Consider the following 207153-nt stretch of genomic DNA (forward strand, 5'->3'; position numbering starts at 1 on the left):
CTTATTTATGAATGTAAAACCGAAAAGAACACAGCTCCTCTGGCTTTTAGTCCATATAGTTAGCTTGCAGCTGAATAGATGGCTCAGCGTGAACAAAGTCCACTTGTGAAAACATCCCCTCTGAAGCTGTCCAGTGTAGCCAGCTAAACTGTTTACAGAGATAACTATTCGCTCATCCAACATAACTTCACTCATACCTCATATAGCCATGAGATGGAAAATTTGAATATGAAGATATTGTTCACATATTGGCACATAAATGACGTCGTGCACAGTTTCTGGGGACCCATTTTTGGCTACACAGCAGTGTATTCATACATATCAGCCAAAAATTCCAGAATGCAACTTTAAGTTAGTACAAAAAACATTAAAGAATTCACTCAATGTGACCCTCAAAATATCCTTTTTAATTTGAAGTTTGCACATAAAAGCAAAATAACTATTTGATGCAACGTGATGACACAATAGGCTCAACATCAAAAGCACTATCAAACATCATACTTTTAATATGTTATTTATATGTCATGAGTTATTGAATAGAATAAATTACTATTAGTCTAAAACACTTCCTATACCAGTTCTTTTAGCATAATCTGATGCAGAGTTTTACATTTATACTTTCAAATATAATCCTTTGCTCTCAGATTGATCTTTATGAATACATAATCGCTGTGGCTCTTTTGTTTGATACAAAACAATAGTCCCTATCTGTCCCTCCCAGTTGAAGATCAGGCAACCAATCTTTTCGCCCCCAAATTCTCCTTGTGAATGAGAAGGGGGTAATTCTGAGAATTGTGTAATTTGAGCAGTATAGGAAGCGCTTAAATCCACCGCAGCTCAGAAACCTCCCGGGGGCATGTCTCTTTTACAAACGACTCCCCCGAACAGGAAAGACAGCCTGCCAATCAGTGAAAGGTTTTGATAAAGGAGGGAAGATGTGATCCTATCTGCTGCCGGCATCATAAAGCTTTCACATTCTTTAGATCGAGCCCAGCCCTTTCTCTGTTCTTTGACTGGTCTTTAAATTCCCTGAAAAGCATAAGTCTGTGAATACCAAACATGCACTAACAGAAATGCCTGAGTCCATATTTGTATGGGTGTCGTTGTTTGGTTTATATGGGTGTCTTTGGTTGGTTTGTATGGGTGTCTTTGGTTGGTTTATATGGGTGTCTTCAGTTGGTTGGTTTGTATGGGTGTCTTTATTTGGTTGGTTTGTATGTGTGTCTTTGGTTGGTTTGTATGGGTGTCTTCGGTTGGTTGGTTTGTATGGGTGTCTTTGGTTGGTTTGTATGGGTGTCTTCGGTTGGTTGGTTTGTATGGGTGTCTTCGGTTGGTTGGTTTGTATGGGTGTCTTCGGTTGGTTGGTTTGTATGGGTGTCTTTGGTTGGTTTGTATGTGTGTTTTCAGTTGGATATATGGGGGTTTTCAGTTAGCTTGTATAGGTGTCTTTGGTTTGAAAATACAGGTTTATACAAGTTTGGTTTATATTGTGTCATTGATTGGTAAATATGGGTGTCAAAGGCTGGTTTACAAATATCTAAGGTGGGCTTATATGGAGCGTCTTTGTTTGTTTTGTATGGGTACCTAAGAATTATTGTGGATTCAGTTTAAGGGGGCGTATTTCTTGGTTCTGTGAAAGTAAAACTAAACAAATATGAATCGTGTGACCGTTATGCCGGGTTAGATCAGGTCAAACTCAGGGCTCTAGTCACTACCAATAAAGAGCATGCAGCCTAGTAGTGAAACACAATCAAACAAGGTGACCCTTTAAAAATGTCAAACGAACACCAAACGCCTGCCAAGTGACCGACCCAGACAGATGCGGTTGTTCTACAAAAGGATTATAATAACGACACGTGGTATTTCATTATATGTAATTTATGTGGGACACAATGTGCCTTAATAAAAATCCCATATGACAAAAACAGGTGGAGCAAATAGGAAAAGTTATGAAATCAAGAGTGGGGTTGGGAATGGAGACCGAAGTTGAGACAACACCAGCGGCATTTACTGCGAGTGCTGCATCCACTAACGTGGGAACATTTCCTTTAAATTTCAGCAAGGTTGTTATGATGAACTTCTACTACACTCATTGAATAGGAGTTCCAGAGCCTCGAGCCAACCTTGGAAAGCACCTGTCATCCGAGCTCTGGAGCATTGGGCCGAGGACGACGAGGTGGGCTGTCGCAATAGAACTGAGTGACCTGTTGGCTGGCAGGGCAGAAGGTCAGAGAGTTGCGAGAGGGGCAAGATGGCAGAGAGATTAACAGGCTTGGAAGTAGGTTGTGGTAATTGATGCAGTGGAAAACAGGGAGCCAGCAGCCAGAGGAGTTCACAGAGGGAAGTATTGACGTGAAGGTTTAGGGAATGTGGGTTTGTGACAGGGGAACTGTCCTCCAGGATGGGAACTAACAGGTGAATGTGCCTGGTGTTCAGGGTCTTAACAGCTGAAAGCAAGAGCAGCGAGCGTCGGGCTCAGACTAGCTGGGGTTTAGCTTTGATGGGAAACCACTTGGGGAAAGAGAGTTCCAGTCTCACTTAAGGGCTTTACACACACCCAGCAGAGATTTGCGATTTCCCCCACTGTGTGTACTGTATCTTCTCACAGGCGAAGCTGTTTTACCCACAGCATAAAGACTGTCTGTGACCATAGCAATGAAATAAACAAATGATACTAACGTGGGAAAAGTGGATCGCTGTATAACACCATCAGCACAAATAGGAATATATATACCTGCCCAAGAAATGGTCAATCTGAAACTAGTTAAAAAAAAACTATTGTTTACATTGTGAAATGTAACTCTGTTGACTGATACTGTGCTCAAAAGAACGTGGAACTGGGAAAATAACGTTAAATCATTACGTCTATGAAAAGGGAGTATTTAGGAAAAATTCCATGCAGTAATTCCAGGTATATTTTAAGACATTTGTGTAATTATTGTATTCAATAAAATTAATAACTGTCCACAGCCACAAATATCTCAAAGGGAAGATTTAAGGGTTGTAGCACCAAACTGAACCCTGGCCTTTGGTAGAGAGAGTGTTTATATGTGTCTAAGCCAGGAGCGTTACCAATAGACCACAGCTTTGCGTAATCTACTTCTTATAGATAGGTAGTATTAGGTGTTTACACAGCACCCATTGTGAAAAACCTATCTGCATGTCACGGCTAAGAGATTGTGTTTGTTAGTGCAGAAAAACCCCTTTGACTCTAATATTTCCAGAGTCGGGAATACTAAAAGCCTTGAGACTCGCATCATGCTTGTCTGTTGAAGAACGGAGAAGATTGATGAATGTCCCAGCTTTCAACTCAGGTACGTTGGGGTTGTGTAAGCCTTCGCTGAATGATAGGCACCGTTTCAGTCGAGATGCAGACGAGAGTTAAGCGGAAATATATGCAGGAATACAGTTCAATAATTGGACACTGACACAATTTACGTTATTTTGGCTCTATGTGCCACCACAATTGATTTGAAGTGAAATGACCAAGATGCAATTGAAGTGCAGACCTTCAGCTTTAATTCAAGGGGTTGAACAAAAATATCATATGAAACATTTAGGAATTGCAACCATTTTCATACACAGTCCCCTTATTTCAGGGTCTCAAATGTAAAATAACACCATCATAAAAAAAAGTGGCATTTTTAATACTTTACTTTATCGAGAATCATTAGCAGACAATGACTGCTTGAAGTCTGGAACGCATGGACATCACCAAAAGCTGGGTTCCTTCTTTGTGATTCTTTGTTAGGCCTTTACTGCAGCTGTCTTCAGTTGTTGTTTGTTCATGGGCTTCCTGCCTTAAGTTTTGTTTTCAGCAAGTTAAATGCATGCTCGATCGGGTGGAGATCAGGTGATTGACTCGGCAGAATATTCCACTTATTTGGGTTGCTTTCCATAACCCATGGGTTGCTTTTGCAGTATGTTTTGGGTCATTGTCCATCTGTAAAGTGAAGTGCCGTCCAATCAACTTCACTGAATTTCGCTGAATCTGAGCAGACAATATATCCCTATACACTTCAGAATTAATCCGGCTGCTTCTGTCTTCTGTCACATCATCAATAAACACTGGTGACCCAGTGCCATCAGAAGCCATGCATGCCCATGCCATCACACTGCCTCCACCGTGTTTTACAGATGATGTGGTATGCTTCGGGTCATGAGTCTTTTCAAGGCTTCTCCATACTTTTGTCTTCCCATCATTCTGGTACAGGTTGATCTTATTTTCCAAAGAATGCTGTTCCAGAACTGGGCTGTCTTTTTTAGATGTTCTTTTGGCAAAGTCTAATCTGGCCTTTCTGTTCTTGAGGCTTATGAATGGTTTAAATCTTGTCATGAACCCTCTGTATTTGCTCTACCTCCAAATTAAAGCTGAAAAACTGCACTAAAAGCCAATATTCATAATTTAACTGTAACTTCAATATATTTTGGTAAATAGCCAAATTAACAAAACTGTGTCAGTGTCAAATTCTGGACCTAACTGTATATTTGTGTTTGGGTTTCTTATAAGGACTATTGGAAATGGAATGGGAGAGTGTGAAGGAAATCACAGCGCTTTATCAGCTGCTCTGGTTCTATTATTATCCAGCAGGAAGTGCCTGTCTCGTGGCTTTGCATTAATGTCGGCTGCGCTATACAGTAGTTTTGTAGTCGGAGCGTAAAGGTTTCCTTGGCTTTCCAAGTCTCCCCGAACTAGAGCCAATAACTCATTGCAGTCAAGCGAATTGCTCAGCGATGTGTAAAGTTACACTCCCTTGTGTTGTATTCAAAATGGCACCCTACTGGCACCCTACTGGCACCCTATTGGCACCCTATTGGCACCCTACTGGCACCCTACTGGCACCCTATTGGCACCCTACTGGCACCCTACTGGCACCCTATTGGCACCCTACTGGCTCCCTAAACAGGAGTCTGTGCACCCTACTGGCTCCCTAAACAGGAGTCTGTGCATTGATACATAAGTGACTCAACTTTGACCTTTTCGACAGTTGAGAAAAACATAAACACGGCTATTGTTATTGTTTGACCACAGTTTAATCATGTTTTTTTGCGACGTTAGAAGAGCAATCTAACTACACCCTTAGAAATTCTACTTGACTGTAAACACGTTACAGTTGCTTTAATCTTCTGTTGCAATACAAAATAAAGCTTGTACAGTTTCTCTTAAAAAGTGTAAATATTTGGATTGCAAAAACATTTCCATAGTTGAACAGACACAAAAACAAGGTGGTGGCTATTAGTACTTTGAAGGACCATATAGAGTAGCTGAGGGCACAATAACAATAATTGGCAATTCGCCCACTAAATAACCAAGTTCAGATTATAGACGCTCACCTAAACTTTGAGGGCCACTCATGGGAGTTCATCAGGTATGGTAGAAAAGCCACATTCTGTGGCTTAGGGTTGCCCCCAGAACAGCTTCAGAGCATTTTTGCATAGATAATATGAGTCTCTGGGACTCTACTGGAGGGATGGAACACCATTCTTCCAAATTATAGTCCTTGAATTGGTGTTTTGATTAGTTTTTGGTATTCAGTTTGAGACCAATTGTCATCCTGGGAAAGACCCAATAATGAACCCACTTTCAATTCCACTTAGATCTTTTCCGCTTGCCTTGTTGATCAAAATCAATTGGGCCTACTCAGCAATGTAATACCTGCCTCATATCTGCCCATGATAGGAGGTTAATTGCTTAATTGTGTCAGTACACCAGACCTGTATGTAAGCTTCCCCATTTGTTATGTTCCTCCACACATTTATTCAGGTATCTTTTATTTGTCACCTGTATGTATATATATATATATATATATATATATATATATAATGGTGTTTGGGGTTTTATATATATATATATATATATATATATATATATATATACCCCTCTGGAAACAATTGAGACCACTGCGCCTTTTTCTTTCTTTTCCAAAAAAGTTGAAAAGTAAAGTTTTGAGTGAGGAACAGAAGTGTTCAATTTGTAGTGGTCTCTTCATTTTAACTCTTCTGTTCCTCACTCAAAACCTTTCTTTTTGACTTTTTTGGAAAGGAAAGAAAGAGGTGCAGTGGTCTCTTAATTTTTCCCAGAGCTATATATGACATGCATTTCAAGGTGTTGAACAAATGACATAACAATCAAAAGACGAGAAAGGTCAAACACCAAACCTTAAGGAGATAAAACCCCAAACACCTAAATGTCACGGTTGAGGAATTAATTGACTCGTCCTCGCTCTGTGTTTATGTGTGTGAATGAGCGCGTGCGTGGGCGTGGTCGCTGATCATCATCAGGAAGAATCAGCGGCAGCTGTTTCTCATTATTTTGCCTATTTATACTCACCTCTCACGCCTTGTGTTTGTCAGACCGTTGTTTGTGGATGTCTCCCGTGCTGTTCAGTTCCTCGTGTTCCTGTTTTCGTCGCCTTGTCTTCATTTCTGGATCATTCCCGTGATCATCATCCTGCACTGACCGAGTCGTCTGCTGTATACCTGCGCTGCCAGGCCGCCTGCATCCCAACGTGCCTTCCAGAGACTTTGTTCAGCTCCGTGATGTCTCTGATGTCGATTCTGGTCGATCTGATCACTTCATTAAATACCAGTTTTACTTGCAATTGCCTCTGCCTTATTTTCCCGTAACACTAAAGAGATACAATCAAGATGAATATGAAAACATACCTTTGTCTCTTCTAACCGTCGGTGTGTCTGTCTGCCTTCCTGACTGTCTTTTCTGTCTTTCAACATGTAGATAAGCATGTTACTTTTCTACCATACCTGATTAGTCACCACAGTGGCCATTTGGACTTTAGGCACATAGTTGACATACAACATCAACTGTTGGTCTAACAATGACAACTGACCAATGTATAGCTTGGGAGTCCTGACATGAATCTTACCATGCATTACCTGCCAAAAGCCTGAGGACAAAATATGACATCTGAGGGCTGGAGAATTGAAAAATGAGTTGGGTGCATCCAGGATCTGAATTGACAGTTTATTTGAGCAGAGTTCGTGTAGTAAACCACATCAGTTGTTTACGCAATGTTATGAATGAGCAACATGACGCAACACCCAGCATCGCAACATCTGATAAATTATCTGAAACAGACATTCACAAAAGTACATGTTGTCCCTTATGGGTGTCAGGTTTGCAAGTGGTTGAGTTTGTCATAGTCTGTGACGGATCTATTGAGGGGTGCTGATGTGTGACTAAAACGTGTCCATGCGGGGCCATTAGGCGATGGCTGAACATCTGATTGGACGGCTAGGCGAGAGATAAGGATCTGTTGCTCTAATATGGCAACACACCCACCGCCGGTCATGGGAAAGCGTGCATGTAGGGTAAAAACACAGGTGTGGGTTACGCACGATTTCAGGGGCCTGTGTACACCCAAAACAAGACGACGTGCGGTCTACTCCCACTGTATGTGTTTACACTGCAAACACAGCGGTTGCATTTCCACAGTGCATCCTCATTACGACGACCTGCTTTCGTTTTTTCCTTCTTTTTTTTTCACGCGGCCCCTGCGGCTTTCACTTTCTATAGCCCGAGGACTAAACTTAAAGCTCGAAGGGGCCGTGTGAAAAGCATCCCTCTTGTGTGCGTGATGACATAGGCTTCCCATACAGATGTAAATATTTGCCGAACCCGTTTACTCCCTATTTCCACTGAACATTGCGCCTGCGATGGCTAACAGGGAGGCTGGGGTCAAGGGTGGACGTCCAGACAGAGCAGATACGCACGCTGACTGAAAGACGATCCCAGAGGGGCGGTGAGCCGCGGCTGACTCCAGCGTCCTGAATAAAACATGCGATGGCATGTCGGCGGTGACGATTGAGGAGGCCCGTACACTACTGCGCACTGCATTATTCATGTGTGGTAGCAAGAGGGGGTGGGGTTTGGGGGGGGGGGGGGGGGGGACGCTGCGGCGGCATGCAGAGATGCAAGGGCGCGGCCCGGGCTGTAATGTACAGGGGAGAGATCATTCCTTCCCAGCAACAGGGAGTGGACAGTCAGCAGATTAGACTCCGGCCACTACAGCTACTAGGACTTCCAGTTCAGCTGCAATGCTCTCCATCACAGCCACTGTCATCACCCAAAGGCTCAGGCACTGTGTAGAAAGCGAGACAGTACTCTGCCGCGGAAAGGGCAATTAGCCTTCTTAAATAGATGGCGTACAAAGTTTTTCAAAGGTTCTTGACAACACAAAGACATAACCCGTCCTAGGCTGTAACGGAGTGATTGCCACATACGCCAATGTATTCAGTCCAGACGTCCAGCCCAGACATTGTAATACCAAAATGACTTGTTCAACCTCCACGAGCCGCATCTGTAAATCAATCCCGGGAGTTTCAGTAACACGCATTCAAATGAACATATTTCCCAAGGCTGGTGGTTATGTGTAAGCCCTATAGATTATCAGGGGTGGGTGCTGCTGGCTTCAGTGGATGGCTAACCCCTAGAGACATGTTTCCTGTAAGAGCTGAATCAGTGTTTTCCAAATGCAGCGCAACACAGAGGCCACAGCAAAAAGTGTTTCAGTCAGCACCTCTTCAATTGTGGGTGAGGCCGATCGTCTGACTGACATACAGCAGCCAATACTGGTGATACTGCTCCACCTACAGGCTTAGGCCACATAGAAAGCAAGTGGAAAGTGTCTGTGTGTGTTTGCGTAAGGCTACACATTTCCTTTCTTCCTTTAAGTAGGCAAAACAAATACATTTACTAGAATTAGCAGCACAGAAAGGAGAAAACAGCCTTTTGAGAATTTCTTTTTGTAAGAGATCTCCCATACAAGTGCAACCAGGCCAAACTTTACATAGCCACTAACTGAGCCCAGAATAAATTAATTGTCTATCATTATGGCGTGGACGCCATCATGCCAAGGGCAGTGACTCTGATGAATGAATAATGTGAACACTTGTTTACCTCCTCACAAGAACTTCACCAAGCACTAAAAAAAAGCATTCAGGGTCCTGTGTAGCTCAGTTGTCATGAACATGGCACATGCAACGCCAGGGTCATGGGTTTATTTCCCACGGAGGACAAGTGTCTGCATTCCCCACCTGTGGCGTTGTTAGGCCTGGGCGTGCGGGGCTATAGCCCCGCCTCTTTTATGAATAGCCCCGGATCTCAGATTGACAAAAACAAAAATAGCCCCTGATCTATTCATCTATAATTCCGATCGCGCATTATGACGTTGTAGACGTGTAGGCCGCTAGCGCGTACAGCGATGTTCTCCGCGTGTACATTCAACACCCTGTACTTCCAGTCCCAGGCGGGGCGGGGGAGGGGGGGCTAAGCCCCGAGTGTTTTGTGATCCTAGCGACGCCTCTGCCCACTACCATAACACTCTCTGAATAAGCAGATGTATTCAAAAAAGGATTTAATGACACCAGAACAACAGCGTGTAAGTTAAACTCTTCTAAAAGACAGCTAAGATGCTTATTTTCTAGTGTGCAGAGAGGCAGGGCAGGAATTGCCGTTCAAGCGTGTGCCTGTGTAACAGGGGCAAGGCACGAGAGGGAAAAACCCGGTTGAACCAGGCACCACTGTAACCTAATGGGAGATGAGTCAATGAGGTAGATAGCAGTGGTATTAAGGGTGGACATGAAATTGAACAGCGTGGGCAGTGCTGGACAGCTACTGCCAGGGTTTGATTACAATAATGTGATCAGGCAGGAACAGCTGTGTTGCCCAGCCCAGAGCCATAGGTTCTCTGTCACTCTACACCGCCCTCCACCTCTCGTTCTCTTACACACAGACACTCTTAGGATAGAGCAGAGCATTACTGAGTAGCACATGGATCAATATCAGATTCCAAAATTGCTCCCTATTCTATTTTCTAAAAAGACTACAAGGCTCTGGAAATAGAGATTTATTCGGCATGTGAGAAGAACCAGGAACTCTGTGGTCGTAGCATACCAAGAGTGCCTGGAGGTCCTGCTGAGGGCGGAGCAAATTGGCTCAGGACCATCCAGGGTCGTTGGGCAAGATGTCAGGCATCTTTTTTAGCAATTCCTTGTGGTGGGTCAGGCGCCTGCAAATTAATTTGTGGTTTTTGGCTGGGGAATGTGCTCTCCTCCAAGCATGTATGTGCAGGAGATGTCCGTCATAGGGAGTTTCAGGCCATAATCACAAATGGAACATCCTCAAATTTAGATTGCATGCAATTTGGAAAATTATAATACTTAACAGACAGGCTCCCTTTATATAAACTGGTTTGTAGATTATCTATGGCTAAATGAAAAGTGAATTCTATGATAGTTCTTAAGTTTTTGGCTTTTTGATCGTATTACTGCATTGTAACACCGTTGTGCTCAATATACAATGCATAGTTATACATTATTTTAATCTCTTTTTTTTATGTCAAAAATCCCCTTCTCACACTTCCTCTTTGTAGTAGCTAGGACTTCCCTGTTTTTTCACCATCTTTCATAAAAACCGTAAACGTACCACAAGTCCTATCAGGACCACCACTGAAACGGAAGCCCCAGCTGAAACATCATCTCATTGGTTGGGACGGAACCCACCCTGAGAGATTTCACACACTCAGACTTCTCATTCGGATGTTCGATCGGACGTGACTCAGGACTTGGACGGCTGAGGACTAACCTCCATTTGGGAGACATCAACCACAGTTGCACAGTCATCAGGGGGGGGGGCTCAATATGATTTATGTCTTCCAGACTGACAGTAAACGGTAGGCTTCCCTTCAAAACCGCACTCCTGAGGAAGTTGGATTTAATATTGTAACAGATACTGCCTGAATCTGTAATTAGTTGAATGGAGTCCATCAGTGTGCAGTTAAGGTGATTCACATAACTCCAGGTTAAATACACCTGTCTCTTAAAGGTCCCGCAGTTGGTTATAATTCCTAACAAAAACTAGAAAATGAAGACAAAGGAACATTCAAAGCAAATCCAGAAGGAGGTTCTTCAAAGGCATCAGTCGGTGATGGAATGTAAGAACATTTCTAAGGCATTGAATATCCCCCAGAGTGAAGTCAATTCCAGTACTTAGAAATGAAGAAGATATGGCATAACTGTGAATTGGTTTAGAACAGGCCATCCTCAGAACCTGAGCATGGCACTAGTAGTGGCCTATGGCAACATTAAAGGAGTTACAGCCTTCCAAAGCCTGAGCATGGCACTAGTAGTGGCCTATGGCAACGTTCAAGGAGTTACAGTCTTCCAAAGCCTGAGCATGGCACTAGTAGTGGCCTATGGCAACGTTCAAGGAGTTACAGTCTTCCAAAGCCTGAGCATGGCACTAGTAGTAGTGGCCTATGGCAACGTTCAAGGAGTTACAGCCTTCCAAAGCCTGAGCATGGCACTAGTAGTGGCCTATGGCAACGTTCAAGGAGTTACAGTCTTCCAAAGCCTGAGCATGGCACTAGTAGTGGCCTATGGCAACGTTCAAGGAGTTACAGCCTTCCAAAGCCTGAGCATGGCACTAGTAGTGGCCTATGGCAACGTTAAAGGAGTTACAGTCTTCCAAAGCCTGAGCATGGCACTAGTAGTGGCCTATGGCAACGTTAAAGGAGTTACAGCCTTCCAAAGCCTGAGCATGGCACTAGTAGTGGCCTATGGCAACGTTCAAGGAGTTACAGTCTTCCAAAGCCTGAGCATGGCACTAGTAGTGGCCTATGGCAACGTTAAAGGAGTTACAGTCTTCCAAAGCCTGAGCATGGCACTAGTAGTGGCCTATGGCAACGTTAAAGGAGTTACAGTCTTCCAAAGCCTGAGCATGGCACTAGTAGTGGCCTATGGCAATGTTCAAGGAGTTACAGTCTTCCAAAGCTAAGCTGGGAGACACAATGCACATGGAAAGAATATCCCAGCTGCTTCACAGAAGTGGCCTTCATGGGAGGGTGGCAAAAGAAAGCCATTGATGACAAAAACTCACATCAGCTCTCAGAGTTTGCCAGAACAAAAGAAAATTCCATGGTCTAATGAGACCAAAATGTTGAATGTTTGAAGTAACACAGCACATCATCCTGAGAACACCATCCCTTCCGTGAAGCATGGTGGTGGCAGCATCAATCTATGGGGATGCTTCACTGCGTTGGGGCCTGGAAAAGTATACAGCCAAATGGATGCACCAAACATACAACCAAAGCCACACTGGAGTGGCTTAAAAACATGAAGGTCAATGTCCTGGAGTGGACTAGTGAAAGCCCAGACCAAAATCAAATGAAGAATCTGTAGAAAAACATAGAAAATTGCTCTTCACCAATGGTCCCCTTCCAACTTGATGGAGCTTGAGCAATTGCGCTGAGAAGAATGGGCAAAGATTGGTAAGTCTAGATGCGCAAAGCTGGAAGAGACTTCTTCAAATAGACTCATGGCTGTAATTGCTGCCAAAGTTGTCTCTACTAAATATTTACAAAAGGGGATAAAAACATATGCAATCAATTATAATGTTTTGTATTTGTAATTAATTTGAAACAATTTGTAGATATAATTTTTCATGTTGATAGTACAGACATTTCTGTGTTGATCAGTAGCAAAACCTTCTGATGAACTCAATTTTTATGTTATATTGTAACAAAATAAACACCTGCCTAGATTTCTATTTAGAAATCAATATCTATCCATCAACCTGGCCAGGCCCCTTTCATCTCTCAAAATTTAAAATAGCCAAATAGGGCAGTTAACTTCCACATCTGGAAACACTGGTGACAGAACACACATAATTTTACATCCAATTGTATATCCAATCTTTTTCTCTTTACCAGAAGGCAAGCAAGTTAGCTTTCTAGACGATGGCTAAAAAGAGAGGATTATATTTTTAGCCATGCTGCCAAAATAGCAATATTTCCACATAAATGTTAGACATGCTATTCGCTAAGACGCTAGCTAACAAAACCACTGTTGAATATACAAATAATAAGAGGTTCCACTCTATATGATAAGAAAGTGCAGTCCCTTGTTGGATAAGGCTAGATTTAAAGAAGGGTTATAGTTATGAGTCATGTTACAATAGGTAGGGATAAACAGTAACCCTGGTCAAATGTCCTTTCAGAGCATGCAGACAGTTTCAAATGTGGGATCTGTCCTCAGCATTGAAAAAAATCTAACACACAATTTTTGCCTTTGGCAAATCTGCCTCCAGAACAACATTCATTGTGAAAATAGCAACCTGCTGCATTTTTTTGTGAAGAGGGGGTTGGGAAAAATAACTAGTATTGTGTAGGTTTGGAAATTGAGCCATTATCCAATCTATGTGCACTTGTGAGTGTCTGGTTGCTGATAACTCCCCACTGGTCTGATTCAGAGTGGAGTCAATGAAAGGAAGGGTCTGGCTGGGCCAGATAGGAGAAAACCAGCAGGCCACTTAAGACTCTGGCTATGGTAGATCAGATTGTATCCTGGAGAGGTGATTAGATTAGGAAACAGGTACCCAATACCATGGAAATAAAAGATAGACAACGGTTCTTTCTCAAGTCAACTTATTGTGACTCTACAGAGAGGAAACACATAACTACAAATTAAGAAAGAGTCAATACTAGACTGTAGGGCCTGATTAAAAGGTCTAACTTGATCTGTGAAAATAAGAATATGAATATTTTCACATTAACCTTTACTGGAAATAATCATTCATCTTAAATGGCTGGTGAAAATATCCAGTTCCTGTTAAGCACCACACAAGCCCTCCACTTTACAATCTGAGTGGAGGCAGTCAGCATTTTGAAACTATTTAACCATAATTTTGAAAAACAAAAATGCTACCTTCTTTGAAAGAAGACTAGCCAAATATTGGCCAATAGAAATAAAGCAACACAAATGATGGTCATGGCATACTGACAATGCCCAAGGGTCCAACATATGGCAGCACAAACCAACAGCATCTCAGCACTTTCTGGGGATGACTGACAAGGCTGCCTTATCTGGCCTTAGAGACTCCTTGCAGTTTGTTAGACGCCTGTGATCTCAATATTTGTTGTTGGCTGGGGAATGTGTTGTCATTTGCTACAGTTGCAGTAGCCAAACTTCCAGGTTCAGTTAATAGAGTAATAAGAAGCATGGCAAGAATGGCTTGGCGAGATGTTCTTCAGAGAAAACGTGCTTTTTACCTAAAGTTCACACCCTCAATAGAAAGAAGGAAATCCAGTGAAATTTCTTTCTCAGCATCTGGCTGAGTGATCTGGCACAAAAGAACATGCTTCAACCATGAGAAGTATTACAAGAAAAAGACATCTTTGACTGTTTGGGGAAATAGTATCTGTCAACACGATAATGACCCATAACACCCTGCGAAAAATGATTAAGCCCGACTGGAACAAATGTCACAGTCTGACAGACAGCATCATGGAAGCTTTGTGGGATCACTCGGACATGGAAAAGGACAAAAAGCAAATTAAGTTAAGAAGAGCTATGGAAAATATTCCAAGAATATGTGCCAGATGCTTAGCGAGCATTTCACTGGAACTCACCATAGGAAGACTAGGAAAAGGAACGAAATGATCGTGATTAACGAGGGAGAAGGTTACAGAGCAGACAACAAAGCACACTAACAGGAGACACATTTTCTCCTTGGTTGGGGTGTCTTGTTGCTTTTCTAATTATTCACCATCTTTTCATGATTAGGCATTTAACATACCTAATTAAGTGGATTAATTTAGAGACTCTCATAGATTTTTCAACAAAGGAATGTTAACATTGGATCAATTTCCTTAATAATATATGAAAACATGCAATTGTTCATGTTGTTTGTTTAGTCGGATTTGCTAGATCTATTATTAGGACTTCAGAAACATTATCTTATTTACTGAAGTTGTGGAATACTCTTGTTGCTGTTTTTACAATTGTTAACAGGTGGTGTAAAACCAATTTTCAACAAGCATCTGAAAAATAAGTGAAATGTGAAACTATACACATCACTCACTTAATATTAACATAATCAGTAATCATTTGCAACAAATTCAGATTTCCACACCTCATAAATATTTTCATAGCCGCATGACATTTGACTCCAGTGTTTAGTGCAGCTGGCAGTATTTGATCTGATTATAGCAAGGTCAAATATGATTCTCTGTCTGAATGTCAATATCCACGGACGATGTGACAGGACTCCTAATACAACACAGTCCGCTGGATAACATACAGGCCTAGATTACGGTGTCTGCGTCTCAACCGGTGCCATCGTTTCTTTCATTCATTCCTTTTAACCAGAGCTCTGGTCAGACGTAGTGCACTCTGTGGGAGGGAGGTTTGGAAGGCAGCCAGTGATGTATGGCCCTTTGCCTGCATCTCAGGTCAACCCAGCTGTTTCTTCTGTAGTGGTGCTGTGGTCTAGTCGGGTCGGTTGCGCACGCTGCTTGCATCACCAGGGTTCTGGGTTTGATTCCCAACGAGGACCATTATGATAATGTGGGCACTCCCTTTTTAAGATCTGGATAATTGTCATCAGATTTACTGTAGATGTCCGGTTCATATTACCGACTATGATTGAAATGAAGTAGTAAGAATACCATAATATCAGAGTTATAACAATATTGTTTCTGATAAATGGGGGCCAAATGCCCCCCCACCTTCAAATTATTGCAATGGATCCTGGTTTAAGTTTCACGGAATTAAAAGAGCAAGTGGCACTATCTGCTTTAACTGACAGTGAATATTGTTAGGGTAAAAAAAATTGGCACGCGATGTGCACTTGAATGAACCGTTCATGTTTTGACACGATTGATTAACCAAGCCCCTCTGATTAAAGCAACGTTTAGAGGATGTGGGATTTTGTGTTACACTTGCGTGCGCGAGTGTGTGTGTGTGTGTGGGGGGGGGGGGGGGGGGGGTGCAGTGTGGTCTCGTAGGATAACCGTTGTCTTTCTTAGAAAAGTGAACCCATCTCCCTAGAGAGTGATGAACAATGTGTTCGGAGGTTGTGGTTTAGGGACAGTGGGCATAGCGTTCATTCTGGCTGGGTTTTCACTGAAATAAAAATTTGCATTACACAGAAGCACGTAACTGCCAGTTACGCCAGTTCAGTTTGGCACTATTTTGTTTTTGCACACAACACTGTTACAAAAAATAATGGTCTGTTCAATGTTGTAAATTCACATGAATTTGAGTAGCCAGCAACTTGTATTTCAACTGCAAACTTGAATGCACTTTTATTTTAAATGTAAATATTTCGTCTACAGGCAATTTCTCACTCACCCTTTTGACATAACTGAAGCAGGCCCCTCAAAACCACATCCCATGTGAAACGATTTTAGCGTTGTTTAACGTGGCAATGGTGAAGAGACCTGGGTGAGTGCATGTTTTCGTTTTCCCTGAAGCGTGACTCTGTTAGGGAACCCTGACAATGATTATTATCAAGGGTGGCGAGGGTCCAAATTAACGCTTCATCGATTAGTAACACCAGAAGCTGTGTCCTAACACTGGCTACTCGATGTGACAACCTTGACAGGTCACAGTTGCAGCTCTTCGCCCCTAATTTCAGTCAAAGGAACCTTCCCAAACTACACCGTATTCTCTAGACTGCACTCATTTTCTTAATTAAAAGAAGTGCACTAAATAGGGAACTGGGGCATGTTTTGGGACAGACATCGTGATGGGAAGGTTGGTATACACCCTTACAGCTCTGGTTGAACAAGGCCTTGTGAAAGTGGTGAGGAGACAGTTGCAGCTTGTGGTTTACCAGGGTCTTGTGTCACTGTCTCCTCACAGAACACGGTAAAGAAAGAAACGACAGTGAAGGAAAGGATAAGTATAGAGAACTTTCTGCCATGACTGACCCCAAGGTCAGTCATGGCATTACGGATTTACTACAGTAATAACCTGCTCTGATATAATACATAAGTCATAGGAAAACCATCAAACCAGCTAAAGCCCTTTAAGACCAGGGTGGGCCTTCCATTGTACATCCCTCACTGAATTCCTCTTCCCTACTCAGTGCACTCCAGAGGCCCATTGGTGCCCGTTCAAGTAGTGCCATCTTTACTGTAGGGAACAGGGTGCCGTTCAGAACGAACCCTGCGACTTGATATATGCTCTGTGCTTACCATAAAACATTATCATCCAACCCCGACGTCACGCCAGATCCGAAAACCAGAGAAATGTGGCGTTTGGAAACCCTCCCTGATTGACCCGTTTCCTCGGCAGTCAGCGAATCCCTATCAGACACTAAACCAACGCCCCGCGCTACGACTGTATCCGGATCTCTTTTTTGAGAGCACACACAGTAGGTGAGGGATAGGGGTCATGTGAAATAAATGCACATGGGGGGGGGGGGGGGCACCAACATCATAATTCAGTATTTCTCCGGGGAGCCATCATCCGAAGGGAAGCCACGATGACTTATCTGTCTCCCTGTACGTGTGAGCGGCACAGCGAGTCGGTTTCTTTTTGTTCACAAGCCTGGCGGGAGGGCCCTGAAGGTCATTATCTCCCATTCCGTTTCTGAGCCAATCTGCTTACGACTAGGAATTTGATATCAAAGTAAACGTCGGGAATAAACATGGTAATGACAGGCTAACCGTAATCACAATTTCGGGAAATTAGTAGCCTAATCTTGTATATTTTAACAACGTCAAGGAAACGCTGCTAATTGGTCTTGACTGACAAGAGACCGACAACAACAGGAGATTTTCAGATTGACGTCTGACCATTTCTTCACTTAAGAGTGTTTTCATGAAGATGCCAGTGTTTCCTTCCTTGATGGAAGCCTCGTTCTAAGTGATGAAAAAAAAGAGGAAAGCCGTGAGGTGCTGCATTGTGGTTCACAGTGGGTGATGGGCCGTCGAAGATCGAGGTTTCAGCGACAAGCTGGGAGGTTGTCAGGGAGACTTGAGCGCTTATTCTAAGGGAGTTTTTTCCGTGCCCAATGAGCGTGTCATACATTTTAAATCGGAACTGTCGTGGTTTGATATAGTTGCAAAGACCACGCATTCAATTTTCACCACACACGCTACACTCTCTCCTTTCCAGACCTCCGTTCGTTATTCTCCTTGGCTCAAGGACTTCCAAAGCATGCGAAGACCCCACCCAACGCCAACCCGCTTACTCCATCTCCCTCCCTCCTCTTGGGTCGTTGTCTCCGCCAGTGCAGTGATGCGGCAGAGCTATGGGACACACCCATCAACATGCTCCCTTCTCACTCTGACCTTGGAATGTTTCTAAAAAATACTGCAGATAATACCGCAGTGCCCACCCAAGGACTACCCGCCCCTCTCAATCACTATTGCGCTCCGGCAATGTCATAGAAAAGAGAAGCCAGCTTTGGAAGAATGTCTTTGTGTTTCTCCGGTTAGAATCTTCACATTGTTTAGCAATGAGAGAATGGGACGCAAAAAGTGAATGTTGAGGCTCTAAAAATAACTGAGCAATATCACTGGAATGCACTCTACAAAGAGTGTCATACTGATCGTTCTCCAGATGTTTCCGGAATGACCCATTATGGATGATAAAAAAGGGCAAAGCCAATGAGTCAAGCACCGTAACACATTCTGTGAATGAATCGAATAATGTGTTGGATATCCTGTTAATGTTTAGTAGTATTAAACTGGGAAGAAGAGTTGCACTGCACTGAATACGTCCATGTTAACCAAAGTGCCATGAAAGGGAAGTCTAATTTGAACATTCCAGAACCAGACATGATCTGAAACAAACTATTCTGTCATCATATCACATTTCGCTGTTTCCTCATCTGTTTCCTTATAATTATTTTGTAATAATAAGTAAAATATTAAACAAAACTTGCATTATCAATGTTAGCAAACACGGAAAATCTTAAGACGTGCGCCCGTTCATGACATAGTCATTGAAAAAGTACAGCCCTTTTTTCTTAATTTTTTTTGGATATCTCGAGATATGGATATCTGAGCTACATAATTAACAATTCACTAACAAAATAACTTTTTAAACCATTCATGCCATTAAAATGAACAGAAATTAAATGTACTTGTGCTAAAAAAGTTAGTACACCTCAAAGTGCACAATTTAATGGTCAGGAAGAGACTGCACAAGCTTGGCCAACATTGGAGGTCACAAAGGCAGAAGCCTCTGTTCTCACAAAATAATTTCACATGACAACTGACGTTTGATAAAAAAAACAAATCTACTGGAACAATATGATCTGGACAGAGTAAAATCTACTGGAACAATGTGCTCTGGACACGAGTCAAATCTACTGGAACAACGTGTACTGGACAAATGTCAAAAGTCCAGTTGTTTGGTTGCAATGCAAGACACCATGCGGTGGTATTATGGTGGCACTTCTGTACAGAAGAGCGGGCAAAGAGACCGACAGACAGTTACAAGAAACCACTACATAGTTATTTGAGCCAAAAAGGGCAACACCAGTAATTGAATCTAAGAGTGCACTTATTTTTCTACACTATCAACTTGCATTGCTGTTGTTTTTTGATTAATAAATTATTTCAAATTATAATTCTTTAGTCATGTTAAGTCTTTATCAGTCAACAGTGTTTAAGATCACATACCCATATGTCCAAATATGCATAAAACACTTTTTTACAACAGTATACTTACTAAATCATATTATATATAATCTATATAATTCTAAATACAATAAAATATAGCAAGTGTCTCAAAGTAAGTGTTGAACCTATCTATGCTATGCTGCAACCACAGAACATTGCAATCTCTGAAAATTGGAGTCCGCCATCCGTTCCCAATTATACCAACGAAATGGTGACCTCTTCTGGTCCTACCTCCCATGTGTGGAATTTTTCATCTGTCTGTTCTTGTCCCATTGCAGTTTTATTAAACTTGCTCCTCCATACAGACTCATAATCTTTTTTTTTTTGTGGACCCAAGGAAGAGTATCTGCTGCTTTTGGGGGAAGCTAACAGGGACCCTTCTAAAATCCTTAATCTTTTTCCTTATACTCAAAAATCTCCCATTGTGTTTTACTACCAGTTGATGAAAAATGTGGAAATGATTGTCAAGTTTGACAAAACATTTTCTGAAGAGATACAGGGGAAACAGCGAGTCATTTGTAGAAAACGAGTTCTCTATTTTCTTTACAGCGGCAAAATACTGTCATCAACAGTACATATTCCCAACTTTAAATTTGCAGACATCACAGTTTTTTGTCAAATTAAAAATACTACATGACTATGAAAATGACATACAGACAAATCAGAACCTATAAAAAATATAAAACATTAACAGTACTACTTTTTTAATAATCTCAATTTCAACGAGTACCATTCCGAAAACAGAAAAATAAACACACAATTCAGCAGACAAATTAAAACTTGAACCATTAATTGTTTTTTTAAATAGAAAGAAAATACGTCATCGCATCATGCAGAAGATGTAATATTAAATAATAAATCAAACAAAAATAATATATATCTCTATATATATATCTTTTTTAAATTTTCAAGTCAAAGCACTCCCAACCCTTACTCGGGGAAAAACAAAAACAATAAAAAAAAAAAAAGCTGAAAGCAGCGTATCCTGGTTTCAGCAGTACACTCACTGTGCCACCATCAAGGAAAATGTGACAATTTCCCATAATTAGCGCCTTCTTACTCCTTAGCCCACTTTCCAAAACCTCACAAATAAACAATGAAAAGACAATGCAGTAGGTTATCAATGTATTTTTTAAATTCTCCATTCATTAAAATGCTACTCCTCCAGAACATTGGTCTGATCCCCATAAAACTTTGATTGGAACATCCATGCCTTCTTTTTCAACCCAATATTATTTTCCAGCTGTCTAGCTAAAAAAAAAAAAATATGGTTGCCACCAGCCAGAGCTTGCAAGGTTTTTCCCATATCACAGCGTCAACTCTAGGGCAAACAAAACCACACTTTAGAGTTTAGCTAGCTTATACAAGTGCATCTCAAAAATTTTTATATAATGGAAACGTTTTTCCCGTAATTCAAATCAAAAAGTGAAAGCTTCACATATTCTAGATTTATTACACAAAGTGAAATTTTTTTTGTTTCAATCTTGAAATCTTGATGATTATGGCTTACAATCAAAAATCCAGTATCTCAAAATATTTGAATAAAATTCTTTAAATACAGAAAGGCCATGCCCACATGAAAATTCATTGGTCAGTAAGGGCCAGGTTTTTTGATGTAGTCTGGAAAATATGGTGTTGTTAGAACCTTCTCTACAGTTGTTACAAGCTAAGTTACGGGCAGATCAGGCATTCCGGGGATTTAGATGTTTTTCAAAATGGTGGAAAATCCTTTAGGTCAGAATTTAAGGGTACTACAGGTAAATTAGTTTTTTGTGTTGAAGTGAATCTAGGAACCGAATGTTAAAACTTTACATACGGGATGAGGGTTGTGAGCTTTTGAAAACCTGGCAGCATATCGCCTGTTATAGCGCCACCATGGCATTGCATTGGACGGTGTAGACCAGTGCCAAGATTCACCTTCCTACACCTCAGGGGAATTTGCACTTTAATTTTCCAAAGTAGAAACTGGATAATATTAACCAACGCTAACAAATACAATTGGGTTCAAGGAGCGCCCCCGTTGAAACCGTAATAAAAAGAGAGAACCCACAAATGCTTTTGTAGCTGCCAACTTGTTGTATGGCCTTTACTGAAAACATTTCAATCTCAGCAAAATTTTTTTGGCACAGAAAAAAAAAAAGACAATGGCAGTAGCATTTCATAAAAAGAGGGGGAAAGCTGCAGCTCTTTCTCCATTTTAAAAGACCCAAAACAAGAAGAAAAAAAAACTATTCTGTGCAACAATGTTGTTGGGGAGAGATTCCACCAAAGTCGTCTCCCGAACTTGGCGTGAGGCGGGCGGTTGTATTGGGGGTTTCAGTCCTACTGTTGCTGAAGCATGCTTTTGATGGTCTTGTTGGTCGATTCGTCATTCAAATGCTTGGTTGTGTACCTGCGATGGACAGACAGAGACAAATCAGCACCAGGGTCGGGGAACACAACATGACTCCCGGAAAGAGTGTCGGCAGGTGTGAGAAAGCAGTGTCGACACTTGTCAGCTCTGAACTTGGATTTCCAGTGTGGCCTGCACCCCACAGAGACAGACATGCAATCCCAGTAAGACTGACAAAGAGAAAAGGAGGCGAGAGGCTTTAGCTGAAGATTGACCTCACATGACTGGAGAGGGACTGAACGTGCCCAAAGGCTCTCGTGGTGTCGCGTGCAGACGTGAGCGCGGTTGCCACGTTATTGGCCCTGTCAGTTGTGAACAGCTGTGAGCATGAGCAACTTCGATTTGGAGAGAGAGAGCGGGGACCGGGGGGTGCGTTGCTCAAAGAAATGCAATCCTCTCCAATCTCCTATAATATAAATCTGCAGGGGTCCGCATTTAACACAAACACTAAACAACACATTGTAATGCTTCTAGAGTTGAGAAGAAATAAAAAAAAAAGAGGTGGATGCAAAGTGAAATGTGGCAACGCATCCCAGTTAAAATGCTCTGTTGAAGATGGAGGTACACCGATGCTACAGTATCTAGGCTAACGGCTGAGAAAACACACCTACTCAGGCTAGTGGAGAATAAAAGAAACAGCCGTACACTATTATTCTCCAATGCAACCATTTAAAACCAGCGTTTGAGGGAGGGCCTTACCTGAGAGCGTTTAAAAGGCCTTCTACGCTGTTGGGTGGTTGATCTCGGAGGACCTTGATGCACCCTTTCATCTGTCAAGCAGAGAACATTGTGTTAAGAGGGCTCGCCACTGTGGGCGGGACTGGTTGGGTGTGGATGACCTGGACTTCCCCGCCGCACTCACGTCGATTTTGGAGGATTTGGAGAAGGCTCCCACCGGATGGACGTAGTCGTACAGGATGATGACCCCCACCATAACGCGCAGGCAGAACGAGACGGTCTCCTCGCTGGTGAAGCGGCTTCGGTACTCCCTGGACATACGGATTGACACTTAGTGCTGATCTAGGAACAGGTCCGTCCTGTTTGTACAACCACATTTGTTATAATCCAAAAAGGTAAAACTGATCCTAGACCAGCACATCCTCAACAGTTGCGCTTCATGAATAGGTCCTAGGGTCTGAAACGCCATTAAGTAAGTCACTTACGGCGTCTCCAACATGACTTTGCACACACTTGCCATTGTGCTCAGGCAGTCTGTGGTGTTTTCAATAGGCAGGTTTTTGTTCTAGGTCAAAGAGGAGGAGAGGGTTGTTATCTGATGGCAAATGACAAGTTAGCAGAGTGCGAAATGTGCTATTCCTCTCACCTCCGAGACAAACTTAGTCGTGCCATCGCTTAACGTTTTCAACATGGGCGTGGCATCGGCGTAGAACAGAGATATCCTATTGGCCAGCTCATTGTTGACTTCATTCTCCCCCTCTGCCTGAAACACCAAGGTACAGTTCCTCAGTATTTTTGCATTACAAACCTGGGATAATAGCGGTAAGACACTGGTGGCAGGGAAATAACAACAACAAGCAGACAATCTTCCTACCTACAATACTAAGTCTTTATTCCCTAATGCAGAAAAATTGAAATTCTTTGGGACGTCAATTCGTGTCACATCAGTAAATGATCACATCTGAATTGAAACAAATGTATTTTCCACCAGAACAGATGCATCTCGTGGCTTTGTGTAAAACGTCTCAGTGATTCCAGCGGCCCGTGTCTGAACGTTGACAGGCAAGGGGGGTAAAAACGTCTCCTCTGTGCTGCTGGAGTTTCTAGTGGCTGGCTGGGGATAAACCGCATCACAAATGTCTTCCTATCTCCTACCTAGTGCCCTAGTTTCACAGAGCTCTGTGAGCCAAAGAGGGTGTCATTTGACCGTACAGTGACAGCTCCAGTGGTGATGGGTGAACAGTGGGACCGTCTGAGGCCATTTGCCTAATGGAACATACGCGTACAGGGTATTAAGCTCCTGTGGGCCAGACACACAGATGAAAAAAATATCAGCAAAATCAAGACGTCTCGGGAGCACAGGCAAATTCTGTTCATTTTATCCGCTGAAAAATGCAGACCTTTCTTGGATGTCCTTCATGACACTGGAAAAATATGGCCTGTGTCTTTGAAGGAGGGCTGTGTGGAGAGTTTGTTCATGTGATTGCAACGCTGCATTTGTCAAACATTAAAATCTCTAGGAATTAACAAAACGGACCGCTGTGTGGGCGTTACAAGAATTATAAGCGGTCATATTTGTATTAATCATAGACTAAGTGCACATTGTCAATCTGAAATCGTTGGATATAGCTAATAATGGCCACGTCCAGTAAAGAACGTAAGATTGATATTCCTGTGTTGAGCAGGGTGAACAACTGGAGCTTGATGGTGGGGGGCGGGGCAAACAGGCCACATGTTTTGTTTGGGGATTTCCCTTTTCCCAGAGGCTCTGCGATGTGGACACCAGGCCGTTCCCAGATCAGGTGTTGTTCGAACGGCTCCACTTAGGCCTTGGAGTCCCGGGGGGGGGGGCGCTGCTGATCTCGGGTCATGTGCACGGCGCATGCCGCTCCGCCTGGCTGCGCTCCAGCGAGCGTCGCAAACTCTCTGATGGTCCCAGAGGGACTCTGGTTGCCTGGTGCGGGAGAGAGGCAGCCCCCGATCCTGGCTAAGTAAAGGCCTGGTGGAATACTACAATACTCCTTCTATACAGCCACAAACCATGACTGCGAGTCAACGATTTGATGAGGAAAGGTGGATGGAGCCGGGCACTTTCAACACTGAAGAGTGCTTTAAAGTTTCTGGGAGGTCGACACTGCAGTAGTAGGGGAAAGCTGTGGCTGTACAGAGACGAAGACGGATGCAATCGTTTATGCATTCACACACAGATGGTTTTGGGGAGCGAAAAGTCCATATTAAGTAAATTAGCTTGTGGGTTGGGCTTCTGTGTTTTCCGTCGGGCAATCGTCTCACTTTGTCATTTCACATTTAAGCAATTTAGCAGACAAGAAAATAGGATTTATTTATATTTTTTATGCACCGCCCCCCCCCTTGGGAATTGAACCCCCAACCATGGCGTTGCAAACCCACGCTCTAAATAGAAATCGACCACATTTGCAGACCCAAAGTCTGTGGTTGTGGCTGCCGGGTGAAAAAGGGACCATCAGGGGGAAAGGGGGCAGCTCACCTGAGTGTTGTTGATGCGCATGCGGCTCAGCGTTCTCCTGTAGTAGCTGAAGTCATTCTGTATGGCAGGGTTAGTCATCTGCAACACAAGGGTTCACATGACTTTGTTAGCTTCACAAACAGGGCACGTGTGTGCGCGCGCGCCTGTGTCTGAAGGTACAGCAACATGCAGCCTGAGGAGGAAAACTTCCACCTCTCTGGATCAAATGTCACCCCGTCGCAACAAGGCAGACACACGTAACCAGCAGCAGAGGCAGAATGCAAGGCGCAAGATCCAACTGTCTTTTTATTTACTTAAGGGGAGTTTTATGTTGCTGGACAACCAGGACGCCTGTTTATCTGAATGAAATGCTCGTCCGCGCCTGTAAGTGGTAGGTCAGTGGCTTGGAGCGTTTGCCATGGTGACGGAAGCGCCTGCAACACTGGGAGTGACTGGCGGCTATAGACAACCTTGTTTTATAGACAGCCGAGGTCAAGAGGTGGTGATCTTGCAAACTAGGTGCACTCACGTCTCAATTCCCTGGAGGCGAGAGGGGCAAACAAAAATAGGGTGACGGCCTTTCTGCGTTCTCCCGGCGAAAACCGGTCGTTAGACCGAGCCTTGATGAGCGATGCTGCCCTTTCGAAAAGCCACCGTCCAATCAGCGGATCCCTGTCGTCCTCCTGCGTCGACAAGCCTCCCCAATTACCTTCAAGCAATACATTACCAGCCCCTTGGTGTAAAAATGCCTTGGTAGCAGGGGCAGTAGGGTAATACGACCACCACAGTCTGCGGGCACTTAAACAGTCAGTTGACGCTACTGGCTGGTGCCAGGCAGCCCGTATCACCAGCGAGTGCCGCGGAGACGATGCCTGGCGGGACGGCGGGTGTTCTGAATTAGGTCATCGGAGTCGAGGGAGTGAAAGATTGATGAATGGTGCCTGGCATGCCACCTTGCCCCCACCCCGGTCCCAAACGTGTCTTTGCGGGGGTACGCGAAGGCCGGGTAGGGGGACTGGCTAATTGGGAGGCCTCGGAGGAGTGCCCCAGGGCTGACTGGGTGCCGGTTTGAGTAGGATGCGAGTGCTCGGCGGGCGTGTAGCTCTGTCTCTTAAGGTGCCTGGTGGGCCCCACGGAAGCTCACTCCACTGGTTCTGACATGTCCGTGTCAGGGTTTATCTGACACATTTTCTCAATTACTCCGCGTGATGATTTATGGTAAGCGGAGTAGCTGTCTGCGTTTCTTCCTTAAAAGGCCAGGATCCAAAACGCCACCCTATTCACTTCATCCTGCATTAATATTGTACTCGATTAAGCACCACTTGGGATGCTATCGAAGAGTTGGTCCGTTTCAACATTAGGTTTTTAAATACTTACCTCTTCATTGGCTTAATGGTATCCAGCACTAACACTTAATTAGGACAGTAACAACTTATTATGCCAACAAGACCGGGCTTACTCCGTTATCAAAAGGAATAGGTACGCCACATTCAGAATCGCAGAGCCATGCCAAAACCAATTTAGGGCGGGCACATTCTGCTAACAATCAACACATTAACAATTTTTTTTCCACAGAAATCTTTATCGGAGGATTCAAAATTTAAATACTATTTCCTGATTCCAGAAAAGAAAGGAATTTATTAGATGGCCCCGGAATTCTGCAACCCTAAAAACAACACAAAGTTATAGCTTAAACAAACACGGGACGTATGTAAATGTTGACCAGGGATGTCGCGAGGGACGTACTTTGAGCTCGTCAAAGCGCAGCGTGAAGTGCAGGATCTCCGCAAACTGCTTAGCCAGCGCCTGCTCACGCTCTAGATGCTGTGTGGGGTCGTCGTACGTCTCGTTGGTCAGGGCTCCCAGCAGGCTGTGCAGCGCCGCCTCTGTAAAACAGGATGAGAAGAGGGCGTCAGAGACAGCTGTGCATGACTCGGTCAGGATCTGCCTGACAAAAACGTCATTGTGATGTATATCGCGATTTCAAACAGACGCCTTACTAGGCTTTCCTGCTTCTATACAGGGACATTGAGAGGGTGTCAGAAGGGGAGGGCCACAAAGCTGTGTGCCTGTGTTGAATTAGAAGTTAAAGGATGACATCTTTTATTCTTTATTGAACAGGAAACTCGGGGGACGATAGAGCGGCGGACCGGATTCGAACCCACGCGGCCGTAGTACATGTCCACGGCTCAGAACGTTGGACCACACTAGGCTGCGAACGATCAGTCGAATGGCTGCCTAGCAACCTAACTCCACTTACACCATGATACGTGTGGGCCAAACAGAAATGCCCTGATGGGGGGGGGGGCCTGTACGTGCCATTAAGGGGTTTAGCAATGTGACTGCTGCCCAGGGCCCTGTGCCATTGTGGGGGGGATGGCGGGGGTGAGCGGGGGAGGGGAAGAGCGCCTAATCAGATGGAAATTAGCCATGAGACTAATTATCTTATTCGAACGAGAGGGGAGTGGTTTGCTCCAGTCATCCAGGCTCATTGGTGTACTGGGCTTTTAATCCGAGTAAAACCACTGTGGGCCGTTTTCCCCGTTTTTCTTTTGGTCTTTTCCCTTTTTTGGGGGGGTGTTTTGGAAAGGTAGTAGAAGATGGTTTGCTTGAATAAGAGTGGGCCAGATGAGAACACACTCTTAACAGTATCTACGTACCGCTCTGTAGAAACATTTTGTGGTGGGCGTTGTCTTCCATGTTGTCTCAAGACAGCTACTGAAGCACAGTGAGGTACGCCATAAATAAACAATGGCAAACTGCCATGGGGGGGGGGGGGCGTAAGAGGCTGGAGAAGAGCATTCGTGGTCTAGACTAAGATGACGAGATTTACAGTATTGACACAACAACGTCAGGGCGCGCACACGCGCTGTAATCTGTTCGCATAACACAGACTTCCGCGCGGCTACACAATATTTTCTACGGGCATCTATTTACAACTCTTACCACTTGTGGTAGAGCGCGAGGATTAGAAACTGATAACCACGCAGCTACAAGCCAGGTTAAAAAAAAAATCAAGATGCTTGCTTAAGACAGACACAGAGATTCGCAGAGAGAGGTTGTTTTCAGAGGGGGAATCGAGCTGGCAGGGCAAGTCCGGTAAATTGAGCACGTTGGCTTTTTCGTAATGACCCCCCCCACAGCTCGGGCCAGCATATTGCTGCTGTTGCGGCACTCAGAGGGCTGATTAAAAATGGCCATGGTGAAGCACTTTTTCTTAACCCCCCCCCCCATGCAGTCAAAATAGTAGCTGAGATGGGGCTGCTTTTAGGCCTTGTATCAGAGACAGCGCATTCTACCGTGTCTGAAGGCTGGATGGGGGGGGGTGCGTCTGATCCCATCAGGTCACGGCGGGGCAGGCGAGCGCAAAGCGTGTTCCTAGACAAGGCAGACCCTGAGAGAAGGATGGGAGTGGGTTGACTGGGAGGGGTCAGAGGTCGTCAGTGGGTATTCACTCCAGCCCTGTTGTCAATCGATTGCTTTTCTGAAGATTTCCTTTGATGGCAGCATGAAATTTATTCAGTAGTTAATCCACATCATGGACATTGGGAGTGTTTAGGGGGAGAATCTGCAGTTGTGGCATACATTTTTGGACTTAATGATCACAACCCCTCTGATGGATTAGGAAAATAATGTGGGACTTATTAAATGGCTAAACCATCAGAACCCAAAATACACACTTGTTTTACTCTAAACTGTTTAAACTGCTCAGTGTGATTGAGGAATTACATCCAGTCAGAATCATGTCTGAAACCCTGAATTACAATTACATCCTATCCCTTTTGGGTCCCCAGGACCAGGATTAAGAAACACTGATCGGAATAGTTCATGCATCTAAGTCAATAAGTACACCCCCTAAAATGTTCTTTTCTTTCTATTGTTTTTTTTCCTTTTAATTGGATTGATAGATATTAAATCTAAATTCCAACAAGATTCATTGATAAAAGCAAACCATTTAACACACCATCCAAAAAAAGAAACCTTGAAACCATTGATACAATAAAAATAAACAGAAATGCAGTTTCCTTATGCTGAAAACGTTAGCATCCCCCATGAACTTTAACATCACATAAAAAGCCAAAATCTGAATCAGGTGCACTTAAACTGGTGCAAATCAGACCCCTAAGTAGAAAGATTGTTGAGGCCAACAAGTCTGGAAGGGGTTACAAAGTTATTTCATAGAAATTAGAAGTACATAATTCCACTGTCTGAAAGATCATTTACAAATGTGGAAATTTACCACTAGCAATTTACCCAGGAAAGCTCACCTACCAAATTCAGAACTGACCAAAATAAGTCTCTAAGAACCCCAGGGTAACATCACAGGAGTTACAGGCCTCTCTTCCCACAGTCATTGTCAAAGTGTCTGAGTCAACTGCACAAACCTGGCCTGGGATGTCAGGAAGGAAAAAGCCACGGCCCTATAAAAATAACATTGACTCTGGACAGATGAGTCAAAGGTAGTTTGGCCGCAATCCTAGACACCATGATTGGCAAAAACGAATGAAAGAAAGAACCTCATACCAACCCCAAATCAATCAATATGAACTCCATATTTTACCCTAAGTTCTTGAGGACAATGTGAGGCCATCTGTCAAAAAGTTGTGAGGGCCTTGAAGAGGCCGAAAAAACCTTGAACATGACACAGTTAAAGCAGGACTGTAAAGATTAGCAGAAACCCCTCCCAGTCAATGTAAGAGACTGATACAGTTACAAGAAATGGCTACATGAAGTTATTACAGCCAAAGGAGGCAACAACTATTGAAGCTAAGGCTATGCTTATTTTGTCCAGACTATGATTTCATTTTTTATGGAAAAATGAATGCAAAGTATAATCTTTTAGAGTCATTCATTACATGTATATAAATACCATTAGCACTCAATAGCACTGAAGAATAAGACGACATGTTCATTGGCACAAATGTATCCATAATAAAATAACACTTTCCTGGGGGGGCACTTTCTCATATGACTATCTAGATGTAGGGTGAAAGACAGAATTTCAGGAGTGGTAAAATGGTGCTGTTGGGAGGTGGCTTGAGGTTGCTAGAATAGTCCTGTGGGACACATCCATCAACAGTATCCGTGTGCACGTTTTAGTGTTGGAGAATGTAGCAAACCTCCACGTCGACAGTGTTGTCCACATACATATTTTTGAAAGAGCAACATAAACACTTAGTTGATTTTAGTTGTGATGTCTCATACTGAACACAAGTTGGCTAACAATAGCTAGTGTCCATGTGTACATCTGTACGACTAACTGGCTAACATTAGCTATCTTTACAATGTTGTGTTCCGTCTGAGCTCCCAGCATGTGAATGCTCAAAGCAATATCTTCAGAATGAGAAAAGTTAGTTGACCAGTCACTTCCACATGGCATGAATGTGGCAAAAATATTGTGAAACACACACAAACTAAATATATTTTTGAATTTGGCACAATGTGGAAATAAGAGCTTTTGCTGAAAGACCAGTGTGTTGGATTCAAACCCACCCTGCGGTGGTACATGCCCCCAGAGGCAGCGGCTTGGACATGGCTGTTTCTAATGTAGCTTTGTGTTTTGTAGGATAACACAGTGGTCTGGTGAAGTCATCTCCCAGCCGGCAGCCATCCTTTCAGTCTGTCTGAAGACGAACTAGTCAACAGAAATGGTCGGCAGGCGTCTCACATATCAGGCAGGGGGCAGCTGAGGTGGCTACACCCCCCCAAACCCCCAAAGCATGAGTGGACAGACACGTGGGTCGGGAGGGGTGGAGATGACCTACTTCGTTACATAACACACACAGCCTTGGCATCCAACGTTTTCATTGACTGACTGCATTCTCAGCCAACCACAACCGCGATTAAGAGGTTTTTAAGGTCAACAAAGCGGCCAGGGGCTGGGCTGCTCCCCTCACCCCCAGGCTGTCAGGCGATGCTAGGCTATGCTATTATTGCTCACAATCCTCTTCCTGTCTCACACGAGGCCCACTACCGGGAAGTAGTTGGTGTCTAGCAAGAACGCAACGTAAGCAGGTGCCAGATGGAGGAATCTGGGGCTACAAGGTTAGCAGAGGTTTGTGTAAACTAAGTGTGCGTGTGATGTGCATGTTTGGGTGTACGTGGTCATTTCTTAAGCTCAGCAGTTAATATAGTCTTTAATGGGATACAAAGGGTTAAGGTCATTCAGCAGAGGAGTGTGTATATCTTACTACATACAACCTCTAAAGAAGCCTTAGCTAGCAAACTGACATGTATCCGACCTTGTAGACAAGGACGTTATGGGCCAAAGCACAAAAGGACACTGGTTTCAGGCAAGGCAAGCGTTTGTCAAATTGTAGCTACGTATTTATCCTCAAGTACAACATAGGGGCTGTGTATATCAAGCATAAGGAGTGCTAATCATGGGTACGATCCCCGCACCCATGTCATCTTTGAAACGGGCGAGCCTACGCCAATCCTAAATCAGGCCCCGTTTACATACCTAATCTCAAGGAGAACTCGTAGAACTTTTTGAGTTTCCCCACTAGGGGTACCACGGCTGCCCACGACGCCTCCTGCAGCGCTTCATCGTTGGGGTTCTGGATGGCCTGGTGGAGAGGAAGGAGAAGATGTTTTATCAAGTTGGACGTGGTAGTTCAATCCTCTTTTAATGGTCTACGATTATCTTTTATTTAAATCATGCTAATCGATTATTGCATTTTTCACAGTGATAATTGGACTGATATATAGTGGGGAGAACAAGTATTTGATACTTGGGAGTAGAGGGGAAGCTGATTCTAGATCTGCACTTCACCCCCAGAGCTGATATTTTACTGCCTTGTCTTACCTGAGTTACCAAATGTAAAGGCCAGTACACGTTCAAGTGAGTGAATGAGCATCATGTACAGTGGGGAGAACAAGTATTGGATACACTGCCGAGTTGCAGGTTTCCCCCACTTACAAAGCATGTAGAAGTCTGTCATTTTTATCATAGGTACTCTTCAACTGTGAGTGACGAAATCAAAAACAAAAATCCAGAAAATCACATTGTAGGATTTAACTAATTAATTTGCATTTTACTGCATGACATAAGTATTTGATACATCAGAAAACCAGAACTTCATATTTGGTACAGAATGATCAAATACTTATGTCATGCAATAAAATGCAAATTAATTATTTAAAAATCATACAATGACATTTTCTGGATTTTTGTTTTAGATTCCGTCTCTCACAGTTGAAGTGTACCTATGATAAAAAGTTTCTAATTTGAAAGGCAGCCATTACAAAGACATAACTTTAACCGTGAAGAGACCTCAACTGTTGAGGTTTGACATTTGAGGCTATTGTAATTTAATAAATCCAGTGAAACTACTCTGGATTTCAGAATAATATTCCGACATATTTTCTCTGTTAATTTGAGCAACTCAAACTAAGGTTTATTTGTCAAATGCAGCGTCATCCTGCACAATGAAATTCTAGTGACCTAGCATCCCACAACATGTAGTGAGAGTTAAGAAGCAAAAATATAACCAGACAAAAAAAAAATAATAATAATAATAATAATATCAATGCATTCTCTCAATTTCACTTGTAAATCTACCATCTACCATGTATACATCCTAGTAATACAGATTGTACTAAAGAACTTGCGGACATGTTTTTCATGCCGAGGTGCCCTGGACAGGTTTCTTTATGACCAATATAACGGTAGAAAAGGAGCACAAGTGAGCAGGGTCTTAAAATAAAATAATATCACTTATATACACAAATATTGATTTCTGAACTCGTTCTTAGTTAAAACATTAGAAAAATGAATATCTTGCATTATTTGAAGACAGTGCATCTTTTTTGTGTTATTTTTAATCAGTTGTTGTTTTCTAAATGACAATATATGCATTTGAAATCTGGGAGTAATGTTGTCAGTAGTTTTTAGAATAAAACAAACATTTTCATTTTACTCAATCACATAACTATAAATAGTAAAACCTGCTCAACTTTTCAAAACTAAAATACTTATTTCGTAGCCTTAACAAGGGTTTGATATTTTATCTTGATAATCTGAGCAAACGATTGGCACATTTCGCAAATGTTATTGATGCCTATGAATGCAATATTGTGACTCCATAGTCTTCGTAAACTAAAAGATTATAATAATTGGGACTCCGGTAAAAAGCAACTAAATTTACAGTTCCTTATTCCACTTTTTTGCCTTGTGACGAATTCATGTTTGTTTTCATGTGTTACAAAGAATATATAACAGCCTGACAATCTATTTTATCATGAAGTTATTTCAATGGGCAAATGCCTATCTACAATATTTCAGAATGTTTACATTTTTACATTAATTTTCACAATGCAAATCACCTATAGTATAATAATCACATAAAGGTATTATGTTATATTTCCTACTATTTTAAGTTGAAAATATATTTTCGATTAAAAAACTCCTGTGACTCCCTGAACAATGGCCCTAAAGTGCTTTGGACGGTGATGCGGTTGGTATCATTAACAGAAGACATTGTAAACAGCTGGTCCATTCACTCCATTTCAATGAGCCCAAACTCCAGTTACATCATGCCATCGGCCACCACCTTCTGGTTGACGTTCCAATCATGTACCTCTCTGATCTCTTGACCCGCTCCCTTGTAAGCTTGAAGCTCGTCCAAGATACTCCGTGCATCCTTCAACACAAGGTCCACCTGCTCCCACACCTCTCGCTCTCCGTCAGTGGGCTGGGCATCTAGTGGACACAGAAAAGGAGTTAAGTGGGCATTTTCATGTCTGGGAGAGCATCTACAGATATACATTACCAGTGAAAAGTTTGGACACACTTACCCATTGAAGTGAATTCAAGTGAATGGGTAAGTGTCCAAACATTTGACTGGTACTGTAACTATAGAGGGAATCTAGTCTAGCAGGCCTACATCTCCATTCTGATCGTTATGGGCAGAACACAACAGAAACCAAATAGAATAGAGACGATGGGAAAAGAAGGTAGGAGATGTAGGCAAGGCCACAGTAAATAAGATTGTCAGTTGAAGTGTGTAAAGAATGACTGATCTAACCCCCCCTCACTCCCAAGACGTACTTTCAAAATCGAGGAAAAAGTTGGGCTCCTGTTCCAGATCTGTGCAAGTCAGGACTTTTAGCAGGTTCCCCATGTTATGATACCTGTTGAGACAAAATGGGGGGGGGGATTATTCATATTTTGTTCTTTATTTTTTATCTACCATTGTTTTTTTCCAGAACTTGGTGATATCCAATTTAATATAGGCCTTGCTTAATCATAGCAACTCCCAGCAGACGTGTCATCTGACGCCATTCTGGTTCGTATCAAGCTGTTCACTCAACCAGGCAGTCGATACCAGATTCCTTACACGCAGGAACTATATTTTTTAATCTTTATTTAACTGATAAAGTCAATGAACAAACATTATGAATGATGGCCTCGTGATGAGTGGAGAGTAGCACAGCAGATAGGTTAAGTTAAAAGTTAAGTTTTGGCTGTATTCAAGGGGCCTGGCAATACCAGTGCCCCTTCCTGTTCCTGCTCAGTGCTCCACCCCCCCCCCAACCCTGAATCCTGTGGCCCAGAACCCCAGATGCGCCCTCGGAGACTCATTGTGGTTTTCCTGTGCCAAGTCTTGGCCCACCAGATGTCCCCAAAAAAGACCACCCCCCTACTAAAATAGTGTCCGAATAACAGGAATCGCTCTGCCGTGCCCAACCGAGTGTGACTTCTTCGCTTTACTCAATTCCCTACTGATGAGCATTTCGATTCATCGTTTGCAAAGAGCCGTTATATGCAAACTTGAGTGTTAAATTAGCTTCTGCTTTCCTTAGGGAGAGAAGGACACACATACCCTGTAAACTCACATTGAAAGACACAAATCTGACTGTCCCCACAATCGCATTAGACTGGGATTTCTTATCACAACCCAACTCCAAAAGAGAAGACTGCATTAAGGACTTTGAACAGTTAGCAAACCCTTTTAGTGTCGTCTGTCTCAGCTCCGTTGCCAAATGTCAGTCATTGTCAAAAACATGACAGTGTGGTGACAATTCCACAAGGAGTTGGCAAGAGAGCATAAATACTTTTTAAAACACTGTTTCAGAAACACAGGATTTCAATCTCTGGTTGTTTGCGACCAGTCAGATTTCCCGGAAGCTAGGCGGTTGATTCCTGGAAAAGGAGCACGGTGGGGCTGTGTGGAAGGGAGATAATCTCACCTCAGATTGAGTAGTGTGAGAACTAAGCCCCTATCCTTCCCCAGCCTGATGTGGCCTGTCACTCTGCCTAGAGTCAACGCTAGGCCCAAAGAATATTCACCCAGTACCTGGAAAACACGATGAAACCAATCAACAGAGAAGAGGGAAACCACAGCTGTAGAGTTCTCATCTAGTTGGAACAGTCAGAAAAGGATACCCTGTGGTAAAAAGGCTGCTGCCTGTTTCTGTGTGCGCGTTTCAAGACGAGCACTGTCAGGCGTTTAGAAATATTGTGGCTGCCAGTTACCTAGTCTTGGCTGCAGCCAAGTTGGCTTGGAAATAGCAAATCTCTCTCCGCCTTCATCTGTCCACTTGCTCCATTCCCACACATAGCAGGCCCTAGCTCACTGGCCTGGGGAGATACATTTCCAAGTCGAAAATCTGGCTATAATAATTCCCAACGTGAAGGGAAAAAAATACACCTGCATTTTGAATATTCACGTTTTTGTGACACTATGCGAATATTAAAACTTAACTGGCACAGTGGCCCAGGTCGGTGCAGTGGTCTCAAACACTGCCTCTGTTTGACATGCACGACTGCAGTGTGGGCTGGAATGTGTCCCATTGCTCTTTCAGCAAAGACTCTACGTTGTGTCAAATAAAGCATAGACATTGCCACATTTTGGTCTTTTTTTTTTGTTGAAATAAATATTTCTCACATCTTTAATCAGGAAAGTTAAGGAGCGGTTTATTGTTTTTACTTTGCCACTGGGGAATCTGACTTTGTTGCATAAGAATCTGACATAGTGTCTATAATCTACTAGAAACCATAAATATACCAAATGAACAAATTCCCTGTCAACACTACAATTTTGCAGAAATTTCCTGTTTCAGTTCGACCTGATGTGATGTTGTATTATATGGCATGACTTAGGAAACATGTGGATGGAAATGTGGTTGGTGACCCATAATGACGACGGTTACTATGGTACAGGACCACACATTCTGCCTGTGCCTGAACGACACAAAGCCTTTCCAGTCCTGAGGTACACTTAGACTGTCTGTTGAAGCGCTGAGTCATTCCCTAGAAAGCCACGTTACCGAAATCGCATAAACATGGAAAGTATGAACCAGACAACAAGCCTGTACAGTTCTGCCTGGACTATGGACGTCCATGACGGCACAAACACTTGTGTCTGTAGTCAAGTGGGACCCGGTCAAAAGCTCATGAGGACCACTATGAGCGGATTTTGAGTATTTTCTTAACTGAAGTAATAGATACAAGAGTATAATTATTAGAAACATGTTGCATTATCAAAATGTCTGTAAAACATCTTACCCTAATCTCCCCAACTATAATGATTTTTGGAAGGGAAAAGGCAGATAACACACCTTAAAAAATAAATAAAAAAGAATCACAGACCACCCGCAATACCCAGACTGACCAACGTGATTCTGCGGACCACCGGTTGAAAACCAGGGCTGGAGTCTAAGAGATCCAGTTATGACTAATATTTACAAAGTGTCTCAGAGGAGCAGTGCTCCTCTCAGGTACGCCGAGAACAGCCCACTTACACTGAGACGCTTTTGTGAACTCAGGCGTATGAGTGGCTCTGCTGTATTTCTTCGTTTTTCAGGGTATGCCTGCTCCGGCGTTAGACAGGCAACTCTACCTCGGCCCCGCAGGCAGTGAGAGACACGCCAGTCAGCCAGCAGGATATAGGTCATAGCGACTGTCCATCTGGAACTCTAGGTTATGTAATCAGGGCTGACAGCCTGGCTAGACGACACCCCGGCGGAGCTCATCATCTCTCCACGACTAAAAAGCACAGGGACTCTGTGCTGCACAGGGAGACGAAGGTCAAACCTGTCCCTTGTGACTCTGTCGGTTCAGAATGGTGCGTGTGACACCCGGGTTGTGGGTTTGATTCCAAAATGGCCAGTCAGTAATAAAACGGATGGTGCGCTACTGTAAGTGCCTTTGGATGGGAACATCTGCTAAATGACTTAAAATGTTTTAAAAAATTATGTTTAAGACTCCCAGGAAGACCAAAACACTCAGAGTGAGTGGTTCACAGGGTAAAGATGAAATCAACTCGTCCGCTGAAGAGACATAGGTCTTTGACATTCTGGCGTGTTAACTGGATGGTAACCATGGTGAGGGTGAGCTTGACCAGCAACAGCGAAGCGGCAGTTTAACGAGCAAAACAGGCCGAAAGAAATAACCTCAGGTTAAATCAGAATAAAGCTGATTAAGGTTAGTCAAGGTAAAGCTTAGTGACACATGGAAGCTCAGGCCCACTTCAGAAGCCTTCAACAACGTGACGTGGTGACTTTTTGAGTGCCAACGCCAAGTGACATGATCATCTGCTAGAAAAAATAACCATGAAATGTTGATTTCTTGTGGTTGAATTAAACATTATATTTGACAGCGGTAGATACTAGGCGATACCAGTGTTGCAAACTCCTCAGAACGGTATCAAGATATTTTACATTGATATTTTACACACAGCAGGCTTTTAAAGGACCAATCAATTCCCTTCTTCACAGTTTAAACTTTGGCATGAAAAAAAAGAAACAACACCAGTGGTGTCCTGGTCAAAGTCATAATGAATGAATTTCAAACAACATTTTCTTCAAGTGTTGCCATTATAATTCAAAGGGTCTAGGACAACGCCTATATATATATATATGATTGATATAACCCTCTCTGCCGGTATCATAAGCGATCACTCCTTCAGACCGACCTCATTTCCATGTGACCCGCAATCCCCCTGGGGCCTGCCGTGCCGGGTCTCGTCCCAACACCCTTTGGTAATGTGACCTGAACAGTGACGACGCAACCTGGGACCTAACTGGCACCTTGCGGGCAACTTTCCACTCCTACTACCTGATACCTGTGATGCCGGTGTGGCAGACGGACATACAGGGGAGGTGACAACGCCAGAGGGGAACAGAAGAGACCGATAGAAGGGAGAAAACACCCTTTGTCTGACGGAAAGAGAGGGGTACAGTCGCCTCGTCCTGTGGTCGAAGGAATAAGGTCCACGGTGTAATGTGTGAGCTGCCCAGGCCAGCCCTCTCTCCGAGTCCTCTACCGCCCCCCCTCAGAGAGCAGGGGGAAGCGTGGAGCAGTGTGCCCGACTCAGTGAGCTGAACGCTGGCATCGGCAGGCTGCAGGAGGCCCAGAGCTTTGGTGCTCCCGGTCGGTCTTCAATGAGGTCAGTTTGAGGACGGTGGATTTGCTGTGGCTCTGGCTTCGTATTTCAAAGTCCAAGAGAGGATCCTCCAGCTTACCAAAAACCTAATTAGAGATAAAATGGGGCGGGGGGGGGTTGGTGGGGCAAGGGCTGCTTCGTTTTTTTTGCAGTGCCGAGGTAAATTACAAACCCGGGTTCACAACCGAAACCAGAAGCTAAACATATCATGATAACATAAAAAGGCTAGATAAAAGATAATTGGGTGTGCCAGTGATACATCGCAAATGGTTGAGGTAAGTGGTTTGGGGTAATAATCAATTGTAAATCATGGGGATCTGAAATAGAACGTTCAAAGTGCCTAAAGCAGAGGAATGCAAGTGAACAGACGGGGGGGGGGGGGGGTCTGATGTGTCAATCGGAGCCACGGCCCCGTGGAGAGTAGACAGGGTGGGGTTGTTATTGTTTTGGACCCCCCCACTGGGTGATCGCGTGCTCACAGAGAGGAACGGGAGGGGGTTTCGTCTAGGTACCCACAGGGCACTGCATCACAACCGCGAGCTCAACATCTCGCTCCCATTGGCTGAGCCTTTCTGCCCAACCACGCTCTGTATCCAAGGAACCCAAAAAAAAGCTGGTGCCATAGAAAACAAGCGGGCAGCCAATGAGAGGCGAGCCCTGGCAAAGGAGATGGTACAGTAGTGGTAAGCCTTGACGGCACATGAATATATTAATGCAGATGAGGTAATGCGCCAAAAAACAGCAGATTTAGAAGGGGTGCAGGGGGTTCTGGTGAATAGGCTGTAAAGGAATGCTTTTATGTTCAGCACTCAGAAGTAGCTCAAGTAAATATTGCAGGTGGTTCTTTGACCAAGTTTTACCTAATGTTCTGAGGTAAAACCAAAAAAGGAAAATGACAACTCAGAAATCGTTCACAAAAAAAGGCTTAAAAAAAAAATATCACAACTTTTCTGGGTAGGCAAAATGTTTTGTGGTAAAACTGAGAGGTAGGAATCACAACAACAACAGCACGAGCTGGCGATCCCCGACGGTCGTCACCACGCCCACTGAACACAGTGACCCGGGGTTGACACTTGAAGTCACGCACACAAGACGGCGGACATGGAAACTCCCCGGAACGTTCTTGGGATGCGGTGGCGCCCTACGCAAACAGCTAAGGGGGGCACGGTGGTGGTGGGGGGGGGGGGGGGGGGGCTATAATGCTGACATTCCACTACTACTCTCCCTCTAAAGCAGCGTGAAGATCCACGTGCCGATCCAGTCTTACTACAGTATAAAGCTCAGCCAGCTGGAAAAAACGACGCCCTCCCTCCCTCCAGACTCAGTGAGCCCGCCGCGTCTCATGGGCACTGCCGCGGTGAGAATGAACGCTGGCTTGGGGCTTCGCATGGGGGGTGGGGTCTGAATAAAAAAAATAATACATAAATTAAATGTAGAAATTGTTATGGACAAATGCATGTATTTCACAGATAGGATGTACATGCGAGTGTCAAGGGAAGGGGAGTGTTAGTCGGGGAAAAAACTGCTGCAGTGGCAGGAGGAGAGGGGAGGCAGCTTTTAAACTTGACCTAGATTCTCCGGGTGACACGCCACATCGCATTAGCCCGGTCGGCCAGGTTCCTCACCCGCCGGAGCTTGCAGACGCCGGCCCGATTGGACAGGCAGAAAAACAGGGGCGGGAGGGGGGCACTTCCCAAATCCCGCTGCCACACAGTGCCCCCCCCACCCTTCCCGGATGACTGTGGAAGATTACTGGGGCGTGGGGTGAGGGGCGGGAGGTCTGTTTATGGTTTGAAATTGACTAACCTGTGACCACGCCCCTCCGCGTGCCAGATTGTAGTAAACACCATCAAATTCCCCCAGATTAAACTAGAGGGGGTGGAAAAATATAAACAAACCGTCAAAACCGGTCAACTACATGCGGGTCAGACCACGGCGACAGCCAGCGATGTCACGACTGACCGCAGTGAAGGACACCGACGACGCCCTCTATAGTTAGCGTCCCTCTGAATTCCACCTCACAGCAACGATGGCAGAGAGTTCCCCGCTTTTCAATGGTTCAGGGGTATTGCTGCAGTCCCTACACACATTTCCCTCCGCTGTTCTTCCTTACAATGGAGACAACTGCTTTCACAATTCTATGTGCAATGGACCGCTGAAACAATTCACCAAAAACACTTGCCTATTTGGAGATAAAAAATTACATTTGAAATCCAAAGCGATCGAACAAAGCAGCGGAAGAGAGGAAAAGACAGATGAAAGAGAGACCAAAACAGCACAGGAGAACACCGGAAAGCAATCAGCAACCAAAAAATGCCATCACTTCTGGATACCACGTACGCCCACAGCAGAAAAGGTGTCAGTCAAGCTGTAAATAACGTTGGCAATTTTTTGAGGCAAACAGCAAAAGCAGCACAATTAAAGCTGACATCAAACAAACCAAGAAAGAGTACTGGTTTGAGACCAGATACAAATACAACTTTTGAGGGAAAAAACCCAAAACCCAAATAAACAGGAGACTCAAATAATACCGAATGAGGTGCAGTAAAACAAAAATCAATAAATCACAATAATCGGCCATTAACACAAAGAAATTCTGGCAAAATTTGAAAAACATAAGCAAACCCAAACAACAAGAATTAGCAATGCAAAATTATGAGATTTGGACGACCCATTTAAAAGCACACTTAAAAATGATGCTAACGCAAACAGTGCTAAATTCCAGAGAAGTTGATTGAATTGGAGAAACCAACATCCTTTGGACTTCCCAAACACTGAGCAGATGCGAGACAGAGAGAGACCGAGAGCATATAAACCAAGACAGACTGCTAAGACCTCTTTGCTGTACTTGATCAAAGCCAAAATCCATGGAAACAGCAGGCTAGGCTACACAGACACGCCTAAAACTAGGCTACAATACAGAGGGCTGTGAAAAGGCTCTTGAAACTATCACTTCAGTCAATTTCCATGCGTCTTCATGTAGGTACTCTGATATGCCTCACCGTCATTAAAGAGCGAAAGGGATCCGTTCAACTGAGTGTTAAAGTCATCCTCATCTTAACACGGAGGCCTCCTTGACTGGAAATCATTAAATAAGCCAAACCTGTACATGCTTATGTTAAAAACATGGGCAAGTCTGGGATTCAGCAACCAATGATTAAGGTCACTAAGCTGTTTTGGGAAGCTTGTGTGCAAGGTTGTGTAGTCTGTAGTAACTGACCGTTTAGTGGTTCTGTGAATAATGGTTCTCCTGTTGACCTCTCCACGGCAACAGCTACAGATAGGGTTTAAAGGGGCTGAGAGCGGCTCATCCCCTTAACCCACCACCCTGAACCCGGGTCGTAGGTCACACCTCCTGCCCTCCGGGCAGCCTCGGTTGTGTCATTCAACCCTGCCTACCAAAAAGCCCCAAACTATCATTATAAGAGTGACCTTTTGACGGACTGTGTCTGAGTCATGGATGCCACATCCTGGTTTGATGCTGATTTAATCTGATTTCAAAATATAACAATATGGTGCCAGAATACAGGCTTATTAGCCACACTTGATGTTATAGTTCATACAGTACACAGCTCAATCGTTCAGGTGCTTCTTTCCTCCTTTTTTATGGAAGAACCCTCACAGGATTAGGGTGGGGCACAGTGGAGCTTGCTAGGTTTGAGGACATTCAGAATGCTTTGAGCGCCCTCTGGAAGTGATGAACAGTAGTACACAGGAAACCTTGGGGAGGGAGTGCGACCACTCCCAAATTCAAATGTTTTTTCTGACACACATTACTGAAACAGCTTCGGTTTCACAGCGCCACCAAGATCCAGGACATTCATTGATATGTTGATTTACTGACTTTCCTAATTTTCCTCAAATTTCCATACTAACCAGTTGTCAAAATTAAGAATAAATAAACCCTAATACTAGGGCAGAGAACTGCCAGGGACCTCATGCTACAACATTATCACGATCCTCAGGTGTCAACTTGCAATTGGGGTTTTTACAATTAGTAATTCAATACTGTATTTTTATTGCGATTCGATGTCCAAAATATTTTCCTCATCATGCCTGCTGCAGAGGGTCACAAAGAGACACGAGTCAACAGGTTATGAACAATCATGAAAGCAAAAGTGCTGAAAAGGGCGAAGAAGAAACTACGAAGGGAAAAAACCCAAGTGTTTCAGTTCAGGTATTAACAAGCGCAAAAGCCTATAGTGCAATTGTCAAAAATACACAGTAAACCGTAACAACACACAAAAAACCCAGCGTGTGACAGTTTAGATTGTTTTCTTCACTCACAACTACATCACTATTTCTCTATAGTAAGGAGAAATCAACTACACAAACACTTTGGATTCCTTCGCACAACATCCAAAGTCAGTAAAAACATATCATTTGCACCCACTTATCTAGGCCTTACAGTAGGGCCTGGCTACATTTCTGCAAGGGAGGCACCGGCAGGAATGAAACCCGCAAGACTGCCGTTGAAGTGCCACGCTCTTATCAGCGCCGCTGGGCCTCAAAGCGGCGAGAAGGACAGAGTATTATACATGCCTGTCGTGCTGCCTGGGCTACATGCAGCAGCCCATCATCTGACTCCAGGGACGACAGCTCTGAAACACTGCAGTAACTCCTCAGATTAGCAAACGTCCTGCCGAGCGCTGCATCAATGAGTAACTCTAGTGCCCCCCGCCCCACACAAAAAAAAACGTGGGTTAGGGCGCCCCCTTTTGTCCATTTCTTTTCATCTTTGGACAACGGAAGATTTTTTTCATCTTTCTTTAATAAGACATCTACATTACATTAAGAAATCTCCACCCACCCCCAGCACACACACAACACAACCCCCATAAAAACACATGGTGTGCTGCTACACCTCCTACACAAACATCTTACACCACACACAAATACCTCAAACCCCAATCACAAACTGGACCTCAAAGCCCCCTTGTCCAACAACACAGACAGTCCCCCCCAAGTCCCCAAACCGCAAACAGTTCAACACTGTCAATATGTTTGTAAAGAGAGAGAGAGATGGAGGGAGAGATAGAGAGATCGATGGAGAGAAGCTTGAAAACACTCAAGAGGAGTGGCAGTTGCTGAGGTAAAGTGCATGTCAACCTACCAGGCATTAAGCAGTGAGTGGAGAATACAACTCTTTAGCTGACTCAGCAAGCCATTCTGCATATCACTGACCTTCATATCATCTCCTATTAACTATGCATGGCCAGACAGGGCCTGTGTCTGACGCCACCCACATGACCCATTTTAACTATCTATTAACCCTTACCCAAATCTTAATTCTCATCCTAACCTTAACCCTTAGCTTAGCCCTTTATCAAAACCTAACCATAACCTTTGAACGGAGATGCTAACAGACAGTCACACTGTCATCAAACTGTTTGTAGAGCACCTACAGAAGGACACTGGGACTATCAAAATAGTGTGTAACCAATATTCGTCTTAGTACTACTGATTACGTTAAACACCAAACTTGCCTTTATCTATAGAAACTTAGCTGCCTCGCTCAATTCAATTCTGTGAAACATATGCATTTAAAGAGATATCTTGGCTGTGTAGATTGAATCAAATTGACTGAGATGCTAAGCAAAGCTATCACACTAGTGTTAAAACCTGTGAAACAAAATATTAGTACAAACAAATCAAATGCACAACTGTGAGTAACATCAGAAACATTTTCTTTAGAACCAGCGGGTGGCAGTATTGCCTAGTATATATTTTCTAGCACTAGAGTGAAAAGCTTTACCTCAGGCTAGTTGCTAGAGTACACACCGTCCTGGCTTACAGAAGCTAATCCCGCTTCAGAGTTAAATTTGAAAGGACTGCTTTATTCACTCATTCATCCCCACTCTGTTGCTAGTTACAACTTGCCACTATGTCTCTTGGCCAAAGAGTCACACAATGAAGGCTAAACTTGCTGAAATAGCTTAGCGTCCCTGCTAAGCCGGCGGATTTGTTTCTCGCAGGCCCAGGAGGCTTTAGCCATTATTATTGCTGTAATACTCTGTAATAACCAAACAAATGGCATCACACTCATGTCTGAGTTTGGCTACATTGCAAAACAGTTCATGAATTAATGTTAAATCAAACATATCTGGTCACTTTCTATGTACATTAGCATATTTTAATGTACCATTTCATAGGCATTACTACACTTCTATTAATAATATTTAATATTTCTATTCACATCGTCCATATTCCTCATTTATACACTCTGGAATTGCTGCTAGTTTTTATTGTAATGTTTATTTTCTTACTAGTATTACACTATCATATTTTCCTTAATGCCTACTGAGTAGATGGCTCATGCCATGTCACAAGAATATCATTGTTCAGAATGACAATGACAAATAAAAGACTGAGACTGTAGGAAATGACAGTGGCTAATTTAGCCTTAGACAGCTTGAACCGTCTCCGGGCGTTGCAGACAGACAGGTGGGAGGCGTGTGAAACAGACAGGTGCACAGGTAATGTAGCAACGTGCTCTAACACCGCTGATCACCAGGCCCGAGATGGTCCGCCCCCCTCCAGGCCCTGGTAACGGTCTCTAAGGAAACTGGAGGGAAAATATAAACAGGGGTGGGAAGAAGAAAAAAAAGCCACCAGCAGGAATGAGAGAGGGAGAGATTTCAAATGCTGACTGTAATGCTGAATCGGAGCTACATTCTAGACTTAGGGCTGATTAGGAGGTTGTTGTGTAGGTGCTACAGGAAACCAGAGAAAAAGCCACTGTCTGGTTTCCGGCAAAACTCTACACGATAGACCAATAGGCTTTCAAAGAAGGCCTTACCTGTGATATGGCAATGCAAGACGTACTGAATGTGAGGGACCTTGTGTAAGAGGTTTGGTTCCGTGCCTCTCCGTGCCTCAACCTGGGCTTCAACCAGTGACCCTCTGGGGAGATCGGCAACAGTCATGAGCCACCTTACATCTACTTCAAGGTCTCTGAGCGGCTGAAGTCACTGACTGAGGGTGCAACACCAACCTGTCAGTCGTTCCCCATCGCCAGACTAGCGTAGATAAACATTTCAATGATTCATACAGTTTCTGTCATTGAACAGTTACTGTATGAACATGCTAATTAACTGTTTTTTCACGCTAGTAGAACAACCAAACAATAACGAGTAATCTGTCTATGTATGGACCCAGAAAGTGACACCTAAATCCCTGGACCAATCTCTCTTGAAGGGAAACACGTTCCGCTTTGTCTTGGTTGCCAGCTTTACTTCCATGAGGTCAGAAAAATCTCGATGACCCGGTGACCCTTGGTTACATAAGCATGACCAGTCGGCCTTGGAGACCATAGCAGGAAGTGGCGGCACCCACATAACTCGGACACATTCCATGGCCCACAATGCATCTAATTTCCTTACCAGCATGATACCAAAGGCATTAATATTGTGCCCCTGAAAAAGTGCAAAGCAAGCTTTATTTATTTTTTAAACACAAAAAACAAAAAAGATTTCAAATGATGAGAAAAACAATGCTTAACAGTATCAAAGTTCAAACAACAATGTCCTTCTTATAGCTAAAGGTTCAAGTAAGTCGTTACCCCCTTGGGGTACAAAGATTATAGAATGGCACTGTAGCAGGAAAACATGTTTTAGTGTGGCATTAAAGAAGCTGCACACTTCACACAAACACAGTCAATTCCAAACCTAGTTCTGCATACAATCCTATGGTTTGAATTCTGGAATGGAACTTACAGTGGGGAGAACAAGTATTTGATACACGGACGATTTACAGATTACAGAGCATGTAGAGGTCTGTCATTTTTATCATAGGTACTCTTCAACTGTGAGAGACGGAATCTAAAACTAAAATCCAGAAAATTACATTGTATGATTTTTCAATAATTAATTCACATTTTATTGCATGACATCTACCACCTACCAACCAGTAAGAATTCCGGCTCTCACAGACCTGTTCGTTTTTCTTTAAGAAGCCCTCCTGTTCTCCACTCATTACCTGAATTAACTGCACCTGTTTGAACCCATTACCTGTATAAAAGACACCTGTCCACACACTCAATCAAACAGACTCCAACATCTCCACAATGGCCAAGACCAGAGAGCTGTGTAAGGACATCAGGGATAAAATTGTAAACCTGCACAAGAGCCCAAGAACACCATCCCAACCGTGAAGCATGGAGGTGGAAACATCATTCTTTGGGGATGCTTTTCTGCAAAGGGGACAGGATGACTGCACCGTATTGAGGGGAGGATAGATGGGGCCATGTATCGCGAGATCTTGGCCGCCAACCTCCTTCCCTCAGTAAGAGCATTGAAGATGGGTCGTGGCTGGGTCTTCCAGCATGACAACGACCTGAAACACACAGCCAGGGCAACTAAGGAGTGGCTCCGTAAGAAGCATCTCAAGGTCCTGGAGCGGCCTAGCCAGTCTCCAGACCTGAAACCAATAGAAAATATTTGGAGGGAGCTGAAAGTCTGTATAGCCCAGCGACAGCCCGAAACCTGAAGGATCTGGAGAAGCTCTGTATGGAGGAGTGGGCCAAAATCCCTGCTGCAGTGTGTGCAAACCTGGTCAAGAACTACAGGAAATGTATGATCTCTGTAATTGCAAAATAAGTTTTCTGTAACAAATATTAAGTTCTGCTTTTCTGATGTATCAAATACTTGTGTCATGCAATAAAATGCTAATTAATTACTTAAAAATCCTACAATGTGATTTTCTGGATTTTTGTTTTAGATTCACTCACAGTTGAAGAGTACCTATGATAAAAATTACAGACTTCTACATGCTTTGTAACTGGGAAAACCTGCAAAATCGGCAGTGTATCAAATACTTGTTCTCCCCACTGTACATGATGCTCATTCACTCACTTGAACATGTACTGGCCTTTACATTTGGTAACTCAGGTAAGACAAGGCAGTAAAATATCAGCTCCGGGGGTGAAGTGCAGATCTAGAATCAACTTCCCCTCTACTCCCAGTCCCAACAATAACTAATAGCAGGGGGAAATTATAAACTGACCCAGGTTCAGTGTCTAGGGGCAACATGATGGTGATAGTGGTACTAACCAGCAGAAAAAGCTCTGAAGGTGTCAGTCAGGAAGGAGGCCCAGCCTGGCGGGTGGCCAAGGTCAGTCCTCCAGCGGAGGTCAGGTTCTGAAAACACAGGGTAATAAGTTCAGAGTGAGTCATATCGTCCGTTCAAAACAGATAAATATAGCCTGTGTCATTCCATTTCCTTGTGCGACAAAACCTGAACAATATCAAACCGTTGTAATTTCCTCTCGGTCTAATAATGCATTAGAAGGAGCTAAGCGTTTTAAGTGGCTACAACAAATAATAGCAAGTTCTAAGACCTTCTTTGTCAACCGTGCAGCGATCCATGGATTACCTAACCACGTAGCCAGATGGTGAGAACTTGCGGACATTATCGATAACCGCTTACTTTGACCGCTCACAGGTGCAGGCAGCCCTTTTGTGATTCTCCTGTGGACTTTTTTTTAGGGCAACTTCAGAGCAGTCTTATGGGAACTGGGAGGCACGGCAGTCACAGCAGCTAACCACTTCCTATTGTGAAACCCTTCCTGTCATTCAGCGTGCATTGCACTTTGGCTTTTCCACAGCGTTCCCTGAACAGCTTCCTCCTGTGTGGCAGCAAAAAGGACCTGGACTGTTGGTTAATCCAAGACTTGTGTTCGCTTCCATCCACAAAGGGTTGTGGTTAAAATACAGTTCATAAAAGGGGAATATATACAAATACAGTTCATAAAAGGGGAATTGCCTCATCAATCACACATATTATTTCAAACTGTGCCACTTTTTGCGTTCATGACAGACCAAATAGATGTGGCTGTTTACAACACATCAGGCCTTATAGTGGGCTGGCGAGTAGTCCAAGCACTGGGTCCGGAACCTTCTGAACCAGTCACTGAGAATCACTAAGAGAAACCTGATTGCAAAACGTGTTTCAACTTTCAGCTTCCTTTAAAAACATTTCGATGTGAAACTTTACTTTTAACCAGAACCACGCTCCCAGTTCCTGGGTTTGTGGTTGAGTTGAGTGCAGGTTCAGCAGACTGTGAAACGATTAGAAGTGGGGCACTGTGCTATCCACTCGCATGCATACAAATGGCCTACCATAACGGACGCGCGGTGGTCATGCATAAATGTGATCGGACTTCAAGCTCAGAGACTTTCCGCCTGCAACCACCCAGCTAGCTTTGAGAATGAGTCGCGGAGACAATCTGTCAGCATCAAAGATATCTGGGCTTTGAAACGGCAAAAATCCACACTTTCCACAGAACTTGGAGAAGCACAAAGTGCCTGTGAAGTAATCCTCTAAAAGGCATTCGACTATTCATCAGTACCCCGTTGATGACACGTTATCCTGGAGCCCAAATGGGATTAAAAACAACATGAATAAATACATAAAATGCGTAGGCCAGTGTATCTCAGTCAGTATAGCATGGTGATTACAACACCAAGGGTTTGTGTGTTTGAGTCCCACATGGGGTCAGCGCAAAAATAAAGAACGAAAATGTAATTAATTCACTCACTACTGTAAGCTGCTCTGGATAAGAGCTTGCTTAACGACGCAAATGTATATAGCACTACATTACAATTACATTTTAGACCACACAGCTGCCCGAGCATTCCTCTCAAGAAGGCCAGACGAGACAACCGCACTTGTATCCAAATCATGCATCACTGCATAATACATTGAATCATTCAAAAAGTATGTACACCAACTGGTAAGTTATTTTGTTACATATTTGGAAATGTGGAAATGAAATATTCACTTCAACACGCGGAAAGATAATATTTTGCCATCATTTATTCATCAGAAATGCACATTTTACAGTGCAGTAAACATTTGTTTCAATAGCTAATGTAGCCCCATTTGGCTGGGGGAAAAAACCCAAATGTTTTTTAATTGCCCATCAGTCTCAGAGTGACTTTGCCTGCTCTCTTTACAGTACTGCTTCAACTGTGTCATATTCTAGGGCTTTCTTGCATGCACGACTCCTTCAACTGCCTTACAGCATTTCAATACAATATAGATCTTGGCTATGATTCACCCATTCTATAACCCTCCATGTCTTATTTTTTTTAGGTAGTCTGTTGTAGCTTTGCTTGTGTGTTTTTGGTCATTGTCCTGTCGTAAGATCCACTTTCAGCTCAGCTTCACCTTTTTGACAGATGGCCTCACATTCTCCTCAAGAACGTTGGTGCAATATGGAATTCACAGTTGACTCAATGACAAGTTGGCTGGGCCCTGCGGCAGCCCCCAACCACAATGCCAACGCCTCCATGCAATTCAATTGGTATGAGGTTATTCTGTTCAAAGGTAATGTTTAATTATTTCCAAAAATGGCATCTGGCGCTGCATCCAAACAACTCCACTTATCTGTCCAGAGATCCTTGAAATTTTCAACACCTGGCCAAAGAAAGTGTCACATCTTGATTAAATTTTTTTTGGCTATGTAACCACTCCCAGACTCATGGACATCCATCAGTACAGGTCTTTATACAAGGTGCTGATAGCACGAAGCTGCCTGTTCAAGCCGTTAGCACACTGTAGGGACACCCAATGGCTGAGTCTCTGGGCTGAGCTGGCATGTCTTTTTTACAGTGTTTCAACCAGAAAACTGAACAATGACTTGAAAGTCAATATAGATGATATTTAACCACTGTTGGCGTAAGATAGGATGACACTGATGGTGCTATCAGTTTCTTCAAATGTCATTGTTTGTGGTAATGGCGTGGTGTACGGATCTCATGTCATTCCCACTTCAGCTAATGCATCTGGAAAGGCATTCATTTATAAAGCACTAGGGTCAGTGCATTATGCGAGAGAAAGAAACATATTGATTGATTCAGAGCACTTGCGGATTTTTCATCTCACTAATGCTCAGGGCTTTTAGGTGCATAGCAACCAGAGCTGTTTTTATCTGGGTTAAAAACGAACTTCCTTGAGCCCTTGAAAATGTATGTCAAATGAGTAACTACATCCTCCACCACACACACAGTCTAATAAGTGTGGCAAAATGTGTAGGAGACCACAAAGTGCTGTCACTATAAAGCAAACCATTGTTCATATCCATAGTGTGGCGGTGAGTCCATGCGTGATTTTCAAAAAAGGAATTACTCACCCAGTAGAAAGAACTCTGTCACAACAGTGAAATTACAGTGAAACAAGGTCCAATTATCAGGTGTTTAACATCTAGGACAAATTCGACTCAAACAGGGGTTACCATAGCAACAAGTTCCAGTTCCTGGTTACAAGTGAGCTAGGGCTAAGAGCTGAGGAGGAAAACTTACCTCAACTAGAGTCACTTACGTAAGCGCTAGGGGACCAACATGCATCTCAACCGAGGTCTAACACTCCCATTGATTTTCTCAAAAGTGAACTGAACCAGATACAGTGTCAAGTACGGAGAAGAATTGCATCTCTGAGGTGATTTCTGTGGTCTGTATCCACAAAACAAGCGCCAAAAAGCGGCCACAAAGCTACACTAATGGAAACCTAGGCTAGCCCAGGTTGATTACAATATTGTACCACATAGATGGACATAAAGAAATTGACACATTCTCACATAAACAAGGTTAAAGACACAATTAAAGATGAAAAACACAACTAAGCTGCTCTTTGAAAGTGTCCAATGCTCTTGCAACCTATTTATGGTGAGTGTTCTGTTTTAATATGCACACTGATTCCTCAACCAGGGCTCACTTCAAATTGGTAAAATACAAGAGAAGGCCACCGAATGAGTCAAGCGGTTAGTCGTCGGCATTACTGTGGGAGGCCTTAATTACATACCGCTTCAAAAAGGAGATGCTGCTGCCTTCAGGCTTTGACAGGGGGGGGTCATTTCAAAGTGTCAATAGTATCCCTTCCAGATACGAATTGCAGGATTATTGTGGTATTGTTTCCGAAAACAATTCTGTAATGTTTATATGGACACCGTTTATACATAGCCAGAAATATTTACTCCAATGTTTGTGGCATGTACAATTTATTCAGAAAATGTAGTAGACGGGAAACTGAGAGCTGCATTTGCTTGGGGCTTGTATCAGCTAACGTTTTTTAGTTGGCTAAAAAAAAGCATGCATTATTATACCATTCACCTTAACTATTTACACAACTAGCTAGCCAGCTATGCAAAAATGAGAAACACAAATTGGCCTTCTCCAGTGCATAAAGTTATGTTTAGACCCTTGCTTTAAAGGAGTATATACACTGCTCAAAACAATTAAGGGAACACTTAAATCAACGATGAAGGAAATACGTTAAAGATCAAAATCTTTACTGTACATTGTGTAATTCGTTGAGAACAAAATGACATAACAACGATCAATGGAAACCAAAATCACCAACCAATTGAGGGCTGGATTCAAACAATGTCACACAAAGTCAAATTAAACAATTGAAATCACATGCTGTCTCAACCAGTGGGAATTTCATCACGGTTATTCAATGTGACTCAGTAGTGTGTATGGCCCCCACATGCCGGTAAGCACTCCCGACAATGCCTGGGCATGCTCCAGGTGAGCCGGGCGGATGGTGTCCTGGAGGATCTCCTCCCAGACCTGGATCATTGAGCTCCTGGACAGTCGGTGGTGCTGCTTGGCGGCGGCGGATGGACTGATACATAACATCCCAGTTTCACAATTGGATTCAGGTCTGAGGAACTTGAAGGCTCGTCAATGGCATCAATGCCTTTGTCATCCAGGAACTGATTTCATCCCAGTACCTAACAGCAGTCAGGGTACCGTTGGCTAACACATGGAGGTCTGTGCAACCCTCCAAGTATATGCCTCCCCAAACCATCACTGACCCACCACCAAACCGGCCATGCTGGATGATGTTGCTGGCAGCATAACGTTCACCACGGCATCTCCAGACTCTTTCACGTCTGTCACATGTGCTCACTGTGAACCTGCTCTCATCTGTGAAGAGAACGGGGCACCAATGGCAGATCTGACAATTCTGGTGTTCTCTGGCGAATGCCAATCGAGCTGCACGGTGACGGGCACAGGATCCACTAGCGGACATCGGGCCCTCATGCCACCCTTATAGAGTCTGTTTCTGACAGTTTGGTCAGAAACATGCACACTAGTAGCCCCCTGGAGGTCATTTTTTAGGACTCTGGCAGTGCTCCTCTTGTTCGTCCTCGCACAATGGAGCAGACTCTGATCCTGCTCCTGTCCAGCTCTCCTCGTGTAACGGCCCGTCGCCTGGTTTCTCCTCCATGCTCTTGAGACTGTACTGAAAGACACCGTAAACCTTGCGACGGCACATATGGATGTGCCATCCTGGAGGAGCTGGAATACCTGTGCAACCTGAATGGGCTGCAGGTATCACCTCATGCTACCAGCAGTGACAAGGACACTAGCAAAATACAAAACTAGAGAAGAATCAGTCAGAAAGGATAAGGAGAGAGCAATGTTAACATTTGTGTTTATTTCATGCTTTTGAATAGCAAACAATAGATATAAAGTTAGTACCCTGGAGTTCTGCCAGTGCATAGACAGCATTGTTATACAGAGAGCATTATAGTATGGGCTACAATTGGTCGGCTTAACTGCATAAGTTTATACCCTTTGGTATTAACTTCCCTAGTCAGCCAGCTATGCAAGAATAAGGAGCACAGATTGGCTTTTGCGAGTTCAGATCCTTGTAATGTTATGTTCCTACTGTGGTAGACGAACCACTGGCATAATAATTTTTGTATATACTGGGCATGACTGAAACTGTATTAGTTCACAGTTGTGTTCACTTTTTTTTTTAATGAATATTACGTTTTTGTCTCAAAGCTGTACCAGTTAATGGATGACAGACTGTCAGAACCATTCGTTGGTTCATACTGTAGAATCATCCTTAACACAAATAGTAGGCTAAATGACTACGAAATACTTCTGGGCATAAATTAAGCATGTATTATTACACAGCTGGGGTTTAGCTACTGTGTTTGGAAGCAACAGAAGAACCATTGAGTATTGCCGGTAAACAGCAATACAGCAACGACGTACATATCTGACTTTCTCCATCCAGGAATGCCAAAGAGCCAGGCTGTGAAACTTTGTGACCGGTTCATACCAGTGAGCGTCCTGCATCAGGACATCAAAGTCATGCTTTGGGTACCTTTCACGCATACACGACTGTGTAGACACTGCAAATGGCATCTTCATACAAGGATTCATCAAGGTGAGGGTAAAAGGCACACAGACGTTTTTTCTTCAGTGTCCTAATCAAAAGCCTGTATCCAATGTCTTGAATTAATACTCGACACAAAGGCCAGGAAAAGTTTGTCCAGTAGAACAACACAGCAACTTCACAAGTGTAATACGTCCACTTTCTATAAGAGTGCTCCGGCAATACATGCGAAAGGCTGGACGTTTGGTGCGTGGGCACTGTGTGGCGACAGGGAGGTGTGGAAGATGAATTTCTCCCCTGCCAATGTGCCATCTGGTTCAGCCTCCCCGCCCGATGGTGTCCAATGACGCGTGGGCGACCAGGACAGGAGGCTTCAAAGCTCATGATAACATCCCATCAAGTGTACGGATGGGATTCACCTAAACATTCAGTGGACAGAAGGAGGGTGGCATTGTGAGTGAAATTCGTGGAACTAGCGGAACAGAACGGTCTTTTCCATTGCAAACTGTTGTTCAGAGTGCACAAATGAATACACCCCAGATCACCAGGAAGATTAGGATATTCTGTCTTTCATCTATAAATGCCAGGTGATTTAAAGGCAAAATGTTGAGAGTCTATATGCAAATGCCATTTTGCATATTTCCATGTTCATGTCTAAAGATAGACCTTCACACAGATGGAACTTGAAATGGAATGCTAATTATGAAGCATGTGCTGAACGACTTATCTGGTGTTCATAAGCTCCCAATTATACATTAACATCACATGTTAACGTGTCAGGAGAGATTATCTTCTTCTCAAACTATAAGTGACTGGTTGAGTTTTAATTGGGACATCTGAGCTACATGGAGGAGTAACACACTTTAATGTTCACATGTGGCTGGAACAAAACCATGGATGATGACGATAAGAATAATAATAATAATATATTTTTTACTAATTTCACACTAAAAGGTATATTCATGTTTGATTTTAATTATGCTACTCATTCTGAAGTACCTCAAAGTAGGTTCACATGCCTTGCTCCAGGGCTGAATGACAGATTCATCACCTTCAGTTATCCACCCAATTCTCTTATAATTCACTCTATGCATTGTAGTACAACAACAAAAACATTTCAGATTGATCATGGTTCTTGTCAAAAGTAACATTTCACTTTCACATGCCCCTACCAATGTACCCCTCGCAGCTACATCCCAACATCGTCCCCCTTGGAGGTTTTACAGCACAGAGCAGGATTCAAACAACAAAGGCTCATGCCAACGCACATTTTAAATCTGGACAAAAACCTCACTAACGGGTCTTTGCCAGATACAGTGGGGTGAACAAGTACGCCCTGGAAAGATGTCTTTTTATTTTTAAAGATATTTGGACACAAGCATATTTGAGCTAAATTCCAACCACATTCATTGATAAAGATACAAAAAAATTACTTTAAAACCATTCATGCAATTAAAATGAACAGAAATGCTATTTCCTCATGTGGAAAATCTTACTACAACCCTGTTATCCGTCACATAATGGTCACAATTAGAAAATCAGGTGCACCAAAAAAGGTGAACCAAATGGTTAGAAAATAATTAGTATAACGTGGGAGCATTCCATAAAGATTCGAAAATTAGTCTGGTTTGGTCTCAAGTATATCAATTGATTTATCCGAGGACCTCTGGAGAAAGGCTATGGATGTATATGAGTCTAGGAAGGGATGCAAAGACATATCCTAGCAATTTGAAGTACATCAATCCACTATCCAACAGATCATATACAAGTGGAAAAAATAGGATAGGTCATCCACACAATTCAGTTGCTCATAGAAGTCAACTGTCAGAAAAGAGACAAAGAGACAAACTTGGTCAGGAATAAGAAGCCTCTGCCAGATAACACCTGGGTAAAGACCAAAACTATTGGAACATTGTGCTCTGGACAGAAGACTCAAATGAGGAGCTGTACATTTGCAACGCCTGAAAACAATGCCAAACAGAAGAAATTCATACCAACTGACCGTAAAGGATGGAGGCAGTGGCATTATGTTTAGGGGCTGCTTTGCTACCTCAGGGCCTGGCCAGCTTGCCATCATTGAGTCACCTGTGTCTTAAAAATTGTACCAGAGTTCTTGAGAAAAATGTAAGCCATCCCAAAAAGCTGAAGCAACAGGACAGTGATCCAAAACACACAAGTAAAGCTACAGCAGAATTACTCAAAAAGAAGACATGTAGGGTTATGAAATGGCCTAGTCAAAGCCCAGATTTCAAACCCATCAAAATGCTATGGGGGGACTTTAAGTGGGTTGTGCCTTTAAGAAAGCCTTCGAACATGACACAGCTGAAACAAAACTATAAAGAAGAGCAAAATACCTCCAGGTCGATGTAAATACTGATAGACAGTTACCCTAAGACAGTCTTGCCTCATTCACGCTGTAATGTCAAAAAAAGTTACAAATAATTTTTATATAAAGAGCATGCTCCTGCTGTTTTTAGTATGTTCAATATTAACCTCAACTTTATACACTGCATGAGGAAGTACTGCCATGTCTTCACATGCTTGCAGACATACGGATGACATATTGAGCACAGTCATGAAGGCTTTTCAGGTCAACCTGTGGCCAGACCCGCTGAATCATGAATTTAGCACCTGTAGAGTTCCCTCTTCCTTGGTCGATATGTGAGGTCTGGGAATTGGGAGCATTTGTACAGGACCAAACAAAACCGAAGTACATATGTGTTTGTCAAAATGTAAAACCGAACACACTGTGCTTGAAATCAACAGGCTCCATTTGAAAAGTTTAATGGTGGTATTATTCACATTCTTTCTGTGGGAGCCCCATGTTTTCAGGTACAATTTCTGCAGATACCATTATTCAGGGCAACCGACCTCCAATACACAAGAAGCATTCTGTTGTGGAAATAAGCCCATGAAAAGCTGCTTTTTAAACAACCTCCATTAAACTTTTATGGGAGAAAAACTAAGTAGAAAGTAATTAGAGGTCATATAGAAATATGGGAAGTTACCTTTGGGTAACGCATGTCTTACGGACATGAGTAGGCAGTTAAAACATTTCTTCCATCCTATTACTTTGACCAATCCAACTACGTGAGATTACCAATTTCCCTAAAGAAAAGAAAGGTTAACTTTGTTAAGTATTGAATGGCTTTACTGCAGTTTCGGATAGCGCGTATACCATAGAAATTCAGCGTAATGTCCCTAAATCAATATCTGCACTGCAGGTCTACTAATGATCTTTGAAAGTATGTTAATTAAACCAGGCCATGCGTGCAACACAAGATCAAATACACTGCCAATTGATTTTTAACTGATTGTGAGTATGCGGCAGAGTATGCCATTAATACAGTAAAAGCTCAAATAAAGGTTGCTTGGTGGTACAGAACTAGATTAACGTTCCTAATCGGTTTACTTCATAGATGAAATTCAATCTAGATTAGTTATTTGCATGCAATTCCACACAAAGGTCTGTTATGAAAACTAAGACAATACCTCAGTCAATCCCTTCGAGTCAACAAAACTGTACTGCATGAGCAGTGACACATAGAAACTGGACAGTTATACATTTATTTGAAAACATTCACTGGATTCGTCATTGGCGTTATATGCAGACGCACGAGGTCTATAACATGCAACAAATGTGTACAGCATTACAGAGACATAACATGATTTCTACCCCGGTTTAGACCTCAAGCAATTCCCTGAGCCACACAACCGTACCAGTCCCATGCATAGAAACAGATAGAGAGTAAAAGGCAATAATGCAAACCCGCAGCAGTACTTACAACTGCGATCGGAGGTTAGCGAACAAATTGACCCGCGTGTCACATAGCGATGTGCAGCCATTTCCGGTAATGCACTGAATGGCATTCCTCGAAACACAGGAGGGAGGCTACTGTCTGAAGAGCTACCAGGATACTCTGACTTCACCGTTGCTTGTACAGGGCGTGTTCGTGGAAGTGGGATGGAATATGGGTTTAAAGCCTACAAATCCACACAGACCTCAGCATATAGCTGTTACAAATGCATTGAACATTAATAACAGTAATAAAGCCAAGGGCATGTAAACCTAAAAGTGAAAGGAACAGCCAGTCCAAAGTCCCCAAATCTGTCCTGATATTCTATGTCTACCAAGATTACATAACAGTGTATAGTGCTATTATATTGTAATAAAGTTGTCAGATAAAAGGGTGCATTTATTATCTTATATTGGGAATACAAAGAAAATGTACAGTTTCCTATAACAAGGAGTATGAAATGACGCTCCACAATTACAGAAAAGCCTAAACACAATGGAGTCAGATATGAGTCATCGTGCAGTACAGGACGAGCAGAGTGGGATTTATATGCTGATCCCGTATCGCTCTACACATTCACTAAATTTGTAATGAGTTCTAAACCCACAAATTGTCAGCTAGACACGATTCCAACAAAATTACTTAAGGAGCTATTTCCTCTTCTAGGTCAGCCAATGTTGAACATAATAAATTGCTCCCTTTCCTCCGGATGTGTACCAAACTCACTAAAAACAGCGGAAATCAAATAAAAATAAAAAATAATCTGGATCCTGACAATCATAGGCCAATATCGAACATCCGGTTCCTCTCAAAGATCTTAGAAAAATGTGTTTCCCAACAACTGAATGCCTTCCTGGAGACAAATAACCTTTATGAAATGCTCCAGTCCGGTTTCAGATCCCATCATGGTACTGAGACTGCACTCGTGAAGGTAACAAATGACCTTCTAATGGCCTCAGACAAAGGTTCCTCATCCATCCTGTTGCTTCTTTATCTTAGTGCTGCTTTTGACACTATTTATCACTCCCTTCTCTTAGAGAGACTGGAAACCCATATTGGGCTACGTGGACATGTTCTAGCCTGGTTTAAATCTTATTTATCTGAAAGATATCAGTTCGTTAGTGTGGATGGCATATCCTCTGACAAGTCAAAGGTATGTTTTGGTGTTCCTCAAGGCACGGTTCTGGGCCCAATATTGTTCTTACTATACCTGGGTCAGTTTATAATTTCCCCCTGCTATTAGTTATTGTTGGGACTGGGAGTAGAGGGGAAGATGATTCTAGATCTGCACTTCACCCCCGGAGCTGATATTTTACTGCCTTGTCTTACCTGAGTTAGCAAATGTAAAGGCCAGTACACGTTCAAGTGAGTGAATGAGCATCATGTACAGTTGGGAGAACAAGAATTTGATACATGGCCAATTTTGCAGGTTTTCCTACTTACAAAGCATGTAGAGGTCTGTAATTTATATCATAGGTACACTTCAACTGTGAGAGACAAAAATCCAGAATATCACATTGTATGATTTTTAAATAATTAATTTGTATTTTATTGCATGACATAAGTATTTGATCACCTACCAACCAGTAAGAATTCCGTCTTTCACAGACCTGTTAGTTTTTCTTTAAGAAGCCCTCCTGTTCTCCACTCATTACCTGTATTAACTGCACCTGTTTAAACTCATTACCTGTATAAAAGACACCTGTCCACACACTCAAACAGACCACAACCTCTCCACAATGGCCAAGACCAGAGAGCTGTGTAAGGACATCAGGGATAAAATTGTAGACCTGCACAAGGCTGGGATGGGCTACAGAACAATAGGCAAGCAGCTTGGTGAGAAGGCAACTGTTGCCGCAATTATTAGAAAATGGAAGAAGTTCAAGATGAGGGTCAATCTCCCTCGGTCTGGGGCTCCATGCAAGATCTCACCTCGTGGGGCATCAATGATCATGAGGAAGGTGAGGGATCAGCCCAGAACTACACGGCAGGACCTGGTCAATGACCTGAAGAGAGCTGGGACTACAGTCTCAAAGAAAACCATTAGTAACACACTAAGCCATCATGGATTAAAATCCTGCAGCGCACGCAAGGTCCCTCTGCTCAAGCCAGCGCATGTCCAGGCCCGTCTGAAGTTTGCCAATGACCATCTGGATGATCCAGAGGAGGAATGGGAGAAGGTCATGTGGTCTGATGAGACAAAAATAGAGCTTTATGGTCTAAACTCCACTCGCCGTGTTTGGAGGAAGAAGATGAATACCATCCCAACCGTAAAGCACAGAGGTGGAAACATCATTCTTTGGGGATGCTTTTGCAAAGGGGACAGGACGACTGCATCGTATTGAGGGGAGGATGGATGGGGCCATGTATCGCGAGATCTTGGCCGCCAACCTCCTTCCCTCAGTAAGAGCATTGAAGATGGGTCGTGGCTGGGTCTTCCAGCATGACAACGACCTGAAACACACAGCCAAGGCAACTAAGGAGTGGCTCCGTAAGAAGCATCTCAAGGTCCTGGAGTGGCCTAGCCAGTCTCCAGACCTGAAACCAATAGAAATCTTTGGAGGGAGCTGAAAGTCTGTATTGCCCAGCGACAGCCCCAAAACCTGAAGGATCTGGAGAAGCTCTGTATGGAGGAGTGGGCCAAAATCCCTGCTGCAGTGTGTGCAAACCTGGTCAAGAACTACAGGAAATGTATGATCTCTGTAATTGCAAACAAAGGTTTCTGTACCAAATATTAAGTTCTGCTTTTCTGATGTATCAAATACTTATGTCATGCAATAAAATGCAAATTAATTACTTAAAAATCATCCAATGTGATTTTCTGGATTTTTGTTTTAGATTCCATCACTCACAGTTGAAGAGTACCTATGATAAAAATTACAGACTTCTACATGCTTTGTAATTGGGAAAACCTGCAAAATCGGCAGTGTATCAAATATGTGTTCTCCCCACTGTATGCTGCCACTGGGTGAATCACAATGCCAATTTTCACTTATGCTGATGACACACAGTTGTATATTTCGATCAAACATGGATAAGCCCCAAAATGTGCTAATTTGGAAGCATGCGTTACAGATATTAGGAAGTGGATGACAGAGAACCTCTTGCTTTTAAACTCAAGAAAAACAGAAATGCTCGTTTTAAGACCCAAGAAACAAAGAGCGTTGTTAGTAGATCTCACTGTGAACCTCGACAGCTGCATGGTCGTATCCCACTAAAACTGTAAGAACACAGAACACAGTACTCCAGTACTAGCCTCTTTACACTGGCTGCCTGTTAGGGTTAGGGTTGATTTTAAGGTTTTATTACCTATAAATCAATACAAGGACTTACTCCTACTTACCTCACTGAAATTATCCAGCCATACATACCTACATGTAACCTTAGATCGCAAGATGCAGGCATTTTAATTATACCTAAACTTTCTAAACAAACAGCCGGAGGCAGGGCCTTTTCTCATAGAGCCAATTAAGGTTAGAAATGCAAACTCAGTGCAAACTTTCAAGTGTCTACTAAAGACTTCTCTCTACAGTATGGTCTATCATTAATTGTAGTCTGACCCAGGCATGAAGGTGACCAGAAAGGCTTGTTACGGTCCACCCTTGCTGTCTTGCCAGGTGGGCACTAATCGCCACTGGGATGCCCTCCCTCCAATCCCATTCGGGGAGTCACTGGCTTGTTGTAGTCTCTCTGTTGCGCACTTGTGCAACTGGACTGTACTCTGCTGGCAATACTCAGCCCTCATTCAGGGTGGTTGTGGTTGGTGGGTGTCCCTTTGGTTGATGCATGGCAATGTGGGTGGATTGATTGATTTCCTGCCTGTTGGGCCCTGTCCGGGGCCTCCCCCGGGTAGGGCCACAGTGTCACCGGACCCCCCCGTCTCAGCCCCAAGGTCTTACGCTGCTATATTATTGTGCTGGGGGAGTAGGGTCAGTTCTCCTTCTCCACTATAAATCCTTGTAGAAATAAGGAATGTATTTTCAAAATGTTCCCTGTCTCTTGCCGTTTTAAACTTAGGAGGACATGAGGTCCTGGCCCACACCTGAGGAGTACCTGGCTTGAAAGACCCATTGCTGTCCCTGTCCAAAGTCCTCCTGGTTGTGTTGCAGATCAAGACGATACCTGACAATTTCAGCTGCCACTGTGCTGACAGCTCCCCCTCCCCCGTCTTGTCCATCTGGTCATGCTTCCAACCTGGACTAAGTTTAAATAGACTCTGGACTCAGCCCACATATATTTATTAATTATTACAATTTGTACTCTTAATATGTTCACCCGGCACAGCCAGAAGAGGACTGGTCACCCTTCTGAGCCTGGGTCCTCTCTAGGTTTCTTCCTAAATTTCAGCCTTCTTAGGGAGTTTTTCCTAGCCACTGAAATTCAACACTCCTTGGGGTTTAAGGCCAGGTGTTTTGTAAAAGCACTTTGTGGCAACTGCTGATGTAAAAAGGGCTTTATAAATACATTTGATTGATTGATGTGAGGGAATTTACTGGGCCAGCTCAACTAGGCTCCCACGACAGAGGCTTTCATGGTTATTTCACATAAAGGAGACAAACCCAGCCAGGCACTGAGCATTGGGCACAATCATCCATGTTAGTGAACTGGGGGCCTGACAGCATTGGTCTTATATGATTCATTTAAAATGATCTTTCACAGGGTTAATAACCCATTAAATTATACATAGGCCTACAGCACTGTGATAAGGCATAGCAGGAGCTGGCCTGACATTTGAGGGCCACATTTTGTTGGCCAGATAACGGCATTCCCCTAAGGGAGATTATTTTCATAAAACATTTTTACAATGGTAATTTCTAATTACTGAGGGATAATTATAAAAAAATGTAAACAGGTGAACCAAGTGGATCTGTGGTCCAGTGGAAACACTCCAGGCTCTATGCAGATATGTGGGTTCCTGCTAGAAACTGCGGTTTAACACAATATGAATAATAAATATGAATAAATACTATTAGAATAAAAACTATGAATAACTGGAATGGAGAATGAAGAAATGTGAACAAACTGAAGGCAGAATGTGCAAAAACCTATATGCATTTGATGGACAGAGGTCACTTGCTTAACAGACAGAAGGAAATACAGTGATGTGCATGTTTGGCAAAGTCATCTGGCACCCACATAAACACTTGGATAATGAGAAGTAGTCTTACAAGTAATAGCCATCTTTGACTGATCGCACAACACGATAATGACCCAATAAACAATCTACAAAGACAATTAAGACCAACTTGTAACGGAAGTCGGCAAATGGAAAACATAGTATTAGAGCTGTGTGGGATCACTAGTACGAGGAATAGAACAAATCATGTCAAAAGAAGAGATTCTAAATCATGCAAGAGGTTTGAAAGAACTTACCACAGGCACACTGGAAAGCAAGGTTTGTGTGTATCACACAAACCTTGCTATGCTTGACAAATAAAACTTTTCCCTTAGCCAGAAGGCAAGCATGCTAATACGTCTCTTTTGCCTATTTATGTTTTGAGCACAACAGCCAAACTGGCTAAAACAAAGATAGGGAATGGACACTGCTAAGGTTGGAAGTAGCTGTTAAAAGTCTGCACAAACTTCCATGGTAAGTCCTGCATTGTATGTTCCAAGCACTGTTAACATGACAGAACACAAAAAATGTGACATGGTGGAAGTTGATGGGCTTTGAGTTAGATTTTTGCAAAAATTTTCAGAACTCTTGTATTTCAGCATTGCACAGCTATGAGCACAGAAAGTACACAACTGATGAGATTTTACTCTGTTTCAGAGTTGACTATTTGGTAGAAACCTTTCAGTTGCACACGTGCTAACATTACATTTATTCCCATTCACAAACAGTTTGCAAATGTTTTCTTGCACACACGTTCGTTTCTCCATCCTTGTAGGATGAAAAGAAGAAGAAAAATCCCTAAACCTATAAGCTACATTTTATGCATGAACTGAACCTAAACCTAACCCCTTATACCTAAACTTAAAACTAACTAAAGCCAGTTGTACATGTTTTCGTTGCAACCCTCTAAACTGGGGCTTATTTAGAACTGGGACACTAGGTGGTTGCAATTAATGATAAGGCACAACAGAAAACAAGCAGGCTCCGGCCCTTGTAGGGTAAGAGTTGAATACCCCTGCCCTTTCCTTCCGGGGACCAGCAAAAAAAAAAAAAACATCTGGGTCCAACTTTTTAGGTTTTACCACCTTTGTGAGAACCTCACATGTACAGCAATAACAGGATCTAAGACACACACGTTTTTGTCTCATAACTGCTGTAGTATGTTTGTCCATTTATCGCACGGATCAGATGCAATTATATAGACACTATTCTTCCCTAGATCTAATCATTAACAGCCCAGATTTGTGCTCAGCTGTAGTTGGGTGAAGTGACAAAGGAAGTCTTTCTACTTCTCTTGAAGAAATCGCCTTTAAGCGCACCAGCTGAAGGCCTTGCTTCCTCCTTTTGGTCTGCATGCAAATTAGCAAGAACAACTGCTGGTATAAAGTAGCCTTGGTCTTGCAGATTGCTGTGATTGGTTGCCAAGACATGAACATTCTAAACACCCCCCCCCCCCCCCAGCAGCACATAGAGCAAAACCTTAATTAGTTAAGGAAGCTCCCACATAGAAGTAAAAAAACAGACAACTTTTTTACCTTAGGTTTAGCTGACTAAAGTAGAATGTCAGCTTGTCAATTTCCTGTCGCGACAGTGAGACACTATCACATAGCTGACACAAAACAAAGGGAAAGGGAACTGCCTGTATTTACAGCATCTGTCCCTACAGTAGACAGACTGTGATGTGTTTGGCCGAAACAAGCGCCATGCTGGCAAAACCTGTCTACCCCCTGGTTTGCCATGGAGGAAACAGTCAAACGATAGACCACAGAGCCTCTATCTGAGCCAATGATATTATTGCTACTGCCAACCCCATGTCACTAAACATGTCCCTCAACTCTTTTATGCTGCTCAATAGGTTGAAGTTGTGCCTTCAAAGTTCTGAGGGGAATGTTTTAGAGTTGTGTTGGTAACCAGTAAAAACACTTCATTAAGGATCTCTGCAGGGTACTTGTTATATCTGTATTGTTTTGGTGGAAAGAAGGCTATTATAAGAACTGTCACTCTAAAGTATAAATTCAGAGCACTGAGATTAAAGCATGCGATTTTTACAGCAGGTTTTGCGCTTAACATCACTTCAACAGACCACAGCCGAGTCACATAAACCGCTTTCTGAAAATGTTCACTTCCACTTTCAGCACACGCGTGACACATTTCAAAGTAATTAGAGGAAAATAATAGTGGGGAGATTTCAAATTCTTGATCTTTATATTCAACAACAATCTTATCACGTATTCCCTACAGTACTATAATACATTAATCCAACCAGGCATTATAAGAATATAGCTATAATACAAAGCAGAGTGAGGCATTGTATGCCATAATCGAGATGCAGCACAATCGGTGCTTTACTACATGTCATGTACATAATTAAATATTTTAGAGTTACATTTTAAGGATTTTAACACTTTGATTCGTTTATAGAGCAAAATAAAAAAATGCCTATTCGAGTAAGGTCAGGTGGATGGAAATGGGCAAGGTTGTAAAATGAAAACTAAAACAGATTTATATTAAAACTCTTGGCCATATTCGTGTTACATTAGAAACAAAGGCACATATATTTGGCCTACTGCAAGCAAAGTTAAATGCTTTTCACACATAACGGTGAAAGAAAAGCCTCAAGTCTCAAGGCAGAATAGCCTACTCCTGTAGTACACAAATTATGCTACAATTAGAATACTTAAAAAAACATTAATAATAACAAATACGTATCATGTTAGAGATCGTCTACATTAATAAAATGTAAGTTTTTTTTTTACCTTGATTCTCGAAGTGCAAGATAAGGGGAAACGTCGTCCACCTGGTAGCTACCACGCTAGCAGCTCAAAGAATAACGATTTGCTTCAGCTGTCTGCTATTTCCGGGTTTTGTCGAACGTCATTGTGCGCTGTGCAATAGACAGGTTCCAACTCCACGCAAGCGATTGCAATGCATGCAAATATATCTGTCCTACCGTTATAGTGGTCAGGTATTAGGTGGAAATAGTATAACAATGTTGAGTTGTTGTTAAGATATGTGACGTGTTCCATGGTACCGTGTAGCTTGCTTGATACGCAAAACATATGTATAAACATTTTTACGAAATAGCCTAAAATGAAAAGAAAATTGTTTGGGGTGAAACCATGTTTAGAACACCTCAAGTCCAATGTACTAGTTTATTGTAAGAAATGGAAAGAAAATATTGAGACGGCAAGTACATTTCAATTCCATGTCAATGAATGTAGGCTAAACCAGTGGTTTCAAAACTCCGGTCCTAGAGTACCACCCAACCGCACACATTTTTGTTGTAGCCCAAGACAAGTACACCCAGTTCAACTCAACGAGAGCCTGATAATGAGTTGACAAGTTGAATCAGCTGTGCTTGGCTGGGGATACAATGAAAATGTGTACTGTTTGGGGTACTTGAGGACCGTAGTTGGGAACCACTGGGCTAAACTGTACAATTAATTAATTGAATGCAGGCTATGGTCTTCATATTTTAAGTGATATGGTATCGATGTATTTGATAAAATCTTTTTATTTACGCAGTTTTCTTTACAACAAAAAACAAAAGGTATAGCTACAGGAGTAGATAAGACAACTGTTAGAAATACGTCCCTTTTTCCTTTGCCTTCAAAAACTAGGCGACATGTCACGTTTGAAATTGTGACTGTGCTTCTGCTTTCACCTGAATAATCACGCTTGATATGTGAAGGGACAAAGAAATGAGTCGCATTCGCTTGGCCTAATTCAGATACGCTTATTGATGGCTACGTCAATTGGTGCACGCACCTGACTTCAATCAAACATTAGTACAGCCCAACCTATATAATTGCACCTGAATTCTACAGCAGTTCATTTGGACAGGGTTAAAATTACTAAACGTGAGTATTACAACGATACATAGGTTTATTTGCCTCAGCTATAGCTTTAAACTAAGTTTATTTGAAAATGGGGAAGGAAAGAGCCCATGTAAACGTGGTCATCATAGGCCACGTTGACAGTGGGAAGTCAACCACCACAGGTCACCTCGTCTACAAATGCGGCGGTGTGGACCCAAGGACAATCGAGAAGTTTGAGAAGGCTGCTGCCCAGGTTAGTAACCACTACATATAAACTGGAGCAATGTGTATTGGATGGTATTGGACACGACATAACTTAATTTCCTATACTACAGTTGGGCAAAAGTTCCTTCAAATATGCATGGGTACTGGACAAACTGAAAGCTGAGAGGGAGCGAGGTATCACCATTGACATTTCTCTATTGAAATTCAACACCAATAAATACACTATCACAATAATTGATGCTCCAGGACATCGTGACTTCATCAAGAACATGATTACTGGGACATCACAGGTAAGCTGCTCATTACCTTACAGCAGTTTTATGGGTATTTGCACAGTTAAGTGTGAATTGTTGGTTACCTAACCTTATGCCTTTGTTTGCTGTTCTGTTTTAAGGCTGATGTTGCCCTCCTTGTGGTGTCTGCTGCTAAAGGGGAGTTTGAGGCTGGCATCTCCAGGAATGGGCAGACCAGGGAACATGCATTGCTTGCTTATACGCTTGGTGTCAAACAGATCATTGTTGTAGTGAACAAGATGGATCTGACTGAACCGCCATATGATCAGAAGCGATTTGGCGAAGTGGTCCAAAGTGTGAATGTCTTCCTTAAAAAAATTGGCTATGACCACACTGCTGTGCCGTTTGTTCCAGTCTCAGGCTGGACTGGGGAAAACATGCTTGCCCCATCTCAGAAAGTGAGTGCTTGTTTGCTGTTGTCATCACTTGAGCACATCTGAGCAGAACTGCTGTCTTGCACTAACCCTCTTGTAGATGCCCTGGTTCAAAGGTTGGAAGGTCAAGAGACGGGAGGGAAATGTGAACGGGGCTACTCTCCTGGAAGTTCTGGACTCGATTTATCCACCAGTGCGCATTGCCAACAAACCATTAAGGCTCCCATTGCAGGATGTTTACAAGATCGGCGGTAAGTGATGGCACGTGGTGTTGGCGCCCATCCATTTTGAAGTTAGTTTGAGCCCATGTGTTTGTTCCCAATGCAGGAGTTGGCACTGTTCCAGTGGGCAAGATTGAGACCGGCATTCTGGAGCCTGGCATGATCCTTACGTTCTCTCCAGCTAAACTGACTGCAGAGGTGAAGTCCATTGAGATGCACCACCAGGGTATGCAGAAGGCCGGGCCTGGCCACAATGTGGGCTTCAACATCAAGAACGTGGCAGTTAAGAACCTCCGCCGTGGTGACGTGGCTGGCAATTCTCAGCATGACCCTCCCTCTGATGTCAACAGCTTCGTGGCCCAGGTGTGCATATGACATTGCTATCGTAACATAGAAAATGTAGTGTTTTCTCATTAAGCCACATTACTGTATGCTGTGGGGAGATGTCGTTTGTCTCCTGAACCTTGGTGCCTTGATAACTACTTGCTGAGGTCTCTGGTGTACTCTACAGCAATTTTAGAGTTTTGTTTTCTTGCAGCTCATAATCCTAAACCATCCTGGCAAAATCAAGACCGGCTACTCTCCTGTGATGGACTGCCATACCACCCATGTGACCTGCCGCTTTGCTGAGCTGCGGGAGAAGATTGACCGGCGCACTGGGAAGAAACTTGAGGACCTCCCTCAGACCTTGCAGTCTGGCGACGGTGCCACTGTCAAGATGGTCCCCAACAAGCCCCTCTGTGTGGAGAGCTTCTTCACATACCCCCCTCTGGGTACTTCACTTGTCTCAAGCCGGCAACCCTTACTGCTGAATAGGGCTTTTAATCTTACCCTCTGTCTGAAGGCTAAACCAGTCTCTGGCTACAGTTTTGTGGGTTTTAGATCATTGTTTTACTAGCACATGTTATACTTTTTCCATCAAAGCAGATTGATTTTGCGTCCTGAGTAGGTCTGGTATTCTGATATGGCTGCTTGTTCACCAGATGCGCTCCACAGCGAGGGCTGACTGCTTCTTACAATACAAGTAACTTGTTCTCCATGTGTTCCTTCCTCTAGGTCGTTTTGCAGCGAGGGACCTAAAGCAGACGGTTGCTGTGGGAGTTATTAAATCAGTTGACAAGGACCAAGGTTCAAAGAAGCATGCACAGAAAGGCCAAGTTTCAAAATAAATACATTTGTTAGTTCTGTATGAAGCGCTTTGAAGATAAAGCATTAAGTTGCCTATTGTTTGTATATAATTTTAGCATTGTAATACTTTATTTTGTTTTGGGAATGAAGTGGCTTCTAGATTTGACTCATCTGGAATGACTTAAATTGAATGGCCTGTTGTGTTTTAGACTGGTGTGAGAATGTGCAAGAGCTTCTGACTGAAATAAAAGTCCTCTCAAAATGACTTGAGTGTACATGAATGAGACTCATGAATTCTGCCTTTGGCATGCTTAAAAAGCTGTGCGCTGGTTAACTGAAGACCACCCTGACATCACATGACCTTTGTGTGAAAGTGTGCACCTTTCCCCAGAAATTAGAGCTGTGAAGATTGTCAAATAACCAGCCGTCAATGTTTGTGATAATGAATGGCTTGACAATATTGTTCCTAGTTCAATTGTTTGACTAAGACTTGCGGTAAATCATGTCTACCTTGGTTTGTGATAGCCAAGCTTCTACATGTAATATTTCACTCATGGCTGCAGTCCTGTGTGCTCTGGGGTAAGCCCTTCATTTTTACCCAGTGCTTCATAACCCTGGTTCCCAAGTACACCAGTTTCTTAACCTGCAACTTGATAGTCATTGAAACTGATTCACATACAAAGCAAATGAATTACAACAAAACACTTTTATTAATACAATGGAATGACTGGGGTAGCTATACCTTTACATGGGGTTGTAAACCAGAGGGACGTGTCAATGGAGTGAAAGTACATCAATCCAACTTCCTTTATTTGCAGTGACCTGTCGTCCAAAATTATTCAGCTTTCTAAGGATAGCACTGACAGGCAAACTTAACATTCTGCTTTGACTGCCTCTTTTGGGATAGATTATATATCCACATTGGCTACATTTAGTTTCTTAACTGTTGTGGTCTTCATCTCATGAAATTAAGTTTGAAATGTCATTTGTCATCTCGCCCTAGGCCATCGGATTGTTCACCAATTATTGCTTAGACTGAGCTCAGACGTGTTAGTGGCTATCAGAAGTGGTTCTTCAAACCCTGAGTTGAGTTGTATTTTTTTTAAACAGCACTCTGCACAAATCCAGTCATTTTAAACACCATGCACAGTAAGACCTACAGAGTGGAGATGACTTGTCACACAGTAATGTCATTAAGGGTAAACTACTGGTGACCTGTGACCTTTCACAGGGGTTTGATATTCCACCATACAGTAGCAGCTGTAAAACAGTCCTAATAGGTGTACACACAGCGACTGAGAACAAGGAAACACTTTGAATGAATACATATTTCATCCTCGGGTGAGTTGGTAGGTTTTCAGTCGGAGACACATGACTCTTGGGATTGTGCCTCTTCTGTCGTAACGTGGCGTGCGAGGAGGAAGCGGTGAGACTAGTGACATGATCTCTTTCACAGTCCGTCGACTTATCCGGCCCCCGTTCAGAACTGCGAGCGACGATATCAGTGATGACCGGTAAAATGAGTACGGATCAAATTCCACGGCTGTCCCCGATACTCGGTTATCTGGCAGGCAGCGAACACGTCCGCTCGTACATGTTTGTGCAATAAAACATGTCTATACACGCACTCACACACACACACACACACACACACACGCACAGAAATATATATACATACATATATACACAATAACAGCATAAACATAGACTTCTGGGTAAGTGCTAGGTTTTAAAAGGCTCCGGCAGCCATATGCCGTGCTCTAAGGTTAAGATAATACTGGTCAGGGGGAGAATACACAGGTTTTATTTACAACACGGATGTGCTCAGCATCCAGTGGAAAACTGAGCCTACTTGGGTTTCTTCATTTTGTCGTTTTTGTTTTCTTAAGAACACAGGTTTTCATTTCAGGTTGTTCCAGTAGTTATTTACAGTACACAGGGCGCTTCTGGGGGAGGGGCGGAGTGGGAGGGGGCAGAAGCCTTAGTGCAAGCCTCGTCTGGCTGTCAGTCACTTAGGATGTGGACAAAGGACATTGGAAACACCCCTTTCCTCTGCGGCTGTCCTTCGATGTGGCCAATCTGAAAGGAAGCGGGGAGAGACAAATGAGAGTCGGGGAGAATGACACCGGACGTGTAGCTGTGCTCACGTATTTTATTGACTACGAGAGCAATAATGAAGTTGGGACTAGTGTTGACTCTCAACCCTGAGCCTGCCGGGCAGGACCTGTGGGTAAGCTAACCCCAGTGGACCTGCAAGTCGAAAAATAGGGTACTGCAACTGCAGAGGGCCTGCTGGGCTAAAACTAGGTTGAGATAATGCCGGGTGAGCTGGTTACTCACCCACCACTCGCCGTCCTCCTCCCCCGTCACTATGATCACCTCTCCTTCCACAAACGTCAGCTCGTCGTCGTTGTCCGCCTGACAGTCGTAGATGGTCTTCACCCGCCGAGATTTGGTCTTCACCTAGACAGTCGGACAAACAAAGGTGACCAAATCGCCCGGAGGAACAAGTCGTCGAGATGCGGAACGGGGCAAAACATTTCAGTGTTTCCCGCCAAAACACAACCCACCAGCAGGAGCCAAGTATCGTTTTCAGGACTACCCAGATATGAGTCAGTGACACCAGAACTGCCCTTTGGTCTATAAAGTGTGCCCTGAGTGAACTTTACCGTGTTGATCTTCCTGGGCAAGGGTACTGGTGTCTCTGGAGCGCAGGCTGGGCTCCCATTGGTGTCTTCGCTGCCCTGAGGGGACGGGCTATCCCGCTCTGCTTGCTGATTGGTCGCCGGTGATTCCGGCGGCTTGGGTGCAGGCTCTCCGGGGGATGGTCTCGGACTTGGCAGATCAGCCAGCCCTGGTTTCGGATGTCCATCTTGGGAGAGCTGAGGCTTGGGTGGTAGGTCTTTGAGCTGGGGTTTGGGAGGTAGGTCCCCTAACTGCGGTTTGGGCGGGAGGTCGGAGAGCTGGGGCTTGGGAGGCAGTTCTCCAGGTTTTGGGGGCAGGTCAGATGGCTGCGGTTTGGGGGGAAGGTCTATTAGCTGGGGCTTGTCAGGTAGGATGGCTTTCGTTAGGCATTCAGGTCCTGGAGGGGATTTCTGGAGCACCTCCATTGGCAGGCCGGGTTTGTCCATTGACGGGTGTATGGTGTCAATCTTGCGCAGTGCCACTACAGGAGGAACAAGTTACAGGTACAATACTGAACAGATGGGTCTCTAAGGCTCTGAAATGGGGCTTTCCTACCTATCATTTTTTATAGATCGCTACTCCCCATTCAACGTACCTTTCTGAGGTAGTTTGGGTAAAACTCTTGGACCAAGTGTTGACTTTGTGTTGCTAGAAGTAGTGCTGAAAATATGGTAATGTTAATGAAACAGGATAATTAGTTGTTTACTCTCAGGTGCAAACAGTATTCTTAAAAAATACCAAGGAACATGCATTATTAAACCGGCATCCAATTAACATTGTCTGTCTACCTTTGCTGTTGCGGAATGCCCTCAAACTTGTTGGATAAAGGTGACATCTTGTTTGCAGGTGGAGGAGTGGAATCACTTCCTATAATATCGAAACGATTGTGAGGGAAGGACATATGTTGCTCCGTGCCTATACATTGGGTCATAGTCCCAAAAAGGTCCCTTCAGATAAACATAGTTGGTGTGTTTAATCAAATGTATAATATTTTATAAATAGTCATCATTTTAAAATAAATAGCAATATTGTTTGAAATTGAAATCACAGTATTATATATTATATACAAATAACTGCTGTAAGAGCAGCTCAAACTACCCAAACATGCAATTTCTCAACTGGTGGGGGGAGGGGGGGATGTTCGGCTGAGCTTTCCATTAGCTACCATTTTCATTTCACACCATGCTAATGGTGTTTCAGCCCATTGTCTCACTGAATGTCAATGTGATGTTTGTGTTTCACAATGAGAAAAAAAACAACACCACAGAGAAGACTGAATGATCAAGACAACAGGAATGATCTGACATGCGACGGTTATACTTACGAGGGGTTTCCAGCCCCTCAAAAAACGGTAATAGCCCCGAAGCCCTCTGGTTTACACTCCCACTGGGCCAACGATGGCGCACTCTGGTTTACACTCCCACTGGGCCAAAGATGGGGCACTTTGGTCCTGCAGAGCCTCAGTGTGGGCAGGCAATAAGACCGAACCACCTTTCGGCATTGTCCGTTAGTTCTCGCTTGGACAAAAAAAAAGCCTGTGCTCACTGAGACCCTTCAGGACCTTTCAATGGACTGAGGACTGTGCCCGTTTCTAGCTACCGACACAGCCAAACTATTCAGACGGGCCTAGCCCACCGTGGGAGGACTCACCCCCGGATATGCCCCCTCTACTGTGGGAGAGCGGGCTGGGCGGGTCGGACAGGGTGCGTTTGTGTCCGGGGGGAGGGGGCGGAGGCCTCTTCTTGGACAGGGTGGAGCTGCCCCCGGGGGTTAGGGCGGAGGGAGGAGCTGGAGGAGTGACGACATACAAAACACGTGCGGTGAATGGACGAGCCACATGTCATTCATTCTGCCACCTGGGATACCAAACAGGAAGGGGGGAGGGGGGGTAGTTGAGGGGGAAGAGTCTCACAGTCGGGAACCGCACTACAACGTGGGGAAGATAGACAACATCGATGAGAGTAAAACACCAACAGATCGGCCAGACGGAGACACAGAGAAGAAAAGAACGAAGGGCGTGTGTGTGGCGCGTGCGCATGTGCTCTTTCGGGCGTGTTCTGCGTGTGTGTTCGGTTAGGCTGCAGCCGACACGCTCCCTGAGTTTTTCAGACTCACCAATCCCAGTCCAGGTCCGTTTTAAGCCTGGAAAAAGAACCTAAAACACTATAGCTAATAGAGAACTCAGCCAGTCAGAAAGGAGAGGTCCCCATCCAAATTGGCCACATATTCTGTCATATTTATTGCACTGCCTTAAGGTCCCAATTGACCGTGGTCAAAAGCAGTGCACTACGTATAGAAATATGTAGCCATTTAGGACATGACCTGGATCAGCTTTGATTGCACTTCACATCTCAGAGGGGGCGACACATCACAAACGGTGATAACATCGCCAGACAGCGGATAATCATTAACCACACTTTTGCGGTGGCACTGTTAATCTGTTAAGATGCCGCCACCCAATTTTTTTTTGGGTTGAAGTGCCACCAGAAAGCAGGGAAATATGGAGAAGACACACAACGGGGGGGGGGATGTAAAAACAGGATATTCACGGATGTATGGTCGAGTGCCAGCCAGAGTCGCGTAGTGCGAGTGAGAGCTGAGGAAAGCCAAGTGTGGAGCTGGAAGAGAAAGAAGAGAAAAAAAAAGAGAGAGCGAGAGAGAGAGAGAAGAAGGTGGGAGAGAATCCGTGTTGAGCTTCTCCCACACACTTCAGAGCTGCGACTGAAATGACCCTTTTTTTTTTCTCTGCGCAGTGCGCGCTACATTTCACTGGAACCCTACGTGGGAATCCAAAAGTAGGACACCACATAAGGAAGAGGTTGTCATTTGAGACGGAGCTGGCGTAAAGCATCCGATGAAATGTTATCAGTGACAAGCAAGAGAGGAGAATCTACACCAGCGAATGCCTGAAGGGCGAGAAAGCCTCTACACCAAGGGGGGGGGAAGAACAGTTAATCTCATGTGTGAGGAGAAGCCGGCGTTTTCTTCCCCACTCCGCTGTCAGGGTCAACAATGTGGCCTACAGTAAGGAGGTCGTGGAAACACACTCGGGGCATCAACAAAGCGCTGTATTGTAGCGAGAGCGGCAAGGAGTTAACTGGGGTGTGAGTGTTGGCGTCTGAACTCCTGACTTCAGGGAGGGGTGTCATGGTTCATTATGATTGTGCTGACGGCGCTGTTGGCCTCCGGGACTGTGTTTGTACACTGTAAGACCGCGTTGATGACCACAGGGCTCCAGGGTAAAAGAGCGTACCACCGCACATAGGGTGATATTTGGGACGCAGAACAAAGTGTGTATTTGTACATAGTGGTGTGTGTCCCCCCCCTCTTCCCCGAAGCCATCCTTTTCTCCAGGAGCCTTGCTTGTATAAGCTGTCTTTACGACCCACTGATCGACGTGTTGACAAATTGCATTCCTCTCAAGGGTGTGTGTGGGTGTGTGTGTTTAAAGTTGGAAGAGGAAAGAGCTGATCCTGTCAGGAAATGTACTGACATGTGTAATGAAAACACTATTTGGTAATGGGATTATTGTATTATTCCTGAGCATGTGGTTAACTTAGGAACCCGTGCAAGTTTCCATACTGGCCACATAACCTTTAGGAAATTTGCATTTCAGGTGGTCATTTGCATTAACATCAGTGCATCAGCATTCTCTCTGCCAATAAAAAACGTCACCATTAGTGGGGAAAATGCCAACCTGACCCTAGATCAGTGAATGTGGCAGGGGTGGGCTAACTTTTAAGGTTGACAGAAAGACCTAATGTTGAGGTGTACATGTAAAAACACATTTTTACAATCAATCAATTGCTAATAGTTTCAAAGTCACTTTAGAGTGTTTCAGTATGCAAATAATAATCATCTCCCTTAATCATTTCGTTCACCATAGATGTTGTTTTGCCCAAGTCTGGGGTCAGCTTAACCCTACACTGAGTGGGTCTATGGCCTCGGCCAGTCTCAAATGGGTCCTCACCTTTTCCCTGGTTCCTGGGGGGCAGGGGCGGGGCGTCGGCCACGGGGGAGGAAGTGAGGTCGGTGGAGGCGGAGTACATCTGGTTGGTGAAGGCGCTGTAGGACATGCGCTGCTGCTTGTCCCGGGGACTGATGAAGCCAGGCAGGGACAGCTTGTCGTGGGGAGACAGGCTGGAGGAGTGGCAGAAGCTCTGGGGCCGCGGGGAGCGCTCCTTCTTTATGGGACTGGGCTGCAGGGGAAGACAACACCAAGGTGAGACACACAAGATAAACTTGGAAGAGTGTCCGTTTCTCAACATCGCTTGCTCCTCGAGGGTTTCAGGCTGAGGATCTGCTCATGCGCTTTATGACAACCGCTGAGGTAAAACGCATTTCACTGACTGTAAACTAGGGGTCAGACTTCCCTTATCTAAGCCAGATCGTGCATCGATGTCTGCGGGGGATCGGCGGCAGTATTTGCGCAGCACGTCTAGACGCGTGTGAACCTGCAGTCTGACCTTGTCATCCAGGTCGTCATCGCTCTCATCCATCTCCTCAAGCCTCAGGCTCCATTCGTACTCCACGTGAACGTGAGGGTAAAACTTCCCCGCTTCAGCCTGCACCAGCTAGGAAGGACAAGAGTTACAGGAAGGGGGGTTTTCAAAGTTCAATGAACATTTTAGCCTGCAGACCAAGTCGGCAGATGGGAACTGGATTATAACTAGATCTCTACCACAATGGATAGATTAAATCGAATTAGTATCACCCCTTAAATTAGGTTTTCATATATTCCATATCCCTGATGGCAAAATCTGTTTTCTGCTACAGTGACAATCATAAAGATTGTGAAATTCCTGGAACTTCTGATGAATTTCCTAATTTCCCCAAATGCCAGTTGGTATATCTGTGTACAGTACATGTCAGCATGGTTGACCAGGTTGAAGTTGATCAACCAGGAGGGATCAGCCAATGACTACAATGAAATGGAAAAGGCCTTGAACCAGTAGCGGTTCTAGCCTTTAGGGGGGCCCTAAGCAAAATTTGATTAGGGGTCCCCTCTCCCCTAGTGGTCGTGGGATCCCTAGCGGTTGGGTGCCTCCTAGTCATCGGGGACCCTTATCGACCGTTTATGCCAAGAACCGGCCCTGCCTTCAATGGCAATATCCACACTAGCCCGCTTGTGTTTTCTCCTAGTTCTAGGTCCTCTAACCATCTCTACGGTAGGCATTTGGCTGCTGCCATCTAGTGTCCAAAATGAGTGGGTCAAGACGTGCCTTTGATCTACATTATCCATACATCAGATATAGATACGTTACTACTTGAACAAACAGCAAAAATCCATCTTTGAGTGTTCCTATCAAATAACGAAATGAGTCCTCATAGCCAAACACACAGGTATTGTGAATATGAAACACACTTGCTCATGTTCCAACGAGATACTTACTGCTTCCTCGCACTGGCTGTTCTTCATTCGCCTGGCAACATCCAGAGCCGTCTCACCGTTCTGATTGGCTAAAAGAACAATACACTGGAGTCTGACACATTTATGCGTGCAAAGCAATCCATTTAGATTAGCCAAAAGAAGAAGCACAATATTAACTAATTCAAGACTGTGTGTGTGTGTGTGTGTTTGTGTGTGTTTGTGTGTGTTTAACTCACTGATGTCAGTGGCTGGTTTGCCTCTCAGCAGTAGTTTCAGGCATTCTGGTTTCTCATACATGCAGCAGTAGTGCAAGGCAGTGTTGCCCCAGTCCGTCTGCTTATCCAGGTTCCCACTGACAAACACATGCGTCATGTCAAAGGTCACGGTGGCCATTCTTTACAGAGGTGAAGGCGTGACATTAACCCACACGCGCTTACATCGCACGAGCTGCCTTGAGGAACACAACAACCTCAGGAATTCCTATTTTTAACTACGGACGACAATGAAATATTTTCCAGTACACTATCTCGAAGTGAGTAGTCGGTCGAGCTTTCATCTATTCCCGAACGGGTAACAATTATGCCAATTTGCGAATGCACGCGTGAAATGGTGAAGGTAGACCTATTAATTAATGAGGAGACGCCATTTCCCGGTGACGCGGCGCCTGAGGGGGCAGCGAAACCCGGGAGGAAACAATTGAAAAGACAGGGAGGAATATATTAAGGAGGAGAACAAGTGGCTGCCTGACCCAATTCTTTCTGCCTTGTGGGAATCTAAGCTGTGCTGAGCTTTGCTCTGCTTCTTGCCGTCCTGCAGTGGCTGAGAGGCAAGGAGAGAATACCATCTTCTGTCTAGCTATTATCAAAAGTCGTACAATTAACATTTTTCCCCCGACAAAATGGCGCAATTGCTGTTTATGCTGTCATCCGTGTGGGCACAACTGCAGCTTAGAATGTGGTAATTCCGCCGCATTCCATATCCCATTTGACATTAGCGTAATTGTAGGGTAGCCTGTTTTGGATAATATGTCTACCTCCAGTTTCACATTGACCATCGTTGTTCATTTTACCTGTTCTGCACAAGGAAGTCCACTAGGTGCAGGGTTGTCTGGTCGGCCGTGCGCACCGAGTAGTGGAGCGCAGTCTCTCCAGCCTCCTGAAGGGGGCGATGGCATACAACAAACACATAAGACACTTCCTAGTCAATTCGAGGAACAGCAGGCAGCATCCATTCTCTGCTTCTTTTCTCTCTCTCTTTCTCTTACAGCATTTAAAGAGGCTGCAGTAGACAAAATGGCTTCTAAAACAGCGTCGTCGTCGTCCCGGGCAAGGCTGCAAGTGTTATGGGGACATTTCAATGACAGAGAGAATTTTCAATACCGTTATTAACAGACAGCGAAACAAATTTTGTGTCCAGATTTAGTCTAAATAAGTTCATTCTCAATATGAAGAAAGGCCAGCTCACAGGTCATGGGGGAACTACTTCCGCGCTCACATTCCTTACACTTGCCATTGTAAGGTGTATCGAGTTGGTGTATCAAATTGTTATCGTCAAACAGCATCAAGTGTCTCCCTGTCTCCTTTTTATTGAACAAGACAGCTCTAGCCACGTCACTGCTTACATCTCCATGGAAACGTGCTCTATGGAAAGCACACAGACTGACACTCAATTCCAATCGCTATAAGTCTGCCCCAGAACTGGCTAAGCTAACCTTTTGGCTACTTGATTGTGTATTCCTGTCATACCTTCTGTGTGTGGGGCTACTGAAATACCGTCCGCTAAAGGCAGACCACCTCACAAATGTAACCCTATTCCCTTAATATCGCACTACTTTTAAGGGAATGTGGCATGATTTGGGATGCAGGCTGGCACTGACATATTTATTGTCTGCTGAAGACACTGACAGGACTGTATTAGATATTAGTTGTGTCCGGCAGGGCTGCAATCTCCGTCTGCCTTCAATAAGTCAGTGACTCATCGCTGGCCACTGTTCCTAACGGGGTACTTCTGAGAGCACGCCGCAGTGCTACGTGGTGGGGGGGAGGACAGCACCGGGATTCGTGCCTTGTCCGACATTGCCCATTAAAGGGGTGGCGAAAACCCTGAGCGGACTCGGTTTGACATTTCTGTTGGATCATAACGAATACGATAACACGGACACGATCCAAGATCCGCACTCATGGGAGATGCTTAACGAATGAACCGATTGGATGGGATGTCCATAAAATCAGAGGTCAGACTCACCTGCCCCCCCTCAGGGAGGGGCTCCATTAGCTCCACCCCCTCGGCGTAAACCTGGATGAGAGAGAGCAGGTCCCTGGACTTGACAGCCTCGCACAGCTCGATGGTCTTAGCTGCCGAAGACGTACAGGTCTTCCGTGCAAACTTGTGGTCCACATACTTAGCATTGATGAACTCCTTCCTCACTGTCCTGTAGAAGGGCAGGACAGAGGGAGGAGAACGCAGAGAATGGCTTTAGAATGCTGGAGCCGCTTTACTCTGCAAAACATCTCTCTCATCAAGTATATTAAACTGGTTTTCAGGTTGAAAAATCGAACCATCCTTAAAATAAGGTAAAGTTTTCTTAACAAGCTAGAATATAACGTTTCTTTTTAGAAAATATGCCTTGAATATTGTGTAATTGTCTTAATGTCTTGTTCCATTGGCAGATGAATTCACTTATTTCAAGCAAATATCTCCTCCAAATTTTTTTTTTGCAGTGTAGCATGAATGTTTTCCTGACCAAGATGGCTGATTTAGTATTCCTGTTGCCAGGATATTCCTGTTGTCCATTTGCTACATATCTGGCTTTTTCTTCCAGTATCCGCATCAGTTAAAACAAACATCTGCTTCCATTTATGTCAAGTGGTAAGTTAAATGTTACTGACAATTCTTTGGAGCTTCTAGTTTCTAAGGAAATCATTTTGTTTTTGTTGATGAAGCTGAGTACGACTCACATATCACTTGAAGGAGTGGGCTTTGCTGAGAGACTAGGAATGTTTCCCTCCATGATTTCATTGAAACTACTGTTCCCCACGTTCTTGGCCAGCTGGAAAAGAAGAGAAAAACCTGGCTAATATTTATACTCACTTTGTAGTCAAGAGTTATTGACTTGTAACCTAGCGTTAAATCTATTTTGTGTCCTCATTTACAGTGGGGGAAAATAACATTAAATATAATGTTTACCAAACATTTGTATTTATTTACTCACCAAGAGTTCAGAAGTGCCTAGCTTATCTAGCTCCATGGATTGGATGCGTGAGATGTGCACTCCCATCTCCCGGTGGATGCCAGAGCACTCTATGCAGGTCAGGATGCCCAGGTTAGTGGACAGCCATTTTGGATCTAAGAGCAAAGGCATACATAGTATATTCAGGTTAGAGAGCCTCCATTTTGTGGCACAAAATGTATTGTACTGACTGTACCATAAAACAACAGTGTACATTTGAATCCAAAACAGTAATGGGATTGCATTGGTAATATAATTAGCACTAAGGCAGCATGTAATTTAATGGCCATAGTCATTTCACATTGAACTAAAGAAAACAGACTGCAAATAGAAAAAAATATACTTCATATAATTAGAAATTAAATATATTTAATTCAACTTAATTAGTATTTATGCTAACATTTAAGTATTGTAAATGCATACATTTGTAAGTACAGAAAAAAGGGGATAAAGCATTTAGATAATTCTATCATATAAGATACTTGAATCCTAAAAAAACATACACATAAAATGTTTTAAAATGTGTCTCCCATTAGCATACATTTGAATGTATTGAAATATCAACTTTCTTTCCCATTTGGGACAGTGTGTTCTAATGAATACAACCCAGGGCTATGTGAGAGGCAGGTCTCAGCCCACACCACTAGAGGGCATCGGACAACTTTAGGGCCACCAGCCACACTACTAACAGAGCTTAGCAGCTAGAAAACATTGCATCATTCAGTGTCGAGCAGAATGCCTGAACATGCTCCGACATCATACTGAGCCATGTGGTCAAGGCCTAGAGAGGCTTTGGGCTTTTCCTCGTAAACCCCTCAAATGTAAACAGCGACTGACACCACAGCCAGGCCTGAGTGATGCAACTTAAGGAGGCTTAAACCCAGCCAGATATTGAGCCCGAGAGACCTACGCAGCTAAGCAGATGTAGAGGCACTATTTTTACAAATAGCTTAGTACTGTTAACCATTAGGTTAGCTAGCGTGACAGGATTTGACAGGACTTCGCTTGATGGGCTTGCTGAATGCTTTCAGTGGGGGCAAAACAATCAAACACAATTATTCAGATATACTGCCTGCAAAAAGGGTAGGCACAGGTCGGGGTGAGAACACCAGAAAATATTTTCTCACTGATGCTTCTACACAGAGCTGCATTTGACATGCGTGGTTTACAGCGTGGTTTGAAAGGAGCTGCTTACACAAGCCGAGCAGTTCACAAGCTCACATTCGAGCCATCTCGTGGTCCCGCTGACGCTACTGCTATGTTCGTCCTGGTCCTCGGGGACCCAAACGGGTGCACGCTTTTTGTTCGCCCTTGTGTGACGCACCTGGGGTCAGTGTGTGTGTGCGTGCGTGCGTGCGTGTAGATTACGCAACATCGTGATATAATTACGGTCCCGCAACAAACGGCTGACTATTTCCATTTTGCTGGCCGGTCTACTCGCTCCGCCCATTGGCCCCTGCGTGTTTATGCTGACTGGGGCGGATGGGGGATTAACGAGGCCACGGGCGCGTGTTGGAAAAGTCAAAATGCAAGGGAGTATCTGCTCTGGGTAGTGCTGAATGTCTGTTTTTACAGCGTGGTGGGTGTGCGGGGGAGGGAGGCAGATTGGAGGACGGGGGGGGGGGGGGGGGGGGGTGGGGGGGGGGGGGCAAAAACCACTTGAATACAATAATACAGAAGGGCCCCGGGACACCACTTTGCTGTTTGTTTGGTTAAAGCCACACCACGTATCTCAGGTTACTAGTGACAGAGGGCGGCCATGGCAGGAGAGTGGAGTGGATTGATGTCGGGCTGAGCGGTGAGTTCTGAGGGCCCATCTTGAAGATGTTGGAGTCTTTAGGAACGTATGAGTTTAAAGGGGAGTCTTCGCTCATGACAAGGTGAGCGGTGAGTTAGAACAAAGTGGTATATTTAAGCAATAAGGCACGAGATGATGTGGAACATGGCCAATGTACCACAGCTAAGAGCTGTTTTAGGCATACATTGCAAATTGCCTGGATATAGTAGTGGTATATTGGAAATATATAACAAACCTCCAGGAAACCTAACTGCTACTATAAACTGGTTACCAACTCAATTAGAACAGCTAAATGTAATATGAAGTCATTCCAGTTGAATAGGGTATTTTATAAACTGTGTGGTTTGATTCACTGAACATTTTAGATCAGTGTCAATATACTATGGCCTAGTGTTGTATCCAGGCACACTGCCGTACGTTATGCCTAAGAACAACTCATAGCAGTGATATATTGGATATATACCACACCCATTCATGCCTAACTGTTTTAATGTACCCCGGCTTTCAGCCAATCAGCCTACAGGATTTGAACCACCCAGTTTATGCAGTGCTTTGCAAAAGTATTCAAGCCCCTGACCCCTCATATTAATGAATTGCAAATCACACATTAAGATGTTGGATATTATATATCTGTTTGATATTTTATAATATCTGTTTTATTTATTTTAAAACACTGACACAAAAACTTTATTATATTGGTTTTATGTTGGGAAATATTTGTAAGACAAAACAAGGAAATCATTTGGATACTTTTGCAGGGCACTGTACTGTAACTAAGCCATACCAAACAAAAGTGTGTGTGTAAAATGGCCAATATACCATTGCTAATAGGTACTTTATGTACAGTGGATATAAAAAGTCTACACACCACTGTGAAAATGCCAGGTTTTTGTGATGTAAAGGAAGGAAACAAAGATAAATCATGTCAGAACTTTTCCCACTTTTAATGTGACCTACAATGTGAACAATTCAATTGAGGGGGGGGAATGAAAAATAAAAACCTTACAATAACCTGGTTGCATAAGTGTGCACACCCTCTTATAACTGGGTATGTGGCTGTATTCAGAATTAACCAATCACATTCAAACTCATGTTAAATAGAAGTCATTACTCACCTGCCATCATTTAAAGTGACTCTGATTAATCACAAATAAAGTTCAGCTGTTCTTCTAGGATTTTCCAGATTTTTGCATCTCAGAGCAAAAGCCATGGTCCACAGAGAGCTTTCAAAGCATCAGACAGATCTCATTGTTGAAAGATATCAGTCAGGGGAAAGGTACAAAATAATTTCCAAAGCATTTGATATACCATGGAACACAGTGAAGACAGTCATCATCAAGTGGAGAAAATATGGCACAACAGAGACATAACCAAGAACTGGACGTCCCTCCAAAATTTATGAAAAGACGAGAAGAAAACCGGTCAGGGAGGCTTCCAAGAGGCCTACAGCAACATTAAAACTGCAGGAATTTCTGGCAAGTACTGGCTGTGTGCTATATGTGACAACAATCTCCCGTAATCTTCATATGAATGGGCTATGGGGTAGGGTGGCAAGATGGAAGCCTTTTCTTACAAAGAAAAACGTTTAAGCCCAGCTGAAGTTTGCAAAAACAAACATCAAGTCACCCAAAAGCACGTGGGAAAATGTGTAATGGTCTGATGAAACCAAGGTTGAACTTTTTGGCCATAATTCCAAAAGGTATGTTTGGCGCAAAAACAACACTGCACATCCCCCAAAGAACACCATACCCACAGTGAGGATGGTGGTGGCAGCATCATGCTTTGGGGCTGTTTTTCTTCAGCTGGAATCAGGGCCTTAGTCAGGATGGAGGGAATTAAGTTCACCTTTCAGCACGACAACAACCCAAAGCACACATCCAAATCCACAAAAGTATCGCTTCACCAGAAGAAGATTAACGTTTTGGAATGGCCCAGCCAGAGCCCAGACCTGAATCCAATTGAACATCTGTGGGGTGATCTGAAGAGGGCTGTGTACAGGAGATGTCCTCCCAATCTGACAGATTTTGAGCGCTTTTGCAAAAAAGAGTGGGCACATATTGCCACTTCAAGATGTGCCATGCTAATAGACTCCTACCCAAAAAGACTGAGTGCTGTAATAAAATCAAAAGGTGCTTCAACAAAGTATGAGTTTAAGGGTGTGCACACTTATGCAACCAGGTTATTGTGAGTTTTTTATTTTCCCCCCTCAAAGATTTCAGTTTGTTTTTCAATTTAATTGTTCACGAAATAGGTCACATTAAAAGTGGAACACGTTTTGACATGATTTATCTTTGTCTCATTCTTTTACATCACAAGCTCCTGGCTTTTTAACAGGGGTGTTGAGACTTTTTATATCCACAGTACTATTATCTTTTTGTACTATTTTCTATTGAAAGAATTTTCAAAAGCTTACATTTATATAAAAAACAATAACAATTAAATTAAATAAAGATTTATTAATACATTCTTAATAACCCTTTAAAGGAACATTAGCTTGGGCTATGGACATATGATTATCTTTAGGTTATAGCTGCAAAGATGCGCTTTTCTTTTATGATTCACACTGCTAAACTGGCATTTTGATTTTGTGTCATCTCTACAGACTATTGACATATGACTCCTATCGAGAGAGTACTGGAAATAAAGAATTCTGATAAAATAACATGTTTGTTTGGTTGTACCCTGAAGGCAAAACAGTTAAAGAGTAGCCTATTTGGAGAAAAGGTCACAAATGTGCTCCCACAGATCATAAAGCTGAAATAACAATACACTTGATGAGGGGAGGCCACCTGAATACTCATTTTTAAAAGAAAAGCTAACATAACTAAACTCTGATTCTTTCTAAATGAAAATCCATAGTTGTAGCATAGTTTTATAGGGCTATTATATTCAGAGTGTATCCAGAATTGTGGTTGAACTAGATTAACTGAAATCAATACTGTCAGAAAGTGCATCAAGCTTCAGAGTAAAAATTTTAACAGGCAATTCCACCAACAGTGTCTGGACAGGTCTAAGAGACATTATCCAGACATTAGCCAACAATACAATGTACCTGAAGCTCCACAGTCACAGCAGACTTCGTTGCCAGGCATGCGCAGCACGTCCTCTATGATGGCTTTTGTCAGATCCTCCAGGCCGTCCTCTCCTCCGCCTCCTCCATCCTCTCCACCCTGGAACGCCATGTTTAGGGCTTCCTCCTTACTGTTGGTCAGCACCGAGATCCAGCTACACACACACACACACACACACACACAACATGTTTAGGGCTTCCTCCTTACTGTTGGTCAGCACAGAGATCCATCTACACACATACACACACACACAACATGTTTAGGGCTTCCTCCTTACTGTTGGTCAGCACCGAGATCCATCTACACACACACACACACACACAACATGTTTAGGGATTCCTCCTAACTGTTGGTCAGCACTGAGATCCATCTACACACACACACACACACACACACACACACACAACATGTTTAGGGATTCCTCCTAACTGTTGGTCAGCACTGAGATCCATCTACACACACACACACACACACACACAACATGTTTAGGGATTCCTCCTAACTGTTGGTCAGCACTGAGATCCATCTACACACACACACACACACACACAACATGTTTAGGGATTCCTCCTAACTGTTGGTCAGCACTGAGATCCAGCTACACAAACACATACACAAAAACACACAACACAACACATACAGCTCTGGAAAAAATTAAGAGACCACTGCACCTTTTTCTTTCCTTACCAAAAAAGTTGAAAAGGAAAGTTTTGAGTGAGGAGCAAAAGCTTTCAATTTACAGTGATCTCTTAATTTTAACCCTTCTGCTCCTCACTCAAAACCTCCCTTTTCGACTTTTTTGGAAAGGAAAGAAAAAGGTATATATGTTTGCATTTAGTGGACCCTCTTAGAAAAAGGGATAGGGTATCAATAAACATTTTGATCGGAAGAATCAATTTTGTTGGCAAGAACCATTAACACGTTTTTGGTAGAAAATATTTTAAGATTTGTTGGAAGGCAAAAACTTACTGCAACTTTCAGAATGTTTAATTATTTAATAGATGATTAAATCATACAAAAACAAAATATTTTTCTGTAGTACTCCAATCCATTAGCGATTTGACTGATTCCACCTGTTACCGATGATTGTTCCTCCAGTTTAGATTACTTTGGTATTAAATCTTGTCTATTCTGAGGGTACAGAGGGGTTTTTCCCCCTAGCAACAAAAACTGTTTCCATGTTTGTTGGTCAAATAGAAATAATTTAGCACCAATTTATTTTTATCGGTCGAAGTACGTATTATAGGATCTACACTCATGGCCAAAAGTATTGGCAACCTTGGCATTTTCTTCAAAAACTCACATTGTTTTTTTTAAATAAATTGAAATTGATTAAAGTATTTCATTTCCATAATTCTTTATTTCACTGTTAATTTCAAATCACAATTGTTTTTGAAACTGATATATACTTTTAAATCAGAAAACAAACAGAAAGGCCATTCAGCACAAGAAAAAGAACCAGAAAAGCCTAATTGTGCCAGCCCGCAATTAGAAGGGATGAATGTGGTTGCTCTGCCTGAATTTGATCTGCGGTTTCCTTTGTGGCAGACTGTGTTTTTAACCACTACGCAAATTAAACAGCGGGTCTTGTTGCATGTGATTTGTGTGTAGAGATGTCATGGTTGACTACATTTGCACTGTCAAACCAATTAGTTGAAATTCCACCGTTCTCAAAACTTAGCTAACATCTAAACCAACAACAGGTATAACAGGGTCACTACACTACATTCAACCCGTTCAATTAGAAAGAGATTACTGTATCTGGCTAGCTAATAGCTATACAGTAATGAAAACAAGTGCATTAGTGTATCCTTAACCAGTCCTAATGCCTAATTTGTTCTGTCCGTGGTGAGGATCGAACGCCGGTGGTGTCTCTAACCACTATACTATTTAACAGTTTTCCCAACTGCTTTTCTCAGATATCTTCACGGGTTTTTACCAGGATTTAGATCTGGACTCAATGCTGACCACTTAACCACTGTGTCTTTAACCATTGCTGAGTGCTTTTGGAAGTGTGTTTGGGGTCACTGTCCTGCTCGAAGACCAATGAACTTTAATGGAGATCCAGCATTCTGACAAAGGGTTCAAAATTATTTCAGGCACCTAGTACCAGAGGAAGCAAACCAACTGCAAAACATCACTGAACTGTCTCCATGTTTGACTGTGGGGGAGGTGTTCTTTACTGAACCTCCTCTGTTTGACTGTGGGGAAGGTGTTCTTTACTGAACCTCCTCTATGTTTGACTGTGGGGGAGGTGTTCTTTACTGAACCTCCTCTGTTCGACTGTGGGGGAGGTGTACTTTACTGAACCTCCTCTATGTTTGACTGTGGGGAAGGTGTCCTCTACTGAACATCCTCTGTTTGACTGTGGGGGAGGTGTTCTTAACTGAACCTCCTCTTTTCAACTGTGGGGGAGGTGTACTTTACTGAACCTCCTCTATGTTTGACTCTGGGGAAGGTGTCCTCTACTGAACATCCTCTGTATGACTGTGGGGAAGGTGTTCTTTACTGAACCTCCTCTGTTTGACTGTGGGGGAGGTGTACTTAACTGAACCTCCTCTAAGTTTGAATGTGGGGAAGGTGTCCTTTACTGAACATCCTCTGTTTGACTGTGGGGGAGGTGTTCTTTACTGAACCTCCTCTGTTTGACTGTGGGGGAGGTTTTCTTTACTGAAACTCCTCTATGTGTGACTTTGGGGAAGGTGTACATCTCTTTGAAGACATTGTTTTATTTTCTGTAAACATGGAGATTATGTGCTTTACCAAAAAACTCAAATTCAGTTTTCACCTGTCCTCAGAAGATTTTCCCAAGCTGATTGTGGCACGTTTAGGTGTGTTTTGGCAAATTGCAGTCAGGCTTTCTTATGTCTCTTTCACCAGTGGGGCCCTCCTGGGTCTCCTGCCATACAACCCCCATTCACTGAGTTTGAACAGTCACACATTGTGTCTGAAGATCAGCTTGAATCTGTGTGGCAGTTGATCAAGTTTATTTCTCAACTAGTCAAAAAATCCATTACTGCAATCTTCCATCAAGTTTTCTCTCCCATTCATGTCCAGGGAGGCTGGATACAATGACATAGGCCTTAATCTTGAACTGGAACATCAAGGTATCTGGAGGTAGACTTGTATCCAGGTGTAACAGTCTTGTTTCGACCACCCCACCTGGGGCCCAAACCAGCAGTCCTCTGAACACAATGACCACTGTCACTCACGAAGCGTAGTCACCATCGGCCCAGAAAAGCGGTGTTCCTTGCTGTAGCGAGGGAACAACTACTTTAAGGTCATAACTGACGTAACTGATTAAAATGCTACTGCTTTAAGCGACTAACCATTTCACACCCTTTAACCATGTTTGGCTACAATCTTGTGTCTGACCCTTTCTGTATAAGGAATGAGTCCCTTTCTGTATTCAAAGTGGTTGAATTTGTGATTTTTATACTGTAGGCATGTGAAGCTCACCAGGGGTGCTTGAAATCAAATTATTTCTAACAACGTCTAGAAGGTTCCAATAATAATGTCTGGACCATTTAAGGATTTCTTTGTGGAATAAGCTATGTTTTAATCAATTATTCCGATTATTTTAGTTTTCTAAACCAAAAAAAGACCAATGTGAAAGCAAACCAAAGAAATACATTCACCTCACTCTGTCGTCCATCTCATCATCACCCCCACACCATCACACCTCCTCCTCCATGCTTTACGGTGGGAACCACACATATGGAGATCATCCGTTCACCGTTTCTGCATCTCACATGGACCTGGTCTACCTAATGGTCTAATATCCATTTCTCCTATTTGTACTTGGCTCGAGCAAGTATCTTATTCTCATTGGTGTCCTTCAATAGTGTTTCCTGCAGCAATTCAACCATTAAGGCCTGATTCACGCAGTCTCCTCTGAACAGTTGATGTTGAGCTGTGACTGTTACTGAACTCTGAAGCATTTATCCACGCTACAATCTGAGGTGCAGTTAAGTGCATATTTTTTGAGGATGGTAACTCCAATGAACTTCTGCAGCAGAGGTAAATCTTGAGTGTTTTATGGTTATTGCAACTGCATCTGAAGAAACTTTCAATGTTCTGGAAATTTTACGGATTGACTGACCATCATGTCTTAGTAATGATGAACTGTTGTTTCTCTTCGCTTAAATTATCTACGGATCGGCTCAAATGCATTAAAAAGTAAATTAATTCCATGAACTGACTTTGCATAAATAAATTGAAATGATTTCCAGGTGACTACTCATGAAGCTGGTTTAGCGAATCAAAACAGAGTGCAAAGATGTCATCAAGTTAAAGGGTGGCTACTTTGAAGTTGAATTGCTGCAGGAAACACTATTGAAGGACACCAATGAGAATAAGATACTTGCTTGAGCCAAGTACAAATAGGAGAAATGGATATTAGACCATTTGAAGTAGCCACCTATCTCTATAATATGAAATGTATTTTGATCAGTATAACACTTTTTGGGTTGCTACATGATTCCATATGTGTTATTTCATAGTTTTGATGTATTTAGTAATATTCTACAATGTGGAAAATAGTAAATTAAAGAAATACCCTTGAATGAGTAGGTGTGTCCAAACTTTGGACTGGTACTGTATGTGGATACCAACAGTGTTCTAGATAATTTTTTGCATTATTTAAATACAGTGCAGTTGCCAATACCTGTGTCCACAACAGTGTGTATTATCCTCTTAGCTAATGCCATTTGGAGAGGCATTAGCTAAGAGGCATTGGACGTATGTATTCTCAACATTTCTGGTACATTATAGTACTGTATGTGTCTGTTGCCTGGTGTTAACATTTATCATACTCTGGAAAAAAAAATCTTTCCTTTCCAAAAAAGTTGAAAAGGAAGGTTTTGAGTGAGGAACGGCTGAAGCGTAGGTACTAATCCAGCCTGCTGCTTTTTAAGCAAAAACTCTCCACAGTCCCTATCCTACATAAAGAAATATAAATGGCCAAAAAATAACAATTGACCTTGAACTTTATTTCACATTCTCCATAGCCAAGAATCACTACGTGCTGTTCAGCACACTACTCTACCTAACTACCCACATCACAATTAGAAACAACACATCTGTGCACTTTCCACACACAGGCAACTCTAGTTAACCCAGGAAGTCTCTCATATGAACATACTCCACACAGCCGACCGACCCACTCGCCCTGGCTGAGGTGCACTTATTGAGACTCCGGCAGGAAGCCACTGCCACTCAATTATGAGTCGATGGCCGCCGCTGCTAACCGATGCTTCTAGCCCACCTGCTGTTTGGCAGCGCACAACGCTCACTCTGCCATTAGATTGCTCATTAGAGTAGGCTGTTAGCTCTCTCCCGAATAAACAGCTATTCCCTATAAACAGCACTACATTACATGGGTCCTGGTCAAAATAATGGGTGCCATTTTGGATGCAGGCTATCGTAGGCAAGGAGACCATCAGCGCGGCAATTACAGTACACGTGTGAGGGGGAGTGCGTGTACGTGCGTGTGTTCGTAGAAAAGAAAGAGAAGTGAAAAATAAATATGAAAAAAGCCAGGGGTGTATATGCTATACTGGCCCATACGGACGTTTAGGAATTGTCCTGAAGCAAGTCTGCAGGCTTCCACAGGAACATTTGTGCGAGCGTGGATTACAATGGGTCTCATATGACTCATGGCCCTTCAAGATCTGGAAGACAATAGCTGATTTATGGGTACGGAAGAGGAAAACGTGGTTGATACCGTGGGTGACAGTGTGTGTATGCATGAGAACCAGGAGTGAACAGTTACAGTGACCTGAATATGACAATCACAAATTCCTAAGACAGATAGGAACCCATACTGATGTGGTTCTTCCCCTCCCCCCCACCCCCTCTCCTCTCTCTCTCTCTCTCTCTCTCTCGTTCTCTCTCTCTGAGTGATAAAGAAAAAAAAAACAGTGTCTACTGAACATGAACACAAGAAAATATACCTTGAGAACCTTTTTATTTTATTTCTTAAATATAGACAACAGTGTGTTCCTTTGTTGAGGATCTCAAGTCATTCAGGCCCCAGGGTCATTGCTCTAGATGTATTTACGGGTGACTTTTGGCGTAGACTTTGGAGTAACGCAGTGGGTCTGCGTTTACGTGGTTATTACGACAGACCATGTGCAGCTCAGGTGGTAGCTATTCCAAGGATGTAGGTTCAATTGACACGGAGGCCATTTTGAAAATGCATGCTCCCGTTACTGTAAGACAAAATGACCCAAAAGTAAACATAACTGTACTCACATGACAAACTCCTGTTCATCCTCAGCCTGAAAGTGATATGTCCGGTTATCTGTGAGCAGACAAAGGATTCACAGGAAATGTGATCTTTTAGAGCCAGCTGCAAATGTTGTGTAATCATGTACCGCAATGTTGTGTGAAGCGTTGTGTGAAGCGTTGTGTGAAGCGCTTAGAGTCATTTACAAGCACAGTGTGTCTCATCTCACTGTCACGACCTCCTAACAGTCCGACAGAGCACCGAGTAGGTGCCAAAGAGCGACTGGCGCCCAGCGGCGCAAGTGACACTCACGGCTGTGTTGTGGTGGGGTATCTGGAGAAAGTGCTTACGGGAAATGAGGTCGAAGCATTTCCTGTCCTCAGCGCAGGGCTTGACTTGGCAGGTGAGCAGGTTGAGTTTCACAGGCTGCCGGTTGGACTGTAAGAACACACAGAGACAGGTGACATGGCTGCTGAATGGGGATTAAGAAAATGGTTCTCTATGGCCATCAGTAGTGCTTCTAGCATTGCCACCGGGAGACCAGAGAGGTAAAAGTGATTTTTTCAGTCGACTAAATGCATTGTGAATATGTTCTTGTTTTCTTAACCGAGCTGAGGTTGCAGAGACAGTGTTTGTGTGTGGGTTATATGATGTTATATGAACTCACTGACATCAGTGTTCATGGCCTGACATGCCTACTAAACACACAATGAGTAATCCTGTATGTATAAATGATATGTATTTGTCACCCCGCCTTAGGGTAAAATGCCAAGAATATCATAGGCTATCCTCCTTACCTCCTTACAGAATTATTAAAGTAGCTGCCCAGTGAAAGACACTTATAAAAGCTAATATTGTGTTCACTCCAAAACATGAACTGTGAATAAAACACAAAATCGTCTAGGATTTACCTCCAACTATTAAAAAAATGCATTAGAGTACGACATCATATTCATTAGGAAGATTTGCGGGCCAATCAGGACAAGATGGCCAATCAGCAGCCAAGCAAAGGACAAGCTGGCCAATCAGCCCCTGGAGAATGATGGGCTGGTCAATCATAAACTCAAATAACAGAGACATTTCAAACTATTTTAGCATTTTAACGTACTTGATTACCTTTTTTCAATCGTATTTCACTTGTATATTCAAAAGAAAGCTACTTAGAAATATCTTTAAAAAACAGCCTTACATTAGTGTCCTGTCTCTATGGGAATCAATCCCTCCATGTACATCATTAGAATCACAGGCCAGATTCACTGATTGATTGTCATCCTGATGACAGTATGCCTCTGCTTCAAACAGAAACTGGGCCACAGAATCAAACTAATTAAATAAGATATACGATGTCACGATGAACTACTCAGCGATCCAGAGCCCTTGGATTTGTTCCAAATGGCTGGCAGCCTATTGTTTATGTCTTGGACTACTTTCGACCTGTCATAGTGCCATGATCTAAAATTAACATCCCCCAAATATGGGTACATTTTGGCATTGGTAGGAAGAAACTTTATTTTGCCAGCCATGATGGCAGGTGGTCACACTGCATGGACTCTATACAGAGAACGGTTTAACTTGCTGTTTTGGCCAAAAAATTATTTAAGAGTATATGCAAGTAGCAATTTATATTATATTAGTAAAATATTGAAGCTTTTCAGGTTATAGCCGGACGAATAATAATTTTTATTCAACCGTACGCAGAAGTGTGACATTTACCTCATGTTTCTTGGCTATTGATGGTGGTTTAAAATGTGAACTTGCGTTTCAATCGAAACTGCTGGCCAAGATGTCAGATTGTCTGATTCAAGTTAGCAAGTGGCACAGAGAAGAGATTCTCCCAGAGAGGTGGAAATTCCCTCCGTTACCATGGTAACCTCTGACTCAGGGTAGTACCACCTTGATGTTCCCACCGCAGCCATACCATAATAACCATATATAATACTAGTGTCCACACTAGGCACTGTATGGTCAGTCGCCTGGGTGAGCGGGGCAGAGACTCGACGAGGGCTGTTGACCAAGAGTTAACGAGCTGTGAGCCTGGAACGGCACCAAGCAGGCGGGGTCATCCAGAGTTCAACTGCCCAGGCCGGCCACAGAGGCTGCTGGGTAAATTAACGCCGGGCAGACCGGCGAAACGTGGTCGTACACGGAAGATGGGAACGCGGAGCGTTTAGGCGTTGTTTAAAAGGAAAGTGCAGACAAAAAAGCCTAGGACATAGGCTACACTGCATGATTTCCCTGGACGGAGGCTGGAAATAGGGATTTTAAATAGGATCGATTACTACTCTAACACCTGCGTTCTCCACCGGAAATATGGAGTAGCTTTAATAACTTATACTATTTGGCGGGTTTACACTCTGTCTCTCATCCATGTTTGCGAATTCGTCTCGGAGACAGACAGCGTTGCCGGTACTGTAAGCACCCGGCAGCATCAGATAGTGAATACGCTGTCCGTTGCCGCGGTAGTAATCCACAGGAATGAGAGGAGCCAGCCACACACCCTGAGATGACTCACCACGGTGAACGGAGGGGGGAAGGAGCGCTCGTTGCCACTGGCAACCCATTCATGTCGATTGCTCTCCGCCGAACGCTAGATTGATAGTGGGCCGCGCGGCTTCCTTCCAACTGGATGCTGCCTTTGATCTAGCCTCTGCGGGAGTGTGTGTGCGTGTGCGCCACTCACCGTAGCGTGAGAGATGGTGAGCATGCCGCCCTTGACTGAACACTTCCTCCTCTGCCACACCTTCCTCAGCCTGGGGGAAGACAACATCATCATCATCCCAATAAAATACCCCCCCCCCCCCAAAAAACGCATTCGCGCGTAAGGGTTCACTGAGAACGATGACTTATCACGTTCAGTGTGTGTGTGTGTGTTTGTGTGTGTTTGTTTGTGTGTGTGTGTGTGTGTGTGTGTGTGCCTCCTACCCGTCACTCTTCTTCATCAGGTAGCCTTTCTTCTCACAGCCGAACTCTTTGTTGCCCTGCAGCTGGTGCATGCTGTAACCTCCCTGCCTGCTCTGAGAGTCCTGTGCCAACAAACACACGGCGTTCAGATCCCGGGGAACCGCGGCAGCACTCCCAAACGCACGCAGACACACACAACCAACAAATGTCGCCCATACTGAGGGGACACGGTTGATTTAAGCAACGGGACATGAGGAGGAATGGTACACGGCCAACAAACCCCAACCAAGGACTGTTATTAGGCATGACGTGATGCAATTGTCTCAGTAGAAACCTTAGCCGTGGTATATTGGCCGTATACAACACACCCCTGCGATGCCTTATCACTATTATAGACCGTTTACAGACGCAATTAGAAAAATGCAAATAACTTTTTCGTCATTCCCGTGGTATAAGGTCTCACAGACCACTGTTAACGGTCGACATTCAGAGGACCGGGTCTCACATTACAACCTACATGGTGCACTTGTTTTCATCTAGAGCCCTGGTCGAAAAAAGGGCCCTCTAGGGAGAGCAGGTAGGGGGCCGTTTTGGTCACACACACGGTTCTAGGTATAAAACACAATTGGTTCTAACACACTGTCAAATGGAAAAACACAGCAGGCGTCTGATGCATGACAACAATAAACAAAAAAAACTAAAAAAAAACACAGAGGTGGCGAGTGCTCGTTCAAGATCGGCCAGCGGACGAACGGCAGGCAGGACCAACGGAAACACGGCAGTCGTGCGCCCAACACGTGAACACTTACTCTTCTAGACTTGAGTCCGGACAAGCAGCGGGCAGAGAGGGAAACAGAGGCAGACTGACTGTGAAAGAAGCAACCAGTGAGGAAGTACAATTCTCCAACGGAGGTGTAACGTGTGTGTGTGTGTGTGTGTGTGTGTGTGTGTGTGGTGGGTGTGTGTGTGTGTGTGTGTGTGTGTGTGTGGGTGTTATAAACCAGAGGATGTGTAGTGTGAATTGGTGGGTGCTTCGGTCCCAAACGGCGCCCTGTTCGGCTAGCGCACTTCTTTTGGCCCGTTGTAGCTGCGGTCAAAAGCAGTGCGCTTAATGGGAAAGGCGCATTTTGGAAAACACAAAAAGAAGGGCGTTGCATCTGGCTCGAGAGTATGGCACTAAGCCACACCCTATTACTGGAACGTCGTGCAAAACACGACTCACGTAAATAAAGCAAAACCTAAAACGGGTCGTAAGAGTCAGTAACCATATCTCCGTGGTCGGGTTTACGGCGACCGGGGCTAGGTAGAGCTCAGAAAGAGGTTAAGGGCTGCACGTTGAGCGCCTTTCTGCACATATTAGCGAAACGAAGCTCTGACTAGCAGCCAAGTCCTTCCACCAGTGCTTAGCCGCCCACACTGAGCTAAATGGGAAACTAGCTAGCAGCTATACCCGCCAGGGGGTCAAAGGTTATGGGGTTCAGGGCGAAGAGTGTACTGTTAGGTACGATTCTCTACCAAGCATTGATTCAGTGCTGGGATGGCTGGAGGGAGTTTTCCGCTGTTTCTGATACTGGCCCAGTAAATCCATGAAAGGGAGTTTTCTAGTGCACACTTCAAGGGAAGGGTAGAGAATTGGGCCTCAACCTCACTGTAGCCTGAGAGAACTGCAAGAACATTCACTGGAAAATAATTCCCTAATTGCCATTTAATGTGTCAAGTGCCAATTGGACACCAAAATGTCATGTACTTCAATGTATTCATACTGTACACCTACATGTGTGTCCATTTCGGCCTCTCAGATCTACATGACCCTGTTAGGCCCTGTTTGGAATGGCTGCTGCTGGTTATGCCTACCTCCTTCTGGTCCAGCTGTAAGGAGGACTTGATCAGGTCTCTGAGAGCTGTGAGCTGTTTCTTCTCCTCATCCTGGGTCTGCTTTATCTGAGTAGGAACAACACAGGGTGGGGTTAACACACACAGACAACACACACAGAGGAATGCATTCACCCCTCACACACATATACGCACGCACACACACGCGCACACACACAGACAAAACACACAGAGGAATGCATTCGCCCTCACACACACACACGCACACACGCTCACACAGAGAGGAATGCATTCGCCCTTACACACGCACACACACACGCGCACGCCCAGACACACGCACACACACACACTCCATTAGTCTAAATGACATGTCAGACTGCAGAGCGGCAGTTGAGATTGACAGGCGCCAGTGGGTGGATATTCACATTGTAGAGGTCAGCAGCCAACTTCTCGATGTACTGCTTCAGCTTGTCCGCCGTCTTCAGACCATCTTGGAAGAAACTGCAAGGGAACACGCGACCGGTAGTTTGAATCCCATTGACATTTTCACTTTCACTCAAATTAAAGACGAGAGACGAATCACTCAAGTGAAACGAGTCATTCGGTGGTATCTTTTACATTATTTCAAAATGCCAAGTGTCATACAGACTGCTAACACGTCCATTAGGAAAGTCATCAGGAGTGAATGAGAATGAGAGTGATGCAGCCAGACATCTTTAATGTATAGTCTTATTCGACCCTCTGGCTTTTAGCATAGAGATCTCTCTCTCTGTCTCTGTCTCTCTCTGTCTCTCTGTCTCTCTCTCTCTCTGTCTCTCTCTCTCTGTCTCTCTCTGTCTCTGTCTCTCTCTGTCTCTCTCTCTCTGTCTGTCTCTCTCTCTGTCTCTCTCTCTGCCTCTCTCTCTGTCTCTCTCTCTCTGTCTCTCTCTCTGGCTCTCTAGCCGTCTGGCTGGGTCCAGAGTGGAATGCTAAGCACCCTCCTTGTCATCCATTATCGATCCACCCGTGGCCCCCAGCATTCTGCTCTGCATCCTGTCAACTCCCTGAACATCCTCTCTCTCTTCCTGCCTCCCTCCCTCCCTTCCCCTTTCCCTTCATAGACCTCTCCCTCCCCATTTCATTCTCCCTCCATCTCCCACAACTCCCTCTCTATCCCCCTCCCTGGCTTTCTACATCCCTCCAGGCGTCCATCTTCCCTTCCTCTGCCCACTCATCCATGAGAAACGCTTTTCTCTTCCTTTTTGCCTTCCGTTGTTCTTTCAGGCGTGCCTCGACGCCGTCCGCGGCGGAAACAGGCGAGCGGCCCGGGGCGGACGGTCAGAGAGTGCCCGTGGTCCTGTTTCCCCCGATGTTGTGACACGGCCACCCAGCACATCTGAGGCACGTTGTGCCATGCAGCGCGGGGCTCGGGCCCTGGCACTGGGGGGGGGGGCGTTATTTACCCACAAAGCCTGGCGGCTGTCACAACTCATCGGCACGAAGGCCCATGAATATTTATGAGAACTAAATATGACTCAGCGAATGTCCCTACCCAAGCCTGGTGAATCACGCATTACCATCACCCAATAAGATGGGTCGGTGAAGGGGGGAGGAGAGACGAAAAGAAGGGGAGAACGATGGAGAAATGGAGATTGAAAGAGAGAGTGAAACGGGGCAGGGGGATTTACAGAGAGAGAATGAGAGATGGAGGGAAAGGGAGATGGAGGGAAAGAGAGATGGAGGGAAAGGGAGATGGAGGGAAAGAGAGATGGAGGGAAAGGGAGATGGAGGGAAAGAGAGATGGAGGGAAAGAGAGATGGAGGGAAAGAGAGATGGAGGGAAAGGGAGATGGAGGGAAAGAGAGATGGAGGGAAAGGGAGATGGAGGGAAAGAGAGATGGAGGGAAAGAGAGATGGAGGGAAAGGGGGGGCATTAAGAGAGGGGAAGATGAGAAGATGATATACAGTATATATATATATACACAGACAAACACAGCGAAGAGCCATCAATACCAGACTTACACAGCAATCCGTGTGAGTACACAGTGTCACAACTTCCCTCAGAGAAATGACAGCCATTTTCCCGTAGCATATGGCGCAGAGTGTTTGTCGCCAATTAGAGACATGTCAGTAGGCATAACCCGAGCGTGTTCAGGGGGACTCTCGCACGGCGGGAAAACGGGGGGAGACGCGCCGCATCATGCAGCGTTTACTTACTTGCACTGAGCGTGGTAGTACTTGATGAGATTCTGGAGAAGGTCCACTCCCTTTTTGGTCTTGATCTCGTTGACTTTGATCAGATACTGGAGAGTAAAGCACAAGAGGGGGTCTTAGAAAACGGACATCAAGCGACCGCGCTGGGTTACAATACGGATTACGTTACTGCTCAGCGTGGGGCAGACTTGCTAAAGGCTGGGTGGGTCCCAGAGTGAGAAAGACGAAGATACGGAAAAAAAGGAAACCGAAAGTGTGTGAAATAACAATGTCATGTACATTTGCAAATTAAACACATCAAAATACACATTCCAAAACGCATGAACTCTATTTCATAAATCCGAAAATAAATCTGAAATGGATATCTTTGTTTTTGTTTTTTAAGGCCATCATTTATTTCAAGGCAAGCATTTATGAACCAGTAAATCTTCACGTAACTGCTTGACTGGGGGAAAAAAAACCTTGTGCCCACTCACACCTCCATACTGCTGTAGAAATGCTCTACCTCAGCATTAAGCCACAACAGAAAATACATTATGCTCTGACATATGTCTTCTGACATTTGCATGTTAATCCGATCAGAACGTCCATATGCTGGAAGAAGATTCTTTGATCTATACTGCCAAGACAATGTGGAGTCAGTGAACGCCCAAACGAAGTAGTAAACAGCTAAACGTCACGGACGAATACAACCCACCAGAACAAAACAGAAAATATACCTTATATTTATAGTGGTTTCGATGAAAACTGTGAAATATGTAAGTGTATAATAGGTAACTAATAATTGCTTCATTCTTTTGGTTTACAGCAATCAGCTGGAGCCTACGAATATAGTGTGCTTGGCTGATTTGCATCCCACACAACCATTGTACAGACGACAGAAAAATGAACAGATTCTCAAGACAAATTCATGCCCGGCAGCGAATGAATAAATGATCATCTTAATCTGAGTCCATCCCCATGGTGTGCCAAACTAAAACAGCTTGTGAAGAGTCACCGCTAAAGAGCCTTTTTAGCTCGGCACACAGAGGACCTGAATCCATGCCAGAACGCCCTTTTGAGATGTCCCGACAAAGCTTCTCTGAACCATGCAGTCATCTGTGTGTGTGTGTGTGTGTGTTTGTTTGCGTGTGTGTTTGTTTGCAAGTGTGCACGGTGTTTCGAAACCAAACACACAAATATCCATTCGCACGCTGCTGTCATAAATCTCAGGAGAGAGCGACTCGGAGAGAGAGACTGGGAGAGAACGACTGGGAGAGAGAGACTGGGAGAGAGCGACTGGGAGAGAGCGACTGGGAGAGAGCGACTGGGAGAGAGCGACTCGGAGAGAGCGACTGGGAGAGAGCGACTGGGAGAGAGCGACTCAGAGATCATCCACGTTTGTCGGCGGCCAGTTCCGGCGTGTTATGAATGTAAGCTCGCCCCTGTGCGCCGTGTGGCTCTGTGCGAATGACTGAAGATGCCACAGTCACATTTGCTGGTCTCCATCAGATCAATAAGCGTCGCCCGCTGCTCTCCACATTAGCAGCAACAGAGCAGTGTGGGATGGTGCGAAGTACTGAACCACGCAGGTAAATGGGGTACCATTCGATGTGCTCTGGTCTGGGAATCAACCGGACACGGTTGTGGAGGATCCTTTAATTAACCCCCGATTATCAGTAAAGCTTCGGGTTCCCGGCCTTTTTTCCAGACTGTCATTTGACCGGCAAAGATTCCCACCAGGCGGCAAATCGTTGAGAGACAAAGAGGGAGAGAGGAGTAAGCGTTTACGCCCACCAGGAGGCAGATCGTTGGGAGATAAGGAGGGAGAGAGGAGTAAGCGTTTACGCCCACCAGGAGGCAGATCGTTGGGAAATAAGGAGGGAGAGAGGAGTAGGAGTTTACGCCCACCAGGAGGCAGATCGTTGGGAGATAAGGAGGGAGAGAGGAGTAGGAGTTTACGCCCACCAGGAGGCAGATCGTTGGGAGATAAGGAGGGAGAGAGGAGTAGGAGTTTACGCCCACCAGGAGGCAGATCGTTGGGAAATAAGGAGGGAGAGAGGAGTAGGAGTTTACGCCCACCAGGAGGCAGATCGTTGGGATATAAGGAGGGAGAGAGGAGTAGGAGTTTACGCCCACCAGGAGGCAGATCGTTGGGAAATAAGGAGGGAGAGAGGAGTAGGAGTTTACGCCCACCAGGAGGCAGATCGTTGGCACAGCTGAGCGCATCGCTCGGTTTGTTTCTTTGCACTGATGCACCTCACCAGAAGCTGTAGAGGTTGCGGTTATATATTTAATTACTGCAATTATCTTAAGCCACATTCTATTAATAAAAAACAATGATATTCTATTATTATTCTATTAAGGAACTTGATTCAATTAGCCTCAGTTGTGTTCAACAATATTTAACTATATGCAGTTATATTAAACTATGTACAATTGTATTCAACTGCAATGTTATAACTATATTCATAAGCATTCGTTTACATTGGTTGTGAATTGGTTTATCATTTTTTTCTAATTACTTACTTATATATATTCAATTGGAGCATAGAAAATACAGTATTATGTTGTGCAATTTTATTCTGGTATAGGAGTACCTAGCTAATATGTTTATTGACCAGACATCAGAACATATGCCTGTTTCGTCCTACCCACAGGACCGGATGGCAGTGCCAAGCCTAATCAGTAGCCACTCGGGTAAGTCCTGTGCCCAGTCAGTGCCCAGTTTGAGTCTAACCAATGCCCACTCGTTGATTGCCCAATGCCCAGTTGGTGGCCGCTTTGTGCCAAATTAGCAGTGACTCGTCATGCCAAGTGCCCGCTGCTGACCTCACACATCTGGAGCTGGAAGAGACGGCGCTCCTTCTCCATTTCCTCTGCGATCTCAGCACCTGTTATCTCCGTGCGGATCATCCCGTGTTGTTTGGCGTGCTCCCTCTTCTCCTTCTCGATCTTTGTGCTGAACGCAGACGGATGGGCAAACAGAGAGAGAGACAGTTTATTTAGTCCATGACTTCTAATTAAATCAGACGGCGTCTCAGCATAAAAGGAATATTCGAGTTAAATGATTACAATATGTTGCCCAATGTAGTGCAGATGCCACATTTAAATTAGATAAACCTGATGTTGCAGGGTTTTTCCCATACTACAGAAAATGCTAACTAAAACGCTAGGGTATCTGAAGTTTTACATCTGTAAAATGTCAGACTTGATTACAAAATGTAACCCTAACAAAAATGTCCATTAATTATAACCCACATTATAATTCCCACTTCCTGTCTCAAATTAAGATCCGATATCTGTACAGTACATCGTCTCTGACATTATAATGGAACACACATGCATCCACAACCTCCCAGAACCTACCCTGAGTTTCCCAACACAGCGACAGAAAGTACATGCACATATATTGACTGACACACTTACAACTTCGCTTCATAATCCTTCCAGGCTTTGTCAAAGGGCTTCTTTATATCCTGGATGAAGAAGGAAGAAGAAAGCGTCAGTGGACGGGAGCAATGGAGTCTGGAATTCCACTGTGGACACTGGGCAACAGAGTGTCTGTTACAAGCCTACCGCAAGGCTCAGCCAACCGCCACCCAACCCCTCGTGTTCTGGAGCTCAACAACCACGCCCCCCCCCCCCCCCCCCCCCCCCCCCCCCCATGTTCTGGAGCTCAACAACCCCACCCCCACCCCCTGTGTTCTGGAGCTCAACAACCCCACCCCCTCATGTTCTGGAGCTCAACAACCCCGCCTCCCTGTGTTCTGGAGCTCAACAACCCCGCCTCCCTGCGTTCTGGAGCTCAACAACCCCACCTCCCTGTGTTCTGGAGCTCAACAACCCCACCCCCCTGTGTTCTGGAGCTCAACAACCCCACCCCCACATGTTCTGGAGCTCAACAACCCCACCCCCCGTGTTCTGGAGCTCAACAACCCCACCCCCACATGTTCTGGAGCTCAACAACCCCACTCACTCTTTGTTCTGGAGGACAACAGCCCCGCCCACTATGTGTTTCCAAGCTCACAGGGGTCAACGAGAGGGGGAGTGGGGGCAGAGCGCGGATGTTTACTGTAAACCTTACCCCTTTCACGCCTTTCAGGTCCCCCTTTAGCAGTGAATCCAGGGTGAAGATCACATTGTGGCTCAAGCTTTGGAGCTGAGGAGGAAAAGGAGAGCAGACAGAGAGAGAGAAAAGAGTGAGGAAAAGAAAGAAAGGGAGGGAGAAAAGAGTATGACAGAGGAAGGGAGAGAGAGCGGAGGGGGGGGGGGCAAGACAGACGAAGAGTTATTCAGTGATCAGTCACCAGGTCAAGCAGCTACTGTTTCAGCTAAAATACATTTACACAGACTTAGCCCAGAACCATTGACCGCATTAGTCTCAGACGTAATTCAACCCTGGCTATTGTCTAAATAGGAATAGCAGTGTGCTACGCTATTAGCTACTCGCTTGTCAGCAAAAAACATTTGACTTTTAACACTTTCACATTTTGCTTACGTATTATTAACACAGGTCATTGCTCCTGAACATTTATTTCATTGGAGTCGGAAGTACTGTTGCAAACCGTGGCTCCTGCCGGGAAACAAACAACACTTAATGGTCACTAATGTGCAGCTTAAGTGCCTCTGTTGCAGAGGCCCAGTGTCCAAATCAATCAACTACTTACTGGCTAACGCTTCGCTATTAGAGCTGGCCTTGGTGTATCTGGCTCCGGTCCAAATGGCATCCTATTTCCTAAGTAGTGTACTACTTATTGGAGATTGCCACTACCGGCCCTGGCTCATCCCTGCTGCCAACAGGCGCTAACAGGCCAACGGCGCCATCTAAACTCATTGGCTTCCAGAGCATTTAGTCTTTCTTGTTATAGTAGTAACAAAACACTGGAGGACATGGGTGCTGTGATTGTTCAAGGCTATCTGAATCGCTCGCAATGGTTGTTTGAACAAGCCTTATTATTTAATAGAAGGAAATGAAATTAATGAAATGATGGACTAACTTTTAATTTCAGTAAAATGTTAGTCAGAGAATGTTTTAAATTCTGCAATTATTAGGTATTTACTTCCATTATATGCATGTTCAGATAGCCGTGTCTGTTTACAGTTGATAAAAACAAAACCAGGGAGACTAAAACAGCTGCCAGAATTAGTGACAGCATATGATTAAGCGTAAATACCACAAACTAGTGACAGCATATGAAGAGCAAATACCACAAACTAGTGACAGCATATGAAGACTAAACATCATAAACTAGTGACAGCATATGAAGACTAAACATCATAAACTAGTGACAGCATATGAAGACTAAACATCATAAACTAGTGACAGCATATGAAGACTAAATATCATAAACTAGTGACAGCATATGAAGACTAAACATCATAAACTAGTGACAGCATATGAAGACTAAACATCAATAACTAGTGACAGCATATGAAGACTAAACATCATAAACTAGTGACAGCATATGAAGACTAAACATCATAAACTAGTGACAGCATATGAAGACTAAACATCATAAACTAGTGACAGCATATGAAGACTAAACATCATAAACTAGTGACAGCATATGAAGACTAAACATCAAAAACTAGTGACAGCATATGAAGACTAAACATCATAAACTAGTGACAGCATATGAAGACTAAACATCATAAACTAGTGACAGCATATGAAGACTAAACATCATAAACTAGTGACAGCATATGAAGACTAAACATCATAAACTAGTGACAGCATATGAAGACTAAACATCATAAACTAGTGACAGCATATGAAGACTAAATATCATAAACTAGTGACAGCATATGAAGACTAAACATCATAAACTAGTGACAGCATATGAAGACTAAATATCATAAACTAGTGACAGCATATGAAGACTAAACATCATAAACTAGTGACAGCATATGAAGACTAAACATCATAAACTAGTGACAGCATATGAAGACTAAACATCATAAACTAGTGACAGCATATGAAGACTAAACATCATAAACTAGTGACAGCATATGAAGACTAAACATCATAAACTAGTGACAGCATATGAAGACTAAACATCATAAACTAGTGACAGCATATGAAGACTAAACATCATAAACTAGTGACAGCATATGAAGACTAAACATCATAAACTAGTGACAGCATATGAAGGGGAAATACCACAAAGCAGTGACAGCATATAAGGAGTAAACACCACAAACTAGTGACAACTCATTTATGGTGAAGAGTTCAATCGATACCGAGACCTGGACAGAGAGCAAAATGGCTGCCAGACTTATTGTGTGGTCACACAACCCTCTCTACACACACCCACTCACTGCATTTTGTATTGTTGTGTTTCTTAGTTGTATTATTTCCATTGCAAAGACGCTCTCTAAGTGCTTTTGGTGCATTTCATGTTTGTTTTTCCAGTTTGTTACCTCAGCATGAATAACTGCTGCTTTGGCGAAAGCTAGCAGGGATCCAAATAAACACTTGCAACACCACAGGCATTTCCAATGACCTTTAACCTCTGTAGATAACCAATATTATTGTATCAGTCCGTGACAGGTCTGACCATTAGCAACATGTTGACCGCCACTCCTCTGGAACCCATTACCGAAGACAGAGCATATGTTCCACAACAACTCCAAAGGCAACTTCGTTACTTCGGCTCTCAGTCACAAATGTGGGTGGCCCCGCATGCCAGTGTTCAAGGTGAGCGAGCCAACAATTCGGCGTGTAACTACATGACACTTACACAAAGACCACACACATACACTAAATGCTAAATACCCGAGAACGAGTAAAACCATGTGTCTTCGAAGCATCCCGTACACAAGCAAGAGAGACACGTGTCTTCAGTGTGCATCACTTTAAGGAATGTCGAGAGCTGCTTGTCTTTTCGCCACTACAGGCAATATGCATACAAGCTCCCTAGAGAGTGCCAACAGGTGGCTGATTTAAGAGGGTTTCAGAGGAGCTCTAACTCTCTCTCTCTCACACACACACACACACACACACACAGACCTATACGCGCACACACCTACACCCCTCCTCCTTTATCCACACACACATACACCAGCATCTAAGCACAGGGACCATCCCCTACACACAGACACAGACACACACACACACAGACAAACACACCACACACAGACACACACACACAGACACACAGACAGAGTAGTCTGTGGCAGCTCAATGTATTTATGGAGTCTAATCTCGTGGCCAGCCACACAGGAACAGAGAGAGGGACGGCCTCCCTATCCAACAACAATCCCTCCCACACACAGGATTCTAACAGGACACATTTTTTCGAGCGACGCGTCCGCGGAAATCTATGGAGGTCGAAGAGATAAGAGAGCAGACGACCTAAATCCAGCAACAGTCAGCGACTTTGGAGCGAATGCAACAAGGCTTTTGTCCTGGTGGTCTTTAGCTGTCCCTTATGTCGGCCAGCAGGATGGACGTCCTCAACTGTAAGGCGACAGACTCACTGAAAAATGTTTGTCTACAAGGCCTTCATAGAGGAAAACAGGATTGAGAATGAGCAACACTGAACATTCAACACCTCCAGCGTTTTCTGATTCTGTTTAGTAGCCTAGAGTACAGAATTGTGATGTTTGAAATTATATAAGTTCACTAATATGGGTCGATTTTTAATGGGACAATGGTTGGCTACAATAATAAAACTATTAGTTGTAGATTAAACAGTAATTTAAAAAACACTATGGCACACATTAATATTTTAAACATAGCATTCATTTAATCAAATATTTATTGCAATAGGGATTTTTCCATATTGCCCAGCTATAAAACAGATAAAAATAAATCTAAATCTAATTATGCATATTACAAGCTTTGATCACACAAATGTATTTTATATCACAATACCAACACTGGAGTTTGGTAATAGTACATAGAGCTTTGAGGCCCTATCATAATAGAACATTTACAAAATGATAGGGGAAAAACATTGTTCTAAAAAGTACTGTTTTAACTTCGATTTCATACATTTAGTCTCATTTAGAACAATTGGCATGCTTCTTTCTTGGCCAAGGCTCTGCTAGAAATTTGAAAAATGTCAAGGTTAAAATAATGAAAAATGTAATTCAGTGATTACCAGTTTTAAACTAAATGTCCCAGGTGTCCCACCAGGTTTTAACTACTGGTTTAAAGTGTCTAACCAGGTTTTAAACTACTGGTCCAAAGTCCCTAACCAGGCTCTAAACTACAGGTTCCAGGTGGCTTACCAGGTTCTTCAGCAGGGTTGACAGCTCTTTGGTCAGGGTAGAGAACTTGACGAAGGCTGTTCCCAAATCTGGGTTGTCTCGGCTTATGAAGTTGCTGCCAAACTTATCCAGAGCCTGGGCGTAGTTCTCCTCGTTCTGGACGTGGTCTGGGCAAGACAGAAAGAGAGAACCAGGTTGTAACCGGGAATCCAGCAGCACAGGTTCTGACAACCACAGGATGTTAAGCCTGGATTACACGGTTCGGAAATCTCTGCATTGGTTGCCTTTGAGTTTTAAAAATGTTAAATTCCTCATATAAAAAATATATTGTATTGATATTAAACAGACATGCTTTTGAGATGTGCCCAGTAGAAGTCTAGCATTGTATTAACATTTTCTAAAAGCCTAGAATCAACATACAGTTAGTTGTTCATTAGTTGTTTGTCCAAAGCCTTTGGAACCACCTTCTAGAGAACCTCAGGCTTCAAAACCAGGGACCTTCTAAAAAGACAATTTCCTCAGGGTGCTATAAATAGTGTAGACTTTCAGTTCTCTTAGCTCATTTGGATTAATTTTCCATCCAATTTTTTCTGAAGGTGTTTTTATTGTTTTTGTTATCCTGCAAAGCGCACTGCATTTCACCAGCACTGCATTTCACCAGCACTGCATTTCACCCAGAAATGTGCAATGTGTGGAGTGGCGCTCAGCCTGTTGAAAGTAGTGTACTACACTGGAGGGCCCCCGTAAAACAAGAAACCAGGCAAGCCTCGTTCAGCCGGCCCGCAATAGAAAGTGTCGCCCACGTGTAAGGCTGTGTCATTAACCAGTACACCACTGAGCTGCATGTTTGCCGGGTGTCAGTATAGCCTCTCGTCTCTACCCTGAACAAATCCTCTTTTGTCACTGGCCGTTTTAACAGTTATATGGCCATTTGTGAATGGCATTGGTATAGTTAAACTGACTAACGTTTCTTACTAAGTTTACCTCCACCACAAATAGCGTCTATGTGTGGCGTTTGCCACAGGCCGTTTTAACAGCGTATTAACCAGTAATAAGCTTTACCGGTATCTACTAACTTACTGAAATAGTGATAATAATTGAGCAATTGCAAGCGAGTCTGCCAAAGCTATTTCATTTCATGGCATAAGAACATATTTTTTTCTTTCATGGCAAAACAATGTACTTTTGTCTTTCATTCGTGAATGACATTGACAAAATAATTATCAATAAAGGTGATGATAACTTTTTCATCAAGTGGAAAGACGAGAGTATAGTGGAATCTACCAGAGATAATTAATAAATGCCGTTGCTCTCAATAGATTCAAACTCAGAACGCCCACATGAGTGGCACTGTCTTTAACCACTATGCCACGGCATTACACGTTTCAACAGTTGCTAGACTCCACTGAGGATTGTGTTAAACTGACTAACGTTTCTTATTAAGTTTACTGCCAGTAGTAGCATCTATGAACTGTGGCTTTTGCCACTGGCTGTTTTAACAGGTTGTTAGCCAGTAATAGGATTACTAGTATCTACTAACTTCCTAGGAATAATCATAAGAATTGAGCAATTGCTAGCGAGACTGAACTTTTCCATGCCAGAAACAGTTGCATTATAACCCTATACAGTTTCAGTTAAGGCTTACCATAACATAACTACTCTATGTTAAGCCAGCAAATGTGTTTGTCTATCCTGACCCAAAACGCATGCATGGATGCATACTTCAAAAATCTACCAGAAACAGTTGCAAACTGTAAACTGTTTTTTTTTCAGGCTTACCATAATGTAGTTACTGGAGATTTTAGCCAGCAAAGTTTTCGTCTATACGGAACAATTCATAATGCGTACTTGGCTATGCCTGAAAGGAGACACGAACACGGGACTTATAGTTCACAGGTCCGCTTCTCTACCCACTACGCTATTTAACAAGGTATACTCAGTCAGTCAGTCAGTCAGTCAGTAAAAGACATTCACTGTTGTTGGCCGGCTCCGCTTACGCCGAGTGATGACAGCTCAGATTACATTATGGCCACGACACGTGTAGGACCGCCTATACAATTCGGTTACGAATGCAAGAGCTTAGTGGTGCCTATAATCTCTTTTACGACTGAAATCAGATTGACACACAGTAATCCTCACTGGGGCTGGGTCATGGGTGTGGGAGAAGGTGGGGAAGATCCGCATTTGGTAGAATGCCATTTTCGTTGTAAATGTAATGATGCAATTCCTTGTTATAGGAGAGTGTGTGTTTTCTCTTGTCAAGTGGGTTGTGTGTGCAGGTCTGCTTTACCCATCATTCAAACAGTAGCATTCATCTGCACTATGCATTAGGCAGTCAAAGAGAGGTTGGACAGTGATGGGGGTTGAACTGGATCCAGAATGGAGACGTAAGAGGAACCAGAAGAGGCCAGGAGCCCGCAATTCGAGGGAATAACAATCTAAAATGTACCAGACTTAATGTTGAGAATAGCTTCAAATACTGAAATTTTTGTTTCGTAAGAGGACATTAAAAGTGTATGTATAGATGAAAGCTTTTCAATGTCATTTAAAAAAACGGACATAGAATGTTGTCCCACCTTGGCCTGAGCTGTAGATTGCCTTGACTGATTTCTTCACCTTCTGCAATGCAGTCCTATCCTGGTCCAAAGCCTGTGGACACAGAACAAGAAAGAGTTGTTAAAGGTTTACAGTGGCACATAGCAAACCCCAAAAATACAACTGTCATACTGACAACTTTTGTCATTCCTGGCCCAGTGCAGTAAGAAACCCCAGGAATTTCAGCCTGTGTGGGTCAGGTGGAAATTCTGGTCAATAGCATGTGACACGTCAGATTTTTCTACAATAGACAAATGAACGACTCGTCATCTCGGTAAGTGGATGGGCTCTAAATCTTTTCAGCCAATCAGGTCTGTGTATGTAATACCCATCAAGTAGGTTTTCTAACAACCATACAAAAGCTCGGCGAAGTAATATATTAAAAACAATTATATTTCAAAGTTGTACTTCTGAAATAAACACACTGTGATGTATTATGCATAAATGATAGGAGAAAAAGTACATTAAATGCAACCCAAACTGGCATTACAGTGTATCAAATGCTCATCAAGCATCACTTGACCTGAACATGGAATTCAAAATGGCCGACCAAATATCAGACCCGTTTATCAGATAAGAACTGCCTTAAGTACAATCATAAGGACAGTAGCCCCAGAGGCTAAGCAGCTGTGTCTAACAACCAATCCCCGTTCCACACAATTATGTTCTACAAATATAGGGCAAAATCTTGTAATGCTCAACAATGAGTCCTGCTATTCTGTTGGTAAAAACACAACTGAGATAGCATCTTACACATACACTCACAAGTAGCATCTTTCCAAGATCGCTACCTAAAAGACTGTGGTTAAATAAAACCAACTGTATCCAACAACTGAGATACCTGTAACTTTCTAGCACTAATTTGCAGGCGACATTTCTTTGAATATGAACTGGGATGGAATCAAAGGCAGATGTTAGTTCATGTGCAGGCTTCCATGTTGGGGCTGTGGATGAGTTCCAAATGGCACTCTATGCCCTGCATCTGGTTCACTATGTCTGACCAGTGTCCACACAGTAAGTGTAGTGCCATTTAGGGCACCGACCCCGAGATCCTCTCACCGCACAGACCGTGCAATTAGAAGAAGGCTGATGCTAAGCTTTTATCACCGCTGAGGGAAAATCCACTCCGGAACTCTATATTGCAATGTAGCATTTTGTTGCCGAAATGTGTGCAAAGACCTTCGGTAGAATATGTACAGTTCGAATGTATCTACTTGGTGTTTAGTGAAGCAGGGTTTTCTGTATTGTTCACCACAAAGCCGGATTAGATGACAAATGCTCAGGTTAGAAGGACTAGATAGCAAAGGAGTGCTCACTACTACGGAGACATCAAACACACAAGCATGAATCTACCCACAGCCAGGGTCCATTGGTAGAAAAGCATGAGAAATTACATAAGCATATCTACTATACACATTATGTACATTCAGTATTAGAACCCACCCTGTACCTAAGTAAATAAAGGTAGATGTTCCTCTTTCCCACTTCTCCGAGGTAAAAACAATATCCATATTTCACTCATTAAAATGGCAACTCACAAAACCATAACACTGCCACAATCACTTATGGTGACGATAAACACCAACATAAATAAAAAACATTAGCATCTGCTGGTCAACAGCTAAGGTACGCTAGCTATAACATCCATCGAGCTAATTAAATTTAACAACGTAATTAAGCCCGGACGGGGTTGGCCCCCGGATGGTTTTACGTGGCTCTTCCCCAATTATGGATGCGGTTGCACGTGGCCCCAGGCCCCCAGGGCCTTTTTTCCCCAGGCAACGGTGCTTTGATCTTCTAGCTCTGACTCAGGAGCATAAACTCATGGTGGTGTTCATATACCGTTACCTACATAACTGCTTTCAGACGGTAGCTGCATTTTTTTCTGGAGGATTATTTAGGGGTTTATTAAATTGAAACTGTGGAAGCATTCGGTGGTCTAGACTCCAGAGGCCTAAGCTACTGCCTCTGGTAAATAAACGGTAAATAAATAAATACTCCAATAAAGCATTAAGTGCAAAAGAAAAACGTTCCCAACCGATACTACATATACTGGAGGGGAACAGAATACGTTATTCGAGGAGCCCTTGTACTTCCCAAACAGCTGAAATGAGAAGAACCCCTAAACCAGAGGTCTCAAACCGGTTCCATGGAGGGCAGAGTGTCTGCAGGTTTTTGCTCTCACCTTGTACTTAATTGACTATTTAGGTCACTAATTGGTTCGTTTCTACCCCCACCTGGTTGTTTAGTTCTGAACTGGGAACCAATTTAAAGGAAACCCCAAAAACCTGCAGACACATGGCCCTCCGTGGAACCAGTTTGAGACCTCTGCCCTAAATCTTTTCAGAGAGCATGTGATCCCTCAGTTTGATTCCATCGGAATAGTGCGCAAAATGAGTATGCTGTGTCAGTTTCAGGAAGGCAACCTTGTAATAATAATATTATTATTAATAATAATCTATTGCATGTATAGCACTTGAAACAGAAAATGAAAATAATATTATGTAAATAAAAGAAATTAAATAATTAAGAGACCACTGCACCTTTTTCTTTCCTTTCCAAAAAAGTTGAAAAAGGTTGAGTGAGGAACAGAAGGGTTAAGATTAAGATACAACTGCAAATTGAACGCTTCTGTTCCTCATTCAAAAGAAAAAGGTACAGTGGTCTCTTAATTTTTTCCAGAGCTGTATACATTAACTACAATGATAATACAGTGAACTAAAATTAAATACATATTACTATATAATATTGTACAGTATAATGTATAATTTGATTAAATGGAAGGGCAGGCCAACCGATAGAGGTGTGTCTTAAGGCTTTAAAAGCCATGACTGTCTGTGCAGCCCTGAGGCTGTCAGGAAGGGAGTATCCAGAGGTCAGGTCCAATTTAAGAAAAGGCGTGGCCTCCCATTTTTCTGAGCCAGGTTCTTGGTTCATTGAGCAGATTAAGGTTGCTGGACTGTTGAGGGCGTGGAGGTTCAGGACAGCAGGTCATATAAGTAGGCAGGTCCAATGCCATTGATAGATTTACAGATAATTTTAAAGTAAATTCTTTGAGGGACAGGAAGCAAATGAAGGTCAGCAAGGACAGGTGTGATGTGGGCAGGTTTATTTGATTGTCTCAGGATCCTTGTAGCACTGTTGTGGATGAGGTGTATTTTATGAATTTTATTTGCTGGCAGGCCCTCTGGTACTGCATTCCCATAATCAATTCTGGGGAAAAAATTTAAATGAATAAGCTTTTCTGCATCAGAAAAGGTGAGAGAAGGTCTTAGGCGAGAAATTTTCTTAAGGTGAAAGAATGATGTTTTACTGACATGTCAAATCTGGGCCTTAAATGAGAGAGTAGGGTCACATTTCATACCCAGATTGGTGATGACTGAGGAGAAGGGAATGATGTGCCTGTCAAAGGCAGGGCAGATGTTGTAGGAGTTGGTGATTTGCTGTTGGGTGCCTATAAGGATTGTCCCTGTCTTGCTGCTATTGAGCTGGAGAAACCTGTTCTGTATCCAAGGTTTTTCCTCATCCAGACAGTTGGACAGGGTTGACACGGCAGTTGTTGTGTCAGGCTTGGTTTTGTACACCCGTGTGTCATCACTGTTGCAGTGGAATTGATAGCATGTATAACAGGAAGAGAATCGGTCCTAGCACCGATCCTTGTGGGACACCACATGTGAACTCCTCGGGTCCTGCCTCACCTAGAGAAACCTGCTGCTTGCGGTTACGGTAAGAAGTGAACCAGTTTAAGGCAGTCTCAGAAATGGGAGTGTGCTCTCCTAGGCGCCGGAGTAGAACTACTGTGTCAAAAGCTGGGCTGAGGCCCAGAATAATCAGAATGGAGGGGGATCCTGCAGCCATGCGAAGATCATTAACAACCTTCACCAATGCTGTCTCAGTACTATGCATTGGCATAAAGCCAGACTGGAAAACCTCATGAAGCTGGTTAGCACTGAGGTGTGAGTAAAGTTGAGTTGCCACAATCTTCTCTAGGACTTTAGTTAGATAAGAATGGGAGTTTGGAAAAAGGCCTTAAGTTTGAAAGGTTGTCTGGGTCAAGGGACGGTTTCTTGAGCAAGGGTGTGATGGCTGCCATCTTTTTAGCGAAGTTACCTGCCCAGTGTGCAGGGGCTTGTTGAACAAACAAGTGACAAAATCAATGAGAGTGGCTGAGCATTTTTTGAATAGTGATGTTGGAATAGGGTCAAGAGATCCACTGGAAAAGGAGCAAAATCACTTAGAAAAAGGAGCAGGATTGGAAAGGAGCCTGAGGGGATTAGGGTAACAGGATAGAATGTTCTTTCTATTGTTGTTGATTTTATTCTTGAAGAAGAATGTATTGCACTGTTTGGTGGTTGCATTGGGAAGGCCAGAGTCTGTAGTTTGGAGGAGGCGACTAATGGTGTTAAATAATGTCCTGGGATTATCTTTCCCATTCCCAATCAAAGAAGAGTAGAAACAAGAGTGGGCTGCTTTTAAAGCTTTAAAATAACAATTCCGGTGGTCTTTATAGGCCAGTAGGTGGACAGTTAAGCTAGTGTCTCTCCACCGACATTCTATCTTGTGGCCGTGTGTCTTCATGCTGCACGGCTCCATGGGGAAGACCGCTGGGAATGATACTTGATGGGATTGTACAGGGGCAAGAATGTTTAAGGTGTTCCTCAATGTGCTGTTATACAGGTCAACCATCTCATCAGATGCTGGACTTGTGACAGACAGATAGAAGGGCAGGCTGTACTGTCTCCCGGAAGACAGACGTGTCAAGGGACTTGATGCTTCTGAGTTTAACAGTCCCCTTAGGGCAGAGCTGAAGTAATTACAGACTATGTCACAACCTATGGTCAGAGACACCTAACTCATGTACATCCAGGTCTGATGACGGGATTTCACCAGTGATGATGAGGTCAAGTGTATGTCCATGATCGTGTGTGGGGACGTTGACATGCTGTCTCAGGTTCAGACAGTCCAGCAGGTTCAGGAAGTCAGTGGTAAAGGAACATTTTGTTGAATTAAGGTGAATGTTGAAACCACCAAGGACAACAACACTGGATAGAGTAGGACACAGCAATGTGGTTAGCTCAGAAAACTGTTACAAACGAGGCTGCATTTGGAGTACGAAAGATAAGTATGCCAGAGATAGGCTTCAGTTTAAAAGCAATGCACTCAAATTATAAGCCAGGTGGGACAGGCAAAATGTTCAGCTCAAAACACTCTGTGAAAAACAGCCAGACCATCACCCCTGCCATGGGCACGGTCCTTTTCCAGATAGTTATAGCCAGGTGGACGTTTCATTCATAGCCAGGTGGAAGCTAGGAATCACAATTTCTGTGCCATCTATCCAGCGAAAAAGTCCAAGGTCATTGTACTTGATTAACTCTAGTTATAATAGAGTTTTGTTCATTAGAGACTGCACATTAAACAGTGCCAGTCTTAAACAGGTCTGATTTAGAGATGGAATTCGCACAAGTTGAACTTGCTCAAGACTGTCAGATTCTACATTGCGTAGAGTTGGAAGAGTTGAAAAACGAGGTACAGAACTTTGTAGGCAGTGTTGTTTCTTGAATGATTTTCATTCGTCTTCCCCCCGATGTATGGCCTTTTTCTGAAGGATTCCAAGTTGCAGAACTATTTTAAACTCTTTACTAACAGATTATTTAATCCTATTAAAACTATGAAGGAATTATCTTGAGTAGATCTGAATGTCCTTTATTTCAGTTCTTTATAGATCTCCAGATAACAGGTAAAACTTCAGTGTAGATTTTTAATACAAATATTCAAAAGAAAACAATCAGCTAGTTCTACTGATTGTTTACAGAAATGTACACATTTTGAGAAATGTTTACAGTTAAAAGAAAAGAAAAAGATTGGATACAACTGATCGGTACTTGATTAGCAACTCATAAACAAACAGCGCGATTGGTCTAAACAACATACTTTTCATAACAACCGGCCTAAATGTTTCGAAACAAATTGATTTAGTCTAAACAAAAAGGTGTATTGTCTACATTTTAGCAAATAACCTGTTTATCGCCAGCCTGTACTCGTTTGGTGGAATACAAAATGATAACATGATGCGAGAAGAGGCTAATGTAAACCAAGGACACAGACAAGGCCATAGGCGTAGTTCTGGGACACACCGATGTCTGACACACTAATCCAGGACTGATTATTCAGACAGAGAGTAGGGCACTTCAGGAAAAGAACAAAGGCAGGGCAGCCAGCAGTAAGCAAAACGCCCCTCCAACAATGTTACAAGATTAGAGAGAGACAGAGAGGGAGCGAGAGGGAGGAAGAGGGTGAGGCAGAGAAAGAGAGGGAGGGGGGACATAAAGAGAGGGAGAGAGAGAGAGGGCGGAGGGAGAGAGGGGAGGACAGCACGCAGAAGGAACAAGAGAGTGGGGAGCAGCTGGCACCCCCGCCAAAGGTCACCCATAATCCTCTCTGTGTCTGCGTTGCCTTAATTAAATATTCCGCTTTTGATATGAACATGATTTTACATTAGTATGGAGCATGCTACATGGAGTAGACACTACAGGGGCAGGGACGTCAGACGATACCTGTCTCATCCACCCAGGGTCCTTGAGACCCCGGGGTTAGGGTCTTCAGAGGCCTTGGTCCTACATTAGGGCTAGCGTCAGTTTTCCCACAGAGCAAACAGCAGTGCTCACTAATGCCGAAGCAACAGCCAGTATGTGACATATGGATTTCAGTTACGACTGAACAAGGTCAATTGTGAATTGCATTCAAATCAGCTAAACATCACAGGAAGGATGGCGACTAGTATTCACACATTCTCATTTCAGTGCGTGGTTGGAAACAACACGTTCTCAGGTCTAATGCTATGTATACAAGCATGTGTTACCACCAAATCGATGTGAAAAACTAGTCGCATATAAAGGATGGAGATTAAGCTTCTAACATTCGTCTCTGTCTCAAAGGGCCAAAATAGTTCTATGGAACACAGCTAACTTGGCACAGATTCCTCCACACCCCCTGGCAACCAGTAAGAATGCATCTCAGCTCTGGCAAGAATGCCCTTGCAAAGCCAGTTAACTAGTCGATATAGTAAATGCTTTGTTCTGATCGACCAACAGCTAATGTTAAGCTCTGATACAATCCAGCGTGATTGATGAGTGAGTAGGCCAATCACTCCCAATATGAACTAGATCCAGAACACTCAAAACAAGAATTAGGGGAAAGAAATATTTCATGCCTACTACCTAAGAATATAAAAATGGAAGAATACAACACAAGGAAGAAAACATTCTAGGGCAAATTCCCTTTCGAAGCTTCAGCCGCCATGAAAGCCCATTTTGTGCTTCAGTGAAATCCAACACGCCCATGTCGGAATGCTTTTAAAGCGCCCAAACGCACAGGTCCAAGACCCTAACAGAGGAGTTCAAGGACCCAGCGAGGAGTGGTCAGAGGTCAAGGACACTGGTTATTGAGACTGTGCGTGACAGGAAGGTACAAGGTAGAGTGGGCCGAGGCGCCAACACTTTCTGGGATCTGAACCAAACGGCAGCCTATTCCCTAGTCCACCAATTCAGGGGGACACTATGAAGGAAGTAGCGTCCGATTTGGGACCCTGCCGTGGTTCCTGCCGCCGGCTGTATCTTCCAAGTGCATAGCAGACATGGCATTTCCCCTCTCCAGCCCTCCTTCAACAGGAAACAGGAAGCAGAAGGCCTGACTGTCACTGGGTGACACTGCAGAGGACTCCTAGTGTGTTCCCTCTCCGTTGGGAGCCTGTTCACCGACAACATGCTACAAATCGCGTTTCGCAGATCATTCCAGAAACAACACCAACGAAACACGATTCTTTTTTTCTCCACCGTGAACTGCGAAAGGCAAACGTCTCCGTCAATCAGTGTCCCTTTACTGCTCATGAGCTTGTCCTCTTTTACTCTCAGCTGTTGTCTTTTCCCAGGTGTCCAAGGTCACCCGTCACCGGGCAGACAGACAGCCGTGGGGTTGCCTGGGAGACATGAGCCGAGCTGTCTCACGCATCAGTTCGACATTCACCTTTCCGTGGGTTGAGGGAGGTTTCCCTGTCCGTCCTGTCTGTCTCTCCATCTCTCTCATCTGTCTGGTTGAGACTGAGTGGAGCCAGAGCACTGTTCCCATTCTCAGGGCCAGATTTGCTCAATCCCCTTCACCATTTCAGAAGTGCTGCTTTCAAAGTGTGCCTAACCTTACAACTAGAATACATCTTTCTAATACCCCTTCTAGACTACGCTTGAACCAGCCAATTTGACCATGTCTTGAATTATTTCCTAACTTTTACTGAAAGGCTATTTGGAAGACATGACGCAACAAACCAGAGACATTTGTTTTTGATCAACCGACCCAGTGATGATTTCGTTGAAGGTATCCCTCCAGCTTAGGATCAACGTTGCCATAATGCTGAGGCAACATTTATATATTCTACGCTCTTATGTGGTGCTGATGTACAATGCTCACTGTGTAAACTAATTACTACACAGAGACTATACACATTCAGCGAGGTTTTTTATGTTCCTGGGTGGAGGAAATCAAAAATAACCTTTTACAGCCCTGACTGAAGCCCAAATTTGAGAGACTATTCCTCAAGCTTGCTACCATAAAACAGAGCTAGCTAGTTAAGTTTATAGTGAACACCAAACTGTGTAATAATGCATGCTTATTTAAAGCCCAGAATTAGCACATCGTTAAGATAGCCAACTAACGTTAGCTAGTTGGAAACATTAGCTTACAAAACAACAAGGCTGTAACATAACATAAACAAATCATCTTTCCACCAGCACAACTCAATTGTCCTCACGCTTGCATAGCTAGACGGTGAAGAGAAACCTAAGCACCTAAATGTGTAGGCCTGATGCTTGCAAATAATTAATTGCATTTATATAAAACTTCACATTCTCCAATCTGATTACACAAGCATGGGGAAAATGAAATAGGCAGACGGAGGACCAAGCACAAGACTGATGACACTGGTGAAATGTGTCATCCTCACGCATCACTGCGGCACAGTCCAGTTGAAATGGAGTCCATCTATTGGCAACGTCTCCACAGTGGGTGTTTGCTTAGACCACAGTGAAGACAGCGTGGCTCAAACAAGCAAGTCAGTCACAACGCTGCCAAAGAGTTGTTTGACTTCGACAAGAGCATATTTGCCTCTGTCTTTTAATAAATGTCTACCAAATGACAGTGCTTCTTGTCCAAACATGGGGCACAATTCAAACAGGAAGGGCTGAGAACCATTTTCACTGGCAGGATGCGAGTGAACGTCCCTTTCTCTGGCCTGAACTTTCCGACTCAGGTAAAAAAAACAAAAAACATCCCCAACAGTATCTCAGACAGAAGGTTTAAACCAGCTTTTGGGTTCCCAAAAAGAGAAAACAACCGCTGTCCATTTAAAAGCAGGGCAATAACCCTAACAATTGCACTTGGAGATATTTGTGGTGCAAAATCATCTTCTTAACAGCCTCATTTAGAAAAAGAGGAGAACCACTTAACGTCTAGGGACATTTACGACGAAGTGACCAATCAGTGAAGCCGTCCAGAGAGGGAGTATGGGGACTAGGGAAAGTGTTGGGATGTTGGGAGGGACCGAGCCAGGCCCAGCGGTTGCTGTTCACTGGAAGGTCACATACTTTGGGTGGAGGATGGAGAGTTTGGCTGCTGAGCTGGCCAAGCTATGGTTGGTGGGGTCACGCAACGCAAGGGCTACTACGTTCCAACTTCTGGTGTTGAGAGGAGACGGACTGCTTGTCTGTGCCAGAGGAGTGCATTTCACAAGCCTTTGTGTGCTGCCACCACCAGTGACTTTCTAAGGCTCTGTGTTTCTTATGTGTTACATGCCATTCACCACAGAAGCGCACACAGCCCACACGGACCAAAACAGACATAGCTTTATCAATCGTGTGTTGGAGTAGGTCATTACTCATAAATGAGGAACAGTAAGCCACCGCCTATTTAGTTCCCAGACATTATGATTGGTATGAATGAGACTGTGAGACTGTGTACCTCAGCGCGGCTGATGAATAAAACATGACAGCCCTGGCCGCATCTCTAAAAGTAGCTCCCTCTTCGAAAAAGTGAGAATAGAAGCACAAAACAGAGCTGAGGGATTTTCAGGGCAAACATTCACCAAAGAGCCATCCGCGTGTGGCTGAATAGCCAGTCAATGGCCAAAAGAAGCAACGTTTTCCTCATGAAATGAACAGGCCACACCAACCCAGTAACTTCAATAAATGACCGTAACCAAGTTATTTTTATGTTATTTTTATTACGTTATATTTTCAGCAGTTGGGTGTCATGCTGAGACCAATAAATATATCTTCAAGAAATATTGTAGAGCAGTTTTATTTAACCTGTGGTTGCACGCGTGGTTCAGGTGAACAACAGATATTTGTGACCTTCCAAAAACAAGTAACATTTATACTAGTAATGGAATTATAAGCAATTTTATACTTTTTGACCATGCACTTTGTCTATAATAATAATGATATGTATGACTCTTGTCTATTGCTCTGACTTACATTTTGGTTGCAAGCGATTTTTTTATTCAAGCCAACTTTCCAATTCTTTATTACACTAAAAGTAAGTAAAAGAGTTTAATGATTAACAAGTGTCACAAACATATCCAAGAATCTTAGGCATGAGTGTATGAAAACAATGAGTCAAACACAATATTCACCAATTACACAAACAGGTATTCTAACTACATGTACTATAACCATGTTATCGCTAATCTCAATCTTATCTCTTCAGTGACTGGCAACTATCTCCACCAACTCAGCATCCTGCATTCAAAGGACGAGCCACAGCCGAAATCCACAGGAATCTGGATGGGACCATCAAGAAACGAGACGCTCCGTCTTAGATAAAACACAATCAGAAGTAGCACTATTTCCAGTCCCTGAGTTGTTGCGTTCCATTCTACACCACATGGCCCTGAGCCCCGGGCCAGAGTCGTGGCCAATCTTTCTTTGCGCTTTACAGCATTCCTTGAAGTTTTCTGCGGGCGTGTATCAGGTTTCACAGTTTACGGGATTCCGCCGGGAGAAAGAGTCGCTATTCCAAAGCCACCGGTGTATCCACTCCCACTGGCCACTTGAGTAAAAGGGAACACCAAACAGGGACGTGTTCGCTGAGTGTTTGCTCACGTTCCTTTCAGCAGACTTGACCGCATCCACCGTCACTAAAGACATCTGTGAGATATTCATTCTAAAATACTGTACCTTTGATGTCCAGGACAAATACTCAGGTTGTAAGACTACCTAGCTGCTGTCTTGTGGTTATCAACCATCCCAAAGTGGTGCTGAAGCAGTTGAGTGTTGGCCCAGTGACCATCAGTGGGTGCTCCTTTTTCCCTGAGCTGGCTTGAGGAACTCCACATCGGAGCCATTCTCCCGGCAGGTACGTTCTGTACTTCTGATAAAGCGCTGCGCTAACATCACACGCGCGCGCGCGCGCGCGCGGACTGGAGGTGAAATGCCATCACCTCGCCCGGAAGCAGAGAGTCAACTTTCTAGTGTTAACCACTCAGGCCAGGAGATGAGCATGAAGCTGGCGAGCAACACTGCTACTCCGACCCTCAGGCCAGTCTTAAAGGAAGGCCACAGACCGCAGCACACATGAAACTCACAGAGAAAAGGAGAGGTTTACAATCCCGAGACACGCAACTTGAAATTCCTTAAAGAAATCTTACCGCGACAGTTCTAATCCACACTTGGGATGTCTCACTCACAGCAGGGAGTTTTGGGGACCTTTCGTGTTTGTATGGTGTTTGTTTGTTTGTCGGGTTTGTTTGCTGTCTGAAAAACAGGGAATTTGGATAATCAGTCCCCAGCCTGGACTTCCAGCTGTTGGCCTACCATCCCTTCCTGCCACAGCTGCCCGGCATATATCAACCAGGGCTATTAGCAAACAGAGGATTAGTCCCTGACTAGGCTTAGCTCCGGCAGCAGGGCTTTAGGGCCCTGATCCCTGCTCTTTCCCGATTTTGAAGTGAAGGGAGGAATACGCCGTGGCCAGTGTGGGGTGGGGGAATCAAAATCTGTCTGGGGCCTGTTGACCGAAGACCGCTGGTTTTGAACGGCCTCAGGCTTATACACTACTATCGCCTGATGGCCAGCCTTCCCCTCTGAATTCCTAATGGAGCTCAGCGACGACAGAACTTTCAGATTCTACAGGCTTAGGTGACAGTTTTAAACAGAGACCTTTGATCTGACCTGCCGCGTGTTACCATGTTACCATGGGAGATACTGCGATAAAACTTTACTCAGAGGTTTCCGCACCAAGCTATTCTGCTTTTGTCCAAACAACTCTTCTGCCCAGAACATCATATCGGTACCTACGTGTTTGAAAGTGCTCACTCACCTGACAACCACAGTTAACCCACGGCACCCAGAGGAGGGTGCCCAATTTGCGTTATGCAGTGGGGCTTTTTGGACCCTTGTTCAGCTAGCTAGCTTTGCGTTACGCATGGGGCTTTTTGGGGCCTTGTTCAGGTCAAGGCTCAAACCTGTGGAGGACAGCTTGCTGCTAAAAAAGAGCACCTTAAAGTCACTCTGAGTATTGCAAGTCCGATTTTTTATGCAGGCGGTTCATCTAAAGAACACTTTTACGTGACAGGTTTCGCATGCACTTTGAGTGACAGCCGTTTATGGTGTAGCTCAGAAAATGTTAATAGGAGATTAGGTGAGAGGGAGCTAGGTCATTCAATATGCCACTAAACACTGTTCTGTTTCATTTGCCTGCTAGAGACACAGGGGAAAAATTCAAAAAAGCCCAAACTTCATCAATTATTCAGCCAGGCACATCTGTCCTGAGGTGTTGAGGTAAGACGCCTGGAACATTGCCGGCACTCACTTTGCTATGTAAAACCTGTCTATGAGGAAACCCGTCTCACTTTAATGAATTATTCAGTATTTATATGACTTGTTCTCATTGCGAAAATCTCCTCTTAGCGAACCGCATTTCAGACCGTTCTCGTCGTCGGTTGAGCAGTACAATGTAAAAACCATGCAATAAAAGAAAACATAGCAAAAACAATGTGGGAACAAAACAAATATTAATGCTACCCTTCCTGGGAAGGTGTTCAAAAAGGGGACATCTCCATTTCATGGACTTCAAATGGACTAATTCTCGGTCTGACGTTGGAGGGGCAGCTGATGGGTCCACTGATTGATAGCACTGCATTCCATCTTCTAATTAGGTATGTTCCATGTGAGACTGAGCATGCATTCCATCTTCTAATTAGGCATGTTCCATGTGAGACTGAGCATGTGCAGTGTGTCTCACTCAGTCAAATGGAGATGTTATCTCTTACTGTAAATAACATCTTACTGTAAATAACATGTCAAAACAAATGTGTCACAGAGGGCGTGAAGTTTACACGTTATTTGGACCGAGGCCCAAATCAGAAGAGGTGTCATAGGCAGCCTGAGGTTTCAGCGACCTTTCTCAACAATGTAGGCATCCCTGAAGCGATCAGAAATCCAAACGCTGTGTCTGTGTGTCTCTGCACTCCTCAAAACATCTGAAAACAGTACAACACCAACATCAGGAGAGAGACATTTTCCCTTTTCCATTTAACTGAACAGCAAAACTCTGAACAATATGTCACATTCTGGTCAGAATGACAGGAAAACGGTCTCTCTACTGCTCGCTCTCACTCGTTCTAATAACCGTATTAAAAGGAAGAATGGACCGAATAGATTTTTCTTTTTAACCATCTAACTGTGTCATTTGGACAATATTGTGTATTCTCAATTTGACTCTCACATGGGTTGAAACTGACAGCAATTTCACAGATAGTCATTTATCCATTGTTCTTCAAAGAAAGACGGAACGAAAATAATGGTTTCTGTCAAGACGTTAACAGCGATTGAGGAAGAGAACTGTGAAAAGACAAACATTTGTCCTCATCCTTCATCACTGATGTGGTGTGAGAGGCATGCCCGAAGGAATGCCGGTCCACTGAGGTTTTCCTATATCTTCCTGGCGATGTTTCTCTCGGTTTAAAAAGCGAACTCAATGACGCAATCCACCATATGTAGGGTAGATACCATAGAGGGCCTCATAGGGGAGTCGCAATTGCCTGGCTGGCTGTCCTAAATCTCAATGAATCAGTCACATCGAATGAGAACAGAGAGAATAAAATATTCCAAGATCAGGGCACGTTAGAGCTGCACGTTTCACCCTGGAAAAAGCTGTGGTTTCCTCAGACAGCATCTTAGGATTTCCCTAACAAAGGAAGGGGAAACTTAAATAATCACTTCTGCACATGAATTCAATAGCAGATAAGGATTCATAATTTCCAACCGTCCTTCAGAAGGTTACTCATGTATTACAGAGCGTAAACCTTGATTAACCATAGCAGCTTGCATTACTGCCCTTAACATCATGTCACTTCCTGTTATGCTAGACTGCGCAATAATAGGTGGTTGCAGTTATTTTTGCGCTATCCTGCCATCTTGCTGGTCTTTGTTTTTCATATTTCTTTTAGTAGGGAGCTATATATAAACAATGAACAAGCAGTGGAGCTTTTCCCTGTTGTGACTGTGCTAAATGGGTTAGCGCTGGTATGGACAGTGCTAATATAAAGGGGGGAAGTCATTAAAGCTCTTTGGAAGCAGCACTCTGTAAATGATAACTGAAGTGTGGAGTTGAAGTTTTGATGCAACTCTCAATCTCTCTCTCCACACTTTTAGAATGCTCACTTTATATGGAAGCCTACCAACTGTTTTTCTACCTCCCGTAGGTCAGATCTCCCCCTCAGGTTACCCCATGAAATATTCAACCTGTACCTTTGCATAATTTACCCAGTGAACAAACAGAGAAAATGACTTGGAGACACAGAGACCGAAGAAGATGCTCAACAATGAGAAGGGCAGCAGGTATTCTTACTGCACAGCATCTAAACCAAGAGACTGAAGACTGTGTGTAGGAGGGGGTTGGATGGTTGGAGGTGATGCAAGATGTTATCTGATAAGTTCTATACAAGACCAAAAAAGGATTATTATGGACATTCTTTACCATTACTAAGAAGAAAGGGAATGAGAGAACCCCCTCCCAGTTCGGCCTTGCTAGCCATGGTTAAAACACAGCCCAAACCAAACATTTCATGTCACTGGTCTTTGGTTGTTTTTCTTCTACTTCTACAAGAGAACAGAAAAACACATCGCCCCTAATACTTTCTAGAGGTCACAGTAATGCGGCTATAGACCTGGAATACTGCTTAACCTTCACAGAGTTGGAGATCTATAACGTGTGTGAGGAGGAATGCCATCTGGAAGGCGTAGCATCCCAGAGCAGGACACTGTCAGGGCGTTCTGCCCTAAACTCGTATAACATCAATGTTTCGGAAAAGCCTAATTCTATGGCATCTCGTCTTTGTTTAAAGAAAAGAGATTATAGGTTTCTGCTCTTTTGTTGCCCTTGTCCCCGTCATGTGATGAAGGCTTGAATTCCAGAGTGGCTACCGCTGCAGAACGGGCTGGGCGCACATGGCGGCCCTTCCAACAGATGTTTTTCGTTTGCAGCACAGTCCCCGTCGGAGCTGTGAGGCACCGATTCAGCGAGGTGATTCATGACGTGAGCCCTTTCCTCGTTACACTAAACTAACAAAAATCTGCTCCGTGTGGAGAATAAACATGGCTCCGGTTCGGGTTTAAATTATTTTTGTATTTCTAAGTATACTATAAAACTCGGAGAAACGAAGGAGGGGACTTGTTACAACATATAGCCAGTGACCAGTCATTGTGCATGTTACGCAATAAATATAAGAAACTGTAATAACATTACAGTAAAATATCACTATTGGTTGAGAAACATGTTACTGAATTGAAACCAAAGCTGACTGTTTTAGGGTGATTCATCAGCCAGCTGAAGCAATGTTCTAGTAACATTCTTACTTCTCTGTGTTTCACTGTTTCATTCATAGTTTCGCTGCTAGATAACAGCTTGAGGGAGCTGCACAATGCAATAGATTGAAAGTGCCGTATCTACAGTGTATTCTCTCTCTCGACTCCTTACCGGAATCCTGTAAATGGAGGATGAGACCACTGACACGGCATGAAGTATCACAGCGCTTTAAGATTGTCAGCACTGATCATGATTGCATGGCAGATACCCTAGTGGTTAGGGTGTAGGGCCAGAGACCAAAAGACTTCTGGTTGGAATCCCCAGATAAGAGTGTGTCATTCATTTAACCAAGTAAGTTGCCTGAGAACACATTTACAGCATCAACCTGGGGGGCAGTTAAAGGGGCTGAGGAGGGGAAGATGAGCCAACTGGAAGGTGAAGATAATTAACTATCTGTGTTGGTACCAGGGACAGACTGGAGATTCGGCCATGAAACAGCATTAACACCCCTAGTCTTATAATCAGTGCCCGCTTGATATTTTCAAGCCAGCAGTGAGATTTACTTTAATGGAAACATCTGCCCTGGCTGTCACTTTATCTCAACTATGCAAAACATTCAACCAGGGACTCGAAGAGATACGACATAGACCTAATTTCTATTTCATTCTATGGAAAAGTAGGTCATGTGTTGGTTTTAATATGGAAAGGCAAAGATTCATACTGCTGCCCTTCTTCGCCCCAAAGCCAATGAAGATGGGAAAGTGGCGTGAGACTGCCGGGGTCTCCACGGTCTCCACCTGCCTCACCTGATTAAACTCACCTCGCGGATCAGACGTAGCATTGGGTATGTGTGTGAGTGTGTGCGTGTGTGTGCACGTGCTACACGCACGTCTGTGATATCTTCCGGCACCGGTTGCAAACAAAGACGCCGCAGCTCTACGTACCAAACGATCAGAACAACCCAAACACTGCGCTAAGCTTAAGAACCAGTCTGATGTTTACGCCACAACGTGCCGAGTCGTTCTAGATGAGAATTACTGAAAATGCCAATATCTCTCTCGGTAGGCAGCCGGAGGCTGTGAGGGCTGGCTTTTCCATCAATCCATCACTCCATCCAAACCCCCCCCCCCCCCCCCCATACGTGGGGAGACAGCCAGCGCACTCGGCTTCTACTGCCTGGTTGCTCTGCTCAAGTGTTACGCAACCAAGAGTGACCGGTGAGCTGTAGGCCCTTCAGCACTCCCTCCCCATTCCTTTATCCAATCCAATCCTCCCCCCTCTGCCCAGCAACACCAGCCAGCTAGCAGTACGAGCAAAAACTAGCTCAATTTAAACTGCCCAGAATGAACGCAGGCTTGAGCGCGAGTTAACCACAGAAGACAGTAATGACATCATCACTACACAACAAAAGCATAACATATTTTGTGCTGATCCTTTGGATATTATGAGTTAACAATGTAACTAATTACACCACTAACATTAGTCAATGTTTTTTGGTTTTTTGACAGTGCATGTTGAAATGATCCCGCTTGGAAAGAATGAATATCAAACTGGTGCATATTAACTGGTTCAATGGGCTATTTTGCTTATAATAGCTTTGGCTAGGGCAGGGACAAAAGAACTGATCCCAGAGCTGGAAACAGATGTGTATCATCACATGGTTGCTTGATGTCCTGTTGCTATAGAGCATATGGCAACTGAAGTGTTACAAAGTTACCAATGGTGCCAGATAGTGCTAATTGATAACAAGCAGTTTATAATAATGATCACGATAACAATGTAAACAGAATCATTCTAGAGGTCAAAATATAACCTTTGTTATATGAATACAAATGTTTTTGTGGAGTAATAGCACATCACATCTGTGGTCTCTGCATAGGACACCAGATTAATTTGCAGAATACAGTTTTGGGCAAAGGAATTTGAACACTCAAACACATGTCTATTCGAAAGGCTAATTCAAGACCTATTTGCTAAATGGAGTTAAGGATTGGCTATTATTACCAGACATTGAAACGCTTACTGTAGCCTAACTAAAGTATGCCATGGCTGTGGTGTCATGATTCATCAATGTGCAATGGTGGCCGTTGCACGCAGTTCCTTCTGCAGCCATGGCTAGTTCAATGTTAACATGTTCTGGCCTTACCTCTTCCAGGACGTTGACTGTGTTCCTACAGCTCTGCAGTCGGGTGGTGAAGCTGGACGTAGTGGGAGAATTGTAATCCTCTGTTGTCTCAGAGAGAAACTCGGACACCGATATTTGATCCGGCATCCTTCAGCAGGGGAATCGCCCAGAACAGGATGGTAAGAAAATGTGGAGAAAAATCCTAAACCATGAAAAAAATCTACTGGCGAAGAAAATAACGTGATGTCTAACGGTGTCTGTGGGTGGAAAACAGAACAGTTTACTAACAGATAGCTAAATGACAAAGACGCGTCTCTTCTCGAATGACTTGGTTGGATCTCCTATGACTTCACAATCCCCAAAGGAAAAGGAAAAGAGGAATGGACACAATTTCGTCCCCTTATCTCTTCTCTCGTCCGTAACCCTTTCTTAAATTACCAAAACACAATCGCCTAATGACTGTCCTATACTGCTTTGCTGTAAGATAGAATAGCGGATTCCATCATAATGTTGTCGCTGATGTTCAAGATGATAGGTTACTTTGCCGATAGTACTTTCTACAAACAGAAAGCCTTCTATGTAGCCTAATCTATCATAATCCGCGATTTTTCGAATAGCGGGATTTTTTCTGGTTTCTTCTCTTCCCTCAATTTCTCGTTTTAACGCACAACGCTGTCTGACATTCACAACCACTCTCCCTCCCGCTCTCTCGCGCTCTCTCACCCACCTCGGATGAGACAAACAAGGAAGAACTCTGCGCATGTCCATGATCTCGGACAAAATACAGAGAGACAAACCGCAGTAAAAAAAACTCCAGCACTATTTCAGTTGCGACCTACCGGTGTGCTATTTAAAAGGTGATGTACTGAAGTCAACGAATAATACGGAATGTTAAAGGAAAATGTGGTCAATGTATAATAGCCGTAATACGTCTATATATCTTTGCGCTGAACAATCTTTTCATGGTATATTAGCTAACTAGCTATATATATTTGACCACACTACATTTATGTATATTTAATATATATTTAGTATTTATTTATTTTAGTCAACAAAGCATTGAAACATTGAAATGTATTTGACGCATTAAACATTGAAATGTATCCAATCTGATTTAAAACTCAAAATGGTGGGTCTTGTTGTTTACTTTTAAGATGCCTTACTGGAAATACGTTCTTAAAAGGTCTACTAAAATTGGTCAGATTATGTATTACTGAACGAGGTATGAATATCCATCCATAGGTAAAACATAGTCCATCCATTGCCCATAATAGGGATTATTCTTTGCTGCTACAAGTGCGTGTCCTGCAGGTGACACATTGAAGTGCATGTAACGCTGCTAAAAACTTGGAATTTTTGGAATGTTCTCATTTCGGCTCCAACACTGAGAAAAAAACGTTGGTGTTGAATAACGGATTCAATCAGATACTCTACGCTCAGGTCAATAATTACAATGACAACCAAAGCAGTAGTTTTTAATACCTAAGCGATTATTGTACACAAAAAGTATGACAAAATAGTCTGAATATTCTAAGGTATTTTTAGATTATTATTTATTATAAAGATTTTAGGGTCTTACCGACTCGAATTCCATAAGGAATCTTTTGATGAGAAACTTGACAGACGGGAAGAGGAGGATCTCATGACTTCACTCATTGACTGTCACCTTATAACCTAAATCAGATGAATACAAGTCACATGAGTATAATTCTGGTGCCCCCCAACATCAGCGTATAGGACACAAATCAATTCAACACAAATATGTATAACAATATGCATTTTGGCAACTAATATTAATCATTTTACCACACAGAAATGTTAGCAATGTTTTGTATAGATTAATAAATATATTTGAATAAGTTAATTGAGCAGCCAGCATAAAATACATGTATTCTTTCTTATTGAAAATAATGTCTTACCCTTTCAAAAGCTCATATTCGAAAGAAAAAGAACAGGCTATATGCCACGCCTAAACTTACCGAAATCGATGCACATCCAATTTGAAAGCTTAACAGAGTGTTAATGTCCAATTGATTGATGCATATGAGAATACTTGCTTCTTCGCGCATCATATTAGTCTCATTTTTAATAGTCATCCAACAGAGTTCAGGAAAGGCTATACTTTAATCCTCTTAAAAGTGTTGAGAGGAGTAAAGTCTTCCCGCAATGGATCCCGTGAAGATCAGTCAGAGACAGCGCGGGGCAGGAAGGGAGAACCCACCATGTGAGCAGGAAAATAGCCTTTTTACAATGAGCAGGATCTAAGAGCTAATGGTACAGGAACTAAGGAAATCCAGAAGGCATTCAAACAGGAAATGTGGGATCAGGGTATAGAAGCAGCCAAGAAGTTTTCTCGCTCCAGCTGTTGTAGACTACCGCTGTAAATGGGGAAAATTAGAACTATTTGTCAAGATTTTAGTGATGGATAACAACAACCTTTTTTCCTTGTTAAAATCATTTAATGATAACAAGTAGTTTTCGATACACATTTTGTCTCAAATGTTTTGAGGGAATATCTTTCAAAAATATTATATATATATTGATAGATTATGTATTATTTCCCCTTTTTGTACTTCTTTTATTCCCCCCAACACACACACCAATTGGCACCTCTCCATTACAGTCCCGTTTCCCCCTCTCAGAGTGGCCTATGCAAGTGGTTGTTATGTGTCCAGTAATTGTCCTGTTTTTTCACAGTGGTGACTTTGGCCAGACATCTAAGAAAACAGAGAGACTCAACCATCAAACACACCTCCATCTATTTAAAGATAATGATGAAAGGGTAACATGATAACATCTAATTATCTGAAAAAAGTCAAAGCTGAAATAAAATGTTATATGCAGAACTAGTAGAGCCTTGTGTAGGATCTCAGAGATAGTTAACCTTTGAGATATTTGCAACTTTGGCTCTTTTACAATTAACAGTCCACAAATTATCCATAGCAACTGACAAACTGGATCCAATTACTCTTCTACTAAAAGAGAAAATGTCCTCAGGCCATACCGGAGCCACAGGTCTGACTGGATTACACAGATAGGCTACTTTGGTTGTGATGGATATATGGGTATGATTGTTTGTCTGTATGATACAGTAGATGGAACAATAGATATAATAATATCTTATTCCACTACTTTTATCTATATTGAATTGTATTCTATTTGATATATTAAAAGGAGAATATCCTTGCCACTACTTTATTTTCGAATGTTCCTCATCCTAAAGATCCAATGAAATCAACAGAATTTTTGTTTTGTCTGTAACTTTACGGCGATTAGAAAATTTAAAAAATCTAATAGGACCCCATCTCCCCCGTTGATGTTTAGCTAGATGAGTTCAATGGATTACTGTTTCTTTTGGCACATGGATTACTTTCAGAGGGCCATCGCATCAAATAAGTTGCTATTCTATTCCATATACTGTAATAGTCCACTCCTGATCAGTTCAATATTGTTTAGTTCAATTCTATTATATAATATTTTATTCAAGCTAATTCTTCTAGGTAACAAACAAAAATAAATGGTGGCTGCTGACTACATCATAGCGTACCCTTATTTTTGGTTCTGAGCACTAGGCTCATTACATTTAAAACAATTTGGGAAAAAGTGCTGGTTTGACATTGCAGCTGACATTACAGGCCACTGCCATCTGACTTATCTACATAGAATTCTGCATAATAAATTACTACTCATTATTTATTAACGGTCATTATGTCACAATATACGCATGACAAACTCAAGCATGAAGGTTTGAGGTGGTATATGAGCAATATACAGGGGGTGGACAAAATAACTGAAAGACCACGTGGAAGGACTGTTACTTTGAAGTAACTAAATCGCAATTAAAAACACAGTTCCAGAACAATTACTCTTTGGACCCAAGGAATAAGAGGACATTTTACAGGATCACTGTTCCTCCATGATGTTCCAATATTCCAGGAAATGAATGCCCCCTTACACACAGTTAAACTAATTCAAGAGTAGTTTAATTAACCCTAGAATGACATAAAAACAATCACCAGATCTGAACATATTTGAACCTTTATGGATAGTTCAGGAGCACGGAAGTAAGAAGTAGATTTCCACCACCTTCACTCCTCAAAGAAATGGATGCTTTTCTTTTTGGAAAATGTTGCAATATTCCACTACACTACTTCAGGACTTGTTTGACAGGGTTACAAGAAGGATTGGAGATGTTCTGAAAGCAAAAGGTAGCTTACTCTTTATTAAGACCATGATATTAATATGTTGCTTGGTGTCTTTGTTATTTTGTCCACCAACTGTATATACAGCCCATTACCTGCAGCAACTGGGATGTTTTTGCAAACACCTTTCTTTTCACCCAGTACGTTGTTAGTCAAGGAGTGCAGAAAACTTCATAACTTTGACTTTTAGTAAATGTATTGCAGTCAAGAACAATGAAAAACATCACATTTCTGTAAACCTTTATTTCAGCTCATTAAATATGGGAACAAACATTTGCACTTATATTTCTTCAGTTAAATGTTTTAAATATTATGTGTAATTTGATTTGTGGTTTTTTTGGCATATCTGTTGATCAAGCCAACCAGACTACGAAAGAGTTCATTTAGAAAAACTTTTGTATTGTTGTATGCTATATCTTCAAGACATTACACTGGTTGGCATGAATACTGAGCATTAGGCTAGAAATGTTGTGTGCTCCAGCATCCTCTAGATGGCAGCAGGTTTTTGTGTGAAGCAATTGTGGCCATAGATAAGCACAGCCACGATAAAAAGTTGTTGTTACATTTATCAACACAATTTCATTTTAATGTTCACATTTTCAATATTGATAGAAAGCTTTTTTTACCAACAGCTTTTTTAGCTGTGGCAAAATTATGCATCGGCATACTGTTAATGGATATCCAAAGTAGATATAACTGGTAGAACTAACCGAAATGCAGCTCCCCTACTCATACAAGATAAAAGAATGCCTCGATGCATTTAACAGTGACATCAGGAGTGGCTTCCCTCCAGTCAGTCTACTAAAAGGCCTGATTGATGGTGTGCTTCAGATATGGTCCTTCTGGCAGGTTCTCAGTTCTCTGCAAAGAAACTCTGAAGTGCTTCACACCTGGATTATTGTTCGCCTTCCTGACCAAGGCTCTTTTTTTCTAGTTACTTAGATTGGCCAGACAACCAGCTCTTGAAAGAATCTTGGTGGTTTAAATGTTCTTCCATTTCCATTTGTAGTGTCATGGTAAATAATCTGAATTCTTACACACATGATAACATTTCAGTTGTCACAGACCCCAAATTCCTCACTCAAACACTTAAAACCAGTTTCTTTACAATACATCCTGCACAAGGTGTCACAGAATATTTAGGGGGGTACAGCTATTAAGGACACCGATTTCACATCCCATCCAAAAGATGGCAACTTACGTAGAGCAATGTCCTCTTCACTGCCCTTGGGGCATTGAAATTTGATATTTATACCACTTCCAATGGCATCTACAAGATTATCAGGAGGGATTGTCATTTCGTTATACTGAAATAAATTACTTTAACACAGATGCGGGGGGGGGGGGGGTCAGGGTCATTACCCCCCCCCCCATCTCTGTGTAAAGACAAATCAGATAACTTGCCAAAAATCTTGCTGCCAAAGCAGAGCAGTGTAGGGTTGATATTTGTAAAAAGGTTTATGATAGTGTCAAATAAAGAGGCTTATTTGTTCGAATTTAAGTTCACTAATGTTTAGTTTGTCACAAATGCAAGCCTACCAAAATTACTGGATGCATGTAGCATCAATCACGTTTTTGAGTGTAAACACACTCCAGCACAGTAGGTGGCGGAATGCACCGTAAACATGTTTCAGGACTAAAATCACACGGTAGAAGTAGAGTCACAGGAGCCCGTGCATACCATAACAAGACTACATATCTCAGTCATATAGGGAGGCTTCGTAAGTGTACTCTTTTCATAGTGAGAATAATAAATATAAAAAAGTGACATTTATTTACTGCTTATTAATCTCCCAACAGCTGTAAAAGCCCTAACTGAAAACTTGGAGTAGGAGAAGAACGTGAGTCACATCAGCTGTGTGAGTCGGGTGAATGGCTGAGGGCTCAGTCACAGGTAAAGTATCGTAGCTAGCAGCTAAGTTAGCTGGATGGCAATCTAACTTACTTGTACTATTTAGTTTTCAAAAGAATAGCTGACAACTCGTAAATTAGCCTGGTTGCCGTTTTGCTAATTAATAGAAAATTAAAACGGAAAGTGAAATTATGGTGTTTTGTTTTGAGCTGTACAATTATACACCGTATTAGCTAACGTTAGCTAGCTAGCTGGCAGCAGCAGTGGCACTCTTCTCACACTCATCAGTGACTCATTTAAGGTGCAGGCCTTGGACACTAGGCAATAACAAAATACATTATAAACCTTCCATTTTGTCCTTGACGTGTAGTATGTTGTCAATATGGACGTAATCTATACGTAGAAAAACTGTCATACCTCACTCAGCCATTACATTCTAAGTTTCAATGTCCTTTTGATGACAGTGATACACAATTCATGACATGAAACACAATTTCGACTTTAGGCACATGTTCTGGCTCAACGGCACCATTTTCAAAACCAGTGGCAAACATCCCGAAATGCAGCTTTAACTAGTCACTAACTTAGTGTGGCCACTAGGTGGCGAGATACATGTTTGTTTAATTTCAGCATAAGAAAGCTGAATTGTCACATAGCTACATAACCTAGCCACTTCTTGTGGATTTCTAATATAAGCAAGCACATTGATTTCCTAGATTAAAAAATGATTCTTTGTCCTTGCTTACCTTTAACAATTAGTTAATTTAATTAGCTAACACAAATGCATTTTTCCCCCTTCACTTAACAGATCCCTTGGATTTGAAATCAGATGGCACTTCAGCCCGACAGAATCGTAACCAGCAGCAATCCAGGAGGGCTCGGAACAGGGCGGACCACAACCGTAACTGGGGTGGTTCTAACAACTATGGCCCACCGCACCAGATGCAACAAGGCAATTTTCCACATGGGGTTGCACCGTCTCATGTCAATTCAACGGAGCACGTAAATTTTCATCCTCCTACCTATTACCGTGATGACATACAAAGGGGCCGAGGAAGAGGCGGCGGGAGGGGGGGGAGAGGGGGAAACGGAGGTTATGGTGTGGGATCGGGCCGTGGCTCCGCTGGCCAGAAACAACGGTGGAATAGGCCTGGGGATGACACAGGTTTACCTGGTGGCCACCATGGACTGTTCAGTGGCGCTGTAGGCTATAGGCCAGGAACTCCCCCCGTGGAGAGGCCACCCCCCATCGACGGGCCTAACTGGCGTAGAGGAGACACTGGCGGCCAAATGGGCCGTGCCCACGAAGACCACCTGGACACCCGGCCTAAAAAGCCCAGGAAGTTCAGCCAGGAGCTGCGGAGGGGAGAGACAGGGGAGAGGAACGCCAGAGGATCTCCTCACTCCGTAGACAAGCAGGAGAACCAGGAGAACCACACATCAAGAGCTGGAGGCTGGGACCCCACTGAGCCCAGAGAAGAAACCCGGCCATCAGAAACGGGATCCAGGAACTGGAAAGGTGGAAGGACAGAAGAAAGGAAGCCCAATGTTGGCACTCAAAAGAAATTCCCAGAACCCAAGCGACGTCAGGGGCCAATCAAAGGATATCCCCAAGAGAGGAAGGACCCAGAGAGCGGAGCCAGCGCCAACCCGCCTGCCCATCATGACAAACTGGCCCAAGGCACTGAAGAAGAGCCCAGCTGGAGGGGTCAGGGAAGAGGGCAGGGCCAGGGGAGACGCACCCCCCTGCAGGACAGAGGCCAATGGAAAACATCCAGATCCGACTACAGGTCTGGGCAGAAGAAGTGGGATAACGTGCCCAACAAGAGCAAGGAGACACAGACAGGTAAGAAAATGAACAGCAGAAAATAAAGAACAAAAAAACAAATGAAAGGGCAACTGAAAACATTTTCTATCTTCTGTCTTTTTTGAATTAGTTTTATTTTTTCTTAAATGAAAGCCCCATTTCCACAACAACAAGACATGATGCGTTACACAATAGGCCTCACCATTTGAGCTGAAAATGCAATGGGCCCCTTCACAAATAACAAATTATAATTACTACAGAGAAAATGTCATATTTATGCTAGTGCAGTAGACATTTTACATATATTCCCTTTAAATTGATTTTGTTTCCCTTGTATAATAATACATAAAGAAAGGTATTTTATCTACAACCCTGTTTCCAAATAGTTGGGACAGTGTGTAAAATATAAATAAAAATGTACTGCGAATCGTTTAAACCCTATATTCAGTAGCGTATAGTACAAAGACAACATAGCAAATGTTGAAACTGAGACATTGTATTGTTTCTTCAAAAATATATGCCCATTTTGACTTTGATTCCAGCAACGCATTACAAGAAAAGTGTGACAGAGGCAACAATAGACTGGAGATAAAAAAAAAAAACTAAACCTGGTGGAATATTAAACAACTATTTAGGTCAATTGGCAACAGGTCAGTAACATGATTGGGTTTTAAAAGATCATTCCAGAGAGGATGGGCCTGTCTGAAGTGTGGATGGGGAGGGGTTCACCACCCTGTGAAAGGCTGCATGGGCAAATAGTAGAACAATTTAAGAATAATGTTTCTCAATGTAAAAATGCAAATAGTTTGGGGATCTCACCATTTACGGTACACAATATCATTAAAAGAATTAGAGAATCCAGAGAAATCTCTGTAAACAAGGGGACAATGTTGGATGGCCGTGATCTTCTGACCTTCAGGCGGCAGGGCATTAGAAACAGACCCGATTCTGTTGTGGAAATCACAGCATGGGCTCAGGAACACTTTCAAAACCGTTGTCTGTGAACACAGTAAGACGCTGCATCCACAAATGCAAGTAAAAAATCGACCATGCAAGGAAGAAGCCATCTAGAAACAAGATCCAGATCCACTGCGGCCTTCTCTGGGCCTGAGTTCATTTAAGATGGACTGAGGCGAAGTGGAAAAATGTCCTGTGGTCTAACAAATCAAAACTTGAAATTGTTTTGGGGAATCGCGGATGCCGTGTCCTCCAGACTAAACCGGAGAGGGACCATCCAGCTTGTTATCAGCGCAGAGTTCAAAAGCCAGCATCCATGATGGTATGGGGGTGCATTATTGCACATGGCATTGGAAAGACAATGCCAAACCACATTCTGCACGTATTACAACAGTATGACTCCGTAGTGAAGGAGTCTAGGTGATAAACTGGCCTGCCTGCAGTCCAGACCTGTCACTCATTGAAAACATTTGGTGCATAATGAAACAAAAATACGACACAGGATACCCCGAACTGGTGAGCAGCTGAAATCCTGTATCAAACAAGAATGGGAAAACATGTCACTTTCAAAACTACAACAATTGATCTCCTCTGTTCCCAAACTTTTATGGAGCGTTGTTAAAAGAATAGGAGATGGAACACATTAATTAGCATGCTCCTGTCCCAACTTTTTTGAAACGTGTTGCTGGCATCTAATTCAAAAGGGGCACGTATTTATCCAAAATCAATACAATTTCTCAGTTTCAACATCTGATATGTTGTCTTTGTACTATTTTCAATTAAATAAAGGGATACATGATTTGCATCTGATTTTATTTACATTTTGTACAGCGACCCAACGTTTTCGGAAACGGGTGTATTTTACCATGTTCCAAAAAGTAATTGTGGTTATTTTAATGTGTAGCATATCCAAAAAAGATACAGAATGATCAAATGTATTAATTCAAGAATTTGTCTGCCTAGTCTTTTCATAGGCTGTATGCTACCTTTCTCACCTGAAGTAGGACCTCGTAAGAGTTAGATGCTAAACCTTACAATGATTAAATTACAATGTGATTTAATTTGGCTAGTAATCATTCATTATTTTGTCGGTTTGCCATCCTGTCGCAGCAGTATATCACCTTCCTTGAATAACGGCCCCCTAGAATATAAATAATCACAGATGAGCTGCAACTGAGGAAATTTGTCCTCTAACCTGCAAGGAATATCAACATGCATGAGCTTGTGGCTGGAGGCTACTTGCGGCTTTGCGTCTGCATGTTATTGAAAGACCTTGACGCGAAATAGTAACTCCAATGTGCTATGCAGCGATTGGGGAAAACCAAGTGCGTTGCATCCGGAGTTCGATTTAATTCTAATCCACGCAATTATTTGCTATTGTGAATGTACGATCTCACTGCTTGCTGTATGTTGCTCTGCATAAGTGTCTGCTAAATGAGGCAAATGTAAAGTTTTGTGAACTCTTAGTTTGTCCATTAAGCCAGCTGCTAAATGCGCTCATTTCAGTTTCGAATTATGTATTTTATTTTGAACACATACTGAAAACCATTTGGGATGACACCATAGCTTTAGTCTTGCAACCCTCTCCTCCTCCCCTGTCCAGGTTGTCTGATCGAGCAGCTTTCCGAGGAGAAGTACGAGTGCATGGTGTGCTGTGAGGTGATCCGAGTCATGGCTCCAGTCTGGAGCTGCCAGAGCTGCTTCCACGTCTTCCACCTGAACTGCATCAAGAAGTGGGCCCGTTCCCCGGCCTCACAGGCCGATGGTAGGCAAACCCGAAAACACACGAAGGTCAAACAGTGTCCCCGACGGGCAATTAAGTTGGCTATTGATGCCCTTCGTGGATTCCAACATGGTGGTCTTCCGTAGATTGCTCCATGTCACGGCACACAGACAATACAGCACATTAGAAACTGGAGATGTTACTACTGTGCATTGACGAAGCTTCCATATCCAACGTGGCCAAAATATGACCATATTTCAGCTTACCTCCAGTGTATGCACATCAAATGTTACTACTGTGTTAACAGTTATAATGTTACATATATGGTATCTCACAAAAGTGAGTACACCCCTCACATTTTTGCTAATATTTTATTATATCTTTTCATGTGACAACACTGAAGAAATGACACTTTGCTACAATGTAAAGTAGTGAGTGTACAGCTTGTATAACAGTGTACATTTGCTGTCCCCTTAAATTAACACAACACACAGCCATTAATGTCTAAATGCTGGCAACAAAAGTGAGTTTGTAGCCATTTTCCCTCCCTGGTGTTGTGACTCATTAGTGTTACAAGGTCTCAGGTGTGAATGGGGAGCCGGTATGTTAAATTTGGTGTCATCGCTCTCACACTCCCTCATAATGGTCACTGGAAGTGCAACATGGCACCTCATGGCAAAGAATTCTCTGAAGATCTGGAAAAAAGAATTGTTGCTCTACATAAAGATGGCCTAGGCTATAAAAAGATTGGCAAGACCCTGAAACTGAGCTGCAGCACAGTGGCCAAGACCATACAGAGGTTTAACAGGACAGGTTCCACTCAGAACAGGCCTCACCATGGTCGACCAAAGAAGTTGAGTGCACATGCTCAGCGTCATATCCAGAGGTTGTCTTAGGGAAATAGATGTATGAGTGCTGCCAGCATTGCTGCAGAGGTTAAAGGCGTGGGGGGTCACCCTGTCAGTGCTCAGATCATACACCGCACACAGCATCAAATTGGTCTGCATGGCTGTCGTCCCAGAAGGAAGCCTCTTCTAAAGATGATGCACAAGAAAGCCTGCAAACAGTTTGCTGAAGACAAGCAGACTGAGGACATTGATTACTGGAACCATGTCCTGTGGTCTGATGAGACCAAGATAAACCTATTTGGTTCAGATGGTGTCAAGCGTGTGTGGCGGCAACCCAGTGAGGCGTACAAAGACAAGTTTGTCTTGCCTACAGTCAAGCATGGTGGTGGGAGTTTCATGGTCTGGGGCTGCATGAGTGCTGCCGGCACTGGGGAGCTACAGTTCATTGAGGGTACCATGAATGCCAACATATACTGTGACATACTGAAGCAGAGCATAAACCCCGGAGACTGGGCTGCATGGCAGTATTCCAACATGATAACGACCACAAACACACCTCCAAAACGACCACTGCCTTGCTAAAGAAGCTGAGGATAAAGGTGATGGACTGGCCAAGCATGTCTCCAGACCTAAACTCTATTGAGCATCTGTGGGGCATCCTCAAACGGAAGGTGGAAGAGCGCAAGGTCTCTAGCATCCTCCAGCTCTGTGATGTCGTCATGGAGGAGTGGAAGAGGACTCCAGTGGCAACCTGTGAAGCTCTGGTGAACTCCATGCCCAAGAGGGTTAAGGCAGTGCTGGAAAATAATGGTGGCCACACCAAATATTGACACCTTGGGCCCAATTAGGACCTTTTCACTTAGGGGTGTAATCACTTTTTGCCAGCGTTATTCTGGATTCAGTTTGTAATTTTGTTACATTATTATTATTATTATTATTATTATTACAACAACTATAGTTTTCGGTTTCAATTAAATTACAATTTGGTTAATATACACTATTGTTCAAAAGTTTGCGGTCACTTAGAAATATAATTTATTTCTAGGAATAAATACATTAAATGGGTTTGAATAGGAAATCTAGCAAATTGAATAGGAAATATATGGTTAGAAATAATTATTTTTAATTGAATTAATAATTGTTCTTCAAACTTTGCTTTTGTCAAAGAAGCCTCCATTTGCAGCAATTACCGCCTTGCAGACCTTTGGCATTCTAGATGTCAATCTGTTGAGGTAATCTGAATAGATTTCACCCCATGCTTGTTGAAGCTGCTCCCAAAAGTTGGATTGGCTTGATACGTACCATACAGTCAAGCTGCTTCCACTACAGCTCTTGTAGACAGAATACTAGCTGACTGACTTTTCCCTAAATAGCTCTTGCATAGTTTGGAGCTGTGCATTGGGTCATTGTCCTGTTGTAGGTGGAAATTGTCTCCAATCAAGTGCCATCCACAGGGTATGGCATGGCATTGCAAAATGGAGTAATATCGTTCCTTCTTCCAGATCCCTTTTACCCTGTACAAATCTCCCACTTTACAACCACCAAAGCACCCCCAGACCATCACATTACCTCCACCATGCTTGACAGATGTTTCAGCATCTTTTCATTTAGTCTGGATCTCATGAATGTTCTTCTTTGTGTTCCGAAACACCTCAAACAGACATTTGTCTGTCCATAACACTTTTTCCCCCCAATCTTCCGCTTCCTTCTTTTTCCAATCATAATCTTTTTTTTTTATTGATGCAGTGTGAGATATGGCTTTTCTTTGTATCTCTGCTTAGAAGGCCAGCATCTCGGAGTCACCTCTTCACTTTTGACATTAACACTAGTGTTTTACAGGTACTATTTAATGAAGCCAGTTGAGGACCTGTGAGGCATCTGTTTCTCAAACTAGACACTAATGTCTTTGTCCTCTTGCTCATTTGTGCACCGGGGCCTCCTACTCCTCTTTCTATTTTGGTTAGAGCCAGTTTGCACTGTTCTGGGAAGGGAGTAGTACAAATCGTTGTACAAGATCTTCAGTTTCTTTGCAATTTCTCTCATGGAATAGCCTGACTAGTTTCAGAAAAAAGTTATTTGTTTCTGGACATTTTGAGCCTGTAATCAAACCCACAATTGCTGATGCTCCAGATACTCAGTCTTAAGAAGGACAGTTTTATTGCATCTTTAATCAGCACAACAGTTTTCAGCACTACTAACATATTTGCAAAAGGGTTTTCTAATGATCAGTTAGCCTTTTAAAATGATGAACTTTGATTAGCAAACACAACATGGCATTGGAACACCAGATTGATGGTTGCTGAAAATGGGCCTCTGTACGCCTATGTAGATGTTCCATATAAAATCAGCCATTTCCAGCTTCTTTTGTTAATTACAACATTAACAATGTCTGCACTGTATTTCTGATCAGTTTGATGTTATGGACAAAACATCTGCTTTTCCTTCGAAAGCAAAGACATTTCTAAGTGACCCCAAACCTTTTAACGGAATATAGTATACTTTTCTGAACACCCTTGTTAATTATCTTTGTGACATTATTTTAACATCTTTATTTACAATGTCATTCATAAACACATGGTTACTAATGAAGTGTTGTGAATGTTGGTATTGTGTGGTAATGCAAATTGTATTTTAACTTGCAGAAACAAATGACGGTTGGAGGTGTCCAGCATGTCAGAATGTTGTCTTCCAACCCCCAAACACCTATAAGTGCTTCTGCGGTAAGTGATTAGGTTATAACTTGTTTTATTCAATAATACCACATAGTAATGCATGTCTTGTATTTTTCTTTGAGATGCTTTCTGTATTCAAATTAATAGAATGTTAAAGAACAATTATTTCTCTGTGACATTAATCCATTAAAGGTTAAATGAACATCAATAGTCAAAGAGGTTTAGAATTGTTTTAGAAAAGAGCAACTCATTTTCAGGTTACTGAGAATGACAGTGAAGGATGTGATCAGACTGTTTCAGCTAGGACACACAGACAGGGACATTATAGTAAGATGGAGAACCACACACACGGGGACATTATAGTAGGATGGAGAACCACACACACGGGGACATTATAGTAGGATGGAGAACCACACACACAGGGACATTATAGTAGGATGGAGAACCACACACACAGGGACATTATAGTAGGATGGAGAACCACACACACGGGGACATTATAGTAGGATGGAGAACCACACACACAGGGACATTATAGTAGGATGGAGAACCACACACACAGGGACATTATAGTAGGATGGAGAACCACACACACGGGGACATTATAGTATGCAGTGCATAAACCCTTCATTACAAAGAGAAATGCACATTTAAGATTTCAGTGGTGCAAAAACCACAGGCACTGGTCTACAGAGATGTGGAAAAAACTGATATGGTCAGATGAGTCATCCTCCACCATATTCTCAACAAGTGGGCGAGTGAATGTGTGGCCTAGACCAAGGCAACTTAAGAAATTGATTAGAAATGCCTAACTAAGCAAATCCAAACCTACTAGGTTTATGCAAAATATTCTTAATACAAAAAGAAAACCATTTTAAAATGTCGACTATTCCCATTGCTCGCGTTCTCGAGTCCCAGTACCGTTTAATTTTTTCGTCTCGACAGGCAAAGTAACCAACCCGGAGTTCCAGCGCAGTGAGATCCCACACAGCTGTGGGGACATGTGTGGAAAGAAGAGGAGCTCGGCGGAATGCCGGCACCCCTGTAACATGTGAGGCCCGCCACCTGAAAAGCAGTCGTTCTCTTACATGGTGTGGTCGTTTTTATCTTCACCGCGTTGCCCTCTGTGGTTGCCTGTCCGCAGATTATGCCACCCCGGACCGTGTCCACAGTGTCCTGCCTTTGTCACCAAGTCCTGTGTCTGTGGAAGAACCAGGTACCTAATTGCCGCCTCGCCTCACACCCCAGATGGAACCTAATTCCCCGATATGACGTGCTGCCTTGGGCCCAGGTCTTTGGATGGCGGCTTGACAGTGTCTCCGTGTGAACCCGGTCTTACCTCCGAAGTAGCGCTGGCTCAGGCCGGTACAACAGTCGATATGAGGTACTTGCTGATATGCTCTCAGTAACACGCTTGCACGCTTCTTTCTGCAGTAAGCCGATGCGTTGCGGCCAAGCTGCTGCAATCCGCTGCGACGAGCGGTGCGGCGCCGTCCTCAATTGTGACGTGCACAGCTGTACCCAGGTGTGCCACAGCGGACCGTGCCAGCCTTGCCCACAACAGGTCCAGCAGGGTGAGAGCTTCCTCCGGATATGAGTTTCTTCCTAATCTGACTGGGATCAAGTCTGTCCTTGAAGTTGTGCGATATTTAGATCTACTTACCCAGTCAAACATACGCATTGATACCATTTCAATGTCTGTGTGAAGTTTAAAGAGGATTTCAGGTTAACTTATTATTGCTATAATTTTGAGGCATCTTATTGTCTACATTGGTTAATGGGACTCATGGTAAGATGACATTCTATCCACTTCCTCAGCAGAGGTGTCAAAAGTACAAAGTAAAAGTACTCAACTGGGTTCGGCTGTGTTCACCACTTTTGGGAAGTATCTAATTAAGATCAAAATAACCAGGTAAAGGGAGTTCAAAACTAACTAGTGATCAATTAAATAAAAAGGAAGAGTGTAAATTATCAATTAAGGACACTGATGAGTTATGAACTCTGTTTACATGGTCATTTAACCCTTTTTTAGGAACTTCCCAAAACTGGTGAACACAGCCGAACCCAGTTGAGTACTTTTACTTTATACTTTTGACACCTCTGCTCCTCAGTCCCTTTGTCACATTGAGAAGTCTGCAGATTGATTGTTGAATTTGTGTCAGTGCCGCTATTTGTGTCAGTGGCAATATACCACGAACCCCACGGGTGGCCCAATTAAACCGGACAGCCGTCAGAGCAGTGATGGTTCTGTTCTGTCAAACCCGTAGGACACAGTCTCATATACAGCAGCTTTTAGCCGTTCCTCATTCCAGGCCTGAAGCATCATACGGTGATGGATTGCATCTCTTCTGGGGGGAAATAAAAGGTCCCTGCGCTTGAGCAGAACTGGCTCGTATTGGACATGCTCAAAAAATTTATTTTCTTCTATTCTTTAAAACTGCACTCTGACTTTAAAATGGTATCCTTGAGTTGGTCTGACCTTGGTTAAGTAGAAACTGGGTAAAACCAACAAAATGTTGCCATATGACTTTCAATAATATATCACACTGTGTAAAAAAAAATAAAAATAAACACATGGCAATGGCTAATGTATCTACTGGGATGGATTTGACTCTGCCCAATTCTGGTTGTGTCCTGCCATTCCAGTGTGCTACTGCGGTGTTGTCTCGCGAGACGCGCTCTGTGGGACAGACAAAGAGTGCTTTGACGGCTCCGGACACTTCTCCTGTCAGAAGACATGTGGAAAGTAAGTTCACACCAAATTGCAGTACTTGGCCACGGTGAGGGGAAACAGTTGTTTAAGTATACTGTATACATGCACGCCAGACGTGGTGTGCTGCACAACCAGTGCGCCGCAGCTGAGGGCCGTTCTACCGGGGGCCTAACCTGGAAGGCCCGGACACAGCACTCGGCCTCGGTGTATCGGCCATGCACCACACCCCCCACGGGTCGCCGTATAGCTCTTCGTCTCGTATGCAGCGTATTTCAGCCAGTCCTCTGAAGGGGATCTATTGCCTTCTGTTCATTGTGACGTGTGTTGACTCGTGACGCCCCTTCGCAGGATGTTGGACTGCGAGGCCCACCGATGCCAGCAGGTGTGCCACAGCGGGCCGTGCCCGCCGTGCCCGCGCTCCCCCAGGCTGGTGAGAACCTGCCCCTGCGGGCAGACGCCTCTGGCCAAGCTCCTGGAGCTGGGCTACCCCGAGCGGCGCTGGTGCTCCGAGCCCATCCCCTCCTGTGGCAAGACCTGCAGCAAGCCTCTGCCCTGTGGTTCCAGTGGTAAATCACAAGACACCACGTCGTACTTGTAGCGTCTCTACTAGACGGCTGCAATTGTGTTGACTGGTGTGCCCCCCCCGTGCCATTCCAGATAGCATCCACATGTGTGACAAACTGTGCCACGAGGACAGCTGTGGCCCCTGTTCGCTCACGTCCACCATCAGATGCAGATGTGGCTCTAAGACCAAGGTTAGCCCCCAACCCACCTTGTTAAAGAGACTGTAATGAATTGTCCGAGGGGTTTGCGTCATGTTTGGGCCCGTCTTTAGCTGGAACGTGTCGTGACTTTCTGTCTTTGTTTTCAGGAAGTTCCTTGCGCGACCATCCAGACGGAAGGTGGGATTTTTCTCTTTAGCTCAAAGGATGAGGAGGGGTGTGTGGATACTGGGCTTCATCAAAGTAGAACTGTCCCATACTCATTTAGCCTGGTCCGTTGTTTTAATGCCCTCATCGTTTTCCTCCCAATTCTAGATGAGTTGGTTTTCACCTGTGAGAAGCGCTGCCTCAAAAAGCGCTCCTGTGGTCGACACAAATGTGGCGAGCTGTGCTGCGTGGTGAGTGACAGCAAGGCCGGTGGGCGTCACCTACTTAGTGAAGAAGGGGCCCGCAAATGAAATGGCCCGAGTCCTACAGTAGTCTGAGGAATCTAGCTGTTGTAGGTATTCTGAACAAATGAACAACTGTGCGGAGGGCATCCAGCTTTTACTACCTGCTACCAGATTGTTGTTACACTAATGTACGCCTCGCCCTTCCTCTACATACTCTAACTGATCCCCCCTTCTCCACCTACCTGGCATCTAACTGGTGTCACACTGACATATGTCCCCCCTTCTCCACCTACCTACCATCTAACTGGTGTCACACTGACATATGTCCCCCCTTCTCCACCTACCTACCATCTAACTGGTGTCACACTGACATATGTCCCCTGTTCTCCACCTACCTACCATCTAACTGGTGTCACACTGACATATGTCCCCCCTTCTCCACCTACCTGGCATCTAACTGGTGTCACACTGACATATGTCCCCCCTTCTCCACCTACCTACCATCTAACTGGTGTCACACTGACATATGTCCCCTGTTCTCCACCTACCTACCATCTAACTGGTGTCACACTGACATATGTCCCCCCTTCTCCACCTACCTACCATCTAACTGGTGTCACACTGACATATGTCCCCTGTTCTCCACCTACCTACCATCTAACTGGTGTCACACTGACATATGTCCCCCCTTCTCCACCTACCTACCATCTAACTGGTGTCACACTGACATATGTCCCCTGTTCTCCACCTACCTACCATCTAACTGGTGTCACACTGACATATGTCCCCCCTTCTCCACCTACCTACCATCTAACTGGTGTCACACTGACATATGTCCCCCCTTCTCCACCTACCTGCCATCTAACTGGTGTCACACTGACATATGTCCCCTGTTCTCCACCTACCTACCATCTAACTGGTGTCACACTGACATATGTCCCCTGTTCGCCATCTAACTGGTGTCACACTGACATATGTCCCCTGTTCTCCACCCACCTGCCATCTAACTGGTGTCACACTGACATATGTCCCCTGTTCTCCACCTACCTACCATCTAACTGGTGTCACACTGACATATGTCCCCTGTTCTCCACCCACCTACCATCTAACTGGTGTCACACTGACATATGTCCCCTGTTCTCCACCTACCTACCATCTAACTGGTGTCACACTGACATATGTCCCCTGTTCTCCACCTACCTACCATCTAACTGGTGTCACACTGACATATGTCCCCTGTTCTCCACCCACCTACCGTCTAACTGGTGTCACACTGACATATGTCCCTCCCCTTAGGGTGCAGAACACAAGTGTTCTTTGATCTGTGGCTACAAACTCAACTGTGGCCTCCACCGCTGCCAAGAGCTCTGTCATCGTGGGAACTGCCAACCCTGCTGGCAAACCAGTGAGTGGCAGTCAGACTTCCTAGTGCTGTCCCCAGTGGCCCTGCCAACACGCAGGTCGGCGTGCCAGCAGATGCCAGAGTCCATTTACCCGGACGTTTTTAGCTGCATTTACACAGGCAGCCCAATTCAGATTTAATTTCTCCCCACTAATGGTTCCTTTGATGCGAACAGTTCCTTTGAAGTCATTGTTCTTTTGTAAAGACCAGTTGGCAGGGGGGCAAAGGATCAGAGTTGGGCTGCCAGTCCGAACGCGCAGCGCTTGTGGTTCAGGATGCATCATCCCTCGCCATACCTTACCTCAATGTCTAGAGCACTTCCTGTTTCGATGTCGGAAAGTGTTTTGCGGCACCAGCTTCCTCTTGGCTAAAATGTTTTCCAAGTCTTGCATTGACATCAGCATGGTTGATTTTATTTTCCTGGGCTTTATGATAACTGCGATCGTGGTTTTCACATGCCACATCCCGGGTTAAGTTCCCCTGCCTGTTCCCTGTGCGTAGGTTTCGACGAGCTGGCGTGTTACTGCGGAGAGAGCGTCCTGTTCCCCCCTATTGCCTGCGGCACCAAACCGCCAGAGTGCAAGAACCTGTGTACGAGGAGACACGAATGCGACCACCCAGGTGAAACCAAGCAGTAGTGACTGCTAGCCTTGTCCATTCAGCTGCCTCTGTGTCATACAGGTTTTTGTTGGCGATTGGGAATACCAACACGTGAGAATGTATGTTAGGTCCAGCGGGCTAAGACGCTGCCTCTGGTGCTCTTGAGTTGCAGCGCGGGTTCAAATCCAGCCGACAGCTCTCAGGAGAAAAGATACATGAACACGCCGGAGAATATAACTCGTCTACTATTTTGGACGAAACTGTCTGCCAGTGTCGGTTCATGCTGTGATGTTTGTGTCCTCAGTGTTCCACAACTGCCACAGCGATGAGCGGTGCCCACCCTGCACCTACCTCACCCAGAAATGGTGCATGGGCAAGCACGAGGTAACTTTGCCCGTAACACCCTTCGTACGCCGCAACCGAGCACTTCATGTCGCGGTGCCGCCGCTAAAGCCGCCCTTGTGTTGTCCCGCTCCGCAGCAAAGGAGCAACATCCCGTGCCACCTGCAGGACATCTCCTGCGGCCTGACCTGCAACAAGGTGCTGGTTTGCGAGCTCCACCGCTGCCGGCGCATCTGCCACCGCGGCGAGTGCCTGGCCGAGGGGGCTTGCCGCCAGCCCTGTGTGCTGCCCCGCCCTGATTGCGGTCACCCCTGCAACGCCCCCTGCCACAAGGGGACCGGCTGCCCGCGCAACGCCTGCAACGCCAAGGTACCCGACAACGTGTTCAGCTGCCGAATCAGTCTGAACTAACCCTAACCGTAGGGAGATTGCCCTCTGAAATTACCGTAAGTCTTCTAATACATGGGTCAGACGCGTGGCCGTTCAATACAGACTGCAACGTTCTCAGGACGTCTCTTGGTTGCCAGGGTTTTGTGTTAAGTTCCCATGTCTGTCCCACAGGTGGCGCTGCAGTGCGACTGCGGGCGGAGAAGGGAAACTGTGGTGTGCACCGAGGCAGCCAGTGCCCACCAGAGGTCAGGCCCTGTGTTTGTATACCTATGTCTGTGTTTGTATACCTATGTCTGTGTTTGTATACCTCCGTCTGTGTTTGTATACCTCCGTCTGTGTTTGTATACCTCTTGTCTGTGTTTGTATACCTCTTGTCTGTGTTTGTATACCTCTTGTCTGTGTTTGTATACCTCTTGTCTGTGTTTGTATACCTCTTGTCTGTGTTTGTATACCTATGTCTGTGTTTGTATACCTATGTCTGTGTTTGTATACCTCCGTCTGTGTTTGTATACCTCCGTCTGTGTTTGTATACCTATGTCTGTGTTTGTATACCTATGTCTGTGTTTGTATACCTATGTCTGTGTTTGTATACCTCCGTCTGTGTTTGTATACCTCTTGTCTGTGTTTGTATACCTCCGTCTGTGTTTGTATACCTCTTGTCTGTGTTTGTATACCTCTTGTCTGTGTTTGTATACCTATGTCTGTGTTTGTATACCTCCGTCTGTGTTTGTATACCTCCGTCTGTGTTTGTATACCTCCGTCTGTGTTTGTATACCTCCGTCTGTGTTTGTATACCTCCGTCTGTGTTTGTATACCTCCGTCTGTGTTTGTATACCTCCGTCTGTGTTTGTATACCTCCGTCTGTGTTTGTATACCTCCGTCTGTGTTTGTATACCTCCGTCTGTGTTTGTATACCTCCGTCTGTGTTTGTATACCTCTTGTCTGTGTTTGTATACCTCTTGTCTGTGTTTGTATACCTCTTGTCTGTGTTTGTGTACCTCTGTCTGTGTTTGTGTACCTCTTGTCTGTGTTTGTGTACCTCTTGTCTGTGTTTGTATACCTCTTGTCTGTGTTTGTGTACCTCTTGTCTGTGTTTGTGTACCTCTTGTCTGTGTTTGTGTACCTCTTGTCTGTGTTTGTATACCTCTTGTCTGTGTTTGTGTACCTCTTGTCTGTGTTTGTGTACCTCTTGTCTGTGTTTGTGTACCTCTTGTCTGTGTTTGTGTACCTCTTGTCTGTGTTTGTGTACCTCTTGTCTGTGTTTGTGTACCTCTTGTCTGTGTTTGTGTACCTCTTGTCTGTGTTTGTGTACCTCTTGTCTGTGTTTGTGTACCTCTGTCTGTGTTTGTGTACCTCTGTCCGTGCTTGCTTTCACTTTTGAGGCCACAATGTAATGCTTAAGAACATCAAGAAATACATTTGCAAATAAAATGACTAGGCTGCGTGCAGATCCAGCATTGGAATGCAGTTTGTGGGTGGGAGTTCATTGGCTGATGCCACCAAGAGCCAATTAATTATACTGAAATGGATTACTTTAAAATGGAGATGATCCATATGATCATCAGTGGCGCCACCCGTTTTGTAACTGACGGGATAATGGCTTGGATACAAATGAGTCCTTAACATCTCTGCAGTGGTTTGGAACTGTCATGTATGCCTTACTGATAAATAAATCATGGGTTTTCTTTTTGACTGGTCAACTGCATTTAAAGGGATTGTTTGAGTATTCTGGCGATCAGGCCCTTTATCCACTTTCCTGGTGTCAGATTAGCATTTATGTCTCTGTTGGAGTTAAGTTACTTTCTAGCCAGCTAGCATTTGCGCAATGAAAGTAATGCAAATGACCAGAAGCCTACAGAAGCCCACTCATGCTGTAATTAGCACTGGTTAGCTAAACTAGTTCCTTCTTGAGGTAACTGTACATCCATGTCTCCATGCTGTAGGTATGCAGCCATTGCCATGGCCAGTAAGCTGTCTGACATGCAGCTGGGTGACTCTGTGGACATCGGTCTCATCACTAAGAAGGAGCTGAAACAGACCAGGTAAGACAGGACAAACCTCCCCCCTCCCCCTCAGAGCCTGTAGCCCATGAAGCCTACAATAAATCTTTCACGAAATGCATGCCACAGACAGGTCGATTTAAACGTTTGTGTTCTGGCTCAGGTTGGAGTGCGATGAGGGCTGTGCTACCCTGGAAAGGAACAGGTCAGTTCACACACACACACACACACACACACACACTTATTTTTAGCTTGGAATGACATTTGAGAAGCAGAGCTCGGCTTTAGATTGGATTTGTTCTTTTGTCCTCCGTGTTCTGTTGACGTTGAAGCCTACTTTTGTGCTGTTTCCTTTTCTCAGTGTGGACCTTTGTGTTCCCTCACATTCTCTGACCTGTGTTTGCATCCCAACAGGCGATTAGCTGAGGCCCTGCAGATTGACCCATCGGTGGACCCCTTCAACATCCGCTCCGCCTCTGCCACATACAGTGAGAGCCTAAGAGCAGATGCCAGGTGCTGGACAATACAATATTCACCTGTTTTGGATGATAATATAAAACATAAGTCCATAATACATCTGCAGTAATAGTGTTTCACAACATTTAATCACCAGATGTGAGTTTGGTCGCATACAAAAGCCTGTCCTTTAATTCTACTAAGTTCACTCAATTTCTGTTTGTGGGAAAACGAGCACTGAATAGTGTAGAGTGTCTATGCCATCTAAATAACTTGCATTTTTTTTTTGCATATCCCCAAATATATTTTTTTAAAGCTATGTAAATTGGATGACGGAAAACTGGATGACTGAAAATGGAAGTAAATCTCGCGGGGGAGGGGAGACAGTTATTTTAATTCACTTTTGCTATAATTCAGCTAATGTCGACCAGTTGGGAGCAAATCTGGCATATTCCCATTAACCATAAGTTATTGTCTTTCTTACTATGACCTGTTTCTCCCAGTTTTTTGTATCTGCAATTTCGCCTTATTCATCAATTCCCAATTTGCTTGGGAGAGTCCAATATTGGAACATGCATCCTCCAATACATGCCCCACAATGCCATGCTGCTTTATATCACACAGCTTGCTTAACCAGGAAGTCAGTGGAACCAACACGTTGGAGGAGAATGCTCCTTTGGCTAGCAACAACAATCTGCTTACAGACGTCACAAGGATTCATTAGAGCACAATGAGATCTGGCCGGTCCCATGTCTTGTTTTGGCTTATATTTCTTCATGTGATACATTTTACAATGTCACCTTATTTCTTTATCTCTTTCACATTTCAGAAAAGATTTGAAGTTTGTCAGTGAGGTAGAAGAAGAGATCAAGAATTTGGTTGAACTGGCATGCAAGGTAAAGGGACCAACGACATGAACCCAATTCCAAGTCCTGCACTGAATAGGTATTATGGGTCATTTTGAAGCCTCCTGGGTCATTTATTCATGAACCTGGATAAGAATAAACACAAGGCTCTTTGACATGTGCAAGGTCACATACCACTTAGTCTAAGCACCGTGTGTTTTATTTAAGAGCATTACCCAAGAGCAGTTCAATGTCATTGGGCTAGATTTGATTACTTTATGCTGGCCCAGCATTTTCCTACACGTAACTGGGTTTTCCTAAACTGCTACCAGCTTACCTGTTAACTTCTAGTTTCCTGCAAGCCTAAATTTATGTTGGAAAGGCTTGAAACACATGTTAACGTCAGTATTTGTAATAATAATGGTTTGCATTTGTCAACCGGTATCTCTTTGGTTTTGAAAACATAAAGAAATGCTTCTTTAGTCAGAAAAGCATCAAGCTTGTTTTTTGGCAGAAATGCCTCAATTTGAAAGTGAAAAGGGAAATGTTTTACTTATACTGTTAGCAGCATGTTTTGTACATGGGCCCCACCATTAAGGTTACTAAAAGTATTTAGACAGTTGGTTTGACGGCAGTCTCCTATTATGTAGGGGTGTTTGTGTGCAACTTTAGTGCATGCACTGGAGAGCTGTCAGGGTCCAGTCCAGATTCCAGGCTTTGCATTCAGTCAGTTGCTGGTTTCTGTCAACAAGATGTCCAAAGGAGTGTCGGTCAAGCTGTCAAACTGGCCATTATAATACAGATCAATCAAAATAAATGGATCCGAGACATAGCCAAGATGTTCGGCATGCCAAAATCAACTGCTTGGTACATGAAGAAGAAAGCACTGGTATGCTCAGGAATGGTGAATGACCTGGCAGGACAAAGAAGACTTCATTATGGTCAAATTGTTGACCATAATGAAGGGGTGGGGGGGCATGAAATAACTCTGACAAACCAGGAACACTCCAGGAGGTAGGCGTGACTGTGTCAGCCACTACCATTTACAGACGACTACTGAGGCTGAACTACAAAGGCTGGACTGCAAGATGCAAAACTCAAGTTAGCCTTTATCAGGATCACATGATAAATATAAAAGTCTTCTGTGTTTAGGAAAAGGTTTTTGTAGACAGATGAAACATTAAAATGTAACAGGGATGAGAAGGGGGGAAAAAAGACAATGGCATACTGACTTATCAGTAAAATAAGGTGGAGGACTTATGGGCATGTATGGCTGTGACTGGTACTGGCTCACTTGTTTTCATTGGCTATGTAACTGACGGCAGCAGAAGGATGAGTTCTGAAGTAAACATAAACATCTTGTTGAAGTGTACATTAACATCTTATCTGCTCAGAAACAATCAAAACCAAAAGTCATTGGACAGCGCTTCATCTTGCCACAGGACAAGTACCTAGAACATACAGCTACATCCACAAAGATGTTTTTCAGGGCCTATAGTTGGAATGTTTCCGTCAGTCACTGAATGTTTCAGGCAGTCTATGAATACAAAGAGGTTGCAACCAAGTACTAAATATGACTACCTTATTTTAGGTAAAATGGTGGACTTTATTTTGTCTAATTCACCGTTCATGGTTGATGGGTTTAAATACCTTCCGATTAAAGCTGACACTGCACTTCAGCCTCTTAGTCATTGTTTCATTTGAAATCCAATCTGCTCGAGTACAGAACCAAAAAGTTGTCACTGTCCAAATACTTTTTTATTGTTTTCTGCTTAACCTTTGTCTAAACTGGCTTCCGTAGAGGGAACAGTCAGTCCATTGACTGACCAGTGTGTCTTGGACCCCTTTTCAGGGAAAACAGCTCAAGAGGAGCCACTGCTTCCCTCCCATGAACAGAGAACACAGGAAGATAGTCCACGAGCTGGCCGAGGTCTACAATGTGGAGAGCGTGAGCTACGACAGCGAGCCCAAGCGCAACGTGGTCATCACCGCCGTCAGGTAATGCCTCTGCTGGAAAACACTTAAGCAACACAATTGAAGCAAAATGGACTACGATGTGACTGCGCAGCAGTATGGGAGAATATTGTTTAAATGGACGTGCATTGTGAACACCTCGGACCAAAAGTGCCTTGGCTCTGGTTGTTTTTGTTTTTTTGAGGAGCTGCAACTTTATGCTTACTGTGGTTTGCAGAGGGAAATCTGCCTGTCCTAACTCAACCCTGACCTCCCTGATCGAGAGAGACACAGGGATCTCAAGAGCTCCTCCCCCCATTGCCCATATTAAACAACATAGCAGCAAGTAAGTGTGCATTTAAATGTTTGTCATTGGGCTGACTCATCCAGAGTGACTTATAGTATGTGCATACATTTTAAAAGAGCTAAACGGAACAACCACCCAGTTTAGTAGTAAGTGCGTTCTAATCATTGACTGAGCAAAAGGCTGTACTGCCAATACAACCTACATTAACCTTATTAACCTTTTACCACATAAAAACTGTTTACAGCTTTTACCATTTTTGTGCCCCCCCATAAATGGCTACACCTGGTTACTTGTGCTTCTTTTTCTTGTCATTAGGGCTGACAGCATTAGCAGCTGGTCCAAGGTGGCCAAAGAAGAGCCGCTGATCGACTACTTTGATGTCCAGGATTGATTAAGGCCCAAAACTTGCAAACCTGATGTAAAAGTCAGACAAAATAAAATCAGTCTCCTGATCGATGATGGTCTTACATTTCTTGATGTTCTCTTATGATTTTCTCTAGAAGCTGAAGACTTCAGTTCAGTACTATTTTCAGTTTGTAGCCAAATAAAAAGCCTAATTTTTTAAATGATGCCGTGGGCATTATTGTTCAATGGCATCACTGTACTTCCTATTGGCACGTGTACTAGCACCAGATGTTTAAAGTAGTCATGGCATCTGTATAGTTATTTGTTTTCACTAGTTCACAAAGCACTGCTATGATGTATTCTACAAAGGGGACAATGTCAGGCTCTCATTAATCCCATAAAGCAATTGTTTTTATGTTACAGCTTAAACAATTCAACCTGCAAATAAAACCTGCAGCGACATTGTGGTACAGATATTGTGACTAATAAAATTACATTATGATTATATTTGGGTGGTGTGCTATAACCTTAGACAACAATATGTATATATTGTTTTGTTACTTTTGATAATGATCAATGGGGTCTGTGTGTCATTTCAAACTATTAAATTATGCTCAGGTGATGAAAGGGGAAAGGATCAAACGCCCCTAATATAATTTCCCCTGCATCTTCAGAAAAAGCTCTACAGGCATTCTCAACCTTCGTGCCTTATTCGTGGATAATGTGTTGCCTTAATGGTTTACATCCCATTTGAACGATTTCGGGTTTGCTGTGTGACTGTCAACGGTAAAAGGGGTAATTTGATGACACTCCCTGCTAGTCGCAATTTTTCATTTTATCCCTTCTCCAGCAGAGCTCGCGCCTGCGCTTCTTGAACTGAACTAAGCTTCACCAGACCCGGCTCCATCCCTAGACTCTGCGTCCCCTGTGTCTACAGTCGCCGATGTACCTACCAGTTTACCTCTAATGGGGGAGTGATAGAGATTTGCGATCGGAAGGCGTAAGGAAGTTGAGTGAACACCGGACAGATCTTTAGAAACATTTACAGTTTGCTTAGAGTGCTCGGACTGGATCTTCGCAATGGAGAGAAAGGTAAGAGTTGTGCACGCAGCGCAAGGTTTTTATTGTCTTGGCATCCGTTTTCTTCTATAGCCTACTGTGTGCTTGGTGCTCACCCCTGCATAGTGAGAATAATTTATGTTCCACCATTATAGAACTCCATATTGCGCTGCCCAGCCCACGGCATAAGGCGCATTGCCAGCCGGATTAGTGCGCATGGGAGTTTTTCGGCTGGGTCTACTTTATTGTGTATCTAAAGATCTTTGGATAATTTGTTGAACCTATCCTTTAATTTCCGTCTTTATTCCTTGAAAATTCTATGTATGTATTTTATTTGAACGTATGCACTGACAAGCCTATCGCATGTGGGTGCTCGGCTGAAAATATGTGTGTACAACGATTGTCTGCATCACACCATTAGGCTACAGAAGTGTAGCCTGTACAGTAGCTGCACCTCACCCGTTCTATGAACTTCCACCCCTCACCGTTTTCAGTCGCTGCAGATAAAGCCGGCTTGTTAACCTAGACTGGTGTGAGAAACAAACACTTGAAAGAGCAATGAGTGGGATGCACAGTGGACACCGTATCTGATCCGAGAGTAGTCCGACTGACCACACTCCCCTTCTCAGTTTGACGCATGAAGAACCAACGTGTGAAATGACTCTCACTAATCTCTCCTGCCAATGCCCTATGGCTTTGAACTGGCTAGACTAAACTGAAATTGATTGTTTGTTAGGTTGCATGAATACAATCCTCAGTTTACATCAAGTGTCTTCAAGCCTATTAACACTGTAGCTATATAATTACGTACTTTCTAATTAATGTGTTACGTTGGGGTACCTACTGTCATATTTCAAGATTGTGTAATTATACACAAATATAACTGGACATTAATATTAATTATATTTGTAAACAAACCTAATATTAATCCTGGCTTTACGTCCCTTGTTTAATTGGTCTGAAATATCAATATTACGATATTTCCTTTTGCAAATGCCAGAAATTGAGTGACGAATAGTACAAACAGGTGACGGTTTTATTTTGTGCAGTGTAAAATGTTTAATTATTAACTATGTATAAACTGCAAATGTACACAATACATGGGACTTTCACACACTTTTCAAGGACCCAAGTCGCCTAAATGAGTTTTTGGAGAACTTAAAGCCGGACCTCTTAAGCGACTACTCTGACAATTATACGGAGCTTATTATCCAGTAGGCTACTTATTGGTGAATATACAGTTTTTTTTCGCAGTCGTATTTAGCCAATAAGTAATGTTTTCATTTTAAAACACAATATAATTGAACAGTATGCTAGAACATGTATTCAACCTATATTTCTTACATTTTCTGTTTTGAGTGTGTTAGTTCACTGTTAGGGATAGGAGATGGTCGTAGTTTGGTAGGCCTCTGTTTAGGCTTTTCCTTTGCTGGTGGCTCAGTGTTTGCAGACACAGGGACGTGTGGAATGCGCTATAGCATTCTGGCCTCAGCAGCCTTCTGCATGAATGCCTAGCAGGATCTCATGAAAAAGGAACGGCAGGAACACAAACTTCATCTCTCCATGTATCTACTGTATATTGTGTTGGAATTATTTTCAAACTGAAACACGAATGCTTCTATACAAAACAAGTTTTGTTATATACTCTACCTGGTCGTCTAGCAAAATCACTGTCAAATAACTGTGTTGCTTAGAGTATAATGGGAGCCTTTTTCTTGATGATAATTTGTCCTACTTTGCTACAGAGCATGTCAGTTAGTGTGCTGTTCAGTTTGCAGTTTGGTATTCCAAACTCTTCAGTCATGCTGACATTTTCCATCCAATCCATTTTGCTTATATATATATATATATATATATTTTTTTTTTTATAATATGCATGTATAAATATAATATGCAACATGCATACAGTATATTTTCTGCATTCCACTAGATTCCATCCAGTAATGGAAAACCAGTTGATTTCCATGCTATAACTCTGTTGGAATGTGTGGCTTCTGAGCTGTCCCTGGTGTCAGCTTTTTAACTCTCAATGTGTGAACATACTGTGGAGCTTTTGTTGGAAAATGGGTTGCAATTGCTTGTGTAGCCTGAAACTGGGATGAATAAAAAGCCGTACCTGAAGGCAGAAACATGAATACTAACTCAACTGATAGATGGCAGGAGCCTGGTTCAAGGGTTATTGTGTCTCGTCTGTACAGTAAAGACGTGGCAAGACGTTTTTGGTGAGGCTAGTCCTGAAAGGCAGCACCAGCAATTAGTACTGACCTGTGGTCTGATCTTTTTTAATCCTTCTAATGATTGGGCAAGGGCTGTGAGTACTGTCAGTGACATGGAGGTCTATGTTAATGCCTTGCAGTACAACGGTGTCATTGTGGCCGGTTGTTTGAATCCTGGACGTGCATGTGGATGTCGTTCAGGGCTTTGTTGAGTCATTGCACTCCAGTGACTCCTTGTGGTGAGTAGGGGTATGACAAGCTGTCGTTGTGTGCTGTCCTACAAACAATTATGTGCCGGCCAATGCTTTCGGGGTTGAGTGAGGAGAGTGACTTGACAATGTGTGCATGAGAGGATACATGTCGCCATCTCTGCTGAAACCTGCTGTTGAGTTGCTTTGATGAAGCGAGGCTGTAATGGCAAATGGGAGAAAATGGACTATGATTTGAAAGGGGAGAGAATTGTATCTGTCTAAGACATTCTTACATAGCGACAAGCTGACCAGTAAGTCTTGACATGTATTTCAGGTTAAAAAACAACAATGCTTATCTCCAGGTCAAATTTGACCTGACCTTCAAATTGCTATAGTTGGTTTACATTTTGTTTGGATATTTGGCCTGCATGTCATGAATGCATCTGGTGGGGACCGAACAAAATCAACTAGCCCACAATAGTGGACACGTGTGGCTGGTTTAGTCAGTTTTAGCCGTTGGAGGAAAGCTTGCCACAGACTTAAACTCTCCCAACCCAGTTGACAGTGGTTAGGTAATAGATGCAATTGGATGTTACAAAATTAAAAAGGAAAAAAGGGGGGAAATCTGGGAAAAACATTTTTAAAAAACACCATGACGGTGTAATGAAACCATAATACGTAGTGCATCTAATCAGATACCTGCTGTTTGGAGTTCTGTTTTATGTGTTTGCTCAATAAGCCACCGAAAACATTCATACAGAAAAACATGTTATAAATCACAACTGGTTCTTCAATCTGAATTACTTTGTTTTTATGACAGCATTGTTAAAACCCTTTTGGGGTTTCAGTGCATGTTAAAGTCTGAATCAATCAAAAAAGGTATATTGACATTTTGTTCAGCATGAAATCGAGTGACATTGGTTTTATACTGAAAAATATTTGCAGAATAATTTGGTTTTTTTAAATAAAAAATTTACTTGCATAAGTATTAAACCAGTTGGATGTGGAAGTCCCCAGTTTTCAAAAATGTAAGTAATTGTCTATGGAGGACACCGTTACCTTAGCAATGGCCTCCACCTGCAAACCCAATGGCTGTCAAGCATTCAGGATAGAAACATGATTTCAGGATCATTGGTCAGGCTGTGATTCTGAAGGAAAAGGAAGCTTAAAGAACATTCCACAGAAGTTCGACATAAAGCCATACATATGCCCCTAAATGGGAGTGGAATAATTGTGCAGTGTTCAAGCATATCAAAAGGTCTGCTTCAAACAGGCATTGGATGGATGGCAAGAAAAAAAAAACACTCAAAGAATTCCATCTAAAAGCATGAGAGTGAACCAGCTGCAATGTTTTAAAAACATTGGCGGTAAGATGAGACCAAGTTAAAGCTTTTTGGTTAAAACTTTAAGCACTATGTAGCACAAACCCTACACTGCCCATACCTCAACACTCCCCATTCCTGTAGTGAACTATGGCAGAGGCAGCGTCATGCTGTGGGAATGCTTCTCATCATCTAGACTGGGCTTGTTAAAATTGAAGGAAGAATTGGCTGTAGAAAACGACTGTAATACTGCAAGAGAACCTGCTTCATTCCACTAAAATCTTGGGAGGAAATGTACCTTATAGCGTGACAATGACCCAAACGCAAGCAACATTAAAGTGGCTCAAGAACAAAAAGGTGAATGTCCTGCAGTGGTGTAGGCAAGGTCCTGACCTCAGTCCTATTCAGAATGTCTGGCACTATTTCCAAAATACAGTCCTATGCATTGTCCATATACTAGTGTTTCTTCTGCAAGCAACTTTTATTTTTTCTCACAAATAGTAGATAAAACCAATGTCACCTATCTATAATTGATTTTGAGTTTCAGTGTTTTAAAATAAAGTATCAAACAGAATAAAATGTCAATGTACCATTTGAAATTTAGTAACATTTGAAGAATTGGTCAGGTTTTGAATAATTTTGCAAGGCACTGTATCTAACAAAACAGTTAAATGTCCTAAGTGGCCTTGTCATCTGGCCAATTGTCAGGTGAGTAAATCAATGTTATACACTACCGTATACCTGAAGACGGAAACTAATTCTACCATAGAATGGATTTTTAACACCATAGTAGTGTTTAAATGCTTTAATGAGAGAAAACAACACCAAAGGAGAAGTAGGAAAGTATGACTAGAGAAAATGCATGGATTCAAAACTGAAAATCTTTTCTTTATCTGCTATTTGACCTAAATGCAAATAAACAGAACTAAATATAACGGTTTTAACCTTTTCTGATAGTGTTGCACCACGAGTTGCTTTTGAATCATCTCAGGATGATGTGTTTCAAAACTTAAGGAGCTTTAGTAGCTCAGTCGCTACTAGCTTTGGCATTTTAAAGCACTTCAGACAGTGCTACTAAACAGATCCTACATCTGAGAATGGGTCAGGTGATCCATCCTTCTGCATTCAAGTCTTCAGAGAAAGAAAACGTCCTGTTATGGGATGGTCACACCTCAAGTGGCGTAACTCTTTTTATATTTTTTTTTACAGTGTTGTGTACTTAACATACACTTGAAGGATGACTGGACAGTTATAGAGCACCTAGCTCACTCCTTCTCATTCTCTTATTTTCTCCCTCTATCCCTCCCTCTCTACCTCCCACCCTCTCTCTTGTCCCTCTGTCTTTTCCTCCCTCTCTTTTGTTCAGTTGACTCAAGCATATTCTGGTAGATAGATGACCCTTCATCTCAACAGGGGAGAGATGTAAGATGATGTTTTGGTGGAGGGCCCATTGTTTTCTTTTAGGTCAGGAGTGACTTATGATTTGGCTTCAATGCCAAAAACTTACTGAACACGATTTGTCGCTCGACTGGTCTAGAAGTATTCCTACAGTATTGTTCTTATTTTGTTTCTTTTCAAGGCCATGATGGGTCTAGATTTCTGGGAAGCTTTTTGTAGCTAAGCCGTAAGCCATCAGTTAAAACGTTGGTGAATTTAAACTAAAATATTAGGTAACCCTATTGAAAGGTCAGTAGCTTTTGTGTTTGAGATTTCTTGCAGGGAGAATTGGACAATAAAGCACTTCCTTTTTTGGCTGGCAAGGAATGCCTTGGCTGGATGAAATAGGGGGCCAAGCCTTTGTTACCCAGGAAACGAGCTAGAGTATTGGCCTCGTAGACTTGGGCTTGATGAAAATGTTGGGCTTGATAAGAAACTAAAGGAAAGTTTGAACTTCAAAAGTAAAGGAATGGTGTATTAGCATAGTGTGCTAGTCATACAAATACAACAATCGCTCTGATAAGCCTTATTAAGGCATATTAAGAAACAATAGAGTTGGCTACCTACAGCACAAGCACATACAGTTGTATATAGAACACTGGAGGCTGGACAGTGGCTTGAGAGGTTTTGACTGTGGTGCAGGACTATGGTAAAAAAATGACAGGGCTGGAAGTTAAGTGTATGTACTTAGTTGTAGTCTAGTTTCCGTAGGTTTGTTATACACCACCAACCAATTTGGACTTTTCAACTTCAACTGAATGCACTTTTAGTTTAAAAGTGCTATATTTCTCAAACCTAATTACAGATGGCAAAGACCCAGCTTCACCAGAAGATTACAGATATGTGTTTTTAATCACTACTGTCCCGCAGTAAGCATTTATTTTGTCATTTGCAACTTGCCATTTTACAGTGCTTGTTTCTCTAAATGCTTGCAGGCCGGCTTTGTAGTGACCGAAGGCCCGTGGAGCCGCTGTGTGATTCAGGGCAGGCTCGGGTGACTGTGTGTCTGAGACAGCCAGTCTGGGTTCACCAAGGCTGACCCAATTAAATGCAAACGCTCAATACTGCCCCGCCGCCATGTCCCCTAGAGCGAGACATCCATAAAGTGTGCAGTGCGCAGCCGAGTTGCAAATTAAAACCATCCAGGTTTGGTCAGCAGCAGCTGCATGGCTTGACGATGGCGGTACGGTTGATTTGGGAATTTCGTTTGGCACCGAAACGTCTCGCCCCTTTCCTATGGGCGACCTGTACAAACGAAAAGCCGTTCCAGTCCACACGCTTTGAAGTTTTTTTTTCTTCCCTCCATCGTGGCGAAGTCTGTGTGCGTGTTTAGCAATAACTGGTTCCATGAACCCAGATACTATAACCGTACAATCAATCAGATGCTTTTGTATACATTCCACCTCTGTTGTTCTTCGGATTCTCTTCCATTCCTGTCTCTGGCTGAGCTTGGACAGTCAGACAAAAGTAATCCTGCTGAGCCTGGTCTGCATTCTAAGTGGCACCTTTTTTCCAGGGGTTCTTAAACCTCTCCCTGGTGACCCCCAGCTGTTCCCTGTATTGGATCTACAGGTACCGGACACTTTATTAGCCACACCTGCTCGTTAACGCAAAAAGCTAATTATAAAGCTGCAACTCACTATATGAAGCATGCAGACATGGTTAAGAGGTATACTTGTTGTTCGACCAAACATTTGACTGGAGAAGACGCTGATCTAAGCTACTCTGATGTAATGGTTGGTGGTTCCAGCATCTCTGGGGATAGCTGACCTAATGTTTCTGGAATTTACAGGCAATGGTGTGAAAACCAATAAATGAGGGGCAGTTCTGTGGACGAAAACACCTTGTTAATGGGAGAGGTTGGAGAATCATCAGGCCCGGTTAGGTTGACTGCAGGCCACAGATAATGAAATAACCACTCTTTACTATAGTAGTGCGTAGAAGGGCGTCTTTGACCGCCGAACGTGTCAGAGCTTGAAGTGGATGTAGGCAAATGGGGGATCAACCCAAGGCTAGATACATTTAGCTAATAAATTGTCCCGTAAGTGTGTTCCCAAACTAGCACGCCTTATTCCATTTGCCAACTAACCATAAAGACCTTCATTATATGAAACAGGTGAGCTAGAAAATAAGAACTTTTTATCTGAAGGTCACATGGGAGAGGTCTGAGAACTGCTCGTCCTATTCCGTACATAGCACCCTACTTTTGACCAGAGCACTTTGGAAATAGTTAAATTCAGCACACAGCTTTGGCCTCTTTCTGTCTGCTCTCTTTTCTATCCTGTCTGGGCAGAGTGGTGCTGTAACATCAAGGCAAATGGTCTGGATAGCGGGATACAGCCAGGGGGGGAGGGAGACTTTCTGTAGCCAGAGAGGGGAGGGTTGCATCCCGGCACAGTGATATTTTTATTTGATGAGACACCTGCTGGTTTTTGCTACATAATTGATGGCTGTATTTTTTATTTTTTTAACAAAATGAACTAACAAAATAGGATGACGCTGCGGTCCTGGAAGTGAAGGATGGAGGGCTTGGTTACTGGACTGCAGAACTCTAGCCAGTAGCTACAGTACCTAACCATGTCTCACAGTGTCCTGACAGTATCTCTCCACTATTGGACTTAGAGAGGACACACTGAGGTAATTTTGGCATAATAGCATAATATTGGTGGTTATACTCAACACCCAACTAACCTATTGGCAAGTTAGGGTAGGTTAGGTAGTACTGGGCTACTTTGCCACTGAACAGCCGTCTCCTGTAACGGTTCGAGTGAAGCGCCTACAATATTTCCACATTTTCCCAGTTTCGCATGGCCTCCAGCAGGTTGAGTTCATTGAGTTGATACCCGTAAAGGAAAGGTAGAGCAAGCGGTTGCTATGGCGGTGGGAAACAGGAAATGCCCTCAGGTAGTGTCCTGAAGCGTTTGTGTGGTGTGTTAATACTGCAGGGAAAGCCAGCTTATTGTGAGCCTGTAGACAGCCTCCGTCCACTCTCACAATGCTTCCTTTCAGAGCGAGGGGAACGGCAATGCAGGGTCTAATGCCAAAGAGCTCAACCGTAAATGCTCCCTGGATAAAGATGCTTTGTCCTAAACAACTCCTACTGCAACACAAGGTCTTATTTGAAACTAGTCCCAAAACTGTAGTAGCCCAGTTGGGGTGTTGACACCACCCCGGGAATTTTAATTAGGTAGACTTTTATGCTAGGTATCAATGCATCCAGTCACCCACCTGTTAAGTCTTAGCGCTATGCTTACTCCGTGGAGGGTGATACTGTCCTGAATTCACAGGTCCTGAATGCACTTTCCTAATGGAGTTCAATAATACAGTGACCATTCTATGCATATCATGTGGTCCTAATTAATATCCTCCTGTTATAATGTCCTGTGCAGCTTGAACTGCAGTCCTGAACAGGTTGGCTGACAAATGTTTGGCACAGAGAAATCTTTCTCAGAGTTTAATTCCTTCCTTAATCCTGAGATACAGCTCCTTGAGCTTTTATACAGGCCCTCCCTTTGATAGCGCAGCAATCCGACCGGCATCCTAAGTGGCAACCTAGTTCCCACAAAGCCTTATGGGTTCTGTTTAAAAACAGTGCACTTTGTAGGAAATAGGGTGTCATTGGGGACAGACGGAGAGATGCTGCTGTTCGGGAGCTCAGGCCCTCCATCAGTTTGAGCAGGGTTTTGTTTGCAGCTCTCACACTGAAAAAAGAAAGCAAAGGGGCCCCGGCATCAAATGGAGGGAATCCAGACTTTATCCCATACACTTTTCCTCTGTCTGCTGTTTCCCCTTCTAGCTCCGTCGGCAGTTTTCCCTTTTACTGCACCAACTTTGACAATAAAAAGGAGAGTTTATGTTTGTGTGTAGCGTGCACTTGATGTGAATCAGAAACCATCATGTAAACTGAAACCACATCAGGGCTTTCTGGAATACCTATTTTATATTCCTACTGTTTCTCTCTCTTCCTCTGTCTCCCTCGTACTTATTTCCATATTTTATTCTCCATCTTCTCATTTCGGCCTCTCTGTGCTAAATGCTTAGAAAATGTAGAAAACCGGGTGAATTGAAGCCCTGCCAATGGGCCTGTGACTAGACACTATGGAAGCACACATGTTGTGTATGGCTAAACATTGAAATCTGTGACTTTAATGTATTACTATATTTGGTTGTTGTCTTTTCAATTTTGGATCATTAACCCCACAATTTGGTTATAGTCTGTTAGATATGTTCTATGTTTGGACTGTGATTATAAAAAAATCCTTGATTCTTTTTCACAGTGACTTGAGCTGAAATGTAGTATAAATGTATGCATTGATGAGACTGCAGCTCAAATTGCTATTTTGTGTGCTCATTGTCTCCCTCTAGTGGTTTCACAATAATTAAGGTTAATGGTAAAACCTTGCGTTTATTTGCCATTTCTTCAAAGTACAATAATAGGATTCTATTTGAATTAATTTAAACATCAAACAATGGATGTGCCAATCCCAGAATCCTCCTTTGAACGGCAAGAAAGATTGTGGAAATAAATTATTAATGACTTGGTCTGGTATATGTACAGATATTCCTACAGCTCACTGCATCGTAGTCATTGAGGAACGGGTATTTTTCATTAAGTCAGGCTACATATTTCTCTCCTATGTGTGTCTTCCTCCCATTATTGTACCACTATGGGCAACCTCTTCTGGCCGTTGTTAGAACTTCTTCTCCCTGCGAACGCTTGCCCCCTTTTAGCCCCCCTCTCTCCCCCCTTCGCTACACAATGGGACATGACAATTTGGTGAAACGGGTTGGCCTATTGGTGGTGAGGTGGATTATGGGGGTCCTGCAGGGGGTACTCCTGCGCACAAGCCGTCGGTGCTCCTTCCTAAGCTGTCGGATCCCTTTGTTATCTTTTGACGCCCACGTGCCGTTGCCGGAGAAACAAGGACATTTCTTTCTCCGATGGCGTTTTTGTTAGTTTTATGATTGATGATTGTTTGACATTACACCAGAGAAGATGTATGTTTTCTTTTCTATTGTTTTGTTGAATCATTCTGTATCTTATTTAAAATAGTATGCATGTATACAAGTCATGTTAAAATAACATATTCGACTTTACAAAACAAATGTGTCATGCAGAGGATAATTCACATGTATTTTATTGGGCTGAAGGATGGAGTCAACCATTAGACCACAAGATCTAGGGGGTCTTTGCAGCACAGATAAGTACTGCAGATGACAAAGGCCGAAACAACTTCACTCAACTCAACGGTAGGTGTCGCCACCTGGAAGGGGAAAAAAAACAAGAGCTGAATATAACGGGGGTGAGGACAGACTATTCTGCTCAATAGATAACATTTAATGAATGACTAAAAATCAGTATACGACAAATGAAAGTATATAAAGAAAAAAATTAAACCTTCTTTGACCAATTTCCCCCCCCCCCCATTAAGGTTAAGATAAGTCAATGCGTTTGCAATTAAGTTGTGTCTACAGTGGCGTCGCTAGGCTTGGGCGTCCGGGGATGTAGCCCTGGATCTCAAATTAACCAAAAGTAATAATAATAAAAAAAATTGCCACTGATCAATTAATCTGTTAAATCACGATCGCACATTATGACAATGTAGACGTGTAGGCCGCTAGCATGCTTATTCAAAACCCTGAACTTTCTGTCCAGGGTGTTGGTGGGTGGCTAAGCCCGGAATTTATTGTGATCCTAGCAAGGCCTCAGTGTGTCTGGCATCTCTTTAAATTCAATTGAAATTGATATGATCTCTCTGACAGTTCTCTATTTCCTCCAGCTAGTTAGATTCAGGCGTACCCTGTTGCAGCAGAACTTCCCTGCAATGGATTTAAGGTATAATGGGGTTACCTTGGTTTGCTTTTTACACAAATGTTAGATTTACCTTTTCTTCAACCTTTACATCAATTGCAAAGATGTACATTCATTGCTTTGGGATTATTTTTAATCTATACAAATCTGTCTTGAATTAAGATTCTACATGATCGGTGGTGCTGGCCAGCGCTACTCCTCTCATTGGGTTATTGCTACTCAAGGAAGGTTTTGGTGTCCTACACATTTACCAGCCTAGATACCAGCTTACTTTGACTACAAAATCCGAACAGCATTGTTGTCACTTGATCAACACTGGCCTCCCCTACTTGCCTGACACTCACGTCTAAATTCAAGAACATGTTGAATAATGGGAACTAGATTGACCTTAATACAGAGAGCAATCTCCTCACCAAGTACTGTCCAATACATCACCTCACCAAGTACTGTCCAATACATCTCCTCACCAAGTACTGTCCAATACATCACCTCACCAAGTACTGTCCAATACATCTCCTCACCAAGTACTGTCCAATACATCGCCTCACCAAGTACTGTCCAATACATCGCCTCACCAAGTACTGTCCAATACATCGCCTCACCAAGTACTGTCCAATACATCTCCTCACCAAGTACTGTCCAATACATCTCCTCACCAAGTACTGTCCAATACATCCCCTCACCAAGTACTGTCCAATACATCCCCTCACCAAGTACTGTCCAATACATCGCCTCACCAAGTACTGTCCAATACATCTCCTCACCAAGTACTGTCCAATACATCTCCTCACCAAGTACTGTCCAACACATCGCCTCACCAAGTACTGTCCAATACATCTCCTCACCAAGTACTGTCCAACACATCGCCTCACCAAGTACTGTCCAATACATCGCCTCACCAAGTACTGTCCAATACATCGCCTCACCAAGTACTGTCCAATACATCTCCTCACCAAGTACTGTCCAATACATCTCCTCACCAAGTACTGTCAAACACATCGCCTCACCAAGTACTGTCCAATACATCTCCTCACCAAATACTGTCCAACACATCGCCTCACCAAGTACTGTCCAATACATCTCCTCACCAAGTACTGTCGAATACATCGCCTCACCAAGTACTGTCCAATACATCTCCTCACCAAGTACTGTCCAATACATCTCCTCACCAAGTACTGTCCAACACATCGCCTCACCAAGTACTGTCCAATACATCTCCTCACCAAGTACTGTCCAACACATCACCTCACCAAGTACTGTCCAATACATCTCCTCACCAAGTACTGTCCAATACATCTCCTCACCAAGTACTGTCCAATACATCGCCTCACCAAGTACTGTCCAATACATCCCCTCACCAAGTACTGTCCAATACATCTCCTCACCAAGTACTGTCCAATACATGTCCTAACCAAGTACTTTCCAATACATTGCCTCACCAAGTACTGTCCAATACATCTCCTCACCAAGTACTGTCCACCACATCCCCTCACCAAGAGTAGGAACACACTTGGGTTGACGTATGTTAATCTTGTCTGCTCTTGTGGTTTTTGATCAGTATGAATTGGGGATTTATTGAAATTAGTTTGAATCTTTCACTATGAGGCATCTGTTTTGTTGTTCTTTCAGGTGGTTGATATTGTTCCCTTCTCAACTCTCTTGTAATCTGTCACTGCCATTTCCCTTTCTCAGCCTGGCCACAGAGCCTCTGGTGCCAATCCTGACAACTGGCATGTGTCATAAGCTGATCCTCTTTGATCCTGGCTCACTTGGTAGCCTATTGTCATTCAAATCAACTCATAAATATTTTAGCCCTTGATCTAGTTTGGACTGTGGGTAAGAGAGAGGGGAGGAGGCTTTGGTGAATTGGTATAATGACCGGTAGCCTGGACAAGTCACTCTCCAGTAACCTAAGCATGAGGACGGCTGCTCCCACCAATTTAGGAAATCCACGACTGAACAAAGAGTTTGAAACATATGGCCCATGGGCTAACTACAGCCCATGGGAGGGGTCCAATTTGGCCCACATGTGGTTTATGATAAATAAAAAGTATTTTTGTGGGATTACTCAATAGACTAAAAAATTATGACTGTGCCTTCATACCATCACTCAGATTATTAAAAGCCAGACAGTTAAATAGAACAATTGATATTTTCTTTATTTGGACTCATTTTGGATGTAGAGAAATGTAGTGCAGTCAGCCTCTGGTCCAGTGGGCTTCTTCGTCAAACCCCTAACGAAGAGAGGAAGAGGAAGGACCCTTCAACTTATCTGAACACCCTTCTGGACAAAGCCAGAATGCAAGGGGGAATTTGAGACACTTTAAAAAACTAACTTCGTTTAGGTGTCGAATTGACCACAAAGTCCAACCGAAATTTGACTTCCTATTTGAATCCAACCCTTTCAAATTGGATTGGGGGCAACGGCTGCCAATTGCGCCAGGGGAGTAGCTAATGGCGTTATGAAGGAGGCCGTCTCCCGTTGTGAAGTGGGCATTCAAGTTAGAGTGGAGATTAGCTGGCCCATTAGACATGGGACAACACAGTTGTCTCACCAGGAACTGGTGTTTCTGTCACTGACTCTTCTATAGGCTGTATAACTACGTCTGTATGCAGTACGGTATATACATGTAAATAGATGGCACATTTCTTTACTGTAATATTCAAGAGGCATCATTTATAGAACATCTGTCAAATTTTTATATAATTTTTGTAAATAGTGTGCTGTATTAGTAATATACAGTCTGGCCCCTTTAAGAATCACTTGTCCTTTTTTGAGAATGAGTTGTGTGCTGGGCTTAGGGGGCTGACCATGGCCTCTGGGTTCGTCACAAGGGGGTGGGAATGGCTAACTCAGGCTAACCTCCCGGTCCCCTTGCTCAAACAGCCAGGCACACCGCATGCCCTTATCTACCAATGGAATGCAACAGCTGTGGGGGGTGGGGTGGTCCGGCTCAAACCCCCCTGCCGGGGCCCCGACTCCCCCTATCCGCCGGGCTCCTGCTCCTGAAAGCCAGCTCAACTAAAAAGTGTGCTGCGAGACAGAAAGAGAGCCTCGGCAGGGCTGCACGGCAAAAACAGACAGGGGGAGAGGAGAGAGGGGAGAGGGTTGAGAGAGAGAGAGCGGACGAGAGAGAGAGCGAGTCAGGGACGGCGCTTGGAAAGGAGAGCACAAAGAAAGAGGTGGAAAGTGGAGCAAGGGAGGGGATTTGAAAGCCGGGGTGAAGGGGAAGAGAGGCAGAGGGAGAGGCATAGACAAAAGAAAGAGAGGGATACGTAGTAGGAGCAGGGGGAAGCGAGGGACGGAGCAAATGGCTACGGAGGAGACGGCAGGGGGAGCGCGCAAAGCCACCAAGAGCAAACTGTTTGAGTTCCTTGTCCATGGAGTGGTGAGTAGCCTAGTAGCACTCTCTTGTCATTGAGACCGAGAGAGACGGACTCTGGCGTGTCTGCGTGCGCGAATGTGTGTGTGTCATAAGGAATAGTCTAGCATGCGTGTGCTTTTGCGTGCGCATGTTTGAGGGGGAGAGAGAGAGCGTCAGCGCAGTCAGGCTGTGTGTGAAAGCGATAGCAAGGGAAAACGTATATATATGTGAAGGTTATATCCAGCCCCCTGAATCCCACACTGTTTTCTTTTTAAAGAAGGGGGGGAGAGGGGAACAGGCGTTTTAGTACAAAAGAGAGAGAGGCTATAGCAAGCAGCCAACCCCCTGGCCATTAGACCATACTGAGCAATGAGCATGCTTCGGATGCAGCGAATGAGTGGGGGAAGCGACCAGCTCTTTGAAAACACAGTGCTAGAACAGCCGTAAAATAAGCCTTGCCTGAACATATATGGACATGTGGCTAATGTTTGAATGAATGTTATTGGAGCACGCTTGAGCGGGAATGACTAATGCTTGAAATGCGGGCAACTGTGTATATTAAAAGTAGCACTGAGCGAATTTCACATCGCGGGGGAAATCCTAAGGGTTGTCACCTCTGTCGTCATGGCAACCCATTAACGGAGCATTAACTGACCTGAGAGTAAAATAGTGACTTGTTTTGGAAGTAAGTTGGCAGGAGGTTAATGATAAGCAGAAGGCTGTGATTGTGAAGTTGTGTGTGTGTGTGTGTTATGTTTAGACTGGCAGTTAAACCCAAAGACATTTGACTTACATAGAAATCACTGCAAACCTGTCACTCTATTCCACCAAGAATGCATCTGAACAAATCCTTACCCATCATTTACAAGCCATAAGGAACCTAATTATACACATGTAGATCATATGAATTGTATTGGCCAGTGGCTACATTTATGCACAATACGATGAAGTGCGTAATGTGCAAGCCTGACTTGCCAAAGCAGTGTGTGGGCTGTGCAAGATGAAGCCCAGCACAAATACTTTTTAGTGCAACAAGAAGCCGAGGTGATGGATGAGCCAGATGATGGTGTCCTCTCAACAGACCAATTAACCTTGATGAGTCTTTCTATTCTCTCCCTCTCTCTTCTGTTTCACTATACTCTCTCTCTCACACACACACACACACACACACACACTCACACACACACTAACCCCGGCCAAATATTCCCCCCTGCCTATTTTCCTTCACGCTTGACCTGCCTCTTCTCTCTACATAGATATGAAGAAGTGGAATCAGCTTGATTATCATATTCACTGCAATGCCTGGCGAGTTAATAGACCCTGGCTCACTGTGTGGACTGCAGAGTAGATAAATATTTAGCCTAACGGGGCAGGAATCTCTGGCGTTGGTAAGTTTGTGGCGAGCTGCAGTGACGTGTCCCTCCCTGGATGCATCCTCAATGGCTCACCCCCTATCGTCTAGCAGGGCTCCGGTTGAAAGTAGTGCACTTGAAAGGCAATAGGGTGCTGCTTTGAACTCACCCTGTGAGTATTTACCACGGTAGGCAAAGACAACATTAACCTCCCTTCGGAGATAAAGCATCTGAAAAGGCCAGCCACATTCTTTCAGAAACACACGGATGTGGAGCGGTGAAGGTCGCGGTGTTCCAGCCGTCTGTGCGTGTACGTGTGCTTTTCCGTCAATGGGGGAGAAGTCTCTTGGAGATGGCCTGGTCTCTGAGACCCGGTGGGTGGGTGGCCCTGAGAAGGTTCTCTCTCTCTCTGGCTCTCTCTCTGGCTCTCTCTCTCTGTCTTTATCATTCATTTTCTATTTATCTCCTGCACGTTTTGGGAGGACATCACAGAGGGCCATTGTCCCTTTGCATGGGAGACAAATGCAAGAAGACCCATACCAAAAAGTGTGCATTTGTGTGCCGCTGCTATCATGAAGTTTGCCCCCTCCCTTTGCCATCAGGGTGGATTGCGAATAGATAAAAGATTGGCTTTCCGTTACTCCTAGCTGCCGAACTTGGGAATCGTCTTTAGTGAAGTCCATTGAATCAAATGTTTAGGTCTCGAGTTATCCACCCACGTGGCAGATTAGATTGCTGCCTGGCTGGCTGGCTGGCACAGTGGTGATTAAGGGAAGTGTATAGGAGTGACTTCAGTATTTTCGATATAGGAATGCGGTCGGCATAGATTAGTAGGTCATTTTGAGGGGTCAGTACTTAATAGGACCTCACCTAATAGAGGCGGCAGGTGATTTCCCAGTGGTTAGAGCATCTAATCGAAGCCCAGAGCCGGTCAGGTAAAACAAAATATTATGTTCGCTCCTTGACCATTTAACCGTAATTTCTACCAGGAAATTGATGTGAATGAGATGAGGTGTCAGTCATACTAACCTGCTAAAATGAGGGTTAAAAAGGGTTTGATTTTTCCTGATGGGCGTGTCCCGGTCGGTATTATTTGCCCACCAGAACGGCATACTTCGACCACGTTCCTCCCTATGTGTCTCCGGTCTCACGTGGTGGCCGTATGGCATGTTGAGACCTGGCTCGGCGCCCAGTGTAAGGGGCTACTCTTCGCCCTCCAACCCAGAGAGGAAGTGGACAGTCTGAGCAGAGAAGAGCCAGGCCCCCCTTGTCAGTGTAACCAAAGAGGGAGAGACCAGACAACGCAGTCGTTAAACGTCAAGGACAAAACTCCCCCGGCCCGCTGGCGGTCTGTTTGGTTAGAGCGACGCCATTGGTCCGCTTGCTTGGTGCGTTAATGAGACCACCCGCCAGTTGTTCTCTGTTTCGACATGTAAAATTGTTAGCAAATTGCGTCCGACGCTGTTTGGCTTCTGAGATGCTCTCGTCCAGGCTGTCGCCTTTCGATTGCACGTGTCTGACTGTGCCTTCAGAGCTCCCCGCTCTCTAACTGTCTCTCGGCCCAGGCCCCAGAAAAACCTCCCAGCTGTTTCTCCTTCTCCGCCTGCCACCAGGCTATTGAGTGACAGCAGCACCTGGGAGAGGACATGGACTCCATTGTGCCTCAGCCTCTCTCTGCCGTGCTGACCAGCTGGCCGGCCTCCATTTTAAAAAAACGACTAGGTCCTATGAAACTCAAACCTGCTGCCCATTTCACTGCTGTGGCTATCGGCTTTACACGAACACTTTAAGTGTTGAATATATTAACCAGTCAAATGGATTTTACAAAACCTTTTTTTACGCCAGCAGCTGTCACAAAGTTCTTATACAAAGACCCTAAGACACAGAAGTTGTAGACTGGTTCCAAATGGCCACTTGTTCTTTTAGTTAGGCTTCTAGTAAAATGGCTGTTTCTGACTGAGTTTTCCCATGGGTTCATGCTGCAGTCGCGTCCAAAACAACACCCTACTCTACAAAACTACACTACTTTTGACCAGGGCACTTCTGAAGAAGTTGTTAATAGAGCTCCGTCCGGCTTGGGGCCCATGATATGTTCTGCTGCAGTCTAAAGAGCATGTTTGATCGTCCCATGAGCTCTCTGACGGGGGACATCTGCGGGCCCCGGAGTGGAAACATGGCTGACCCCGAGGTCATGGTAGTGCCACAAACTGCTCTCGTCTGCTCCCGACGTCTCCCACGACTCAGTTTCACACAGTCGCCCAGCCAAATGATGATACCATGGAGATAACTGAACAGATAGAGGACATGCCTAGTTACGAGAGCTTATGATTCATAATGCTTGGGTGTGCTTTTTCAGAGTCAGTAAATGCGTCTTTGTGTGCTTTTAGGCGATTTGCGAATGTGCATAAAGATGATAAATCTTCATTTGAACACGTTTTGACCCTTTTAGGAAAATAATCTTGCTGCAAATAGGAATGTGAATTATTATTGTTATGTGGATTATAATTAGACTTTTTATGTTAGATTTTTCTGTATAGTCTTCAGAATGGAAGTCTTCAGAATCCTTTTTTTTTTTTTTAAATGCTTTGAATTCACTGCGAGTTTGCATTTATTGTTGAAGAACAAGATGGCGATCGAATTAGGATATTGCATCTGTACAGTATGTTTGCTCTAGATATTCCCCAATTCAGTGCATCTCGCTTTCACAACAGTTTAGAGTTTATTGAGAAACCCACAGTCTTTCCCCAACGGAAAATGTCAGCAACAGTAGCAGACAGGAGTAATTCAAGATCACCAGAGAGGTGTTTTTTACATCCCGTTCCCGCGCTTCCTCAGACAGTTGAGAATTGGTGAGGTGGTGGTCAGCAACATGGGGCCATTGTCCTGTCTTTTTTTCCACTCTCTGAAGTGCCACATTTAACAGACACATGGATAGCATGCTACGGAACCACTTCCTGATGAATAGATGTGGATTGCTTGTAACCTTCTCCTCAGTGCTGTATTTACTGTTTCCTTTGTAGTCTTGGATTTACCACAGTCTCAAGTGGAATGCCAAAACGTTAAGCAAAAGTGCCATATTAGGAAATGTTTCCCTTTCAGAAATCGAATGATTGACTTTCTAATCTAAAAGATTAGAAACCACGTTTCTTAGTGTTTACTCTGGTGCTTGTTGCCCACTGTCTTCCTGGGAAATAAAACTATGTAGATATACGCATATTCTGAAGATTACTTGGTGTAATGTTAGTGATAGACAATATATAGAAACAAAATACACAAGAACTATGTAACGTTGAAAAACAGTTATTCTGTGGGTGGTGAGAACAAGATAATGGTATATGAATGGTGAGTGTAACATATATTTTACATGTCCAATTGATGTAGGCCTACATGTGTACACATTTACAGTTACAATATATCTGCCTACATGCAGAGAGTCACTTTAACTTCTGAGACTTTTTAGTTTTTTAGAAACAGTTTGGAGGTGGCATGATGTGGTGAATGCCACCTCCAGTTTGGTGGCATAGTCTTATTGTTGCTGTCCAATTGTGCAGATGCTCAGCTGTGATGACATTTTATACCATATTTCATTAATGTTGTAGGAATATTGACTATGTTTTGTCCAACCTAATTGAAACTTTGTAATATATCTTCTGTAATGTGGTCACAGTGTTCCCATCAGAATTCTCCCATAACCTAACGAGACATTGTAATAAAACATTTGTTCTGGAAATGTTCTAGCATTAGATGTATTCTAACTTTTTTCCCTGAAAAGAAAATGTAATCATCCCCATGAGCTCACAGTTGTTTTGTTATGAGAACATTTGCCAGAAGTCAAGAAATGTTTTGCAAACTTTCACAGAACCAGTGGTAGGTTTCTGGGATAGTGTTAAAGAGGTCACAAAGACTCCTGAACTCTTCTTTCATTGGGAGGCTCTGTGGGTTCTTTCCTCTCATTGGATGGCTGTGGGTCCTCTCCTTTGTGTTTGTAGATCTTCAGGTTCTCCTCTCTCATTTGGTTGCTCACTGAGATTTTGGTTGTCGTCTTTGCCCGTTTCTATTTAATTCCTAGTCTTTCTGGAAGCTGAGGCGTCAAGCAGAGCCCAGTTTATGGGAAAACAGCTGTTGCCAGCAGACATACAGACAGACAGACATGCATACATACAGACAGGCAGATAGACAGGCAGGCAGACGGACAGACTGACAGACAAACGAACAGGCAGACAGACGGCCAGACAGATGGACAGACAGACTGACATACAGACTGACAGATAGGTAGACAGACTGACAGGTAGACAGGCGGGGAGACGGACAGACAGACTGACAGATAGACGGGCGGGGCGGGCCTCAGGGCGGGCCCCAGGTGTCAGACGTTACAGGACATCCAGACAGTCCTCTCTCTATTAGCGCCTCAGCGATAAAAGCACACCCCTAGAATGTTGGCCATTTGGCTTCAGTCTAACGCTCTAGTAGATGTGTGTGTTTTTGTTAGTTGGTCTGCGCTCACGACGCATGTGTCATGGATGTCACCAAACACGTACTGACTCACCCCCCCATCTCTCCGTAGCGTCCTGGAATGCCGTCCGGAGCGAGGATGCCCCACCAAGGTGCCCCCATGGGACCCCCCCGGACCGCCGTACGGCGGGAACCAGGCGGTGCGGCCCGGCCTACCTGCCCCGGTCATGGAGCCCAGCCGTAAGAGACCCGCCCCCTCCCAGCAGGCCCAGCAGCAGCAGAACGCCCAAAACCGGACCAGGAAGTGAGTCTGACAACCGGGAGTGCGCTTAAGACCCCATCCCCTCTCACATCCACACAACGTTTTTGTGTCCCAGCGCGCTCTACACTTTGCCCTGCTTCTGGTTTCCCCTGTGTTATCTGCAGTTCGTTAGCATCTACCCAGCTGAGGTTTTCTTAGTCAGTGTTATCCTGTAAGTGTGCTCTCTGTTAGTGGGTCCGCTACTGTCAGGTTTAGAATGGCAACCTCTTCATTAATCTCTCCCACACAGCGAATGTCAACATTGAGCGGCTGGGTTAAGTCGCTGTATAAGCGCAGTCTGACAAATCACTCGTGAACTGGTTAGTAAAAAGCAGACATACACACACACACACACACACACACACACACACACACTCACACAGAAGTGAAAACATTTTTAACACAAGCAGTCTTCAAGTAATTCCTCAGGGAGGTGATCAGGCCAGGTATAGATATTATAGATCAATATGCTTCTCTCTTTCTCTCAGTTTTTTTCTTTTTCATCTCTGTCTCTCGTTGTCTCTCTCCCTCACTGTATCCGCAGTGCAATTGATCCACTTGCAGTTAAGCTGGCCCGTCAAACGGGGGCCTGGGAAACGTTGTCCCGCGTCAGCCCCTCCAACCCCCCCTGGTTTCTCCGCCTGACGGAGGGCCGGGGGTGACCCTCCAGGTGACAGCGCAACACTCTCTCCAGGAAAGAGCGTACGCTTGTCCTCTGGCGGTCAACCCCCCCCCCCCCCCCCCCCCCCCCCCCCCCCCCCCCCTATGGCCGGCAGCCCAGCTGAGCACAGCCACTTGTGTTCGCAGTGTCATTGAGACCGTACGCCTTTCAGCTAGACCACCTGAGCTCCTCCGAGCCGGCTCTTTCCCACCCGCACAAACCTGCCCAGGCTTAAAATAGGAAAAAAGCAGGGCTACAACACCTGTAATCGTTTTGTGTAATTGGACCCAAGTCAAAGATGTGTTTTTGTTTTTGCGGTGCATAAGGGGGTCTGGGAATACAGTCCAATTTGAGTTTTGAAATGGCTTCAGGTGCATCTAAAGTGCTATTAATATTTAACCTCACTTGGCACAGAGCGAAGGCACAAATACCCCTGGCCAATGTGGACGCATTCCGATATAACTTGTTTGCCCGCACGCTCCTCTCAATAATGGTATCTAGACCCTAGCAGAGCTGGTGTTTATGGTTCTCTGTCGCTCCCTTTCCTGCCGAGTCACTCCTGTGCCTTTATCCCAGTGTGTCCGTAACTACTGTGTCTGCCTGTTATTAATGTGACATCTAAATGCTGAAGTGAAGCGTGATTATTTCACGGTCCAATAATAGCACTCCTTGCTGGACAGGTGTCCAATCAGAGCCTTCCTTGCTCATCCCCAGGGTCCACTATGTCCTCTTCTCTCTGTCTGTGTGTGTGTGTACACAGACACACCCCCGCACTGACGCTTGCAAATACTACTGTTACCGCCACGCTTTCACTTCTACTAACAGACACACACACACGAGCACAGTGTGTCCTTCAGTACAGACATCCTGCTTGCTGCCACCAGTGTGTCATCACGCCAGCCCACCTCTAATCGGACAACCTTCAAATCCCATCAATCCTTAGGAAGCCAGTGGGATTCCCTGGAGCCAATGAGATGCCAGCGAGGCAGATGGACATGAGAGATGCCCAATCAGATCCAACGCTCGGATCAAAGTAGGAGTTTACTCTGCTGCATGTCCGTTTACCCCCCCCCCTCCCCCAACACACACACACACGTTTCTGCCCCCTCCCCTCCACCCCCCCCAACCCCAGCCCTTTTAGTGTAGACGCGGTTTCCCCACCCTGACCTGTAACCCCAAAACAAACCCCTGTGTTTGTCCACCCATGACAAAGGCTTAACCAGGTGTTCATGACTGTGGCTCAGAATGTGTTGATGCATGCTATAGACCGAAGCATGGCATGACGGGAACAAACTATGCTTAAGTCTCTCTTTTAGGGAAGTCGGCAACAAAGGATGGCATCGAATATTTCTTCTGTCAATTGCAACTCCTTCTAACCCAGCCTCTAATGTGTTTTAGCAATTGGCCTGTTAACCTCTCCTAAAATCTTTTGCCCTGCTAAAAGAATTCTGTAGGAGATTGAGGACCTTGCTGCCTTACCGACGTCTAGTATAGTTTGACAGCACTTTCCTCTCCTGATACTATATCTGTCCCAACTGTTAGATAATACATGTCCGTTTCTGTTCTCTGGTGCACTTAACGAAGGGCTTTCAAAACGGCTTCTCTTGGACCGTAAACCAGAAGTACAGAGGAAGCTTGTGAGAGCGCAAACCCAACATACATTTTACTTTTTCAAACTTCTCTCAAATCAGTTTCCGGGCCCGTAATTACCAGTGCACCACTGTTTCTGGGATAACCGATTTGTAACAAAAGTAACGCGAGCATAAAGTAGGCCTGGCCCCACCGAGGAGGCAAAGATGGCGGCTGAAGAAACTAACTAGACAGGAAGTAGTCTGAAGGTATCTAAGTCAAACCAGAACACCTCATTTCTCTTGACCTCTTGGTAAGTAACCCCACGTGTGTAGAACCACAAAATGATGTACGAGACAATACAAAGACATTTCCATGCCTACATGTTGAATGCATTGTCAGTTGATTTTAGATGCCTACTGTGATCAGTGGGCATAGCACATCTGGCTCTGGTGACGCCTCAGTTAATACAGGAGCGGACACTGTCTCCTAACCAGGAACACATCCACACTATCAATAAAGAGAGGGAAATGTAGTGCATCGGATTGTATAGCATGAGTCATAAGGTGTGTGTGTGTGTGTGTGTGTGTGCATGGGGTATATTGACGTGACACTTTGAATGTCACTTCTCCCTGCTTTCCAGTTGGCATACCATACGCCTGCCTCTACTGGATAACACACACACCAGCACACGTTTGCATCGCTGGGTGATACACACATACACACACACACACACACACAGGCATCCACAAACATATGCACTGCACACACACCTCTACACACATCCGTGGACTCACACCGACACTAACGCACACCGCCGCATGCACGCACACACACGCGCAAACACACACAGACACAGATGGGGCGCTGGATGTGGCCCAGCATTTTAGCAGATGTCCTGGGTGCTACGCTATCAGTCACCATAGTAACATGATCTCTTTTTCCTTTTTCTTTCTGTCTTTCTCTCCCTCTCTGTAGCGCTAAGAGAAGGAAAATGGCAGACAAGATTCTTCCACAAAGGGTGAGATTGCATATATGTGGCTTTTCTTCCCATTTCACGTGCTTGCGTGTGTGATTGTATTCCTTATTTGTTCAATAGAACGTGTGTTTTGATCTCAGGGCTTGGAGGGGCAGATGATTATGTGTTATTACAAACGGAGTGGAAAAAAACGGAGGCTCGGGTGAACTAAGGCTTTGGCGCAGGCTTGGCGGCGGGCGCCGTTTTTTTCCCTCTCCGATGGCTCCTCAAATGTTCTCGTGGAATAATGGATCGACCGACAGGAAACCGAGGGGATATGAAACAGCGTTTCGGGGCGATAGAGTTGGCGCCCTCGATTCGACAGGTGCGAGTGTGTCCGACGCTCGGTCCCGCTCGGTGTTTGAGAAAGCCACCGCGAGCCTCTTCCCTCCCTGCGACACGACCTCCGCCCCCCCCTCTGCCCCCCAGCCCAGCCCAGGTTGTGGGCTCTGCGTTGTCGGCCATTGATTTTTTTTGTTGTTGTCAAGGCTGCTGGGAGTGTTGCTGGACTGGAGCCCCCGCGCGGCTCCCACGGGCGCCCGCGGGTCTTATCGTTAACACCAGCCAGATGCGTAGTAAGGAGATAGCGGCTCGGGCGCCACGCCGATGACTCAGGGGCCAGGAACGCCACCGCATTCCGTCTGCTTTGCGTCAAAACGCGACGACTGACTGAAAGACCTGAGCGCATACAGAGAAAGAAGGATGTTTACAGGGAACCAGCCATGGAGGGGAAGGGGGACAGGGAGGGAGAATGCAGTGCAACAGTCTGTGCCCATAGTTTGGTTGGAAGACTTGGCGGTGGGCTGCCCCCCCCCTTGGGGATAAATATGGTAATGTGTCCGGGAGAGTTGGTTAGGCACGCAGGGTTGGTTCCGCTGCACACGCTGCGTTTCAAAACACGAACTTGGCGGTGGCTTGGCTGGCGGGCCAATTAGTGAGAGCGGTCCGCGGTTCCTTTGGGCACTACCGCCCTCTCGGTCACCTTCATTAGGTGTCAGTCCTCCTGTTAGAAAAAGGATATAAATCATTTTTTTCGGGGGTGGTTGGCGGCTTAATGGGAGAGTCACAGCTGCAGTGCAGACACCAGACATGCTTTGATTTCAGAGCACCTTACCGTGCCTTGATATTACCAAAGCCTACCCCATAACTCACCACCACGGTTATTATCACACTGAGCTTTTTTCTGTGTACATTTACTGGATAATAAGGACACTTTATTTTTTTTGCTCCCAAAGATATAAACAGGTATATTTGTTTACTATGACCGATTTTACTGATGCCGTATCTTAATTTGAGCCTGCTTCACACAGGAAATTAATTTCGGAGCAACAGTAATGGAACTGTTAAGTGGATCCTGAGTAATGAAAGTTTTCGTAGGGGTTGATACATTTTCAGGTCAGAAAGCTGAAGTAGAATTTTATCAATTCAGAAGGTTTTTCAAACCTTTGCTACCCAACAAGTTTGCGTTTTTTTTTACTTCTATAAGGACATTCATATCACCACAACTGTGCAATTAAGAGTTCAAATCTGTAGTTGGTGGATGATCAGAGACACTAAGAAAGTCTGTTGTGTTTCACCCCCTGATCAGATCCGTGAGCTGGTCCCAGAGTCCCAGGCGTACATGGACCTGCTTGCCTTTGAACGTAAATTGGACCAGACCATCATGCGAAAACGGGTTGATATCCAGGAAGCCCTAAAGAGACCCATGAAGGTAAATACCATACAATTGGGTGCTTTGAATCTACCACATACCACCCTGCTTGTCTTAAATATACCTTACTACCTGTGTAATGCTACTGACTGCTAACCTTTTGAACAATGCAACATGAAACCTGTATGTATCGATATGTGTCTATAGTTGTTATAAATTGTTTTGATTCTAGTAGATTGTTGTACCAAGATGCCAAAATATTCACTACTGGTTCCAACAGTTTCTTTGTGTTTGTGTCAACAGCAAAAACGGAAACTGAGGCTGTACATCTCCAACACCTTCAACCCTGCCAAGCCTGACGCTGACGATTCGGATGGCAGTATTGCATCATGGGAGCTTAGGGTTGAGGGAAAGTTGCTAGATGATGTGAGTATTCTATTTCCTCTAGTGCAATGCAATGTCCCTGTATCAATTAATCATCACTGGTTTCAATTTATAATGGTTTGAACGATTTCCTTTCACGAAATTTCCCCCTCTGAAAGTTTGCAATGAAATGTTCTTTCACATTTTTTCCATACCTACAACCATAAAGGGTTCCTATGACACGCCAATTCACCCTCTTCTGTTTTAGTCAAACCCTATTTTTTTTTAAGAGTGACAACTCATTTTCTTCCTCCTACATATTTTCTGTGGGTTGTCATTGGAATGTGGCAGCTTGGTGGCGGGTTAAATTTAACATGACCATGGAGAACTACCTTCACAACAGCTTATGCAATGTCTTAATCGTCTAACCAAGTACTGAAAATTGCTGTCCCTTTGATCCAAGAGACTCTTTGTGGTGTGTTGGCCCAACAGACCTATACGACAGACATAGTGCCACTTCTAACATACATCCGTGAGTCCATAGTCAGCCCACTACAGCCAGAAATATACAGTGTATATGAAAAGTCTACAAAGCCTTATTCAAAATGCTTTTGTTTATGTACAGGGTGAAATCAACATGTCAGACCTTTTTCACCTTTAAAGATCTTTAAGATCTTATAACAAACAATATTTTTGTAAAAAAAGAAATCATATCTAAATAATTAATTTTATTAAAAATAATGAAATGCATTGGTTGTATAAGTATGCAGGCCCTTTATAATATGGCTGTGTTCAGAGTTGACCAAACACATTCCAGATAATTTAATGTAATGTAATTCGGTTATCAGTGATTCTGATTGGCCGTAAATAGAATTAGCTGTTCCTGTAGGATTTCCAAGTGTTTTTGGTTGCTTATTGAAAAGAAATGGAAAGGGTTGCATCATAAAATGTACAGATCAGGAGAGAGCAAAATGTCACCACCAGGACATTGCAAAGATCTGGACTTCCTCCAAAATTGATGATAGGGCAAGGAGAAAGATTATCAGGGCAACCATAAAGGAGCTGCAGGAATTTTTGGCAGGAACTGGGCATTCCCTGAATATTACAACTATTGCATATATTCTTCATGTGTATTCCAGTCTGAGCGCATGGATAGGGTAGCAAAGTACACATTTCTCACGATAAAGAACATCCAACATTTTCAATAAGACATATTCAGTCTCCTAAAACCCTGTGGGAAAATATGTTATGTTCTGATGAGACCAAGTTTAAAGGTTCCGGCCATAAAGATGCTGTGCGTGATTTCTAGTCAAAAAGCGTCCTTGAAAGTGGCATACCATGATAAAAAAACATGTTGTTTATCAGTAAAGTCCCAGACTACATCTTTAATGAAGAATTTCACCTTTCAACACAACAAAGATCTTATGCACAGCCAGCATAGTGACTTTTTAATGCGTGTGGAAATAACTAGAATACGGAAGTAATTGTATCGTATTAAAATCCATGCAGCCATTCTCACTTATAGCAATAGCGAAATGTATATTCATGACGTTGTTACCAGGCGACTTCATTAGACTAAAACGTTCAACTTCAACCAGTAATTGCTAACGACGGCTAGCTGTGTAGTTTGTTCTAGCTGTCTGTGTTAATGTTGGTTAGCTTGTTAATACCACAACCTCCCTGTGAAAACATATAGTTTTAAGTGGTATGAAATAGGTTGATAACGATATCACCAACACATGATGTATTAAACACTTTAATCATCATTCCCTGCTAATGTGAAAACAGTCATAGCATTTAATTTAAGATAATGAGCATGATTTAGTTTTGTGGCAAATTTGAATGGTTACCTACGGGGGATTTTGAGGAATTTTTACTTCCATACCCTAGTTAGAGGGGCTTGGTCACTGTGAAACGTAAGGCTGTGAGCATATATTACAGGTGGTATTAGATTTCTGTGATTTTTTGTTTGGAAATTAAACAGCAACACGTCACATTACTTGTTACTAAAAATATTTCTTTAGTATACATTATCAGACATTATACAGCATACCAATTCCATCTAAATTCCATCTAAACTGCATTGAATTAGCCCAATGCAGTCAAATGTGTTTGATGAGTGTTAATCTGAACAAATATTTGTTTTGTATGAAATCAGTTAATAGATTTTTTTATCATAAGGTAAGGTTGATCTTTGAGGTGTTTGTTTTTATGTATATGATTATCAATGAGAAACTTGAATAATACATTGCACTACTGAATAGCAATACTGAATGTATTGCAAAACAAAAAATCTCAATAATATTGTGATGTGACCTAAATATTTAAATATTATTGTATCAATCAATCATCAATGACATTTATTTATAAAACCCATATATCAGTAGTTGTCACAAAGCTTATACAGATACCCAGGCCAAAATCCCATAGAACAAGCCACAGGAAATGGATGCACAGTGGCAAGAAAGAACTCTCTAGTAGGGTCCGAACCTAGGAAGAAACCTAGAGAGGAGCCGGAGGAGGGCCCAGTCCTCTTCTGGTTGTGCCAGGTGAAGATTAAAAGAGTACATGAGAATCTTTAGGCAGAATCCAGAACAGCTGCACAACCCTGTATAAAATGAGGACTGTGACAGTTTAAAACAACCCTAGTCCTTGGCACAAACTAGTGCAGGCTTAGGGACTGAGATGGGAGGGGGGGGTTCAGAGACAATTGAGCCCTTTCCGAATACAACCCTAGTCCGGAAGAGCTTCCAAACATCTTATATTACAGCTTTTAAACGTCCTTGGTTCAGGTGCACGTGTGTTTCAGTATACATAATATGATGATGGTCCAATATTCCACAATTAGGACTAAAAACACAATCTATTCCACAGTACAAATCTATGCACAAGGAGTGATTGTAGCAATGTGTATGTTCTAAAACATGCTGGACAAAGCCCACTGTGTAGATTATTTTTCATGTTAATACCGAATTCCCCAAAAATGAGAATATTATCTGCCTTGACTACAAGGTCTGATTAGATTGCTGGGAACTCATAGTGGTATGCTGCATGCGGCCGAAGGGGCTTGTAAATAGTAGCTAGGAAAAACTGTAATTGAGTAGCCTGCATAGCTTTTATAAACATCAAGAGACAGGATCATGAGGTCCCAGGCAATTCTCACCCTTACAAGAGAAACCCTCACAGTTTGACTTGATAATTGTCTTAATTTTAACCTTAACCTACTTTGCATTTTCAATAAGGATTTGTAGATGTTTGACACCTACTGTAATCTGTGTGTTTGGTTAGGCTGTTTTGCAAAATGTGGCACAAATTATGCCTGTAGAAAAGGAAGATGTAGATGCATTTGGCCTTAGATTTTTTTGGTGGATTAAGCTCAACTTCAAGTAGTGGATCAACTCTAAAAGCGCTCATCAGTTTTGAGGTCATGCTGTCATTTGACAGTGGTTTTGACCATTTGAGATTTCAGAGCCCACAAATATTTTTGGTTAACTTTTAAGGACGTAGACCCTGAGAATATCCTATTTCCAGATTGTATGCAATCTTCTTCTACAAGTTCATGGGTTAACCCTTAGAGACTACAACATATAAGGCCATCAGCGATTTATATTCCTACTAAACGTACAGTCAATGACATTTCAAGCCAACTGACGCAGGTGAATTCAACACGTTTCTAACCTGACGGCGACACATTTTTTATTTTACCATGTAAGTATGCTAAGAACAAATTCTTATTTATAGCAAAAAACCTGCAAGACATTAGCAGTTAATAAATACAATTCTCTGTTCCATAGCCTGGAAAGCTGAAGAGGAAATTCTCCTCGTTCTTTAAGAGCCTGGTGATAGAGCTGGACAAAGATCTGTACGGTCCTGACAACCACCTGGTCGAGGTGAGTTCCATGTTCCCAGATGACCGCTGACCATACGCCTGCAACCTCTGTGCCATTCTCCTCTATCTTTATTTTTGCCATATCATTGAAAATGAAGTCTTTTTTGTCAATTTAAGACACTGTGCTTTAAATCTTCAGAAGAAAAATGGCCCACCCATTAAGGCATAATTAACTTGAATGGGGACTTCCTTTCATTTCAATTTCATTCTGTGGTATCTCAATTTAAAGTCATCTATTCAGCGGGTTTGGTGTGTGTTTTGTGTGTGTGGTGTGTGGGGGGGGGGGGGGGGGGGGGGGGGGGGGTTTGACCACTAAAGACTCACGGCATCGAATCTTTAGTTACAATGCTGCTTACAATGTATACATTTGTAGTCAAGGTTGGGTACATGTGTGGTGTAGTGATGCCAGATGTGTTGCATTTAGTTTGGATCCTTCAGAAGTTATAAATGCACCGTTCTCTAGTACTTAGCCTATTTTGGTGTTGTTGGCCACAGAAAACACCTGACAGCATTGGTCTTCGGGTAGCTTGCTGAGGTCATCCTCCTGAAAACAACTCAGCTTTACAGGTCAATTCTGTCACATAACTCATTTTGCGCAACTGATTTCAGTATTAATCAGTTTCAAATGTTTTGGGGGGATTTGTAGAAATCCACTTTTCCACAAAATGGTGGCCAGGTTTCAGACCACACATTTCTTTGCCTTTTTAAATGTAAAAACATGGTTTGGAAAGATAATCCATGTTTTTCACCCCAAAATTCCATTTGCACAGCACTGCATTATGTGTTATGAATTGACTAAATACTTTTGAGAATGTTTTATGAGGTTAGAGTACTCAAGGTTTCCCACCTTTGAAATTTCTAGCAAGGGTAGAAGGCCCAGATAAAGCTTTGCTCGGAGTGAATATGTCCCTTTAAACTGAATATATCACAACACAGTGATAAAAACATATTTCTGTTCACCTCACCTTGACGTGGTGGGAAAGAAACAGACAGGCATTCCATCAGTTCCCCAGTGTTGCATGCTGAGTGGCTAAAATGCAGTGAAACGCAGGGAACTCTAAGTGTTTTTCTTTTCAGCTGCTGACCAGCAAAGCAAAGGTAAGATGAAGACTCAAATAACATTTCCACATAGCTAAAATACTGGGGAGGGTTTGATATCTGGATAACAGAGGAGACAATTCATGCCGTAATGCCAAATGGAGGTTTTCATTCGGTAAGGTTACAGTTTCGACTTAATAAGCTCTGTTAGGTTTCAAAATACCTCTGCGGTTGTGCGATTTTCGATCTGACCATTATTTCTTTTTGAAAACCAACAAATGAGTTAGCAACTCTGCAAAAACAAATGATCAACCCTCTGCTGCCATGGTAGTTCACCCAGTTCCTTACAACACCATGCATGGTCTATTCTTTTGCAGCGATTCAGCCTTCCAAAAGACAACAAACCTAAAGGGTCGAGAGCAAGGCTGCTCGTTGAAAGTGTACACATTTGGTTTTGTATTCTTTTCTCGTCTTTGTGTGCACGCCTGTCTTCACATATTCAGAAAGAATGTTTCTGCAAGTCCGCCGCCGATGCCTTTAGGTAGTGTTCAAGGTGGGACTTGTGTGTCTGTGTTTCCTGCCAGTGGCACCGCACTCCCACCACCCAGGAGACCGACGGCTTCCAGGTGAAGAGGCCCGGGGACGTTAGCGTGCGCTGCACCCTGCTGCTAATGCTGGACTACCAGGTGAGGGCGCCAAAGACAAACCGGGTCATTTTGTCTGCGGAGATTTCAGTCCTTTTTCGCTCGTGGCGTTACACGAGGCTGCAGGCTTTTATAAGGCCGTCGAATGGCTTCGCCGAACCTGCCGGTGGTGACGGTTGTTCTTTGCTTGTCCGGCCGGTGACCTTTCACCTCTGAACTGTCCCCAGCCCCCCCAGTTTAAGCTGGACCCCCGCTTGGCTCGGCTGCTTGGCATCCACACCCAGACACGCTCTTGTATCATCCAGGCCCTCTGGCAATACGTCAAGACCAACAAGCTGCAGGACTCCCATGACAAGGAATACATCAACTGTGACAAGTACTTTCAGCAGGTAAAACACTCTCCTGCAACACCCCTGTGGCAGTTAACCCCTGTTAGCTGTCACAATAAAACGACCTACATAGGGCCCTCTTCAGAAGTAGTTAGGGTGAAACACTATTTGGGATGTAACTATTGTCCCATAATCCCAGCTGCTACTGTAAGTTTGTGTTTGTTTTTTTCTCAGATCTTTGACTGTCCGCGACTCAAGTTCTCCGAGATCCCCCAGCGTCTCACCAACCTCCTCCTGCCCCCGGACCCGATCGTCATCAACCACGTCATCAGGTGAGAAGCTAACACCCGACGCCAACCTGGCCACGCCCCCATTTCGAATCAAAGGGCCGACGCCTGGTCATGAAAGGGGACTCAGTCTCTCCTTCCCCTCATCCCCGTCTCCCGGCAGCGTGGACCCCAACGACCAGAAGAAGACGGCGTGTTATGACATCGACGTGGAGGTCGAGGACCCCCTGAAGAGCCAGATGAGCAGCTTCCTGCTCTCCACCGCCAACCAACAGGAGATCGCCTCACTTGACAACAAGGTGGGACACCCACACAGGAAGGATAGCCAATCACAATTACCCAAGATGACCTTCAAGGTAGATTTACATTGCAGAGTTACGGGACGACTAAGCTACGTCAGTTACATGTGAATTTGTTTCAAGCAGTCTGACCATTATATTTCTGTCTGATTCTCCTGGAGAACTGACCGGTTGTTGTAACATATGAGGCGGTTAGCTGGTACTTAAAATATCTGTCAGACGTCAGCAACTTCTTAGGTCTGCTGGGTGGGCTAAATAAAGATGTTACGATGCGTGACCCCAAGGTGCTGGCTTCATGTTCCTGTCTGAAGAGCCCTGTTCTGGGCTTCTGAATGTCACTGTGTTAAAGTCACAGCCTCGCAGTACCACTGTGTCATTGCGGCCAGGAGTTTCAATCCTGAACACAGCATACTGAATGTGCCAGGGGCTCTCACGCAGGCTTGTGCAAATTGGCCCAGCACAGCCCAGGGTTGGTGGGGTTGGTGTCGAACAGGGCACATGGGTTTTACTCACTCTAACGTGTCTTGGTGTCAAACCTGCCCTGGATGTAGAAATGAATGTGATTAGTTGATTCAAAGGAGAAGGCAAAGCTTTCATTTGAAACAGGTGACAATTTCAGGGTTAGAGCTTGTTCCTACTCTAACTAAAATGTTAACCTTCTCCGACTGTGACCTAAATGGTAAACCCTTACCTTAGCCATTTTAAATGAAAACCTGTATTGAATTAATCCAGAGTTGGGGACATGAGGCAAGGCAGTAAGTGTGATTTGGACTTGGGTGGAAAAACAGGGTTGAATTTCAAAATGTTTGCTTATTCTGTTAAAGCCACACTGTCACCACCATTTCTTAAACAACAATTTCTATGCATAAACCGAATCAAATAAATGTGTGTATTTGGAAAATGATTTCCACTTGCTTGAAGTAGATCAGCTGTCCCCTGACATCAGTGATCATTATGAACCCTTTAGATCCATGAGACCATTGAGTCCATCAACCAGTTGAAGATCCAGAGAGATTTTATGCTTAGCTTCTCCAGGGATCCTAAGGGCTACATCCAAGACTGGCTCAAGTCCCAGAGCAGAGATCTAAAGGTGAGGAAACTCCACGCACACAAACACAAAAAAACTAAAACAACAGCCAGGTCTAACTACTCATTGATTGGCTACAGCTGATGACGGACGTTGTGGGGAACCCAGAGGAGGAGAGAAGGGCGGAGTTTTACCATGAGCCCTGGTCCCAGGAGGCTGTCAGTCGCTACTTCTACTGCAAGGTGAGGAGATACGTCAAACATCACACTGCTGAATAATTCACACAACACGGCGTCAGACTACAAACACAAACTGGAAGCGGACATCGGTGTGGAAAAGTCGTCTTTGGCTGTACCCGCTATGTTAACCAATAACACGTTTTTTTGGGCCTGAGAAACACTCATTTATAGCAACATTTTCATCTAAATATTTCATCTAATTTGATTTGGCCTATTTGGTAGAATTAAATGCCTGGTTTCTTTCCAGGCATTTACAATGCTCTTTTGGTCAGGAAAGTGTGGGAAGATTCTTTTGGACAGAATTTGTTTTTTGCTGAAAGAACTGTGGACTGGACCTGAACCCACACTGCAGCAGAACATCTGCACCAAAGACAGCGGCTTAGTTATATTTCTGTGGCACCCGACCACCTCAGGCCACTGAAGTGTAATTAACAGAGCTCATTCTGTAATCCTGTGCAGTAGGTGACATCTAGGTAGGGATCTTTTGGTAGACAACCAACAGCCCCTGGGAGATAGCCACGGGGTTGTCTCTGTGTGTGCGTGTCACTGACAATGGCCCTCTCCCTTCCCCCATACAGATCCAGCAGAGGAGGCAAGAGCTGGAGCAGGCCTTGGCCGTGAGGAACACCTAAAGGCCCTGTCTCGACGTCTCTCTCCGCACTCTTCACCTGACCCAAGCCCTTCTATGTGTTTTTTTTTCTTCTTCAAATCGCTGTAGTAGTGACCTACTGTTTGACCTTTGGCCCTCTGACCCATTCCCCTAATCGCATGTATTTTCAAAACGTCTCTCAATCTGTCCGTCTCCGATGGACACGACCGGACGTCTCTCTTCACCCTCCTGCTACTGGGACCACAAGCCCTCGGCGGACATTTTGTTTCATGAACGAACCTTATTGCAGTGGGTTGCTTTTAATGTCACACTCTTAGAACCCACTGGCATGCCACTGTCTGTACATAAACACGTCATTGTACCAGCTGCCTGCAAAATTATCACTGTGTTTTGGATCCTCCTTATCTCAACCAGATAGACTTTTCCAGCAGAAACTGTACATAAAAGAACAGTCATGTTGGTCCACTGTCCCATACAAAGAAAAACCATTTTCAAATGTTTTAACGTACATGTAAAATATAAAATACATTGGCCAAAACATATTCTCTGTATGTGTTAAAATGTTGGTGTTACATTTCCTGATGTATGTCACACTTTTAAGATGTATTTAAAAAACATTGGCAAATCTTTTAAATATTTTACATGTATCAAAGATATATATGTATATTTAATTTCTTTTTCTTTGTATGGGGGAGTCTCATTTGTATGAGCCTATAGTAGTCGTTTGCAAACTTTCAAGTGTCTTGACTCACAGTTTAGATTGTGCTTATTGGTTTAGTGTATATTTTGCTGCATAGTTTATCGGAGCAATATGCTCAGTGTGTATGTGTGTGTTGAACTAAATTTACACCAGCACAATGAGGATTACAACAGAAAGTAACGGGTCAGCGGACTGGGCTAATTTCCCTTCTGAAGTACAAATGTTGACGTCTGTTATAAAAAATAAAAAAGCTTGTTTGAGGCAGGCAACTTTCATTAATGAAATAACCCCCACTTGCAAAGTCATCCAAGATTTCCCACTTTTTTAACAAAATTCACTCAAACAATGTATCTGAAAAGGTATGCTGCTGTAAATACGCATTCCAGCAGATAAAAGGTACATTCCAGCTCTATAAGCACACCAAATGCGTATGATAGTTTACAAAGTGGATTTGTAACATATCATATTAAAACAAAACATATTGCTGGTTCTAATGTTTTATACAAAATGGGTTACATTAAAGTCAATTTACAGACTGACTTATTCTGAGCAACTTACAGTAGCGAGAGAATACATACTCCAAATGTTTCCCATGTTGGAGACAAACCCACAACCCTGTGGGTTGAAAGTAACAAGTGGGCTCCGCGGGAGATAATTCACAGCTGGAGAAAGTAGGGGCAGCAGATGGTGAGAGCGTAGGGCATGTGAAAAAAAGGCTGCTGCTTCAAAACCCTGACCTGACCTTGTATACATTTCTGTTGTGCCCATAAGCAAGGCGCTTAACCCTAGTTTCTCATATGAGTCTCTCCAGAAGTGTCAACTAAAATGTAACAATGTAGTACCCCAGAAAATGGCAAACAAACCCGTTTCATAACTGCTGAAACAGTATCTGTTGGCTGGATGAGACAGATAACATAAGGAGGAAACAAGGTGAAGTTATGTATTTACACTTGGCTGCCATTGTGTTCCAGTCAAGCACACCCATGTATGGTTTTAAACAGACTAACTTTATGTAAAACGAAACTCCCAGACAGACATGTCTACTCAAATCTCATTTTGGGGACAACAAATTGCAGCGCAAAATGAATTGCTTTAGTGGTTAATTGTCAATTTTAGACCGATGTACTTCAGGAGTCCATTTTCCTGTCATTACTGTAGAAAAGTCAAATTCAGGAACAGTATTAGCTAGAGATCTCTAAATATACCCTCTAAACAGTGTTTTTCTTATGTTCATCAAGGACACATTTTAGAATATGATGTAACAACACCAATGTATATGTTTACGAATCATAGGGCTGTTAATGAAAATGCAGCCATAACATCTGTACTCAATATTCTACCATGGTAAATGTCAGCTAGTAACTTCACTAACGCTAACATTTTTAAATGAATGCGGGAAATAGATATTTTTTTTGTTTGTTTTTAGTAAAAAAAAAGTATATTGTGACCTGTCTCAAGTGAATCAGTCTGACAGTATTTTGTCCTTGAACGTTTTTTGGAGTTACCAAGGTCTCGTGATGAAGTTTTGTAATTCTTACAATGAACAATGAGAATCGGTTACTGTAATCAAGCGAACTTGTCTTGGCTCGATAAAGCTACAGTTACCAGGGAAGAAGGGTGAATATTAAGACATTTTTAAAAGAAGAGATATGTGAATGTAAATATGTTCTGTTTTTTTAGGGCAAATGTACAGCATATGACTGTTTTGTGTCTATGTGTGTGGCTTAGCGACGGCGGTCAGGAAGGACTGTGTTCCATAGGTTTTACGCTATAGGACAGAGACACTAGTGTATCTCTGTGAACACTTGGTTGGAGGGGTGTTATTTTAGGCCCTTCTTGTTGAGTTTTAATGGTGCACAACCACAGAGTTGAAGGCTGGGAGTGATGAAGGCTCTCCGTCTCCCCAATATCAGGGGTCGCCTGTCTCTTTAACAAACTAACACAGCAGCTCAATTCTGTCCGTGCCCTTCTAGCTTTGTGTTTGTCCTGTGGGAGAAGCCTTCTCAACAATGAGTTTCTGATTTAAAGTCAACCCCATTGTCTTCTGTAATGTTTAGTCGCGTCATACTGTCTTTGTTATATCTCTTTTGTGTCAAGATACTCTTCAAAATGGCTGAGAGCTCCAAACTCAGCATAAACAAAGAGGTTGGATTTCAAGACCTATGCATGCTGCATGGACAGGTTTTATACATGTAAATATCCCCTCAAATGCATGGAAGTGGGTGTAAAGAGCAAATGGATTTGACACCATTTTCATTGTGAAGGGGGCCTTTTTTGAACATTTGCTAAACACCTGTGTGCTACCAGCCAGTGTAGATATTATCTGCAGCTACAGTTGTTTCAATACTACAGGTTCCATGTATGTATGTATGCCAACTGCACTAATCAAGGGAACATACTAGTTGTTGTTTTCCACTGTGATTATCAATAGTTTGACCCAGATTGGTACCTGTGTGATTTCGCCCCCTGATGGGCATTTTAGAAACTACTGCTCATGGACAACTCTGACAATGGAAACCTTATGTCATTTCACTAATATAAAAGACCGTATTTAAACTGTGCCCCCTCTCTTTCTCTGATGAAAAGCATTCATATTGTTCTACCTTAAATAGGTGGTAATCGCAGTCTCTGTGCATGACTTTGTGAGGAGAGCTGTTGTACTTTACAGCTCTTGCATCACCATTTTGTTAGTCAACACCATAGAGATATGATAGATCTCACTTGTGTGAACATGTTGGTTTACCGCATTTTACAACTGAAAAAAATATAATGATGAAACCACAGCTGTGACTCTATGAGACACCCTGGATGTAAAATAAAGAAGCGCTTGCCAAAGTTTGTAAATTCCATCACGTCTGTAAAGTGTGTGGTTTATTACTATGTGAGGGGTATGGGACAATTGTGTAAATATTCCATGTTGGTCTTTGATCAGGTGTTTCAACTATTGGAAAGACCAAAAGTTAGCATTGCTATATTGCACACTGTTAAAATAACATGGATTAAAGCTGTGAAGGGAGTTCCCATCAGGTCCTTTGCTGTGGCCACTCACATGGTCGTGGTTTGTCATAAAGCAGGCAGTTAGCAATCGGTTTACCAATCGATTGACTGTTGGAATGGGCAAACTTGAAATCAACAACAACAATTTAGACGAGTTACGCACAAGACTTGGCTATGCCGTGAGCTGGAATATATGCTTTAACATAAATCTGTCTCGGCTCATGCGTCCCTGATCATAGGGTAAAACAAAAGGGCAAGGGCTTGTGGCTTTTTCTTAACAGCAGGTCTTTTTTCATGTATGTTAAATTTTTTGTACCCAATTGTTAATCCTTCTACCCAAGGGCTTACCTTGGTGTTGTATATTGGGGGCCAGGGTCAATGGATCCCATTATTTTCATTCTTCCCCAGGTGGGTCACATTGACCTGTCTGTAATATTGGCCGGGCCCAAAGCATCACACCGCCTCCGCCGGCTTGCCTACTTCCCACAGTGCATCCTGGTGCCATGTGTTCTCCAGGTAAGCGACACACACACACCAGGCCATCCACATGATGTAGAAGAAGACATGATTCATCAGACCAGGCCACCTTCCATAGCTCTGTGGTCCAGTTCCGATGCTCACGTGCCCATTGTAGGCGCTTTCAGCAGTAGACAGGGGTCAGCATGGGCACCCTGACTGTGTGTTCTGACAACTTTCCATCAGTACCAGCATTAACTTTTTCAGCAATTTGTAGCAGCAGTAGCTCTTGTGTTGGATCGGACCAACCATGCAGCACTCCACTTCCACTTCTCAACCATCTTCTGGGAATTACCCCACCTGATGCCAGACAGGGACGTCTTCAACAGGCTCGCTGAGTCCGTCTGGGTTTTCAGCATCCTCTTGCGGTGTTCTTCTCTGTAAAAGAATCAAGACAAACAAGCCGTAAAGTCACTTGAAACAGTGAAATACTTTACTTTGTACTAACTGAATGGAAGGTTTGGGTTTTTTTATTTTCACATCTAGGATAGAACATACTCACTCTTGACGTCTCTTACACAGACACCAAACTATGCCAGAGATTAAAGCAATGGGAATCACTAAACCCATCACTACTCCAACCTCTATCGCTGTAGATACAGTGGGGAGAACAAGTATTTGATACACTGCTGATTTTGCAGGTTTTCCTACTTACAAAGCATGTAGAAGTCTGTAATTTTTATCATAGGTACTCTTCAACTGACGGAATCTAAAACAAAAATCCAGAAAATCACATTGTAGGATTATTAAGTAATTCATTTGCATTTTATTGCATGACATAAGTTTTGCATGACATAAGAAAAGCAGAACTAAATATATGGTACAGAAACCTTTGTTTGCAATTACAGAGATCATACGTTTCCTGTAGTTCTGGACCAGGTTGCAGGTATTTTGGCCCACTCCTCCATACAGACCTTCTCCAGATCCTTCAGGTTTCGGGGCTGTCCCTGGGCAATACAGACTTTCAGCTCCCTCCAAAGATTTTCTATTGGGTTCAGGTCTGGAGACTGGCTAGGCCACTCCAGGACCTTGAGATGCTTCTTACGGAGCCACTCCTTAGTTGCCCTGGCTGTGTGTTTCAGGTCATTGTCATGCTGGAAGACCCAGCCACGACCCATCTTCAATGCTCTTACTGAGGGAAGGAGGTGTTGGCCAAGATCTCGTGATACATGGCCCCATCCATCCTCCCCTCAATATGGTGCAGTCGTCCTGTCCCCTTGGCAGAAAAGCATCCCCAAAGAATGATGTTTCCACCTCCATGCTTCACAGTTGGGATGGTGTTCTTGGGGTTGTACTCATCCTTCTTCTTCCTCCACGCACGGCGAGTGGAGTTTAGACCGAAAAGCTCTATTTTTGTCTCATCAGACCACATGACCTTCTCCCATTCCTCCTCTGGATCATCCAGATGGTCATTGGCAAACTTCAGACGGGCCTGGATATGCGCTGGCTTGAGCAGGGGGACCTTGCGTGCGCTGCAGGATTTTAATCCATGACGGCGTAGTGTGTTACTAATGGTTTTCTTTGAGACTGTGGTCCCAGCTCTCTTCAGGTCATTGACCAGGTCCTGCCGTGTAGTTCTGGGCTGATCCCTCAACTTCCTCATGATCATTGATGCCCCACGAGGTGAGATCTTGCATGGAGCCCCAGACCGAGGGAGATTGACCCTCATCTTGAACTTCTTCCATTTTCTAATAATTGCGCCAACAGTTGTTGCCTTCTCACTAAGTTGCTTGCCTATTTTCCTGTAGCCCATCCCAGCCTTGTGCAGGTCTACAATTGTATCCCTGATATCCTTACACAGCTCTCTGGTCTTAGCCATTGTGGAGAGGTTGGAGTCTGTTTGATTGAGTGTGTGGACAGGTGTCTTTTATACAGGTAATGAGTTCAAACAGGTGCAGTTAATACAGGTAATGAGTGGAGAACAGGAGGGCTTCTTAAAGAAAAACTAACAGGTCTGTGAAAGATGGAATTCTTACTGGCTTGTAGGTGATCAAATACTTATGTCATGCAATAATGTACAAATTAATTATTTTAAAAAATCATACAATGTGATTTTCTGGATTTTTTCTGAGTTTTAGATTCCATCTCTCACAGTTGAAGTGTACCTATTATATGAATTACAGACCTCTACATGCTATGTAAGTAGCAAAACCTGCAATATCGGCAGTGTATCAAATACTTGTTCTCCCCACTGTAGAATAGATGATGGATGATGGATAAAACCACTACAATTCACAGATAAAAAGGGAGGAAAGTCAATAGAGGACAGACATTAGTTTACGGTAAAAACTACATACCATAACCCCTTATCCAACGATCATTGGAGACCGGAGGTGTAGTTGAACCTAGACCACAAAAAGACAACACATCAACATGTTCCTTGTTTTTTAAGGTTTTAGGCTGCATATCTCAATAAATACTCTGTGACTACTCGTGTAAAAAAGGCTTTATAAAAAACATTTGATTAATTAAACCGTCCTCACCAGCTAAGGAGGCTGGGATCTTCATGGAACCCACTCTGATGACACAGCCAGACAACACCACACACCTAACCATGGTGTCATTGTTAGGTTGATGGGGAACCTCCACAACGGATGTCATGGTGACAGTAACAGATCCATTGGGATGGGTGACAAAGATCGTAGTAGAGTTTTCAGAAACCAATTGCATTGGGAGACACAAGTCCGCTTGTGGAGCAGGTTGTCCCGTGGCAGAGCAGAAGACAGTAAATCCAGGGGAGAGGATGTGATCCTCACTGAGTTGTGTAACTAGGAATATGGGTCCATACAGCTCTGTAAAAACAAGATAATTTATTATTCACTTTGAGAATATTTCAACAATAGATGAAATAGATACATGACACTGGAAAACAAACATGTTTAAAGGACAAATTAAGACTTATACTTTACCATTAACCTGAAGGCAGGTCTGTCCACTGATAGATCTACCTTGGTTAGTCTTGAACAGACACTTGTAGCATCTCTCATCTTCTCTTGACATTTGTGATGATGACAGAAAAGTTATGCAGTCCCATATCTTGAAACTCCAATTTCTTCTGGAAAGGTGGGTTTACTTTAGAACCAAAAAATGTGTTGTAGGAGGCCACATTTTCAGTCCCTCCTGGTGTCTCTCTTACAGAACGTCTTTAGGTCCCATGAGCCTGCATCTGAAGTGAGCATCTTGTCCCAGGATTACTGTGACAACCTGCTGGGTTTCTATCAGCAGAGAATGACCTGCATGAAGACAGTGACACAGGTGTGATTTTAGGATGAAAAGACACTGGGATCAGCCAAGAACCCCCAGTGTTGATGTCGAAGTGAATGTCACGAGTGGATGTGTTGCAGGTCATTGCGGGCTGAACGGGGCTTCACAGCACAATTCAAACAAACTACTTCTATTTACGTGTCTTTCTCCACTGGCATCGGACCACTGCAGTAACATAAACACACATGTCTATGAATCTTTAGAACACAATAAAGTAAACCACATAGTGGTGTAGTACTAACAACGGTCAGAAGAGGGAGTACAGTAGGCAGGAGGAAGCAAACATCTCAAACAACACAGTTCTTTTTATTCGATAGTCCATGCCAGAAAAAACTACTTTACCATTTGTAGTTGATTAAAATTAGATCACTTTACTTTAATCCCATTTCTCCATTTAGTAGCACAGAAACAAATAATACATTTCAAGGTGGTTAACTGTAAGTCAAACATGCTTTTTAACTGCAAGGAAGCATGTCATTTTCTACAGTAAGGTAGTGTAGTATGTTGAGTACTGACTAGCTTGCATCCTGACAACCACCATTCCCAAACATATCAACAGCAGCCAAGCCAAGCAGAGCCACACATCTTTGTCTACAGGAGTTGCGCAAAGTCTCACGTTGGAACTATTCATCCAAGTTTCTGTATGAAATAACCCAACATTTAATAATGAATTACTTACTTATACATTTATTACAATTGTATTACAATTTAGGCTGTTTTAAAACCACCTTTGGAAAGCCTTCTGTAAGTTTGGGGTTCCTTGGCGTCCTTCTCTCGTGTAGGTTCTGACATGTTTAAATTCAACCAATCTGGCACTTTCACCGAACTTCTACGTTGATCGTTCGAATCCTATCAACCGCAAACCTGTGAAGCAAAGCCCCGCACTTTAAACCTTACGGTGGGGTTTGCAGGTTGATGCTTTACAAATGAGGTTGTCTAGGGGAGACCAGGGATAGTTGTAACATGGGACGGTTGTAACACCTTGAATTCCTACAATCACAAACAAGCTAGAATGATTACGCTCACTCTGAATATACAGTTAGTTTGTCTTCCTGCTTACAAAAAAAAACTGACATTTGAAACTCCCAGAGTAAGTTACCAGCAGAAGTGGGTTTTTTAGGTCAAAATTTAACTTTTCTGTCAGATTTTGGATACTGTCCTTATATATAAAATATCTAGGAATCCAAACAAATATTATTAGTATCACTGTTTTGTAAGCTGAAAACAGACATTTTGTAATGTCATGCCAAATATTGGCTCATTTTGGATTTCATGAGAGCTACACATTCCAAAAAAGTTGGGACAGGTAGCAATAAGAGTTAAATGTACATATAAGGAACAGCTGGAGGACCAATTTGCAACTGGCAACATGATTGGGTATAAAAAGAGCCTCTCAGAGTGGCAGGGTCTCTCAGATGTCAAGATGGGCAGATGAACACCAATTCCCCCAGTGCTGCTGCGAAAAATAGTGGAGCAATATCAGAAAGGAGTTTCTCAGAGAAAAATTGCAAAGAGTTTGAAGTTATCTTCATCTACAGTGCATAATATCATCCAAAGATTCAGAGAATCTGGAACAATCTCTGTGCGTAAGGGTCAAGGCCGGAAAACCATACTGGATGCCCGTGATCTTCGGGCCCTCAGACGGCACTGCATCACATACAGGAATGATACTGTAATGAAAATCACAACATGGGCTCAGGAATACTTCCAGAAAATATTGTCGGTGAACACAATCCACCATGTCATTCGCCATTGCCGGCTAAAACTCTATAGGTCAAAAAGAAGCCGTAACTAAACAGGATCCAGAAGCGCAGGCGTTTTCTCTGGGCCAAGGATAATTTCAAATGGACTGTGGCAAAGTGGAAAAGTATTCTGTGGTCAGACAAATCAAAATTTGAAGTTCATTTTGGAAAGCTGGGACGCCATGTCATCCGGACTAAAGAGGACAAGGACAACCCAAGTTGTTATCAGCGCTCAGTTCAGAAGCCTGGATCTCTGATTGTATGGGGTTGCATGAGTGCGTGTGACATGGGCAGCCTACACATCTAGAAAGGCACCATCAATGCTGACAGTTATATTCAAGTTCTAGAACAACATATGCTCCCATCCAGACGTCGTCTCTTTCAGGGAAGACCTTGCATTTTCCAACATGACAATGACAGACCACATACTGCATCAATTACAATGTCATGGCTGCATAGAAGAAGGATCCGGGTACTTTCCTCTCTCCTTGCAAGTAATGAAACCGGTAATTGTGCCAAGAGTATTTTGTCTCGTTATCTACTTCCTAAAGTGTTCTATTCGATGGAATTGCCATCACAAGCATCTTTTTATATATGTACACTCACCAAAAGGATTATTAAGAACACCTGTTCAATTTCTCATTAATGCAATTATCTAATCAACCAATCACATGGCAGTTGCTTCAATGCATTTAGGGGAGTGGTCCGGGTCAAGACAATCTCCTGAACTCCAAACTGAATGTCAGAATGGGAAAGAAAGGTGATTTAAGCAATTTTGAGCGTGGCATGGTTGTTGGTGCCGGACGGGCCGGTCTGAGTATTTCACAATCTGCTCAGTTACTGGGATTTTCACGCACAACCATTTCTAGGGTTTACAAAGAATGGTGTGAAAAGGGAAAAACATCCAGTATGCGGCAGTCCTGTGGGCGAAAATGCCTTGTTGATGCTAGAGGTCAGAGGAGAATGGGCCGATTCAAGCTGATAGAAGAGCAACTTTGACTGAAATAACCACTCGTTACAACCGAGGTATGCAGCAAAGCATTTGTGAAGCCACAACACGCACAACCTTGAGGCGGAGGGGCTACAACAGCAGAAGACCCCACCGGGTACCACTCATCTCCACTAGGAGAAAAAGAGGATACAATTTGCACGAGCTCACCAAAATTGGACAGTTGAAGACTGGAAGAATGTTGCATGGTCTGATGAGTCTTGATTTCTGTTGAGACATTCAGATGGTAAAGTCAGAATTTGGCGTAACAGAATGAGAACATGGATCCATCATGCCTTGTTACCATTGTGCAGGCTGGTGGTGGTGGTGTAATGGTGTGGGGGATGTTTTCTTGGCACACTTTAGGCCCCTTAGTGCCAATTGGGCATTGTTTAAATGCCACGGCCTACCTGAGCATTGTTTCTGACCATGTCCATCCCTTCATGACCACCATGTACCCATCCTCTGATGGCTACTTCCAGCAGGATAATGCACCATGTCACAAAGCTCGAATCATTTCAAATTGGTTTCTTGAACATGACAATGAGTTCACTGTACTGAAATGCCCCCCACAGTCACCAGATCTCAACCCAATAGAGCATCTTTGGGATGTGGTGGAACGGGAGCTTCGTGCCCTGGATGTGCATCCCACAAATCTCCATCAACTGCAAGATGCTATCCTATCAATATGGGCCAACATTTTTAAAGAATTCTTTCAGCACCTTGTTGAATCAATGCCACGTAGAATTAAGGCAGTTCTGAAGGCGAAAGGGGGTCAAACACAGTATTAGTATGGTGTTCCTAATAATCCTTTAGGTGAGTGTATATAGAATGCCACCCGCTAAAGTGGCTAGTAAGTGTGACTGCGTTACATGCCACAGCCAAATTCTACCCGCATTTTCCAGGTGGGCGGGTGCCAATGTCAAGCCCTGGACACCACCATCATAGGCCTGAATGACGAGTCAGCCTATAGAGACGAGGTAAGGTCACTGACTTCGTGGTGTCAGGAAAACAACCTCCAGCTCAATATCGGCAAAACGAAGGAGGTGATTGTTGATCACAGGAAGCAGCGGGGGGGAGACCACGCCCCCATACACATCAATGGGTCTGCAGTAGAGAGAGTTCACAACATTCGGTTCCTTGGGATCAACATCAGTGATGACTTGACCTGGTCTCATCACTCTAACATTGTGATGAAGGAAGCCAGGAAACGGCTCTTCTTCCTATGCCTATTAAGGAGATTTGGCATGGATTCCAGGATACTCACCAACTTCTACAGATGCACCATCAAGAGTATCCTGACCGGCTGTGTCACCGCCTGGTATGGCAGCTGTACCGCCCTCAACCGTAAAACAGAGAGTGATTAAAACAGCAGAGAGCATTACAAGGTCTGACCTGTCATCCCTGCAGGATCTCTACACAGAGAGGTGTAGGAGGAGGAGCAAACAAACCATTAAAGATCCCAGCCACCCATGCCACAGACTGTTTACCAAAGCTGCCGTCTGGCAGAAGGTACAGGAGTATTCTGTCCAAAACGAACAGGCTACGGGACAGCTTCTTTCCTCAGGCTGTAAGGCTGCTCAATTCAGGAACCCCTCCTGCCTTCCATCCATAGTCCCATGCACACCTGTCACTTTATATCATGCACATCTGCCAATCATGTCATGCACACCTGTCACTTTTACATTGCACTATGATTGTACAGTTGTAAAGTTATTATTATTGATGTGTGTTTTTGTATAGTGTTATTATTGATAGTTCGTGTTATCTTCTTATTTTTCATTATAATAACTGTTACTTTTTTAACTTATAACTGCACTGGAAAACCAAGAATTTCATTGCCATAACTTGTTATTGCAAATGACAAATAAACCATTTGAACTTTGAACTTGAATTGGTTGAGAGCCAGACCCGGTCCCCTGGTCGGTAAACCCGGGAACTCACTGCGGCGACAGTCGGTGTAGGTCTTCTGGCGACAGACAGTGCACCGGAGACGAACGTGGGCCCCATCCCATGTGTCCGCCACCAGCCAGAGCCCCTCTTCCACCGCTGGAGGCTCTGTGTTCCGGGTGCCAAGGCCACCTGGTAACCCAGGTGGAGGAGTGGCGGGGGGAGTTCTGGGCATACTCATGGTAGGAACTCCAATAGGTGTCGTGGTGCCTTGCTCTGGGCACACACCGAACAGGAAGAGACGTAGACCCTCACTTCCTTAGCGGGCTACCGGTACTTACCGGTCAGGGTGCGCACCGTCAGTCTGATCCCAGGATGACCAAAGGAGGGAGATGTGTGAGCCCAGTAAATAAGCCGGTCACGGACAAGTCAACAGCAAATACGTGCGGCCCTCAGGTGTCGTAAATGAGGAGGAGAACAGAGGAGTATCTTGAAGGAGTATTTAATAGAAACCTCACAGGCAAGGGGTAAATATCTCTACCAAACAGTAAAGAAAATAACAAAAGTGGTGGTGTAGAGTTGTATATGACAGGGATGATGACTAGATGGGAATCAGGTGTGTGTGATTAACGAGGCGGGAGTGCCGGATGATGACTAGATGGGAATCAGGTGTGTGTGATTAACGAGGCGGGAGTGCCGGATGATGACTAGATGGGAATCAGGTGTGTGTGATTAACGAGGCGGGAGTGCCGGATGATGACTAGATGGGAATCAGGTGTGTGTGATTAACGAGGCGGGAGTGCCGGATGATGACTAGATGGGAATCAGGTGTGTGTGATTAACGAGGCGGGAGTGCCGGATGATGTGATGAACGAGGTTGTGGTGTCAGAAGGCCAGTGAAGTGGAACACTGAAACCCGCCCAAAGCAGAAGGGGAAAGAGCAGAAGGGGAAAGAGCAGAAGCGGAAAGAGCAGAAGGAAACACAGTTTCACAAAGAACATTTCTCATCTGTTTATTATTACATTTGTTCTTGAGAATGTTCACATTTTCAATGAATAAATGATCATGACAATGTATGTTACTCACATCGGCCTAGTCTGAATTAAGAAAACGTATAAAACCCCCCTGGGGATCGCATCAAAGACAATTCCATGTGGTTTAGGGGTTATAGGAATTTTTTATATTTTTAAAAAATGAGAGTAAATACCCATCCTCATTTAATAACTGACCAACCAAAACAATTGTATTCTCAAAATGTTCTATCCTTATTGTTCCATAGACAATATCTGTGAGGGGAGAAATTCTGTTTATAAATTAAAATCCATTTAGCATTCTGTTTATAGAAGTTTGACAGGGATTCTATTTACATCATAAGGCCAGGGACCACCCTCTAATAGTCTTATCAGACTGAAACTTCACCATCTACACCGCATCTACAAAGGATGTAAACATGCAAGGACTAGCTAATGATATGCTCTGGAAAACAAACTTTTGAATGAAATATGATTAAAAATAATGGTTGAAGGTCTAAATGAAACGTTAACAATAACAACATTTTTGCTAGGTCTACACTGTATGCACAATTATTAAGCACATAGTATTGCTCAAAATGTATTTTAATGTTGAACTATCACAATGCTTTATGTCAATCCAAAATATAATTGAACCTCAAACCTGAATGTTTAACAAAGGAAAAGTGAGTTTTGATGTTTCTCAGGGGAATATATAAGTATGGAGAATTATTAGGCAACAATTGGTTTGAAGAATTATTAGGCAACTAAATTACAAAAATAATTTCTCCCAACTCACTTGTTTATTCTAAATTTCTAAAGTAAGGGTAACAAATAAGTAACACAAAACGACAATTATTAAAAAATGTGTGTCTTTTCTAAAATATTCAGTGACCGATAAAGCCACCCTTCTTTTCAATAAATGCCATGAGCCTTCCAACCATGCAATCTGTCAGTTTCTTGATCTTTTCACGATCAACTTTTGCTGAAGCAGCAAACACAGCCTCCCTAGAGGTGTTTTGTCTTCCCTGACTGTAAATTTCACGTTTGAGAAGGGTCCACAAGTTCTCAATAGGATTTAAGTCAAGTAAGGAAGGGGGCCAGGTCATTATTCAGGCATCTTTGAGGCCCTTGCTTGTTAACAGTGGAGTACTTGGATGCATGTGATGGAGCGTTGTCCTGCATAAAGATCATTGCCTTCTTGAATACTGAGGACTTCTTCCTGTACCACTGCCTGAACAAAGTATCTTCCAGAAACTGGCAGTAGGTATGGGAGTTGAGTTTCAGTCCATCTTCAACCCAAACTACTTCATCCTTAATGATAGCAGCCCATACCAGTACCCCTCCTCCACCGTCCATCAAGAGTCACTCTCATTCCATCTGACCATAAAACCTTTGAAAAATCTGTTCTTCAGGTATTTCTTTGCCCAATCTATACGCTTCAACGTGTGAATCTTATTCAGTAGAGGTCTTCTTTCAGCCTTCTTGACCTTGGCCATGTCTCTGAGCACTTGACACCTTGTACTTCTGGACACTCCAGGTAGGTTGCAGTCCTGGAATATGGTGGCGCTGAAGGATAATGGGTTCCTGGTAGCTACACGTTTAATTCTTCTCAAGTCTTTTGCAATTAATTTGCGTCTTTTCATCTGCATGCATTTTTTGCGCCCCAGTTGACTATTTGCAACAAAGCCCCGAATGTATTGTGATCCTAGCGACACCGCTGTTAAGAGTAATACAATTTTAAACTGCAAGTCCTCCATGTTCTTTGATATTACTCAAAACATCCTTTCGTAAATATTATATATATATATTTTTTAAAGAATCGTATCTAATTTCTTAACTAATTGGGGTGGCAAGTCAAGGGACAGTGACACATGCCAATCTAGATAACCCTTAAACTTTCTACAATCAAATCTGACCATATAATGAGATATCCCTTAGCAGCCAGAGGTTCAATTTCTTTTTTATTTTCTCAATAAATGGGTTAAAGTTCAAATTACATTATCTTTGTGTAGCATCATAGCATATAATAATACCAAAATATGTTACCCTTTTAACCGGAATACCTAATACCTCCTGTAATGTTCCTGAGTGGAAATATATAGTCTGGACTACTCTTAAAAATGCATTGCGAAACCCCAAAAAACATATTGCTTTGAACATAAATACATGTTCTACAGTGTCAATAGCTTTGTAGAAATCAAACATTAGAAGGCTATCGTCAATAATAAGGTCACTATAATAAACCGTTATCTAATATTAATCTTAAATTATTACTAATGTGATGACCATGTGTGAACCCAAATTGTTCTTCATCAATTATATAATTTAAGCATTGTTTCATTCTATTAGCAAATACAAGAGCAAACACCTACCCATCAGTATTTCGACAAAGTAATTGGTCTTCAATTCTCTATATAAAGGTTATCCTTATTGGGCTTGGGAATTATGGGAATCACCCCTTGTTTTAAGGAAGCTGGCAACTCTTCTCTTTCTACTGATTCTCTGAACATTGACAGAAGAAATGGAACCAGTTGATCACTGTACACCTTATAAAATGTGCTAGTTGGACATATCCTTAAGGTTTTTAACGCAAACCTTTAACATTTTTCATCACAAAGATTTGCTATTTCGACTAGAAAATAATCCATGTTGGATGTCAATTGGGCTCAAGTATACAGTGTCTGGTAAAATTGGATAATATGCTGAGAGATTTTTTTGGGATTTTCACTGGGAGCATTATTAATCATTAATTTGATGACATTTTATATGCTTTTTCTTTCTAGATTAAAAAAGTATTTTGTATTCTTTTCACCCTCTTCCATCCATTTTGGTTTTGATCTGACAAATGCTCCTCTAGCCTTTTCCTCACAGTAACTCTTCCTCATAAATGCCTTTGTAGTGATGATAGCTCCAATAACTGGATTAGATAGAACTGTTTTATTTGTATAATCTATTTTTCACTTTGTTATATTTGTTAACTTTTTGGCCCAAGCAATTCCTTTCCCAGTTGAAATAGCCGAAGTTAATAAAATCTGATTAAATGTTGATATCCCCCTATTTATTGGAATGACCACGGTAGGGCTACTACTTGATGGGACACCCGTCTGTGTAACTGAAAAGTCTGGTTTGAGACACTGTACCGCCAAATGCTATCATATACAGGTGCTGGTCATAAAATTTGAATATCATAACAGACTGATATATTTCAAGTGTTTATTTCTTTTAATTTTGATGATTATAACTGACAACTAATGAAAACCCCAAATTCAGTATCTCAGAAAACTAGAATATTGTAAAAAGGTTCAATATTGAAGACACCTGGTGCCACACTCTAATCAGCTAATTAACCCAAAACACCTGCAAAGGCCTTTAAATGGTCTCTCAGTCTAGTTCTGTAGGCAACACAATCATGGGGAACACTGCTGACTAGACTGCTGTCCAAAAGATGACCATTGACACCTTGCACAAGGAGGGCAAGACACAAAAGGTCATAGCTAAAGAGGCTGGCTGTTCACAGAGCTCTGTGTCCAAGCACATTAATAGAGAGGCGAAGGGAATTAAAAGATGTGGTAGAAAAAAAGTGTACAAGCAATAGCGATAACCGCACCCTGGAGAGGATTGTGAAACAAAACCCATTCAAAAATGTGGGGGAGATTCACAAAGAGTGGACTGCAGCTGGAGTCAGTGCTTCAAGAACCACCACGCACAGACTTATGCAAGACATGGGTTTCAGCTGTCCGCATTCCTTGTGTCAAGCCACTCTTGAACAAAACACAGCGTCAGAAGCGTCTCGCCTGGGCTAAAGACAAAAAGGACTGGACTGCTGCTGAGTGGTCCAAAGTTATGTTCTCTGATGAAAGTAAATTTAGCATTTCCTTTGGAAATCAAGGTCCCAGAGTCTGGAGGAAGAGAGGAGAGGCACAGAATCCACGTTGCTTGAAGTCCAGCGTAAAGTTTCCACAGTCAGTGATGGTTTGGGGTACTGTGTCATCTGCTGGTGTTGGTCCACTGTGTTTTCTGAGGTCCAAGGTCAACGCAGCCGTCTACCAGCCGTCCAGCAGGAAGCACTTCATGCTTCCTGCTGCTGACCAACTAAGGTATCCCTGTTCTTAATTGGCCAGCAAACTCACCTGACCTTAACCCTATAGAAAATCTATGGGGTATTGTGAAGAGGAAGATGCGATATGCCAGACCCAACAATACAGAAGAGCTGAAGGCCACTATCAGAGCAACCTGGGCTCTCATAACACCTGAGCAGTGCCACAGACTGATCGACTCCATACCACGCCGCATTGCTGCAGTAATTCAGGCAAAAGGAGCCCCAACTAAGTATTGAGTGCTGTACATGCTCATACTTTTCATGTTCATACTTTTCGGTTGGCCAACATTTTAAAAAATTGTTTTTTTGTTTTGGTCTTAAGTAATATTCTAATTTTCAGAGATACTGAATTTGGGATTTTCATTAGTTGTCAGTTATAACCATCACAATTAAAAGAAATAAACATTTGAAATATATCAGGCTTTTTGTAATGAATGAATATAATATACGAGTTACACTTTTTGAATTGAATTACTGAATAAATCAACTTTTTTATGATATTCAAATTTTATGATCAGCACCTGTATGTATATGAAATGTACAGGTTTGGCATAATAAGAAGTTGATAAAACAGCATGATGATTACACTGGTGCACCTTGTTCTGGGGACAATAAAATGCCACTCTCCAATGGATACCCACAGATGTCTGAAGGTTTTAGGGAGCGTGTAATTGACATGCTGACCACAGGAATGTCCACAAGAGATTTTGCTAGAGTATTTATTGTAATTTATCCTCCATAAACCGCCTCGATATTTGTTCTTAAGAATTTGGCAGTATGACCAACTGACTTCACCACCGCAAACCAGGTATAACCAATACCAGCCAGCACCTCCTTACTCGGCTTATATTGCTGTAATCACATAACATTTAAGGATTTAAATGCATGTCACAACTTCTGGAACATGTGCCCTGGTTGCTGGTTTGTATACTCACCAGACTCACAATGCTGCCAAGCTTCTTCCAAGCGTATTGGCCACGTTTTGGCATTTTTGCTTGGTGTCTAAGTAACACAGCTTCAAATATGTTGAGAATGGGTCCCATTTAATACAGTGTTTGGATTCATTATCCTGCTAAAAGTTAAAGTTTTTGCCAATCAGTCATAGCCTTTCTTGTGTGACTTCTTTTCAGTGAAAGCGTGTGCTTTGATGACAGATGACTGCCAGATGCTGAGAAACCAGGTCACTGGGTTTCCTACTGTCCCTCTGGGAAGAGACCTTCAAAGGGGCCATATGTAAGACTGTTACTGTACTACTACCATAAATATAAGCCTAAATAACCAGAACACATATGCAGTGAATGTTTTTTAAATGCTTTTCTACAAACTTCTGAGTGCCTCAGATATTGCCCATTGAAACATTCTTGCTGATTGTTCTGTCAGTTTGCTTTGACTTATAGTCTTCCCATATGCGCTTTAGACACTGACATTACTATCCACCCACCCTAAACCACCCAGACTACCTAATACTATTCTACTGTGAGCAAATAAGAAGCCATTCTCGTGGGAAGGTAATTACAACATTGGACAATTGAAGTAGTGGAAAGACATGGCCTGAACGGATTAATCCTAGCTGTTACCACGAGGGGCCTCCACTATCCCCAGACCTCAACAAAATGGAGCATCTTTTGGGATGATTTTGCAACAGGAATATACCGGTGTCTGCAGCAACTATGTACGAACCAACATCACGTCAGCACGACCCAACATACTGTACTG

General features: G+C 43.5%; 5 protein-coding genes across 10 annotated transcripts; 3 read left to right on the forward strand and 2 right to left on the reverse strand.

Annotated features, from left to right (window-relative positions):
• Positions 1 to 20682: 20682 nt before the first annotated feature.
• Positions 20683 to 65294, reverse strand: fam49bb (family with sequence similarity 49 member Bb). Of its 2 annotated transcripts, XM_010885536.4 has the most exons (12): positions 65190 to 65294; positions 47433 to 47519; positions 34044 to 34126; positions 33574 to 33695; positions 31455 to 31560; positions 26738 to 26877; positions 25013 to 25090; positions 23153 to 23269; positions 22992 to 23071; positions 22691 to 22817; positions 22528 to 22598; positions 20683 to 21828 (listed from the first exon to the last, which is right to left on the reverse strand). In XM_010885536.4, exons 3-12 carry the CDS (start codon positions 34114 to 34116, stop codon positions 21759 to 21761), a joined length of 984 nt encoding a protein of 327 aa, XP_010883838.1. In that variant the 5' UTR covers positions 34117 to 34126; positions 47433 to 47519; positions 65190 to 65294; the 3' UTR covers positions 20683 to 21758. The 2 variants fall into 2 exon arrangements, with proteins under 2 accessions (XP_010883838.1, XP_019897553.1); XM_020041994.3 differs by lacking the exons at positions 47433 to 47519; positions 65190 to 65294 and adding an exon at positions 35186 to 35270.
• Positions 65295 to 66038: 744 nt separating this feature from the next.
• Positions 66039 to 68757, forward strand: si:dkey-37o8.1 (uncharacterized protein LOC407641 homolog). Its single transcript, XM_010885535.5, has 7 exons — positions 66039 to 66504; positions 66587 to 66766; positions 66871 to 67167; positions 67244 to 67394; positions 67471 to 67727; positions 67903 to 68137; positions 68421 to 68757. The coding sequence occupies exons 1-7, from the start codon at positions 66361 to 66363 to the stop codon at positions 68531 to 68533; spliced, it is 1377 nt and encodes a 458-aa protein (XP_010883837.1). The 5' UTR covers positions 66039 to 66360; the 3' UTR covers positions 68534 to 68757.
• Positions 68758 to 69179: 422 nt separating this feature from the next.
• asap1b (ArfGAP with SH3 domain, ankyrin repeat and PH domain 1b) lies at positions 69180 to 128783 on the reverse strand. Of its 3 annotated transcripts, none has more exons than XM_010885532.5 (31): positions 128549 to 128783; positions 128149 to 128243; positions 126591 to 126717; positions 108574 to 108646; positions 106019 to 106164; positions 101868 to 101942; positions 101210 to 101259; positions 100613 to 100742; positions 97805 to 97890; positions 96035 to 96110; positions 95631 to 95717; positions 94586 to 94594; positions 93798 to 93898; positions 93556 to 93625; positions 91226 to 91313; positions 90902 to 90950; positions 84628 to 84800; positions 79760 to 79893; positions 79506 to 79597; positions 78793 to 78979; positions 77618 to 77703; positions 76785 to 76900; positions 76570 to 76637; positions 75644 to 75751; positions 75148 to 75376; positions 72828 to 72965; positions 71966 to 72044; positions 71773 to 71837; positions 71162 to 71658; positions 70833 to 70955; positions 69180 to 70571 (listed from the first exon to the last, which is right to left on the reverse strand). In XM_010885532.5, exons 2-31 carry the CDS (start codon positions 128223 to 128225, stop codon positions 70497 to 70499), a joined length of 3414 nt encoding a protein of 1137 aa, XP_010883834.1. In that variant the 5' UTR covers positions 128226 to 128243; positions 128549 to 128783; the 3' UTR covers positions 69180 to 70496. The 3 variants fall into 3 exon arrangements, with proteins under 3 accessions (XP_010883834.1, XP_010883836.1, XP_010883835.1); XM_010885534.5 differs by lacking the exon at positions 72828 to 72965 and adding an exon at positions 73727 to 73795; XM_010885533.5 differs by lacking the exon at positions 94586 to 94594.
• Positions 128784 to 132407: 3624 nt separating this feature from the next.
• nfx1 (nuclear transcription factor, X-box binding 1) lies at positions 132408 to 153209 on the forward strand. 2 transcript variants are annotated; one of them, XM_029116432.2, is made up of 25 exons: positions 132408 to 132492; positions 132572 to 132665; positions 133432 to 134469; positions 136991 to 137152; positions 140601 to 140678; positions 141576 to 141681; positions 141775 to 141846; positions 142065 to 142204; positions 143277 to 143376; positions 143692 to 143909; positions 144001 to 144098; positions 144215 to 144245; positions 144381 to 144463; positions 145754 to 145862; positions 146361 to 146480; positions 146764 to 146843; positions 146940 to 147170; positions 147363 to 147436; positions 149135 to 149233; positions 149355 to 149396; positions 149606 to 149704; positions 150477 to 150543; positions 152345 to 152490; positions 152684 to 152791; positions 153068 to 153209. In XM_029116432.2, the coding sequence occupies exons 2-25, from the start codon at positions 132644 to 132646 to the stop codon at positions 153141 to 153143; spliced, it is 3399 nt and encodes a 1132-aa protein (XP_028972265.1). In that variant the 5' UTR covers positions 132408 to 132492; positions 132572 to 132643; the 3' UTR covers positions 153144 to 153209. The 2 variants fall into 2 exon arrangements, with proteins under 2 accessions (XP_028972265.1, XP_028972266.1); XM_029116433.2 differs by lacking the exon at positions 153068 to 153209 and having other exon boundaries at positions 152684 to 152795.
• A 15231-nt stretch (positions 153210 to 168440) lies between these two features.
• smarcd3b (SWI/SNF related, matrix associated, actin dependent regulator of chromatin, subfamily d, member 3b) lies at positions 168441 to 191777 on the forward strand. 2 transcript variants are annotated; one of them, XM_013139527.4, is made up of 14 exons: positions 168441 to 168523; positions 174416 to 174607; positions 176209 to 176298; positions 177813 to 177855; positions 179441 to 179563; positions 179807 to 179929; positions 183661 to 183756; positions 185378 to 185479; positions 185665 to 185826; positions 186001 to 186098; positions 186217 to 186409; positions 187320 to 187442; positions 187520 to 187621; positions 188197 to 191777. In XM_013139527.4, exons 1-14 carry the CDS (start codon positions 168516 to 168518, stop codon positions 188248 to 188250), a joined length of 1509 nt encoding a protein of 502 aa, XP_012994981.2. In that variant the 5' UTR covers positions 168441 to 168515; the 3' UTR covers positions 188251 to 191777. The 2 variants fall into 2 exon arrangements, with proteins under 2 accessions (XP_012994981.2, XP_012994982.2); XM_013139528.4 differs by having other exon boundaries at positions 186217 to 186352.
• Positions 191778 to 207153: the final 15376 nt, after the last annotated feature.

This window comes from Esox lucius, chromosome 21 (assembly GCF_011004845.1).
Source record: "Esox lucius isolate fEsoLuc1 chromosome 21, fEsoLuc1.pri, whole genome shotgun sequence".
NCBI classification, from domain to species: domain Eukaryota; kingdom Metazoa; phylum Chordata; class Actinopteri; order Esociformes; family Esocidae; genus Esox; species Esox lucius.

Excerpts from the sequence above, each read along its gene's own strand:
- fam49bb (XM_010885536.4), bottom strand. The coding sequence starts at position 34,116 with ATGGGGAACCTGCTAAAAGTCCTGACTTGCACAGATCTGGAACAGGAG. Across the intron at positions 31,561-33,573 it reads CGGGTCAAGAGATCAGAGAG|GCCATCCAGAACCCCAACGA; the intron begins GTACATGATTGG and ends CCTCTCCACCAG. Across the intron at positions 22,818-22,991 it reads AAAGTCATGTTGGAGACGCC|GGAGTACCGAAGCCGCTTCA; the intron begins GTAAGTGACTTA and ends CCGTATGTCCAG.
- si:dkey-37o8.1 (XM_010885535.5), top strand. The coding sequence starts at position 66,361 with ATGGGGAAGGAAAGAGCCCATGTAAACGTGGTCATCATAGGCCACGTT. Across the intron at positions 66,767-66,870 it reads TGATTACTGGGACATCACAG|GCTGATGTTGCCCTCCTTGT; the intron begins GTAAGCTGCTCA and ends TTCTGTTTTAAG. Across the intron at positions 67,168-67,243 it reads TGCTTGCCCCATCTCAGAAA|ATGCCCTGGTTCAAAGGTTG; the intron begins GTGAGTGCTTGT and ends ACCCTCTTGTAG.
- asap1b (XM_010885532.5), bottom strand. The coding sequence starts at position 128,225 with ATGAGTGAAGTCATGAGATCCTCCTCTTCCCGTCTGTCAAGTTTCTCA. Across the intron at positions 78,980-79,505 it reads CCCACTCCTTCAAGTGATAT|GACAGTGAGGAAGGAGTTCA; the intron begins GTGAGTCGTACT and ends GCCCTTCTACAG. Across the intron at positions 77,704-78,792 it reads CCCTCCCTGAGGGGGGGCAG|GAGGCTGGAGAGACTGCGCT; the intron begins GTGAGTCTGACC and ends CGCCCCCTTCAG.
- nfx1 (XM_029116432.2), top strand. The coding sequence starts at position 132,644 with ATGGCTGAGGGCTCAGTCACAG. Across the intron at positions 132,666-133,431 it reads GGCTGAGGGCTCAGTCACAG|ATCCCTTGGATTTGAAATCA; the intron begins GTAAAGTATCGT and ends TTCACTTAACAG. Across the intron at positions 142,205-143,276 it reads CCCACAACAGGTCCAGCAGG|TGTGCTACTGCGGTGTTGTC; the intron begins GTGAGAGCTTCC and ends CTGCCATTCCAG.
- smarcd3b (XM_013139527.4), top strand. Across the intron at positions 179,564-179,806 it reads CCCTAAAGAGACCCATGAAG|CAAAAACGGAAACTGAGGCT; the intron begins GTAAATACCATA and ends TTGTGTCAACAG. Across the intron at positions 186,099-186,216 it reads GTCATCAACCACGTCATCAG|CGTGGACCCCAACGACCAGA; the intron begins GTGAGAAGCTAA and ends GTCTCCCGGCAG.